The 246,548-nt window shown below is 37.6% G+C and overlaps 2 protein-coding genes, 1 long non-coding RNA gene and 1 pseudogene across 10 annotated transcripts; 2 read left to right on the top strand and 2 right to left on the bottom strand.

Annotated features, from left to right (window-relative positions):
* Window positions 1-606: 606 nt before the first annotated feature.
* LOC140623639 (small ribosomal subunit protein eS4, X isoform-like) lies at window positions 607-1,472 on the bottom strand (annotated as a pseudogene).
* A 60,271-nt stretch (window positions 1,473-61,743) lies between these two features.
* EIF4E (eukaryotic translation initiation factor 4E) lies at window positions 61,744-170,812 on the bottom strand. Of its 7 annotated transcripts, none has more exons than XM_072810758.1 (8): window positions 170,675-170,812; window positions 104,632-104,678; window positions 79,619-79,725; window positions 70,323-70,418; window positions 67,613-67,676; window positions 66,804-66,917; window positions 65,382-65,521; window positions 61,744-62,837 (listed from the first exon to the last, which is right to left on the bottom strand). In XM_072810758.1, the coding sequence occupies exons 2-8, from the start codon at window positions 104,647-104,649 to the stop codon at window positions 62,723-62,725; spliced, it is 654 nt and encodes a 217-aa protein (XP_072666859.1). In that variant the 5' UTR covers window positions 104,650-104,678; window positions 170,675-170,812; the 3' UTR covers window positions 61,744-62,722. The 7 variants fall into 7 exon arrangements, with proteins under 7 accessions (XP_072666859.1, XP_072666855.1, XP_072666856.1 ...); XM_072810754.1 differs by lacking the exon at window positions 170,675-170,812 and adding an exon at window positions 105,657-105,802; XM_072810755.1 differs by lacking the exon at window positions 170,675-170,812 and adding an exon at window positions 105,531-105,627.
* On the top strand, window positions 70,053-114,902 carry LOC140623970 (uncharacterized). Its single transcript, XR_012023536.1, has 5 exons — window positions 70,053-70,208; window positions 92,615-92,793; window positions 100,523-100,688; window positions 104,876-104,984; window positions 105,590-114,902. It is a non-coding gene; the product is annotated as an uncharacterized lncRNA (long non-coding RNA).
* On the top strand, window positions 170,482-238,414 carry METAP1 (methionyl aminopeptidase 1). Of its 2 annotated transcripts, none has more exons than XM_072810746.1 (11): window positions 170,482-170,717; window positions 206,351-206,402; window positions 213,177-213,289; window positions 214,402-214,462; window positions 219,206-219,297; window positions 220,503-220,586; window positions 223,044-223,182; window positions 224,762-224,893; window positions 228,071-228,214; window positions 232,328-232,393; window positions 236,752-238,414. In XM_072810746.1, the coding sequence occupies exons 1-11, from the start codon at window positions 170,604-170,606 to the stop codon at window positions 236,913-236,915; spliced, it is 1,161 nt and encodes a 386-aa protein (XP_072666847.1). In that variant the 5' UTR covers window positions 170,482-170,603; the 3' UTR covers window positions 236,916-238,414. The 2 variants fall into 2 exon arrangements, with proteins under 2 accessions (XP_072666847.1, XP_072666848.1); XM_072810747.1 differs by lacking the exon at window positions 170,482-170,717 and adding an exon at window positions 198,341-198,361.
* The last annotated feature ends 8,134 nt before the right edge of the window (window positions 238,415-246,548 follow it).

The following is a 246,548-nucleotide window of genomic DNA, read 5'->3' on the forward strand; positions in this document are numbered from 1 at the left end:
CTTGGCAAGTCCAAAATCTGCAGGGTAAGCCAGCAGTCTGGAGACTCTGGAATCCAAAAGCAGGAGCTGGAAGAATTCTTTCTTCCTTGGGGAAGTGAGCCTTTTTTTCTATTAAGACCTAAGCTCTCCTGATTTAAATGTTATTCTCACTAAAAGATACCTTCACAGAAACATCCAGAAAAATATTTAACCAAATATCTGAGTCCCGGGCAGCCTGGGTGGCTCGGCGGTTTAGCGCCGACTTCAGCCCAGGGCATGATCCTGGAGTTCTGGGATAGTGTCCCGCTTCGGGCTCCCTGCATGGAGCCTGCTTCTCCCTCTGCCTGTGTCTCTGCCTCTCTCTGTCTCTGTGTCTCTTATGAATAAATAAATCTTTTTAAAAAAATTTGAGTCCCATGATCTAGCCAAGGTGACACATTAACTCTCACAGAGGGAAAAAAGAACCTCTATCATTGTTCTGGAATCATGTGTAGAATAAGAGCTCATCTCTTTGGATTTAAGATCATTCACTTTGGTCTCATGTCATTCAGTGATGCATATACTTTTTTTTCATGCTATATTATCTTTCAGTATAAAGACTTCCAAACACATCACATAGAGACCATCTTACCCACTGTTCTGTTTGGCCACTAGTCTCTTGTCTCTTTCTTCAGTGATGGTGAAATGGATACCCTTTCCACGGGGAAGAGTAATCCATGGTTTGTTGCCTTTGCCAATAACAAAAATGTTGGAGAGCCAGGTGGCAAAGCTGTTGCCATTGGCATCTTTCACGTGAACTACATCAAAAGAACCAGGATGTCTCTCTCTGTTGGTGATCACACCAATTTTTCCCAGGTTAGCATCCCCAGTTGTCATACACAGATTACTAGTGTCAAACTTGATGAAATTAGGAATCTTTCCAGAGTCCAAATCAATCTGAATGGTGTCATTCACCTTGATAAGGGAATCAAGATAGCAGATGGTGAAAGCATCATGGGTCACCAGATGAGGGATTTCTTTTGTCCCCACAAAAAACTTTCTCACTTTGCACAACTTATACTTGGTGTCCTCAGGTATAACCCAATGAACAGCAAAGTGACCCTTGGTGTCATAGATCAAATGGAAATTCTTCCCAGTCTTGTCAAAGCTGGTGACATCCATAAAACCAGCAGAGTAGGTTATATCAGTTTGGACCTTGCCATCAATCTTAATAAAACCCTGCATACAGATCTTCTTTATTTATCTCCTATTAGGGCATACTTAAGTCCGTTCCTTAGGAAAATGATGAGAAGGAGATATTCTCTCTACTTACGGGGACCAATGGATGGACAAGGGGCAAACACATCAGTCAGTTTATCCAGCATCCAATGCTTTGGAGCTTCCACATGCTTCAGATGCTTCTTAGGACCATGAGTCATGGCTGTGCTAGTCATGAAGAGCCAGCGATGCATATACTTTCATCTCATGGCTGTTTTGTTGTTGTTGTTGTTTTTAGACCTGGTTTTCATTTTTAGGAAGAGAAGCAACAGCATCAAAATTTAGGCTCTTTTTGCCATAGTGACTAATGCATTTTGTAACTACCTCATTTGTATAAAGGTATGTGGGAAAGCTTCTTCCTAGGCATTCATGAAGGAAGAAATTTTAGACTCATCTGCTCATATAGACCTGAATCAAGAAAGGCTACTCTCAGGGGACGCCTGGGTGGCTCAGCGGTTGCACACCTGTCTTCGGCTCAGGTCGTGATCCTGGGATCCAGGGTCGAGTCGCACATTGGGCCCGCTTCTGTGAGGGGCTTACTTCTCCCTCTGCCTATGTCTCTGCCTCTCTCTCTCTCTCTCTCTCTCTCTGTCTGTGTGTGTGTGTGTGTCTGTTTCTCATGAATAGTAAATAAATCTTAAAAAATAAAAAAATAAAAAAAAAAAAAAAAGCTACTCTCAGGACCAGATCTTAAGGGAACTATAAAGAAACCTAAGATGTGAAGATGTTTTCACCTACAAGTTTTCAACTGATTTTACTTGGGACAGTCTAATCCATTCACTATAGAAAAGAAAGATCAGAGTTCAGCTGTGGCAGAAATAACCACAAGCTACTCATTCTGTTTCAGAACATGATGCTGTTTCTCCTGCCAGGGACAGAAATGACACTCATATCTTGGATCCCACTTCTAATCATGTGGGCATGGGCAGGAAAACGAAAGTCGGTCCTTGATAGGGCTGAGAAATGTCTTTGCCCTCATGGTTTCCTATTTCTCTGGTTTCTCAGAAGTATCAGCTGGGCAAGGATATGAATCTTCAGCAAGAGAATCAGGGGAATAGTGAATTGAGCCGGCCAATAATCATAATAATGATTAATTAAATATCTATTTTGTACCAGATGCTGTTCTGGGTACCAGGGAGATAAGAGGCAAGACATGGCTCCTACTCCTCAGTCTAGTGGGAGCAACAGGTGAGAGCTACATGGAAAGAGTTGACAAACACAAAGGAGTGCATGACTGTCTGAGGGTCAAGAGGGGTTTCGTAGAAAGGGTGAACTTTGGCCTTCACCTTGGAAGATACTTTAGGACCTAGTAGGAGGAGTAACAGAAAACAGAGGATTTCAGAAACTTGGAGTGAGTTTATTTATTTATTTATTTATTTATTTATTTATTTATTTATTTTTAAGATTTTATTTATTTATTCATGAAAGACAGAGAGAGAGAGAGAGAGAGAGAGGCAGAGACACAGGCAGAAGGAGAAGCAGGCTCCATGCAGGGAGCCTGACATGGGACTCGATCCCTGGTCTCCAGGATCACACCCCGGGCCAGAGGCAGCACTAAACTGCTGAGCCACCCCGGCTGCCCGGAGTTTATTTTTATTTACTCTTTTTAGTATTGAAGTACTGAATGTTCACTTAGAAAATATGCACTGTGCCAAAAAATTATAGAGAAGTAAAAAAAACAATGACTCCAAAAAATGACCCATAACTCTGATAGCTAGAGGCAATACAATACCACTAATTATTTTGTCTTAATTCCTTATTTTCTTTTTCTTGGTATTTCAATATAAAATTGTGTTTATACTATATTTATAATTTTGTATATTGTTCATTCCCAAAACAGTCTATCACTAAAAAACTTGTTAAATTAGTATTTGATAGCTTCTTAAAATCCTACTAGATTTACCTTAATATATGTAAGCATTAATCTGTTGTGGATTTTTTGCTCCTAATTTTCATTCATTTAAAGGATGTCTTTATGTATAAATTGTGTCATATTTTAGAAGTGGAAATCCTGGATTAAAGTATATGAACATTATTAATGCTCTTGATAACTGGTTATATTGTTTTCTAGAAAGGTTGCTGTAATTTAAATTATTATGAGCAAAATATAAAAATGACTTTCTTACTAAATTCCTGTCAATATTGCATAGAATTTTTAAAATGGATTTCAGCATACATTCAGTAAACTGCACTAATTTCAAATGTATAGCTCAATAGAATAGTATCATTTTTCAATATTTGATAATTTAATAGGAAAAATATATTTCTTTTAATTCTAGCAAATTGTTTTATTATGCTTATTAGACTCTTGAATTTGCTCTTTTGTGACTGATGGTTCATGTTATTTATCTGTTGAGGTCTGAGTGACTTTTAAAAATCTGGATTTTCAAAATAAATAAATAAATAAATAAATAAATAAATAAATAAATAAATAAATATCTGGATTTTCTATTTATATTTGCTGTAGATATTTTTCTCTGCTGTTTTTTTCCATTTTCTCTGTGAGGTTTTTTGACAAAGCTTTTATTGTTTCTATTGTTTGTCTGGCCAACTTTTTCAATCTTTTCCTTTGTAGTTTCTTTCAAAGAGAATTAAAAATATTTTTAGATTTCTTTGAGGCTTCTTTGACTCATGGGTTATTTAGAACTGTGTTGTTTAAAATTCAAATATTTGGGGGATTATCCAGCTATCCTTACATTACTTATTTCTAGTTTATTTTCATTGTTATCAGGGAATATTATTTGTAAGATTTTTGTACTTCTAAATTTATTAAAGTGTGTCTTATGATTGGGATCCCTGGGTGGCGCAGCGGTTTGGCACCTGCCTTTGGCCCAGGGCGCGATCCTCGAGACCCGGGATCAAATCCCACATCGGGCTCCTGGTGCATGGAGCCTGCTTCTCCCTCTGCCTATGTCTCTGCCTCTCTCTCTCTGCATGACTATCATAAGTAAAAAAAAAAAAAAAAAAAAAAAAAAAAAAAAAAAAAATGTGTCTTATGATCGAGAACATGGTCTATCTTGGCGAATAATCCCTGTAAGATTGAAAAGAATATGCATTCTGCTGATATTGGATGAAGTATTCTATTTGTCCATTAAATCTAGTTGATTGATAGCTCTGCTTAGGTTATCTATATCCTTAATGATTTACTGCTTTCTTGATATATCAGTTACTAATGAAGGGGCGATGAAGTCTTCAACTGTAATAGTGGATTTGTCTATTGCTCTTTTTATTCTATCAGTTTTTACTCCTGTGTTTTAATGCTCATTGTTAGGTGCATATATGTGTAGGGTTGTTATGTCCTCTTGAAACCGTTTATCATGTATATAATGCCCCATTTTATTTCTGATAACCTTTCTTGCTCAAAAGTTGGCTTTGCCTGAAATGAATGTAGATATGCTCCAGCTTTCTTTGATTAATGTTAGCATGGTGTATCTTTCTCCATCCTTTACTTATAATATGTCTGAGTATTTACATGTAAAATAGGTTTCTTATACTTAGATCTTATTTTTTTAATCCACACTGACCATTTCTGTCTTTAAATGGTATATATAGACCATTTGCATTCAGACTTTCAAAGTAATAACCCAGTAGGGTTCCTGAAGATAAAGACCACCAGAATATGGGGACTTCCCCCAGACTGTGGTGCCCAGGATTTTCCCTACTCATATTAGCCCACAACTCAGGCTCTGGAAATTCATTCAAAATTACCATTTAAATCTTTGAATGCCTGGATGGCTCGGTCAGTTAAGTGCCTGACTTTGGCTCAGGTCATGATCCCAGGGTCCTGGGCTCGAGCCCCACATCATCCATGCTTAGTGGGAAATCTGTTTCTCCTTCCTCTGCCCCTCCTCCACCCCTGTGCATGCTCACACGCTCTCTCTCTCTTTCTCTCAGATAAATAAATAAAATCTTTAAAAAAATAAATGTACAATTATCTGTTGTTAAAAAAATAAAATGGAATAAAATAAATGTACAATTCTTAATTGACCAATGTCAATGGAAATTTGGGCAAGGAGGTTGTGACCTCACACATCTAAAAGACCATTTGTTTTCAAATAAACAAACATGGCATAAGCATTCTGTCTAAAAAGTGTCCCTTTAAAATGGATTTGTTTCTATGGACACTAGGAGCATGGCTCCACTTTACACCTATGGGAGATCTCACAGAGCCAAGTTCTGGGAGCAGAGAGCCAAGAAGTGACTTGAAAGGCAGAGTGGCTAAAGAAAGAGTAGCATTTCCTTTAGCCTCTACGGTATGCATCTGGGGAAAGCAGCTAGTAGCTCTAAGACCTTCTCAGAAAACAGCAAACTAAGCATAAATTTTATATCTTACACCCAAAGCACTCTCCCTTTATCCTGCTTGTGGCTTTGTCTGTATCTATTTCAAGCTACTCAGTTTACGAATCTGGCCAATGACACCATGTCATTATGCCATAAAAGAATTTCACAGTTCCTGTGTATACCTCCTACCCTCTGACTGTGGCAAGTGAATAAAGTTTCCAGTCCAGTTTAAAGCACAGTAAAAATCTGGGCAGCTCTGAGAGGTCACTGAACAACCTTTCACAGCTCACCAATAGCACTACTAAATGCATTGCTAATTCTATTCCACAAAATTCAAGCTACCACAAAACAATAGTAAAAACAAAATAAAACAAAAAACAAACCAATAGTAAAAACCAAAATATAAAATAAATATCCATGAGTCTATACAAATATAGATAGATGGATGAGAGGTAGATAGATGAGAGAGAGAGAGAGAGAGAGAGAAGAAGAGACAAATCTTATGCACAGAGGAATTCCAAATAATTTATGTAGATATTCTGCTCTCAAGAGGTGGCCATAACTCCTTACTCCTTAGATGTGGGCTATGCCTAGTGACTCCATTGCAAAGACTATAGTATGGAAAAGGGAGAGGAAAGAAACTGTACAAACACCGACTCAGCCAGGTGACCAAAGTTAATTAATATTAACAATGATAAGTCATGTCATAGTATATGATGAAAATGGCACCTCTGTGGCCTTACTTCTTAAGACAGATTACCCCAATCTAATCATGAGAAAAACATCAGAAAATCCCAATAGAACATTCTCTGAAACACTTGACCAGTGTTTCTCAAAACTGTGGAGGTCACCAAAAACAAGAAACATCTGAGAAACTGCCACAGACAAGAGAACCATGAGACATGACAACTAAATGCAATGTGGTATCCTGGATGGGATCCCAGAATAGAAAAAGGACATTAGATAAAAACTAAGGAAATCTGAATAAAATATAAATTTTAGTCAACAATAATGCATCAATATTGGTTCACTGATTGTAACAAATGTATCATCCTAATGTAAGATGTTAATAAGGAAAACTAGGTACAGATTATATGTGAATTCTCTGTACTTCATAATTTTTCTGTAAATCTAAAATTGTCCTTAAAAATTTTATTTTAAAAAGACACAATATATAAAGTTAAAAAAAAAACAGTTTAAAAATGGGCTAAGATCTGAAAGACATTTAGCCAAAAGAAATCTCCAAATGACCGATAAGTACATGAAAATATGTTCAACACCATTTGTCTATAGGGAAGTGCAAATTTAAACCCCCCACCAGGATGACTGTATAATCAAAAAAGATAGACAATAACGAGTGTTGAAAAGGATGCAAAGGAAATGAAACCCTCATATATTGCTGGTAAAATTAAAACCCCTCTGCATTTTCAGAAAACAGTTTGGCAGCTCCTCAAAAAGGTAAACATAGAGCTACCATATGAACCAGTAATTCCATTCCTGGTTTTATATAGCCAAGAGAATTTAAACCGTATGTTCATATAAAAACTAGTATGTGAACGTTCATAGCAATATTACTCATAGTAGCTGAAAAGTGGAAAAACCCAAATATCCACCAGTTGATGAATGGGTAAACAAAATGTTGTATATCAATGTAGTGGAATATTAGCTATAAAAAGGAATGAAATTTTTTTTTGTAAATTCCAGGGTGGTTAACATGCAGTATTCTATTGGTTTAAGGTATACAGTATAGTGATTCAACAGTTCCATATATTGCTAGTGCTTATCATGATATGTACACTCTTAATCCCGATCCCCTATTTCACCCATCCTCTCCAGCCACCTCCCCCTCTGGTAACCATCTGTTTATTCTCAGGTTTGAGTTTGAGTTTATTTTTTGGCTTGCCTCTTTTTTTCTTCTTTTTTCTTAAATTTCACATATGAGTGAAATCATGTGCTATTTGTCTTTATCTGACTTATTTCACTTAGCATTATACCTTTTAGGTCCATCCATGTTGTTGCAAATGACAAAATTTCATTCTTTTTTATGGCTGAATAATATTCAATTTTATACATATACCACTTTTTCTTTATTTATCTAAGGATGGACATGTGGGCTGCCTCTATAATTTAGCTATTGTAAATAATGCTGCTATAAATATAGAACTACATACATCATTTTGAATTAGTGCTTTGTGTTCTTTGGGTGAACAGTGGAATTACTGGATTATATGGTAATTCTATTTTTAATTTTTTTAGGAACTTCCATACTGTTTTCCACTGTAGTTGCACCAGTTTGCATTCCCACCGACAGTGCACAAGGGTTCCTTTTTCTCTCCATCCTCACCAACACTTGTTTCTTATGGTTTTGGTTATAGCTATTCTAATAGGTGTGAGGTGGAATCTCATTGTGGTTTTGATTTGCATTTAAAAGAATGAAATATTAATATATGCTAATATATGAGTGAATCTTGAAAACATTATGCTAAGTGAAAGAATCCAGACAGAAAAGACTATATACTGCATGATTCCATTTCTATGAAATGTCCAGAACAGACAAATCCATAGAGACAGAAAACAGATTAGTGGTTTCCAGAGGTTGGGGGAGTGGGATATGGGGAATGGCTACTGGTGGAGACAGAGCTTTTTTGGAGGGTGATGAAATTTTTCTGAATTAAATAGTGGCAAAATTTTGTGAATATAAGAAAATATACTAAAATTTAAAGAGTTATACATTTAAAAATCACTAAACTAAGAAAGATAAGATTCAAGCTGTACTACCAACTTTCCTCACCATTTTCCTCCAAAGAAAGGAGAAGGAAACATGACACATATGCTATTTATAAAGAAACTAAGGCACCAAGTGGACAACCAAGCTGCTATCATCTTGATCAGAAATTATTGGGCACCTACTTTAGGTAGGACATGTATGAACCATGTCCTTACAGAAGGTAATGCAGGAAAAAGAACATTCTCTCCTTTCATCGAGTGGTGGTTCCAGGATTAACACAGAGGTCATTTCTATTAAAATAAACAACTAATGGAAGCTCAGTTGACTTTGGCCACTTATTTAGAAAGCTGCAGGCTTATTACGATTTCTTGTATCAGAATTAGCTGTTAATGCAGCTGAAAACATTAGGTCTACTCTGTGCTTACCATGTGAATAGCTACATAGCATAGCCTACACTTCCATGGTCAAATAGAATAAAATTCCAGAAGTCAGACTTGAGCAAAAACACTTATTAGTGATGATTTTTTTGTTTGTCCAGGTCAAACAACCAATGCTTCAGCATGTTTTGTTTTTTTTTAAAACTAGGGAAAGAAGAGAAGCTACCTCCTTTCCCACTCCTGAGGAAAACAATATTAGAAAAGAAGAACATAAGTATGGTTTGAATCTTACTTTTCTTATTTTATTGATTTTTAAGTATACGACTTAGTAGATGTTATATATTCACAAAGTTGTACCCCTAGTTCCAGAAAATTTCATTACCCCAAAAAGAAACCCTATAGCAGTCATTAAAACAATGAAGAAAATACACATGGCATCAGCATGAAGAGTCCCTCACAGCACAGTGAGAGACTAATGTGTTGGACCTGCATTCATAGGTGCTGGTGGGGAGAGAGCCCCACCTGAGGCACCCATGTTCTTGAGGAGAAGGCAACAGCCATGTGTAAGTTGTATCAATGACTCAATCAAATCAAGTGCTTGCCTAATTTGCTTTCCCTGTATTTATTTTTTTTCTTCTCTCCTGCTCTCTTCCCATCTCTGCAATTTCTCCTCCTTCGCCATGACCATCTCTCCCACCATAACCTCTTTCCTTTCCTCTCTTTTTCATGCTCTGAAATACTGAGACCTCACTGACTCTCCTCCTCCCCATTTCCATCCCCTTCCCTGGGCCCTTTGTCCTCTGTTCTTCTCTCAAAATGTCAATGTTTTATGTACATGCGCTCGTGTGTGTGTGTGTGTGTGTGTGTGTGTGTGTGTGTGTGTGTAAAAAGAAAGGCAGAAGTAATTGTTAGTCTGTATGACTCTCTGGTTGACCAAGAACAACAGAAGCTACAAATTTCTTTTAAATATTAGTCCCCTCCTCTCCTTAAAAAAAAAAAAAAAAAAAAAAAAAGCAGAGGTGCTTCGAGTGAATGAGGAAAGACATGTAAGGAGTTACTGAAGTATTCAGTACCAGAAAAGGAAAATCTCCTTTATCTATATTATGGTTCAAAGCAGAGTTATTCCCTGTGACTGAAGATCAGTTATTCTGTATTTCCCATAGCTAAGCTGATTTTTAAGAGGATGATTTTTTTTTTTTTTTAAGATTCATAGATTGAATCTCTGATTAAGCCCAGGGACACCTCAATCAGTTGAACATCTGCCTTCGGCTCAGGTCATGATCCCGGGGTCCTGGGATTGAGTCCCATATCAGGGTCCTGCTCAGTGGGGAGCCTGCTTCTCCCTCTGCTTCTGTGGCTCCCTCTGCTTGTGCACTTGCACGTGCTCTCTTTATATACCAAATAAATAAATAAAATCTAAAAAAATTTAAAAAAATAAAACATAATCTCTGATGAAACATTTAAAAACACAAAGAAAAACCACAAATGAATATACTATATATGCTGACTTTCAAAAAGAAAAGTCATCTATGCTTTTCAAAAGGTGACAACCTGCACTTGGGCGCACAACACTGCACTTAACTGGGAAACTCTCCTGCTCCACGTCCTCTCCATGCCTCCAATGAGCCAAAGCCCTCAAAGGTGTGAGTGCGTGGACTGCTGAGGACACCCTAACACTCCTGCCCTTCCAAATGTGGTCAGCAACACAAGCTAAGTTCTTGTGTTTTCTTAACTCAAAAGTATACTGTTGAGCAAAAAAGAGATTAGATTCAGAAGGAAAATTAGAAATGACCAACGCTGCAAAAGCAAGACAGGAGTGCTTTGAGATCCGCAGAAAGGTGGACCAGTAGCCCTCTGTGAGCTCTCTGTGAGGGAAGGGCTCAGCTTCTAAAACAATGTAACTAACTGTTCAGCTTTAAAATGCTACAAAAATTTTAAACACCCTGTATCTCCAAGCACATTCATGTATCTTGTAAGGTGAACAACAGCAATAATAATAATAATAATAATAATAATAATAATAATAATAATAGAAGAAGAAAGAAAGAAAGAGAGAGAGAGAGAAAGAAAGAAAAAGAAAGAAAGAAAGAAAGAAAGAAAGAAAGAAAGAAAGAAAGAAAGAAAGAAAGAAAGAAAAGAAAGCTGAACATAGCTGGAAAGAAATTACCCAACGTGATGAGGGGCATTGCTTTAAATTGATGATCACAAAACTCAGGAAGGCCCCCAGCATGCACAGGAAATCCTGTTTCACTCTTCCTGTTTATTTGGTCTCCCAGTTTCCTCTACAGCTGCTCCACACTTTCTCCTCTCTTCTTAAATTTCCAGCTCCTTGACCTTTCTCACTTTCACTGATAAACTTGCTTATTATTTCACTGAGAAAACAGCTGCAATCAAAAATAACTTTCTCAACAACTCTCAAAAAAACCCACCAACGTACCTTCCCCTAGATGCATGCATTCTGCCTTCCTTCTAATTTCAGTGGAGGAACCAATTCTTAGTGCAAGTGACAGGATATATAACACTTATGAAGGTTCTGAAAAAAAGATTTAGACAGTGGGGGAGGGTTTAGAGTCAAATTAGTGGAACACATATTAGAAAACTAATTCCAGGGCCAAATTCTCCACTTGTAGATTGGATCCCAACTCCTGCATTCTGCAAGAACTTGCACAGCAAAAGAAAAGTAACCACGGTTTACTGCCTGGCTCATCTATGAGTAGGGTTTACATAGTCATAATAAAGTAAACCCTGAATATTGATCTAACCAAAATTTTAAAATTATGTATCATTTAATAACTTCCCACCATGGAAGATGGAAATTTAGCTTCCATTTCTCTCCCACATCCTCTCTGATAAAAATAAGCTTTAAAAAAAGCAATCATCTCTATTTTGTCATTTCTTTCTCACTGCCATGTCTCTATCACTGAAACTGCAAAGACAAGATGACCAATGACTTCTTTGTCACCATGTCAATGACCAATTCTAAGTCCTCATCTGATTCATATAGGCGGCAACACCTGCACAGTTGATCCTTTCCATACTTCCTGAAACACTTTCACTTGACTTTTACTTTCTTTCTTTAAAAAAATATTTTATTTATTTATTTGAAAGAGAGCACAAGTGCAGGGAGGGCTAGATGGAGAGAGACAAGCAGACTCCCCATTGAGCAGGGAACCCAACTCTGGGTTCAGTCCCAGGACCCTAAGACCATGAGCTGAGCCAAAGGCAGATGCTTCACCAACTGAGCCAGCCAGGTGCCCCATCACTTGACTTTTACTTTTGACTTTGACTTTTAGGATGTCACATTCCCCTGGCTTCCCTCATACCTGGTGGGGGATGGCAGATCCAGCAGTCAGTTAAATTCAAGGCACTGTAACAATTTAGAAGAGCCACATCAGAGCATTTTTTGATCACTTTCTTTCATGAAGAAGGCTCCAGGAGTGATTAGGGGACTGTGGAGATCATTAATGCCTTTCCCTCCTCTATATCACTAGGATCTAGAATGTTTCCTCCCCAGATTCTGGAATTGTTGCTCTCTCTCTCTCTATTGCTACTAAATCTGTGTCTCAATCCAGGAGCTATTACTTCATCTTTTTTCCAAAATGGCCTACTTGCACAGACATTTTGTCTGGGAAGGTCAGAGGCAAGATGGACAGGGGCATTTCAAAATAAAATTTACAGAGACCTATTATGTCCTCTACTCTGGCCCACATAGAGACCCAGTGAACTGTGTGCTCAACTAAGTGGTCATTATCTTATAATCTAAGACTTTGTCAACTCAAAGTGCCTGATTTAGAATTAAATTTATATCCTTTATGCCTCGTTTTGGCTGGACAGCTACTTAGAGAGTATACAACCGGACTGGTTCAGTGTTGCTGTTAGGGGAAATAAAGGTGCATCATGCCTAGACACAATCAAGATAAAATCCCAATAAATCTACACAACCTATCCCCCCTGCTCTCCACCCAGGAAGACGTTAAGAGGACGTGGTTCCTTTCTGGATATAGCTGAATTTAGTGACCAAACTGTCTTGATAATGTGTGCAGATCAGAAAGAGGTAAGATCAGAAATATTTTTGCGGTACCTAGGTGGTTCACTAGGTTAAGTGTACAACTCAATTTCAGCTCGAGTTGTGATCTCACCGTTGTAAGATCAAGCTCCCCCCGAGTCAGGCTACTCATGGAGCCTGTTTAAGATTCTCTCTGCGGGGAGGCCGGGTGGCTCAGCGGTGGAGCGCCTGCCTTGGGCCCAGGGCGTGATCCTGGAGACCCGGGATTGAGTCCTGCATCGAGTCCTGCGTTGGGCTCCCTGCAGGGAGCTTGCTTCTCCCTCTGCCTGTGTCTCTGCCTCTCTCTGTGTCTCTCATGGATAAATAAAAAATAAAATAAAATCTTTAAGAAAAAAAAAAAAAAAGATTCTCTCTGCCCCTCCCCAACCCTCTCCCTCTCTTAAAAAAAAAGAAATGTTTTTGAGTAGACGTTTTTTCAGAAGGGCATTACAATACTTACCAATAGTAGATGCCTGTGGGCAGTAGACAACAGGAAAGATCCATTGTTAAATGGCTTTTGTGATAAAAGGTGCAGTATTATCAGACTGCAAATGATCCAGGAGACTAAATACATAATACAGGTTAATTTCCAGGGCCACAAGACTGGACAGTAAATGAACTTTTCTCCAGAGAAAGACACCATCTCTATCTTCCAAGGCTATTCACTACAACAACTTGAAAAGAGTATCTGGACAGAGGTTGACAGTGCCTCTGCTTGCAAGATGGGCAGAAATTTGAGATACCCATCTCTCCCAATAGGTAGTTAAGTAAAAAGTTAACACCAGAAGCAATAACAATTATACACACACACATACACACATACATACATACACATATACATATATATTAACTAACTAGAAGATATAATTGAAGAAATTAATGGATTAATGATTTAAATTATATCACCAGAAAATGAAATAAATTAATATTAATGAGCCTGTGAATAAGACACACCAAGAACAAAATAGCATTTATATTGTTTTCCAGCCAAGGTTCACAACCTGAATCTAACCATGAGAAAACATCAGACAAAACTAAACCATAAAACAACTGACCTGTACTCTTTCAAAAATGTCATGTTTCTCATGAAAGACAAAGACTGAGGAACTGTTCATTAAAGGAGAGTGAAGAGTCATGATAGCCAAAGCAATATATGATTGCAGATTGGATTCTGTCCCAGGAGAAAAAATTTCTACAAAGGATGTTATTGGGACACTTGACAGTTAGAGTATGGACTGCAGATTAGATAATAGTTTTATATCAATGCTAAATTTCTTGAGTTTGATCACTATATTGTTTTTATATAATAGAACATCTTTGTAGGAAATACATGCTGAAGCGTATAATAAATGCAATGTTCTCCCAAATGGTTCAGAAAAAAATATATATCTATAGTGAGAGAGAATGATAAAGTAAATGTGGCAAAATGTTAAAAATTAGTGAATCTGGGTAAAGGTAATATGGAAACTCTTTGTTGTTTTTTGCAACTTTTCTATGACTGAATTTTTTCTGAATAAAAACAAACACAAATTTTAAAAATTTAAAATAAATATTTGGGAATTAACATTAGAAAAATATTCATAATCTCTGTAAATAAACTTTAAAACTCCACAAAAGGAGTCTTCTTTTTTTTTTCAAGATTTATTTGATTATTCATGAGAGACAGAGAGAGAGACAGAGACATACGCAGAGGGAAAAGTAGGATTCCCGCAGGGAGCCTGATGCAGAACTCAATCCCGAATCCCAGGATCATGCCCTGAGCCAAAGTCAGATGCTAAACTGATGAGCCACCAGGTGTCCCTACAAAAGGAGTCTTGAATAACTGAAAAAACATATAATAGAAAGAAATACTTTCATTAAGATGTCAGTTCTCCTTAAATAAGTGTAAAAACTTAATGTGCTCTCAAGACAGAAACAGCGGAAATAGTCAAAAATCATTTTGTAAATACCATATTGTATATTAAAGTGTATTATAAAGGCACAGTTGAGTACTGTATGTGGCCAGGAAGACCACTCAGTGGACTAGTTACAAAGACCAGAAATGCATCCAAATATACATGCAAATTTCTGACCCAGCAATTCTAATTGTCGGATTTTGTCAACTAAGTAATATTTGCATATATGCAAAATAACATGTACAAAGTCATTCATTATAGCATACTAGTAATAGCAAAAGATTAGAAATAGCCTCAATGTCCACTAATAAGGGTCTGATTAAATAAATCATGATCCTTCTACGCAGTGGAATTCTATGCATCCATTAAGAAAAATGAGGATCTTCTCTGTGTAACAAATAACTTCCTAGACACAAAGCAGTATCTATTTAACATACTACTACTAGTTTTTTTTGTTGTTTTTTTGTTTTTTTTTTTAAAGAAGAGGAGGAGAGAATTTCCATGTGTCTATATCTCTGGAAGAGTATATTGTGGCTGATGGGAAACAAAGAATGCCAACTGGAATTCAAAATATTATCTTTGTTATTGATAAAGCTCATATCAAGAACACAAAAGCAGTTTGCCCATTTGAACTGGGCCTCTGCAAGCCTCCCCCTGTGCATTTTCCAAGACAGAGTTGTAGAGTAAAAGGTCTGTTGCTGAAGTCATCTTGGCTCCCAAAATGAAAGAGGAGAAGGAAAGGACTGAGCTCCACACACCATTTTTTCTCCCAAACTCATGTAACTCACTCCATACTGAGGGAAGAAGAAAGGGATAGGGCCAAGGCCTAGCAAGTTAGGGGAAAAAACTCTTTGTGTAAACCTTGTGGGTGAGCAAGAAGTGTTCCTTCCATCTGGGCCTGAACAAAGAAGATAAGAAATGGATAATTGCTGGCATCTAGAAACAGGTGCTAGATGATGGAGGGACATGAATTGAAGGAGACATACACTGGGTTCCCTACTGTATTTTAACATTTTAAACTATGGTATTATATTCCTCAGGGGGGAGGCTGGGTGGCTCAGCAGTTGAGCATCTGCCTTCAGCTCAGGGCATGATCCCAGAATCCAGATTGAGTCCCACATCTGGTTCCCTGCGGGAAGCCTGCTTCTCCCTCTGCCTATGTCTCTGCCTCTGTGTGTGTGTGTGTGTGTGTGTGTGTGTGCGTCTCATGAATAAATAAATAAATCTTTCTTAAAAAAAAAAAAAAAAGAAAGGAAAAATATCTCCGTGTGATTCTGTGCAGGTAATTGAGAGCTGCAAAGAAGGGATAGAAGAAACAAGTCCAAAATTCTGCATCGTGTGCTTCACAACTGGTGAAGGGAATGGAATTTTACCTAATTAGATGTAGTTAGAAAATTTTTCCCCGTAGCAGTTAGACTACACAGAAAGGATGACTTCTCCAACCATCTTTCTGGACATTGTCCTTGAAATGAATTGTTTGCCCAGCAAGGATCCACATACAGGGTTCAAGAGGGCAGTTGTAGACTTGATGTGTGAGGAATCATGGGTCTAGAGGAATTATGCAATATGACCCAGAAACCGCTTCCCAGCACCTGAGGCTCACAGAGAGTGAACAAATAACCTTGTGGATTCTCTGGGTGAAGAGCTCATGTTGATTAATATCATAATGTTAAAGACTGCCTTTTCCCTGCTTCGAGGGACACCTCCTCACTTTGCAGGCTGGGTTGGGTCCCATGCAGCCATGTGAGCCCAGGCAAACACAAATGGACCTGTACTGGTCCCCAGTGTGTGCCCCTTCAGAGGGACCTCTTCTTGGCTTCTTGGTCACTGACCATATGGTGAAATGAAGATATGGTTTAGTAGCTCTCATTTTGACTCTGCTATTTGGGACCAGAGAGGTCTAGATTCTAAGACTAGTTCCATATACTAAAAAAATAATAATAAAATAAAATAAAAATACATAGAGCTTGTTTACTTTCTGTTAGTTTTCATACCCTTTTAAACTTCTGTTCCCACATTTCTGATAGACTCCGAAGTGTCAAACCAGGCATATTTTTAAAACAGTTACCATAAATAGGTCATGAGAGGCACCCAAGGAAAATGTCACCAACTCTCAGTGGCACTGTAAGTAATGTTTCAAAGAATAATTGACCCAAAATGCTTCGTTGCTGGGCAGGCAAAGATTGAGGCAACAGTGAAAGAAGCTTAACGTTCCAAATCACAAATGGGCATTTAGGACAACCATGGAACCCTGCCTTCCCTCCCATCCTCCTACTTCTCCCATGTAGAAATCAGGCATCTGAATTGCTTTGTTGTATTCGAAGGAGTGTCATGTAATTTCGATTCTGTGTTATCCAGTTACGATCAAGGAGGCAGGGGAATAAACTGTGTGTCATTAAGGAGAAAGGGAGAAAGAAAGCACCAGTAAGAGAAAGTATAAAAGAAATAAAGAGAGATGTTAAAACAAACACACAAACCCACCTCCTCTTTCAAACACTGCAGGATGGAAGTGGTGACAGTAAAGCACTGACGTGGGCGAGTCGCATATGGACCAGGACCTCAGCCTCTCCAGCAAGGAAGCTCCTCAGGCTCCACTGGAAACAGTAGCTGTTCCGTGGGCCAAAGGAAATTTTTAGTAAGGTTTTCCCTTCTCCATGTAAAACTGAGAAAAAGGGGAGCAGCACAGATAAATTTTTAGGAAACTAAAATTGAAATAACCCTTTTATTCTGATATTACATCCTTTCTAAATTTCTGGTGTTGAAATTTATTTATTTATTTATTTATTTATTTATTTATTTATTTACTTACTTTTGGGAGATAGTAGATGCTGGTGGCTTTTCTTATTTGTCTTTTGAGGGTTTTTTGCTAGTTCCTTTTAAATTTCCAATTTTGAAGTACATTGTTCAGGGTTTTATAAACTTGCCTGACTATACAATTTTTTTATTGAAAAGCACTTAACAAAAACTTTTTTCTATTAATTATTTTTTCTATTTTTCTATTAACAATATTTGCTAGTTGCTTTTATTTTGTCCCACTTGGCAAGACAAAAAAGGAAACTCCCCTGGCCAATTTTAGAAATATATATCTTACCAACCTATGAAATCCAATTAACATGGGGAACATTTGTCTAAATATCCCTGCCAAAGGGGTAACACAGGAAGTCAAATACAACGTCAGTAAAATGTGTTCAAAACAGGCATCATGGGACGCCTGGGTGGCTCAGAGGTTGAGCATCTGCCTTTGGCCCAGGGCATAATCCTGGAGTCCCTGGATCGAGTCCCACATCGGGCTCCCTGCATGGATCCTGCTTCTCTCTCTGCCTATGTCTTTGCCTCTGTCTCTCTGTGTGTTTCATGAATAAATAAATAAAACCTTAAAAAAAAACAGGTGTCACTATCAATTGTACTACAATAATTTAAAAAAAATTTTAGGAGTGCCTGGTGGCTCAGTCAGTTAAATGTCTGCCTTCAGCTCATGTCATGATCCCAAAGTCTGAGATTGAGGCCCTTGTCAGGCTACCTGCTCAGTGGGGGCCTATTTCTCCCTCTTCTCCCCACTTGTGCCCTCTACTGCTATCTCTGTCTCTCCCCCCCCATCTCTCTCTCTCAAGTAAATAAATAAAATCTTTTTAAAAATTTAAAGTTTCCATGATACAAAAAGAAAAAAACCCAGATATCTCAAAAATAACAGCAGGTTAGCAGATATAAAAATAATCCTTTCAAATTGCAAATAATGTGCAAACATGTCACTCCTCAAAAAATTAGACAAGAATAGTTAATGAAAAGTCTATTTGAGGGGCACCTGGGTGGCTCATTTGGTTAAGCATATGACTCTTGATTCTGGCTCAGGTTATGATTTCAGGGTCATGAGGCCGAGCTCTGCATGGGGCTCCATGCAGCACATGGAGCCTGCTTAAGATTCTCTCTTTCTCTTTCAAAAAAAAAAAAGAAAAAAGAAGAAAGAAAGAAAAGTCTATTTGTTACTTAAAAGTCTATTTGCTATTTTTTTATGCTGAAAATTTATTTTTTTTTCAAGTTTTTATTTAAACTCCAGTTAGTGGGGAGCACCTGAGCAGCTGAGTTGGTTGAGTGTCCAATTCTTGATTTTGGCTCAGGTCGTGATCTCAGGGTTGTAAGCTGGAGCCCCACTCAGGCTCCTCACTAGGTGTGGAGCCTGCTTAAGATTCTTTCTCTCCTTCTTCCTTTGCCCCTCCCCTCTCCAATTGTTCTTTCTCTCTCTCAAGATAATAATAACAAATAAGTAAATAAATTCCAGCTAGTTAACATACAGTGTAATATTAGTTTCAAGTGTAGAATTTAGTGATTCATCACTTACATGCAAACCCAATGCTCATCACAAGTGCCCTCCTTAATACCCATCACCCGTTGTACCCATCCCTCCTGCCCACCCCCCCTCCAGTAACCCTCCATTTGTTCTCTATACTTAAAAGTCTGTTTTCTGGTTTGCCTCTTTTCTTCCCCCATGTTCATCTATTTTGTTTCTTTTTTTTTTTTAAGATTTTATTTATTTATTCATGAGAATACACAGAGAGGAGAGAAAAGCAGAGACCCAGGCAGAGGGAGAAGCAGGCTCCATGCAGGGAGCCCAATGTGGGACTCGATCCCCAGTCTCCAGGATCAGGCCCTGGGTTGAAGGCGGCGCTAAACTGCTGAGCCACCGGGGCTGCCCTATTTTGTTTCTTGAATTCGACATATGAGTGAAATCATATGGTATTCATCTTTCTCTGACTTATTTGCTTTGCATAATACTATCTGGCTTCATCCGCATCATTGCAAATAGCAAGATTTCATTCTTTTTTTATGGCTGAGAAAAGTCTATTTGTTATTAAAGACTGCTGGCTTCCTAAATCTTTTTCTTGCTTTAATAGTTGGAATAATCACCTATTAAAAGGCAAAAATAGCAATTTTTCTTTTATTTAAACAATTTCAGTAAATAGAGCAAAATATTAATGCAGTTTAAAACTTTTCCTTCAAGGGGGGCAAGATGACAGAGAAGTAGTAGTTCTCAACTCACCTGGCCCCATAAAATTACCTAGATGATTTTCAAAACATCCTGAACACCTACAAATTCGACCTGAGATTTAAAGAGAGAACAATTGGAATGCTACAGAGAGAAAAGTTTTCGCTTCTAACAAGGTATGAAGACAAAAAAATAAATAAAAAAGAATACAGTGGGGGAAGGGAATCATGACTAGCAGGGCTAAAGCAGAGAGCAAGAGCCTCCACGGCAGGAAAGCCGAGCTCTGGAGAAGCAGGAACTTTATAGTTTACCCTGATGGAAAAGTGCTTAGCAGGGAAATCGGGCAGAATCACGGGAGGGGCAGGGAAGCCTCAAGATCCCTAGAGTCACTATAAGAGGAGGCTGTGCAGATCAGTGCACCCACACCTGCCCCCAGGAGCATCTAGGCCGGTGTGGATTGGGAGACTGCAGTTAGTTACTTGTGGGGAGTTGACTCCAGAACTAGAAATCTGGCTGCCACCATTTTTTTTCCTCTTTGTTTCACCTTGTGCCTGGGAGAGGCAGAGCCACTAGAGAACAAAGGCCTTGCAGGATAAACAGCTCATACTGAGCCCAGCACCTGGCATGGGGCAGGGCATCTCCACCCAGGCACAGATACCTGAGAATCAGCACAGCAGACCCTCCCCCAGAAGAACTGCTGGAAGTACAAGAGAAAAAAAGCAAGTTTACTGAACAAGGAACACTGAAAGCTCCAGGACTGAGGGAAAATAGTATATAGAACTAGAGGATCCTTTTTTTCTTTTTCCATTATGACTTTTTATATCAGACTAAAAATTTCCAATATTTTTTCTCTTTTCCAACCTTAAGTACAATATTTTACCAGCTCTTCATTCTTAAGTTTTTTCCTTTTATTTTCATATTTCTACATTACATGTCTTAGATATATTTTTCATTTCTGGATTCCCTTCAATGTATTCAAATTAATTTGGGGAGATATAAAAGATATCAGTATTTGGTTTTTTTCTGTTGTTTTTTCTGCCTCGTTTTGTTTTACAATGGTGGAAATTAGTATCTTCTAAAACATGACCAACGTACACACAGTAACAATGGAATACCATATTGGTTCATTCTGTGAGATTATATTCTCTCTTCCATCCCATTCTGTCTCCCTCTTTTATCTTGTTTATGGTTTGGTGGTCAATGTTGGGGCTTTATATAACTATTGCTGGTTTATATAAATTTGGGATTGATCATCTTCTAAAATACAGAACAAAATACACTCAGAACCAAGAGGATCACACTCTAGACCCCATCAGGTAGACTACATTCTCTCTCTACTACCACTTCCTCATCCCCACCATCCTCCCCACCCACCCACCCCTTTTTTTTTTTGCTTTTTCCTATTTTCTTTGCTGTTTTTTTGTTTCTTTTTTCTTCTTCTTTGTTTTTGGCTTCTAGCTTTTTATTTTTATTACTTTGTTTTAATATCTGTTTTTCACTTTAGTCTCCTTTTGTTTTATTATGTTCTGTTCTTTTTCTTTTATTTTCTGGTCTCTAAACTCTTCGGAATCATCTAGGGTGTATTTTACTTGGGTCATGGTTGATATTTTTGACTCAGCCCGCTCATACAGCCACTCTGCACTGGACAAAATGACTAGAAGGAAGAATTCACCACAAAAGAAAGAACCAGAAACAATACTCTCTGCCACAGAGTTATGGAATTTGGATTAAAATATGATATCAGAAATTCAATTCAGAAGTACAATTATAAACCTACTTGTGGTCTGGAAAAAAGCATAAAGGACTCTAGAGACTTTGTTCCTGCATAATTGAGACCTAATCAGGCCAAAATTAAAAATAGATTAAATGAGATGCAATCCAAACTGGGTGCTCTAACTGCTAGGGTTAATGAGGTGGAAGAGAGAGTGAGTGACATAAGACAAGTTGATGGTAAGGAAGGAAGCTGAGGAAAAAAGAGAAAAACAATTAAGAGCCCACAAGGAAAGGCTTAGAGAAATAAATGCTAGCTTGAGAAGGAAGAATATATGTCTAATTGGGATTCCAGAAGAGGTTGAGAGAGAGAGAGAGAGAGAGAACCACAAAGTATATTTGAACAAATTAAAGCTGAGAACTTCCCAAATCTGGAGAAGGAAATGGGCATTCAGATCCAAGATATAGAGAGGTTCCCCACCAAAAATCAATAAAAAACACTCAACACTTCGACATTTAATAGTGAAACTTGCAAATTTCAAAGATAAAGAGAAAATACTTATGGCAGTGAGAGACAAGAGATTCTTAACTCATATGGGGAAAAATATCAGATTAACAGCAGATCTCTCTACAGAGGCCTGGCAGGCCAGAAAAGGCTGGCAGGATATATTCAGGGTACTAAATGAGAAGAACATGCAGCCAAGAATACTTTATCCAGCAAGGCTCTCATTCAGAATAGAATGAGAGATAAAGAGATTCCAGGATAGGCAGAAACTGAAAGAATATCTGACCACTGAATCGGCTCTGCAAGAAATATTAAGGGGGACCCTGTAAAAGAAAAAGGAAGCCCAAAGAAACAATCCACAAAAACAGGCACTGAATAGGTAATACAATGACACTAAATTCATCTTTCACTAGTTACTCTGAATGTGAGTGGGCTAAATGATCCCATCAAAAGACACAGAGTATCAGACTGGATAAAAAAGCAAGACCCATCTCTTTGCTATCTACAAGAGACTTCTTTTAAACCTAAGGATACCTTCAGCCTGAAAATGAAGGGGTGGAGAACCATTTATCATTCAAATGGTCCACAAAAGAAAGCTGAGGTAGCAATCCTCATATCAGATCAATTAAAGTTTATACTGAAGACTGTAATAAGAGATGAAGAGGGACATTATATCATATTTAAAGGGTCTACCCAACAAGAAGACCTAACAATCATGAATATTTATTTTGATGGGGTCTTGTCGGTTTTGGAATCAAGGTAATGCTGGCCTCATAAAATGAGTTTGGAAGTATTTCCTCCCTTTCTATCCTGTGGAACAGCTTTAGTAGAATGGGTATTATTTCTTCTTTAAACTTTTGATAGAATTCCCCTGGAAAGCCATCTGGGTCTGGACTTTTGTGTCTTGGGAGGTTTTTGAAGACTGCTTCAATTTCCTCTCTGGTTACTGGCCTGTTGAGGTTTTCTATTTCTTCCTGTTCCAGTTTTGGTAATTTGGGAACTGCCAAGTATATCAATCAATTAATTACCAAAACAAAGAGATACTTAGATAATAATACACTAATAGTAGGAGACTTTATTCAACATGGCACATTCAGCAAATGACACATCTTCTAAACAGAACATCACCCCAGAAACAAGGGCCTTAAATAATACACTGGACCAAATAGATTTTACAGATACATAGAGAGCTTTCCATCTGAATGCAACTGAATACACATTCTTCCCAAGTGCATATGGAACTTTCTCCAGAATATACCACATATTGGGTCATATCAGGTCTCAACTGATACCAAAAGATTGGGACTGTCCCCTGCATATTTTCAGACCACAATGCTTTGAAACTAAAACTCAATCACAAGAAGAAATTTGGAAGAAACTCAAACACATGAAGGTTAAAGAGCATTCTACTAAAAGATGAATGGGTCAACCAGGAAATTAGAGAAGAATTAGAAAGATTCACAGAAACTAATGAAAGTGAAGATACAACCATTCAAAATCTTTGGGATACAGAAAAAGCAGTCCTAATGGAAATACATCACAATACAAGCCTCCCTCAAAAATTGGGAAAAAATCAAATACACAAGCTAACCTCTCACCTAAAGGAATTGGAGAAAGAACAGCAAGTAAAGCTAACACCAAGCAGAAGAAGAGAGATAATGAAATAGAGAACTCAATGAAATAGAGACCAGAAGAACTGTAGAACAGATCTACAAAACCAGGAGTTGGTTCTTTGAAAGAATAAATAAGATAGATAAACCATTATCCATCCTTATTAATAAAAAAAGAGAAAAGACTCAAATTAATAAAATCATGAATGAAAGAGGAGAGATCACAACCAATACCAAGGAAATACAAACGATTTTAAAAACGTATTATGAGCAACTATATGTCAACAAATTAGGCAATCTAGAAGAATTGGACGCATTTCTGGAAAACCACAAATTACCAAAACTGGAACAGGAAGAAATATAAAACCTGAACAGGACAATAACCAGGGAGGAAATTGAAGCAGTCTTGAAAAACCTCCCAAGACACAAAAGTCCAGGCCCAGATGGCTTTCCAGGGAAATTCTATCAAACATTTAAAGAAGAAATAATAATACCCATTCTACTAAAGCTGTTCCGCAGGATAGAAAGGGAGGAAATACTTCCAAACTCATTTTATGAGGCCAGCATTAACTTGATTCCAAAACCAGACGACCCCACCAAAAAGGACAATTATAGACCAATATCCCTGATGAACATGGATGCAAAAATTCTCATCAAGATACTAGCCAATAGGATCCAACAGGACATTAAGAGGATTATTCACCATGACCAAGTGGGATTTATCCCCGGAATGCAAGGGTGGTTAAACACTCGTAAAACAATCAACAAGATAGATCACATCAACAAGAGGAAAAACAAGAACTATGTAATCTTTTCAATAGACACAGAGAAAGCATTTGACAAAATACCACATCCATTCCTGATTAAAACTCTTCAAAGTGTAGGGATAGAGGGAACATTCTCAGTATCTTAAAAGCCATTTATGAAAATACCACAGTGAATATCATTCTCAATGGGGAAAAACTGAGAGCCTTTCCCCTAAGATCAGGAACATGACAGGGATGTCCACTCTCACCACTGTTACTCAACACAGTGCTAGAAGTCCTAGCCTCAGCAATCAGACAACAAAAAGGATTAATAGGCATTCAAATTGGCAGAGAGGTCAAACTCTCCCTCTTTGCATATGACATTATACTGTATGTAGAAAACCCAAAAGACTCCACCCCAAAATTGCCAGCAATTCAGCATTGTGATAGGATACAAAATCAATGCACAGAAATCAGTGTCATTTCTATACCATAACAATTAGACTGAAGAAAGAGAGATTAAGGAATCAATCCCATTTACAATTGCACCCAAAAGCATAAGATACCTAGGAATAAACCTAACCAAAGAGGCAAAGGATCTATACCCTAAAATCTACAGAACACTTCTGAAAGAAATTGAGGAAGACACAAGGAGATGGAAAAACATTCCATGCTCATGGATTGGAAGAATAAACATTGTGAAAATGTCTATGCTACCCAGGGCAATTTACACGTTCAATACAATCCCATTCAAAATACCATGGACTTTCTTCACAGAGTTGGAACAAATCATCTTAAGATTGTGTGGAACCAGAAAAGACTCCAAGTAGCCAGAAGAAGGAAGGCTTGTAATTGATTGATGGCATGGGGAAGTTGCCTTTTCCTCAGGCTACTGCTATTCAGATTATGCTTATTTACATAAAAAAAAATTGAAACAAAGATGTTAGTTTCTAAGGGACAAACTGACGCACTCTGTATCTAAGGATCAAATTAGAATGGATTGGACTACTGTGAACTGGATAATATGTGTCAGAGATTATTTTGGGCATGTATCCGACAACTGATCCTTAAAATGCAAAATAATACACTATACAATGTAAACTCTCCACAAAACATGTTCATGCTTACTTAGTAAACTCTGATACCACGAAATGGAATTTTATCATTTAGAAACTTCTAAGCCTTAATTTATTAAACCTTAATTTAAAAAAATACTTCCTAAAATTTTTTAAAAGTAATTGTCAGGGCACCTGTGTGGCTCAGTTGGTTAAGCATCTACCTTCAGCTCAGATCATGATCCCAAAGTCCTGGGATCAAGCCCTGCATCCGGCTCCTGGCTGAGCCAGGAGCCTACTTCTCCCTCTCCTTCTGCCTCCTGCTCTCCCTGCTTGTGTTCTCTGTCAAATAAATAAATAAAATCTTTTTAAAAAATAAAAATAATTTTCATATAGCATTAGTGTCCCATATCAGAATAGAATTAATCACACACTTACTATTAGTTTGGAATATTGTGAAAGGGTTAATAATAATAGAGTCATAATAATAATAATAATAATAGAGTAGCCAAACTACTTCCATTGAATCTTGAAAAAGGCTTTAGTGACTCATTTTGTACCAATGGGTTAAGAAAAAGAAAAACAACATACTTCCAATTTGATGGTTATTTTTATTGTGTAGAAATAACTTTTGAGAGATACTTAAGAAAGCTTTATAAAAGTTTTTAAGATATACCTCTCCAAATTATCCCACATAAAAATCTTGTGATGTTGAGAGACCAGAATTTCAGAATAGTTTTCATATAATTCAAATAGTTATTGATAGAGGTAATTAGTGACACTTTATTCCAAAAATGTGCAATTTAGAATTTGTAATTTATAGCCCTCCCCCCCTTCCATCTTATGCTTTTGGGTGCAATTGTAAATGGGATTGATTCCTTAATTTCTCTTTCTTCAGTCTAATTGTTAGGGTATAGAAACGACACTGATTTCTGTGCATTGATTTTGTATCCTTTTTTTTGCTTTTTTTTAAAATTTTTACTTATTTATGATAGTCACACAGAGAAAGAGAGAGAGGCAGAGACATAGGCAGAGGGAGAAGCAGGCTCCATGCTCCGGGAGCCCGACGTGGGATTCGATCCCGGGTCTCCAGGATCGCGCCCTGGGCCAAAGGCAGGCGCCAAACCGCTGCGCCACCCAGGGATCCCTGATTTTGTATCCTATCACAATGCTGAATTGCTGTATGAATTCTAGCAATTTTGGGGTGGAGTCTTTTGGGTTTCCATCCAGCCCACGTATGCTTATTGTTTGTATGGTATATCTCCTTTTGGCCATTTGTTTTCAACCTATCTGTGTCTTTATATTTAAAGTTCATCTCCTGTACGTGGTATATAATTGAGTAAATCTTGCTTTTTAAATCCAGTCTGATAATCTCTATCATTTAATTGGAATGTTTAGCTCATTAGTATTTAATATAATTATTAATATGTAGGATTTAGATTTACCAACATATTGGTTTTTTGTTTCACTCCTGCATTTTTTGTTGAACTTTAATTTTTCAGGACTCTCTTTGTCAATATGGTGAGTGTATGATGCTATCTCATTGTTTTTACTCAGCATTTCGCTAATTATTAATGAGATTCTCTACTTTTTTATAGGTTTGTTAACTATGCAGATATCCTTCCTCTCTGTGGAGTTGACCAGGTCTTTTACCCATTTTCCTATTGAGTTATCTTTCCTTTTCTTTATTGATTTTGTAGGGTTCGTTACATATTCTAGTTACAAGTCATAGGTTATTATGTGTTGCTGCTTTCTTCTACTCTATACTGGCCTTTTAACTATCATACTGGTCTTTTTTTTTTTTTATAAACACAAACTCTTAATTTTATTGTGGTCAAATTAATCCTTTTCTTAACCTCACTGCTTTTGTGTCTTTTTTTTTTTTTTAAGATTTTTATTTATTTATTCATGAGACACACAGAGAGAGAGGCAGAGACACAGGCAGAAGGAGAAGCTGGCTCCCTGTAGGGACCCAGGATCCCAGGACCCCAGGATCACGACCTGAGCCAAAGGCAGAGATGCTCAACCACTGAGCCACTCAGGTGCCCCTGCTTTTGTGTCTTATTTAAGAAATCCTTCCCCATTTTGTCAGAGGCCATGAAGATATTGTCTTCTAAAAGCTTCATTGTTTGCCCTTTCATTTAGGTCTTTAACCCATCTGGAGTTATTTTTGTGTGTGCATATTAGTATGATCCTAAATTTCTTTTCTTCCACAGCAATATCCAATTTTTTCCTGCACATTTGAAAGACCGTCTTTTCCCACTGATATGCAGTATCACCTTTGTTGTGAATAAAATGTTCATATATGTATGAGCCTATTCTGGGTTTTCTATTCTATTCCACTGCTTTATTTTCTGATCCTTGCGCCAGAGTACCATGTTTTTTAAATTCCTAATATTTAAAAATGTCTTGATACGTGGTAGAATAAGTTCTCTCAACAAATTATTCTTTATGAGTGTCTCATCTATTCTTAGCCTTTTATTTTCATACCAATTTAAATCACTTGGTCAACTTACACATACAATTTCTGTTACCATTTTGACTAAGATTTCATTGAATATATAGATCCATAAGCCAATTTGGGTAAATTAACAGTTTTAAGGTATTGGACCTTCTATTTCATGAATATAATTCTTCATTTATTTGGGTCTGTTAAAATTTCTCTGAGTAGTGTTTTTAGGTTTCTGCATTAAGGTCTTCCAGATTTTTTTCATAAGATCTGTTTTATTAGATATTTTCAATGCTAATTAAATTTCATTTTCTAACTGCTTGTTAATGATATATGAAAATATAATATGACCTTTATAATATAAACTGCTTATGAACCCAGAAACTTTGCCAAACTCTAAGTTCATAATATAATATCTGTGAATAATTACTTTTTTTTCCCTACTCCTATACATTTCTACTTCTAGATTTACTGCTCTTTCTAAGACCTCCAATACAATGTTGACTAGAAGTGGACACCTTTTTCTTGCTCCCATTTGCAAAATGAAAAATCTTTTCACTTTTTCCAATTAAACATAAAACCTGTTGTAAATTTTGATAGATTAAGGCAACTCCCTGCTATTCCTAATTAACTAACAGTACTTTTTAAATCATGGATATTGAATTTAATCAAATTCTTTTTCTGCATCTTTTGTGACAATCTTATGATTTTTCTCCTTCAATCTACTAATTGGTGAGCTATGTTGATAAGTTTTTTTCTTTAAAAAATTTATTTTTTTTTTCATGAGAGACACACGGAGAGAGGCAGACACAGGCAGAGGAAGAAGGAGCCTCCATGCAGGGAGCTCAATGTGGGACTCAATCCAGAACTGCACTATCACACCCTGAACCAAAGGCAGAGCCACTGAGTCACTCAGACATCCCTGTTGATAAATTTTCTGATATTAAACCAACCTTGAAATCCTCACTTAAATCCAATTTGATGAAGATATATTATCTTATTCACATTTTGTTGAATTTGTTTTGAAATAATTTTTAAGGATACTTACATTCTTATAGTATATGTTGTTTTTTTGCGGATTATTGTTGTTGTTGTTGTTGTTGTTTAGAGAGTGGGGGCAGGGATGGGCAGAGGGAGAGAGAGAAAATCTCAAGAAATCCCCACACCCAGTGCAGAGCCTGATACAGGGTTCAATCTCACAACTCTGAGATCATGACCTGAGCCAAAAGAGTCAGACACTTAACCAACTGAGCCACCCACCCTTACATTATATGTTATGCTAGCAATCCCTTACACTATATGTTAACTAACTGGAATTTAAATAAAAACTTAAAAAAGAAGGGGGGAAAGAGATATTTGCATCCATGTACATAATTGAAACTGACCTTAATTTTCTTTTCTCATCCTGTCCTTGTTGGGTTTTTCTAAATTTTGAATTTTTTCAAGATTTTGCTAGCATTAAAAATAAGTGGGACAGTTTTCCCTCATTTTCTATTTTCCAGAAGAGTTTACAATATCTAGATTGTCTCTGGGGCACCTGGGTAATTCAGTCAGGTAAGCATCTGCCTTCAGCTCAGGTCATGATTTTGGGGTCCTGGGATCAAGCCCCATGTTGTGCTTCTGCTCAGCAGGGAACCTTCTTCTCCCTCTACCTCTGCTCCTTCCCACTGCTTGTGTTCTCTGTCTCTCTCTCAAATAAATAAATAAATTCTTCAAAAAAATGATTTGGATTGTTTCTACCTAAGTGTTTAGCAAAATTCATGTTTTGTGACATCTAGGCCTGGATATTTTGTGTTTGTGATAAGTTTTTAATGATGAATTCAGTCCTTTAAAAGTAATATGACTCTTTAGGTTTCCTTTTCCTTCCATAAGTTTATGAAGTAGCATTTTTATTGGAATTTGTCTATGACAATCAAATTATCAATTTTACTGGTATAAAGTTGTCAAAAATATTCACTTTTTTTAGTGTTTATAAGATCTAAAATGATATCCTCCTTTAAATTCCTAGTCTTGATTATTTGTGCTTTCTTTTTCAATCAGACTGAGCAGATTAATCAGTTTTACTAATCTTTATAAAGAACCAACTTTTAGCTTTGTCAATTTTATCTTTTGTATGTTTGTTTTGTTTCGTTAATTTCTGCTGTTGTATATAGCACTTCTTTCTACTTCTTTTCTAACTTCTTAAGATAGGTACTTAGCTTATTAATTTTCAGTCTTTTTCTTTTCTATTATAGAGTTCCCTCTAAGTAGTGTGTTAGCTACATCCCACAAGTTTAAAAATATAGTATTTGGGGGCAGCCCGGGTGGTTCAGTGGTTTAGCTTTGCCTTCAGCCCAGGGCATGACCTGGAGACCTGGCATCGAGTCCCATGTCAGGTTCCCTGCATGGAGTGGCTTTTCCCTCTACCTGTGTCTCTGCTTCTCTCTCTCTCTCTCTCTCTCTCTCTCTCTGACTCTCATGAATAAATAAATAAAATCTTTTTTAAAAAATAAAAATATATTATTTCCACAATCAATTTTAAGTAGGTTCCTACTTACATTGTGATTTCTTCTTTAGCCCAAGGATTTTTTGAAAATATGTATCTTGGGGGGATCCCTGGGTGGCGCAGCGGTTTGGCGCCTGCCTTTGGCCCAGGGCGCGATCCTGGAGACCCGGGATCGAATCCCACGTCGGGCTCCCGGTGCATGGAGCCTGCTTCTCCCTCTGCCTGTGTCTCTGCCTCTCTCTCTCTCTCTCTGTAGCTATCATAAGTAAATAAAAATTAAAAAAAAAAAAAAAAAAAAAAAAAAAAAAAAAAAAAGAAAATATGTATCTTGGACCAAAGCTGGGAAGATAGAGGAGCAAGAGGATCCTAAACTTACCTATCCCATGGACACACCTAGATAACAGCCACATTAGTGCAGCCAACCCAGAAAACAACCCAGGGAATAGCAGAACAGACTTTCCACTTTCCCTTTTGAAAGGGTGGGAGGATGAAGATGCAGTCAAAAACTAGATTAACCACAAACAGGAGGGACACTACAAGCATGGAAGAGAGGAGTAGACCCCACACCAGGCGTACCAGATACAGAAGACCTGCCTCAGAAGATGAATCTTCATAACATTTGGCTTTGAAAAACAGTAGGATTTAATTTTGTATTTATAGTCAGCAAGGCTTAACTCCAGGTATTTTGAAAGTTAGCAGGCTTAGCTCTAGGAGAGCTAGAGGGAAATTGAGTTCCAGTCCTTGCAGAGCCAGCATAGTAAATAACCCACTGAGATACAGTATAGAAGCCATAATGGAAAGCCACCAATTTGAACAGCTGAAAAAAATAAATAAAAATAAAAAAGAAGAAGAATAAAAAACAAGAATAGGTTAAGGAAACTCAGCAACATCAGCAAGCATAATAACATTCACATTGTAGAGATCCCAAAAGGAGAAGAGAGAAAAAAGAGGGTAGAAAATTTATTTGAAGAAAAAATAAGTTACATACAAGGAAAATCCCATAAGGATATTAGCCGATTTTTCAGCAAAAGGCCAGAAGGGAGTGGCATGATATATTCAGAGTGCTTAAATGAAAAAACCTGCAACAAAGAATACTCTACTTTGTTGAGGCAAGGTAATCATTCCAAATAGACGGAAAGATAGTTTCCCAAACAAAAGGTAAAGGAGTTCATCACCAGTAAACCAGCCTTACCAGAAATGTTAAAGGGAATTCTTTGAATGGAAAGAAAAGGCCGTAGTTAGGAGTAAGAAAATTATGGGAGAAAAAAATGTCACAAGTAAATGCAAGCATAATAAAAGCAGTAGATTATTCACTTATAAAATCAGTATGGAGGTTAAAGCAACAAAGGCAGTAAAATCAATTATATTTCTAAAAATCAGTAAAGAGGGGAGGGGTGCCTGTGTGGTTCCACCAGTTAAGTGATGGATTCTTCATTTAGACTCAGGTCATGATCTCAGGGTTGTGAGATTGATCCCCAAATTGGGCTTCACAATCAGTAGGGAGTCTGCTTGAGATTCTCTCTTTCTCTTTCTCTCTCTCTGCCCCTCCTCCTGCTCACACACTCTCTCTATATAAAATATATAAATAAATCTATAAAAGGATATAAAGCATGACATCATATACATAAAACATAGGGGTAAAAATTTAGTGCTTTTAGAATGGGTTCAAATTCGAATGACCATCAATTTAATATAGGCTGCTATATGTATGTTATATGTGAACCTAATAGTAATCACAAATCAAAAACCTGTGATAGATATGCAAAAACTAAAGAGAAAGGAAGCCAAGCATATTGCTGAAGAAAACCATCAAGCCACAAGGGAAGAGCACAAGAGAAGAAAGAAACAGAGAAGAATTTTTAAAAATAACTGTAAAACAAGTTACAAATTGGTAATAAGTACATACCTATCAATAATACTTTGAATGTAAATGGACTAAATGATCATACAGGGAACAAATTGGTGGTTGCCAGAGGGAAATGGTTGGGGGGAAGGGTGAAGTTCATGAAGAGTACACTTATTGTGATGAGCACTGGGAAATGTATAGAATTGTTGAATCACTCTATTGTACACCTAAAACCAATATAAAACTGTGTGCTAATTATACTTGAATTGAAAATAAATAAGCAAATAAATGAGTATGTATGTGAATTTGAAATATATGGAAATATTTTCAGCATTTTTGTTACTTATTTCTAGCATATTTATAATTAATATATTCTGTAGGATTTCAATTCTTCAAAATTTCGTTGATGCTTTTTTATGTTTCATTTAGAATTCCTTCAGTGCAGGTCTACTAATCATGAATTTTCTTAATTATTGCCTACAAATGTCTTTTCATACTTGGAGTGAGCAGCCAGACTTGTTTCTCCTACCTTTTTGCTCTGTATGTTTAGTATGTTGCTTCTAATCTCACAATCACTTGTCCTAGAAGACTGCTGGGAGTTCCAGCCATCCTGCCTGCATTCTAAGAAGCAGAAAGAGTGAAAAAGTAGAAGAGCACAACCAAGTTGTCTGTCCCTCTTATTAAAAAATTATTTTGAAAGTTTCTACCTAACACCTTTTACTTATACTTTACAAGCTGGAACTCAGTTACATAGCCACACTGATGAAGGTGAGATACAAATTATAGACTTTAAACTCGACATTTACTGTTTGGAATGAACTTGAAGTTTTGTTATTAAATGAGAAGGAAAGAATGATCTTGAATAGGCAGAGAGAACAACAGTATTTGAAAAATGAACAGTTTTGGCTTCATGTAGCAACAGAGCTACAGGTTGTACATGTACGATGTCATACATTGGGGACACTGCCAAGGAGGAGTCACAGTAGGGAAGTTTCTTTCTACACTCTGCCATAATGAGCAAGAAGGGAGGGATACTCAGGAGGAAACACAGCAGATAGCTCGTGGCCTGATTTTTGGAGCTACTTACGCAAAAACCCACCTATTTCCAGTTTATAGACTTCCTTTCTTGGAAAGGTCATAGTAGAACACTCTCGGTGTATAGTTCACTCTCTTTTAGTTTCAAACATCAAGAAAACAGTAGCCAGAATATAAGTTCTACTTAGTTTTAAAGAATTGGTTATGCTCCTACTTGAACAATCTCTTAGTTTTTCTAGATCCCATACAGAACAACTTGGATGAAACCTATGGCAAAGAGAAGGTTAATTTCACTTCAGTCTCCTGTAAGAAAGCTCTTATGGCACAGGCAGGTTGCTAAACATCCTTTGGTGTTTTTCTACTGCAGAATAAGTTATAATACTGACCTGATTACAGACATGGAAGAGCAACCTATTCAACTAGCATGGAAGAAACCATAATGACAATATCCGTCCTGGCAGTGCATCCTCCAATTCCAGTGAAATTTTCAGATGATTAAGGCCCCAGTCAATATTTTGCCTATAGCTTCATGAGACATCCCAAGCTAAGCCATCCAGCTAAGCTACTCCTTTATTCCGCAGAATACTTATATCCACAGATCTACTTTAATCCACAGACACTATACAATGTAGGTTTTTTTCAAGATTTTATTTATTTATTTGACAGAGAGAGAGTGAGAGCACAGGCAGGGGGAGCGGCAGGCAGAGGGAGAAAAAAGTTCCCAGCTGAGCAGGGAGCCTGACACGGGACTCTATCCTAGACTGTGGGATCATGACCCAAGCAGAAAGCAGACACCTAACTTACTGAGCCACCCAAGCACCCCTACAATTTTTGTTTTTTAAGTCACTAAGTTTGGGGTTCGTTTTTAACTCAGCAGATAACTAATACACCAAGTTTCAGATACTTTTCTTCCAATAGAATTGCTGAGAGATACCTCTCCAAAACCTCTCTCCATAATGGATCTTTTCTCATTATTTTAACCGTAACATTGTTGACTCTCACCCAGACTCTGAAAGAGTCTGAAAGAGGGTCTGCCCTATTTGCCTTGATGACTACTTTCCCAAATGATGCCTACACAGTAGGAAAAGCCTGACCCAGAAAAAAAAATCATCCAGAAATCTAAATCTTAGAATACTTAATACCCTACTAGCATTAACATCAAAAATATCTAATAAAATAGATCTAGTGGCGCCTGGGTGTCTCAGTCGGTTGAGCGACCAACTCTTGATTTCAGCTCAGGTCATGATGTTGGGATCTTAGAATCAAGTCCCCCATTGGCTCCCTGGCTGTGGAGTCTGCTTCTCTCCCTCTTCCTCTGCCCCTCTGTCAACTCATGCACGAATGCTATCTCTCTTTCAAATGAATAAATAAATATTTTTTAAAAATAGATCTAATTTTCAAAATGTGAAAGATTTTTGAGAGATAGAATGTGCTGGGGGTGAAGGAAGGACAGAAGGAGAGGGAAAGAAAGAATTTAAACAGCCTCCATGTTCAGCATGGGGCCAGTGCAGGGTTCAGTCTCATAATCCTGAGATCATGACCCAAGGTGAAATCAAGAGTTGGACACTTAACTGACTGAGCCACCTAGGTGCCCCAAAATGTGAAAGATTTTATGCAGAAACCTAAAACACTACTGAGAGGAATTTTAACAGATATAAATAAGTGGGGAAATATATATTATATTCTTGGAATGGAAGATCCAATACTGTAAACAGCTGTCAATTCACTCAAATTGGTCCACAGACCTATATATTTTATATGACCATAATCAAGATGGCAACAGAAATTGAGTGTGTGAACTGACAACCTGATTTAAATTGATAAGGATATAAAAGGCTAAGAAGAGATTAGACACTTATAAAGAATATCCCAAGTATGATATCATGCCCCCAAAATGGGCCCAATGATCCCTGCCTCCTTGTCTTCATGACCTTGGGTAGCCCCCTCCCATACTGAATAGCCATGGGATATTGTAAATATATTAGAGTGTGATTTCTGAGCCTAATTCATAAAAGACGTTGCAACTTCTACCGTGTTCTCTCGTGGACCATTTGTTCTGGGGGAAGCCAGCTGCCATGTTGTAAGGTCATGCAAGCAGCCCTAAATAAAGGCTTACACAGTGAGGAACTAACGCCTCCTGCGAAGAGCAGAGGGTGTGAAAGAGCCTGAATGAGGAGGTTCCACCTTCACAAAGAAATGAGGAGGCACTGCAGTGTTTTGAATGGAGGCATTGCATTTTTAAAGGATCTTTCTGGCTATTTGTGGAGCAAGGATGGAAGTAGGGAAACGAGTAGGTAGGCTAAGGCTTACTAACTTTAAGCAAAAATTGAAATAAAGAAATTGGATATAATGAGTAAACAAGTTTTTTGAGCTTTCCTGGAAAGAGAAACAGAAATTATTCAAGCAAAGGTTTTATATTTTTAAGATGGTAGATATAAATAGTATATCTGTAGGCTAAAAAAAAATGACCCAGTAGAGAAAAAACTTGGAACTGGGAATCTAAACTCAAGACAAGAAACCAGTGAAAGAGGGAGGGAAAGACCAGAAAAGATATAAGGAGCTATTGAAGAACAAGTTACTGAGAAGACTTTCATGTAGATACTAACATCATATTGTAGCCACCAAAAAACCATTTCCCTGTGGAAAGTTTGAGAGTAGGGTGGCATATCTCCATCTTCTTCCACATAGTAAATGCTACAATTATGTGTCAGGAGAGAATGGTTTCCCACAGAAGAGAGAGATAGTTTGTCAGCCTTTTCTCTAATCTCCACGGGGGAGGTGCTCTTGACCCCCTAATTCACATTACCACCACTTCTTCCTTTAGTTCCTGATTTTATTTTCTGGTAAACTGGATGCGGTTTATCGAACATTTAAATCCTATCTCTCCACTCCCCGTACCATATTCACTCAGCAAGGCACATGCTGGCTGTTCTCTTTATTTTGTAAGTATGATAGCAGAATTAAATGGGTGGGTTATTTGCCTGATTATCTAATCTTTCAATGAGAGAAAAATGTAATCATCTAGATCAGGATTTCTTAACCTCTGCAGTATGACGTTTGGGCTGGATAATTCTTTGTTGTGGTTGGGTGTTATCTAGTGCATCATAGGGTGTTGAGCAACATTCTTGGCCTTTACTCACTAGAAGTCAGTAGCACCTTCTTCCTACTGCCTCCTGCCCCAGTTGTGACCACTCCCCAAAAAGTCTCTGTCAAATAAATAAATAAAATAGCCCCCAGTTGTGAACTACTGGTGAAAATGTAAAATTCCTCAATACATTATTAATAGATCCTGGTAGTGTCAGTGATAATACAGAGAATAAAGCTGAGGATTTATTACTCATATATCTTTATTCTGTGCTTAACAGATATCATTATGAACATTATGGGTCTAGTATAATGCAGTAACTTCACACGTTTTAAAAACTGGTACCTTTCTGTACATGATTGGACTGAGGAGAATGAAGGAATGAGAATAGGTGGACTATAGAAATTTAAAATACTGTTGGTTGAGATTTTGCCACCTGAGACGTTTCAAAATATTTACCTAACGTATCATATATTTTTTTCTATCAACTGATTGCTGATAACCTAAAATATGTCTTATTGGCATTGGGTCCATAAATATATATTACTTTGGTTTTGAGGCATGAAGAAATAAGACCAGAAGAATCCAATCAAGCTTGAAAAAGAACATATTTGAATTTAAGATTTAATGCAAAGTTATAGTAACAACAGGGTGGGATTGGCACAAAGATATACATACAAATAGACCAGTGGAACAGAATAGTCAGAAATTCTAAGACCCAGTTTATGACAGATTATCAATGCAAGTCTGTAAGGGAATGAATAGTTTTTCAATAATTGGTATTGGAACATTTGGATATTTTATGGAACAAAATAAAACTGACTCCTATCATAGTATACAAAATTTAACGTGAGATAGACCATAGTTCTAAATGTGTAAAACAATACAACTTTCGAAACAGAAAAATTTCTTCAAGACAGTTTCAAACAGAACAAAAAAGACACTAATCATAAAAGACTGACTTCATTAAAATTAAGAACTATACTCATCAAAAACAAACAAGTAAAAAGGCAAATCACAAAGAGATTTTCATGATATACATATCATGACAAAGGACCCATATCTAAATCTGTAAGAAAATGACATATAACTCAATTTTTTTTAATGGGCATAAAACCTGAACAGGTCTGTCATAAAAGAGGCTATTCAAATGACCAACAAGCATATGAAAAGGAAGTCTTTGTCACACAAATAATAAAATATAATGAGAGAACATACCTACCAGAATGGCTAAAATTAAAGATCATCAATATCAAATATTACTGGGGATCTGAAGCAACAGCTGGAACTCTCATATATTACTTATGGAAGGTAAATTACTTCAGTCACTTTGGAAAACTGTTTGGCAATAGGAAAACTGATGGCACTATGTACAAAATGACATGCACCTACCCTGTGATCCAGGAATTCACCTAGGTACATACCCAGGAGAAATATATGCACAGGTATTCCTAAATGTTTTTAAAATGGTCACAGCAGCATTATCCATAAGTCAAAAACTAGGAGCCACCCAAATGTTCAATATATGAATCAATTATGGTATAGTCTCACAATTGAATACAATAATTTTTAAAACTATTGATAATTGCAACAAAATAGATGCATATTACAGACATAATAAGTGGTCACAACGGTACATATATGATGATGCATTTATATGAAATTTAAGATCAGACAAAACTAGTGAATAGTAATAAAAGTCAGAATAGTGATTACCTTTCAAGGGGCATGAGGGTTGGGAGAAGTTTCCTAGAGAATAGATAACATATTTATACACTGATAGGAATAATTTAGTGAGACAACTGATGATAACAGAGACAGTGAATGATGATGTCATGTCCCTGAGAGCAGGATGGGAGGGCATGAAATGTTCTGCCTTATGTGAGGAGAGGGAGGTTCTATAGTAGCAGATGAGCCAAAACAGATGTAATTGTATAGGTGGGTAGATACAGTGATAGGAGCCTAACAAGTTCTCTTCTGACTGTTTCCATTTTCTCAGGGATTAGGAAGCAAAAACCATCACAGGGTAGAGGAAGTGACTTGGAAGTGTGAAATAATCAAGAGAGTAGTATAGTGAATGGACCAGATTGCTATACCACAAACATGAGGCAGCATTGAGACCCACTTAAGGTTAGGGTGATGACTTAAGTTAGACCAGTTGTATTTTTCTCTGGTTACCTGAAAGGTGGAGGGTTGGATTTACCTGGCTTTGCAGGTTGTGTTAGTGCAAATTTTGCGAGAGAGATCATGTATACCTGGGAATCTTCCTTTTTCCCAGTTGGGGCATCATTAGCTCTAGGCTCTCTCCTTGGACAAATATAGGAAATATTCTTAAATATTTTTAAATGACTTCATGTTAATATTTCTAATTCATATTTACTATTATAAAGGTATTTCTGAACTTCTGGTTTTATGTTTATATCTTTTTCTCTGGCAGTGAAAATCTTGGGGCCTGATAATTCTAACATGAATATTACTATTAGCAATAAAATTATCTAGTTTAGTTTCAAGATTTTACAGTTCTTGGGGCATCTGGGTAGCTCAGTCAGTTAAGCCTCTGACTCTTGATTTTGGCTCATGTCATGATCCCATTGTGAGATTGAGCCCCATGTTTGGCTCCATGCTGAGCATGAAGCCTGTTTAAGATTCTCCCACTCCTCCCTCTGTCCCTCCCTACCCAAAAAGATTTCTTTGCGTTCTTTTCATTCTTAGAATATATCCCATTAAGGATGTACAGGTGGAGTATTATATTCAACATTCACTTGGAATATTATTTTCTCTGTATGGTTCCTACCAATGTAAAATGAAAATAGACTTTTTCATTATTGGGAGTTAAATTTGATGATTTATTTATTTGAGAGAGAGAATATACATTTGCATGAGTGCAGAGAGGGGCAGAAGGGGAGGGAGAGGAGAGAGAGAGAATTTCAGGAAGACTCCTTGCTGAGCACAGAACCCAACTCTAGGCTGAATCTCCCAACCCTGAGATCAGGACCCTGAGCCAAAATCAAGAGTTAGATGCTCAACCGACTGAGCTACCCAGGAACTCCTTACTGGAGTTGAATCTGGATGTTTACATTTTACACTCCATCTAATATTTTTTCAAGTTTATAAAGCACATTTGTAAAAGAAAATCAAAGTCATATAAAGGTCATGCTTCCATCCTTCTCTCCCCAAGCCTTCATCATCCCTTATGGGTAATCATTTCTTTATTCTGCAAAGAACAAAACTTTTATCCTGCCTTTGGGGAAGAACTAGAATTTATCTCCTGTTGATGAGGGAGACTTCTTCTTTATAGAAAAATGTCAGCTAATAAACATAGAAGGAATTATTTAATTAGAAAACTTTTCTGTAAATCTTAATGAAATAATTCAGACAAGAATGTTAATTTAAAACCATTGGGTAAAAGGTTGCTGAAGATGATATTGGAACAGAACCAAAGTATCACCCCACAGATAACCTTTTTACTGCAAAGGAGAAACATACCTTACAACTGACACCTCTGGTGTTATCATCTTAGCCAAGTGACCAAACCTGGCATTATGTGCTCACTGATGGAATGCAATATGAAATACACAGCATTAGCCATGAAACACTCTTGCCAAAAAAGTTCAACATTATTCTAGCCAAACCTTTGGTCTAGTTAATGGGAATATCAAAGATAAAGGAACAAGTTAAGCAATCAGACAAATCCAGACTGTGGGCCATCCTACAAGATCTGATTTCTTCTAATAGGCAAAAAACCTCAAGGGAGAAAAGTGACAGAGACTTGATTAGGTTAAAAGAGACTAAATGAAACAACTTTAAAAAAACAAAATGACACAAATAGCCAAGTATTCACATCAGGTGCACAAAGTACACTTCATGATATTCAACAATTCATTATTACTCTGACATTTGTATATAAGATGTAACATGTGTGAAATGTATTACTAACACTCTACATTGGCAACAAGATGGATATTGAACATTAGAATTGCAAAGACTTTTATTTATATAAACCACTTAATATTTCATTAAATTTGTAAAAGTTAAGTTTTTTTATTTAAAAGTGAAACATTTATTTGTATTTTGCCTTTTAGTTTTAATAAATAATTCTAAATATTTTAAGACTTTTTGAAAAAAATAATTTTTAGTATTCATTTAAATTTTCATTTTTGATGAAATATATTTGAATATTATACACTTGGAATATTTTTTATACTTTACATACTGCTATCAGAAATCATAAGAAAATTCTTTTTATAAGAATGTAATTAATGATTTTGCTAGAACAAAGGCAAGGCAAATGAAAAAGCTCTTCAGAATAAAGATTTGAAAAAGATAAGACTAAAACAATGGAAGAATAGCCAAATATATAGAGAATAGGATCAAAATAAAAAGTGTTCCTGAAGGAGACTGAAAAAAGAAACAGAAGCATTAATCAAAGACATAGGTCTTTTTTTTTTAAGATTTTATTATTTTTTAATTTATTCATGATAGACACAGAGAGAGAGAAGCAGAGACAGAAGCAGGCTCCATGCAGGGAGCCGGATGTGGGACTCGATCCCAGGACTCCAGGATTGTGCCCTGGGCCAAACACAGGCGCTAAACCGATGCGCCACCCAGGGATCCCCAAAGACATAGGTCTTTATCACTGATGCAAACATTGCTGTTGAAAACCCAGACCTGTGCAATAATTAAATTCAGTCATCTTTGATATTTTGTTTTTCTCTTATAAAAACCATAAAGCTACACATCTTTTTCAATTTTATGGTAATGAAAATTTATTTGCCAAGGTAAGAGAACAGAATATATTTAAGTTTGTTAGCTTGATTCAAACATTTTAAATATTTAGATATATTGTATGTGGATCTCCATTTGAACTCTTACCTTGGATCTGGTGAACATTAGGGATGGATCTGACTGCAATTTTAAATGCCAAGAATAATTAAGCAACATCTATAAAGTTTTCAAAAAGAAAACCCTGCAACCCTAAAATGTTAAACCATTTATACCCCTTCAAGCTTTCTTTAAATGCAAGAGGAAACAAAAAGATCATTTCAGATAGACAAAGTCTGAGAAAACACATTATCCACAAATCCTTCTTGCACAAGTTACACAAAAATGTCTATCAAATGACTCAACATTATAGGCTCAACACTAGAAGATTTCTGGGAAGATAGCAGTGTGAATGCATTCCTATTGCTCAGCTTTCTCAACTCCAGCCCAAATACCAACAACTTCCCTTAAGTAGGCCAACACATGTACAACCTAAACTTCAAGTGGGCTGAGATCTCTTCCAAGAGAGTGAACTCAGGTCTTTCCCTTCCAGGTCAGATGAAACAAGGGATCCTGTAGAAAGAGCAGGTGTTCTGGGATGAGGGTTGAAAATCAATGATACGTGATCATACTCGATCTCATGACTTACTCCTTTTCACATTGCTGGCCCTTGAAGTGGGGAGAACTGATAAATTCACTAAATCCTTCCTGCCTCCAAATCTGAGGAATCAAGGGGGTAGACCATTCTCAGTAGGGGATAAACAACCTCTGGCTGGAGTACCAGCTTGAGTACCTGCTGGAATACAAGTAGTCTGAAGACAGAAAATGCCAGTGCCCCTTGGAACTAGAGGAGTTACACAGAGGTATACCATTAGCAGGACTTAAGCCCTGAGCAAGGGTGGAGCCCTATGGAGGCAAAGGCAAATAGCACAGCCCCTAGCCTAGCAGCCAGAGTGAGAAAGAGCACACAAAACATCCAGAACTGAGATTATCTCCTGAAACAGAGCTCCTGAAAGGCAAAGCCACCTACGATATACAAAATCAACATGCTTAAGGAAATCTGATTACAAATCACAAACCATGGATTAAAAAATTTTAAATTCAGTCGATAAATCAAAACAGGAAGTGTACTATTTAGACCTTTGACTAATTAAAGGTCAAGTAAGGAGGCCGACCTCAAAAACAGTCAGCAGGTATACAAAAGAACGTGACTTGAGAGAAAAGATGAGAAACTGACTTGGACGGATCCGAAGGCATCTCTCATAAAAAAAATCACAGAGGTGCCAGAAGTTAACAAAATATGGAGGAAACATAATCAAACAAATAAAAGAAAACTTAAGTCTGCAGATTGAAGAGGTTAGAAGCCCCGTGGGATTGTTTGAAAAATATACACACCTGATTCGCTTTATTAAACTATTTCAAAGATAAAATCATACAGTCTTCTAGACAGAAAAAAAGAGAAAAATAATCATTCCCCTCAACACACTCCTCTCAAAAAAGATCAGTACTGGATTTTTAATTTTTATCTCTAACAGTACAAGATAAAATCAGTTAGCGTCTTTATAAATCAAGTTTGAATTCTTCCTTGAATATTTTGGTGTGGATGGCTGGTATAGTCTCTGAATATTTCTTATCTGGGAATATTGTCTTCACTCAGCCAGTGAAGGATATCGTGGCTAGGTAACAGAGACTTATATAATACGTAGTATGCCAGGCACTGTTCTAAGATCTTTAGAAATCTTAGCTCCTGGGTACCTGAGTGGCTCAGTCAGTTGAACAGTTGAGTGTTTGTCTTGGGCTCAGGTCATGAACCCAGGGTCCTGGGATTGAGTCTTGAGTCGGGCTCTCTGCCCTACAAAGAGTCTGCTTCCTCTTCTGCATTACTCACCCCCACTTGTTCTCATTCTCTCTCTCAAATGAATATTTTTAAAAAGAAAATAAATATTAACTCCTTTAATCCTCAACCCTATGAGTTAGATGCTTTTATAATCCCTAGTTTACAGATGAGGAATAGGAGTACAGATTTAAAAACTTGCCCAAAGCCACAAGCTGGTAAGTGGCAAAATCTTTTCTCCCTGCTAATATCAGTCAGTGCTCAATATAATATTAAAAGCTATAGCAGAATAAAGAGGCATTATATAGAAGTAGCAATTCATGCAGAATACAATGGTCATAAATCTGTAAGTGGTAACAGTTTAGACAGCTTTGACTTAAAAAAAACTTAATTTGTGGATGAGAAAACATATCAAAACTCAAGTCATTAAATGATATAATTGAAGTATTTATAATGTGAAACAACTCTTAGGAAACAACTATAAAGAGCAACTTGACAGAAACATGGACAAACGATATAAATAGGCAGAAGAGTAAATAGTAAGAGGCAGGAGAGTAAATCTAAATACACATATGAAAATATTTTCAAAACATTACTATAGAGAAAAATGAAGTACCAATGACATTACTTTACATCCATCAGATTATCAAGAATTAAGAGCTTCAGCGCCTTACCAAATTTCTTACGATGGCTGACAAGGCCTTTTGAATCTAACCCTAGACCACCCTTTCTGACTTCATTTTTCTTTTCTTCCCCTATCACTCCACCCCTGCTAATGTTGTCCAGCTACTGATCTTCAAATAAGAAACACTGCCCTTTCTGCCTGAAATAGTCCCTCCTTAGATATTACCATGGCTTGCTCCTTCACTTAATCAAGTCTTAGCCCAAAAACTAACTGCTCAGAAATTTGCCCTGATCTCCCTAATAGGGAATCCTCTTCCCATAATGCTCCACCTGCTTATCCTACTGTTTCCCTTTATAGCACTTATCTGTTACCCAGTGTAACTCTTCTATTGTATGTGTACAATATTTATTAGGTTGCATTCATTACTTGTTTATTGTCTATCTTCCTCAATAGACTTCCTCTTGTCCATAAAGGCAAGAACTTTTTCACTCTAGTACCTGGAATAGTGCCAGACACATGACTGAAATGATAAGTATTTGTTGACTGAATGAACAAACATACAGTGAGGAAACACCTACCATTAGTAAAAGTACTAATATATTGAAACTCGTCTATACTTGTGGAGGATATGTGAATTTATGATAGCATTTTGGAATTTGTGTAAACTTATGCCTGTGTATGACAACATTCTCTTTAACCCAGCAATGGGTCACCATCTTCATAATCTAAATAAAACTCCAAAATATAAGGACACATGCATAGGAAAGATGTCTATAATGGCAATACTTGTAGAGGAAAATACTAGCAAAATGAATGAATGTTCACCACTGATGATATGGTTGAATAAAATGTAGTAGGCATACAGTATAGGTTTTCCAGACTTTAAAATAATTGAAATTAGGGGTGCCTGTGTGGCTCTGTCCATTACGCATCCAACTCTTGATTTCAGCTCTGGTCACGATCTCAGAGTCGTGAGATCAAGCCCTGCATGGAGCCCCACATGTCACTCCATGCTAGGAGTGGAACCTGTTTAGGACTCATCTCTCTGTCCCTCCTCCTGCTGGCTTTCTCTGTCTCTATCTTAAAAAAAAAAAAAAATTAACTGAAATTAGATCTATGCCTATTGATTAGGAGTAGTTCTACAATATAATGAGCAAGAAAAGGAAGATTCAGATAAATATACAGAACGTGAGCCATTTTATAATACAATGACTAGACCTTCACTCTAGACCTTTATGCATAGATAAGCACAGTGAAATGTGAGCTAATGGATTTGTAGTAATGGTTATATGGCGTTTGGGTATGGTAAGAAAAAAACCTTTCTTTTTGAAAAATGTGCATATCAAAATAAACACAATATACAGCACCATTGTGTACAATCACACATGCAACAAACACTGTATGTTGTCTAACAGTCTTTCTCTACCATTCTTTCTTGCTAAAGTCTACCTGTCGATATAGAAGCAGAAAATGCCAGAAGCACTCTTTCCCAGCCTCCCTTGCAGCTGAAGCATAACCATGTAACCTGACCAATGGAAAGTAAATATTTGCTACAATCTCCTAGGAAAGATTTTTTTTTTCCTTAAAAAGAGAGACACAAGGAGAAGTAGCTTATTTCCTTGCTTCATGCTTTTGAACATAGTTATCTGAGTAAGCTATGGCTGGAACTATGAGAGCCATCTTGTGACTAAGAGAGGAAAGTCAAGAAAATCAAGAAAAGTCAATCCAAAGCCTTAACTTTGCTAAGCTGCTGTAAACCCTAGAATTGTCAACTGGTAGCCTTATTATATGTTAGATATTTAATTAACAAACCTCTATTGTTGATATTGCCTTTCGTCAATTATAGCTTAACATCTAAACTAGCCCTGGGTTTATCTGGATATTATGAATGCATGAAAATTTGACCACCAAAATGTTAACACTAGTCCTAAAACTTTTTATAAATTATTTCAATTTTTGATGAGCAAATATCATTTATATAGTCAGACCAAAATAATAAAACTGATTTCATTATTTCAAAAAATGATGACTTCAGGGTCAGGTAATAAATAAAAAATAGAGACAACTCTTAATGCTGTAAATGTGTTCATAAAACAGTACAAAAAAACAGAATTGTAAAACTTAAAGTATTTTCTTAAAAAGGGGCTAAAAATATTACCTGTCATGGAATAGTTAATACTAACAAAGAACATAAGTTAAAGAATGCTTTGAAAACTTAAGAATCAAAAAGAAAACACATTTTAGGAAGACAGAAGCAAAGAAAATAGTTTAAACCAAAACACTACAGAAAGGAGTAGCAATCATGCATTTAAGAAAAACTAAGAAGATGACTATCATCAAACACATTAATTATAAGAATAAATTAGTCTTCTGCATTCAAGACAAATGAGGGGTACCTGGCTGGCTCAGTCAGTAGAGGATGCATTGGGGTTATAAGTTCGAGCCCCACGTTGGGTGTAGAGATTACTTTTAAAAAAATAAAAATGAAAAAAGACAGATGGATCTCAGAAAGGATTAAAAATGACCAAAATCTGGTTTTGCAATTGAAAATAATGGACTGAGGATAAAATTACCTCCCTTCCTTCCCATGATCATAAAACAACAATGAAGAAGGACTTCTGATGCATAATAGCTAGAAATCAGCATCTTTCCCTTTCTCTTCTTGGAAATTGTTCAAAAACAAAAATATAGAGGGAAACCTTGTGACCTTTCCCAATGCAATGAAGCACAGGAAAAGTATAATCCACAGACACCAAAACAGAGATAAGTACTGCCCAAAAGCACCTCACACTGCACAGATGTGAACAGAACTCAGTGGTGGCAGATCTCAGAGAGCACCAGAAAAAATACACTTGCACCCTAAAATGCATAGCCTTCTTTATAACAACCAACACAAGACTAGTGTGAGGGCTGTACAAACAAAGGGGAGTGGAAAGCTTAGACAGTACAAAAAGGCCCAGCAACTGAAAATGTGAGAAATACCGGTAAAGTACAGTTACATTTCACAATTCACTAAATAACTTTTTTAAATGCGCACATCAAAGATACTATCAGAAATAAAACAGTGGTGCCTGGGTGGCTTAGTTGGTTAAGCATCTGCCTTCAGCTCAATCCCAGAGTCCACATCAAGCCCCTCATGGGGCTCCACACTCAGTGGGGAATCTGCTTCTCCCTCTCCCTCTGCCCCCTCAATGCTAACAAATAATAAAAATCTTTTTTAAAAAAATAAAAAAACAACAAAACTGACAGATGAAAGAATACTCCTTCAAAGAATATGAAAATTTATTGTAAAAAAAAAAAAAGAACAAAATGGTTTTCAAGGCTATTTTGGTAGCAACTGAAATCTAATGAATGTAAGTAAAAGGCAAAGGGATTTATTTGCCAAGTGATGCAGAAATTAGTGAACAAAAACCAGAAAGAGTAGGGAAATATATGGGCTTCAGGAACAACTGGAACCAGGAACCCAAAACCACCAATTCTCACACTATCCTTACTGATTCTAGGGGATGCATGCATGTGCGTGCACACACACACATCTTGGGAAAGGCATATAAATGTGGCCAAAGATGTTTTTTAAGAACAGAGCAAGAATTTCCAGTCCTGCACGATTGATTACCTGGTAACTACCTGAGGGTCCGTTAAAAATACCAGAATAATTATAAATAAGTAAAAGACAAGAACAATTTTTAAACATACACAAACTCAGCCCTTAAAATATATTCAACACCACTCAAGGTAAGAGAACACTAAAAGTATACCAAAATACCATTTCTTCATTTTCCACTGGCAAATATTCAAATATTAACAACATATTCTGTTGGTGAAGTCATTGGAAAACAGGCACTCTCAAATACTGCAGGTGGCAATGTACATTGAAGTAAACTTTAAGGGATCAACAAAAACTACATACACTTATCTTTTAATCAAAGAATCCTGTTTCTAGGAGTTTAACCTGAAGATATGTGAAAATTTAATTGCAAACAAATATTCATTGCAGCATTGTTTGAAATTGTAAATATCGGAACACAAGGGAGAGTGGTTGAATAAACTATGGGACTCTGTAGCTATAAATAAAAATAAGATCTTTATGAATTGATGTGAAAAAATTTACAGGACACTCTCAGGCAAAATAAGCAAAATACAAAAGATATCTGTAGTACATTACCCTTTGTTTAAGAAATAAAAGGAAGCAAAAATATATATGTATCTATTCCTTTGTACAAAAATAAATAAATATAACCTGGGTACTCATGAATTTAGTTACCCACAGGAGGTGGGCTGGAATGGGGTAGAAAGGACAAAAGGAATTAGAGGGAACATGTTATTTTTCTGAATATAGCTTCATAAACCATTCTGTCTTTTGGAATGTTAATGTTTTACACATTCAAGGAAGATGAAAGGAGAGAAAGGGGAAAGGGGAGGAAGAAAAAAAAGGAGGGAACAGAATAAGAAAAATATTTGAACTAAATGCCCTACATCTAAAGATTAAATGAACTCTGAACATATTTTGAATTCTTAGATTTCCTTTTTTCTTTTGGTAAAGACAAAGGCTAGCAATTATTAACCTATTTTCTGTTTCAGGACTGAACAAATAGGTAAATATATTAGGGATGACGTTCTATTTTCTCACTGCACTCAGAAAAGAATTACACATATGAAAAGAGGGAATACAAAGACCCCTGTGGATGTTGTATTGGAATTAGAGATAGTTGAAACTCATGGATTAAGATATATATACATATATAAAATTATAAAAAGGTATGTGTGTAAATACACACATACTTCTATTTCCTAGTTCTGTCTATTGTGAGAACTTTTAAGCAGACACTTTGGTAGCAATGAGCGTACCATACCAACTGTCCAGATCTTGGATAAATTCCATTCTCCATTAAAGGAAATCAGGCTCCATGGAGAGATCAACAATTTCAGAGCTGAAGTAGAGAAAGTGCAAGAGGAGTCAAGAAAAGTCTGGAATATTCTTTTGTACTCAAAAGTAAATTCCACTCAAACAATGTCAAAAAGACAAGGAGCCAGGTTGAAAGAGTTCCCACTGGCCAAATCTGGGACAGTACAAACATCAAAATAATGATGGTAAAGGATTACTATCAATCAAATAGAAATCCTGAGCCTGCACTTAAAGAGAAAGCTCTAACAATATGAAACCAACGAACAAATACAGAAAGGTGATAAAGTAGAAAAATCACCATTTGTCAGTCATCATAACTGAAGACAATACCATCATTTGGCACTAAAACTTTGTGCATAAAATGTGTGGAGAAACAGGAAGTTCCACTACAAGATACTTATAAACTACAAACGGAAAATTAGTAAGTTTACAATGGAGAAACTCAGAAATTATCTAACTCAAGTGATAAAAATTAACATCACCAGTAATGGAACAAATTGGCATCATGAGTTCCTGGTAGGATGTCTTGAGAAAAATACATAACTTCTGTTGTATACTTGCCAAAATTCATAACCTCATTCTAATCATGAGGAAACATTATTCAAACCCAAACTGAGAAATATACTACAAAATAGCTGGCATGTTCTCTTCAAAAATGTTAATGCTATTATTAAACGAAAAGGAGAGCTAAGAACCTGTTCTAGATTAGAGACTGAAGAGATATGCCACCCAAATGCAACATATAAACATCAACTGCTATCAAGGAAATTACTGGGACAGATGATAATACCAGAGTAAAATCTATAGATTTATACTATTGTATTCTATAGATTTATATTATTGTATCAATACTAATTTCCTGATTTAAATCACTGTATTATGCTTATGTAAGAGAATGCCTTGGCTTTTAGGAAACATGCAGTAAATATGCTAAGAAACTTACTGAAGTATTTAGGGCAAAGGAGGGTATCAGCTATTCTTAAGAGGCTTGGGGAAAAGTTTTAAAGTATAAAAAAAAATTTTTTTTTTAGATTTTATTTATTTATTCATGAGAGATAGAGAGGCAGACAGACACAGGCAGAGGGAGAAGCAGGCTCCATGTAGGAAGCCTGATGTGGAACTCGATCCCAGAACTTCAGGATCAACGCCCTGAGCCAAAGGCAGATGCTCAACCACTGAGTCACCCAGGCATCCCTAAAGTTTAAAAAATTTAAAGCATTTAAAGATAAATGCTAACATGGATGAATCTGGGTGAAGATATATAGAAATTCTTTGTATTGTTACAATTTTTCTGTACTTTGAAATAGGTCAAAATTAGAAATTAAAAAAATATTTTCTGGAGTTCACACATAGATAAATAATTATTGCTCTGGAATAAACCATTTAAGATTCTAATCTACACTAAAGCCATAGGGATGACTTCAGAAGTAGGGAGTAGAGGAGGGGGGTTCAAGGTAAGTCACATCAATGATTATCTACTGCAATGGAGAAACATGAACCACTTCTCTGATGATGAAACATACAATTAACAATGAAATGTCATCTGCTAGCATCAAGTAACTGCATTGAATTGTATAGGCATAAACTTTCACAAATACAAAGGGAAAATGAACATACTTACAAATCTATTAGAACAAGATTAGGTAAAATATTTTTGTTCTGCTTTGTTAGTATAAACTACCCTGGCATATAGTAACCATTTAATACATGTTTTCATTTATGTTATGTTATATAAACCTACAGATCATAATCATCATGGTGGAGGGGGAAGCATGTCCTCTTTTGTTTATCATTGTCTATTCAAGACTTAGCAATGCTTAGCATATAATAGGTCCTCAATATTTGTTGAATGGCTAAATACTAAGCCTGCTTATTAATACTTGTGGGAGACTGAGTACTAAGAAACAACTTTAATAGATAAGAATTCCAGTGGGATAAGGTTAATGTGCATATTCCCTGCACCTTCTTTTTTTTTTTTAAATTTTTTTTTTTATTTTTTTTATTTATGATAGTCACACAGAGAGAGAGAGAGAGAGAGGCAGAGACACAGGCAGAGAGAGAAGCAGGCTCCATGCACCGGGAGCCCGACGTGGGATTCGATCCCGGGTCTCCAGGATCATGCCCTGGGCCAAAGGCAGGCGCCAAACCGCTGCGCCACCCAGGGATCCCTCCCTGCACCTTCTTTTTAATTTTTAACTTAGTAAGTTAATACCACACTTGGATAAGATGAATATAGGCTCCTTTGTTATACAAAGGTAAGTTTTCAGGTTATTGCAGAGGATCCAGGTTTACTGTCATGAACTGTCACCTTCAATAGGCAAGTAGTTTGCAATATATTATTGCTCCCCCCCAAAAATAATTCTATAGAGTACCTACCTAAAACCAGCATTACTGGGGCACCTGAGTGGCTCAGTTGGTTAAGCATCTGACTCTTGATTTCAGCTCAGGTCATGATCTCATTCATGCTCCATGCTGCAGGTGGAGCCTGCTTGCGATTCTCCCTCTTTCTCTCCTTCTGCCCCTGCCCCCTCCACCCACTTGTGCTCTCTCAAAAAAATAAAATAATAAAACCAATATTATCACTTCTTACAATGTTTTAACTATTTTAAATGATAAGACTTAACACTGCCTACTGATTTGCCTAGGAATATATTTTGTATTTGTTTGAGTCTAGTTAAAATCTAAAAGAACTCAAATAGCTCAATAGCAAAACAAAAGAAAACCGCAAAAACCCAACACCCAAACAATCCTATTAAAAAATGGGCAGATGGGGGATCCCTGGGTGGCTCAGCGGTTTGGCGCCTGCCTTCAGCCCAGGGTGTGATCCTGGAGTCCCAGGATCAAGTCCCAGGATCAAGTCCCACATCAGGTTCCCTGCACGGAGCCTGCTTCTCCCTCTACCTGTGTCTCTGCCTCTTTCTCTCTCTGTGTCTCTCATGAATAAATAAATAAAATCTTTAAAATAAATAAATAAAGAAATAATAAAAAATGGGCAGAGAATCTAAATACATATTTTCCCAAAGAAGATGTAGAGACAGCCAACAGGCACATGAAAGATGTCCAACATCATTATTAGGGAAACTGCAAATCAAAATCACAATGAGATACCACCTCACATCAGTCAGAATAGCTACTGTCAAAAAGACAAGAAATAACAAGTGTTGGTGAGGATGTAGAGAAAAGGAGTCCCTTGTACACTGTTGGTGGGAATAGAAGTTGGTACCACCACTATGGAAAACAGTATGGAGGTTCCTCAATAAATTAAAAATAGAACTACCAGATGATCCAGCTATTCTACTTTGGATATTTATCCAAAGAAAACAAAAACACTAATTCAAACAGATATAGGAGCCCCATTATGTTCATTGCAATATCTAAATAGCCAAGACATGAAAACAACCTAAGTGTCCATCAATGGATGGGTGAATCAAAGTGTGGTTTACACACACAATGGACTACTACTGAGGCATTAAAAAAAAAAAAAAAAAAGACATTTTGTCACTTGAGACATGGATGGACCCTAAATTATGCTAAATGAAAGAAGCTAGAGAAAGACAAATAACATATTTCACTTATATATGGAATCTAAAATACAAACTTACAAACAACTCATAGATACAGAGAAGAGATTGATATTTATCAGAAAGGAAGAGGATTGGAGGGTGAGCAAAATGAGTGAAGGAAGTCAATTGTATGGTGACAGATGGTAACTAGACTTACCTGGTGATCACCTTGAAGTGTATACAAGTATCAAATTATGTCATACACTTCAAACTAATATATACTAATTTTACTTCAATTTTTAAAAAGTTAAACTAGGGTGCCTAGCTGGCTCAGTCAGAAGAGCATGCAAATCTTGACCTCAGAGTTGCTGAGTTCCAGCTCCAAGTTAGGTGTCGATATTATTTAAATAAATATAAAACTTTAAGAAGTAAAAAACTTAAACTAACCAAAGATAAACAAACAATGAAGGCTTTATAAATACTTTTCCATGGCTAATGTGGCCAAATGGTATAAAATGCTTTATAATTTTACCTGGCACAGTCAGGTAAGCACTGGATTCTTGATTTGGACTCATCATGATTTCACGGCCATGAGATTGAGCACCAGGTAGGGCTCCGTGCTCAGCAGTCTACCTGAGGCTCTCCCTTCTCAGATAAGTAAATCTCAACAAAACAACAACCCTGCTTTATAATTTGAATAGGCTCCTATTACCTGGTATATTTCCTATGGTGTATTTTCAAACTGCAGATTGTGACTAAATGAAGATCAAGACCAGCATTAAAAAAAAAGGGGGGGGGGCATTCCCGGTGGCGCAGCTGTTTAGTGCTGCCTGCAGCCCGGGGTGTGATCCTGGAGACCCGGGATCGAGTCCCACATCAGGCTCCCTGCATGGTGCCTGCTTCTCCCTCTGCCTGTGTCTCTGCCTCTCTCTCTCTAGCTGTGTCTCTATGAATAAATAAAATCTTTAAAAACAGAACAAAACAAAAAAACAAAACAGACTAGCATAGAAAAATCTCAGAATGGGTCCCTTATGGTAAAGTTGAGTACAGCTTAGTGATTCTCTTGTTTTGGGATATACATATACAGATAAACTGAGCCACAGTACAAAATGTATTTCTTATTGTAGGTTGTAGTAAGAGAGATTTTTGAAAAATGCCGTTTTATGCCTTAGAACTCCTTCAGTATGATCTAGATCTGTCTGTGCATATTTGGTGACATTCCATTCAAGTATGTGTCTTTATCAACTTTAACAAAGAGAACAGCAGTCTTATTCCAAACGCTGCTCCTAAGGCATATGATCACAAACATAGCTAGTTTTTCAGATAAATGTCCAAAAGTAAAACTCATTGGCATTTGAGACCTATTAAAAGATCACTTGAGACACAGTATTCACTGCAGTTCCCTAATAGAACTTTCCACAATAATAGAAAAATGTTCAGTATCTGAGCTACCCTTTTGGACAGTGCAGACTCAGAATTGGGCCTGAAAAGTGTGGTCCATGGATTACGATAATCATCTGAATCACTCAGAAACTTCTTAGAAATGCAGAATTATAGGTCTGATACAGGTATAATGAACAGAATGGCCAGCTGACTCATGTGCAGAATGAAAACAATCTAAAGGACTGGCTGTCAATGGGCACAGTACCACTGAGCACTACCATATCAGTGGAAATTCACAAGATACTTTGGTTGTAGCAATTATAGGTAGAGTAATGCTGGCATTACAGATAAGCATACACAAAACAGATCTACACACCTAAGGACTAGTATCTCAAACAACATTCAAATATCCTGCCAGACATTCACATAAACTTTAAAAAAAATCTGTTTGTATTAGACTTTAGATTGAAAATTTGAATCTAACTGTATATATAATCTAACCAATTTTTGCACAACCTTAACATACTCTGAATTTTCTAGAAATACCATATGTATATTGAAGATAGTTTTAGTCCAGAACTTTACTAATAAGTATCATTCACCATTTCAGTGTAACTTAGTACCTTACATTTTAGAATTGCCACATTCCTACTGATAATAGGTAGAAGTTCAATTATCAGACTTCATAATATAGTTATACTTGAGATAAAGTAATTTTCCTAAAAAACTACTTCCCTCTAACTTTCCTTCTCTTGTTACTCTATTATTATCGCTATTGTTTTCTAGTTAGGTTATTTGTTAATTTTTTTTTTTTTTTAAATTTATGATAGTCACAGAGAGAGAGAGGCAGAGACACAGGCAGAGGGAGAAGCAGGCTCCATGCACCGGGAGCCCGATGTGGGATTCGATCCCGGGTCTTCGCGCCCTGGGCCAAAGGCAGGCGCCAAACCGCTGCGCCACCCAGGGATCCCTAATTTTTCTTTAAAATGTGAGTAAGAGGGCAGTCCCGGTGGCCCAGTGGTTTAGCGCCACCTTTGGCCCGGGGTGTGATCCTGGGGACCCGGGATGAAGTCCCATGTTGGGCTCCCTGCATGGAGCCTGTTTCTCCCTCTGCCTGTGTCTCTGCCTCTCTCTCTCTCTCTGAGTCTGTCATGAATAAAAATAAAATGTGGGCAAGCAAGTTGTTGTATTACCTATGAATTTCACACTTCAAGATAAGAATGTGCAATAATACATTTCCTTTAACATATGTGGTACTATGCCTAACAGATTTAAGAACTACTGATTTAAAGATTTATGCACATTACCATCACCCTAGATCGGGAGTCCTTAATTTGGGGATACAACGACATTCAGGCTAATAATCCATGGCATGGCTTCAGGAAGTCAACAAAACTCCCCAATACTACATACAATTCAATATATGCATAGCTACCCTGGGGGGGTTAACGCAGAACTTTGTTCCATCAAAAACTATTATATTAAGAACTATTACATTACACCCTGAGACTCTATGTACTGGGTGGGATTATAAACTTGGATCTCAAAAGGTAGTTGAGCCTCCTACCCAATTACATTTACAGAACTACAATTTGCATCACTTCACCAGCTTACATTGACAAACGTTTTTAAAAACCCCATAAAAGAATTACTATACAATGTCAGTCACTGCATTATGTACACTACAGGTGTTCTAGCACACTAGTTTTTTATGAAGACCCATAGAAGATGACTAATATTCAATTCACATTCATAACATACCAGGAACTGCACTATATTTTGTACATGTCACCTCAAATAAGTCAACTGCCCTCTGATGTTAGTATCACTCATATCACAGACGAGAAAATTGACTTAGAGAGCTCAATGAATTTGACTAAACTTATATACTTAATAGATGGCAGAACTGGACTCTGAGCGCAAGCTGTTAGACTCGAAAGCATGTGTGGTTTACTGGAGCAGGTAGCTGTTTTTTCCTTTAATCTTTCTATGGAATGCCTACTGGATCCTGTCTTCCTTTGGCATAGCCTGTTAGATTACTTACAGCAGAAACTGTGGCCACAAATGGCAGTTGCCCAAGCATGTTATTAGCATCTGTGAATTATCTGCTTCACCCTTTTATTTGGTCACTAGATTGACTTCATGGAATGAATGCATTTTGCATGCTAATCTTATTTCTGGCTTAATCTTTTCTCAAATTCCCCCCCCCCTTTCATTCTTCTACTTCCTGTAATAAAACAAGGAATAAATGCATACCATAAGCTGCTTTAGATAATATAGTAAATATATTAGAGTCCTACAGAGTGAGTACAAGCTTTCTTGGATAATTCAAAAACCACTTTGCAATCATTTTTTTTTTATAATTAAAAACACCAGCTATCACTCTGATAACAAATACATAGCTCCAATATTTTCCAGTTGGCAAAAACTCTGGTTACTTTGTTTTCAAAAGAGCAATAAAGGAGTTCTTAACCTGTAGATAAAATAAGCATCCAAGGACATGGGCAAAAAGGAGGGAGTTCAGTTGGGATGTCTTTTAGCGTAAAAACCCACACACTAAAAAAGGGACCATTAGGAGAAACTGCAATGGATTCAGAGATATTATAAGTGGAAGATGAAAGGAAATAAATGTCAATGCACATCATACTTACTTGACTGTATTAATAAAGCCATCGGGTGGGAATGGGGTTAGGGATTTACCTAAGTGAAAAGGGGAAGAGGATAAGATACTTGGCTTTTGACAGTAACATCACTGCTACAAAACATTTAGAGTAAGGATCAGACTTAAAAAAAGAAATGAAAAAAGGATCAGCCTTTTTTCTGTTAAGGGTCAGGTAATAAGTATCTTAAGCTTTGCAGGCCACAGTCTCTGTCATAACTAGCCAACTCTGCCACTGTAGCACAAAACAGCCACAGATACGTAAACAAATGGATGAGGCTGTTTTAATAAAATTTCATTTACAAAATGGAATGCAGATGAAATATAGCCTATGAGTTGGTATTTTGCTAACCCTTGACATAAGTCCAGTAAGTAGGGAGACACAGATCTGAAGCCCAAGAGGTAGGTGATGGATAAGGACAAATATTTGGAAGTCACTGTCACAAATAAAGTGATAGAATAGATAACCAAAGAATAATAGAAATGGAAAACATGAATACTTAAATACAGAAACTTTATGAAGAACAACACTTTAGGGGAGCCTGGGTGGCTCAGCGGTTTAGTGCCACCTTCAGCTCAGGGTGTGATCCTGGAGACCCAGGATCGAGTCCCACATCAGGCTCCTTGCGTGGAGCCTGCTTCTCCTTCTGCCTGTGTCTCTGCCTCTCTCTGTGTCTCTCATGAATAAATAAATTAAAAAAAAAAAAAAAAAAGAACACCACTTTATAAAAAGCATGAAGAGGAGGTAAATTATTAGTAGTTTTCCCAAAGTAGAGAAAAAAGATGTGAAATAAAATTCATGATTCCCGTAAATGTCATTCTGGCTCAATTACAAATCCCTTATGCCTGAAGAAGTGCAGAACACTGCAGTATTTATTTAACCATGGTCATTACCTGGAAGGCAGAGCCAGAACACAGAAAAGGCCCCAAATGTGTATATAATACATGCAGGGCCTCAACATGAGACAACACAAAATAGGGTCAATTTGGAACAAAATCTTGTGCCTCACATATTTCATAGAGTGTCCTATACCAAAACAAAATCCATACATACGCATTTCACAGAAACTATTTACACAAAATTGAGTCAAGTGGTTGAAAATAAAGAAAAAAAATACCCTTAAAAACAAAACCAAATGTCAAGGGAAACGGGTTACAATACATAAATGTATTTGGGAAATGCTCATTTCAAAAATTACGAAGTTAAATTCATTACACCGCTTAAAAATAAAACAGGGTCCAATATCAATGTATTTGATTAGAGCTTTTTCAATGTTTACAGGTGTAAAATAGAACAGGTCTTATTGCTTGTCTTTGGGAAAAAAATACAATCCAGCAAATAAACTATAACTTGTATTTATAACAATGCTGGCTCATTAGAAGATAGTAAAGCAATTAAAAACCACTAAAAAAAATATCACAAGGGACCCAAAATTGCAAAACTTGCAAAGAAGCACTGCAGGACAGTTACAAAACTGATGATTTATGTATGTGGATTAGAACAGTCTGGATGGGGAAGGGTAGAGAATGAGTCCCACTTAGTACTGCTAAAGAACAGAAAACTATTTCCTTTACACATACCAAAAAACTACAGTATAAAAAGATAAGACTATAATTTACACTGGGGACCATAAAAGGCAAAAATGACAGGGAAAACAGGCAGGCAGTCTTCGTCCTCCAATAAGGCATACATTCATACAATGGATCACTAGACAATGAACAAAAATAATGTTCTGTGTGTTCAATGACAGGTAAAAATGTCTAAATGAGAAAACACCAGAAAATGATTTGTGTTCAAAGAAAAGTTACAGACACATATATCTGGTGTGTGCACAGAAAATTTAGACATTTACAAGAGATGGGAGTGGTCCCCTGAAAAAGAAGAGTAGGATTAAACAAGACAGGAAATTTTCACCTTCTACCTTTCTGTAGTAAAAATAAACATACAGTATGTTTGCTCCAACATTAAAAGAAAAAACACTATCATTATTTTGGGAAAGTGGCTAGAGGACTGCTACCTATATAAACCACACCAATGTAGACATGATCACATCTAAAATGCTTCACCATACTCAGTACGTTAAATGATAAAGTTGTACCTTTTTAAGAGTACAATCACATAACCAAAAAAGAACCACCAAATTTCTTGTGGACACTACTGAAGTCATAATTCACTAACAAAAAGTAAAAATTAAGCCTTGCAAAAACTATATATTTGCATGTGAGGGTCTAATCCAATCATTATATAGTGTGATCTGTTCAATGTTAAACAACCTCATTTTATATGTACCTCTAGACTACTAACTCCTAGTAAGAGAGACCCAGGGAGTTCTATTTCAATAACAAACTATTTGTAGGAACACCTGGGTGGCTCAGAGGTTGAGCCTCTGCCTTGGGCTCAGGGCATGATCCCAGGTTTGGGAATGAGTCCTGCATTGGGCTCCTGCAGGGAGCCAGCTTCCCCGTCTGCCTGTGTCTCTGCCTCTCTCTCTCATGAATAAAATCTTTTAAAAAATAATAAAAATTTAAAAAATTAAAAATCGTTTGTAGAATCTTATGGAGAGATTTATTTTTAAGACATGTCTGCTGTTAAAAGTTTACAACACGAGGGCAAGCCCTGGTGGCTCAGTGGTTTAGCACCACTTTCGGTCCGGGGCCTGATCCTAGAAACCCAGGATCGAGTCTCATGTCGGGTTCCCTGTGTGGAGCCCGCTTCTCCCTCTGTGTGTCTCTCATGAATAAATAAATAAAATCTTAAAAGTTTACAACATGAGCCAGGTCATTCCATTTTCTGCTGTATGCCCATCACCTAGAATATAATAAATATAAGTACTCAATACATATTTTGGGGGGGGTAGGAAAAGGAGGAACAGAACCTGTGTAAAACTATGAGGCATTATAAATTATGAATTCAAGGAAAAAGCGACAAGATTAAAACGTGAAAATAGGTTCCTCTGAATTAAAAAAAAAAACAACAACACAGTACTACATGTGACACATGCCTGCAATTTCATTTCTTGCTTCTAACAATGGAATAGTGACAGCAATATTAAAATCTAAACTATTCAAAGTATTAGGAAAACTGCCTAATGTCTACTTTAGAATTCATAGTAAGCAGGATACCACACAGTATTTAAAGATGCTACAAATTAGGACCGAAATTTTGACACAAATCCAAAAGGTGTGAGGAAATGAGGCATAGAGCAGTAACAAACCTAGCTGTTTCAGGGAAGGATGGGCAAATGAGCTGGCTTTGGCTCCTGAGGAAAACCACCTAGGAGTAGTGCTTCTCAAATTATATGTGAGGGACCTAACCCCTATATTGTACTCTGTCAAAAACACACTTCTATAAAATGTATTTTCCAAAATTACCAGAAAAATGATATGTTTTAATGTGATAGCAACATCAAACTGCTATAGAATATAACTATTCTCAATTTCTACACTGGTCCATAGAGAGACACTGTATAACAATGCCTTAGCATTTTGTTTAGTGTCAGTCTCACCTAAAATCTTGCATTTGTCTAAAGAGTCTGACTCTGAGTGAGAAAATTCAGTTGTTTTTTTTTCCCCCTACTAAAAAATGAAGACAATCCACAACAATGAAAAAGTAGCACAGAGGGACACCTGAGTGGCTCAGTCGGTTGAGCGTATCTACCTTCAGCTCAGGTCATGATCCCAGGGTCAAGGGATCCAGCTCACATCGCATCATCACATCATCCAACTCCCTGCTCAGTGAGGAGCCTACTTCTCCCTCTCCCTTTCCCTCTCTTTGCTGCTCCCCCTGGTTGTGCTCTCTCCCTGTCAAATACATAAAATCTTAAAAAAACAAAAGTAGCACAGAGACTTGTCATTAACTTGTTTTAATTTTAAAATGTAAAACATTGCATTATCATACTACCTTAGAAAATTAAAATCCTTTTAAATGCAAGCTACAGCATTTAAGAATGTTGACTCCTATCAACTTGAAAATTTTGCTTTATTTTAGAAGACAAGATAGACACATAAAAGTTGTGTATGAAAATATTCACTTAATTTTTGTAACTCCTTTATCTGTAAACTCCTGTTATCTTTGTCTCCATGTTCTCAAAACTCCCCCAAATGATTTAGTTGATTGCTAAAAGAGTGAGCTAGAGGGGCTATTTTAAGTTCCATTACCAGAGGAAGCAAACTGTCTGGCTTATAAAATGACTACAATCTGATGTAATTTACTATATAGCCTGTAAGATAGGCTCTACACTATTTAGAGTCTAATGTGATTAACAGGGTCTCTGGAACCAAACCCATTTTGCACCTTTCAAGCTGTAAAGTGACTTACATCCTCATTGCTTCTGTTTTATCTATTAAATGGGGGATAAAAGCACCTACATCAAAGGATACTTGTGCAGGTTAAAGTGCATGTAAAGTGCTTGGAACACTCCTTGGCACATAATAAGTAATATATAAGTATTGTAATTATTTAATTCTTACATAGTATATCTCAAATCCTTCTGTAGAACTGGGTTAACAATTAAATTGGTTAAATATGTCGCATCCCTATAATTAATTACAATTCTTCTGTTAAAAGACTTTAATTCTCTATTATGAAAATATATTTATTTATAATCGCCTATTGGACAGGGAGAAAAAAGTTAGAAAATCATATACAGTCTAATCATATTTAGAAAAGAGGCTAATGAAGTTAAGAAAAGTTGCAAATCATTGTAATACTTATGTGGCATCTGCCAAAAGTGACTCAGTAATTTATCATCTTCCCCACCCACTGGGAAAAGACTTAAAATAAAACTGATTATGATTCTGAAATGGTAATAATAAGGATAATCAAATGCATATAAACCAGGTTTTTAAAAAATTTAGAATAATGTGTACATTTAATTCATTATTCCTCCTCCACTCCTGAAAGCTGATGCTTCTTAAAATGGACTGCATCTTAGAATTAGGAAAGAGCATTAATTTCTAATAGATATACTACTCCAATCCCACCCATTGCCAACACACCACAACCACCATCACTTATAAGCAGGCTCCTGAAGTGCTCACAAGTACACATATCAACACAGACAATAAATAACCTTAACCAATCACTCAAGCTTAAGCAGCAGATATTAGATATATTCTATTGAGATTATAAACACAAACAATTCAGTATTTTTAGAATACTGAACAAGAGGTGTTTGTGGTATTGAGAATACTTAGATGGTAGCCTATGGTACCCTTTAAACTGTTTTAAAGTTCTTCAATGAAATCAATACTATTAATTTCATATTTACTTATATAAGATTTTTGTCAAACAACAGTTTTTAAGTTAATTCATAATCATCATTTAAAGACAAATTTTCCTCTTATCTAAATTGATTTTCATTCTCTAAGTTGAGCTTACCCTTTTGTCTATAATAGCCATATTTCATTTTACTGCATCTGAAATACACAATTATCTATTATATACAAAGTTTTTCACATGTGCTTTCAAATGCCTAAAAAGAGATCAAGTTTTAAAATTTACATAAAACCATACTACACCAATTTACCAATATAAATATGTCTTCATACCTATTTATTCCATTCTATTTAGACAGCAATACTAACAAAATGTATAAGCTCCAACCACCTGTTCTCTTTCCCTATGCTATCATTGACACTTAGAAAACAACATCCAGTTAAGCAACCAAATTTTATAACTACCATTCCTACCAATCAAATGGTAATGCACCAAGATAACAATTCTCTTGAATTTTAACACATTAAGAGTACATTATTTACCTAAGACTGAAGGACTATGCCTTCTTGTATAAATAACAAAGATAGCCAAATCAATTTAATTCCATATATATGATGCTACCTATTCAATTTATTAAAAATTGTAATAAACATAATAATCAAACTAGTGCTCCAAACTTATGCTGTTCAGGTGAAGACACTACAAGAAGACACAATAGAGACTGCCTGGCAATAAGAAGTACAAATTCCTTCTATAGAGATGGAGAAATAAAAGGACAAATCTAGTTGTCTAAAAGACAATTCACTGTACACATTTTATTTACAGTTTTGTACACTGTCTTAATATGAATGGGACCGCTTTTCTACTTGAGCCATTTTTTTTAACCAAAGCAAAATAACCTAAGTAATACAAAGTGTTAAAATACAGCATAAAGATACAAAAACAGACATACTAATTCTAATTAGGAATGTAATTATGATGTTACATTTTTTTTTATAATCCACAATTATGTTTAGGAAATCACACAAACATAGATCACTGATTTGAATGAAATGCATAAATTTGTACCAAAGCTTTGCAGTTACAAAAAAACAAAAAAAATTACCAAAGAATGCACAAAATTAATGTTTATTCCACCTTTGTGTCATATTCCTGGATCCTTCACCAATGTTACATGAGGAAAAAAACAAAAGCAAAACAAATGAAAAACTGAAATCAGAATCACTAATGTTATCAAGTAGGGAAACAAATAAATTAAAATCTAGCAGCCATCAGCAAGAGTACAGCAAAGACAATGCTGTAAAAAGAAACAAAGAAAATTGCTAGAAAACTGTATGCATCATACTCTTTCAAACCAGCAAAATATGCTCCTGCATACAATGGAACATAAACAGAATTTTTTTCCTGTAAGGTATAGAAATGGAAGTTCTTTTTTGAATATTGTGGATGGGCAAAATGTGTTTATATGGTAATTCTACTAAGCTATTACAGAGTGGGCCAGGAACACATTTATGGATTCTGGGGATGATGTGTACTGTTAATTCTTTGATTGGGATAGTGGACACTCTAGCCAAAAAAAAAAAAAAAATATGAACACAGAAGTACAAGACAAAGGTGAATGAGACTTCTCTTATATCTTAGCAACATTTAGATGGAAATCAAATTTAAATGCAGTCCACTCTGCTTTTGAAGAGGCTTTGGTTCAGCTCCCAAATCTCGATTGCTTGACGCAGTCTCCTATGAGAATACTCAGAAGGTGTCTTCTTAAACAACAAACCTATTTTTAGTAGTGGAGCCGCTCTTTGTAGCTGTGTCTGCATGGGACTGATAACCAATCACTATCTTTGGAGGAAGTCCTAACCTTTCCTTGTATACCCTCCTAGAAGAAGAAAAAGAAAAAAGGTAGTCATTAATTTTTATTCATATACACCAAATTTGGTATTCTTGTTCTTTACATAAAAAAAAAAAACAGAGTGTGAAATAGGAAATTGCACACCTTTTTCCTTTTAGCAAATCTGACTCATTTTCACAATCTTGGTTAAACACTTAACCAATATTTGAGACTCCACTATGTTATCAGGTACTACGTAATTACTAATAAATCAATAAGCAAAGCATGGACAGTCCCTGGGTATTTATAGTATTTGATTATTCACAAACAAATAATAAATACAGTGGAGCTGCATCACATGCATAACTCATTTATACAAAATTTATTGCCTATATAGGTCTACTTTAATTCTTTCATCTAAAATGCTACAATTAGGGCAGCCCAGGTGGCTCAGCGGTTTAGCACGGCCTTCAATCCAGGGCGTGATCCTGGAGACCTGGGATCGAGTCCCACGTTGGGCTCCCTGAATGGAGCCTGTTTCTCCCTCTGCTTGTGTCCCTGCCTCTCTGTGTCTCTCATGAGTAAATAAATAAAATCTTTTTTAAAAAATAAAATGAAATAAAATGCTACAATTATATTTTATATATAAACCATAATAAATATATTACTGCAAATCACATTTACCACACTTATTACTTTATGATATTTCCAGAGTAATTTAAAACATACATCATTTCTGCCTTCTATACTAACTCTGCAACCTAATTTTCAAATAACATGTGACTATTTTAAGAACAAACTATGACGAGTGCCAACGTGGGTAAGTACAGGGGCTGTGATATTGTATAACAAGGATGATCTAATCTTGTCTGTGAAATTAGAGAAATCTCCCCTTTAAAAGTCATGAGGTTAAAAGTAAAATGCTGAGAGAATGAAGCACATCTGAAGGCTGGGGAACTAAATAAGGCTGTGTGGCTACAGCTCATAAAGAAAGGGACTATGAGTTAAAAAGGTTAAATAAAACTGAGGCTAGATCACAGAGAGCATCACAGGTAAAGTTAGGGATTTGGACACTTATTCTAAAGAAAAGACAGCAAACCTTCAAAAATAAGCACCCAAATAAAATAAAAGACATACATTTATACATATTGGAGCTAAATTCTCCAATATGATACTAGGATAGTTTTATTCATACTCATACCTTCCAGAAGATTCTACTACCTTCCTACAAATAAAGTTTCTAAAAATAACTTTCTAACTAAAATAACCATTATCAGATTTATATGAGGATACAAAGTATTCCCTTCCATTACACTTAATCATAAAAATGCCAGAAAGCCAGAGCACTCAGCCATGTAACTTGGGTCAAAAAAAAAACAAAAACAAAACAAAACAAAAACAAAACAAAACAAAATAACCTCCATTAAAAAACTGAAGTCAAATATTTCACAAAGATTTCAATAATTTTAAATACTGACACAAATACTATATTTTCAGAGGAAAGAACTTCATACTTATTTTTTAAATTGTTTTTTTAATAATCAAAACTATTAAGTTTTGATGCTGAAAGGTTAAGAATATGATGACAAATCAACTTTTTTTTTTTTTTTTTAGATTTTATTTATTTATTCATGAAAGAGAGAGAGAGAGAGAGAGAGAGGCAGAGACACAGGCAGAGGGAGAAGCAGGCTCCATGCAGGGAGCCTGATGTGGGACTTAATCCCGGGTCTCCAGGATCAGGCCCTGGGCTGAAGGCAGCACTAAACTGCTGAGCCATCCAGGCTGCCCTCAACTTCTCTTTTAGAAAAAACCTGGAAAATCTCCATTATCTTTTAATCTAGAAAGGAATTATGTTCATAGGAGAATTCATATTGTTTGAAAACAATCACGAAGGGCAAACCAAATATTTTGTGACCTATGACCAATACTTAATTTTAACACAAAATTAAAAGTCAAATATTACTAATTTAAAAGTAATAAAAAGAGGATCCCAGTTAATACTGATCAATGCTTGGGGGATAGGGAAATTCCAGGCAATTATTCACCATGCCCCAAATTTAAAAACTTACACATGTAGGTTTTTAAAATATGGACACAACTAAAATACTATCACTTAAATGTCCCTGAAAATTTTACACACATGTGCACAGAACAGACATTTAAAATATGGACAGAACTAAAATACTATCATTTAAATGTCAGTCACTGAAATTTTTACACACACGTATACAGAATATATACTATTTGCCAATACTCCCTGAATTACTATTCCTATGAGTATTGTAATACTAATGTTACGATTTTAAAGTAGAAAAAAGACTTAATATTCTCATAGGATAAATAAAATGCTACATGCCAATATAGAATACTTTGGTCATTGATTACATACTCCATTGCGAGGAAAATGAAATTAAAAAAAAATATGGACAAGACAATGAAAACCAATAGAGCAGGTTCAAGATTATAAGTTTTCATGAAAACAATACAAGGAAAATAATGATCTACAAATCCAAGTGTTTTTAAAGTTGTAACAGTACTTTGCTTTTAGTTATCTTAATATTTTAAAGGAAGTATAAAAATAGCAAAACTTACCCTATATGTGTAACAGCCTCTCTGTTTTCACATTCAGTAGTCCATATTGCTATCTTATCACCTTTAGCTCTAACATTAACAACAGCTCCACATACATCATCACTGTAGTCATCAAAAGATTCTCCAATAAGGCACAGCAGCTTTAAAAAAATTCAATCCCAAATTACATGAAACAAATTATTCACTGCTTATTAAACTACAAATGTTTCTTATATTTGTATATATACAAAACTGAAAACAGTTTTTAAACCAAAAGTTGACTTTTTCAATGTCTAAATTATATTTATGTATATTGTTCTTTGTCCTGACTTTTTAAAGATTCATTTCTTTGTTTAATATCAAAAACATTAACAGATGATTTTAACTTTTTTTAGCAAATGGGGCAATTGATGTGAGGGCACATATGAAAGGTAAATTATGTTAATATTCAATTGCTCTTCTGCTTCTACTTGCCAGCAAACAAATAATGGAAGGACTGAATAGTTGTGCAAGGTTAAATTAACTGCCTCATGATCTTGCCGTTTTTCATGAACACAGGTTTTTTTTTTTATTGTGGCAAATATATATAAAATTTACCATTTTAATCGTTTAAATAACGTTTTTTATTTGAGGATAGACAAAATATGACATTAAATCACTTAACCATTTTTAAGGGTATGGTTCAATGGCATTAAGTATACTGACAACATTGTATAGCTATAACAATCATCCATCTCCTGAACTTTTGTCATCTTACAAAACTGAAATGACTAATTTTTAAAGTGGAATTCTAAATGGTATTTATTTACTGATAATCTCCAAAAGCAAAATTAAGTTTCTTCATTCAAAAAAGAAATTCATGCAAATATTCAGTAACTGCTTAACTCATTAAGTGCTAACTATAAATGAGACACTGTGATGAGTGCTACGAATCCAAGAGACTATTATTCCTACTCCTAATAGCTTAGAGCTTTTAACTTCTCACTATAGAAAATGCCAATTATCTCATATTTAATATATGTCTTAAAAAGCTGGAAGTTTTAGATTATAGTACAATACATAAGGTAAATAATATCAAGCTATGCTTTCATTGTTTGCTTCACTGACCTAAAAAATTTATACACAGTAATACTCTGAAGAAGGTTGTAAAAACTTACAAATGTGAAGTTCTGCAATTTTGAAGTTAATGAAATGACCAGGAGAAACTTACTGTGGAAGGTGAGAATCAACTACCAATCACTTTATATCTGATATGTAATACGGTATGGGTTTCACTGGACTAGTATGTAAAATATACAATGTTCACATGATAGAACAAAATTAATTGCTGGCTTAGATTTTATAGGGTGGGTATCCTCATCTCTTCAGAAGTAACCGATGTAAAATGTAATCCAAATTAAGTTTTTAGTATTCCAAAACTATTTTATAATTTTAAAAGCTTACTGTCTCTAGCCAAAAGCGATCCAGGTCACTACGTCTCTGCTGCTTGTTCAATGTAATTAGCCATCGTCCTCCTCGTTTGTTTTTCTCATCTTCCCACATAGGCTCAATACCATCCTACAAGGTTAGTAAGTAACAATATTAGACAAAATTGTTATTTTAATTGAAGAGATCACTAGAAAGAGCAAGCAACAACTCTGTCAACTTCTTGTTTTTTTCTCTTCATAAAACTGCTATTGATGTAGTGGGGGAAAAAAAGCAGGCAGGCCTTAAATCCAGAGGCATGGGACTACAGAATTAAGAGTCTTGATATAGACACTTACTAGCTATCAAACCTTGAGTTTCTTTTGAGGTTTTTAAACACTGAGTAGCAGATACCCTTGAGAAGCTACATACATGTCTATGATCTAGAAAAATACATGCAAAAATTATGCAATTTCAGGGTTACTGAATGCCCCACCTCCTACCACTTGACAAAACTGATTTATAAATACCCCAAAGACCAATACATCCCAGGTTAAAAATTCTGACAAACTCCAGCCTACTCAAATATATAAAAGATACTGGACTGGATGAACAAAGCTCTCTTCAAAAATCAATCACACTGTGTGCCCATAAAGTAAGACTCTCAATTTCAATTATTTATAGCAATAGGGCAAAATTTGTTTATGTGAAAGCCCAGTAAAACTAATTTAATTATTCTCCAAACCTCAGAGCATTAACTATTCCTAAGTTTCTGACAAGATTTCTTAATGAGTAAATGAACAGTCCAGTCTTGTAATAAATATATGAAACTGCCAGTAAAAGCATACCTTAAAAAGTGAGTAGTCACAGCCAGGCATTAAATTACTAGACAACTGGATGTGGTTGTACAGACTAGGTAAAAGAAAAGGACAATTATAAACATAGAATATGTAATGCAGTTTAGGTACCTACATATACATTTAGAAAATATGATAAGATAAAAGTTCATGTTTACTTGTTCTTCTACTGAGTCAATTTCTTTAATGCATCAAACAGGTATCCTAACGGTCAGTTCAAGAATCAGCATTTGATGATTTTCAGGAAAATATGTTTAATAATTTTATTCTGATAAAAATATATTTTGATATATTTCTTAACTCAATGCATACATATGTATATATAAGAAACTGGGAATAGGAAGCCTGAGGTGGCTTTAAGTACATGAAAGAATTCATGAGGCTAATGAGCAGTTTTAAAGACACACACACAAAAAAAATCCAGAGAAAGTAAGACAAACTTCCTATCAAGGTTACATGATTGAAAGAAGACAACACTATTATCCTTGAAGGTATCCTAAACAGACCAATGGGTCTCAAATACTGCAGTCACTACTAGTCAGTCAGCATAGCAATCATTTGGGAAGCTTTGGAAAAAAACAAACAAGCAGCAAACAAACAAAAAACCACACCAGGCCCTACTCCTTGTGATTTTAATCCCTTAAATATGGGCTAGAACCCTGGAATCTGTATTTCTAAACTTTCCCCCAAATATCAATGTAACTTGGATATTCACTAGCCTGAAAGTAAATATTAAATGCAGAAACATGATCTTTACTACATCTGCAGACCATGGACAATGCTACTATTATCCTTAGTTAGATTCTCTTGATGTTATTTTAACCCAATCTAGAAATATCTCAAGTAGAGTTTTAAGAAAGATTCTGGCATCCTTTGGATCACATCCCACAGGATAACATATAAATCCAGTTTGGGGAAGGTAGAGGAGGACTGAGACCTGTTTAATTACTCAATGGTCACTCTTCCCAAACTACATTACCACTGGCAACTACCACTAGGCAACAAATGAGGCCTGGGTTAGTAACCATAGAATAAGCACAACTTTATGAAATTAATGGACTGTCTTCAATGGCATCCAAGGTAGAAATGACCAATGTTTATGTTGTCTCTTTTCTCCGTTGTGATGCTCTAAGGTCTCTTAGTTAAGTTTATAGTAATGAGAATCTGTAATGACATATTTAAATAGAATCAGAAAACTACAGACAAGACTAGATAAATCCCAAAGGGCTCAACAGCTGTTCACCACAAAATCTGCCAGGAAAAAAGTGAGAAATGAGTAAGTGCTTAGGTATATACAGAAACCTAAACAATTCCTTCATATGTCTAAGTCCACTATGCAGTAACATTGCTTGTACATAACTAAAGTGTGGGGCCATGTTCTAATTAGAGGTCCACTTAGAAACTCAATTACGAAAATTGGTGAAAAGCCAAACAAACTAGATAAACATAGACCTGATTCAGTGGGGAAATGGTTCAAGACTCTTGCTCTTCCTCCTCTATTAGGAGACTGGAGACTTTTTGGTTTAGAAGATTCAAGTAAATACAATTAAAGAAGAAAATCACTTAATGTTTGATGAAGGGCAAAAACCCTCTTTAGACAATTAAATCTGTGAATTACTGGTGATTTAAATATAGTTTCATTACTTAAAAAAAAAAAAGCCAATGATTTCAATATAAAGTGACTGCTCTTAAAGCGTATAGCTCACAATTTAAGAGTTTTCTCTAATTAGTCTATACTCCCCACCCCCCACCCCTGCCCGGGGATTTAAATGCATACTAAATGCCTATTATATGGGCAAATCACTGGAAAGATACAAAAGAATATTGTCTCTACCCTGGAAGAAGTATAGATATATGAATCTTCTGACAATCTGTTCTTTTGTGTGGGCAAAATACATTCAGTGGATTAATATATAAGAAATGCATCACTGATTTAACATATATAGGATCCAAAAATATACTAGATGTACAAACTAGAATTTTTAGATAACTGCTAATTACTTAAACCTCTTAAAAAGGTTTTAACAAGTTTTATCTTTGAAATAAAAATTATTTTTCAAATAAATTAAATATTAAGTTAATTGTTTTTGGAGAATACTACAAAACTTCTTGAAGAGACTTTATAATTTTATGTCAAAGTCAAGCAAAGTTTTGACCCCCAAATCTTAATGTTTTGTTAAATCAGAAAAGAAATCTCAAAGATATTACAACTATTCTTCTTGAAATTGATTAATTACCATCACAGATACTTGGACAAACCTGAATTTTGAGCACTTCAGCCTTTAAAAAAAATCGCAGAATCTCTACCATAGGAAATCCCGTGTTTCACTAAAAAGAATCTGCACAAATGGGAACCTAACAAAGCTCTGGAGTATGGGGCAAAGGTATCTGGGCAATCAAGAAAGGGAACAGGTTCTAAAAAATTGTCAAAAGTTCTAGAAGCAACAAAGGGCTCTTAGGAGAAGGATCTCTTAGGACAAGGAATACAGAATATACACAGGGCTAAAGGATGACAAGACTAAAGCTTTCTAAATGATGAGATATAATCACCAATTCAAACAGTTGTAAGGAGATGGACAAACAAAAGGTAGGTCTATAGATGAATATTTATTAATTGTTTACCTTAGCCTTCATTTTGTGAATGTGACTCAATGAAAAATTACACAATTAATTAAACAAACATCCTAAATAGGTTACTTACGCCCAAAAGTCTTCAACAGTATCAAACTTAGAGATCAGCCGAAGGTTTGCTTGCCAAGTTTTGCTTTTATCATTTTTAAAAAACCAGAGTGCCCATCTAAAAGTAAAAAGTCAGTGTCAAACATGGTAGTTTCCATATTCACATTTGTAGCAGCATTCTTCGTAACAGCCAAAGGGAGGACACAGCTCAAGTGTCCATTGACAGATAACTAGATAAACAAAATGTGGGTTAAACATACAGTGGGATATGTATCAAGACTTAAAAGGCAAATTCTGAAGATGAACCTTAGGGACATTATGTTAAATAAGCCAATCAAAAAAAAAAGACAAACAGTATGATTCTACTTGTATGAGGTACCTAAAGTAATCAAATTCATAAAGTAAAATGGCAGGGGCTAGAAGGAAAAGAAATGAACAACTGCTTAATGAGTATAGAGTTTTAGTTTTGTAAGATGAAAAGAATTCTGAACACTGGTTGCACAATAGTACTGACGTACTTAACACTACTGAACCAACCATACACTTAAAAAACAGCTAACATGATAAATTTTATGTTATGGAGTATTTTATTTACCACAATTAAAAATTTACTTTAAAAATAATTTTAAATGGTAGATATTAATACAGTGGCAAGTAATGATTAGTTTTCTCTTTCATTTAGAAGTATGTATTTTGTACCTATTGCCCAACCTACTTCGCAGAATCTCTACCATGCTATACTTCAGAGACCCACTGAGGTTCATGCTTCAGAGTAATTCACAGAAATGTAGTAGAGAGACAACAGTGTGCTAAGTGCTATGATAGAAATAACCAAACACTTAAATGAGAAAAATGGAAGCATTTAACCAGAAATGAAAGCGGAGAGCAAGAAAGTTGAATTCTCATAGAAATGAAAAAGTATTAGCCAAGAGTGGAAAATGAGACTCCTAAAAATATGGGGGGGGGGGGGGCAGTATTAAATGCAATTCTCTGTTTACTCAAACACACAAATGGGAAAATAACAAAATAAAGGGATACATTGAGGAATGCTATCACAGACATGTTCTGAAACAACGTATACTAGTTTCTACATATCTGTATATACCTGTTAAAATGTTTTATTCTAATATCTGGAAGATAAACTCATGTCACATCAAAGTTATACTTAAATATCCCTAGATAATATCTTCAGTACAGTTATATTTGTCTGAATTACTATACCAAAGGTAACTCAAAAGGGAAATTTCACTTTCTCATTGAGAATAAGGTTGTCTGAAGACAGGTTTCAAACAACTCCCTGATTAATGCCTGGATAATCTGACAAAAAAATGAGATACATTTCAACATCCACTTGATAATGTGAATTTGCCAAGCCGCTACCAAGGACAAAAAAGAAAAAAGCAAAGGTGTAAAAAATTATTAAACATACATGGAATAAGGTCAAATACCATACTCTGGTTTTCCAAAATTAATTAAATCTTTCCTCAAAAAAATAAAACTACCATATCGTCCAGCAATTCCATTTCTGGGTATTTATCCGAAGAAAATGAAAACAAGAACTCAAAAAGATATATGCACCACCCTCATGTTCATGCAGCATTATAATAGCCAAGATATAGAAACAACCTCAGTGTCCATAAATGAATGAATAAATGGATAAAGAGAACGTTGTATGTACATAATGGGGTATTATTCACCTATACAAAAAAAAGAAAAAAAAAGAAGGAAGAAATCTGTCATTTGTGACACTGGATGGACTTTGAGGGCATATGCTAACTGAAATAAGTCAGAAAAAGAAAGACAAATACCACATGATTTTATTAATATGGGGAATCTTAAAACAGAATACAAACAAAAAATCCAAGGTCATAAATACAGAAAACATATTGTTGGTTGGCAGAGGTAGGGGTTGGGTGAAAACGGGTAAAGAGGGCCAAAAGGTACAAACTTCCAGTTATAAAATAAAAGTCATGAAGGATATACAATATGGTGACTACAGTTAATGACAATGTATTACGTATATACATTAAGTTGCTAAGAGTAAATCTTTTTTTTTTTGCTAAGAGTAAATCTTAAAGAAGTTCTCATCACAAGGAAAAAAACCTTGGTTATACATGGTGACAGATATTATAAATACACTTACTGCAGTGATCATTTCACAATATACACAGGTGTCATGCTGTACACCTGAAACTGTTGTATGTCAATTAGAACTCAATTAAAAATAAATCTTTTTATTTTTTACTGCATCTAGCCATTGAACATATAAAAATTTACCCTAAGAACATAATTAGTTGATTAGGCAAAAACGTTTGTATAAAAATGTTCTTAATGTTGGAAAATGTGGAAACATATTATGTGCTTTCAACAAGGGATCATTTAAATTCAAGTTATCAAAACGTGGTTTGCAGACCCTTTAAGCTCTGATAAGAACAAAATAGTTCTAAGACATTATTTTATTTTTCACTGTGTTGACATTGCAATGGTAGGGTAAATCTGCTAGTGTCTTCTTAGCAAGTTCCATACAATGGCACCAAATTGTATTAGCAGTCACTGTACCCCTTTGTCTTCACCACCTCTCACAGTAACAAAGTCAGTGGCAGGGCAGCTCCAGTGGCGCAGCAGTTTAGCGCCGCCTGCAGCCCAGGGCGTGATTCTGGAGACCCAGGATTGGGTCCCGCATCGGGCTCCCTGCATGGGGCCTGCTTTCTCCCTCTGCCTGTGTCTCTGCCTGCCTCTCTCTCTTTGAATGAATAAATAAATAAATCTTATAAAAAAATAAATAAAAAAACCAAAGTCAGTGGCAGTTAAGAATGCCACTGATGAAGCAATAATTAATAGTTTCATTAAATTCTAATCTATGTACACCTTTTTCATATTCTGCAAAAATTCAAAAACAACAACAAAAACACTTCTGCATTCCAAAGTACAATCAGTGCTTAAGGAATTGAATTGTGAAGTGAACTAGCCACTTTTTAACCATGACTGATAGATAAACCATGGTGATTTCTTAAAAATCAAGAAAGTAAAGACTGATGCTTACAATGTGAGCTTTCAGGAGAAAAATTTTGGGAAGCCTCTATTTGCCACTGCGACAAACTTACTAAAATTTAAGTACACTTGTGAGGAGTTTAATAGTGGTATTAATGAATGTTACTGTTTTCATACTGTATAATGAAAAGTACCAATATCCAGAAGATCTGCATAATTCACTGAACCAAAGATCTGCATAATTCACTGAACCAATGTTTTCCAGATGAACCCTGGTGTTGCAAAATCATGCATGGATAAAAAAAGACCCATTCCAAATGCAAGACAGGCCAGTAGATTTTAATGTAACATAGAAGGAAAGGTTCTTGGATATGGTTTCAGATTCTCCACTGCAATTGACCTACAAAAAACCTATTATCAAAGGAGAATACCTATAATATCTTAAAAGGCTATTAAAAAATCTTCCTTTTCCAACTATGTACTTGTATGAGGTCCTATATTCTTATACTCTATGAAACAACTTATCTCCTTCACAGACTGAATGTAGAAGCAGCTATGAAAATACATACCACTAATTTCTATTGCCAGGCACCTGAGATTTATAAAAATGCAAAAATGTCTTTCTTCCCACCATATTTTTAAACATTTTTTCATAAAACTATTTGTTAACATGCAATGGATTTTCTAAATGAATATATAATTTTACATTTTCTCAGGTTACTTTCTAACATACTAAATGGAAATAGATAAAAATCTATATAACCAAAGCTCTGTGGAGTCCTCAGTAACTTTAAGATTTTATTTACTCATGAGAGACACAGAGAAAGAGAGACAGACAGAGACAGAGACATAGGCAGAGGAAGAAGCAGGCTTCATGTAGGAAGCCTGATGTGGGACTTGATCCCGGGAAGCCAGGATCACCACCCTGGGCCAAAGGTCAACTGCTGAGCCACCCAGGGGTCCTGTCCTCAGTAACTTAAGAGTATAAAAAGGTCATGAAACCAAAAATTTGAGAACTGCTGACTTAAATAAAATACACCCATAAAAGAGACTGCTGTGCAACTACTGAAAAGAATAATTATGTGGGTAAAGTTATTCTTAAGATGGGCATGAAACCCAGAAGCCATGGAGGAAAGGTGATACTACGCTACATAAAAATCTAAAACATGTAACAAACATATAATTGCACAATGTTAAAAGACAAATGATTTGGGGTTTTTTTGTTTTTTAAAGATTTTTATTTATTAATTCATGAGAGACACAGAGGCAGAGACACAAGCAGAGGGAGAAGCAGGCTTCATGCAGGGAGCCCGATGTGGGATTCAATCCCGGGACTCCAGGATCATGCCCTGGGCCAAAGACAGGAACTAAACTGCTGAGCCACCCAAGGCTCCCCAAGACCAATGATTTTGGATAATGCATTTTCAACCTAATGCCTTACATGGCTAAGTTAGCATCCCTAATTAGAATGCTTGGAAATAAACTTTATTTTCTCTTTAATAAAGACTTCTTTAGAGGGATAGAAAGTTGGGGGGTGGGGAGTAGGGCAGAGGGAGATGGGGATAATCTCAAACTGAGCAAGAAGCCCAATCTAGGGCTTGATCTCACAACTCTGAGATCACGACCTGAGCCGAAATCAGAAGAGGGACACTTAACCGACTGAGCCACCCAAGCACTCTGGAAATAAACTTTAAAGAATACCCGCCCCCTACTCCTAGACAAAAGAACTGAGCTGACTGTCCAGAGATAAAAAACAAAAATGATCAATATATATGAAACGGCTTATCAATGTCAATAAAAGAAAATTTAAAATAAGACACTGTCCACATATAAAAACAAAAATGACTGATACATGAAACAGTTTTGCAATGTCAATAAAAGAAATGCAAATGTAAAATGATAAGACATTGTTTTTATAAATCAGACTAGGACCAACCAACTGGCAAAGATGCAGAAACCAGGAACTCTCAAACTGCTAACAGCCTAAGCTGATAAAAAAAAGGAGGATAATTTGGCAATTATCTACTAAGGTTATTAGAGCATAGTCTTTAACCTAAGAAATCTGAAATTTTATCTTATATTCACACAAGTGTACAAAAAACATAAATATGCATAAATTACAACACTGTAAATAGGAAACAAAAGTCTATATACCCACTAAGATAAGGGTCTTGGGATCAAGTCCCACATCAGGCTCCTTGCATGGAGCCTGTTGCTCTCCGCTCTGCCTGTGTCTCTGTGCCTCTCTCTCTCTCTCTTTCTGTGTTTCTCATGAATAAATAAGTAAAATCTTTAAAAAAAGAAGAAAAGAAAAAAACTACATAAAACATGTTTGGACTTTTATTTTGATAAATCTACCATGATAATGAAGAAATGATAAAAAAATATTCAGGCCATAAAGTGAAATGTATTTTTTAGATATTTATAGTTTCACTATAGGTATACATCAGAGATACTGTAGATGCAAATGCAAATCACCATAATAAAGCAAGTTATCACAATAATGTAAGTCAGACTATTGAAGTTTTTCGTTTCCCACTGCACGGAGAAGTTATGTTTACACTATATTTGTCTAGTAAGAGTAACATTATTGTTATTATTATGATGATGATGATGATGTCTAAAAAACTACTATAACCTTAATTTAAATATACTTTATTACTAAAAACCATCATCTGAGCTTTTAGTGGGTCATAATCTTTTTGCTGGTGGAACGTCCTGCTTTGATTATGCTGGCTGCTGGCTGATCAGGGGTTGGTTACTGAAGCATGGGGTGGCTGTGGTTAAGAACTGTGGTTAAACAATGAAGTTTGCTCTATTAACCGACTTTTCCTTTCACAAAGGATTTCTCTGTAGCACACAATGCTGCTTGGATATTTTATCCACAAAATTTCTCTCAAATTCTCTCAAACTGCTGCTGCTTTATCAACTAAGTTTGTGTAATGTTCTAAATCCTTTGTTGTCATTTCAACAATCTTCACAGCATCTTCATAAGGAGTAGGTTCCATCTCAAGAAACCATTTTCTTTGCTCATCCATAACAAGCAACTCCTCACCCATTCAAGTTTTATGAGTTGCAGCAATTCAGTCATGTCTTCAGGCTCCACTTCTAGTTCTATTCTTTGCTATTTTTACCACATCTGCAGTTACTTCTTCCACCAAAGTCTTGAAGCCCTCAAAATTCATCCAGAAGAGCTGGAATCTTCCAAACACCTGTTTCATGTCAGTATTCTGACCTCTACCCATGAATCACAAATGTTCGTAAAGGCATCTTAGAATGGTGAATCCTTTCCAGGTTTTTTATTTTATTTTTTTATTTTTAGATTTTATTTATTTATTCATGGGAGACACACAGAGAGAGAGAGAGAGGCAGAGACACAGGCAGAGGGAGAAGCAGGCTCCACGCAGGGAGTCTGACGAGGGTCTTGATCCCAGGTCTCCAGGATCATGCCCCAGGTCGAAGGCGGCACTAAACTGCTGAGCCACCGGGGCTGCCCCTCCAGAAGGTTTTCAATGTACTTTGGCCAGATCAATCAGAATAATCTCTATCTATGGCAGCTAGAGTCCTACAAAACGTATTCCTTAAATAGTAAGACTTCAAAGTCAAAATTACTCCTTTTCCAAATGTTGTATATAAACTGCAAAAACAGATGTTGTATTAGCAGGCATGAAAACAACATGCATTTGGTACATCAGAACTCTTGGGTGACCGAGTATATTGTCAATGAGCAGTGTATTTTGAAAGGCATCCTTTTGTTCTGAGCAGGTTTTAACAGTGGGATTAATATTCAGGAAACCATTTTGTAAACCAAAGTTCTGTCATCCAGACTTTACTGTTCCATTTATAAAGCATAGGAGAGCAGATGAGCATAATTCCTTAGGACTCTAGGATTTTCAGTATGGTAAATAAACACTGGCTTCAACCTAAAGTCACCAGCTATTATATTAGACCCTAACATAAAAGTCAGCCTGTCCTCTAAACACTTAGGCACTGACTCCTCTCTCACTATGAAAGTCCACCCAAATGGGCATCTTCCTTCACTAGAAGGCTGTTTCATCTACATTGAAAACCTGTTGTTTAGTGTAGCCATCTTCATAATGAACTTATTAGCAAAATCTTCAGGGTAACTTGCTGTAACCACTTCTTGCTTCACCTTGCACTTTTATGTTACAGAGACCATTTCTTTCCTTAAACCTCATGAGCCAAACCTATGTTAACTTTAAACTTTTCTTTGGCAGCTTCCTCACCTCTCTTAGCCTTCAGAGAATTGAGGAGAATTAATTAAGTCCTTCTTCTGGTTTAGGTTTTGGCTTAAGGGAATGTTGTGGTTGGTTTGATCTTCTATCCAGACAACTCAAACTTTCTCCATATCAGCATAAGGCTGTTTCACTTTCTTATTATTCATGTGCTCACTGGAGTAGTACTTTTAATTTCCTTCAGGAACTTTTGGCTGTTTAGTACAAGAGGCTTAGTTTTTGCCCCATCTCGGCTTTTAACATGCCTTCCTCACTAAGCTTAATCATTTCTAGTTTTTTTATTTAAAGTGAGACATGTAGGACTCCTCCTTTCACTTGAATATTTAGAAGCCACTGTAGGGTTATTAATTGGCCTAATTTCAGTATTGTTGTGTCTCAGGAACAGGGAGACCCAAGGTGAGGGAGAGAGACGGGGAACAACTAGTGAGAGTAAGGCAATTAGAACACACAATATTTATTAAGTTTGTAACTTTATATGAGCACAGTTCATAGTGCCCCAAAACAAATATAACAGTTACATCAAAGATCACTGATTACAGATCACTCTAACAAACATGATGAAAAAGTTTGAGATTTTGCCAAGAATTGCCAAAATGTGACACAGAGACACAAAACAGCAAATGTTGGAAAAATGGCACCAATACTTTTGCTCAATGAAGGTTGCCACAAACCTTCAATTTGTAAAAAATGCAGTATCTGCAAAATGCAATAAAATAAGGGATGTCTGTGAAACATACACAGGCCTATGGGATCTGTAAAGTAGATAGGGTAAAAAAAAGTCTTGGGGTAGGGAAATGAAAGGAACTGAATTACTTAAATATCCTCAAATTCATTCTAATTTACTTTCTTCCAGATTCTTACAATATTTCTGCATTGCATTTTTCTTCCCCCACAATCAGCTCTCAGTGCATTTATATTAATTTTCATCATATAAACCATAAAAACACAAACACTGGGAAGGTGTGAGGTAGAGTTGAGAAAACTATATGAGCTACTACTATTCAACTACTGTAACTATGAAGTTTAATTCATCTTTTTTTTTTAAAGTAGGCGCTACATACAGCATGGAGCTTGAATTTACATTATAACCCCTGAGATCAAGAGTCGCATGCTCTTACCAATTGAACCAGCTATGTACCCCGAAGCTTAACTCACCTTAATCTCTCTTTTCCTCGCCTAACTTGTCTTAAATAAAAACCAACTAACCTGCAGATGCCACATCCCCTAGCTTTTTCTCCTTTACAGCCCAACTTCAAGTTGTTTATTCTTGCTCTATATAATACATTTATATTCACTCTCTACAAGCTATTCCAATCTTTTTCCATCATCTACATTCTACTAAACTTTCCCCTACATTAGCTAGGACTTTATCATTCAATCCAATGGCAATTTTGAGCCTTTTTAAATTGTTTAATCCAATGAATATCTGATCTTTTTATGGAACATATGCTATTAATCACCTGTCCTTAAAACAAACCATTTTCAGGATGCCTGGGTGGCTCAATGGTTGAGTGTCTGTCTTCAGCTTAGGTCGTGATCCCGGGATCCCGGGGTTGAGTCCCACATCAGGCTCCCCACAGGAAGCCTGCTTCTCCCTCTGCCTATGTCTCTGCCTCTCTCTCTCTCTCTCAAGAATAAATAAAACCTTTAGAAAACAAAAACAAAAAACCCCCACATTTTCTTTGTTTCCCTGACCACGACTCTGTCCCAACTTATAGTTTATGTGTCTAAACCCTTCGTAGGCATTATCCCTCCAAAAAAATCCCTTATAAGTTGGTATTCCAAGCCTCTGTCTTGAGTCAAGTTCACTTTAAAGACGATTCATTTACTACTATAATTTCACTTACTACCAATTACTGACGAATTTCAAACCCAATGTCTCAACCAGTGCTCTTTTCTGAGCTCGACTCACACATAAAACTGCCTGCTATAAACAGGTTATCCAAGTGAAAATGGAATCCTCAACCCAATATATCTAAAACTAGTCTCACCCTGTTTCCTCCAAACCTGTCCTATTTCACCATTTACTTCATTGTCTAAGTCAGAAGAACATATGTGTCAGAAGGCTTACCTGTTCTGTAAAGGATGTTTAATATAGTGTTCTGGGTTAGCAACCTCCTGATTAGATTCTGTTTTCTCTTCTTCTGTAGGCGGGGGATTAGGAGTAGGGGTGGTTTCCTAATGGAAAATAATAAAAATTATTTTAAAATTTTTAACATAACTATGATAACAATACTTTAAAGCAATTCGAACCAATACTGCCAATATTCTTCTTTTAAGGAGAATTATAAAAGCATTTCATAAAATAGACCACAGACCAACCGCTAGAACTAAGAAAAGCACCAGACTCTCCATTCTAGCATTTCTTCACTAGGAACAGAAGATTTCTCAATAAAAATATAATAACAATATTATATGCAGTTTCTGTCACTTACACATTTTGGTATCAGAAAGATTGTTAGACACCATGCAACAAAGTTAAGATAACCAGCAGTCTTCCCAGTCTTCCCTAACATACTATTAACGTACTATGCATGGTTTGGAGATTGGGGAAGTATAGCTTAAATTTGGTGAGTTTAAGAACTATATTACAATGGCAAAAGAAAACTTTATAAATTGATCAAACCAATATTACACAGGTCCTTCCTTCATGTTATACTATTGTAACATCTGGTTAACTTAAAAGTTCTGTTATTTTCAATTGGCCCGAGGCAAAAAAAGCTCAATGTTGGCTTGAACCTAAATCTTTTTCTAGATTAGACCTAATTAATATAGTCATCTAAAAAATCAGGGAAACGGATGCCAGGGTGGCTCAGCGGTTGAGTGCCTGCCTTCAGCCCAGGGCATGATCCTGGAGACCTGGGATCGAGTCCCATGTCAGGCTCCCTGCATGGAGCCTGCTTCTCCCTCTGCCTGGGTCTCTGCCTCTCTCTCTCTCTCTCTCTGTCTCTCATGATTAAATCAATAAAAATCTTTAAAAAATAAAAACAATAATAAAAAATCAGGGAAAAAAGGAGCTTGGGGATAATCTGTGTTCTCCACATTGCTCCATGTAGCTCTTCACTCAATTATAAATTACTGTCAACAAAACCGAACGCCAAAGAAAGGCACCAGAAGCTAAAACAAAAGCTGATTTTTTTCAAAAAAAGGCACTGCAACAAGAGTCTGGGGACTGAATTTAAATTGAACCAGCAAAACAATATATGCTCACATTAACAAGATTATGTAAATCAGAGATGAAGGATCTAAAAGATCTCTTAGTGGATAGTTGGTAAATATTCATTTTACAAAATAGATTTTTCTTAACAACATGACATATGTAGGAACTAATATCTACTAGCCAATGAATAGTCACTCACAGCAGAGGCTATGTCTTGATTTTGCTCACAACTATAATGCCAATGAGCAAAGTGCTATACTCCATAGGAACTTATTGTCTTGATTTCTTAAGTAGTAAATTTAAATGTTTACAAAGCAATTAAGACCCTAAAATTTACAGAGTAGTCAAGGTCTTAAAATCACCAAACATTTTTTACCAGCATATTTCCATCAGAGTCAATTTACAACTTCATAGAATTACCAAATGCCATTCCTTACCCCACCAGCTTAAAATTAATGACAGTTTCCAGAGGCAGTCTCAAAGGATCAAGAAAATAGGGAAGTTAGGGACTAAGTGGGCCTAGGGCGACAGGGTACTACCAGAGGTGTGAACCTCAAAACTCTATATAAAAATCCCTCAGAGGTCCTTGGCTAGGCTAGTTCCTAAGCTGCGATGTTCAGAGTTCAACTCTGGATAGTCTAGAAGAGAACAGCTGAGCCAAGACTTCAGAGGCTGAATACCACAGGGAAAATGGTTCAGATCCAGACACAGTAGGTGAGTGAAAATCCTCAGCTTTCAGATGAAATCCTAGAAAGGCCATGCCCTAGGTATCAGGGGAAATATATCTGCCTAACAAATCCTAAAGCCAATCATTGACAGGATCAAGGTAATCTACCTATAAATTAAGTGCCTCCAAGAACCAAACTCTACATTCTTCAGAAGAGAACATAATCGGGATCCCTGGCTGGCGCAGCGGTTTGGCGCCTGCCTTTGGCCCGGGGCGCGATCCTGGAGACCCGGGATCGCATCCCACGTCGGGCTCCCGGTGCATGGAGCCTGCTTCTCCCTCTGCCTGTGTCTCTGCCTCTCTCTCTCTGTGACTATCATAAATTTAAAAAAAAAAAAAAAAAAAAAAAAAGAAGAAGAGAACATAATCCTCTGTCTCTATGAATGTTATTTACCTACCAAACAAACATTACTAGACATACAAAGAATTTTAAGTCACTAATGATCAAGAAATTAACCTATTCACAGAAAAACATCCAGACACGACCAAAGTAATGGGAGTTTATAATTATGATTACTATGGTAAAACAGCAAAGACAAAATAACCAAGATTACTATAGTAAAATGAAGACAGAAAAAAGGATTAAAAAAAATGGGGAGTATTTGAAAAGAAAACAAATCTTAAAAAAAAAAAAAGACATTATGGAACTGCCAAGTATAATGCCTGAAATTAAGAGTTCACTGAATGAGGCACCTGGGTGGCACAGTTGGTTAAACCATCTGACACTCAGTTTCAGCTCAGGTTGCGATCTCCTGTCATGAGATTGAGGCCCACGTGAGGCTTCATGTTCAGCACAGAGTCTGCTAGAGATTCTCTCGCCCCCTGGTCCCTTCTGTTCATGCTCTCCCTCTCTCAAATAAATTAATTTTTTTTTTTTTTTTAGAGAATTCGCTGAATGGGGCAGCCCAGGTGGCTCAGCGGTTTAGTGCCACCTTCAGCCCAGGGCCCAATCCTGGAGACCCAGGATCGAGTCCCACGTCGGGTTCCCTGCATGGAGCCTGCTACTCCCTCTGCTTGTGTCTCTGCCTCTCTCCTCTCTCTCTCTCTCTCTCTCTCTGTGTTTCTCATGAATAAATAAAATCTTAAAAAAAAAAAAAAAGAATTCACTGAATGATTAACAACAAATTCAAAGACAGGTGAACTCAAAGACAGTCAACAGAAAATATTCAAATAAATACAGAGAAAAAAATAGATGGTAAGAAACACTGTGGAAGATGGTTATAAAAGTCTAAGGACAAGAAGAGAGAATGGTACAGAAGCAATATACAAATAACGACTAAAATTTATCAAATCTCATCGGAAACTCAAAGTCATAAATTCAAAAAGCTGAAGGAACTCCAAGCAGTAAAATACAAACAAAACAAAACAAACAAAACAATACAAACAAACTATATCTGGGCACATCAGATTCAAACTATTGAAAATTCACAAAAGTCACATCAAAAGCAGTTAGGAAAGGGACAGGAACACAGACACACACACTATGGAAGCCATTAAGACAACAGAATGACATCTCCATTCTGAAAGAAAAACTGTCAGCCTAAAATTCAGTGCCTAAAAAAATAAAAATAAAAATAAAATAAAAAAATAAAATTCAGTGCCTAGGAAAAATATCCTTCATAAATGGAGAAATATGCAGATGCACATAGGCAGACACAACCTCTCCTCCATCAACACATACACATAAGTTGAATATAAGAGGAACACCAAAGGAAAAGTCTTCAGGCTAAAGGGGAAAAAATGAAGCCCACATTATATGAAAATGCAAAAAAGAACAAAAAGCACTAGAAAAGTTAAACAGGTAGACCAGTATGTAAAAGACTATGAACAGTTTATTTTTTTAAAGGTTTCATCTATTTATTCATGAGAGAGACAGAGACACAGACAGAGGGAGAAGCAGGCTCCATGCAGGGAGCCCGATGTGGGACTCGATCCCTGGACTCCAGGATCAGGTCCCAGGATGAAGGCGGCGCTAAACGGCTGAGCCACCCGGGCTGCCCTATGAACAGTTTACAAAGGAACAATGAATGATGATGTCTTATGGATTTGTAAGGTGGAGTGTACAGCATATTCTTCCTCCAAAGGTTAAGTACTACAAATTCTCTTATTTATCTAAATTAAAAGACAAGTAATATTTACTCATAAGTTCCAAATCCTCAGTACAAACCACACTTTCACAACATTTATTTAAATAGTTTATGTCAGCAGCACATAAAAACAATGGATTAATTACAGTATGAATAATTATAAGTTTCACGAGGTCAAAAACGTCACCTGCCAACTCAGTATTTTCCCTTTCTTTTGTATTACTCCACTCTTTTCACAATGAGGAGAATGATGAAAAACTTAGATGATATCAAAGATCTCTGGACACATAGGAACTAAAAGCAGATAGTAACTCAGGAAAAAGTATACTCAGTTCCTAAAATTTAAAAGCTTCTTTTGAATTAAAAGTCCTACCTTAATGTTTTAGTCTTAACATTGAGAATCTATATTTTCTATTTTTCTTATAACTAAAATAAAAATAACTATTCAACTTTAAAGTTGCAAAATTTTTCAGTGTTCACTTTTAATATTATACAAATATGCTAGATGTTAAGATTAATACTCTAAAAACACTCTAAAAATATTTATTTTAAGAGATTATCATCTTTTCAGTATTTAAACCTTTCTTTTAATGTAAGCAGTGGACATTTATTTTAGCCTTTTAAGTTGCCATCTGCAATTTTAATAGTCTCCTGTTCAAATTTTTAAAGATTTTTTTTTAATTTTTAAAGATTTTATTTTTATTTTATTTTTTATTTTTTAAATATTTTATTTATTTATGACAGATACAGAGAGAGAGAGAGAGGCAGAGACACAGGCAGAGGGAGAAGCAGGCTCCATGCACCGGGAGCCCGATGTGGGATTCGATCCCGGGTCTCCAGGATCATGCCCTGGGCCAAAGGCAGGCACCAAACCGCTGCGCCACCCAGGGATCCCTAATTTTTAAAGATTTTAAAAGAGAGTTTTGAAAGAGGAAGAACACACCTGCATGGAGGGGAGGGGCAAAAGGAGAGGGAGAGTGAGTCTTATGTGGGGCTCGATCTCACAATCCTAAGATCATGACCCGAGCCAAACCAAGAGTCAGATATTCAACCGACTGCATCACCTAGGCGCCCATCATGTTCAAATTTTAACTTATGAATTTCTTAAACTCTGTTAATAAACCAACAGTAGTTTTAATAGCCAATTATTTCCAAGATAGAATACTCTAATACTCAAATACTCTATAAAAATACTCATTCACACAGCACAAACCAAATCTAATAAAATTTTTAGAAATCACTTCATGATGGCATTTACTTATGAAAACATTAATATTAAAAACCACATATAAAAGAGCACATTAAAAAAAATCATATTGGGATGCCTGGGTGGCTCAGTGGTTGGTTGAGGGTCTGCCTTTGGTTCGGGGCATGATTGTCTCTGCCTCTCTCTCTCTCTCTCTCTCTCTCTCTCAGTCTCTCATTAATAAATAAAATATTTTTTAAAAAGTCCTATTTTCTTGGCATACATTTCTTCTTTAGGCCATATTTTGTTATGACCATCTACTTGTCTAATTCATTTTTTTAAAGATTTTATTTATTGATTTGGCACAGAGAGCGAGCCCAAAAGCAGGGAGAGCAGCAGAGGGAAAGGAAGAAGCAGACTCCCCACTGAGCAGGAAGCCCAATGTGGGGCAATGTGGGGCTCAATCCTGGAACCCTGGGATCATGATCTGAGCTAAAGGCAGATGCTTAACCAACTGAGCCACCCAGGTGCCCCTCACCATTCATTCATTTTTTAAGTTTATTTGAGAGAGTTAAGAGAGAGCACAGGTGTGCATGGGCAGAGAGCAAAAGAGAAGCAGACATCTCCCTGAGCAGGGAGCCCCTGTAGGGCTTGATCCCAGAACCCTGGGATCATGACCCAAGCCAAAGGCAGGCAGACTCAAACAATTGAGCCACTCAGGCACCCTCAACCAATCCATTCTGAATCAGCAGAAATTTAAACCAAAATCTAAACCAAAGGGCAGCCCAGGTGGCTCAGCGGTTTAGTGCCGCCTTCAGTCCAGGGCATGATCCTGGAGACCCAGGATCGGGTCCCATGTCAGGCTCCCTGCATGGAGCCTGCTTCTTTCTCCCTCTGCCTTTCTCTCTCTGTGTATCTCTATGAATGAATAAATAAAATCTTAAAAAAAAAAAAACTAAACCAAAAATTTATCATTCATCTTTAGTTTCTTGCAACCAGGTTGTAAATTATTGCAAAGAAAAAAAACCTTGAGACTCTTGAGGCATCACTGCTAGGAAGAGGGCCTGCTGCCATCCTCTCTGTCAATTTCCTTCAACTTACTATTTTGTTATATTTTCGTTCTTTTTGATGGCTAAGTAATATTCCATTGTATATGTATTTATAAATGTCTTCTTTATCCATTCATCATTGTACATGTATTTATAAACGTCTTCTTTATCCATTCATCAGTCAATGGACATTTGGGCTCTTTCCATAATTTGGCTATCGCTGATAATGCTGCCCAAAACATCGGCTGCATGCATTCCTTTGAATCAGTATTTTTTTTTTTATCCTTTGGGTCAATACCCAATAGTGTAATTGCTGGATAATACCATAATTCTATTTTTAAATATGGAACCTCCATACTGTTCTTCAGAGTGGCTGCACCAGTATGCATTCCCACCAACAGTGCAAGAGGGTTCCCCTTTCTCCACATCCTCTCCAACATCTCGTTTCCTGTGTTGTTAATTTCATTTTTTAACCTAAAAAACAAACTATAGTTGTATAACATATTTCAGGTGGGCAGAATGGAGAGCACAAAGCCATGAGATGCTGCAATGTTTAATTAGAAGATGGTAAGGAACCAATGAGGCTGAAAGAGAGGGCTCATGAAACCAAAGGTAGACTAAAATAGTAGGCTGAAGGAAAACTGTGAAAGGCCTCAAAGATCCAGCCAAAAGCATACTTTTCATCTTGTGAATAAAGGAAATCATTCATTAATAAATGAAAGTGATTAAAGACTGATGACAAGTAAGGGAATAGAAAAGACAACCATTTTAAGTGCAAAATATTAAACCTGGTTTTGGATTTGCTGAGTTTATGAGGTTCAAATAAAAATGTAGTCCTATAATCAATTTAGTGATTCCAGAGCTCAGTAACTGTCACAGCAAAAGAAGAAAGCTGAAAAAAAAAAGTAGAGCAAGGGTGGGGTAAGTCTAACAATTAGCTGCAAAGAATCTCAGGCAGTTTTTGAATATTGCTACATCTCAGAATGCAGTAACATTCTGCAAAAGCCAACACATGTATCAAACACAATACTAAATTTGTTGGACAATCCTAGTATTATAAAGCTAAATACTTCCAAGATATAGTATCATTTCTTTAATCTGACCAAAGTTTAGATTCTTCCTTCTAGCCACATTCAAATCTACAATGGTCAAATTCCAAAGCCATGGTGTGCTTTTCCATAGTTGTGGACACTCAAGATTTTTCATAAACTCTCAACCTAAACACACTTACACACTATCTCTTCTAGAAATAACAATGAGCCTTCCCCTCAGGACACCCAATTAGTATGTTTCCTTACTTCACTGAACAAATATTACTACTAAGAACTTCAGCACCCTGCCCCCCTCTACCCCTCACAGCTTTGGGACGTCACCTAAACCTTAATTTGAAGTAAGCAAAAATCAATAGTTCCCCTGGCACTAATAAGGGTTAATTTTTTAAAGGATTATATTTATTCATGAGAGACACAGAGAGAGAGAGACAGAGACACAGGCAAAGGGAGAAGGAGGCTCCATGCAAGGAGCCTGATGTGGGACTCGATCCCAGGTCTCCAGGATCACGCCCTGGGCTGAAGGCAGGCGCTAAATGGCTGAGCCACCCAGGCGTCCCGAAAAAGGGTTAATTAAAGCAGTAACTCAAACCTAACTCAAACCACAGATTTCTGTTGGTTATAGTCTACAACCAGGGTAGGTATAGAATTAGAAAGTAAATACTCAGAAAACTTTATAACAATCTGAGAGTATTTTTGTACCGGTCAAAACTAATTACAGCACCTTCAGGCTCTTAGTTTTGTGATTTTTTTTTTTTATTTTTCTTTATCCTATTTCTATGATTTACAAAAACATTACATGAGGAATTGTTTAAAAACAAAGTAAAAAGAGTGCCTGGCTGACTCAGTCAGTAGAACACGTGCAACTCTTGATCCTGGGGCTATAAATTAAGAGTTCCACATTGAATGTACAGATTATTTAAAAAAATATATACAGACTTTACGGGATCCCTGGGTGGCGCCTGCCTTTGGCCCAGGGCGCGATCCTGGAGACCCGGGATCGAATCCCACGTCGGGCTCCCGGTGCATGGAGCCTGCTTCTCCCTCTGCCTAAGTCTCTGCCTCTCTCTCTCTCTCTCTCTGTGACTATTATAAATAAATAAAAATTAAAAAAAAAAGATTTAAAAAAATAAAAATATATATATAGGTTTTAAAAATAAGTAAATAAATAACTCACTCACTCACTCTCTACCAGAGTATGAGACACACTGGTTTTAGATCACATACTCTGGAGCCATGCTACCCAGGTTGGAATCCCAGCTCTGACATTCAGTTTTATAATTTCAGGTAAGTTCAGCAAAGCACCAAATAAAGGATAATACCCTATTTTCAATAACACTTCCTTACATTATTTCCTCTTTCTTGCTTCTATTTTTTTAGTTGAATTAGAAAAGATCATTTGTGGCTTTAAGAGAAATGTAAATGCTATTATAGCAAAGACAGTTGCAATTATCTGTACAAGTTACTCATCCAAGATTTCTAGAAACTGAAGGCACTACATACATTAAATAAAGATATGGAATAATGAGAAGAGTAAGCAAATAAGAACAGAAAAGAATGCTGCTTTATGACTTTTAAAGTGGTAACACCCACCCCCACACTTCATTCAAACAATGAGTTTTTACTTGATAGGTAACATTTACCAAGCAGCTACTACCAAACAGTGTGCTACGTATTTTTTTATATACGTTATTTCAATATTTATATAACTTCAACATATTCAATCTTTCAATTCTGTGAAACTACTAATGCTCCCTGCTCTTCAGATTTAAGTGCTGCAAGTTAAATGGCCTAGCTGTCTTCTACATTTGAATCCAGGACTATCAGGGTTCACAGCTAGATATACTATATGTCCTGGTTTTACCTGCTTATTGTTTCACTGTATCAGCAGAACCTTCCTTCACTCCCAGAAGTACTCAGAGGTGGATAATAAGTTTTATATGGTTATTGAGGTACTCTTTCCAGGCCGCATAACCCTACTGTATTGTACTATGTTTTGTGCCACAGCCTTAGACTCAACACCTTCACTATCTTGCAAATGCATGCCACTGCCAATAAACTAGAAAAAAGGGATGAATGGTACAGCTCACACTCCCAACACACACACACAAAATCCCACTAAGAAAAAAATCAAGTAAATGTCAATGACCAATTATAGAGTTTATATTATTATACAAAACAGCATACTAAAAGCCTATATATATATATGTATATATATAAGATCAAATATCTCAAATACTGGCAAATACTAAGATCTGTGAACAGACCTCAAGAAGCATTCTTCTTTTTGGTCTCCAAACATTCAGTTCCCAGGTCTCTTTTTAGCAAACAATGCATTTCCCCCAGCACCCACCCACATGTCAATTAGTATAATTAATTAACTAATACACAAGAACAAGTAGTCTTACCACTTGCCTTGTAAAGAATTTTTTAAAAAGGTGTAAACTTTGAAGGTTACCACAAATGATTAAATCAATAGTTTTGGTTGTTAAAGTAATACCAGCTAATCTGGCATCAGTCATCACAAAAGTGGAGGCTGGATTTTGCAGATCTTCTTCCTTATCTGTAATAAAGAATCAAAATAGTGACCTTCATGCTCTAAAAAGTTGAAGTAGAAAAAACATGCAGATTTAGCAAGATACAAACCTTTTAAGCTTAAAGCACTGGCTCTAATGGAGAAATTTTTTCCACATTAACGGACTGGGAGACCCTATATATCAATTCTGATTTAAAAGAGTACAAAAGTACTTTTCAATTGATGTAAAATGACGACAAAAAATACTGGAAGCTGAGCTATAGAGGGGAAGAGCTATGATGATTTGTACAAATTGTGTCAAAGCTATAAGTACTGCAAAATTTAATAGCTGTTCAACCTATTTAAGTAAGAATAACCTAATTACATGACTAAAATTAATGACTGGCACTAAATTTTTCAGTGAACAGAGTTGATTAAGGTTGCTCCTCTATAGCTAAAAATGGATATTTCTGGACAGACAGCAAAATATACTTAACCACATTTTACTAATATAAAAAAAAAAATCCCTACAGGCCACACTTAAATTTCTGATTTTCTAGAATACAATTCTTAAAACTTGGATGCACATATCTTTAACTCTTTACTAGAAAGACTTGTAGGCATCTTGTTTCATTTAAAATAATCTGTCAAACCTGTCAACCAGGGTGCCTGGGTGGCTCAGTTAAGCATCTGCTCAGGTCAAGATCCCAGCATCCTGCTCAGCGAGGAATATGCGACTCCCTTCCCCTGCTCTTGCTCACGCGCTCTCGCTCTTTTCTCTTTCCCCCTCCCAAATAAATAAAATCTTTTAAATAAATTAAGTAATCCATCAACCAAATTACTCTGTGTATCTTATGGAGCCTAAGAGAAGATCTCAAATTCAGAAAGTGTGATGATAGAGACATTTTTTTTTTTAAAGATTTTGTCTTTTTACTCTATGATGGTTTTTTTTTTTTTTAATTTTTATTTATTTATGATAGTCACAGAGAGAGAGAGAGAGGCGCAGAGACACAGGCAGAGGGAGAAGCAGGCTCCATGCACCGGGAGCCCGATGTGGGATTCGATCCCGGGTCTCCAGTATCGCGCCCTGGGCCAAAGGCAGGCACCAAACCGCTGCGCCATCCAGGGATCCCATGATGATAGAGACATTAAGAAATAAAAGAGAATGATAACAAGGCTAATGAGTAATTTAAATGTCAGTGTTATTTAAACCAAAGGCTACCAGAAGACTCATATTTTACAATAACTAAGGAAATTTATAGAAGTTGAACATTACACAAAATAAAAAAGTGCTTCAAATAACATTAAAATGTTAGGTAGGACAAGCATTTTCACTTCACAAAATTATACTGGTTCCAGTAGCATGGCAATTTCTATTTCAATTATTCTTTAAAGCTTTATAATTACAAAATGAAGGCAAACATTTAAAAGAACTTAACTGCTGATTCTTTTTAAGTTTATTCCTTTTAAAATTATAACTAAAATTTAATGACAATGATTAAATATTAGTTTTTAAAAAAACAATCTTTACAGTCCCAGTTAAACAAGTAAGCAGCTGCTTTCTTTTTACAGCTGAAGTTTCTAAATTCTACATGTTTTTAAAAAGTTCTATAATGTCAACTACTAAAATTGTGATATAAACTATAGTCTTGGGGGATCCCTGAGTGGCGCAACGGTTTGGCGCCTGCCTTTGGCCCAGGGCGCGATCCTGGGGACCCGGGATCGAATCCCACATCGGGCTCCCGGTGCATGGAGCCTGCTTCTCCCTCTGCCTGTGTCTCTGCCTCTCTCTCTCTCTTTCTGTGTGTGTGACTATCATAAATAAATAAAAATTAAAAAAAAATAAAATAAACTATAGTCTTGGGACACCCGGATGGCTCAGCGGTTAAGCTCTGCTTTCGGCTCAGGGAGTGATCCTGGAGTTCAGGGATCCAGTCCTGCATCAGGCTCCCTGAGGGGAGCCTGCCTTCTCCTTCTGCCTATGTCTCTGCCTGCTCTCTCTCTCTTATGAATAAATAAATAAAATATTTAATAAATAACTATAGTCTTTTTAAAAATAATCTCTACACCCAATCTCTACGCTCAAATTTATGATCTTAAGATCAAGAGTCACATGCTCTACCAACTGAGCCAGCCAGATACCCCAAAATAATAGTTTTAGTAAGAAAATTAGAATTGTCCTTTCATACTTCAAGTATTTAAATTATCTTCCAGAAGACATCAACCTTTATTTCTTTAAAAAATTAGGGAATGAGGGACAGTTTCAAATGTCCCCAGGTTTACAGAGTAGGTTATATACTTCCTCTTACTGAGCTTAAGTTAATGAACTATCAAGCTTCCAAATATAAGACCTATATTCTTTAAATCAGTAACTATACTTCTAAGATTTCTTCAAAGTATCAGGGCACTAACAATTTTGCATATTTCCTGTTAGGAAATAAAAGTAGAGTCAACATGTATCAAAAGATACAACCAACAAATAAGAGATATATTATGGTGTTCACAATTTAGACATTAAATGTGATACTTAGAAAATTATTTTAAAATGCTAATGTAAATATAGGAAAAGGTAGATTACAGAACTGTTTAAACAAGGAGCACTTTACTTTTTTGGTAGATGTACTTTTTAAGAAGTCATAAATAAACTGTGGGACATCCACACAATGCAATATTGTTCTGCACAAAAAGAAATGAGCTATCAAACCATGAAAAGACATGGAGGAACCATAAATGTATATTACCAAGTGAAAGAAGCCAATTTGAAAAGACTACATGCTGTATATGATTCCAACAATGACATTCTGGAAAAGGCAAAACTATAGAGGCAGTAAAAAAGATCAGTGGTTGCCAGGGATGAGAAGGGACAGACGAATAAGCAGAAAACAGAGGATTTTAGGCAATGAAACTACTCCCATATGATACAATGGTAAATATGTGTCATTATTTATTTGTCCAAACCCAAAGATTATATAACACCAAGAGTGAACCCTAATGTAAACTAAAGGCTTGAGACAACAATGATGTGCCAATGTAGGTTCATTCGGTGTAACAAATGTGCCACTCTGGTACGGGATGTTGTCTGGGGGCGGCGAAGGCTGTGCATATAGTAACATAAGTATACCAGAACCCTATCTTCCTCTCAATTTTGTAGTGAATCAATAAAAAAATATACAAAAAAAAATTTTTTTGTAGTGAATCTAAATCTGCCCTAAAACATACTCTTATTTAAAAGCAAAAGTGGGGCAACCTGGGTAGCACAGTCGGTTAAACCTCCAACTCTTGATTTTGTCTTAGGTCAGGATCTCAGGGTCCTGAGATGGAGCCCTGCAATGGACTCCAGGCTCAGCGTGGAGTCCGCCTGAGATTCTCTTTCCTGCCTCTGCCTCACCCCATCGCTCATGCGTGTGTGCCCGTGCATGCTCTCAAATAAATAAACCTTAAAAAAAGGAAAAGAGGTACAAAGAAGAGATAAGGTAAGAAAAAAGGGTCCACAAACATGTAAACCAAAATATTACCAAAGAAAACCTAGTTGTTGGGATTACAGATGATTCTCATTTCTTCACACGTGTCTATAGGTTCTGAATATATTACAACAAATATTATACAAAATTATAAAATATATTAAACCAAATATATACTTGAGTCTACTGGACTGCTCAGTTTGTGATCTGTCAGTCCCATTACAGCAATACATTATTTTTTATAACATTTATTTATTTATTCATGATAGACAGAGAGAGAGAGAGAGAGGGAGAGAGCAGAGACACAGGCAGAGGGAGAAGCAGGCTCCATGCCGGGAGCCCGATGTGGGACTGGATCCCAGGACTCCAGGATCGCGCCCTGGGTCAAAGGCAGGTGCTAAACCGCTGACCCACCCAGGGATCCCTGCAATACATTTTTAAAAGTTAACCTTGTTCAGTATTTTCTCATTCACATTTTCTCCTCCTCTTCAAAAATTTACTGCCAATTCTCATTTATTTACTCTTTCAAATAAACTTTACAATCATTTTACAAAGTAGGGGCTTGCAAACTTTTTCTATAAAGGGTAAGGAGAGTAAATATTTTAGGCTGGTGATCTATCACTTATTCGGTTTTGTTTTACAACTCCAAAACACATACTTAGCTAGCAGGCCACACAAGAGTAGCCTTAAGGCCAGTTGTGGACCTCAGTATATAGTTCCCCATCAAACTGCAAAGATTTTGGTATTTTGATTCAAAATATACTGAACTTAAGCACTAAATTCAAAATTAACATTTTTCCAGTATCAATCTTTTCCAAAAGCAAATGACTTTATTAAAGCCATCACATTCCTCAGTAGAATTATACAGCCTTCATTTAGGAATCCTGCAAATTACTAACTAGGCTTATAATTTCTGAACACCTGAAGGCATTGGCACTTGGGCACATGAATATGGCAAATTACTTGCTGCCACTTTTACCTAGTTTCAGAAAAAATGTAATACTGTGTTCTATAATCAGAATGCAACAATAAGTTACTTTTTAAAGGGTCCTCAAGCTAAGTGTTTTGTTTTGTTTTGTTTTTTTGCTATTCAGTAATTCAGTAACTTTAAACTCAAAGGTGAGGTAGGTTAAGCACTCCGCAGTGTCTGACATGATAGGTACTCAAATGCTTGACTAAATGAATAATCTGAATTTTATTCCCTCTCAAAATCCCACTAAAACTATAACATTTTTTTTCCAAGTCTACAACTATGGGAAGAGCAGGGGAAAAAAAAAGAGCTGGAACACAGACAAGTGGTTACTGATCGATGTACACTGCTAGATCCTAAAGTCTCACCCACCTTAAGAACTGGGGGTGAATGGGAAATAAAAAAGAACTGGAAGTGAAGGAAGGAGGTAAATTAAAGAGAACGAGGCGAAAGCTATTTGAAAAATAACTAGATCCTTCAATTCCCTCCTTCTACCTTAACAGGACTGCTCCACTGAGGTCAAAAATAGAAAATAAGCAACTTGGAGGGAACAGGCAGGGTAAAGAAAATGCCTTCAAAAATATGTACCTATATATATATATCCTCAAAAGGTTAAAAATGTTGCATCCCAGTCATAGGAAGCTATAAAATGAACATTCAGAAAAGAGAGACAGAGACAGAGAGGGAAGATATCTGGAAATTAAAATTATGACAGAGAAGACTGGAAAATAAAATTCCTCAGAAAATAAAAGATAGAAAATGTAAGCAAGAAATCAGAACTATGCTAGAAGATCCAGTATCTGAATAACTGTTTTTTTCTTTTTTAAAATTTTATTTATTTATTCATGAGAGCCAGAGAGACAGAGAGAGAAAATGTAAGCAAGAAATCAGAACTATGCTAGAAGATCCAGTATCTGAGTAACTGTTTTTTTTTTTCTTTTTTAAAATTGTATTTATTTATTCATGAGAGCCAGAGAGAGAGAGAGGCAGAGACAATCAGAGGGAGAAGCAGGCTCCATGCAGGGAGCCCAATGCAGGACTTGATCCCAGAACCCCGGGATCATGCCCTAAGCGAAAGGCAGACGCTCAACCACTGAGCCATCCAGGCATCCCTGAATAACTGTTTCAAAGAAGAAAAAAAAGGGAAGGAAAAATCACAAATTAGATAAATCTAAAGGGATGAATAGGAGTGCAATGACAAAAATGTGCAATGAGTACCTAGGCACAGTGGATGAAAACACCCATGTTAAAGCATGTCATTGTGAAATGGGAACAAGAAAAATTTCTGGGGGCAAAGTAGAACTGGACCAAAAGAAAAAGAAAAAAAGAAAAAGAAAAAGAAAAAGAAAAAAAAGAAAAAGAAGTTGCCATTAGAATAATATCTGACTTAACAGCTACAACAAAAAATGACCTTGAATAATGACTTTAAAAAATTCTGAAGAAAAGAATTCTACACCCAGCCAGATATGATATTGTTTAATAGGCAAGATCTCAAAAATATTTAAGTCTCATTTATCTTTTCTCAAAAAACTTACTGGAGATATGATCTACCAAAATGAAATAAGAAACCAAATAAGAAAATAAGGGCCACAGCAAATGGACAGGCACACCAAGGAAGTCAGATGAGAGGGAATCACGAGTATAGTCAAAGACAGGTGTGCACCAGATATAGAGAGCAACATCCAGATTGGAGCAATGTGATTCAGGCTACATTCTTCAACTGATGGCTGTAATGATCAAGATGCTTATTATTCTATCCTTAAAAAAACAAAACATTGAATCCCATGGTTTGTTTGGCCCAGACTTCTATCTATACTTAACTCAGCTTAACCTGGTGTCAACAAAGCTCCATTTCTCTCCTTTGTGCCGCCCTTCTCCCTGAAACAGCTACAAATGTCACACCAAGTGAGTTCAACTTTAACCTACTCTTAAAATACATAAAGCATCTTACTTAATTGAAGGTTCTTTGCTTGGTCAACACCAGGCAAAGAACAATTGTGGAGTCCTATGTTTCCCAGAACATGTTCATGATCTTGCCAAATGATTTCCCCAAATGGGGCTTTAGTAGAGATTCTAAGAAGCTGAGACCATCATGAAGACATGATGTCTTAGGTGATGAATACACAGGTGTTCAGTTTATTTCTCTAAAACTTATTTTTATGGTTTTTTTTTACATATAAATTATTCACAATTAGAAAAGGAGGGGTAGCTGTAAGAAAAAATTATAGCCTGATAGTCAACTATACAGTCACAGTGTTTTATCTAACCAGTAGAGTTTTTAAAATTTTCAATTTATTGCCAAAACATTTACCTTGCAGCTATACTATCTCACATATGGAATGATATAGGTGGAAGGCTACTGACCACAAATTATCAAATGGTGGGAATTAACCCAAATGTATAGAAATACATTATAGAAGTATGTTTAAGACCAAACCATGCAATACATAGCATCAGGAAAAAAAAGTGAAAGTTTTATACGCTGATATGCAATGCTCTAAAACACTATTATTGAGTGAAAAACATGACATGCCATAATAATGTATACGGCTGACTACCATTTTTTAAAAAAGAATATATATCCTTTTGTTTGTATATATACAAATATCTATGGAAAGATAGGTAGTGACAATGCAGGCTGTCACTACAGATGATCCACCCAGATGGGATCAACTTGAGAAAGACTTCGCTATATAGTCTTTTGTACAAACTCTGAATTTCAAACAACATAAAGTACTACCTACTCAAAAAAAAAAAAAAAATGTTCAACAACAACAAAAAAAAGGCCATAGGACAATTTTAATTATTGGTACAACAGCAAATAATTGCCTTTGAAAGTTTAAAATATAGACAGAAGTGGGGATCCCTGGGTGGCTCAGCAGTTTGGCGCCTGCCTTTGGCCCAGGGCCTGATCCTGGAGACCCAGGATCGAGTCCCACGTCGGGCTTCCTGCATGGAGCCTGCCCACCCCCCCCACCCCACCCCGTGTCTCTCATGAATAAATAAATAAAATCTTTAAATATATAAATATAAATATATATATATATGCAGACATTTTCACACAATGAAATTAGATATTTCTCCAAACTGGTTATATCTAACTGTACCTTACAAAGTTAAGCCAAATACAGTATGTATATGTTTGTTTACACCAGTTATGTCTAGATTCTACACCTACACTGTCCAATTTAGCAGCCACTAGCGACATACAAAATTATATTTCAAGTAATTAAAAAGGATATTTAAATTAAAGTTAAATGAAGTTTTTAAAATTCACTTCCTTGGTTGAATCAGTCACAATTCAAGTGCTCAAAAGACATATTGAGCTAGTGGCTACTGTACTGAACAGCACAAATACATAACATTTCCACCATCACAGAAAGTTCTCTTGGACAGCACTTATCCAAAAGAATCCCCAAAAAACTGGTTAACAGTGTGGATGCTTTGGAGAGGGGAACCAGGTAGAAAGGAGAAGACAGACAGGAAATAGGTTTTTCACAATAAAAAAAAACAGGACTGGGGCACCTGGGTGGCTTTCTCAGTTGAGAGTCCCAACTGTTGGTTTCAGCTCAGGTGGTTTATCTCATGGTCATGGGATAACCGGCATCAGGCTCCAAACTAAGTGGGGAGTCTGCTTGAGATTCTCTCTCCCTTTCCCTCTGCCCCTCCCACCCATGCCCTTAACAGAATAATCTTTAAAAGGACTGAGCCTGTGCAAGGCAGCATCTTTAAAGTTTCATATAAACTCAGTTAATCCTTACTGTACTTCAATATAATAAGTTTTCCTTGTAATCCTAAGTATTTTATTTAATGCATTTAAAAACATCATTCTGATAATGGGGCCACAGGCTTCATTGCTAAAGGGATCCATTTGGATTTTGGGCCATGAGCATGTGTTACTAATTCAAGAAAAAAGTTTAAAAAAAAAATAGATTTTTACAATCCTAAACATTACTAAAAAAAATAGTGTATAAGTTCAAATTAAAAAAAAAAAAAAAAAAAGGGGGATCCCTGGCTGGCGCAGCGGTTTGGTGCCTGCCTTTGGCCCAGGGCACGGTCCTGGAGACCCGGGATTGAATCCCACATCGGGCTCCCGGTGCATGGAGCATGCTTCTCCCTCTGCCTGTGTCTCTGCCTCTCTCTCACTGCCTCTCTCTCTCACCTCTCACAAAAAAAAAAAACCTTGTATTGCTCCATGTCACATACAGCTCATAAATCATCTGGTACATCTTTTCAAAGATGGGATTTTTTTTTTTTTTTTTAAAGATTTTAGAGAGAGAGCACACACACCCAAGTGGGGGAAAGGGCAGACAGAAGGAGAGGGAGATAGAGAAGCAGACCTCCCTCTGAGTACAGAGCCTGACCCTGGGCTCAATCCCTGAACCCTTGGATCATGACCTGAGCTGAAACCAAGAGTCCACCGCTTAAGCAACCGAGTCATCCAGGCACCCCTTCAAAGATAGGATTTTATATTTAATTCATTTATGCATGATGATCTATGCAGCAATTTTATGCTTAAGGAAGGAGTTTTACTGAAGATAAAGAGTTGGACTTTTTAAGTCTTGGGTGAACATTTCAATTTCTTTTTTTGAACAGAATAGTAACACAGCTTTGGGGCCAGGACCTAGGTTTGAGTTTGAAGCTCTCTCACTTAGAACCATGTGACCCTGACAAGGAAAAAAAAAATACTTAAAATATGAATTTCCCACCTATTATTTATTTCATTGAGAGAATTGGGGGGAAAACTACAAGAGAAAGATATACATTTCATCTTTCCTTAGTTAATACTTGGAAGTTACCAAACTTTGTGGCTGCAAAGGCTATTGCCCTAAGATGACCATGTAAAATCCCATAAAAATTCTTTGTAACAACACTAACATGGTACACCTGGGTGCCTCAGTCAAACATCTAACTCTTGATTTCAGCTGAGGTCACGGTCTTAGGGTTCTGAAATCAAGAACCATATCAGGCTCCATGCTCAGCGCAGTCTGTTCAAATATTCTCTCTCCCTCTTCCCCTACTGGTCCTCCCACTTGCGCTCTATCTCCCTTTAAGATAAATAAAATCTTTAAAAAAAAAAAAAAAACTATCATGAGTTCAGGTAAAGATCTTATTGACTGTTGCTATAATAAGCAGAGCACAGGAAGTTAATTTCGGTACAGCATTTTTTACAGTAAGTTTAAAACATATAGCTAAAAACGCATAAATATGTTTTAGTTCTAACAATTACTGCAGACTTGAGTTTCAAAGAAATGGTCTGACTACTACCCTCCTGGAACAATTCAGCTTTTAAGACTAGCAATATTAAGTGTACCTGAGTGCTTCAGTCAGTCGAGTGACCAACTCCTGATTTAGGCTCAAGTCATGATCTCTTGAGATCAAGTCTTTCTGGCTCTGCACTCAGCAGGGAGTCTGTCTGAGATTCTCTCTCCCTCTCTCTTCACCCCTCCCCTGCATGCTTGCTTGCATGTACACATGCTCTTTCACTAGCTCTCTAAAAAAAAATCTGTTAAAAAAAAAAAAAAAGGAAAAGGAAAAAAAAAAGACTAGCAACATTACGATGCTGAAACTTTTCAAAACAACTGCTTAACTCTTAGACCTTTCACCAAAACTACTAACAGTACAAAGGTAGTTATGAGCAAATTCCATAATCACAAATTTTAAAAAATTCACTCCATTGGTTTTAATACCAAAATATTTTCACTGGCAGATCATTTGAAGTGACAAGATTCAGAAATCAAATGAGAAGGGGGAGAAGGGAAGTGATCATTTGCTTTCTTCAGAAATCTATCCAAAATGTTCTGGACCAGCTTTTAAAATATAACCTTATGTGTAACTACTTGTTTAGTCCTTAAATTTAAACACTACAGTATTATTTTCTTACTGTACTTTGGTTATCAGTTATCAAACACTGTAGTACAGAAGAGCCTAAAATGTCCACATATTTTCTTTTAGAACTACAGCAAAATACCTAGAAAGTTTATCAAATTATTGTTCCCAAATCACATAAAAAAACATATTACATGGCTACTGGAAAGACAGGGTCATGTTAAGAACACATACTCTGGAATTTGGCTGCTTTAGTTAGAACTCCACCCCACCATTTATTAGCTGTGTGATCTTGAGCAAGTTAGTCACACACAGTTACTTAATCTCTTTGTGCCTTGGTTTTCTCATTTGACTTAAGGATAATAATGCCTAACTCATAGGGCTGCTGTGGGATTAAATGAATTCATATATGTAAAAATACTCAGTGTGGTACCTGACATTTAGAAGTGCTATAAGGTAGCTATTATAAAGAAATAAAGAGGTGCCCGGGTGGCTCAGTTGGTTAAACAACTGCCTTGGGCTCAGGTCATGGTCCCAGTCCTGGGACTGATCCCAAGTCAGCCTCCCTGCTCAGCAGGGAGCCTGCTTCTGCCTCTCCCTATCTCCTCCCTGCTCTCTCTCTCTCAAATAAATTCTTTAGAAAATACAGATCTGCCTACATTAAAAAAAAAAAAAAATCACTGTTACAAAGAGGTTGTAGTTAAAGATCATTTTTTTAAGGCAGTTGCTTAGAACTCTAAACCCATATCCCTGGAAATCCAATACTGGTTAGATTGGTTTTAAGGCCACAGAAACGTATTGAACAATGTGACTAAATTAGAGCTTCCCCTTGTTTCTATGGAATAATGTATCAAAAGTTCCAACCCAGAGGAAAAACCTTATTTTCTGACCAGGTTCTCAGGCACCTGAAAGCCAAAAGTAATCTTTTTTTTTTTTCTCCAGATATAAATAGGAACTTCTGAAGGAACACTAGTGATTTTTATGATCGGTATAGGAGTGAGAAGAGTATCTCAGGATTGCAGATCATAAGCCTTTCATTTCTTGCCAACGACCAGGGATTAACAATCAAAAAATGGCTATGTGAATTTCTTAGCAAAGAGGGGAAAAGGTGAGTATATGTATGCATAATACACCTGCATGCAACACATTCATGGACTATGAACTTGGTATACCTAGTTCTTCCTAAGTGACAAACTGTCATCTCTGAATACTGAATTGGAAAATCAAAATCACTGCAAGATATCTTATTCCCATTTTCTCAGCTAGACTTAGAAATTTAGTCAAGGTCATACATATTAAAATCAGACTATACTCCACGCTCATTTTCACCTCTCTCAAATTTCTACAACAAAGATGGAAAAACTCACAAGTACCAGAAGAGCAAGAAAATTTCCAAGGAGTAGCATAGAAAGAAAAGTAGGAATTACCATTGCTAGAATAACCATTTCCCAAGTTCCCTGTTACATCCAGGTACTCTACTACATTGTTAACCTTATATAAATTAAACAATATATTTTAAATTTTGCCTAGAATTTGCTGTCCAAATTGGACTAAGCTTACCAAATTCATTTATCACTGTATTCTCTTCAACTTCAGTGTATAAACTATGACTGCTTTCTAAACTGGAACTAAGTCAAACAATTATGCATAGTACAGTATTAACTCAAAGTGTAAAATCAAGTGAAATTTGAAAGATAAAAACCAGAATCAAATTTATTTGGTTTATGAATAAACTCTGATACATGTACTGGGTTCTTTCATTAAGGCAAAAACACATTAATTTGCAAGGTCCGCTTGTCAATCAGCAGTCTTTAATAAACCCCAAACACTGAACTATATACAATGCATTTGTCAATATTATTTTTAAGTCTTATTTACTTTTAATAAACTCTTTGCAGAACATGTTTCTAAAGAGTAAAAATGGAAGCATTTGATTAGCGGACTGTCCAAGTTGATTCCATTTAAGCAATTAATGTAGTTTTAAAATCCAAGAGATACAATGTAAAAACAAGTTAAACTATATACTTTCAGTTTAACTTAAAAAAATAAATTAAAAAACCTCTTATCTTAAAGAACTATAAGTCAGAGAACTTATAGTTCTTATTCCCCAAGAACACGGAATGAAGACAAAGCTACAAAGAAATATGAGCCACTGGAAGCAAGATGGCCTGGGAAAACTGTCTTGCCATCTTCACAATATTGTCTAATTTTGACCTAGCCACAATTCAAATGCCCAAAGAATAACAGGAAAGCACTGTTTATCTCAATGTTCAAAACTGTGTCATATTACCTATAAAAAGGTAAAATGCTTCCTTTAATTTGCCCTATCAAGCTGCTCAAAAAACTTAGAATTTGTAATCCACATCTTAAGGTAACTGACCTCTTACACACACTTGAAGAAAATCAAATAATATTGAATTGAAAAGGACTGATATTTTATGTAATTTCCATAGATAAAAATTCCCCAAATACCAATGAAAGGTGGGGCAAGGAGGAAAAGCCTATGACTCTTTTAAGTGCTTATGATTATGCTCAATATAAAAGCAGTAAGGAAACTCACAACCTAGTTGATATAGCAATGAACAAATATGAATATGGTTTTTGTAGGCTTCAGTTCTAATCAGCTGCTGTAAAAACAAAAACAAAAAACAACAACAAAAAACAAAAAAAACCCACAACTCCCGCTATTTAAAAATCAAAGAATTCTGAAAGACTAACCTGTGAAAAAGGTGCATTCGAAGTGCTAAAAATTTGCCATTCTCAGTAAGAATGAACACGTCAATGTATTTTTCATAGAAGTTCAAACTACTACAGGCCTTCTACTTTCACACACTTTGGGTTTTTAGGTTCCCTACTCCCCAAATTTAAATGCAGTACCCAAATTTCCCTGGGTCAGCACTAGAATGAATACTATTAATATATCACCCCCACACCACTGGGAATTAACCTCAGTAAGAGTCTTACACTCAACAAGGTATAGAATCACATTTTGTATAACTTTGTGTTCTAAGGAACATTTGGTATAACCTCCTAAACCTAACAGAGGCTATAAATATTTACTGACTCAAAACAGTCCTTCAATACTTTGTAGGTCTATTCTGTGCTATTTAAACAAAACTGCATAGCTCTGCAAAATCCAAAGGACCTAAATGTTACTGAAACTTCACAGAATGCGTTATTATTTCACAGTTTAGAGGTTTTAGCCTTGCCCCTATAACCAGCTGTAATGCTTTTTTTTAATGGTACTGGTACAGTGGTCAGGAGAGCAGGTCCAGTAAAAAGTGGACATGGGAAACTGTTAAAAGAGAGTATTTTCATAGTCATCCTTTACCTTTTTATTTATGTAACATTAATGTTCTAAAGTCAGTTAACTGTATCAGCAAATTAAAAGACAGTTTTGCAGAACATAAATGAGAACACGTACCAATAAAAAAAAACAAGTAACCAAGCAGAAGAGCTGCCTTAAATTCTGGCAACAAGCAAAGGATAGTTCACACCAACGTAATGAAAAATTAGTCTTTTTGTACTCTCTAAACCTTCCGCGAGGTTTATAGAATTCTTGAGCTAGCTATGAAGTCTTTAAAAAGTCACAACAAATTGGTAAAAGTCATCATCAAAATCACAAGCTATCATTAAAGATACACAAAAATATCTGGCAACCAAGGTCCAGAACTGGTTCCAGCGTGTCAAAGGTCTTCTGGTGGTTAAAATATTCCATTATGCCTCTAAAACAATTTCACTTAGATGTGACCATCCTAAAACAGCCACACAGGCCTGTAAGTTTCAGGGAGCCAGGGCTGGCAAACCCAAACTCTGACAAAGATATCCTCTCCTTTGGGCGGTAACTACCAAATTACTGTTCTGGAGTCGGCTTGCTTCAACTAAGTTTAAAATGGTGCCTAAACTGAAAGGAAAGCGTTATAACGAGTCAAAAAAAAAAAAAAAAAAAAAAAAGAAAAAAAAAAAAGAAAACTAATTTTAAAAGTTCTGTTCCTATTTCCAATAAACCGTGTCTTAGAAATCTTTCAGAAGAGAAAGGCTCGGGAGAACGGATGGATCAAGGCCCATCCGCATTCTCGGAGCCGTGCGCACTGCGCGGAAAAGGATGAATGAATGGAAGACAGGCGCGTGTGAAATGCAGCAGGTCCGGCCGGCGAGCAGACCAGCAGCAGCCGCGATCAGTAGGCCTCGCTCCTCCCCCTTCCCTCCTCCATGACAGCCCAGGATCAAGCATGGAGGGGAGAGGACAATGTGATCCCCCTTTCTCACCACCACCACCCTTCACCCTACTCCGAGAGCTCTACCGCGCAACACGAGGTCCTCCTCCCCACCCCAAACCTTTCTCGCCTCCCCTGCCGCCAACCCCGGCAACTCTCGGGCGCGCCGGAGTAACATGCGCTTGCCCCTCTCGGCTCCCCCTCGGCTCCCCCTCGGCGAGGTCGCAGCTTCTCCGCGCGTGCCGCGGCACCACTCCCGCCCGCCCGCCCGCCCAACCCACCCTCCGGCAACGCGCGCCCACCGGCTTCCCTGGCCCACCGGTCCCAAGAAGACCGGCGCGCGCCTAGCACGCGGACCCCCGGGCTGGGGCTCGGGAGCCGAGGAAGCACGGCAAGGCTGCCCCGGAGCTCCCTCCTCCATCTCCTTCCAGGCCGGCTTGCCGCCCACCCTTCCTGCGGATCCCGGCGCCCGCTCGGAGCCAGTCCTGAGCCCCTCCAACCCCAAGACACAAACCGCACACCCCTAGCCAAGGGCCCCCAGCACCCGGCACCCCAGCAGACGACCTCGCGGAGCCGCAGGAGGCTCCGTGCCGCCCCTCCCCCACCCCGCTCCCCCAGCTCTCGGGCCCCCACTGGAACGTGTGCGCTACACGCCGCCGCGGCCAGCCTCCCGGGCACTCCCGGTTGCCCGCGGAGAGGTCAGGCCCGAGAAGAGGGGGAGGGGGCAGCAAGAGGTAGCGTGCGCGCCGGGAACGCCGCCCCGCGGGGTCCCCCAGCCCGAAGGGAGACGGAGCGCGGGGACCGGTGGGGGTGGGGGCCAAAGGCAATACTCACCGGTTCCACAGTCGCCATCTTAGATCGATCTGATCGCACAACCGCTCCTGAAGGGGGGGGTGAGAGGAAAAAAATGAGATTCAAACCGGATTGGCCGGCTCCTGTCCACGTGACGGACGTGTCCGTTTGGCCCCGGCGGCGCCTGCGCGAGACTGCGGCTGCGTGGGGAACAAGAGGCTTCTGGGAAGTGGAGTCTCTCTCGCTCACTCCCCCTCTCTCTCTCTCTTTTTTTTTTTTTTTTAAGGGCGAAGAAGTTTAAAAAAAAAAGAAAAAAGAAAAGGAAGAAAAGACTGGTCACGTGGCTTGGTGGGTAGGGTGCGCGGCTCTCGGCGGCGGGCCCCGGCGTGCTGGAGGTGGGTGTGCAGTCCCGGGCTCTTCCGCCTGGAGAGCTGCTGTCGCGTTTACTGCCGGGCTTGCCGGCTGCGCCCTTTGTTGCCCCGTCCTCCCATCTTCCCCGGAAAGTTGGGCACCGCAGGCTCAGCGCGCACAGGGAGGCTTCATTTGCTTAGTGGAGGTCCCAGGACAAGCTAGCTGCCTGTTTATTTGGATCCTGTTGGACTTCCCACCATTTGCTCTGGCTTTCGGAAAGAGGCGGCGGCCGACCCTCCCCCGTCCCCCGGCTCTGCTAACGCCGGTGGTCACTCAGGGCCATCGCTGCGCAAGGGCGGGGGAGGCCGAGCCGCCCGCGGGACCCGCTTGCCACGGGCTGGGGGAGGGGGCGTGCACCCAACTCCTGAGGTTAAGCGCTCAGGGCTAAACCTTGAGGGGAAGGGAAAATTATTTGAAAGTTCTGCCCTGTCGGTTCCACTCCTCTCCCTTAACGTGAGCGGAAATAGCCCAAGTCCAGGTGCCAGCCAGGGAAGCCACTCCGGGCCCCGCTGACTAAGCCCTGGACTGACCCTCCGAGGTTAGTTAGGTCGGTCAACCGTGACTCTTGACGTTGACTCATTCTCCTCAGGCAAGTGACTGAATCATCCAGCGCCTCGGCTCTTTCATTTATGAACCACAGATGATAACACACTTACCTCACAAGGGTGTGCTGCGGTAAGGATTGTAACCTGCTTTGAAAACGCATCGGACTCGATAAGCGCTTATTAATGAGCTTATCCTCGTGCCTCCCGGAGGATAAGCTGCCTCCCCTGATGTTACCTTAGGCCGCCCGCGGTTCAAAGTTTTTCTTCTGTTTACGTTGTTACATTATTATGTACGCGAATGAAACCTTGAAGTTGCAAAGCAGCCCTTTTCTGTGTCAGGGTGGCTACTACCGTCCACAGAGGCTCTAATGTTCAGGAAAATGTTGTTGTATTCACAACAATCACAGCAATTGGAAGTGTGTCCTCACACTGGCGTCCTACATGTCCTTTTCCTCTAAGACACCGTGCTGTTGTTTCGTAAGACCGTGTTACTCTGTACAGTCTGGTTATAAACGAATGGAGATAAATCTAATAGAGCACTACTGTGAAGTTCTACTGAGGAAGACGGTGTATCATTACTATTTTCCACGCTTCTTAAGAATGTTAACGCTGGGGGGGTCCCTGGGTGGCGCAGCGGTTTGGCGCCTGCCTTTGGCCCAGGGCGCGATCCTGGAGACCCGGGATCGAATCCCACGTCGGGCTCCCGGTGCATGGAGCCTGCTTCTCCCTCTGCCTGTGTCTCTGCCTCTCTCTCTCTCTCTGTGACTATCATAAATAAATAAAATTTAAAAAAAAAAAAAAAAAAGAAAAAAGAATGTTAACGCTGGGGATCCCTGGGTGGCTCAGCGGTTTAGCGCCGCCTTCAGCCCAGGGCCTGATCCTGGAGGCCCCGGATCGAGTCCCACGTCGGGCTCCCTGCGTGGAGCCTGATCCTCCCTCTGCCTGTGTGAGTGTGTCTCATGAATAAATAAAATCTTAAAAAAAAAAAAAAAAAAAGAATGTTAACACTAGAAACATCAGTATAAGCAGGCTGCCTGTGTCTGCCTGCTTACAGTGTTGCTGATGTCCAGAGCTGTGTCATAGCTATTATTGAGTACATAATGGTTGCTTGAGTTGACTGACACATAATTGAGGCTGTATGTGCAAAACCATTGCCTTTTCATATGTGTTGGTTTCCCTGGATGTCAGAGGTGATTTTTCCAGTCAGCTTAGCTCTAGTAGTCTTAAAAGTAGGTGGAATTCTAAATAAATAAGTGAATGAATGAATTTCTACTTACAGAGACTATCTACTGGTACTTAAACTATCCAAAGTAATTACAATTGATCTCGGTGATGACCTTCTATAGTATCTGGTTATCTTCCTTTTCTTTTTTAAAGATTGATTTATTTATTCATGATAGACATCGAGAGAGAGAGAGAGGCAGAGACACAGGCAGAGGGAGAAGCAGGCTCCATGCAGGGAGCCCGACGTGGGACTCGATCCCGGATCTCCAGGTCACACCCTGGGCTGAAGGCGGCGCTAAACCGCTGAGCCACCAGGGCTGCCCCCAGTACTTCTTTAATACATGTATATGCTCCTATTCTTTGTAGCTTAGTTTATTCCTACTTTGGATACACTTTGTTGCATGTGTTTTATGGCACATTCATGTGTCTTTGCCTAATATCACCATTAGATTTACCATGTCAAATATTTAGTGATTAGATTTTTATCTATGTGTCTATGTGGTTGTATTGTTTTTGTCAATCTGAATTATGCAGAGTAGAAATGTTATACTTTATTTCCCTATTAATCTACAAAAAATTACATTTGTCGTCTTACCATCATATTCATGCTTATACTTAAGGAAAAGAAAAGGGGCAATAAAGAGATCTATGAAACAGGATATGGTATTGAAATACTAGTCTATTTCGAGTTAGTTAATACATAACTAATGGCCCAGCATAGTACCATGGTAACTGTTACTTATGAGTCTGTGATGAATGGTTATCATTTAGCATGTATAAATAGTCATGATGTTTCCTTGCATAATATATTCCTCAAGCTGGTATGTTACTAGCCTTTATAGACTTAACTCATGGTAGAAGATTTTAAATAATTTGATAGAATACATCAGTTGTTTTTATTTATTTACCTCTTTGTCACTGGAACTTTATTTAGGTTTTCTAGATAATCAGAGTCCTTGTTTTGTTGAGCATTGTTCAACTATGGTTCAAATTGATCACATCTGTTATAATCAATCCTTCAAAAATATTATTGCTGTACTTTCCGGGATTTTTTTTTTAATGCCTGGAATTTTAGACAATCTGTCCTTATTTGATGCCTTCTTTAGCCTTTCTTAGTCTCTGATCAGCATTAAGCAACCGTTTTTCTTAAAATGAGTAAATCTTCAGACAGAAGATATGAAATTGCATAATAAAGTAAAATATTACAGTAGTGGTTATTGACTTTAGATATAATCTAAAGCAACCTCTAACATTAACATTGACTTTTGGGGGTTTTGTTTTGTTATTTTAACCTTATTCACTCTCTTTTTAAACTTGCTCATACCTTAAACTCTATTTTTTTGTTACTGTCACTTTCTACAGTGATGTTCCTTTAAGAAAGACCTAAGGTGATGGCTTCGGACAGGATAAGTAATCTTTTAAATTAGAGTTGCCTAGTTTAATATTTAAGAACATGAGCTGTAATATCAAATTATCTAATTTCTAATCCAAATCCTATTACTTACTATATGACCGTATGCGGATTATTTCATCTCTTTGTGCCTCATTTTTTTGATAATTTTTTTTAAGATTTATTTATTCATGAAAGAGAGAGGCAGAGACATAGGCAGAGAGAGAAGCAGGCTCCTTGCAGGTAGTTCGATGTGGGACTTGATCCCCGGACCCGGAATCACACCCTGAGCCAAAGGCAGACGCTCAACCGCTGAGCCACCCAGGCATCCCTGTGCCTCATTTAAAAAAAAATTTTTAAGTAGTCTCCACACCCACCATGGGGCTTGATCTCCTGACCCTGAGATTAAGAGTTGCATGCTCTACTGACTGAGCCAGCCAGGAACCCCATCTTTGTGCTTCATTTTTGTCATGAGTTAGAGGGCCAGAATAATAGTACCTCTATGATTAATGTGAGAAATAAGTGAGTTAATCTATGTAACATGCTTAGAATAGTTCTTAGAACATAGTGAACCCTCAAAAAAAAAAAAAAAAACCAGTGAACACTCGATGTTAATTATAATTATCATGCTGTAACATTGTAGTAACATGAATTTCTTACTTCTACTTTTTAGTTTGGTCTAATATGCTTAAGAATTCTTTATGCAGAGATCCAACCCCAGCCCATAAGCTTTAAGGATACTTTAAGCTTTCAAAGTCAAGTAACATTTATCAATTTCCTATAACATACCAACCATTTTTCATATCAATTACTTCATTCGACTTTTACAACAATTATGTGAATTACGCATTATCATCCTCATTTTATAGATAAACAAATGCAATAAAGTTAGGGGACACACAAATCCACACAGCCGGTGGTGAGCTAGGATTCAAACCCAATTCTCTTGACTCAAGATTCTTTCCTCCATACCATAGCAGCTTTCTTTTGATAGATTCTTCCAAATGTCTCTTCCTTTTCAAAGGACTTCTAATACTGAATTCATTTACAGAACTGACAAACCAAGTACTAAGTCAGTAATGGGAAATGTGTAATCACAGGCAGATATTTAAAGCACATGGAAAGCCCAGTCACTTCCTTCCTGGACTGTAAAATCTGCTTGGCATCCTAAGTCATAGAAATATAAATAGTTCAGTACCCATATAAAGAAGTGTGACTAAGAACCAAAAGGATGCGGCTAACAAACACCATAACAAGCACTCATTCATCTAATAAATGAGACAGTAACATAGTTCCTTCCCTCTTTTCACTCAGGTCTCTGTTCTGATGCCATCTCCTAAGGGAAGTCTTCCTTGACTACCCTAAGTTAGCATGCTCATTACTCTTTATCTCCTTACTTTGCTTTATTTTTCTTTTTTTTTTTTAACTATTTATTTATTCATAGAGACACAGAGAGAGAGAGAGGCAGGGACACAGGCAGAGGGAGAAGCAGGCTCCATACAGGGAGCCGGATGCGGGACTCAATCCCAGGTCTCCGGGATCACGCGCTGGGCTGGAGGCGGCGCTAAACCTGCTGAGCCACGAGGGCTGCCCTTGCTTTATTTTTCTTCAGTCCGCTTCATTACCCTCGCTCTATACCCAAGAGTATATATATATTTTTAAATTTTATTTATTTGAGAGAGAGGGAGCATGAGCAGAGAGAGGGGCAAAGGGAGAGGGAGAATCAGACTCTTGCCTGAGCAGGGATCCCAGGACCTAGAGATCATGACCTGAGCCACGCAGGCATCTCACCCAAGAGTATATTAAACACTGTTTAATTAATTGCAGGTTGTCTCCACTATTAAAATATTAGTTTTTTTGATGATTTGTAGGTAGATAACAAATATTTGCTAACAAATATTTGGGAAAATTCAAATATAATTTTAAAAACTACATAAAATTTCTAGCCTGAAAACTAATAATGTAAGTAATAAAAAATTATTATTTGCCAAGCACCATGTTATGCAGTTTACTTGCCATGGTAATAACCTCATTTTTTAATAACCTCATTTTATCTTTAAAACATTCTGAGATAGATAAGGATACTGAGGTTAAATAACATTCCCAACAGCACAGTTTGGTCTTCAGGGCTCTTAACACTATATAATATTGACTGGATTGTGATTGGACTGTCTAGTAAGTGAGATCATTGAAATAATGAGAAAGAAATAATCTGCAAAGAGTACATGAAAAATTCATGTAAATGGTATGTTGGGCAACAATAAGGTAACTCCCAAAACGAACTTAATTTACCTTTTAAAACTGAAATTAAGAAAAAATGTAAGCATATGAGATGAATCAATAGTATTTAGAAATAGTCTACAAGATTGTAAACACCCAAAATTCAGGGAGGCATGCTACATATGTGAGTAAATGCCTGCATTAGTGGGTGATAGATGGCCTGCTTGGTATCTATAAAAAAGAAATCTAGAATGACAATATTTGACGATCTGTCTCTAGCACTGTTCGGCAGAAAAGGTGCTCTGGTACAAAAATATGGATCTCTGGTCCATTGTTCTTCATTAGACACCAACCATACAACTAATTCACAACTAATTCACCTTGCTTTGATTCCAGGTTCACAACCATATGGTAAGCTTATCTTCCCATATTGATTTATAGAAATGTAGGACTGGAAACACAAATATCCAGATCCATAATAGTTATACATATATTGCTCAGAGTCCATTAAATTTTTTTTTAATTTAGCTCTACATCCAGCCTGGGGCTTGAACTCATGACCCTGAGATCAAGAATCATATGCTTACTAATTGAGCCAGGCAGTCACCCCAGAGGCCCTTTTTTAAAAAAAAGTATTTATTTATTTATTTATTTATTTATTTATTTATTTATTTATTTATTTATTTATGAGAAAGACAGAGAGAGAAGCAGGCTCTCTGCGGGGATCCTGATGTGGAGCTCAATCCCAGGACCCCAGGATCACGCCCTGAGCCAAAGGCAGCACTCAACCACTGAGCCACCCAGGTATCCCCTGCCCGTTTTTTTTTCTTTTTTTTTTTTAATAGTACTAAGTTTTTGTTTGTTTGTTTTTTATAATCATGGTCTCTGAGCTTGGCAAATGGAAATACTCCCACAGAATGAATTTTCTCTGTGTCCTCAGATTGTTTATTTTTTTAATTTTTATTTTTTTTTCTTTTCTTTCTTTTTTTTTTTAATTTATGATAGTCACAGAGAGAGAGAGGCAGAGACATAGGCAGAGGAAGAAGCAGGCTCCATGCACCGGGAACCTGATGTGGGATTTGTTTCTTTTTTTTTTTTTTTTAATTTTTATTTATTTATGATAGTCACAGAGAGAGAGAGAGAGAGAGGCAGAGACATAGGCCGAGGGAGAAGCAGGCTCCATGCACCGGGAGCCTGATGTGGGATTCGATCCCGGGTCTCCAGGATCGCACCCTGGGGCAAAGGCAGGCGCCAAACCGCTGCGCCACCCAGGGATCCCCTATTTTTTTAATTTTTAAAAAGATTTTATTTATTTATTCATGAGAGACACAGAACGAGAGAGAGAGAGAGAGAGAAAGAGAGAGAGACAGATACAAGCAGGGGGAGAAGCAGGCTTCATGCAGGGAGTCCAGTGTGGGACTCGATCCCCGGTCTCCAGGATCACGCCCTGGGTTGAAGGCGGCGCTAAACCGCTGAGCTTCCGGGGCTGCCTTGTGTCCTTAGATTGTAATCATTCTCTGAAGAAATGTCAGTCTGTAGGAATTGTCTGGATGGCTAATCAGCCTTCGGCCTTTTTATATTCCAACTGCATCTTTAGAGATCTGTGAATTAGGAATTTTTGGCTTACCTGCCTCTAAACTCTTTAATTTTCAGAGTTTGAGAGATACCAATCCTTGTTTAGGAAGTTGCTTAAAAACATGAGATATACTAAAAATTCTGATATGACGCTATGTGTTTCAAGTAGCTAATGGAAAACCATGATTGTCTTGCTAATATGAATTATAAATTAATACTAATAATATTCAAAGAGCTATTTGTATCTTGAAAAAAAATGAGAAATCACCTGGGGAAAGCTTTTGCCAGCTCTACAGGTGCATTTATGTATTTATTATTAATTATTTTTTAATATTTTATTTATTCATGAGAGACACAGAGAGAGAGAGAGAGAGAGAGAGAGAGGCAGAGACACAGGCAGAGGGAGAAGCAGGCTCCATGCAGGGCCCTGACGTGGAACTCGATTCCGGGTCTCCAGGATCACACCTTGGGCTGAAGGCAGCGCTAAACCGCTGAGCCACCCAGACTGCCTTACAGGTGCATTTAGTACAAATTAAACAATAGCATTCAGAGTTCTCCAATGGAAAGTTAGGAAACAAGGGTCTATACTTTATCGTATCAGTACCTGAGATTATCAGGTTTTAAGAAGGGGGAAAAGGTTTGATCCAGATGTATTAACAGACTAGATATATTTAGCTTGTAAAAACTGATTTCTAGGAAATGAGAAAATACCATTTTGAGCAGAGTTCTGAAACAAACTGTTAGTTTAATTGCCAGGCAATTTATGGAAATAGCACCTTAAAAAATAATCTGACCTTTAAAAGTTCTTCCTTATATTCTTATATGCTTCCTCCCACCCACCCCTGCTAAGTTGAGAGAATTTATTCAGATGAAAGTTAAATGTGGTAACTATTCCATTTTACAATAAAGATGGCAAGGTGAATAAACACAATATTATTTTAATAGGGCTTAACTTTTACATTCTGTAAAATTTTACATAAATTTTACAATCCAAAAGAAAATTTTGGAAATATATAGGAAAATATCAGCAGCTGTTGTTAAAATTAAAAGGTCAAGGGGAAAACAGTGTTTTGTTAAATACAAAAAACTGGCTAGGAACACCTGGGTGGCTCAGTGGTTGAGCCTCTGCCTTTGGCTTGGGTCGTGATCCCAGGGTCAAGAGTCAAGAGATCAAGTTCCACATCAGGCTCCCCACAGGGGGCCTGCTTTTCCCTCTGCCTGTGTCTCTGGCTCTCTCTCTGGGTCTCTCATGAATAAATAAAACCTTAAAAAAAAACAAACCTGGCTAAATATAATACTTGAAAGGCAGAGCAATCAACAGTACTTGACTGAAAATATTTGAGTGAAAGCCTTTAAATATTTTAGCTTACTTTTTGTCTTAAAAAGCAATGTTACATTCTATGTCAACTGTACACATAAAGCTGTTTGCTTGTTTGTTTGTTCTGTAAGATGAAAAGAGAATGTTGAAGAAAATCCTGCTATTTTCTAAATCTAAAGTGCTGACAAAGAGGAGTGCCTGGGTGGCTCAGTCTGTTAAGCATCTGACTCTTAGTTCAGCTCAGGTCATGATCTCAGGGTGGGAAGATGGAGCTCCATAGACTGTGTGCTCTGTGAGAAGTCTACTTGTCCCCTTCCCTCTGCTTCTCCCCTGCTCACCTCTCCCTCGATCTCTCTCAAATAAATAGATAAGTAAAATCATTTTAGAAAAATAAAGTACTGATAAAGAAACTTGGAATTATGTTGCTGTTTTGGGAAATTAAGTCAGATATCTGATAGGAAATAACATTACTTAAGTCTGGTGCTTAGCTCATTAAAAAATCACACCCACACAAAGATCAATTTGTTTTATTATTCATTTGCTTTTTAACTTAGAGTTGGACTTTAGTAAATTTCACTTTGGGGTTGGAACAACAGACTAAATCAGTTTGCGTCTACAAACTTTTGTTTTTCAAAATGGTTTAGGAACCTGAGCAGAATTAGAACTTTACCAGAAGAGACTCTTAATCATAGGAAACAAACGAGGGTTGCTGGGGGTGGAGGAGGGGCAGGGACATGGTAACTGGGTGATGGGCATTAGAGAGGACATGTGATATAATGAGCACTGGGTATGATATAAGACTGATGAACCACTGACCTCCACCTCTGAAACCAATAATACATTATATGTTAATTAGTTGCATTTAAATCAAATTAAAAATTTTAATTAAAAATTTTTAAATAATTAAAATTGTTATTCTTGTTATTTCTTATTGTTCTTCCCCTTGGTGATTTTTATTTTTATTAATTTTTTTAAGATTTTTTTTTTCTTTATTCATGAGACACACAGAGAGAGGCCAAGATGTAGGCAGAGGGAGAAGCAGGCTCTCTGTGGGGAGCCCAATGCGGGACTCAATCCCAGGACCCCAGGATCATGACCTAAGCCGAAGGCAGACACTCAACCACTGAGGTGCCCCGGTTGGTGATTTTTAAATGCACTTAATCATATGTAATGGTTTCATTTTAAACACAATATAATAATATTAAAGAAAAAAAACTTTTTAAAGATGTATTTATTTGAGAGAGATTGCATGAGCAGGGGGAGGGGCAGAGGGAGAGAATCTCAAGCTGACTCCCCACTGAGCATGGAGCCCAAAGCAGGGCTCTACACTGGGCTTGATCTAGATCCCACAACCCTGAGATCACAACCTGAGCCAAAACCAAGAATCAGACGCTCAACTGACTGAACCACTCAGGCGCCGCAAGGAAAAATAAAATTTTAAAGGAAAATCTCTTCTACTCCTATACCCAACATGCCAACATTTGATGTTTTTACAATTGTAGGGCATATGCAATTTTGAACTCTGCATCTTTTCCCATGATTTTTTTATTGCAAATATTGCAAATTGAACATTGGTTACAGACCAGATAACATTTTTAAACATTTTATTTTGAAAAATTATGAAACCTACGGAGTCATTTTAACAGTAAATGCTCACAAATCTTTCTAAATTTGCCAATCATTAGAATGTTGCCTTGTCTCTCAATATTTCTCTTTCTCTTTTTTTTTTTTTTTTTTTAAGATTTTATTTATTCATGTGAGACACAGAGAGAGAGGCAGAGAGACACAGGCAGAGAAAGAAGCAGGCTCCTCACAGGGAGCCTGATGCGGGACTCAATCCCTGGACTGGGATCACGCCCTGAGCTGAAGTCAGACGCTCAACCACTGAGCCACCCAGACGTCCCTCCATCATCATTTCTAAGTCATTCAAGAGCAAGTTGCAGACACAATGACCTCTAAATAGCTCAGCATATTCCTCTTAAGTATAAAGACATTTTCTTACAGAGCCATATAATTAATGACATCACGAAATGTAATACTAATACTAATACTTTTATCTAAAATATATAATCAGGGGATCCCTGGGTGGCGCAGCGGTTTGGCGCCTGCCTTTGGCCCAGGGCGCGATACTGGAGACCCGGGATCGAATCCCACATCGGGCTCCCGGTGCATGGAGCCTGCTTCTCCCTCTGTCTATGTCTCTGCCTCTCTCTCTCTCTCTGTGCGTGACTATCATAAAAAAAAAAAAAAATATATATATATATATATATATATATAATCAGGGCAACCCCGGGTGGCTTAGCGGTTTAGCGCCGCCTTCAGCCTAGGGCGTCATCCTGGAGACCCGGGATGGAGTCCCACATCGGGCTCCCTGAGTGGAGCCTGCTTCTCTCTCTGCCTGTGTCTCTGCCTCTCTCTCTATGTCTCTCATGCATAAATAAATTAAAAAATTTTTAAAAAATAAAATAAAATATATAATCAATATTTGAATTTTGCCAATTGTTCCAATAATTACTTTCATAAAATTGTTTTTCTTCTAGCCCAGGACCATGCATTGCATAGGTTGTAGTGACCCTTAGGTTTTCTTTAATCTGGAATAATTTCTTAGTTTTTGTTTGTCTTTTGAGATATTGACATTCTGAGGAATAAAAGAGAGTTGTTTTGAAGACTATCACTAGGGACGCCTGGGTGGCTCAATGGCTGAGCATCTGCCTTCAGCTCAGGTCATGATGCCAGGGTCCTGGGATCAAGTCCCATATCAGGCGCCCTGCATGGAGATCTGCTTCTCTCTGCCTGTGTCTCTGCCTCTCTCTCTCTCTCTCTCTATCTCTCTCTCTGTGTGTCTCTCATGAATAAATAAAATAAAAAAAAAAAGAATGTAAGACTATCCCTTATTTTGGTTTATCTGATTATTTCCTTACCATAGTTTGACCCTCCTGATAAGATTATTGTGATCTTGTTATGTTGATACAGCATTTTTGGATTTGTGCATTTTTGATGGAAATACTATATAAGTAATATTGTGTCCTCCCTAGTGTATCACAACATTGGTAACATTAATGGCTTCAGAATATTCCACTGAGCAGGTATATTAGAATTCTTTTACCCAATTCCCCACAGTTATATATTCAGGTTATTTCCATTTTATTCTGTTATGAATAATGCTCCAATACATACATTCATGAGCAATTTTTTTTCATATTTTAGGAGATTCCTTCAGGATGAATTTTCAGCAATGAAATTAAACAGTTAATAAGCTGCAAACATATTGGAATTCACACTGCTCTCTAAAAGTGTTATATTGTCATATTAGGACACACAAACTTATCAGCATTCAGTGTTTTTTTTTTTTTTTAATTTTTATTTATGTTAGTCACACAGAGAGAGAGAGAGAGAGAGAGGCAGAGACACAGGCAGAGGGAGAAGCAGGCTCCATGCACTGGGAGCCCGACGTGGGATTCGATCCCGGGTCTCCAGGATCGCGCGCTGGGCCAAAGGCAGGCGCTAAACCGCTGCGCCACCCAGGGATCCTAGCATTCAGTGTTAAAAATAATTGAGAATATATTGTTAATAATTTTTATCAATAGTTTCTATATTTACTTATTCATAGACTTTACCTTTGTTCTACTTTTTATTTTGGAAAATTTTAAATCTATAAAATGTTGAAACACTATAATAAACACCTGTAGACTTTTCATCTAGATTCTCTGGTTGTTAATCTTTGAATCAATAAGGATAAGAATATTTGTGATAATTAAAAAATACATTGCAGCCAATGTGGCCTGTCCCTCTGAATTATGGAAATAGTAGGACATGAAGTCTTTAGGTACAAAATAGATGGGCAGCTAACAAGAACACGATTTGATTCGTACTATCAAAAAATTATGATGGATGATAAGAAGGCCAAAGGCAGTTGTATCAATAAAACATCACAATTTTTAAAATTCAGTTATGATTAACATACAGAATTCTATTAGTTTCAGGTGTACAATATAATGATTCAATAATTCTATACATTTCTCAGTATTCATCAAGATAAATGTATTCATCATAATCTTTTGCCCAATTCCTGAACCTGAGCCAGTTTTCAGACCCAAAATCCATTGACTGAAAGAGGGGAGTGCCCAAGAGAAAAGAATCATGTAACAGGGAAACAATTTTCCCAGTCCTTTCTCAAATGGGTCTATCACCATTTATTTGGGTAATTGTATACCTCAGAGAAGGGAATACCTAAATATTTGTAATACTGTTGGCCTCAACAGTAGTAGTACATTACTTTGATACCCAGAGCCCTGAAAAATCCTCCTGGCTCCCCCTCTTAGAATGAAGGCATATGGAATTCAAGTAATAAATGGAATCCCAGTTAGTGTCTAGCTTACAGTAAATCCACGGTATCAAGAGACCCACCTAATCATTATTTTACCATTCCCCAAAGATGTAACTGGAAGAGTCATACTTGATAGTTGGAACCTTGGCTCTTGGGAGAAAAGATTTTTCATAGTGGTAAAGGCCAAGTGAAAACCTCTGAAACTGCTCCTCCTCCCCCACTGACTCCAGTTAAGATAGTAAGCCAAAAGCAGTATATTTCTGGGAACAATGGTGATAAACCAGAAGACCTAAAATGATAGAGGTGTCAACGGTGGTAAAAGATACCATGTGGAATTTCTGGCAAGCTGGAATAGGATACTCCCAATGCAAGCCTCTGGGATTCCAGAGCAAGGCCACAGCATTTGCAGCAGAGAATTTTACCCCTTTTGAAAAACAAGTTCTGGCATGCTGTTAGACCCTGATAGAAGGGAAGTACTTGCCTGTGGGACTTCAAGTGACCATATGGTTGCAACTACCCATGACAAGCTCGGTTCTATCAGACCTATTCCACCAAATCACAAGGCTAGGCAGCCTAGCAATGATTCATTATGAAATAAAAGCTGAACACCTAGAATCTAGCATAAGTAGGACCAGAGGGCATGAGCAGGTTGCCTCAGCCCATCTCCTTCACCTTGCATAGTAGCTGTATGAAGAATTATTTGAGATCATCTGGTGGTGGAGGAAAGCTCATGGCTGGGTCTACTCAATAAGTGGGTGCAAGCTGAAAATAGAAGTTCACTGCAGCTTCACATGGTTGTGGCCTTAAAAAACACTGGTGAAGGCAGCTCTGGTGGCTTAGTGGTTTAACACCACCTTCAGCCTGGAGCGTGATCCTGGAGATCCAGGATTGAGTCCCAGGTCAGGCTCCCTGCTTGGAACCTGCTTCTCCCTCTACCTGTGTCTCTGCCTCTCTCTCCTGTGTCTCTCATGAATAAATAAATAAAATCTTAAAAAAAAACAAAAAAAAAAAAACACCTGTGAGTGCCCCAAACAAGAAGATACCTAGGAATAAACCTAACCAAAGAGGTGAAAAGACCTGTACTCTGAAAACTATAAAACACTGATGAAAAAAGTTGAAGATGACACAAAGAAATGTGAAGACATTCCATGCTAATGGATGGAAGAACAAATATTGTTAAAATGTCTTTCCTACCCATAGCATCCCTACACATTTAGTGCAATTCCTATCAAAATACCAATAGCAGGGCTGCCCGACTGGCTCAGTTGGAAGAGTGTGTGACTCTTGACCTCAAAGTTATGAGTTTGAGTCCCATGACGGGTGTAGAGATTACTTAAATAAATAAAAAACTTTATAAAATTATTAATACCAAAAGCATTTTTCACAGAACTAGAACAAACAGCCCTAAAATATGTATGGAACCACAAAAGACCCTGAATAGCTAAAGCAATCTTGAAAAAGATAAGCAAAGCTGGAGGTATCATAATTCCAGACTTCAAGTTATATTTCAAAGTTGTAGTAATCAAAAATAGTACGGCACTGGCACAAAAAGAAGACACATAGATGGGCAGCCCCAGTGGCCCAGCGGTTTGGCACCACCTTCAGCCTGGGGTGTGATCCTGGAGACCCAGGGTTGAGTCCCGCATCGGGCTCCCTGCATAAAGCCTGCTTCTCCCTCTGCCTGTGTCTCTGCCTCTCTCTCTCTCTCTCTCTCTCTCTCTCTGTGTCTCTCATGAATAAATAAATAAAATCTTTAAAAAAAAAAAAAAAGAAGAGGCATAGATCAATAGAACAGAATAGAAAATCCAGAAACAAACCCATAATTATATGGTCAATTAATTTTCAATAAAGCAGGGAAAAAATATCCAATGAGAAAACAGGAAAACAGGACAAAAATGTGCAAAAGAATGAAACTGGAACAAACACAAAATAAATTCAAAATGGATTAAAGATTTAAATGTGAGGCCTGAAACTATAAGAATCCTAGAAGAGAACACAGTTAATTTTTCTGACATTGGCTGTAGCAACTTTTTTCTAGATATGTCTCCTGAAGCAAGGGAAACAAAAGCAAAGATAAACTATTGGGACTAGATCCAAATAAATTTCTGCACAGTCAAGGAAACAATCAACAAAACTAAAAGGCAACCTATGGAATGGGAGAAGATATTTGCAAATGATATATCTGATAAAGGGTCAGTATCCAAAATATATAAAGAACTGATGCAGTTCAACACCCAAAAAGCAAATAATCCAATTAAATAATGGTTAGAAGATGTGAACAGACATTTCTCCAAAGAAGTTATGCAGATGGCTAAAAGACATATAAGAAGATGCTGAACATCACATCATCAGGTAAATGCCTATTAAAACTACAGTGAGATAGCACCTCACACCTGTCAAAATGGCTAAAATAAAAAACACAGGGATGCCTGGGTGGCTCAGCAGTTGAGCATCTGCCTTTGGTCAGAGCATGATCCTAGGATCCTGGATTGAGTCCCACATCGGGCTCCCTATGGGGAGCCTGCTCCTTCCTCTACCTATGTCTCTGCCTCTCTCTCTCTCTCATGAATAAATAAATAAATCTTTAAAAAAATAAAATAAAAAATACAAGAAACAACAGGTGTTGGTGAGGCTGTGGGAAAAAAAGGAAACTCTTACACTGCTAGTGGGAATGCAAACTGGTGCAGCCACTGTGGAAGATAGTAAGGAGGTTCCTCAAAAAGTTAAAAATAGAATAATCTTATGATCCAGCAATCACACTATTAGGTATTTACCCAAAGGATACAAAAACACTGGGGTGCCTAGTTGGCTCAGTTGATACAGCATGTGACTCTTGATCTCAGGGCTATAAGTTCAATCCCCATGTTGAGTGTGGAGCCTACTTAAAAAAAAGGAAAAAAAAAATACAGAAACACTAATTCAAAGGGGTACATGTACCCCCATGTTTATAGCAGCATTATTTATGATAGCCAAGATATGGAAGCAGCCCAAGTGTCTGTCGATAAATGAACGGATAAAGAAGATGTGGTGCATGTATACACACATACACACGGTATATATACCAGCATGATATATATATATATCATGGTATATCATATACATACATGTATATACACACACATATCAATCATGGAGTATTACTCAGCCATAAAAAGAATGAAATCTTGTCATTTGCAAAGATGTGGATGGAGCTAGAGAATATAATGCTAGGTGAAATAAGTCAGTCAGAGAATGACAAATACCATTTGATTTCACTCATGTGGAATTTAAGGAACAAAACAAAGGGGAAAAAGGAGTGAGAATGACAAACGGAGAAACAGACTCTTAACTACGGAGAACAAACTGATGGTTACCATAGGGAACGGGGTGGGGGAGGGGTAAATAGGTGATGCGGATTAAGGAGTGCATTTGTCATGATGAGCACTGGGTGATTAAAACAAAAACTAAAAAAAAAAAAAAAAAAAAAAAAATCACCAGTGAGCGAAATTCCTCCAAATAACTACACTGTACTGGGTCCCCCACTTTGTGTGTAAAGATAAGTGGCCTAGGGTTAGAATGTTTTAAAAACCCACGTCGGTGGTGAATGGCTCAGCCAGCCAGATAAGGGCCTGAAAGAAGAAATATTAAAAGATTAGAGCCAAGTGGATTTGGGTAGAACATGTGGATAAACATATGTGAATACAAGTATGAGGATCCTTGGGGACCTAGGTGGCTCAGTAGTTGAACATCTGCCTTTAGTTCAAGGACATGATCCTGGGGTCCTGGGATCAAGTTCTGCATCAGGCTCCCTCGAAGGGAGCCTGCTTCTCTCTCTGCCTATGTCTCTGCCTCTCTCTCTCTCTGTGTCTCTCATGAATAAACAAACAAACAAACAAAATATATATATATAAACAAGTATGAGGATCCTTGAGCCACATGTTAATGTCCACCAGAGAGCATCAACTATGGAAGAGACTCTAAACAACCAAGAAAACAAAATGTGTCCACTGGACATTAGCCATCATCTGTCATCAGCCACCTCAGTGCTTACACAATGGGTGCATGAACGAAATACCCATGGTGACAGTGAATAAAGGCCGCCCAAAGGCCCCCAAATGATGAACTCACTCACCAAGGCTGATCCAGCTACTGCCCTGGCAAGCTCCAGCTTGGCAGGCAAAAGGAATCATCCTTCAGTGAGAGGTCATTGACCCTGCTGTTCTGGAAGAGGTAGGACTGCTACTAAAGCAGTGGGGGCATAGGGGATACACTCCTTGAGATCCACCTGAGTGCCTCCTGGCACTTCCTTGCCTAATTTTAAAGGCAAATGGACAAAGTAGGGCATGGCACCCTGGGAATTAGATCCCTAGGATAAGGACCTGTGCCAAATTGTGGGACAAACTACCAAAACCAGCCAGGTGCTCTCTGAGGGTGGAGAGGACCTTGAGTAAATAGTGGAGGAGGGAGATGATGAAGCTCAGCCACAGCCTTGACATCAGATGGTGTGGTGGTATCGGTAATTCCTCCCACTCATCTACCACTTCCAAATTCCCCTTGGAAAACAGGTCCCCTGTGATGTGGGAGGAGGTGTTCCAGAATATTTGTGAAGAAGTGGATCTGTATACCTGAAACTAATGTAACATTGTGTGCCAACTATACTTCAATTAAGAAAAAAAAACTTAAAAAAAAAGGAGTGGATCTGGGCAGCACAGGGGATAAATTACTGTCAACGTAATGGTGACCCACCAAGATTTGCTTTTAATTTCTTTTTAAAGATTTTATTTATTTATTCATTCATGAGAGACTCAAGGAGAGAGAAAGAAAGAGAGAGAGAGAGAGGCAGAGACATAGGCAGAGGGAGAAGCAGGCTCTATGTAGGGAGCTCCATGTGGGACTCAATTCTCCCATTCTGGGATCACACCTGAGCTGAAGGCAGATGCTCAACTGCTGAGCCACCCAAGTGTCCCAAGATTTGCCTTTTTTTTTTTTTTTAAGATTTATATTTATTTATTCATGAGAGACACACACACAGAGAGAGAGAGAGAGAGAGAGAGAGAGAGGCAGAGACACAGGCAGAGGGAGAAGCAGGCTCCATGCAGGGAGCCCGACATGGGACTCGGTCCCGGGACTCCAGGATCATGCCCTGGGCTGAGGGTGGTGCTAAACCGCTGAGGCACCCGGGCTGCCCAAGATTTGCCTTTAATGAATGACTTGTTGCCCCAAGCTCGCATCAGAATGTACTGCTCAAAGTGTACAACCAGCAAAAATCAATATACATAATACTTTAAAATTTTGAGCAGGTGTAACTTGATATAGAGGTGTAGAAGAACACTGATATTTAGTACATTTTAAAAGAAATATTTTAAAAAATATATACCAATAATCGAATAGAACTAGAGAAGTTCATGATTGGATTGTAATTTATGAATAAATTGAAAAATATATAATGGCATAACTTGTCATAAAATTCTGAGTACATACATTAAGCTAAATATGTAAATCAGAGTGAAAAATATTAAATTGCAATGTGACACATCTGGCAACTTAAGCTGTTTCCAGATTTTTTTCTAAATTGCTATATAAAGAATTCATATGTCCTGACCCAAAGGATTATTATTGCTTTTTAGGGTAATACAGTTTGAAAATGTGGCTGAATATGATTATACTTAGATGGGAGGCTTACTCATTTCTATATTTGGAAATGCTAAAATCCTGAAATTACACTTTATGTTATTTATAATGTTCCAGCTATTTTTTTTGGATTGGGAACAGGTAAAGATTCAGCATTTAGACAAACTGACCCATAGTCTCCAATCCCCACAACTAAATTCTAGCTCAGGCTGCTAAGACAAGACATTCCCATTAAATGACCTTATGTGACTATATTAGGGTTCTCCAAAGAAACATTAAAAAAACAGAATAATATTCTACTATAGAACATATATACATATATATATACACAAAAAATATATATATCTCCTATACGCATGACTTACAGGAATTGGCTTATGTAATTATGCAATTATGGAGGCTAAGAAAACTCACAATCTGTTGTCTGCAGCCTGGAGAACCAGGAAAGCCAGTGGTATGATTCAGTCTGAGTCTGAAGGCCTGGAAACCAGGAGAACCAAGCCCTAGTGTAAGCCCTAGTGCAAGTGCAAAGGCTAGAGAACCAGGAACACTGATGTCCAAGCGCAGAAGATAGGTGTCCCAGCTCAAGTGGAGAAAAAAATTCACCCTTCCTCCACCTTTTTATTCTGGATTGGATGATGCCTACCCACACTGGTGAGGGCAATCTTAGTCTACCAGTCAAATGCTAATCTCTTCTAGAAACACCCTCACCTGAACCTCTAAAAATTCTTTTATATATTGTTGGTCATATGTAACTTATAAGGGTTAGTAATCTTTCCTGATTTAAAATGATTGCTGTTTGCCAGCCTCAAGAAAATTTTCAAGAAATTAATATTAAGGTACTTTGTCACAATCTACCAAATGAAATTCCTAGTTTGAGTACTAGTAATTAATACATCATGTAATTCATCAAGAGATGGTGAATAGAATTGATGAAAAATGTACTTTAAACCATAAAAATTATGGTTCTATAAGATAAAGGAATATGTTTGCATGGCCTCTTACATCAGCCTTGGTGATTTTTTTTAAAGATTTTATTTTTAAGCAATCTCTATACTCAACATGGGACTTGAACTCACAAGCCCAAGATCAAGAGTTACACATACTCCACTGACTGAGCCAGCCAAGCACCTCAGTTTTAGTGATTTCTAACTCAAAGAACATGATATGATCCTGACTGTATGTTTGCTAACTACATGTTTTCATCCATGCACTGGTAACTAGGGAAAAGTACTGATAGTCTGATCCGGCTTCCACACTCCAGATTCTACATGAGTGTTCCCTGAAGAAATAGCATCCTATATTTATAACTTTTGAAGATCTTATTAGTGAAAAGGAAATTCAGAACATCCTGTGTAACCTTGATGAACTATCTCAAAATGTTTTGTTGAAACAAAGTGATGTTTTAGAGATGGTAGGAACAAAATAGAAGTGTTCTTAAACTAAAGAGAATATGTTATTTGGGGACTTAGCATAAGTAAAAAGGGAAATTACTTGAGAATCTGTTATTTATTTATTTTTAAAAACTTTATTTATTCATGAGAGACACAGAGAGAGAGAGAGACAGTGACACAGGCAGAGGGAGAAGCACGTTCCCTGCAGTGGGCCCTATGTGGGACTCTGTCTCCTTGCCCCCCGACTCCAGGATCATGCCCTGAGCCCAAGGCAGACACTCAACCACTGAGCCACGGAGGCGTCCTGAGAATCTTTTAGATGAAAGAACTTAGAAAAGATAAGAATGAAGCTAAGTCTCAGGAACAGGGAATTTGAATGACTTCAAAACCTCCTCTTCCTGTTATTTGGGTTCTGTATGTCAACTTCATTCTCTCTCACTGCAAAGTGTCTCCAAATTGTAGGAAACATGGCTGCCAAAAACTCTAAACTTCACTGTCATACTATAGGCCCTGCCACCATAATGGTACTGACTCCCATGGTCCTATGCTAAATTAATCCCAGAGAAGGAAGGGTTCTAAGTCATGGGCTCACATCCAGACCACAACCAATGAAGTCTAGCAAGGGCAGCTTGTTATAATTGGCCTGACTTAGGTTATATACTCCTCTTGGACCAGTCAACTCTGCCTGGGAAAGGGATAGCATTTGTAACAATGTAGTAACTTCTATGTAAATCAGAGAGTTGGAGGAGAGGGAAGAGTAGGTTACAGAAAGGTGAACGGAGTGATGTGCTGCCAAGGAAAGAGTGTAAATTTAGTATAGAAGAAAAACCAAGACAAAAGCTTAATTAAGATCATATACAGATGAATAATTAGTCAACCAACCTAGATATTATAAGATAAATAAGCTCTAACAATAGAATAAAAACTGAGTATATTTGGAAAGAATGAGAATATGCAAATATTCAGAACAATACATATCAGTGTATTAGTAATGGTTATATCTGGGGAATTAGTTGGGGGAAGGGTCATGTGGAGACTCCCATGTTTTACATGTCTAGAATGTTTGAAATTTTTATGATTATATATACATTTGTAGTATACCAAAGCTTGTGAAGAAATAGCAAACAAAGATAGAAGACCCAAGATTCCTTAAAAGTTTTTTAAGCAACAATAATAGAGGAGTATCATATACTAGGAAACTAAAAGAGGTGTTATGTGTGATGAAAAACACACCAGAACCTATAAAATGTAATAGTCACCAATTCTGTGTATTTGAAATGAACACACAGAGAGACTAGTCCTGCTTTCTGGAAGAAGAATATCTGCAAAAGAAATAACTTTCAAGCTGATGAAATTGGTATGATGCTTTTATGAGGTCACAAAGTGCATTGAAGTCTAGATATATAAGAAAGAAAAATAAGTGATTAGACTGGAGAGCCTGGGTGGCTCAGCCTCTGCCTTCAGCTCAGGTCAGGATCCCAGGACTCTGGGATCTAGCCATGCATTGGGCTTCCTGTTCAGCAGGGAGTCTACTTCTCCCTCTGCCTCTCCCCTCCCCATGTACGCACACTCTCTCTCAAATAAATAAATAAAATATATATTTTTTTAAGTAAAAAAAATGTAATTAGATGAATCTGAGGCAAGGGAAAGTTAGTTAGGAATGGTTCAAAGATTTCTAAGGCCTTGGTTGTCCAGATAAGCCTGTAACCAATACCCCTCAAATGAGGTAGAGAGTAAATTCCATTTATTTTTTTTTATTTATTTTTTTTAAATATTTATTTATGACAGATACAGAGAGAGAGAGAGAGAGAGGCAGAGACACAGGCAGAGGGAGAAGCAGGCTCCATGCACCGGGAGCCCGATGTGGGATTCGATCCCGAGTCTCCAGGATCACGCCCTGGGGCAAAGGCAGGCGCCAAACCGCTGCGCCACCCAGGGATCCCGAGAGTAAATTCCATTTAGTTTAAGAAGCTAAAAGCACGAGATGATACAAAGTGATGAGTACACTTACCCAGTGAGAATGGAACACAGAAGTGTAATGCGTTGTCTGTTTAGGTAGAACTTGACAGTTGCTTTAACAAATTTAAAAATTGCCAGGTGCTCACTACTCTAAGCGGAGACAGAATTTCACTTTAAAGCAGATTTTTTTTGGAGTGAGGGGAGTAGAATCACCCAAGTGGCTGCTTTTAGTGATGTAAATGCAAGAACACGGGCACCCCATACCCTTTATTTTGTGGCTTGACAAAGGCTGCCCTTCTGAATGCTTCTTTTTTTTTTTTTTTTTTGAATGCTTCTTGATATGCAAATTCTCATAGAAAACAAGGAGCCTCTTGGATGGAAAGGAACTAAGACCTTGATCTCTTCTCTTCTGATATTCTGATTTATTACAATCTATTTAAGGGATTGAGATGGTCCCAAATGATGCTTTCTGGCAATAAAGGACACCAAAGTTACCCGGAATTAGCCATGAAGAAAGGGGCCATCTGGAGACAGGGACAAATCCCTATATGGCCTAGCATGTGGCTCCCAAATAAGCTTTTCTCCTTTCTCCCTCACAAATTGTTTTGGAGAGTGTGTTTTTAAATATGTTAACATGCTATCATTTTGGGGTCCCAAACCTAGAATGACCTGTGCCCCAATGGACGAGCAAGGTATCCTTGTACTAGTAGACAGAATCATAACCCCAAACTAGAGCTGTTAGCAAACTGGTATGCTTGCTTCTCCAGTTCTCCTCTGTAGCTGAGCAGTTGAGAAATTAGAACAGACCTCCTTGGACTGAGTAAGTTTCCAGGCTTTTTAATAATTCAAGGGGGTAATGCCAAAACAGAGCATACGCCTCCAATAATGAGTAGAAAATAACAAAATTCAACAAAGATGTCCCTCGGTATAAATTTAGGGAAGCACAATTGGATTGTGATTTTAACCAAGAAACTGAAACGAAGTCGTTGCAATATAGTCTCCCTGAAAAATTGTGCTTTTACAAGGGAGAGGGAGTTGGTGGTAGTGTCCCTGTCATTTTTATTTTTTAATTTTTTTTAAGATTTTATTTATTTATTCATGAGAAACAGAGAGAGAGAGAGAGAGAGGAAGAGAGAGAGACAGGCAGAGGGAGAAGCAGGCTCCATGCAGGGAGCCTGACATGGGACTCGATCCTGGGTGTCCCAGGATCACGCCCTGGGCTGAAGGCAGGGCTAAACTGCTGAGCCACCCGGGCTGCCCACTCTGTCATATTTAAAAGGAAAGTTCAGAAAAATGATTTTGGCTGTTCTGTCTGCATATTCAGGGCCTTGGAACACAAATATGGTAGCCGATCTGTGAGCCAGGAATCTCTCCCTATTCTAGACTAACGAAGTCGGAGACACTTGTTACTAAATAGGATATAAAACTTAAAGGTAGCCCTATAAAAATTATTCCTAAAAGTTGCTTCCAGGTGAATGCTAATGAAAATAAGAAAAATCCAAAACATTACTAATCTCCCTTCTACCTAACCAAACATGTTTCTTTACCTGAATTCTTTATCCTGGTTAACAATAAAAATCACCTTCTAGTCACTCTTTTGCTACAAATCTTGTCATCAGCCCTCCAGTGACTATCTCTCTCATCCTCCATACCTAGAAAATCATCAGGAATAAACAATTCTTCCAATATCCTCAAACATCCTCATCTTTTCATTCTCACTACCTTAGCATATCCAACATCTTTGTTTTACTTATTTTTTTCATTCATTCATTCATTCATTCATTCATTCATTCATTCATTTATTTAATCCGACATCTTTAGATCCATATTTCAGCTTTCTCCTTTCTCTGGTAACTGTGAATGACCTACTTCTCTCCCATTCTAACCCTGTGGTCCTGCTGGAGTCCCTAGCGGAGGTCTTACTCTAGCTACAAGTAGAGGCACAGAACCTAGGGTAGGAAATTAAAAGGGGAGGCATAACTTGAAAGGATGTGTTTCAAAAACTTAACCTTCTGCAGGTCAAGGTTATTGTAGTGGTTTTGGTTGACCAGTAGTGGTCCCTCCTCAAATGATTAACCTAAGTCAGTAAGTCCTTGTACTATTGACATTTGGGGTCAGATAATTCTTGGCTGTGGGGGGCTATTCGATGCATCGAAGGATATTTAGCAGTGATCCTGATTTCTAGCCATCAGATGCCAGTAGCACTCTTCCACGAAGTTGTGACCAAAAAACTTCCAGATATTGCCAAATGCCCCTTGGAAGGCAAAATCACCTCAGGTTGAGAACTACTGATCTAAGCTATTTATGGTAATTCTATTACTTTTTCAAGGGGTAGATTTCCCACTGGGTAGATGTCCCAAACCTGGCTAGTATGTCATTAAGGAATTGTCCACTAGAGGGCTTCTAGGAAGCTTTCCTCACTCTAGGGAAAAGTGAACCTGAGATGGCACATTCTTGCCAGAAGTTGTGCCTGCATGTAAGTACATAAACTGCTACAGCTAGCTCATAATCATAGAAGAACAAGCTCTAGGGTGAAACTGATATGGAGGGAGAAATGGAGAAAATGTAGGAATGTAGAGAAATGCAAGAAGTGAGCATCCTTAAGTACTGAGCTAATGATTTCCTTGCATGTTCCCGTATACAATCCACAATCTTATTTCTGGAATAACGTTTATTTTTGACTATACACTAATTCGCTCATTTGGTGCATATATATATATATATATACACACACACATACACACATATATATGATAAACAGCAGTGTATATAGTGTACTCCCATTTGGGTGTGTGTATATTTTTGAGTGTATACACACACTTTTTTCATATACGTATGTATAATATTTTCACATACTATATGTAGGTGATGCTTCCATATAAGTATACATAGAAATACTTCCTTCTTTTTGTTAACTGGAGATATTCCATTTTACAGATGAAGGGTGATTTATTTAGCCAATCGTGGAGGCTTTTACCTGTTTTTTTTTTTTTTTTTAAACATTTCTTTAAGGCAAAGAATGTTCTGACAAATTTCCATATACATAAATGTATGTGTATGGAATAGAATTCAAAAGAAGAATTGTTAGGTAAAAGTGTATGTGCATATATGATTCTGATAGATATTGTAAAATTTCCTGGACATAATAAAATATGTAATACTAATTAGCAACATGTGACAACATCTACTGATTCATATCCTCATGAACAAAATAAATTATCAAACTTTTTGTGCTTTGTAATTTCATGAAATATGGTATCATAATGTTGTAGTTTGTATGTCTCTTCTAATGAATGAAATTGAGTGTTTTTCCTATATTTAAAAATTATGTGTAATTTCTAGTGTTATGAAATGTCTTTTCATACCTTTGCCCATTTTTCTATTGGGTTATTAGGTCATTTTATTATTGACTTTAAGGAGCCCTTCATGTGTTAAGGAGCCCTTTATATGTTCTACTTGTGACATGAATTGCAAATATTTTTTCCCAGTTTATAGTTTGTCACTTTTCTTAATTGTTGATGAGTTTTCCTCTTTAAGAATTAAAAAAATTTAAAAAAAAATTTTTTAATTTTATATGATTAATTTCATCAGTTTTATGTTTTATGGCTACAGGCTTATTTCATATTTAGGATACTGTAACTTATTTTAAGAGTGTGGTTTTGGGTTTTTTGTTTGTTTCTTTTTTTGTTTGTTTGTTTGTTGTTTTAAGTAGGTTCTTTCTATGCCCAATGTGGGGCTCGAACTCTTGACTGAGATCAAGAGTTGAGTGCTCCACCGACTGAGCCAGGTAGGCACCTCTTTAAGAGTATGTATATTTTTAAAAACCTCTCTTGGGCAGCCCAGGTGGCTCAGCGGTTTAGCGCTGCCTTAGGCCCAGGGTGTGATCCTGGGGACCCAGAATCTAGTCCCGCGTCGGGCTCCGGGGGTGGAACCTGCTTCTCCCTCTGTCTGTGTCTCGGTCTCTCTCTCTCTGTCTCTTATGAATATATAAAATCTTTAAAAAAAAATAAAAAATAACAATCTCTTTTATGTAGTTTTATATTTTCATATCTTGAGTTTAAATCTTTGAATTTTTTTTTTTAGTGAAACGTGTTGTAAGAATCCAACTTTATTTTCCCAAACTACCATCCAGTTGTACCATATGTTCTTTTTTTTTTTTTTAAGATTTTATTTATTTATTCATGAGAGACAGACACCGAGAGAGGCAGAGACAGAGAGGGAAGCAGGCTCCTCACAGGGAGCCCGATGTGGAACTCGATCCCTGAACCCAGGATCACTCCCTGAAGGCAGACGCTCAACCGCTGAGCCACCAGGCGTCCCCATATGTTCTTTTCTTTCTTTTAGTGTGTACATCTATTTATAATTGTGGGTTTTTCTTCATAATTGCATATATGAGCAGTTCTATCTAAGTCTGTTTTTTGTCCAAAAAAATATTATTGATGGTTTTCCTTGATTGCTCACTCTCTCTTTACCTGGGAACTGTTAAACTGTCCTATAATATTAGGGATGGGTATATTCTCTTCATTATAAGACAATATCCCTTACTGTAATATGTAATATGTACAAACCCAGGTTCTAGAGCCAGAATGTTGGTCGGTGTCTGTTGTTTACTAGCCATGTGCCCTTGAGTTTCTTAATATCTCTGTGGTTCAGTCACCGTACTGTAAAGTGAGTCTATTGGATTAAGTGATTTTATGCTTGTAACACATCTAAAATGTTGCCTGATGTATGGACAAAACTCTATAAGAGTTGAGTGTTATGAATATTACCGTCCTGTGGTTTGGGAGATGGAGGAAGTGGGCTGAGGCCATCAGCACTTGAAGGCTTTGTGCGTCTAGGGCTTTTGATTTAGAAATGAACCCAGGCACTCTTGCTCAGAGATTGTGCTCTTAACCCCAAATGTTAATGTTCCCTCTTTATTTTTTTCTTCACTTTAGTCCAATGCTTTTGTATTTGGAAGATGTTTCTCAAAGTTTGGAAAAAGCACATTATTTTAATTTTTTAATATGGAAAATTCTGAACATAGACAGAAACAGTAAAAATAACAACAAACTTCATTTCAGTTTTAACTGCTACCAGCTTATGGCCTTCAAGGTTCTTGGTATGAGGTTCCCTCTGTTTCTTTCTTCTTCTTTTTTTTTTTTTTAATTTATTCATGATAGACATAGAGAGAGAGAAAGGCAGAGACACAGGCAGAAACAGGCTCCATGCCGGGAGCCCGACGCAGTACTTGATCTCGGGACTCCAGGATCGCGCCCTGGGCCAAAGGCAGGCGCTAAACCGCTGAGCCACCCAGGGATCGCCCCCTCTGTTTCATACAAATAAGGCTGTTGTCCTAGCACCTAAGACAGGGATGATCTCTGGGTTTGTAGCTATCCCTCTAGGTTTCTAGAAAGCCTCAAACCTCATAGTTGAGCTATCCTGATGAGTTGCTTTTTCTTGCAATTGTAACAGCTTCTATAGGCTGTTACATCTGTCCCACGCTGGTATTTCCACTCTAATTTTCTTATTTTGGATATTTTATTTATTTTTTTAGAGTAAGCTCTCCACCCAATGTGGGGCTCAAACTTATGACCCCATGATCAAGAGTTTCATCCTCTACCGACTGAGCCAGCCAGGTGCCCCATAATTCCCTTACTTTGGACCTTCATCACTTTGTATCTAAATCATTGCAATAGCAACCTAATTGATCTTCCTGTATTCAGACCTCTATGTCCAGCCCACCCTTCATACTGCTGAGAGATCATTCCTTTTTTTTTTTAAGATTTTATTTATTTTAGAAAGAGAGAGAGCACAAGGCAGAGAGGCAAGGAGAGGGAGAGAAGCAGGTTCCGCGCTGAGCAGAGAGCCTGATGCAGGCTGATTCTAGGACCCTGTGATCATAACATAACCCGAGCCAAAGGCAGATGCTTAACCCACTGAACCACCCAGGCGTCCAGAGAGACTATTCTTATACCTCAAGCCTAATGACAGCACTCATTATCCCAACAATTGCTCTCAGTTGCCCAGAGAATAAAATTCAAATTCTCTTTTTTCCACAAGAATCTGAGATGGGGCCTTTGTAGCCTTCCACTAGAGTAGTTTTTGCTATATACTATAGTTCTTTAGTTCTAAGGTATTGGTGATTATGACACAGGATTGTTTTAATAACAGCCTTTGGGTCAGGACACAAGGGCACAGTGGGCCCTACACATCATGGATAAGATACGTCATGATCTCACAAGATTTAAAATGTTAAGGAAAATAAAATTAAAATAAATAATAAAATAAATAAAATAAAATAAAATAAAATAAAATATAAAATAAAATAAAATAAAATATAAAATAAAATAAAAATAAAATGTAAGGACATATTTAATGATTCTTATAACTGCAGCTACAGTATTAGGGAAATAGCAAGTAATGGATGGCATACTAAACTGGGTGGTTTGAGGAGAATTCAGTAAGGGAATTACTTATAAGACATGGGCAAACTTTAGGAAGTCAACAGGACATGCTGCAGTATCCTTAAGGCTAGCTCTGGGATGGGATGGCCAGTATTACAACCTCTAAGTCTGAAGGGGCAAGTGAAAGACCATTACCCAGACCTACTGAGGGAAGTATATCGAGCCGGTCTCTAAACAAGACTAGTAGCCTCTATTAGAGGGAGCAAGCTGAGAAAACTGGGCAGGGTAGGGTAATAAATATCCCTACTTCACTCTTCCCCTACCCTCCTATCTTCATGTTAGCTGAACTCAATTGGAATCCAGAGGAAAAGCAAGTTTATGAATGCAGGTAAACTGCAGGCAGGATGAAGCAGAGTGAAACACACAGCAAAGAGGAAAACCAAACAGGCAAACGGAAGATATCTAGCACACCTTCCATCCCTTTTACTCTTCCTCTTAAATCACAGATTAAATCTCCACATGTTTGTAGATTTTGCACTTTGCATCTAGGCTTCAAGCCCAACTTAATTTCTACCTTTTCCATGAAGGCTTTCCAACTTCTTTAGTCAATTTGTCCTCCAATATGTTCCCATAATATTCCATTTAAAAGATTTAAATTTTACACGTTATAAGAGCTGTCTATATGTTTATCTTCTCAGACATAATATAAACTCTTTGATGATGAGGGACTTTTTTTTGTATATTTTTTTATTGGAGTTCAATTTGCCAACATATAGCATAACACCCAGTGCTCATCCCGTCAAGTGCCCCCCTCAGTGCCTGTCACCCAGTCACCCCATCCTCTTGCCCACCTCCCTTTCCATCACCTCTTGTTTGTTTCCCAGAGTTAGGAGTCTCTCATGTTCTGTCACCGTCACTGATATTTCCCACTCATTTTCTCTCCTTTCGATGAGGGACATTTTATAATCATTTTGCCTCCCAGTTCCCCCTGAAAACACACAACAATGTCTCTTACCCAGAATCAAATATTTCAGAGCTGGAAAAAGTCCTAGAAACATCTAGTTCAACTATCTCATTTTATAGGTGAAAAAAACTGGGTATCAAAATTGGTTAACAAGAGCCCAATAAATGCTAGCTGAAGTGAAAATGAAGATTCAGACAAATAGGTCAGTGGTGCTTTGGGGACAGTGGAGAAAAATCACTTTCTTGTAGAAAACCTATGGTGCCCTGTCTCCTATAATACAGTCTATGATTTTGGTTGTTACTCAGGCTTCAAGTCCTTCAGACCTTATAAAAAGAATGAAATAAGTTAATGCAAATGAAGTGTCTTAGCAGAGTGGTTGGCACCTGGCAAACTCAAAGTGAGTGTTGTTCCAGGAAGATTATGGTGAGATCTTTCAAGAATTCAGAAATAAGGAAATAAGATTTTCCTTAAAATTAAACACAAATAAATGATGGAAAATTCACACAATGTAATAATACATATCTATCAAAATAATAACATACATTTCTAGTTATTGACATAGAAAAATGCCTCTAGTATATTATTGAGTAAAACAGTACATTATAGGGACACCTGGGTGGCTCAGTGGTTAAGCACCTGCCTTCGGCTCAGAGCTTGATCCTGGAGTACCAGGATCGAGTCCTACATCAGGCATCCCTGCATGGAGCAGGCTTTTCCCTCTGCCTATGTCTCTGCCTCTGTGTGTGTGTCTCTCATGAATAAATAAATAAAATCTTTTTTTTTTTAAATAAATAAAATCTTAAAAAACAAAACAGTACATTATATTAAGGCATGTATAATATAATGCTTTTTTTTTTTTTTAATTGAAGATGATTAGGAAGGATGCTTACCAAAATGTTAACAGTGTTTTAACCATTGTTAGTCTCTGGTCAATTTTACATTCTTTATGCTGTTCTGGAATATTTAAATGTTTAATGACCAGCTTGTACTATTTTTAAAATCAGAAAATAAATGTTATTTTCATATCAAGAGCAAAAGCAAGTAATGGTAAAATTAGAAGCCCCCTAAACAGAATGGCTTCTAGACTAACTTGACTAGACTATAAAAGATAGAAAGCATTAACGTATCAAAAGAAAGAAAGAAAGAGTGAATGTGTCAGCCAGCAGGGACTGGTCTACCAACGCAGCCCTGAATGAGAGGAGTCTGAGAAACAAATTTAGGCAGTACCCATCCAAGTACTTTCCCAAGAAAGGGAGAATCTTGGCCAGAGGAGAGGTGTTATTGTCAAGACCATTCCTATTGTGTTGATAGGTTTCTTCAGGTACTCTCAGCCTAAAAGCTTTAAATTATAACAAAAGAGAGAGAAAAATCAAACCTATCAAGTTAGGAATGAGAGAGAGAATGAAACTGAGCTAGGGACAGATAAGGCTAGGCAGGGGAAGATAAGGGAAAGGCCCAGAGTCAGACTCCCACAAATCTCTGGGCTCCCATAAATCCCAAGGACATCAAGAAGCCAGGGTCAGGCTCCTGTAAATCCCCAGGCCTCAGGACGCTGAGATGCAACAAAAAGAAAGATAAGGCAACAAAAAAGAGATAGGGAAGTAAATCTGGCCCCCTGGTTCCAACATGGTAGGGAGTATCTTCCTTTGATAGCTATCAAGTAATCACCAAGACTCAAAACAGTCATATGTCATTCACTCATGACAGCACAAGAAATCTCAAGGCCATCAACTTGCTAATCAGGTTTTCTATAAAAGGCCAGCCAAAAAATCTTCAGTGGCAACCCAGTCAGGGACCCCTCTCACTTCTGAGAGCACTCTCTGTATTCTTGCTAATACTTCTATCTCTTTACTCACTCTCCTTTTTCTTCGACTCCGTGAGATAACAACCAAACTCTTCCACATCAAAACCAAAAATTCAGAAAAGATTTTAAAAACTTACATGAACATGTTATATACAACTTTATTGCAAAAAAAATTTTTTTTAAAGAATTTAGTAAAGGGGCACCTAGGTGGCCCAGTTGGTTAAGTGCCTGACTTGGGCTCAGGTCACATCTCAGGTCTTTGGATCAAGTCTCACAGCAGGCTCCCAGCTCAATAAGGAGTCAGCTTCTAACCACCTTCTCCCTTTGTCCCTCCTCTCCACCCCCTACCCATTTCTCATTCTCTCTCTCAAACTAATATAACATTGTATGTCGATTATACCTCAATAAAATGTTTAAAAAGAGGAAAAATAATTCCAAATAAAATATTAGACAAAAATACCCATTGTGTTTTATTTTTTCCCATTGTGTTTTAAATGAATCATAGCAAAGTGTGATTTATTTTAGCAATGCAAAATAATGCATTTATTAAAAGCCTGCTATATGTATGCATGTATTATGTATAAAATTGATGACAAGCTGTTAAAGGAAAAAGTTCACAAACTCATTGAGATAAATACTGAAATTATATTTAATAAAAATTCAGTGCCCACTTCAGATTCAAACTAGAAGTGTAATATACTTCTTTATTATCATATACTTATCTGAAACAAATAGCCAGTTAGTCATTCTTAACACTGAAATCCTATAGGCATTCATCTGAAGCCTCTCCTGGACATTTTCATTCTTTTTGAATACTTTACCAAGATAATAGTTGTTAAGGTTTTCTCTATGTATTCACTTAAGCAAAGTTTCTGAACATGGCCTAGAAATTTAAATACCTACAGGATTAGGCAGATTGCATAAATGCATGACATAACCAGGGTATAATAAAGTATTTTTTGTTGCAAAAAAGAATGCTATTTTCTTTTTTCAAGAAACGTATAACACACGGGTGTAAGAAAGGTTTCCTGTCCTCTGAACTTTACTACAAGAATACAGCAATGCAAGTATAGTGATAAATGTCAACTGACAACAGCATTAATGTGGGGAAACTCTACAGAGTGATGATAGGGGTGTGCGTGTGTGTGTGTGTGTGTGTGTGTGTGGTTGCTGGCAGACAACCAGGTGTGACACTGAATCAGAAGCAGAAACACACAATGAGAGCTTCAGGTGACACTAGTTTCCTTTTTTTTTTTTTTAATTTTTGATTTATTTATGATAGTCACACACGGAGAGAGAGAGAGAGAGAGAGGCAGAGACATAGGCAGAGGGAGAAGCAGGCTCCATGCAGGGAGCCTGACGTGGGACTCGATCCCGGGACTCCAGGATCAGCGCCCTGGGCCAAAGGCAGGCGCTAAACCGCTGAGCCACCCAGGAATCCCCAGAAATCATTTTTAAAAATTTTTATTTATGGGGCAGCCATAAATAAAAGCAGTTTAGCACCACCTTCAGCCCAAGGCCTGATCCTGGAGACCGGGGATCGAGTCCCATGTTGGGCTTCCTGCATGGAGCCTGCTTCTCTCTCTGCCTGTGTCTCTGCCTCTCTCTCTCTCTGTGTCTCTCATGAATAAATAAATAAAATCTTAAAAATTTTTTTTTATTTAAATGTAATTAATCAACATATATGTATTATTGGTTCCAGAGTGGAGGTCAGTGACTAATCCATCTTATATAATAGCCAATGCTCATTATATGCATTATATAATACCCACGTGCCCTCTTTAATGTCCATCACCCAGTTATCCCATCCTGCCATCCCCCTCCCCTCCAGCGACCTTCAGTTTGTTTCCTATGATTAAGAGTCTCATGGTTTGTCTCCCTCTCTGGTTTCCTCTCTTATTTTTTTTTTTTTAAAGATTTTATTTATTTATTCATGAGAATACACAGAGAGGAGAGAGAGAGAGAGAGGCAGAGACACAGGCAGAGGGAGAAGCAGGCTCCATGCAGGGAGCCCGACGTGGGACTCGATCCTGAGTCTCCAGGATCACACCCTGAGCTGTAGGCGGTGCTAAACCGCTGAGCTACCGGGGCTGCCCCGCCTCTCTTATTTTATTTAATTATGTATAAAATTATTTTATTGTTTCCTCTCTTCCCCTATGATCCTCTGTTTTGTTTCTTAAATTCCACATATGAGTGAGAGCATATGATAATTGTCTTTTTCTGATTCACTTATTTCACTTAGCATAATATCCTCTAATTCCATCCACGTTGTAGCAGATGGTAAGATTTCATTTTTTTGATGGCTGAGTAATATTCCATTGTGTGTGTGTGTGTGTGTGTGTATGTGTGTATATATATGTATATACCACATCTTTTTTTAAAAATTTTTTTATTTATTTATGATAGTCACAGAGAGAGAGAGAGAGAGAGAGAGAGAGAGAGAGAGAGAGAGAGGCAGAGACATAGGCAGAGGGAGAAACAGGCTCCATGCACCGGGAGCCCGACATGGGATTCGATCCCGGGTCTCCAGGATCGCGCCCTGGACCAAAGGCAGGCGCTAAACCGCTGCGCCACCCAGGGCTCCCCTATACCACATCTTCTTTATTTATTCATCTGTTGATGAACATCTGGGCCCTTTCCATAGTTTGGCTATTGTGGACATTGCTGCTATAAACATTGGGGTGCAGGTGCCCCTTTGGGTCACTACATTTGTACCTTTGGGGTAAATATCCAGTGTTGAAATCTTTTATTAAGACTAAGTTTGGGATCCCTGGGTGGCTCAGCAGTTTGGTACCTGCCTTTGGCCCAGGGCACGATCCTGGAGCCCCGGGATTGAGTCCTGCGCCAGGCTCCTGGCATGGAGCCTGCTTCTCCCTCCTCCTGTGTCTCTGCCTCTCTCTCTCTGTCTATCATAAATAAATAAATAAATCTTTTTTTTTTTTAAAGACTAAGTTCTTATGGGGACCAGACTTCTGTGTCTTCTGGTAATATTTGGCTTTTGTTTTCCTTAGTCCCTTTGTAATTTGGGATCTCTTACCTTTGCTTGTTGCTTGCCCATCAGTATTATCTCCTGCCACCAGGATTTCTCTCAAGCCTCAGAATTTTTTAATTTCTGGTCACATCTCCTGGATATTTTTTTTCTCTTCAGCACTCGTAACAGTTTCTATCCTGAAAATGTCTTAATGTTTAGTCTCCAACATATGTAAAACAAATTAGCATCAGATCATTTTGAATGTTCAAAATTTTTGACTTTTTTTTTTTACTTAAAATGAAGAGTATTCTTACATAAGTTAGAGGAATAATAGTAGAAATTACTTCTGCTTTACCATGTGTCAGGTAAAGTCCTAAGGACTTTACATGTGAAATCTCATCTAATCCTCTCCACAACCCTATGAGATAGGTGCTGTTATTATCCTCATTTTCAGGTAAAACTGAGACATGGAGATATAAAGTACACCATATTGGCTCACCCTGCTAATATGTGCAGCATCAGACTGTGAACCCACACTGTGTGGCTCTAGCATGTGGCTCTCCCCCAGCCACTTTGCCATGTTCCTGTAAGACCACAGGCCAAAATATTGAAGGGAAAATTTCCTTCTCTTACACATGCCAATTATTGATTTGCTTCTTATTTATCATACTCTTTGGAATACATACTATTACAAAAAATGCTCTTCTGTGAATGGTACAAACATTAAAAAGCAAGCAAGTAACCAGCAAGTGCTACAGAAACTGAGGAAATATGTAAAGTCAGTAGGAAATAAACAGATTAATCAATTATATTAGTGACTTCTTATAATCAGATTTGCAGTTAAGTTTATTTTATTTTATTTTTTAGAGAGAGAGAAGGGGGCAGAAGGAGAGAGAATCTTTAGCAGACTCCACACCCAGTACAGGAGTCTGACTTGGGACTCGATCTCACAACCCTGAGATCATGACCTGAACCAAAACCAAGAGCTGGGCACTTATCTGACTGAGCCACCCAAGTGCCCTGTGCAGTTAACTTTAATCCTGTTCATGACAAATTGTTCTTAAATTCCTGATAAACGCTTTTGACATGTCTCAACAAAACTAACTCAAAACTTCATTTTACTATTTAATTCTGTTTAATTTGGATAAAAATTTTGCTTTAAGCAAATCTAATTTAGTCACTCTCTGTGAGTTATGATATATTCAGTCTTTATTTGTTCTTCAGTCCTATGAATTACTGACAGCTTTCTAAATTATTCTAAGATTCTGGAATGCAATGATTTATTATTTGTGCAATAATTTCTGCAAAGCTGCTGAAACCTGGCAAGTCTATAACTAATTACATATATTAGACTAAGCATTTGGCTCTGACATGAAGTGGGTTTTGGTTTTCTTGTCTCTACAGTATTTTCTGCACTATGTTATCACTTCCCTATCTATAGGAATGCCTTGTTTCTGTTTTAGTGGTGTAAAGAGCATATGTATTTGTGCATATTACTTGAAGATCCCCTTTTAATCTGGAAGATATAACTGGGAAAGAACAATATACCAAATAGTATTGAAGTATAGTACAGAGTCCCAGTTTGGAATTAGGATAAGTTTCAGGCATGAGCAGGGATGTCTGGCAAACTGGTAGGGTGGGCTGCCCCAGGACCATTTGTATGAAAATACAGTTGTCCCTTAGGAGAAATCACCCTGAAGAAAAACCAAGTCAGAGGCAATGGGCTTGAGCCTTATTAGGAAGAGAATAGTGCTCCCTGGGCCATCTGGTAGCTATTGTTTAGATCACTCTCATTTACAAGTGGATATTTGGGATCTAGGGAGAGAAAAGGCTCTAGTAAAAATTGAAAGTGTGTTTCAGTGAAGGCCATAAAACACTGACACCATTGGTTTGGATTCCTCTTATCAAAATTGATAGGAGAGAAATATATTCCTTCAATGTTTTTGTGGTAGTGCTTGGTGACAGGTACTGGGAGGCAGAACCACGGCCAAGACCAATAAGAAGTGCCATGCCTGTTGGAGCAGAGCAGAAGCTGGGATGCCCCATGGAACAGTAGCAGTGTCTGCAGGGACCTTTATTTTTAGGATTATTTATTTATTTATTAGATAGAGAGACACGGAGACAGTGAAGGAGGTAGCAAGAGAGAGAGAGCATGCAGCAGGGAGAGAGGGAGAAGCAGGCTCCCCATTGAGCAAAGGAGCCCAATTTGGTGCTCGATCCCAAGACCCCGGGGTCATCCCAGGGCCCCGGGATCATGACCTGAGCCGAAGGCAGGCGCTTAACCGCCCAAGCTACCCAGGTGCCCCTGCAGGGAACCCAATCCCTGGAGTGCCCATCAAGTGATCTGGAGGCCTCCTCGAACATCAGTGCAACACAGCAGAAGTTGCCATGCACAGATCCTGTTAGGGAAACAATGCTGGGGGAAAAGTTCCAGGTTCCTATGAGCAAATGTGGTACCTGGTGGGTGGTTGCTGAATCAGGGTGTGTTGGTGAGCATATGTGAGACACCCACTGAAAATGTCTAAAACACCTCAAGAAAGTGAGATTTCAAAAAAGGACTGAAGTCCTGCATTATGCAGGTGATGACATAAGCCAGTGACTAATGGGCTAGTCTTCATAATATGACCTTATTAGTATCTATGAGCTAGTGGAAGCTGGACAAATGGATATATAAAATAATCTAGACATCAGAAGTCATCATCAGAACTATTGAGGATATCTGAAGGGAACTTATGTGATAAATAATTTAGAGACAAATAGAATATGTAATCTGATTTTGTAGTCACATGCTACCTTGTTCTATAAGATCTTATTTAAGACAGAATAACCCAGACTTTGGGAAATGTACCAATTTGGACTCTGGTCATTGCCTCACAGAGATCATGGAAACAAACCATGTCTGCATGGGTCAGGATGGGGTTTTATCCCCAAAGGAAAAGGATATGTTTATATTCTGGAAGCAATATTTCCTTTATTTACTCTACCTTTGATAGTAACACTGAGCAAAGTAAGCCTTAGGGTATCTGTCTGGGACACCTGGGGGCTCAGTGGTTAAGCATCTGCCTTTGGCTCAGGGCGTATTTGAGTCCCCCATCAGGCTCTCCCTGCAGGGATCCTGCTTCTCCCTCTGCCTATATCTCTGCCTCTCTGTGTCTCTCATGAATAAATAAAATCTTTAAAAAAAAAAGGATATCTGTCTGTCTACAGTCCCTTCTAAAAGGTTCTTGCCTATAATACTCTTCTAGAGTTTTACTTCTACGTAGAATTCTCTTCTTTATAAAATCACCCTGTCATCTTAGCCACTACCAATGTGAACAAAAGCAGTTATCTGATCCAAGGAAAGCCAATAACCCATTTAGTCAATCATATATGCATTGATCTTTCATAGAAACTCAGTTGGGGGATCCCTGGGTGGTGCAGCGGTTTGGCGCCTGCCTTTGGCCCAGGGCGCGATCCTGGAGACCCGGGATCGAGTCCCATATCAGGCTCCTGGTGCATGGAGCCTGCTTCTCCCTCTGCCTGTGTCTCTGCCTCTCTCTCTCTCTGTGACTATCATAAGTAAATAAATAAAAATTAAAAAAAAAAAAAAGAAACTCAGTTGGGAATAATTGTAGTTAGGCTGATGAATATCATCTTTCCTTGAGAGGTGTTCAAGTGGTAGTACAGGCAAAAACTAAAACACAAAGATTGAGAAAAGGTAATCAGTAGAGGCTATAAGCAGGAGAAGCCAAGAATGAGAAGCTGAAATAAGCAGATGCCATTATTTAGAGAGAAAGAAGATGGTCAGTTTATTGGTGGCATCTGGAGCAGGACAGTCAGACACAGAATAATTGCGTCTTTGTTATGGTCAAGCATATAACGAAGGTCCTGGACTGGAAGGTTACTGAGTCACTAGAACTGCTGAACATCATGATGGACCTTGCAGTTCCCAAGCAATGATCTGTCTCCTTGAGTCCTGGGAACTTGAGTATGTCTTCATCCCTGTAATCTACTGGACTCTAGCTATCTCCTGCACTTACTGCAATGAAATTTGTCAGTTTTTTAAAAATCTATACTGATTTGGATAGAAAAGTGTACTTGTTTACATGATATACCTCCTAAAGTTAATAATATGAAAATGATAACCTAAAAATCAGAATTTAAGAATAATAAATTAGTATATATCCTCACTCCAAGGGTCTATAATTGTTATGTCTATTGAGCATAAAATTTGAACCCAAGTTTCTAGGCATCTCAGGCAATTTTCTTTTTTAAAGAACAGAAATATATTGAAACATTTATCTTTTATCTCTTTATTTTTCCCTTTCCTTTTCTCTAAGTAGGTGGCCAGATCTGTGCTTTCTTCATCAAGAAGTATATACTACGGATGGATATTGAAGTTGCCAGGAAAACTTTCCAGATCTTATTTCAAAAGGCTAAGCTTTAGTAGAGGCGAGAAGTTGCAGGTAGAGACCAAATTGCTTGGAGAAAGCTGAAGTAAATGAACTTTCTTCACTTTAGAACAAAAAGATTCTATATACTCAATGGGGGTCAGAGGACTTGGTTTTGGATGCAGGAACCTGGATCATGCTCTCGGGTAGTATTGTTAGGGAGGGAGGAAGATGGATCTCAGAAAGGAATGGCTGCAGGTACATGAGACCTCAAGCTTGAAATTCTTGGTAAGAATATCCATGCTGCAAACCTGGTGCAGAAGCAGCTGAGAGCTGAGCTGCTGGACCTGAAGGGACAAGGCAGACAGAGCATGGTCCAGGCTATGAATAGATGGCCAACAACCAATGGCCTTTCTTCCACCTGAGTGATGCCTTGGCACTGTAGAAGACTCTAGAATGATGAACAGCCCTGGGTAGGTTGAAGTCAGCTCCAAAAATGGACAGGGTTAAATTTCCACATACCTGGTGGAATGATGGTGGTAGGTAAACATTTGTGTACCTCTATATCTGTAAACTGAGATTCACAAGGCACTATACTTGCATTTTCAGAAAAAAGTGCCAAGATCACTTCTTAGTTTTAAATTAATCATAGGGTCTATGATGACAAGCTCTTTCATATCACAAGCCAAATGACATGCTAGGGAAGCTTAAGTGATAAAACTTTGAAGTAAGGCAGACAAATAACTCTTCTGCAGTCAGGCTTCCCACAATCACTGGAACGAATCCGGAAGGTCATTTGGGATATTAGCAGCTCATGCCATTGTGTTATCATGCCGCCATGGATCCCTACTGCAGTCCTATACCATTCTGGTGACTCAGCTACTCTTTGTAGCTGCTATTCCATTCTCTCCATTGTCTTTCTTAGCTTTGCCATTCATGGTTTCTGACTACTATTGGGTTTTATTGTCTCATGGCTTCTGATTATTGCCTTTTCTCTGGGTGTTTGTTTGGTTTTGTTCTTTTCATTTTTTGAATTCTACTCCCATAATAAAGTGCTGACCTATTCTGTGTGTCATACACTCAGCTTTACAGAAAAGAATACTGGTCCATTCATTCAATTCTAGCCACCTCTGTTCAATGGAGCTCTCATACCTGTATCAACTCTGCTGCAGCTGGCGCTATGGGTTCTTGACCTTTCTGAACCTACCTCACAAGGAGTATTTTAGGGACAGACTCTGAGAAAATAGTAAAAATAATATCTAACACTTACAGAGTGCTAACTGTGGGCTAAACATTGTTCCAAGTGCTTTACAGTTGGTCTGTGCAAACCTCTGAATAAAATTCCCATTTCGCAGATAGGAAGCTAATGTGGTTAGAGGTAAGTGATATTTCCAAGGTCACACAGCCAGGAAGCAGCAGAGCAGGATTTTAACCCTGCAGTCTGGCTTTTACCCACTACATTCCCAATTTAACTGGATTTAAAGAAACCTACACTGGAGCTGTTGTGCACAACAGAGGGCCTAGCGGATTATTAATGACTCAAATTCTGTGTTTATAGTGGAGAGTTGTTAAGTGGGAAGCAGCTGCCCAGCCAAGGATTATGTTTTCTGGTCCTTTTTTTTTTTTTTTTAAATAGAAAATTAGTTTATTTATTTTAAATAGGTTCCATGCCCAACATGGAGCTTGAGCTCATGACCCTGAGATTAAGAGCCACATGCTCCACTGACTGAAACAGCCAAGCACCCCTGTTTTCTAATCCCTTTGAATCTAAGTAAGAACATATGACTGGTTCTAGCCAATGTGAATGCAAGTGATGTTCTTCACATTCAGGACAGAGAGGTTAGTATCTGGTTAGTATCTGGTTAGCCTTCTTCGTGTTCTATTCCCCCTCCGTGGAAACCTTGGAATCTACCTATTTAAGATGGTAATGCCATAAGATGGAAGGTGCCTAGTTCTCTGACTGACCACTTGGAGAAGAACTGCCTAGGAGAGCTGCCCAATCGGGAACATCTACAAGACTTTGAAAGTGGAAGAAATAAACTTCCATGGACTGAGATTTGGGGGTTGTAATGGAAGTTAGCCTATTCTGACACACATACCACATAAGCATCAATTTCTTGACAAAATTTGTAAATTTGTTGATAAGTGTGTAGTTGAGGTGTTCTAATCATATAAATGTTTTAGACATCAATGTTAAGTAACCTGAACAGTTTTAACAAAGGCTCTGGGAAGAAAATGTTAACCCTTTATTGATTTTTACTGAAGGCTAATACCTTCCAGCAGTAATTGACTCTTCTCTTCTGCATGTGTGCAAATACTACTGCAAATACTATTATATGATGGGGCATCCTTCCCTGGACTTCCTAGAATTATTATGTGCATAAGCAAGGTCATCCATTGGGAAATACTGTGAACTGCTTCCACATTTCCTGAATCTAGATTCTGATAGATCTGATCGAGATCATATTTCTCGATATTATGGGCTGAACTATTTCCCCAAAATTCATAAATTGAAGTCTTAACCTCCCAGTACCTCAGAATGTGACTATGTTTGGAGACAGAGTCTACAAAGAAGCAATTAAGGTAAAATGAGATTGTGTGGATGGGCCCTAATCGAACAAGACTGATGTCCTTATACGAGATTAGGACACAGACCTACAGACCAAGGGATGACTATGCAAGGACACAATAAGAAGGTGGCCATCTGTAAGCCAAGGAGTGTGGTCTCCGAGGAAAGCAAGTGACAATATCTTGATCTTGGACTTCTAATCTCCAGAACTGTGAGAAAATAAACTCTGTTGTTTAAGCCACCCAGTCTGTGATATTTTGTTATGTTAGTCCTAGAAAACTAATATATTCCAGAGGCCCTTGGTCCCTTGGAATTAACATTCTGCTTCTTTAAATCTCCTAAATCATCACAGGTATAATCTTGCACAGTGTGGGTAGGATTTTTATATATGAGTCTATCTCTAAATATTATGAACCCAAACTTTTTTTTTAAATTAATTCCACAGCCAAGAGCGCTTTGCTAGCATCCTATGAAATCCCTGCATGTTAGAAGTTGTTCCTTTATTTTCTGAGTTGAGATAGATAATCCAACTCTTCAATCATGTCAGGAATATCCCCACCACGCTGCTGATTGCAGTTCAATCTTTGAATATCACTAACAGAAAGATTCTTTCAATAATCTCACAAATTCAACAAGCATTGTTTTCCTAAGTGAAAAAGAAGATAGAGATCTGATGATGGTAAATATTTTTCTTCAACACTCAAAACTATGAGGAGCATAACACAGTTTTGTTGGGGACCTGTATTTTTGTTTATTTTAAGGAAGCCTTAAAAGAGTAGTTTCACTACTATCAGACTTTTTAGAGAGCTTTCTAAAAGCATTTTATGGCTGGGGCACCTGGGTGGCTCAGTCACCTAAGTGTCCAATTCTTTTTTTTTTTTTTTAATGTTATTTATTTATTTATTCATGAGAGACAGAGAGAGAGAGAGAGAGAAAGGCAGAGGGAGAAGCAGGTTCCATGCAGGGAGTCTGATGTGGGACTCGATCCCAGGTTTCCAGGATCACGTCCTGGGCTGAAGGTGGCACTAAACTGCTGAGCCACTGGGGCTGCCCAAACCTCCAATTCTTGATTTTGGCTCAGGTCATGATCTCAGGGTGTGAGACTGAGCCCTGCTTCAGGCTCTGCACTCTGTAAGGAGTCTGCTGCTTTTTCTCTCACTCTCCCCCTTCTTCCCCTGCTCATGCTCTCACATATTCTCAAACAAATAAAATCTTTAAAAAAAATTAAAGTGTTTTGTCGTTATGTCCTATTCAGTTTTTTTTTTTTAAAGATTTATTTATTTATGATAGACATAGAGAGAGAGAGGCAGAGACACAGGAGGAGGGAGAAGCAGGCTCCATGCAGGGAGCCCGACGCGGGACTCGATCCCGTGTCTCCAGGATCGCGCCCTGGGCCAAAGGCAGGAGCCAAACCACTGTGCCACCCAGGGATCCCAATATCGATGTTTTAAATATGATAAAACGACATTGGGATTTGGAAGCCTATGCTCTTTTTTTTTTTTTTTTAAGACTTTATTTATTTATTCATGAGACACAGAGAGAGGCAGAGACATAGGCAGAGGGAGAAGCAGGCTCCATGCAGGGAGCCTGATGTGGGACTCCATCCCGGGACTCCAGTATCGCACCCTGGGCTGAAGGCAGCACTAAACCGCTGAGCCACCCAGGCTGCCCAGAAGCCTATGCTCTTTATCATTGTAAAAAATACCAGAATACATGGAGAAAATAGTAGTAAATATAAAATTACTTAGGGGGACGCCTGGGTGGCTTAGAGCATCTGCTTTCAGCTCAGGGCATGATCCTAGGGTGAGGAGCCTGAAACTCTGCCTATGTCTCTGCCTCTCTCTGTGTGTCTCTCATGAATAAATAAATAAAAGTCTTTAAAAATATATAAATAAAACATCCTTTATAAAAAACAATAATAAAATAAAATTATTTAGGAATCCTTAGAGATGTATTACTAATATTCTTGTTGTAAAGACTATTATTTTTTTAAGTTTATTTCTTTTAGTAATGTCTACACCCACCATGGGGCTTGAATGCATGACCTCGAGATCAAGAGTTGCATGCTCTTCCAACTGAGCCAGCCAGGTGCCCCTGTAAAGAGTATTATTGAAAAACCTTGCCTAAATGCACCAAGTGTTTGAGAAGAAATATGGTCTAACTGTAAGACAAGGAAAGAAAACTGAATTGCATTATTTAGTTACATTATTCATTTTGATGCTGATCAGATTAGACTAAAGCAAAGTAGATAGCTTATGCAATCCCAGGTTGCACATTGACACTTTGAATTATCAAGAGACACTCGATTAAGCAGCGTCGTGCTGTCACACTGGCCATTCTCACACAGCAGCTGCTGTACTCATAGCTGGATGAGGTGGCATTCTCACAAAGGCATTCTGACCTTGGTAGCATGTGTGACCTCTCCTTTGAGCCTTCCGTGCTAGCATCTGTAAATCTCACCTCTTGCACTGCTTTTAGACATGCCTAGAATGGAGCTGAAATGGAGTCCTGACATAAATCAAGGTCCGTGAATGGATACTATAAATTTCCTGATTTATATGCTACATGGTGTGTGTTCCTTTGAGATACATAAAGCTATGCAAATAGAGTAACTGGAAAGCATGATAGAGAAGGACCATTTTGCTTCCTAAAAAAAAAGAGCAGTAAAAATCACTAAGCTTGTTTCACGTGAATGTACCACCAAGCAGTGCCAAAGGGCAGCTGTAGAGGGCCTTGGAAGAAGCTTGGCTCAGCTATCAGAAAAGAAGCTGATAAATTTATCAACCAAACAGATGCTTGTCTTTCCTTACCAAACTGGTTTGGTGTAGTGGAGTGGTCTTTCCTGCCATCTACTTGGAAGGTACAAACCATTCTGTGTAATTTGAGCCCAAAGTGAAGAATATAAAAGAATTGTACTTCCCCTTGCTTCTTTCCTGAGCCTCCCTCTTTGCTAAAATGGTTGCCATGAACATAAGTAGAGTATAAAAGGCTATTTCCTTCCATATAAATGGTTTTAGATGGATAATTAAGTCTCTGTCTTTTAGATCTTGCTAGCCTGTAGATGACATGTTACTTCCACAGTGCAAATGGAAAATAAAGTTCAGAATCTGCAATGTGACTTGGTGTTAATGTATATGTCACATATTCCACAATTTATGGATATTTGTCTATCTCTAATCACTCAAACATTTCACTTTTTAAAAATTTATCACAAGAGCTCAAGATAGAAAATGAGAGTAGTGCTGGCTTTACACTACATCTACAAATCCACTTCTTTAAAAAAAATCACTTTTAGTTCAACTTGTATGTGTAATCAATCTTAAAGCAGGCTTGTAATACATTGAAGACTATGGCAGCAGAAATAAATTCAAGCAACTTTTCAGTATCTCCTCTGCCTCAAAGGGTTAGCAGATGATGCCACTTGACATTTTAATTTGTTAAACATATTGAGGGAAACCAGAGTGTAACGTAGAACACATATTTCAAATTAAACCTTGTAGTGCTTGGTTGATATTTATCTGAGGCATTGCATTTTTGAGTTGTAGTAGCACAGAATTTGAGTCAATTAATTCTGAGGTTGACTTGTACCTGAAACATGTATTTCCTAAGAAAAGTAGTAAAGATGATCTCAGGAGTTTGCTAGGCTTTTGAGTTCAGTACTCTTTCTTAGACAAAAAATGCAGGTTGAAAAATCCCCATCTTTATAACTGAACTGAAATCCAGGACTTGTAATGAATTAAAAAGAAATCAGGAAGTTTGTACAAATAGCATGGCTCTCATATTCTTTATAAACAGCACATCGTGTAAGTTAAATAATGTTTCTTCTTTTTAAAAAAGCTTCCCCCCTTCATTTTAAGAGCATATTCACGGGCAGCCTGGGTGGCTCAGTGGTTTAGCGCCGCCTTTAGCCCAGGGCCTGATCCTGGAGACCCCGGATCAAGTCCCACGTCAGGCTCCCCACGTGGAGCCTGCTTCTCCCTCTGCCTGTGTCTCTGCCTCTCTCTCTCTCTCTATGTCCATCATAAATAAATCTTTAAAAAAATAGAAATGTATAGAGAAAAAAAATTGTCATTGTTCCATCATGCAATGATAGGTATTATGTATATTTGATAAGTTTCCTCTGTACCTTTTTATGCTTCTGTTTTGAATTTGTTTGTATACAATAATTTTTTAAAAAATATTATATTTATTTTATTTATTTATTTGACACAGAGAGAGAGAGAGAGAGAGAGAGAGAGAGAGAGCAAGCAGGGGGAGCGGTAGGCAGAGGGAGAGGGAGAAGCAGGCTCCCTGCTGACCAGAGAGGCTGACACGAGGCTTGATCCCAGGACCCCAGGATCATGACCTAAGCTGAAGGCAGACGCTTAACCAACTAAGCCACCCAGGCACCTCTACAATTATTTTTTATTCTGCTATTTTCAGTTAACAATAATAATACCATTTATCTACATTATCATCTTTAAAAACAATTTTAAAGTGTCATACAATTTTCTATTAAATGTGGGGTCTTTAAATTAATTATCTACTCCCAGATCATTAGATATTTAGGTTGATGTAAGTTTTAATTTTCATAAAATATACAACTGTGAACATCTTTCTGCATAGTACATACTCTTAATTTTGAATTTTAGATTATTTATGGAGGCTTTCTTCTCAGAAGGGATATCATATTTAAAGACCTTATTAAAAAAAAAGGACACTGCCATCAGATACCATTAGAAATTTACGAGAATGCTGTTCAATGGCATACTGGTAGCAATGAACAGTGTTGTACATAAATATGACTTCGTGTTAAATGTGGCACCATGACAATATACATTTATTTTCTACTCGAAGCTTCATTAAAGTGGCAATAAAAAAATAAAATATATATTCTAACTCAGAAGATTAAAGAAAATGGGAATGAAACTATGAAATCTGGGGGCATCTGGATGACTCAGTCGTTAGGTGTTTCACTTGATTTTGGCTCAGGTCATGATCTCAGAGTTGTGAGATGGAGCTCTGTGAGGGGCTATGTGCTCAGTGAGGAGTCTGCTTGGGATTCTCTGTGTTTTTCTCTCCTCCTTGCCTTCCTCTAAAAAAATAAAATATGGACCACAGGAAGCAGTGACTCCATGAACTGATCAGTGAAAATATGCAGACCTTGCTGGGGTTGAGGCTGTCAGTTATATACAATTTCTTGGCAGGAGATAAGAGAATTATTTTCTTGAATAACTTAAGATCAGGAGAAAAGACCACCAAATAATAACATTTTGGGCACCTAACCTAAGGGTTGGCTTGTTGTCTGACATAGACAGAAACCTGGAGAAGAGAAAGGGCAGAAAATGTAAAAAAGAACATAAGAGTCACATAAGACTTGGAAAAGAAATTGAATATATGTGTAACTGGAATTTATTTTTTTAATTTTTTTTTTACATTTGTTTTAAGTTCAATTTGCCAACATATAATACAACACACAGTGCTCATCCCATCAAGTGCCCTAACTCAGTGGCTATCACTCAGTTACCCTAACTCCCTGCCCACCTTCCCTTCTGCAACCCTTTGTTTCTCAGAGTTAGGAGACTCTCATGGTTTGTCTCCTTCTCTAGTTTTTCCCCACTCAGTTCCCTTCCTTTCCCTTATAAGCCCTTTCACTATTTTTTATATTCCACATATGAGTGAAACCATATGATGATTATCCTTCTCTGATTGACTTATTTCACTCAGCATAATACACTCCAGGTCCCTCCACATCGAAGTAAATGGTGGGTATTCGTCCTTTCTGATGGCTGAATAATATTCATATACATGTATATATATGATATATGTGATATATATACTTCTATATATATGTGATCTATGATCTATCTATCTATCTATCTATCTATCTATCTATCTATCTATCTATCTATCTATCTATCATCTATCACATCTTCTTTATCCATTTATCTGTCAAAGGATATCCTGACTCCTTCCACAGTTTGGCTATTGTGAACATTGCTACTATGAACATTAGGATGCAGGTGTCCCAGCCTTTCACTGCATCTGAATCTTTGGGGTAAATCTCCAGCAGTGCAATTGCTGGGTCGTAGGGCAGGTCTATTTTTAACTCTTTGAGGAACCTCCACACAGTTTTCCAGAGTGGCTGCACCAGTTCACATTCCCACCAACAGTGCAAGAGGGTTCCCCTTTCTCCGCATCCTCTCCAACATTTGTGGTTTCCTGCCTTGTTAATTTTCACTATTTTCACTGGTGTGAGGTGGTATCTCATTGTGGTTTTGATTAGTATTTCCCTGATGGTAGGTGATGCGGAGCATTTTCTCATGTGCTTGTTGGCCATGCATATGTCTTCTTTGCGAAATTTCTGTTCAGGCCTTCTGACCATTTCATGACTGGATTTTTTGTTTCTTGAGGGTTGAGTTTGATAAGTTCTTTATAGATCTTGGATACTAGGCATTTATCTGATCTGTCACTTACAAATATCTTCTCCCATTCTGTAGGTGGTTGTTTAGTTTTGTTGACTGTTTCTTTTGCTGTGCAGAAGCTTTTTATCCTGAGTCCCAATAGTTCATTTTTGCTTTTGTTTTCCTTGCCTTCATAGATGTATCTTGCAAGAAGTTGATGTGGCCAAGTTCAAAAACGGTGTTGCCTGTGTTCTCCTCTAGGATTTTGAGGGATTCTTGTCTTACATTTAGATCTTTCAACCATTTTGAGTTCATCTTTGTGTATGGTATAAGAGAATGGCCTAGTTTCATTCTTCTACATGTGGCTGTCTAATTTTCCCAGCACCATTTATTAAATAGACTGCCCTTTTTCCAGTGGATATTCTTTCCTGCTTTGTCAAATATTAGTTGGCCATAGAGTTGAGGGCCCATTTCTGGGTTCTCTATTCTTTTTTTTTTTTTTTTTTAAGATCTTATTTATTTATGAGAGAGAGAGAGAGAGAGAGAGAGAGAGAGGCAGAGACACAGGCAGAGGGAGAAGCAGGCTCCATGCAGGGAGCCCGATGTGGGACTTGATTCCAGATCTCCAGGATCACGCCCCGGGCTGAAGGCGGCACTTAACCACTGAGCCACCTGGGCAACCCTGGGTTCTCTATTCTGTTCCATTGATCTGTGTGTCTGTTTTTGTGCCAGTACCATAATGTCTTGATGATCATAGCTTTGTAATACAGCTTGAAATCTGGCATTGTGATTTTTTTTTTCAATATTCTCCTGGCTATTCTGGGTCTTTTCTGATTCCGCACAAATCTTAAGATGATTTGTTCCAACTCTGTGAAGAAAGTTCATGGTATTTTGATAGAGATTGCATGAACGTGTAAATTGCCCTGCGTAGCATAGACATTTTCACAATGTTTATTCTCCCAACCCATGAGCATGGGATGTTTTTCCATCTCCTTGTGTCTTCCTCAATTTCTTTCAGAAGTGTTCTGTAGATTTTAGGTTATAGATCCTTTACCTCTTTGGTTAGGTTTGTTCCTAGGTATCTTATGCTTTTGGGTGCAATTGTAAATGGGATTGATTTCTTAATTTCTCTTTCTTCAGTCTCATTGTTAGGGTATAGAAATGCCATTGATTTCTGTGCATTGATTTTGTATCCTGCCACATTGCTGAATTGCTGTATGAGTTTAGCAATCTTGGGGTGGAATCTTTTGGGTTTTCTACATACAGTATAATGTCATATGCAAAGAGGGAGAGTTTGACCTCTCTGCCAATTTGAATGCCTTTTTGTTGTCTGATTGCTGAGGCTAGGACTTCTAGCACTGTGTTGAGTAACAGTGGTGAGAGTAGACATCCCTGTCGTGTTCCTGATCTTAGCGGAAAGGCTTTCCGTTTTTCCCCATTGAGAATGATACTCACTGTGGGCCTTTTATAAGTGTCTTTTAAGATATTGAGGAATGTTTCCTCTATCCCTACACTTTGAAGAGTTTTAATCAGGAATGGATGCTGTATTTTGTCAAATGCTTTCTCTGTATCTACTGAGAGGATCATATTATTTCTGTTTTTTCTCTTGTTGATGTGATCTATCTTGTTGATTGTTTTATGAGTGTTGAAACATCCTTGCATTCCTGGCATAAATTCCACTTGGTCATGGTGAATAATCTTCTTAATGTCCTGTTGGATCCTATTGGCTAGTATCTTGGTGAGAATTTTTGCATCCATGTGTACCAGGGATACTGATCTATAAAAGTCTCCTTTTTGGTGGGGTCTTGTCTGGTTTTGGAATTGAGGTAATGCTGGCCTCGTAAAATGAGTTTGGAAGTATTCCCTCCCTTTCTATCCTGTGGAACAGCTTTAGTAGAATGGGTATTATTTCTTTTTTTAATTTTTGATAGAATTCCCCTGGGAAGCCATCTGGCCCTGGACTTCTGTGTCTTGGGAGGTTTTTGAAGACGGCTTCAATTTCCTCCCTGGTTATTGGCCTATTCAGGTTTTCTCTTTTTTCCTGTTCCAGTTTGGGTAATTTGTGGTTTTCCAAGAATGCATCCATTTCTTCTAGATTGCCTAATTTGTTGGCATATATCTGCTCATAATACTTTTTTTTTTTTTTAAGATTTTATTTATTTACTCGTGAGAGACACAGAGAGAAAGAGAGGCAGAGACACAGGCAGAGAGAGAAGCAGGCTCCATGCAGGAAGCCCGTGTCTCCAGGATCAGGCCCTGGGCTGAAGGTGGTGCTAAGCGGCTAAGCCACCGGGGCAGCCCTCATAATACGTTTTTAAAATCGTTTATATTTCCTTGGTATTGGTTGTGATCTCTCCTCTTTCATTCATGATGTTATTAATTTGAGTCTTTTTTCTTTTTAATAAGGTTTGCTAGAGGCTTTCCATCTTATTAATTCTTTCAAAGAACCAACTCCTGGTTTTGTTGATCTGTTCTACAGTTCTTCTGGTCTCTAATTCATTGTGTTCTGCTCAAATCTTTATTATCTCTCTTCTTCTGCTTGGTGCAAGCTTTACTTGCTCTTCTTTCTCCAATTCCTTTAGGTGCAAGGTTAGCTTGTGTATTTGAGTTTTTTTTCCAATTTTTTGAGGGAGGCTTGTATTGTGATGTATTTCCCTGTTAGGACTGCTTTTGCTGTATCCCAAAGATTTTGAATGGTTGTATCTTCATTTTCATTAGTTTCTGTGAATCTTTCTAATTCTTCTCTAATTTCCTAGCTGACCCATTCATCTTTTAGTAGGATGCTCTTTAACCTCCATGTGTTTGAGTTTCTTCCAAAATTCTTCTTGTGATTGAGTTTTAGTTTCAGAGCATTGTGGTCTGAAAATATGCAGGGCACAATCCCAATCTTTTGCTATCGATTGAGACCTGATTTGTAACTCAGTATGTGGTCTATTCTGGGAAAGTTCCATGTGCACTTGAGATGAATGCGTATTCAGTTGCATTTGGATGGAAAGGTCTCTATGTGTCTGTGAAATCTGTTTGGTCCAGTGTATCATTTAAGGCCCTTGTTTCTGTGGTGATGTTCTGCTTAGAATATCTGTCATTTGCTGAACGTGCTGTGTTGAAGTCTCCTACTATTAGTGTATTATCTACATATCTCTTTACTTCAGTTATTAATTTATTGATATACTTGGCAGCTCCCACATTAGAGGCATAAATATTCATGATTTTAGGTCTTCTTGTTGAATAGACCCTTTAAGTATGATATAGTGTCCCTCTTCATCTCTTATTACAGTCTTTGGTATGAACTTTATTGATCTGATATGAGGACTGCTACCCCAGCTTTCTTTTGAGGATCAATTGAATGGTAAATGTTTCTCCATCCCTTCATTTTCAGGCTGAAGGTATCCTTAGGTGTAAAATGAGTCTCTGGTAGACAGCAAATACATGGGTTGCTCTTTTTAAAAAAAAAAAAAAAAAAAAAAAAAAAGATTTTATTTATTTATTCATGAGAGACAGAGAGAGAGAGACAGAGGCAGAGACACAGGCAGAGGGAGAAGCAGGCTCCATGCAGGGAACCTGATGCGGGACTCGAACCTGGGACTCCAGGATCATGCCCTGGGCCGAAGGCAGACACTAAACCACCAAGCTACCCAGGGATGCTTGGGTCTTGCTCTTTTATCCAGTCTGATACCCTGCATCTTTTGATGGGATCATTTGGTCCACTCACGTTCAGAGTAACTACTGAAAAAAATGAATTTACTGTTATCGTATTACCTATTCAGTCCCTTGTTTTGTGATTTATTTTAAGATTATATTTATTTATTCATGAGAGACACACACACACAGAGGTAGAGACACAGGCAGAGAGAGAAGCAGGCTCCATGCAGGGAGTCCAACATGGGAATTGATCCCGGGACTCCAGGATCATGCCCTAGGCGGAAGGCAGGGGCCAAACCGTTGAGCCTTCCAGGGATCCCCTTGTGGATTGTTTCTTTGGGCTCTCTCTTTTTATTTTTTTTACAGGGGTCCCAATTATAGCTTTATAATTGTATTTCTGAATTGAATTTCTGACATCGTATTGAAATCCAAATTCTGTAACTCTGTGGCAGAGAGTATTTTTTCCTGTTCTTTATTTTGTGGTGCATTCTTCCTTCTAGTCATTTTGTCCAGTGCAGAGTGGCTGTCTGAGTGGGCTGAGTCAAAAATATCAACAATGACCCAAGTGAAATAAACCCTAAATGATTCTGAAGAGGTCAGAGACTAGAAAATAAAAGAAAAAGAAGAACAGAACAAAATTAAACAAAAGGATGACTAAAGGGAAAAGTCTATTTTAAAACAAAGTAATAAAAATAAAAAGCCAAAAACCAAATACAAAGAAGAAGAAAAAAAGTAAAGAAAAGAGAAAAAAAGGGGTGATGGTCGTGGTGAGGAAGTGGTAGTGGAGATAGAATGTAGCCTATCTGAAGGGTCCTAGAGGGTGATCCTCTTGGTTCTGAGTGTATTTTGTTCTGTATGTTAGATGATGCCCAATCCCAAATTTATATAAACCAGTAACAGTATATAAAGCCCCAACATTTCTATTTGTCCCTTTGTTGATGATGTTTGTTTGATTACTTGATTAAGGAGGCATCTGTTGAGCTTGTCAACTCTGAAGTTACTTTTCCTCCTTTGTGATTAATAAGAATTTGTGGGGAAATATTAAAATCATGTAAAAATTTTATTCTTTATCAAATGGGCAATTTATTCATTTATACTTTTATAGCAGTGAATGATTTATGAATCATTATTTCCTACTTTATTTAATGGGCTATAATCTATTACTCTTATTATTTTGGTTCTTTTTAGCAGAGACTGATTATTTATTTATTTATTTTTAAGATTTTATTTATTTATTCATGAGAGACACACACACAGAGAGAGAGAGAGAGAGAGAGAGAGAGGCAGAGACACAGGCAGAGGGAGAAGCAGGCTCCATGCAGGGAGCGTGACATGGGACTCGATCCTGGGTCTCCAGGATCAGGCCCTCGATTGGAGATGGCGCTAAACCGCTGAGCCACCCGGGCTGCCAGAGACTGATATTTAGAATCCAAAATCTGGCACTAGGTAAGATCCTTCTATTGGGATGATGCAGGTCTCAGCCTCACTCAGTGGATAGAGCTAGGGAATGTTTATATTTATAGACGCACATATACTTACAATTAAATGTATATTTATGTCTATATATTGAAAACCATAGCTCACACTGTTTTCTCCCATTTCATTCACCACCACAGGGTGTCTTTTCAGTGTTCCGCCTTTCCTTACTTGCGACTACATTTTCTGACAGAAATAAAATTGGCTTTGTTTATTCTTAACATATTTATTTGTTGGATCCAGTATACACAAAGAATCCCCATTGTTGTTCTTCCCCTCTTGTGTATGCATTTTATTCTTATCATACATGGACTCCAACACCCCATATCAGTCTTCTCCTTCACTGGTATGATTTCCTCACCCAACTCAGGCTTGGACACCCCACATCTGCCCCCTTACCCTCTGGATCTCCTTCTCATACAGATAGGCTCTGACTACCCATGTTGGCCTGCACTTCTGGAGGGATGCATACCTTACCTCCATTAGGCTCCGACTTTCCATGTTAAGCTGTCCTGCTGTGCAAGCACCCTCCTCAACATACTCAGGGGTTGACTCCCCTTGCCAGCTTGTCACTCTCTGGGCATGTCCTTCTCACTGTGCTCTGGTCATGACATCCCAGGTAGGCCCATTATTCTGCAGAGATATCATCATGCTGGGGCTCTGACATCCTACCTCGGGCATCTCCCTTGGGAGAGACATCTTTTTTACACCTACTGTCAGAGCTTGAGCAGGATGAAAAGGGAATCCCCTAAAGAAAAGGTGCCCTGTGTGGGTGGCAGCCTGAGTGGGGTGCATGCAGCATCAGGGTCTGATACTTAGCATCAAGTTGTCCCTCACATTGACTCCCTCCACACCCCATTTAGGTTTTGATGCTCTATTCTGAGCTGCACTGGCCCTCATGCCTGCACGGACTATTTCCTCACCTCTTCAAGCTTTGATGCCCTGCAGAGGTGGGTTCCCCTCACCTTCCCATGGACACTTTTCTTATACTGCCTGGTACTAACTACTGAGAATCTCTTAAAAAAAAAAAAAAAAAAAAAAACTAAGTAGGAAGACTTGCTCCTTCAGATATCAAATCTTAATACAGAGGGATCCTTGGGTGGCGCAGCGATTTGGCGCCTGCCTTTGGCCCAGGGCGTGATCCTGGAGACCCGGGATCGAATCCCACATTGGGCTCCCAGTTCATGGAGCCTGCTTCTCCCTCTGCCTATGTCTCTGCGTCTCTCTCTCTCTCTGTGTGACTATCATAAATAAATAAAAATTAAAAAAAAATCTTAATACGGAGTTATATTCAGTACGGTATAGAGGCAAGGGATAGACAAATAGACTAATATTTAATAATGTCAAGACATAAATACACTCACAGATGGATCCTTCATTTAAGATGATAGCATGCAGAGCAGAAGGAAAAGGGTGGACTTCAAAAAATGAAGCTTTTGTGTCCTGTTTAAGGAATTGTTGCCTTCTATAACGTCACAGAGATGTTTTCTGATGTTATTATCTAGAACCTGTATTGTTTTACCTTCACATTTATATGTCCAATCCCAAGAAACTGAATTTTTACGTGGCTATCCAGAAAAAAAAAAAAAAAAAAAAAAAAGAAATATGAGCCTAAAACAGAAGTCTTAAGGAAGTTAGACTTCTTGCATAGTGGTTAGGCACCAACAGGGAGTATTCCAAGAGAAGTTAAAGTTGAAGCTGCAGCTTTCTTAAGGTCTAACCTCAGAAACTTTAGCATTCACTTGATCCAACATGTTCATCTGTGAGGAAGATTGTGGTGGGGATGATGCAAATTGTGAAGTAGAGCCCTTGTTGCTTGAGAATGGAATAAAAAATAAGTAGTCTTTTGGCCAGCTGATTGAAATTATAGGCCATCCATGTGAGATTTTGAAAGCAAGAGTTGAGGAGAAGGAGCTTCTGGCTCTGTTTCCTAAGGAAAGTAGGCATGGCCATGATGTTATTAGAGGATAGGTCTAGTAATAGGGCAGCAGCAGCATTTGCTAACTAATCTCCCCAGACCCCACCTCTGAGAAGCCACTAGGTTCTCACTGGACCTTATCCACACACAGTGAAAATGCTGTAGTCATTTTAGCTAACACAAATTCAATATTAAGGTATTTAAAAAATTTTTTTTTAAAAGTGGATGTTAGGTCCATCGACACGTGCCTATTTCATTCATTTATTTATTCTACAGATAGTTATTGAATGCCATAGCAAAGACTGGCTAGATGCTGATCGAACTCATATTCTCTTGTTTCCAGTGATCACATTTTCTAGCATCACTTGGAATATGATGTGGCCAGTGATTGACTTCTGGCCAGTGTAATGGGCTAGAGTGAAGTGTATCACTCCCAGGGTTGGCCTGTTATTTCTCATGTACAAGGATGCTTATGTGTCAGCCTATCCTCAAGTGATGATCCCAAGAATCTATGAGGTGGTGGGGATAAAAGATGGATCCTGAATCTCTGATGTCTAAGAAGACAGGGCTTCCTTGGCTGACCAATAGCTGACTCTGACACAAGAGAGATAGAAACTTTTTTCTTAAGCCACTGAGTTTTGGGATTGTTATAGTAGTTAGCCATCCTTGATTAATATTAATGCAATGCCTATTCTGTACCAGCCCTCATTCTGGATACTTGGGACACAACAGCAAACAAACAAGAGACAAGCTTTCTGCTTTCACAGGACATGTTATAGAAGAGGAGGCAGACAATAAGCAGTAATCTTTTACATTCATATGGTGCTTTTTAGTTTACAAAGTATTTTCATAGGCACCAACTCATTTGATTTTCATATTTTACAGATGAAGAAACAAAGCTCAAAGATTTTCCTTATTTTGCACAAGACAAAGTTAGAAACTAGATACATGGAGCTCAGTTTTCTGACTCCCAACACATTGTTCATACCATGTTTTTTCTAATACAAGGATATGACAGGGCAAAGAAGAGTCCTTGTCAGAAAACTCCATTATTCTATTTTTTTTTTAAACAGCATATTATGTGGAAGTCTAAGAATCTTTATGGCCATACTGATTGTAAGAGCACAATGTAGAAGACAAAGTAAATGTCTATCAGCAGAAGAATGCGTATATTGTGGCATCTTCAGAGAACAGAACACTATATTATAGGAAATATAAACAACCTCAAGCAGTAAGTGTCAACAAAGATGGATGTCACAATCATAATGAAGAATGAAGGTAAGATAAGACTACAAACAATATAAAGCCACTATAAAATTTGGAGATAATCATGGGAACAATAAAACCAACTTTAGGATAATGACTCCCCTCAGGAGAGAGGGAGCTACCTGGGGAGGGATACACTGAGCACTTCAACTATATTGGCCATATTCCATTTCTGAAGATGGGTGATAGGTACAATGTTGTTCTGGATTTTCTTCCATTTGCCCCTGTGGATATGCTCCACCCTTCTCAATCCAGCCCTCTGCCCTGAGGGGATTACTCAGGGTCCACTTGTAGATCCATGGGCTTCTTATCCTATTAGCTTTTAAAGGATTGGAAGGAAGGAGGGAAGAGAATGAGGTCTTAGATTCCTGACTTTAGGGTTGCTTTGGGTTGGTTAGGTCTCTTAGGCAATGATCACAGCTCCTGTCAGAGGCCCTCTCCTCCCAGCTTACTCTAAGTTTTGGTATTTGCCTGGGCCCCTCACTCCTTCAAGCCATTTCTTTCAATGGAAATCTTCCCCATTGTTAACTGTCTATTGCAAAGTTACTGCATTTCTGTCATTTTTCTGACACTGACTTGCCTTGGTACATAGTCCCTTTATGAAATCCTTCACTCTTCCCAAATTATCCAGCTTGAGAATGTCATCTGCTTCTTCCTGGGTTCTAACTAATACACTAGGTATTCTCTCTTTCTTTCTCGAAACACACATACATGATTTTTTTTTTGTATATCTGAAATAATTCATATTTACCAAAAACTTAAGGAAAAACATTTAGTGAGCACAACATTTAGTAAGCATTGTGATTGTGGTAACGATTGGGAATAGCGAGAAAAACAAGATATAAACCTTCAGGTCACAAGAAACCTTCATGTCACAGTCTAGTAAGAAAGACAGATGAAAATTATAGGCAATGAAGTATAGTGGTTTAGAGCAAGGGATTTATAGTCAGACTTTCAGACTTTCAGACTTGAGCTCAAGTCCAGGCTAAGCCACTTACTGGGTCATTCTGAAGATTAAAAGTGACCCCATTAGCATCTATACTTACTTACTATATGCTGAGCATAAATAGATGGATGCTGTGATCTCTTCGTGCTTAGCATAAATTAAGTCTTCAATAAATACTACTTAAAATTATTGTCAATTGCAATAATAGCACTTTATGCCTGGCTTAGAGGTAGCACTGAGAAGGTACTGATTAGCTAGAACTGAAGTCACTGAAGTTTAATGGGTGAAGTGATGTCTGAGCTGGATCTTGAAGAAATAGCAACTTTACCAAGAAATTAAGTAGGGAAAGGCAAAAAAAAAAAAAAAAAAAGTAGGGAAAGGCAGTTGAGGCAGAGAGAACAGCATGTATAAGAACATGGAAGAATGAAATAGCATTGTGTGTTTAGGGAAACAAGAGTGGTTTGTTATTGCTGAAGGGTCAAGGCCATGGCATGAAAAGTAATGAGAGATGAGACCAATGAGTTAGGCAAGGGGTATACACAAAGGTTTGGGCTTGATCCTGCAGGTCATGAGCATCTAGAAAGAACTTACAAAACCTTCTTTTATACTGAAATAATTTCAAACTTAGAGAAAAGTTACAAGAATTGTAAAAAGAAGGCTGGTATACCCAGGTTCCCCAACTGCTAACATTCTACCACAAATGTCTTATTTACTTTCTCTGTCTCTCAGAATATACATATATAATTATATATTCATATATATGCTGAACCAATACTGTAACTACAATATAACTGTCAAAATCAGGAAATTCTTAAGGATACAGTACTATCTTTGTATTTCCTTTATGGCAAGACCATTTTTTTCTTTTTATCCAAAATCCAGCCCAGGTTTAGGCATTCCATTTAGTTGTCATGTCTCTTTAGTCTCTCAATCTGGGAGACTTCTTTAAATCTTCCTCTTTGGGATACTGACATTTTGAAGAGCACAGATAATTTATATTGTAGATTGTTTTCTGTTTGGGTTCGACTGATGTTTCCTAATAGAATCAATTATGCATTTCTGCCAAGAACATCACAGAAGATATATTGTGTTCTCATTGTTTCATATCAGAAGGTGCACAAAGTCAATTTGTCTTATTACTGGTGATTTTAACTTTGATAACACAGTTAAGAGAGTATCTGAAAGGTTTCTCATTGTGAAGTTCTTTTTTATTATTTTTTAAAGATTTATTTATTTTAGAGAGAGGAAGAAAGGGCATGTATGCATGCACACGTGAGTGGAGGGAGGGGCAAAGGGCAAAGGAGAGAGAGAATCTCAAGGAGACTCCCTGCTGAGCATGGAGTCTGATGCAGGGCTCCATCCCATGACCTGAGCCAAAATCAAGAGTCAGAAGCTCAACTGACTGAGCCATCCAGGCACCCCTATTTTGTCTTTTTAAGTAATAAATATTTTGTAGGGAGTTCAATTGAGATGATGGAAATATCCTGTTCCTTAAGAACCTTTCACTTAGTCAAAGTGTCCATTTATTTTAGCATCTGTTGATGATTCTGGCCAGAATAAATCACTGCTATAATGATTGCTGTATGGTGATTTTCTAGCTCTGCTATTCTTTCCATTATTTATTTTTTCTAGTTTTATTTTAATTTCTTAATTGAAGTATAGTTGACACACAATGTTACATTAGTTTCAGATGTACAACATAGTGATTTGACAACTCTATACATTATATTATGCTCATTACAAGCATAGCTACCATCTGTCACCATACAAAGCTATTTCAATACCTTTGTCTATATTCCCTATGCTGTACTTTGATCCCAATGACTTTATCCCATTGTATAACTGGAAGGCTGTACTTACCACTCCCTTTCATCCATTTTGCCCCTTCCCTCCAATATCCCCTTTGGCAACCATCAGTTTGTTCTTTCTATTCCTGCATTTTATTTTTTCATTTGTTTTGTTTTCTAGAGTACACATATAAAATGATCACACAGTATTAATCTTTCTTTGACTTATTTCACTTACCATAATATCTTATAGGTCCATCTATATTGTTACAAATGGTAAGATCTCACCCTTTTTGTGGCTAATATTCCATTGCATATACATATACCACCTCTCCTTTATCCATTCATCTATCCATGAACACTTGGATTGCTTCCATATTTTGGCTACTGTGAAGTAATGCTGCAATAAACATAGAGGTGAATATATCCTTTCAAATTAGTGTTTTTGTTTTCTTTGGATAAATACTCAGTAGTGGAATTACTGGTATGTATGGTATTTATCTTTTTAATTTTTTGAGGAACCCCCATACAGGTTTTCACCATGGCTGTATCAATTTGCATTCCCACCAACGGTGTATGAGGGCTCCTTTTACCCTGCATCTGTGCCAATACCTTTGTTTTTTTATTTTAGCCGTTCAGACAGGTGTGAGTGATATCTCATTGTGGTTTTGATTTGCATTCCCCTGATTAGTCATGTTGAGCTTCTTATGTGTCTGTTGGCCATCTGTACATCTCTTTGGAAAAATGTCTATTCAGATTCTCTGCCCATTTTTTTTTAATTTTTTTTTTTTTTTTTTTTTTTGGTGTTGAGTTGTATAAATTCTTTCTATATTTTGGGTATTAACTCCTTATCAGATGTATCACTTGCAAATATCTTCTCTTATTCAGTAAGTTGCCTTTCTATTTTGTTGATAGTTTCCTTTGGTGTGCAAAAAACGTTTTACGTAGGTTTAGTCCCAATACTTTACTTTTGTTTTTGTTTCTCTTGCCTGAGGAGATATATCCATAAATATGTTGCTACAGCTGATATCCAAGAGATTACTGCTTATATTTTCTTTTAATTTTATAGTTTCAGGACTCACGTTTTGGTCTTTAATCCATATTGTGTTTATTTTTGTGTATGGTGTAAGAAAGTGGTCCAATTTCATTCTTTTGCATGTAGCTGTCCAGTTTTCCCAACATTTATTGAAGAGACTGTTTTTTCCCCATTGTATATTCTTGCCTTTTTTGTCATAGATTAATTAACCATACAGGTATGGATTTGTTTCTAGACTTTCTATCCTGTTCCCAATGACATATGTGTCTATTTTTGTGCCAGTATTATATACCAGTTTTGATTGTTATAGCTTTGTAATGTATCTTGAAATCTGGGATTGTGGTATCTCCAGTTCTTTCTTGATTGCATTGACTCTTCAAAGTTTTTTGTGGCTGTATATAAATTTTAGGATTATTTGTTTTAATTCTGTGAACAATGCTACTGGTATTTTGATTGGTATTGCATTGAATTTATAGATTGCTTTGGGTAGTATGAACATTTTAGTGATGTTAATTCTTTCAATCCATGAGCATGGAATATCTTTCCATTTGTTTGTGTCCTCTTCAATTTCTTTCAGTCTTAAAGTTTCAGAGTATAGGTCTTTCCACCTTCTTGGTTAAGTTTACTCCTAGGTATTTTATTCTTTTTGGTGCAATTGTAAATGAGATTATTTTCTTAATTTCTCTTTCTGCTACTTTGTTATTAGTGTATAGAAGTGTACAGATTTCTGTAATTAATTTTGTAGTTTGTAATTTTACTGAATGCATTTATCAGTTCTAATAGATCGTTGGTAGTCTTTGGGATTTCCTATATATAGTATCATGTCATCTGCAAATAGTGAAAGTTTTACTTCTTCCTTTCCAATTTGGATGCTTTTTATGTCTTTTTCTTGTCTGATTGGACTTCTAGTACTATGTTGAACAAAAGTGATGATCATGGACATCCTTGTCTTGTTCCTCATCTTAGAATAAAAGCTCTCAGATTTTTTCCAATTTCTAAGTTGACAGTCTGTTGTAAAGAAGTGCTTACTTTTCCCATTCATTTGCTTGTTTATTTAATGTATTTTTATCAGTTAGGACTCATGGAATACTATTTTTTTCAGTTGGTTATCATCTCATACTATCATTATTTATTCTGGTGTTCAAATTGTATTCAGTTTGGCCAGTGGGAGATGCCTCAACTTGGCTACTGTGTCCTTCCTCTAGTCTCCATAATTTTTGTGCTCTACCTTATGTTCTGGTACAATGAGACTTTCCAGACTTGTACTTTCCCTGCTCTGCTTCTGGAATGAGCCAGCTCTCCAAGGAGATCTGATTCCTTTTAGTAGAGAATAGTATTTGGTACAGAATAGTATTTCAAGATCTGAAAATTAAGCATGCTTATTGCCTCTAAGTATCCTTAGTGGTCAGAACTTCATATACCTACATATACACATGTCCATATTATATCTATCTATTAATCAAAACCTTGAGTTCACGTCAATATTTCTTTTTCTTTGTAAAGATTTTATTTATTTATTCATAGGAGACACAGGGAGAGAGGCAGAGATACAGACAGAGGGAGAAGCAGGCTCCATGCAGGGAGCCCGATGCAGGACTCGATCCCCAGACCAGGATCACGCCCTGAGCCAAAGGCAGGCACTCAACTGCTGAGCCACCCAGGCGTCCCACACATCAATATTTCTAATTTCAATACACCACCACATGATTCACCCTAGCCTTCAACTTTTATATATATATATATATTTTTTTTTTTTAATTTTATTTATTTATTCATGAGAGACACAGGGAGGCAGAGAGAGAGGCAGAGGCAGAAGCAGGCTCTCTGAAGAGAGCCTGATTCAGGACTTTATCCCAGGACCGTGGGATCATGCCCTGAGCCAAAGGCAGAGGCTCAACCACTGAGCCATCCAGGTGCCCCTCATTTCCCTTTTATGTACCAAATCCCCTATTTCTTTGACTGTGTTCTTAGCTTTAGCCTTCGTGGTCCACAGATCTCCTTAGTCCTGACTATTTACTTGCCAGCAACTCTGCAGGCTCTGGCCAACTTTTGACCCTGGCTCCAGCTCTCCAAGCCCCATATTAGTGAAGGATTTTAAGCAGTGGAAAGCCATGATCAGATTTATCTCGGAGAACAATCAGCTTGATGGCAGGGTAGATTCAATGGATTAAAGGCAGTTAAGAAGCTACTGTAATAGTCTATGCAAAGGCTTAAAATGGCCTAAACTAAAGCTGCAGCCATAAGAATAGAGAAAACACATTAAAAAAATATTTAGAGGCTAAAATCTACAGCACAAGTGATTCATTTGATGTGGGGGGATGAGGAAGAGAAAGGGCCTAATTTTTAATTTGGGAGACAAGAGTAGATAAGGATGTCACTAAGCCAGACAAAGAATTTAGGAGAAAAAGCAGATTTAAAGGGCAAAAGTGGCTAAACAGAAGATTAATTGGTCCTTTTGGCCAAGTTGGATTTGAAATGTCCATGGACACTGGAAATATAGTAGCTAGTTGGAGAGATGGCTTTGGACTTAGACATAATCTCAAAAGTGCTTCTCTTTCTGCAGAAGTCCCAGGAAACAAGTACAAAAGGATTTTTTTTTTTCTTTACAGTTGAGTGATATTTAAAGATTATTTGAGAAAGAGAGAGAGAGAAAGAGGGAGAATGACCAGGAGGAGGGGTAGAGGGAAGCTGACTCCCCACTTAGCAGGGAGCCTGGACGTTGGGTCGTGGGATCATGACCTGAGTGGAAGGCAGATGCTTTACCAACTGAGCCACCTAGGTGCCCCAAAAAGATTCTTTATAAATGCCAAATTCTCACTGAGATTCTAAAGTCCCTTCTTCCTTCTGGAAGTGGGTTGGCTGAACTTTGCCCACAGGAATTAAAACAAGAATAAATGTCCAATGGGGACTTTGAGTTAAAATCTCAGAAGGAAGAGAAGAATAAAACAGGGACTCTGACATAATTTTGTAAAAATCTCCTATTTTGTCACTTTTTTATGGTTAAACAAAAGAGATCTGGATAATTATTTTAAGAATAGCTAGAAAGGTGGTCTTAGGGAGTTTATGTCACTCAACAGCTTGTTTTGTGGGGGGTGCGGAGGACCAAGGAAGGAGAAGCCAATGACAAGGCTAAGTATCACTTATGGGATTCCTAAGCACTTCATAAAATCTTTCCAATGTGAGCATCGCAAAACTCTATGGGTAGGTTACTCTAGCCTGCATTTTGTAGATATGGAAAGTAAGCTTAAATAAGTGGCTCATGGAGGGGCAGCCTGGGTGGCTGCGCCGCCTTCAGCCCAGGGTGTGATCCTGGAGACCCGGGATCCAGTCCCACGTCGGGCTCCCTGCTTGGAGCCTGCTTCTCCCTCTGCCTGTGTCTCTGCCTCTCTCTCTCTCTCTCTGTGTATGTGTGTGTGTCTCATGAATAAATAAAATATTAAAAAAAAATAAGTGGCTCATGGAAACATGATTAAGGAAGGAGAGTTGGAGGTAGAGGTTTCAGCCCAGGTCTGCCTATCTTAATGCAACATCAGTGCTCTTAATTGCCCCACAGCATTGCTTTTCCAAAGGTGGAAGGACAGAGCAGCTTCCAGAGCAGATAGCCAGCAAAAGCAGGAGTCTCCTGCTTTTTCAGTCTTTCCTAGCCTGAGAAGAACCCTGGGGTCTTTTCGACTAGAATTTTCAATAATTCCTGTTCCTCTATTTGTTTAGCTTAATCTGAACACAACCTATCAGGGGACAACAAACTGGAATTCCTCCAGATTGGATGGAAAAAGATTGCAAGGGAGCTAAACATACTACAAGATATAAGGGGATGCAGTTAAGACTGACAAACCATAAGACATGACAATCTCAAACAGATATAGAGCTGTCAGGTAGAAAAGGAATAGTACTTTGTGTTTTTCCTAAATCTGAGATGAATCCATGGCATAATCTTATGTGAAAATGTAGAATAAAAAGTTTTATCAATAACTGCAAATATGTGAACACTGAATATGCCTATGGATAAGGACTGATGGTAACCATGGCAAATGAAGCATTGATGTGTTTAGGTAATTGTAATGTGGTCAATTTGTCTTGATTTTTTCTTTTTTAAGTACTATTCTGAAAAAAAGAAAAATGGACAAATAATAGCAAACACATAGGGGAAAACATACAAATGTTAATAATTAGAGAAAAATGTTCAGCCTTATTATCAAAAAGATACAATTTTCCATTTATCAAAATGACAAGTATCAAAAATAGGTAATAACCAGCACTAGTAAAGTCTCAGGAAATAATATGTCAGACTAGTTCTGACCAGATTATAAATTTGTATATGCTTTTTAAAGGAAAATTTGACAAATTTTTTACTTTGATGAAGTAATTCCATTTTTAAGAATATATCTTCCGGAGACCTGGGTGGCCAATAGGTTAAGCATCTCACTCTTGGTCTCAGCTTAGGCCTTGGTCTGGGGTTGTGAGTTTGAGTTCCATGTTGGGTTCCATGTTCCATATGGAGCCTACTTTAAAAAATATATATATATTTATATATATATATATGCCAAGTAAATAAGGATGTACACAAAGTTCTAGCTAAAAGGGTATTCACTGAAGCCTTGCTTATAATATATAACAATTATAAATAACTTAAGTGTTTATTATTAGTGAACTTGGTCCAGCAAATTATCCGTACAGTAGAATATTATGCAGACATTAAAATTATGTGGTACATTTTATTATAATTAAGTCAAAATTTTAATGATTTAATAATTAAATCAATAATAAATTAAATTATACTGTATTTAATGACAGTAAAGGAAGTTCACGATGCAATAACTGAAGAAAGCATGTAAAGATTCTGCCTGGAATGGTCCAGTTTTTGTTAAAAAAATATTTTATATATACATATACACATATGTATCATATAACGCACATGCATCTATACACATATATATTTAGTAGTTGAGTTCTTCTTGCTTAGGTGTAACTTTTAAAAATGTATTTGAGGGGGCAGCCCGGGTGGCTCAGTGGTTTAGTGCCGCCTTCAGCCCAGGGCCTGATCCTGGAGACCTGGGATTGAGTCCCCCCATCAGGCTCCCTGCATGGAGCCTGCTTCTCCCTCTGCCTGTGTCTCTGCCTCTCTTTCTCTCTCTCTCTCTTTATGTCTCTCATGCATAAATAAATTCTTTACAAAAAAATGTATTTGAGGGAAAAAATGTATTTGAGGTCACCTGGGTGGCTCAGTCCATTATACAACTGCCTTCCACTCAGGTCAGGATCCCAGGGTCCTAGGATTGAGCCCTGTATCCCTGCTCCTCTCTCCCCCTCTCCCTCTGTCCCCACCCCCTCTGCTCTTTTCTTCCTTTGTCTCAAATATATAAATAAAATCTTTAAAAAAATGTATTTGATTTTATTACATTACTTATCTGTATTGCTTAGACAGCAAAACTTATTGAAAAGAGTCTTTCTCCTCTATCAAATACGTAAGATCAAAAAAAAAATTACGGATTAGATTAACACGGAGTTCACAACACTTAGCTGATGATCAGCAAGTATTGGTTCCTCTCCCTTCCCTGGTGGCAGGAGGTATTCGAGCACAAGTTAGAAAATGGCAGATCTGGGATTTAGTTGAAGAGATTTAGGCAACAAGTTGCATCAGATGACCTCTAAAGCTCCTTTCAACCCTGATGTTTCACGGTTAACAGAATTCTCCCCTATTCACCTTTCGAACAATCAGCTCGGATAATAGAGAAGATGATTGCTTTTTTTTTTTTTTTTAAATATCCAGTAGTTGTTGTGTTACTAGCATTGTACATCGTGAGTGGGGGAGGTAGTGTGAGAAAACATCAGGCACGGGGGGGGGGGGGGGGGCTGATGCAAATCTCAGCCCAGCTCCTCCTGACAGCTCTCGGGCTCCCCTTTTTGTGAATGACTGAGTGGTGGTCCTTAGGCCTCAGAGCCGACACTACCCGAGAGAAACACAACTTTGAAAAGGGAATCACTTTCCTCTTCCAAGGAGCTGCCGGGTGGACCAACGCAGAGGAGCGAGGTGTCCTTTGCAGCTGCTCGCGGGTGGGGGGACACTGAGGACCCTGCGATCCCAAGGCGCGGCCGCGCGCTGTCTAGGTACGGAGAGCGCGGGACGTGGGGGCCCCTCCCCGGGGGCCGCACCTGGCCTCGCCCTCCCGGCGCCGGGAGGTTCCGCTCGCCCGGGACGCGCGCGAGTCCGCGTGGAGCCGGTGGAGGCGCCCGCCCGGCTGCCTCTCAGCCCCCACGTGCGCGCCGCGCGCGGGGAGGCGGGGCCGCGGGCGGGGGCGGGGCGAGGGGCGGGGCGAGGGGCGGGGCGGGGCGCCAGTTGCGCGCGCGGGGCGGGGGCGGGGCGCGCAGCGTGGTCCGGGCCGGTCGGGCGCTCCTCCTGCTTCCGCGCCCAGGCCCGGCGGGCCGAGCTCCTCCCCCGCCTCGGCCTCCGTCCCCTCCTCTGCCCTCCCTCCTCCCCCTCCTCCTCTTCCTCGGTGAGGCGCTCCTCCAGCAGCCAGGCAGCATGGCGGCCGTGGAGACGCGGGTGTGCGAGACGGACGGCTGCAGCAGCGAGGCCAAGCTCCAGTGTCCTACCTGCATCAAGCTGGGCATCCAGGGCTCGTACTTCTGCTCCCAGGTAGACGCCCGCTGCTCCGCGGCGCCGCCGCCGGCGGACGTCCTCCCCTTGCCGCCTGCCCTCGCGGCCGGCCGGGGCGCGCTCCTCCTCTTCCCCCTCCCCGGCCCGCCGGCCGCGCTTCCTCCCCCCGCCCCCAGCCGCAGCGCCGCCGCCCCCTCCCGCCTGCGGCGCTCTCGGGCCCCTCGGACGCGGGCGCGGTCTGCAGCGGCCATGTGGGCGGGGGGCGGAAGCCGACGCGGCCGGGGCAGCCCCGCGCCGAGGGGCGGGCTCCCGCCGCGCATCTTCTGCCCTCGCTGCGGCCGGAAGGTGTGCGGGCTGCCCCGGACAGGTGGGGGCGCCCGGGGCGGGCGGGGGCAGCCCAGCCGTGCGGGGCGTTGCGCGGCCGGCTCGTCCCTCGGGTCCCGGCGGGAGGCGGCGTCGGAGGAGACCCCTGCCCCGGGGTCGCCGACAGGAGAGCCCACTCCCGCCCCACCTCTCCCTGTGTTTCACTACCTCTCTTTGACACTAAGCACCTTCGGGTGTGGGCATGAATGGGGGTCTGTAATCCAGTCTTTTGCGGTGGCCTCCAGAATTATTAATCTGGAAAGCCGTGAGTTAGTGCTGTGAGCCACCCTTCTCATTTACTGAATTTCCCACCGAGTGAAAAAAGTCCGTTCCATTAAGCTTTATGCTTCAAGGCCGCCGTGTATTCTAACAAGTTTTGTGCAGTGGAGCAAACCCAGCGTTGAATAGTGTCCTGACTGAGACGTGTGCTCGTGTTGATGTTTACTGAAAAGTACTGGAGTTCCGGTTGCATTTGGGCACGCAAGAGTGTTGGCAGAGCAGCAGGGGTATGACTCTCAGTTACAGTCCAGGTTTGGTGAAGAGAGACACATGAAAAGTTCAAGTATTAAATTAGTAGCATCCTGTGGGGAGAAGAGCGTGAACAAAGAGTCTGAAGGCCTGGTCAGGGCCCTGCCCTTGCCAAGTACTGTGCAGGCTTCCCTAACCTTTTCTGAGCTCCAATCCTACCACTGTGCAGAGGGGAAGATAATACTTTTACTGACATATTTCTTCACAGGTTGTTCTGGAGCTCAGATTATCCAGTGAATGTGAAATGCTGGTAAAACCTGAAGCACTTTTTTTTTTAAATTTTTATTTATTTATTTATTTTTAAAGTTTTTTTTTTTAATTTATTCATGAGAGACATAGAGAGAGAGGCAGAGACACAGGCAGAGGGAGAAGCAGGCTCCATGCACCGGGAGCCCGATGTGGGACTCCGTCCCGGGACTCCAGGATCACACCCTGGGCCAAAGGCAGGCGCCAAACCGCTGAGCCACCAGGGATTCCCCCCACTTTTTTTTTTTTTTTTAAAGGCTGTCAGTACAATGCAACACTACCATATAAAAAATATGAATGGATGGAGTGAAAACAAATACATGAGAACAATAAATACAGTAACAGGAATATTTTAAATATAAAATCTATAAACATAAAGACCTACGCAAAATACACAAATCAATCCTTCAGGTCACACCACTTGTAGTAAGCCATGATCAGAGATCCTAGCTGTGTTGTATACCTCTTGTTTTTAGATAGGGTACGATCCTTGACCTTGTTAGTATCATTTGGAAAAAGTTGCACATGAGGAGTGTTGTCTTTCTAAAAATAGGATTGGGACTACTCAGCATGTTAAACCTGGTATGAGTCTGTTTCTTTGAAATAATTTTCTAATTTGTTGAAGCCCGTGTGGGACCTGTATTTAAAACAAACCCAATAATTTGCTTTTGGAAATTGTGTATCATCTGAGTAGAATAATGTGGTTTAAGTTCAGTTTAAAATTAGGTTGCCTTTTGTAATGCTAGATGAGTTAATGTATACACACACTTGTTGAGATTTTAAAAAGGTGCTGTGAAACCACAATCATCAGGCAAAGGTGATGTCCTCTTAGGCACGGTATTATTCAGTAGAAAGAACACTGTCTCATTAGGGTTTGTGGAAAAATGCCAACACATTTGTGAAAACATGACACTAGGGCTTCTCCCTGCCACTTTTCTGATCATCTTCACTAGGAGAGGTCGGTCTTCTCTCTGCCTGCTTTTCTGGCCCCCAGCTTGGCTGTCTGGCCAGCTTGTGTGGGAACAATCTGAGAACAAAACTACAAGAGGCCATAACAGGTAAGCCTTTCCAAGTTACTTTCTCACACCACCTTCCAGATTTCCTTTAGATATATTTTTTAAAAGATTTTATTTATTTATTCATGAGAGAGAGAGAGAGAGAGAGAGGGAGGCAGAGACACAGGAGGAGGGAGAAGCAGGCTCCATGCAGGGATCCCGACGTGGGACTCGATCCCGGGACCCCGGGATCACGACCTGAGCCGAAGGTAGACACTCAACCGCTGAGCCATCCAGGCGTCCCTCCTTTAGAATATTTTATACAATCTGTAATTATCTCATTTACTTTCTTATTTATCTGTTTTTTAACCAGAAGGTAAGCTTCATGAATACCTTATCTTGTTAACTGCCCTTATTTCTCAACACAATGTTATGCATGTAGTAGGTGGACAGTAAATGTTTGAATCAGTGATAAGTGTATCACCAGGCTAAATAGACAAGTACATGCTGCATATTAATCATGACCCCTACCATTTACTAATTGTATGACTTAGGGCAAATAACTTGGATACTCTGCTTAATGTTCTATTCTTTTAAAATGGGGCCATTGGTAGTACAGGGTTTTGGTGAAGACTAAATTCTAACTGTATGTAAAATATTCTGCACATTAGTAAATTTAATCGTTAGGTTGTTTTTTTTTTTTTTTAAACATTTTTTAAAAAAGATTTGTTTAGAAAATGTATGGCTTGGGAGAGGAGTACAGAGGGAGAGGGAGAGAATCTCAAGCAGACTCCTGAGCTGGGAGCCCATCACCAGGCCCAATCTCACAACCCTGAGATCACAACCTGAGCCAAAATCAAGAGTTGGATGCCCAACCCACTGAGCCACGCTGGTGCCTCTCAATGTTAAGTCTTTTTATTGTTATACTGTGTTTTATACTTAAGGTAAAAATATTTTTTTATCTAAGATGCATAATTTATTTTCTAAGTTTTTAAGTATTCTATACCTGATTTGGGGCTCTAACTCACAACCCTGAGATCAAGAGTTGCATGCTCTTCTGACTGAGCCAGCCAGGCACCCCTGAGGTGTTTAACTTTAAGAAAAGTTTTGGTCCTTTAAATGAGTGATATCTGTTTTACTTGAAAATCGAACTTTTCTGATGTTTGATGGTATTTCCTTATAGAAGCGTCCATTCTTAATAGTAGTTTACTAAGTTGTTTTTTTTTTTTAAGAGTTTATTCATGACAGACACAGAGAGGTAGAGACATAGGCAGATGGAGAAGCAGGCTCACTGTGGGGAACCTGATGCAGGACTTGATCCCAGGACCCTGGGATCATGACTTGAGCCAAAGGCAGATGCTCAACTACTGAGCCACCCAGGCATCCCGGTAGTTTACTAATTTTAATAGTGGTGTGGTAGTTTACTCCTAGTTCCTAGGGGTCCATAAGAATATTTTGAAGATGAAGACTGTGCTTTACATATTTTGATTTTCTCTACCTTGTGCACTGTAGGCTCTTAGTTTATTAACTTAAAAGAGGTTGATGGGCCTGAGAAGGAGAGCAAAGAGCATTCAAGCATTCATCTGCTCAAGACAGATGCTATGTTACAGGATCAGCTGAGAAGGACTTGAGTGATTTGTAACCATTAAAAAGATAAAAGAACTTAGAAGAGTGGAAGTGTGAGTGGAAGGAGATTGGGTTTATAGTCTGACCTGGGGTTAAATTTTTGCTACCATGTCCTTGGCCAACTTCTCTCCTACATTTGTAGTAGAGGGCTAATGGTGTATCCTCCTCATGGAATTGAGGGGGAAGTGAAAAAGAGAGCATGCAAAGTACTTAGCACAGTGTTCAGTGAGTGGTTTTATGTTATTTATTTTAAAAGATTTTATTTATTTATTCATGAGAGACACAGGGATAGGCAGAGGGAGAAGCAGGCTCCCCACAGGGAGTCTAATGCAGAACTCGATCCCAGGATCCCAGGATCATGACCTGATATGAACACACATGTATATACACACGTATTTTGCTTCACTTGCTTTATTGTGCCTTACAGATACTGTGTTTCTTTACAAGTTGAAGGTTTGTGGCAATCCTATGTCAAGCAAGTGTCTTAGCCCCATTTTTCTAATAGCATTTGCGTTCTTTTGTCTCCATGTCACATTTTAGTAATTCTCACAGTATTTAGAACTTTTTCATCATTATTTTTTAAGTTTTTTAGACTTAGTATAGTTGACACAATGTTTCATTAGTTTCAGGTGTTTAACATAGTGATTCAGCATCTCTCTGCTTTAGGCTATGCTCACCATGAGTGTAACTACTATCTGTCACCATACAACACTATTAGAGTATCTTTGACTATTATTTCCTATATAGTACCTTTTATTCTTGTGACTTAATTATCTGTAACTGAGAGCCAATATCTCCCACTCCCCTTCACCCATTTTGCCTATCCCCCCCCATTCTTCCCATCTGTTTATGAAAATTTTGAACAAATTCTTGGAGTAGATTCTTTGAAAGAAGCAGTGGCAAGGAAAGATGATCAATTGGGTCTCAGGAAGAGAGGGAGTAGCTGGGCATCTTGTGGGTTGGAATTGGAAACCGAGGAAGGAATTGCCCTTCCAACATATAGCATCTTTGAAATGTGATCCTGCCCTCTGAAACTCTTTGTCCTTCTGTAACAAAGTTCCTGATAAGGCGGCATATTTCTGGAACTCATTTTCATCATTGATGGAGATATTACCATATTATACTTTATAGGGATTATCTTTAAATTCTTGCATTATGTCAGAGATATTGCTGTGAGTTAGGTGATTGGGTACAACTATCCTAGCTTCTTATAAAGCTCATTGATCTTATAAAGATCATTGTTGGTTTGAGGGCATTGTGGTGGTCAGCAAAGATCTCTTTTTATTGACAAGCTTATATTACAAACACTTATGTTGTAGTTTTGGCATGAGTTATACTTATATTCCAGTAGAACTTGTAAAAAGCAAGGGTCACTTGGTTGGTAGATAAGCAAAAGTTGAACAAATCTTTAACTTAGTTTAGTGTTTTTTTTGTTTTTTTTTTTTTTAAGAGATTGAAGGGCTGGTGGAAGTAGGTGTGATCTTATAGTCATACAGTTAGCATATAGAAGTTTTAATCACTTTTTTTTTCTGGCGTATCTTTTTCAGGTTTGGCATACAAAATTTTTAGTTTGGTTTTAAAAGTTTGGTAGGGAAGACGTGACAGACACATTAAGTGCATACACCCAGTTAGTAGGTATACTGTAGGCAGGCATACTCTGTAAACATTGTGAATCTCTACAGATCAAAGTTATAATGTAATGGGAGTATAAATATAATTATTACCCTTTCTGCTTGATCCTGAATGTCTCCTGACCTCACTGTTTTAACATGAAGCATTTGCTTATTCATGCTTGGGCAGGTAGTACTCCCAGCTCAACAAGTAGGTCTTTTTATTTCAGTTTCTTTGATTGGTATCAGTCTTGTGTCTGGCTTTGAATAAAGAGCAATTCAACACGTTCTGTAAGCTAGGTCTTCTTTTCTCAATGTGTTTGGCAACTATAGTTGAACCTGGTGGAGGGACCCTGTGATAATTCTCCTGAATTATACATTGCAAATAAGTTCTCTGGTAGCACAGTTCACAATAGCTAAGCTGTGGAAACAACCAAAATGTCCATGGATGGGTGAATGGATAAAGAAAATGTGGTATATACACACAGTAGAATACAATACAGCCTTAAAAAAGAAGGAAGTTCTGCATTACGCCACAACATTATGCTAACTGAATTAAACTGGTTACAGAGGTATCTAAAGGAGTTAAATTTGGGGCTCCTGGGTGGTTCAGCAGTTGAGCATCTGCCGTCGGCTCAGGGTGTGATCTGGGGGCCAGGGATCGAGTCCTGCATTAGGCTCCCTGCATGGAGCCTGCTTCTCCCTCTGCCTGTGTCTCTGCTCTCTCTGTGTTTCTCATGAATAAATAAGTAAAATCTTTAAAAAAAAAAAAATAAAGTAGTTAAATTGATAGAACCAAACAATGTAATAGTGGTTGCCAGGGACTGAGAGGAGGGAGAAATGGGGAGCTACTAATCAAGAGGCATAAAGTTTTAGTCATACAAGATAAATAGGCTCTCGACATCTGATATTCAACATTGTACCTGCAACAAGGCAAATTATATTGACACTTATATTTGTTAAGAGGGTAGATCTCATGTTAAAGTGTTTTTATATTTAAAAAAAAATTGTCGGGCAGCCCGGGTGGCTCAGCGGTTTAGCGCCGCCTTCAGCCCAGGGCCTGATCCTGGAGACCCAGGATCGAGTCCAGTGTCGGGCTCCCTGCATGGAGCCTGCTTCTCCCTCTGCCTGTGTCTCTGCCTCTCTGTGTCTCTCATGAATTAATAAATAAAATCTTTAAAAATAAATAAAAATAAAAAATAAAAAAAAATTGTCTCCTGTTTTTGTCTTCCAGCAACCTGTTTTATAGCAAGGTTCCATAGGGACTTCTTCCAGGTATATTAGAGCTGTGCCTTGTCTGTTGGAAAGCATTCCTGAAAACCCTGTCAGCTGCTAGTGTGGCATTTACTTGGGTCATTTACTAGAGGTTCAGGCCTCTCTAGCGTTTAAGGTATAAGACACAAATGAAATTGTGATGTTAGTGATTTCCTTATTATCATGAAGAGGCAATGAGACTTCTCTGTAAACCTGTATTTAGTGATTCTAACCTTGATAAAAGGTGCAAAAGGCAACCTCTTGTATCAGATTCTGAGGGTTACTTTATCTTATCATCAAGCTGAGCTTAAATCGTTCAGTAAAATAAGTAAATGTGAGTGCCATTAGATATGGCATGCCCTACCCCCCCCCATCAGGCATGGCATTTTGGGTGGGGGGATTTATTCCCGATTAATTTGCTAACTGTTACTGCTGATAGGTTTGACTATTTGAATACTCACAACTGGTTCACTACTAAACAAATGTAGAAAATATAAATGCAATTATTATGTGAATAATTTAGTAGTGTTTTTGAATTGAGGTTTCATGTACCTTAAAATCAGGATCTACATATAAGTATTCTCTTTTTTTTACTCAGTTGTTACTAGATTTTGAGTAGAATAAAAAAACGAATATTAAATCATCAACAGAATCTAAAAAAAGAAATACAGAAAATGCCTATATACTTAGTACCTAAGTTATTTTTTATTTTAAATTTTTTGGTGCAAAATGGTGGTTTTATTAAAGCACGGGGTTAGGACCCGTGGGCAGAAAGAGCTGCTGCCGGTACCTAAGTCATTAAAAAGAACATAAGTAAAACCAGAAGGCTTCAATGTGTTCTTCTCATAAGAGGTACTTCTTATCCTGAATTTTGTGTTTATCATTCGCTTGTCTATATGTTTGATTCTTTAGATAATGCATTGTTTACGTTGAATGTTTTTGAAATTTTTATAAATGAAATCATTGCTAGTATTCTTGTACAACTTGCTTTCTTTAACATTATGTTTTTGAGATTCATTGATGTGTGTAGCTCTAGTTCATTTTCATTGCTCGGTGGTATTCCAGTGAATTAATATAGTTTATTCATTTCTTTGTTAATAGAGATTTGGGTTGTTCCAGGTTTTTGCTCTTGTAGACAGTGCTACCGTAAACATTCTTATACCCACCCAGGCAAAAAAATTCTTAAGTTACGGTATATGTATGTTCAGCTTTATTTTGATGGTGCCAAACTTTTCCAGTGTGATTGTACTTATACTGTTGTCATCAAAAGCTTTATATTGTTTCAAATCCTAGCTAGGACTTGAAATTAACAGACATTTGATTTTTATCAATGTGGTCTTTTGTGTTACTTATGAGTAACAACATCTGTTGGGCTATTTGTATATTTGTAAACCTGTGTAAATTTAACTGTCCTCAAGGGACTTATGGTTACTTGCACAGACAGGAAGTACTTTTTAAAAAGTAAGTGATTGAATCAGGATGTTGTGCACCTGAAACTAATATTATATGTGACGTATGCTTTGGTTAAGAGAAAGATACATCACAGGAAGGTGCTAAGTGAAAGTTAGAGACAAGGAGTTATTTTTTTCCTTAATAATTTTACAACTTAAAAAACTTAAAAAAATAATTTTACAACTTTATTATGTTTCTCTAACTTTTGTGAAAAAATTCAAACATGTAGAAAGTTTAAAGAAGAATACTAATAATTGGGATGCCCATGTGGTTCAGCAGTTGAGTGTCTGCCTTTGGCTCAGGGTGTGATCCTGGAGTCCCAGGATCGAGTCCCACATTGGGGCTCCTTGCATGGAGCCTGCTTCTCCCTCTACCTATGTCTCTGCCTCTTTCTCTGTCTGTGTCTCTTATGAATAAATAAAGTCTTAAAAAAAAGAATATTTATAATTAATTGCAGTATACTTTAATCTAAATTAACATTTTGCCCTGTTTGCTTTATTTATGCTGGCTTGTGTGTGTATTGCATTTGTGTATGTGTTTGTTGAAACATTTGAGAGTAAGTCACAGGCAACATGACACCACACCATTAAATACTCAGTGTGCATCTTTTAATGACAGGGACATTCCTCTTTCTTAATTACAATGCCATGATTACATCTAAGAAAATTGATAAGAATTTCCTAATATCATCCAGCAGTCAGTCTTGTTCAGATATCTCAGTTATCCTCCAAGGATCTTTAATAATTGTATTTTTTTTAAGATTTTATTTATTTATTTGACAGTGAGAGAGAGCACAGCAAGGGGAGCGGCAGAGGGAGAGGGAGAAGCAGGCTTTCTGCTGAGCAGGGAGCCCAAGGCAGGGCTCGATCCCAGGATGCTGAAATCATGACCTGAGCCCAAAGCAGATGCTTAACTGACTGAGCCACTCAGGCACCCCTAAAAGTTGTATTTTTTGCTTTTTGTTATTTTTTGGAATAAAGATCTTATCAAAGCTCACATAGCATTTGGTTGTCACGTCTCTCAGTCTCTTAATTTAGAAGAATCCTCTTTTTATTTCAATAGGGGTTGCAAATAGGGATTACCATTCCAACCCCATTCTGTCATTTAATAGCTGATTTTTTTTTCCTCTGAGAACGTTCTTCCTCATCAACTGGTTAATAAACTATGTTCCACTTAAAAATGGTGATATTAAAAAGGTATGTAATGATAATATATTGGTCACTTCCAATGATCACAAATGTTAGCTGTAGTTTTCTCAATTTTTAGTTTAGGGACCTTTGGATTTTTTCCTCTTTTTTTTTCTTTTTTCTTTTTTCTCTTTTCTTTTCTTTTCTTTTTTTTTTCTTTTGAGAGAGAGTTTGGGTATGAGTGACCAGAGAGAGAGGGAAAGAGAATCCCAAGCAGGCTCCCATGCTCAGCGTGGAGCCAGAAGTGGAACTTAATCCCACGACCCTGAGCCCAAATCAAGAGTTGAGATACTTAACCAGTTGAGCCACCCAGGTGCCCCCTTCCTTCGTTAAACATTAAAATAAGTTACAATCCTTACTCTTTTTGGTCAGATTGTCTCAGTTTCCATCAGTGATACCACTTTCAAAGTGGCTTTTGTATCTTTTGGACCCTCCTGCATTAGCCTCTGCTTCCTGGCCTTCTGGCACAAGAGGAATCAGATTTACCTTGTAATTTCCCTATCCCAGATCTGGAATCAGTCCTATCTCTAAGCAGCTTTTGTTTCTGGTAGGAATGTCTTTAGAAATCTAGATGTGGGTGCTAAGTATATGTTATGCCTCCTTGCCCAGAGTATCCTTGCCTGTAGGAGAAGGAGTAGTAACAGTTTTTAAAAATTTTTATTTATTTATGATAGTCACACAGAGAGAGAGAGAGAGAGAGGCAGAGACATAGGCAGAGGGAGAAGCAGGCTCCAGGCACCGGGAGCCCGACGTGGGATTCGATCCCAGATCTCCAGGATCGTGCCCTGGGCCACCAAGGGATCCCGAGTAGTAACATCTTTAAGAGACTTTACTAATAGCTCTATGAGGGACACAAAACCTCTTTAAGTAGAAGAAAAATGGTAAAGGTTAATGACCGGTCTCGGAAGACCTCCTGAAAGAGGTGAGTTAAGAACTGGATTTTGATAATTTACAAAAGTGAGAAGGTAAATCAGAAGGTATGCATTAGAGTGTTGGAGAGGACATTCTCTCCATGGAAAGGATAGTTTACAGAAGTAGAGAAGCAAGCTGAGAAAGGGTGTTAGAGCAAATAGGATAGCTTTTCTTTAGTGAAGAGTCTTGAGTACAGAGATAAAAGTAGATAAAGTCATTGTTAGTAGGGATAGAGACCTTGCTGTTCCATTAAGTATATTTTTGAAAATGTCAGTATTTCCTTTTGCTTTTTATAAAAAACAGTACATGAGCTTTGCATAAATTTAATAGGAGCAGATATAGTGAAAACATCATAATCAGAGAGATCTAGAGAATGTTAATAGTTTGGTTTATTATCTTTCCAGACTTTTCTATATGTGCTGCATAGAGGTTAAGAGCATGGATAGGGGCAGCCCAGATGGCTCAGCAGTTTAGCAATGCCTTCGGCCCAGGGTGTGATCCTGGAGTCCCTGGATCGGGTCCCGTGTTAGGCTCCCTGCATGGAGCCTGCTTCTCCCTCTGCCTGTGTCTCTGCTCTCTCTCTCTCTGTCTCTCATGGATAAATAAATTAAAAAAAAAAAGAAAAAAAAAAACATGTATAGTGTCTCAAGAGGGCCTGCATTTAAAACCTGGCTTGTGTGTGTCGGGGGGGGGCGGGGGTGTCGGTTCCTGGGTGGCCCAGTTGGTTAAGCCTCTGAGTCTGGATTTTGGATCAGGTCATGATCCCAGGGTCCTGGAATTGAGTCCCACCTAGAGCTTCGCACTCAGTAGGCAGTCTGCTTGAGGATTCTCTCTCCCTCTTTCTCTGTGCGCACCCCTCCACCCCTGCCCCTGCATGCTCACACATATGCACGTGCTCTCTCTCTCTCACAAATCTTTTTTTTTTTTAATTTTTATTTATTTATGATAGTTACACACACAGAGAGAGAGAGAGAGGGGCAGAGACATAGGCAGAGGGAGAAGCAGGTTCCATGCACCGGGAGCCCGACGTGGGACTCAATCCTGGGTCTCCAGGATCGCGCCCTGGGCCAAAGGCAGGCGCTAAACCGCTGCGCCACCCAGGGATCCCTCTCACAAATCTTTTTAAGAAGATTTCATTTCAGATTGCTCATTCCATTCTTTTTTACAAAGGTTTTATTTGTGTGTGAGAGAGAAAACACAAGTTAGGGGAGTGGCAGAGGAAGAGGGAGAAGCAGACTCCATACTGAGCAGGGAGCCTGCCTGACTTGGGCCCTGGGATCTGACCTGAGCTGAAGGCGGTTGCATAACAGAGTGGGCTGCCCAGATGCCCTGTAAATAAATCTTTTAAGAAACTTAAAAACAAACAAACAAAAAAAAACAAACCAAAAGACCCTGGCTTTGTGTTTTTTGGACATATTAATTAACCCTTGTCTGTTTTCTCATCTATAAAATGGGACAGTCATAGCATTTATCTATCTCTTAGAGTTGTTGTATGATTAACGACATTGAAACATACTAAGTCCCTAAATCAGCGCTTGGCACCCAAATATGTTAGCTGTTTTTATTTTTTCAAAACATGGGCAGCCTAGGTGGCTCAGCAGTTTAGCACTGCCTTTAGCCCAGGGTGTGGTCCCGCATCAGGTTCCCAGCATGGAGCTTCCTCCCTCTGCCTGTGTCTCTGAATCTCTCTCTCTCTCTCTCTCTCTCTGTGTGTCTCTCATGAATAAATAAAAAAAATCTTTTTTAAAAAAAATGGAGTCATTGCTCTTATATGAAACTATACAGTTTTATAACTTTTTTTTAAGTGTCTTTTTTATTGAGGTGAAAAAACAAAAACTTTAGTATCTTAACCATTTTTAAGCATACAGTTTCATTAATGTTAAGTATATTTATATTGTTGTGGAACAGATTTCCTGAAATTTTTCTTTTCTTTTTGAACTGAAATCCATTAAACAAGAACCCTGCTTTGCTCCCTTCTCCCAACCTGATAAACACCATTCTACTTTCTATATCAATGAATTTGACTATTTTAGATACCTCATATTAGTGGAACCATACAGTATTTGTCCTTTTGTGACTGTCTTATTTCACTTAACATAATACCCTTAAAGTTTATCCATGGTGTAGCATGTGACAGGATTTCCTTCTTTTTTAAGACTGCATAGTGTTCTATTGTATGTATGTACCACATTTTGTGTATCTGCTCATCCTTTGATGGACATTTGTGTTGCTCTCACCTCTTGGCTATTGTGAACAGTTCAAATGTCTCTTTGACCCTGCTTTCAATTTGAAAAAAAATTATTTATTTATTCATGAGAGACACAGAGAGGCAGAGACATAGACAGAACAAGAAGCAGGCTTCCTGGGAGCCTGATTCAGGACTCAGTTCCAGGATGCCAGTATCACAACCTCAGCCAAAGGCAGATGCTCAACCACTGAGCCAGCCAGGTGCCCCCTGCTTTCGATTCTTTTGGCTATATATTCTAAAAATGGATTGCTGGATCAATAACTAGTTTTATTTTAATTTTTTGAGGAGCTGTCATACTGTTTTCCATAGTATCTGTATTAATTCCACTATGGTTTACATAGTAGTTTACTGCCCCATAAGGGTTCTAGCTTCTCTAAAGCCCTGCCAATACTTGTTATTTTCAGTTTTTTTTTCCCTGATACTAGCTATCCAAGTGGGTGTGAGAGATATCTTACTAAAAAATAAAAACGATTTTTTTATGTTGATTTGTATTTCTCTGAATGGCTAGTGATATTTAGCATCTTTGCAGATGCTTGTTGGCCTGTTTTTTTTTAAATCATTCTTGGAGATATGTCAATTGACATTTCTTAATCCGGTTGATTTTTTTTTTTTTTTTTTTTTTTTAGTTGGGTTGTAGGAGTCTTTGTATATTCTGGATATTAACCCCTTATCAGATTCATGATTTGCAAATCTTTTTTTTCCATTCTTTAGGTTGCCTTTTCTCTGTTGTGTGTCCTTTGATGAACAAAATCTTAATGTTTGGGGTGCCTGGGTGGCTCAGTCATTTAAGCATCTGCTTTTGGCTCAGCTCATGATCCCAGGGTCCTGTGATTGAGCCCCATGTTGGGCTTCCTACTCAGTGAAGAGTCTGCTTCTCCCTCTCCCCTTCCCTTGCTCCTGTGCTTGAGCTTTTTCTCTCTCAAATAAATGAATAAATAAAATTAAAAAAAAAAAGATCTTAGTGTTTGATGTAATTCCACTTTATTTTTGCTTTCATTACCTGTTCTTTTTGGTGTCACATCCAAGAAATCATTCTATCTAATGTCTGGAAGATTTCCCCCTATGTGTTATGATTTTGGGCCATATATTTAGGTCTTTAACCCATTTTGAATTTATTTTTTATGTGGTGTAAGATAAAGGCCTAACAACTTTAGTCTTTTGCCATGTGGATATCCAGTTTTCCTAACACCATTTATTGAAGAGATTGTTTTTTCCTTATTGAATGATCTTGGCACTCTACTAAGGTCATTTGACTATGTGAGGGTTAATGTCTAGATTCCAGTCTATTCCAGTAGTCTGTATTTTTTAATGGTAATACCATACTGTTTTGATTATTGTAGCTTTGTAGTATGTTTGAGATCAAGAAGTGTCTTCTAAGTTGTTCTTTTTAAAAATAATTATTTTGGCTGTTTAGTGATCCTTTAGATTCCATATGAATTTTAGGATGATTTTTTGAATTTCCGCAAAATAAGTCTTTGGGATTTTGATAGCAATTGTGTTGAATCTGTAGGTTGCTTTGGGTTGTACTGACATTTTAACAATATTAAGTCTTTCAATCCATAAACATGGGATTGCTTTCCATTTTTTATAAAGCTTCCATTTTTTGTTAAGTTTTGGGATAAAGTTCCTCACCTTTATTAGATATATTTCTAAGTACTCTTTTTAATGCTATTGTAAATGAAATTGTTTTCTTAATTTCCTTTTCAGATTGCTCATTGTTAGTATATAGAAACAATTGTCCAATGTTGATTTTGTATCCTTCAGCTTTACTGATTTTATTAGTCTAACAGCTTTTCACCTTAGAATCTTTAAGATTTCTACATAAAAGATCATGTCATTAAAAAAAAAATCATGTCATTTGTGAACTAACATAATTTTGCTTTTCCTTTCTAGTTGGATGCCTTTTATTTATTTATTTTTGCTAAATTGCTCCTGCTAAGAATTCCAATATTGTGTTGAATATAAGTGGTCAGAGTGGGCATCCTTGTGTTGTTTCTGGTCTTAGAGGAAAAGCTTTCACTCTTGAACCAATGACTGATGCTATTAAGCTGTCAGTTTTTATCATGTTGAGGTAGTTTTCTCTGTTCCTAACTTACATGTTTTTATCATGAAAGAGTGTTGAGTCTTGTCGAATGCTTTTCCTGCATCAGTTGAGATGACTGCGATTTTTGTCCTTCCTTTTGTTAATGTAGTATTGATTTTTAAATGCTGACCAGATGATTTTTTTTTAATGTTGAACTATCCTTGCAATCCAGGAATCCATGTCATCATGCTGTATAATTTTCTAAATGTGTAGTCGAGTTTGGCTTGCTAGTATTTTGTTGAGAATTTTTATATTAGTATTTATCAGAGATGTTGCTCTGTAGTTTTGTTGTGGTGTCTTGTGTCTGGCTTTGTTATCAGGGTAGCACTGGCTTCACAGAATGAATGCACTGGGAATTTACCCTCTTTATTGTTAACTGAGTTTTCTCCTCCTTTTTCTTAGTTAATTTAGCTAAGGGTTTTGTCAATTTTATTGACCTTTTAAAAAACTTCAACTCTTAGTTGGGTTGATCCCCCCCATTGTTTTTCTCTTTTACTAATCTGTTAAAATCTTTATCATTTCCTTTCTTTTGCTAGCTTTAGATTTAGTTTGTTCTTTTTTTAGTTTCCTGAGAGGTGGAAGGTTAGTGTTACTAATTTGAGATTTTTCTTCCTTTTTACTTTTTAAATTTATTATTCAATTTTTTTGAAAGATTTCTTTATTTATTTATGATAGACATAGAGAGAGAGAGAGAGGCAGAGACACAGGAGGAGGGAGAAGCAGGCTCCATGCAAGGAGCCCGACGTGGGACTCGATCCTGGGACTCCAGGATCGCGCCCTGGGCCAAAGGCAGGTGCTAAACCTCTGAGCCACCCAGGAATCCCCTATTATTCAATTTTTTAAAAAGATTTATCATGTTTTGGAGGGAGGGAGAGGAAGAGGGAGGAGAAAGAATCTCAAGCAGACTGCATATCTGCCCTGAGCACAGAGCCCAGCATGGGGCTCAATCTCATGACATTGAAATCATGATCCTGGCCAAAAACATGAGTTAGATGTTTAACTGAGTGAACCACCCAGGTGCCCCCTTTCTTCCTTTTTTTTTTTTAATCTTCCTTTTTAATATATAAATTTGTAGTTGTAATTTTCACTTTTTCTGGATCTCATACGTTTTTTTTTTAAGACTTTTATTTACTTGAGAGAGAGGGAGAGACAGCATGAGTGGGAGGGGCAGAGGGAGAGGGGAGAGAATCTGAAGCAGACTCCCCATTGAGCTTGGAGCTGGACAGGAGGCTCGATCTCATAACCCTGAGATTACAACCTGAGCTGATACCAAGTGTTGGATATCTAACCAACTTGAGCTACCCAGGTGCCCCTTCCATAAATTTTGATATGTTGTATTTTGTTTTCATTTGTCTCAAGCTATTTTCTAATTTTCTTTGTGTCTTTCTTTTTGACCCATTGGTTAAGAGTTCATTGTTTAATTTTCACATATTTGTGGATTTTCCAGTTTTCCTTCTGATTTTTCTTGAACACCTAAAACATTGTAGATTTTTATGTAAACTTGATTCCATTATTTTTAATGATGGTGTATAATTTATTTGCATGGTTGAATCAGGATTTAACCCATTTGATACCAATGGATATCTAAATTCACTTTAATTTTTCACAATTATAAATAATGCTGCAGTGAGCATTAAATTGCATATATGTTTACTTATTTGTCAGGTTATTTTCCTTGGTTCAGTTTTTGAGGAAGTGGATATTGTGGTAAGCACTGAGTAATATGTGAAATGTGTTGAATCAGTATGTTCACCTGAAATTATTATAAGTAAATATAAATAATTTTTTTTTTGGGGGAAATTGGCATTACTCGGTCAAAGTGTATTTTTTTCTGTTTTTTTATGTGTATGTATTTGTTTATATACATGCTATATTTGATATATGTAGCCTTCTTAGTACCAGCTGACCATTCGACACTGATATTTTATTGTCTGTCCAATTGCTCATATCCTCATCAGCATGAATTGATTTTAGTTTTGAGATAGTAGAAAAGAAAAAGAGAAATATAGATTCTAAAGGAGACAGTAGTGGGTAAGTGGTCATATTAGAAAAACCATTTAATGTTAATTCTAGCAACTACTTATAGGATGATTTGTGGTTCAGAATAGGAAAGGATTAGGGAAAGGAGACGGTCCAGGTAGGGAGACCAGTGGAAAGCTGTTTTGGTTAGTTTGACAAGTCAGTAGAGCCTAAAATAGAGTAGGAGATGTTGGGATTAACTAGATAAGAAGAATAAAATGGAAAATAACTTGTTCTAGCAGTGAAATGAAAATACAAACCCTGTTGGTACTTTTTTGCTCTCCAGTGATTCACAATCCTGGAAATAAATAAGAATCATCTACATAGCTTGTCCTCAGAGATTCTGATTAAATATGAGGTAGGAAGTAGCATGAGTTTTTTTTTTTTAAGATTTTATTTATTTATTAGAGCACACGCACAGGGAGGAGGGACAGAGGGAGAGGCAGACTCCACTGAGCAGGGAAGCCTGATGCGGGGCTCCATCCCAGGACCCTGGGATCATGTCCTGAGCTGAAGGCAGATGCTTAATTGACTGAGCCACCCAGGCACTCCCAGCATGAATATTTTTAAAGAAAAGCTTTCCAGATGATTCTGATACATAGCCGAGACTAAGAACCACACTATGTCATATCAGCTCCTGGACCTTTTTATTGGTGCTAAAAAAAAATATGTTCTCTTGGGGTGAAAACTCAAGGTTTACAACTAGTTATAATAGATAATCAACACACAGTGCTTTGGTGCTATTATATTAAATAGGTGGAATATAAAGCAATGAGACAAAGTGCACTCAGACAAGTACCAAATAAGCACATGTAACCTGTTAGGTTTGAGGGTGGGATGGGGTATAGTATGGACACTATATGGAGAAGGTAGCATTTGAAATAGACCTGAAGGGGTAGGTAATGCTTCTGAGAACTGAGATGTAAAGGGGAGCGTCAGCAGCAGATAGACCAGGTGTGGCAAGGCAAGGAAAGTGTGTTTGGGGTAGGTTTAGTCTAGTTTAGCTAGGTCATTGGTACATTTTGCAGAGATGAGAAGGGAAATTTTGCCTGGTTAAGCGATCAGAGGTTGATTCTTCAGGGAATGGGTAGTCACTTAGGATTTTGGGTGGTCCTAGTCTGGTAATGAATAGGAGAAGAAAAAGAGCGAGATTGTGGTTTAAGGAAAGAACACTGTTCAGCTGTCAAAAGTTATTAGGAGATGTGAGGATGTTCTTGACACCCTTAGTGATTTTGAGGGCTGTGACTGGGTTGCTTCATGGCTTCAGCAAGTAAGAGGAAGGTGGGTGTCCTTTTCCAGGTGAGAGGTGTTTATTATGAATATTTTAGTTCCTTCATTTACTTGAACCCTCATATATCTTGAAATACAAGCCTTTAGCTAATTAAGCTGTTCCATGAGATAGCTCCCAGTTTATTTAATGAGAATAATCCTATTAGTCCTCTTATTAAAAAGTTGGGATTTGATGTAAGTTGCATGAACCAAATAGAAAGCATTCTAAAATGGAAAGTAGGTGGCTAGTTAGATAGCTACTTTTCAATAAATGTGTGAAATTTCAAAATGTTAGTTGATGATGGCTACATTAAAAATACAGTTGGGAGAAAAAATAATGTGGGACAGAGTTGGATCCCCAGTGCATTCTTAAACTTTTTTAGAATACCAAGTAGTCTGAAATATATGTAAAAGTGTGTTGTGTTTTTCCAGGGAGTACGTTCATAATCTTGTTGAAAGTATTCTTTGCTGAAGTAGAATGAAGCATGATTTTTATATCAAGGTTTTATTTATTCATTTGAGAGAGAAAGAGAGAGAGTGAGCATGAGCAGGGGTCAGGGACAGAGGAAGAGGGAGAAGCAGACTCTCCACTGAGTAGGGAGCCTGATGCAGGGCTTGATCCCAGAATCTTGGAATCATGACCTGAGCTGAAGGCAGATGCTTACCCAACTGAGCCACCCAGGCACCTAAGGATGATTATTTTAAAATCCTAGTAATTGCTACATAGGGTATGACTTTTCAGAATACATAGGAAAACATAATTTCCTCCAAATACTTAAGAGGTATTTAAAGGTTGGTCTTTATATATTTTCTTGGGTAGTTTTACTCTGCCCATTATGAAGTGAGGATGTAGTAGAAGGGTTTTAAAATATGGTTCCTTTAAAAAATTTATGCTGCTTTTCGTTTGTCCAAAGCTTATCTGAGAATCAAATCAACAGTAGAGATCACAATGGAATAGATTATTAAGTGAATTGTAGAGGCAGTAATTGCTAAAGGGTTTAGAAGTGTCAGTTCCCACTGAGGGATAGATGGTATTTAAAATCAGTTATTATTATCTTCTGTACTCTTGAAGAAAGGTAAGGTTGAATGGAGAAGAGGAGGGCATCTGATTATTTAAGCTTAATTGCTTTGAAAGATACCTATAGAATTGGGCACAAGTGGGAATGGCACCAGCTCCCTGCTCCTGTCTCAGTCAGAGCCACTCTTTTCTGTTTTAAATACTGAACACTGCTCTAGATTTTCTTTTTAAGAAGAATTCCCTGATCAAGAGGAGTAAAAAGAAAAATGTTTAGAACTGAACTCTGCTACCCTCCAGATGGCAAACATTTGCCATTGGAATCAAGAAGTCTGTTTATTTAAAATCCAGGAAGATTTGACGATTGGGTTCTGGATGTTGTCATGTCATAAATAACATGATCTTCTGAGTATAATCTAGGAATGATGAAATAATGACGAATGTGTAGACCTACCTGCTGTAAGGGATAGGTCACTGAATGTAGTTGGTGTTAGGATGGAAGTAATATTGATGGGAAGGAAAGGAGCAGTCAGTCTGAAAGTTCTTTTTTTTTTTTTTTTAAGATTTTATTTATTCATGAGAGACACAAAGAGAGAGAGAGAGAGAGAGGCAGAGACAAAGGCAGAGAGAGAAGCAGGCTCCATGCAGAGAACCTGATGTGGGACTCTATCCTGGGACTCCAGGACCACGCCCTGGGCTGAAGGCAGACGCTCAACTGCTGAGCCATCCAGGGATCCCTGAAAGTTGTTTTTGATGCCAGTCTGTCAAACCTAGTTCGCCAGAAGGGTGATGTCCCCCAGGGAAGAGGCTGAAAAGGTGGGCTATGTGTTTTGCCACTTGGGATATTCAGTTGTGGAGTGGAGAGTAAATTGTTCAGTCACACGATTAGCAGAAAGTATACAAATGTTACATAATACATTAATTATGTATTAATTGGTGTAATGCCTTAATTCAGAATAAGAAAGCAACTTGTCTTTTAGATGGGCTCTTCATGGAACTGGAAATCGGCATTTAACATAAATTCTGACTGTAGATGAATCTTAGTATATATGCACTGGACATTATAGGGAGTATGGTTTTGATTCTTGAAAAGACATGCTTAGAATCAAATACTCTATAATCCTCATACCACATACCATGTAATTTCTTTCAAAAATTTTTTCCAGTTTTACTGAGGAGTCATTGACATTAACTGCCTAAGTTTAAGGTGTATCAAGTTAAATGATTTGATATATGTATACACTGCAATGTGATTACCAAGTAAGTTTAGCTAATATCCATGATTTTACTGGTTACAAATTTTTATTTCCTTGTGTTGAGAACTTTTAGGATTTATGCTTTTAGGAACTTTCAGATATACAATACGGTATTGTTAACTGTAGTCATCATAATGTACATTACATCCTCAGAACTTGTTTTTATTTCAACATTTTAAATAGATTATTTTGGCATTTAATTCCATATCTGTAAGTAACATGATTATATTGCTGTGTCTTGATGATTTGGTTCAGGCCTTCCTCTAGGCTTCTGGAATGCAAGAAGAGGATTTAGTGGTTTTATCCTTTACCTGCCATATATGTGTCTTCTGATTTCTGAATGGTTTTGACAGCACAGTCCTGTAGTTTGCTTGCCACTTAATAGTTGCGTGACCTTGGGCAAGTCATTTATCATCTGTGTATTTCAGTTTTCTTATCTGTAAAATGAGTATATAAATAGTACCTACCTCATTGGGTTAAGTGTTACTATCTATAAAGTAATTAGAATAATGACAAATAGTAGGCACTATAAGTTTTACCTATTATTATTATGTTGTGATTACTTTTTCTTCCCCATGCAGATCCTTTACTTGCTCTCTGTGTACTTATTTTTACTTTACCCTAACCCTTCCTTTGGGATTCTTGTACATCTCTTTTTAGTATATTTAAACATACTTGGTATTCTTTTTTTTTTTTTTTTTCATACTTGGTATTCTATCACTTGTTTCATGTTTCTGTAAGAAGTCTCTTCTAGGTCTCTGACGTTTCCAGCCGGGATTAGTAAGACTCTATCTCTACTGTATAGTTTGTTGGGGATATTTATCTCACATCATTCTGGGGTTTTCTTATACTTTGTCTTGTGTAGTATTCTCTGACTCCTACATCCTGCTCCTTCCACATATTTGTGGAAGATTTCTTTGAAGAACATTTTGAGAAAATAATTTCTTTTCTAAGGTTATAAAGCATTTGTTTCGAATTTAAAACCACATATTTTAATATGTTTTTAAATGCCCTTTAGTTAGAAGTCATTTTGATACTACTTTATAGTTATAGAAATCAATAATAGTGAAAGCTGTTGAATAGTAATTTTACATGGAATACCTTAGTTTGGACCCAGCATAGGTACTTTCAGATGCAGTAAACTGTCATTCAGGAATCCTTTTTATATGTTGAACATTCAATAGTAATTGATTAATTTTGGCAATTCTTAAACCTTCTATTTGTTGAAAGTTTCACAGTAGGAACAACCAAGTCTTATAGTTACAAAACCATAAATATGACAATATGGTTACTAGTTACAGTATTTCTGGAACTTATAAAACAGGCCTGTATCTTCTTGAAAGGACATTTTCCTGAACTTTCTAATGTTACTTTGTTCCTTCATTTTCCTTGTGCCTAGTAGGTCATCTAGGAGTAAGCAGGCAGATATTTTTTTTTTTTGTCCTCTTTATTTGAAAATGAAAAAAGCACTTGCTTATAGTATGACAGGGATTAAGAAACCATGTTATATAACATTCTGGCTATATTTGCTTATTTTTATTATTTAGAGGTAGCATTTTACCAACATGAAGGATTAATAATCTAGTGGAGTGATTTGCTTAGCATTTAATAACTTCATTAGTACAACTTAAAAGTTGAGTTCATTATGTTCGTGTAAAGTCCTTTCTGGGAGCTGCTGATGCATCAGGGTGGTTAATTTCTATTTAGTGTAGTTTTGATGCTATTTTCCTATATATGTGTTTTAATTCGATGAAAATTTTGGAAATCTGTTTTATTACAATATTCTTTTTGTTTTGTTTAAAAAAAGGTAATATGTGTTACAAGAATTTAAAGTGAGGGGTCCCTTCTCCCAAATTTATTTCTCATCCCTTAGGAATAATCACTGTTCACAGGTTTCTCTGTATCCCAAGAAGTTCTCAAAGTACATAATATATCTCTTAGGGACACCTGGGTGGCTCGGAGGTTGGGTGTCTGCCTTCAGTCCAGGGTGTGATCCTGAAGACCCGGGATCGAGTCCCGCATCAGGCTTCCTACATGGAGCCTGCTTTTCCTGCTGCCTCTGCCTATGTCTTTGCCTCTCTCTCTCTCTCTCTCTGTCTCTGTTTCTCATAAATAAATAAAATCTTAAAAAAAAAAAAGTACATCTCTTAATGGGCATCTTTATTCAACAGAATTCAATAAGAAACATTTTGTTTTCCTGTCTGTACTTGATAACATGGGTTACTATAGTTTCTAATAAAGAGATAATTGCTTTTGGTAAGAGAATTAGCATACTTATAATAATATAAGCCCCGTGGATGAAAACATTTAACATTGTAAAATGTTTTTTAAATGATAATGTGATTCTGCTGGAGACCAGTCTCGTATTTTTTCCTTTGGTTTTGTCCTTTTGCCAATTCTTAGTACCTACTTAGAAATTCTTCATATTTGTATTTTTAAATATCTTAAGCTAAAATTTTATTTAGCCTTTTCTTTGAAATTTGTCCCCCTTTACCTTGATCTCATCTCTGTCTTCCTCTCTCTCGTCTATGCTGCTAGATTGTTTTTGTTTCTTTTTACATGTACTGATTTATATACAGGATACAACTGTCCCTACAGCCAATGGAAAAGATGCAGAGGGCAAGGTATTGTGAGGAGGAGGGAGTGATGCAGACCCATTTCTTGCCCCCTTTTATCCTCGTTCTCAAGCTGTCGCTTCTTCTGAGCTCTGCCCTGTGAGCCTTGTAGCTGTATAGAAAGAGAGTGGACTTTGGAACCAGAAAGTCCTATATTTATATTCTAGCTCTGCCACTCAACAGTTGTTTGAACTGGCTCAAACTAAAGTAGGTTAAATAACCTTCTCATCTGTAAAATGGGAATATTAATATCCACTTCCTAGGATTAGTGTGACATCTGAATAATAATGCGTTTAAGGTGTCCCACACAAAAAGAGGCTCTCAACAAATGGTGGTTCCCAATAATAAATGTCGAATGGAGGCTCCACAGGCTTTTACCTATAATGGAAGATGATGTCCTGCTCATCCAGCTTGATGGTAACCTTCCTCTATAGATACTTGCCACCTGATCCTTTTTATTCATTAAGAAGATAGCAGGGCTATTTATATTTTTGAGACAGATTATCTTTTGGCCAGCAATAATAAGGGTTGGCAGTAAGAATGAGGTGGCAGATAGGAAAGGGAAGAAAGGGCAGCAAGGAAACCCTGAATTAAAATATCCAGCAATACATAGTGAGAGACCTAAAATGGCCACAACTTTGCAAAACAAATACTATCAAGTTGTATAATATAAAAAAGAATAATCCACCATAGTCAGCTAGTTTATTTCAGGGAGGTAGAAATCATGAAATAATAGGAAAAGCTATTAATACATCAAATCATTACACCAAATACAAAAATAATGCTTCTGTACATGCTTAAGATACATTTGATGAGATTCAACATTAGCCCCTAATAAATTATTTTTAGAGCAGAAATAGGAAAAATTGTTTCCTTAACATAAGAAAAAGTGTAAGATTCCTCTAATTCTTTTTTTTCAAAATTGAACAATTCTAGTTTATTTGCCTTTTAATATAAATTTTAGAACCATACTTTTTTATATCTTAAAGCAATCCCCATTGGAATTGCTTAAAACTTGTAAATGAATTTGGGGAGAATTGACATCTTTCCGATGTTTAGTTTTCCACTCCATGCACAAGATATCCATTTAGTTAGATCTTATTTGATTTATCATTGTTTCTTAGTTTCTATAAGTGTTATAGTTTTTCAGCTGCTATGCATGTTTTGTTACATTTATACTGTTTTTTCTGGGGAGGAGTGATTATAAATAGTAATGCTTTTTGTCATTTTCTAATTATATATATTGCCAGTATATAGAAATACAGCAGGTTTTTGTGTGTTGACCTTGTATTTGTGGCTCTGCTAACCTGGTATTTTAGTTCTGGGAATTTTTTCATTTGTATTTTTATACAGATACTTTGTCATCTTTGAATGGGGGCAGTTTTCTTTTTTTTTTTTCCTATCTGTATGCGTTTTATATATATTTTTCTTGCCTTCTTGAATTCTAAGACTTCCAGTGTGATGTTGAATTGGGAATGTTGAGAGTAGACATCCTTGTCTGGTTTGTTTGTTTGTTTGTTTCTTTCTTTCTTTTTTAAGATTTTATTTATTTATTCATGAGAGACATACACAGAGAGAGAGAGAGGCAGAGACACAGGCAGAGGGAGAAGCAGGCTCCATGCAGGGAGCCCGATGTGGAACTCGATCCCAGGTCTCCAGGATCAGGCCCTGGCCTGAAGGTGGTACTAAACCACCGAGCCACCCAGGCTACTGGTCTGGTTTCTGATCTTGGGGAAGAAGCATTGTGTCTTTCACAAATATGATATCCATAGACTTTGGTAGATAATCTTTATCAAGTTGAGGAAATGCTCTCCTTAGTTTACTGAGGGTTTTTATTATGAATGGATGATAATTTTGATTTCCAACTATAGTATGGATTTTTCTCTTCTTTTCACTTCTGTCACTTTTTGCTTCATGTATTTTGAAGCTCTCTTGTTAGAGATGTACAGTTTAGACTGTTATATCATCTTAGTTGACCTGTTTTTCTTTTTTTCTTTTTTATCATTATTCCATTCTCTCTTTACTCTTAATAATTCGTTATTGTCACATTGGTCCCTAGACTTTGTTCATTAAAAATAAATCTTCTCCATGTTCAAATGGAATAATTTCTTTTGATCTCTGGATCTTTTCTGTTATCTCCATTATACTGTTGGATCCACCCAGTTAGCTTTTTACTTTGGCTACTGTAGTTTTCAATTTTAAAATTTCCATGTGTATTTTCTTTATGTCTGTTTTTCTTTGCAAAGATTTTCTCTTTATCCACTGGTATTATGAATGTTGTCCGTTGGCACATTTTAATAATACCTGCTTCTGAGCCTTTGGCAGTTAATGGCAACATTCATGTCATCTTAGTATTGGTGTCTGTTGACTCATTTCTTTTTTTTTTTTTTTTTGTTGACTCATTTCACTTGTGAGTTGAAATTTTCATGGTTCTTTATATGTCAAATAATTTTAGACTGTAGACTAGGAATTTTGATATTACGAGATCTTGAGTCTTGTTTAAATCCTTTGGAGAATGTTGATATTTTTGTTTTAGCCCGCTCCTCATCTGTGTTAGATCCAGGCTTGGTCTGAGATGTGGATGATAGACTTTTCAGTTAGTTCTGTTCTCTCAAGTATTGTTAATGTCGTATTATGAACAACTTTATGGGGTCCCTTTCTGGAGCTCCTTCCTGGTACTTTCTGGTTTCTCAGAAATTCTCATCTTTGGTTTTCTGGCCAGAAAGCTGTAATTTAGTACCCAGTTTGTTGCACACTTCTTGATGCTGCCTGTGTCCAGGGGCTACATGGCAACAGGGCAGAGAGAAGAAAGTGGGGTTTGGTCCTACCCTCTCTGGACTACAGCTTCACAGATGAGAAAAGGAAAATGCCTCTTCCTCAGAATTTTGGTTCCTACAAGCTCGTGTTATAGGTGGTCACCTTGGGATCACTTGGAGTGTGGGGTGTAACAGGATAGAAGAGAGAAGAAAAGGTGGATATCTGTGCTCTTGGAGCACTGGGAATTATTCTTCCGTTCCTTGAGCCAGAATTAAAGGATTTCTCCTGGAGCACAATGTGTCTGTGCCAAGTGGTCACTTTCTGTTGCCCCTGATGATGCGTGGGGTGAGATGGTGAACTCATCACCATATCAGTGGAACTTCAAATTTTGGTCTTCCCTAATCTGCGTGCTGCGGTTTTCTTTTCAGAGCCCTCAAATAGCTGCTCCACGCATTCTGTTCAGGCCTTATAGTTGGACTAAATCTGCAAATCTGTGACTTTTGTCTCCCTTGTAATATGACTACTCGTTGTCACTGATCAATGTTTTATTTATCAATGTAAATATATATATAAAGGCCTGGCTTTCTAAGGGTTGCCTTTGTGTCTGCCAGAGATGGGTCTCTGGTTGTACTCCGATGCTGTGAGCCAGTAGGCTTTGTTCTCTCTAATGGTCTGTGTGGTGGGAGCAGGTTCGAACTTGGGGTTACATCCCTTTCCCCACTGTGCAGCCTCTGTGGGCAGTAATAATGTCAGTAAGATACAAAGCTCAGTGCAATTACTAGCTGCCTAATTGCTATCAATTTTCAGAAGCCAAGAATCTGGGCCAGGGATGACACATGTTAAAGGTAGAGATACTTAAGTGATCATTTTTTCAAGTTTAAAATTTAAATTGCCTCAAAAAATAATAAAATTGATGATAACTAGAATTGAGCACTTCTTGGCCACACATTTTACACAGTTGTTTTCCCAACATAACAGTTGAGGAAAGCAGAACTTCAGATACTAAGTATCGAAAGGCTAATAAGTGACCAAGCTAGGATACAGGTCTGTCTGACTTCAGAGTCCATGCTTTTTAGCCACTGGTCATGTTTGAAAAGGAGTGTTTTAGAGAACCTTGTGGGTTTTGAGTTGTCCCTACTTATAAACCCTTTAGGGGTTATCAATTATCCTTAGTAGTAGGTAGTGTGTTTTTTTTTTAAAAGTATTATTATTATTATTATTTTTTTTTTAGTATTACCGAATTAGGTGAATATACTAAATTCTTGGTAACATTTTAAATGCTGCTTTTACCTCTCTTCTCTGGTGTTTTTTTCTCCTTATGTTTCTTGTTTAAATTGGTATGTGCCCCCCCACCCCCCATTTAAATTGGCATGTAAATTTCTGTGTTCTCTAAATGAATCAGTTGGGATAGAGATTTTTTTTTTTAACTTAAGGAAATTTATGTCAGCTTCTGTGAGGGTAAAAAAAGATGCTGGGTGATGCAGAAGTGTTTTGTTCACATAACCTATTTAGAAAAGTTTTATAAATAGGTTGTATCAGAGTGCCAACTATATAAAGACAGATTTTAAGTAAGCTGTATACCCAACATGGGGCTGTATACCCAACATGGGGCTCAGGATCTCATGACCCTGAGATCAAGAGTTGCATGCTCTATTGACTAAGCTAGCTAGGTACTTGCTAAAGGTAGATCTTATTTTGCAGCTTTGATATGTATGAATTTATTTTTTTATTTTTTAAAGATTTTATTTATTTATTCATGAGAGAGACATACAGAGAGAGAGGCCGAGACACAGGCAGAGGGAGAAGCAGGCTCCATGCAGGGAGCCTGATGTGGGACTTGATCCCGGGTCTCCAGGATCACACCCTGGGCTGAAGGTGGCGCTAAACCACTGAGCTACCCAGGCTGCCTGATATGCATGAATTTAGTTACTGTAGTTCCATTAAGTGAAGCCAGTCTCCCAATGGCATGGAGTAATTACATAAAGTACACACTTCATGGCCAACTCTTTAGTCCTAGGATCACTGTGTAAATCACAAGTGTGCACCTTATCAGTGACCAGTCACTCCCTTCTTTGAAAACCTGTCAGTGATTGGCCACTGTGCATCTCACTCATTTCTCATCCAGACAGCAAAGTCTGTAGTTGTGTTGCTTTCTTGTTTTCCAGTGATGGCTTCTGTGATATTTTATAAGAACGGATAATCGAAAGAAGGAATTGGCCAACAAAGATGAAAGTGCAGCAAAGAAATGGTAAATGATAATGCTAGAAACACAAAATCTAAATTTAACATAAAGGGGGTTATAGAAGAAATAGCTGGCCACGGGAATATTGGCATTCCTCAGCATTCTAGACAGCTAGACATGCAGCCAGAACAGAACAACTCAATGAGGCCAACTTGTTGGCATAAATGAGGAAAATGGTTGTGATGAAAAGAATGGCTGTGTCGTGGGGGAAGCAGTACCAACAAAAGCTTTAAAGGAACTCCCAGAGGTGTTGAAAGTGCAAAGGATAAAATTTGGAAGCTGTTCTATACCTAGCAAAGAGTAGGACAGTTTGCCAAGCATAAAAGAGATGCTCACTCTGTTTCATAAGTTATACAATAGGAAGAAGGCAAACATTCAATCTGGTCTTGGTAAGTTTTTAAATAAAGAAATAAAATGCTCTGATTCTCAGAGAAGTCTGTCTATCCATCACCCCCTGCTCGCTCTCTCTTTTTCTCTCTCTTGAATAAGAACAGCTTAAAGAACAGTTCTTCAAGACCATTCTTTCGATTATTATTTAGGAAAAGGGATTTTAATTTTAGGTTTGTGGATGAAGATCAGGAATGCCATGAACTCAAGTCTTTACAGGTCGTTCCTTTGTTTAAAACTTTTTAATGGCTTTCTGTTTTTACTGGAAGAGACCAGAGTCCTTAACCTCATCCTGACCCATGCCTGTATCTTTACCTCTTGCACTTTACCTCTTTTTCTTAGCACTATATAATTTTTCTTTTTAGCCCTTATGACTTAAACTATGTGATCGTGTAATTAGCCGTGTAATATTTGTCAAGACCAGGCCTATATTGTTCACTGCTGAATGTCCAGCACCTTACAAGTGGTTTGGTCATATTGTACACTTTATATGCATGAATGACTTAGTAGCGACTAACACTGTGCACAAGTTTGTTGTGCACAGGTATGTTTTTTTTTTTCTGTGGAGGGGAATGATTGCTTTCCCCAGATTATCAAAGGATTTAGTGATCTAAAAAAAAGTTAAGTATCACATTAAAGGAATTGGATGCCCTGAAATGGATACTCAACCTAGATGGTATCATTAAATACTGAAGATGTTTACTTTTCTGTTTAAGTTTTAATTTAAATTCCATTTAGTTAACATAGTGTAGTTAACTCTTCAGTTTTAAACTATATTTGAATATCTGGACATATAAGATGTATATGATGATGGGCAAACCTTTTAAATTATTACATTACAGAACATAAAATTTATTTTAAAAAAGGTTAACTATACAATAGCAATTTAGAAATCTCATTTTTTTTTTTTAGATTTTATTTATTTATTAATGAGAGACAGAGAGACATAGACTGACGGAGAAGCAGGCTCCCTGTGGGGAGCATGATGTGGAACTCAATCCCAGGACCCCAGGATCACACCTTGAGCTGAAGGCAGATGTGCAACCACTGAGCCCCTCAGGAGTCCCTAAAAAAAATCTCATTTTTTATGTAACATATGACAGCACAGTTAAGGTGGTGTCGAGTGGGAGACTACTTCAGTTCTATGAAATTGTAAATTTCTTCTAGTTTTAAAATTTTGTTTTCATTTTTAAATTACCTATTGATTTTTTTAGATGCCAATCATTTTATTTTAACCTTGTTTAAAGGTTTTTTTAAGCAATGGAAATATATATGTTTTAAAATATTTTATTTCGAGGAGTGCCTGGGTGGCTGAATCAGTTAAGCCTCTGACTTTGGCTCAGGTTATGATCCCAGGGTCCTGGGATTGAACCCCTCATCCGGCTACCTGCTCAGCGGGGTCTGCCTCCCCCTCTCCTCCTGCTTCTTCCTCCCTGTTCCTGCTTTTTCTCTCAAATAAATAATCTTAAAAATGTTTTTTGTTTTCTTTTTAAAATTATCTATTGATTTTTTTTTAGATGTTAATTCATTCATATTTTAAACTTTAAAGCGTTTTTTAGCATTGGATACACATATATAGTGGGAAGTCTGCTTGTCCTTCTGCCCCTCCTCCCACTTACGCTGTCTCTCTTCTCTCTCTCACGTAAAATCTTTAAAAAATATATTTTATATCGAATCTTAACTCACAGTAATTTAAATGTTTCTTGATTGGCTTCATTTATTGTCTCAACCTCATGGAGGCAAAATGTCCATAATTAAAATAATTTTTTGTAACTTTTTAGTTGATTGCTCAAGTTATTTCACATACCTAGTCAAAATGTTTCTAACTTACAAAGCCCCTCACTCCTTTCCTATTTCCTTTTCTTTTCTTTTCTTTCTTTTTAAAGTAATTTCTATACCCATCATGGGGCTCAAACTCATGACCCCAAGATCAAGAATTGCATGCTCCTCCAGCTGAGTCAGCCAGATGCCCCTATTTCCCATTCATTTATTTATTTATTTTAAACATTTTATTTATTTATTCATGGGAGACGTAGAGAGAGAGGGGCAGAGACACAGGCAGAGGGAGAAGCAGGCTCCATGCAGGGAACCTGATGTGGGACTCGATCCCGGATCTTTAGGATCAGGCCCTAGGCTGAAGGCGGTGCTAAACCGCTGAGCCACCTGGGTTGCCCTTTCCCATTTATTTCACAGTTTGTTTTGCCCATGTACTTACTCATTCCCAAACTCTTCCACAATTGCATAGAATTCCTCTCAATACTTTCAAATACATTTGGCATTTTGTCATTTTTACTTGAGAACACTGACCGCCTCTAGCCACAACTTCTTGCCCTCTGGGCTTCCTTCAGGGCAGTCATCCTTACCTCCCTCCTCAAGCATTATCCTTTACTTCTCTTTTGTCTGTATCATATCTTCCTCTCTCCTGGTTAATCTCATGTTTTATGTAATATCTCCTCCAGTAGCTTCCTAAGAAAGATTGCACGGGAGGTAAACTTTTGAGATTCTGTAAATACCTTGCTGTACCCTGACACTTGAGTTTCAGTTTGGCTGAATTTGGAATTCTAGTTTAGAAATTGTTTTCTCAGAATTTTTATATTATTCCATTTTCTTTTAACTTCCACTGTTATTGAAAAGTTTGTTGCCATAGGATTCATAATCTTTTACATATTTTTGCCCTCCCCCCTTTCTCTGGAAGCTTATTAGAGCTTCTCTACCCCAGTATTAGGAAATTACATATGGTATGCTTTGGGCAAGTTAAGATTTATCCTTTGGGAGTCTTTTCAGTTTAGAAACTACTGTCTTTTAGTTACGGAAAACTTTATTTCTAAGGTCTCTCTTCTCCCTTTTTTCTCTTAAACTTTTATTATCCAGATGTTAGATTTGTTGGTTTTATTTTTTCTAAGATTTTTTTTTTTTTTTTTTAAGTTATCCCTACAACTAGTATGGGCTCAGACTTACAACCCTGAGATCAAGACTCCTATGCTCTATGGACTGAACCAGCCAGATGCTGCAGACTCCTCATTGGTTTTAAATCTTTTTTTTTAAAAAATGCCATCTCTTTATTTTCAACCTTCTGTCATTTTGCTCTACTTTGAAGGGGGGAGGAGGAGGAGGTTAACTTTGAGATCATCACAATTTTTTAAGAACTTCTTTTATATAATTACTTAAAAGATGGAATCCGAGGCTTGTGGAGCTGAAGAGTACCTAAGAGTCCTCTTTTGATAACCCTGCTCTGTCCAGAAGTTTTTTCTCTATTGTTCTTGACGTGTTTTCTTCTGATTTATATTCTAATTTTAGTGATGGCAGGAAAAAGGCTAGCCAGGTGAAGGTGCAAACTGTGCTGTGCCGGTGCTTCCATAAGAAGTGGAGTACCTTAGGATTTTGGAGAATAGGGTGTATGTGATGGAGTAAAAATCTGTCCTTAATTTTTTTCAGGGTAGACTATTTACAGCAGTGATGCAGTATTGGACATACCAGCACCTAGATAATGTGTAAGCCACTTTAGCCATACATAGGTCTTACTGGGTAGACATTCGGTTGATTTATCCTAAGCTGGCATACTGAAAATTAATTGAAAATTATACCAAGCATACTTAGTAGGGAGGCATTGGTTGGTGTCAAGGCCTTCAACTGAAGAATAGCATTGGCACATTGAGCCTGCAGCCCTGGTGGGTTTCTGCCTCTGGGCCTGGCTGACTCTTAGACTGGCATTCTAGGACCCACTCTGGCCGTTTCTCTCTACTCCCTTCTTTCTGCATCCCTGATGTTTTTCCTTGTTGAAAGCCTACTGCCGTGAGGCTGGAAGAAGGAGAAACAAGGGAAATTCCAGTCTGTCTCATCACTTTTGCGAGTCTTATCCATGATGATGAACAGTTTAGAAAGGAAAGGAAGAGATGAGATTGAAATACTGATTGAAGTTAAGCTTCTTAAAATAAGTCATGTGCTTTGGCTGATCTCATTTAAAAATTACTGTGCATAATGGGGAGTTGACCCCATGAATAAGTACAGTAAGCAGAAAAAGCTTCAAGAAGACTGTAATTAGTCCTTCACCCTCAGTGCCCTAATTGGATTCATTCTTTTGGTGTGCCCTAGTGTCTTGTTTTTTACTGTGTTAGTTTCCTGTGGCTGCTGTAACAAATTGCCACAGAGTAGCATAAAACAACAGCAGTATTCTTTCATAGTTGGGGAGGTCTAAGTCCAAATTCAGTTCCACTGAGCCTAAATCAAGGCAGTGGCAGGGCAGTCCTCCCTCCAGAGGCTCTACCACATTAATCTGTACCCTTCTGGCCACATTCCCTCCTTTTCCGTGTATGTGAGCCTCCTTCTGCCTCTCTCATAAGGGCACTCATGATGGTGGCATTTAGGGCTTACCAAGGTAATCTCCCTATCACAAGACCCTTAATTTAATCACACATACAAATACCCCTTTTCAAAATAAGGTGATATTTATAGGTTCCAGAGATTAGAACCTGGTGTCTCTGGGTGGCCATCATTCAACCTACTGTAGTTGTTATGGCCATCTTTATCCAGTGGCCCTTTCCCCTACCCCTGCCTTTTAGTCTGTTACTATACAGTGGAGTGATTGATTTGTTTTTATGCCATGGTTGTTTGAGATTTTATTTCTCATAATCCAATGCAGTTTCTTTTTTTTAAAGATTTTATTTATTTGAGTGAGAGACCACAGCAGGTAAGAGAGGCAGAAGGACAAGCCAACTCCCCACTGAGCAGGGAGCCTGACACAGGGCTCAATCCCAGGAGACCCCAGGATCATGACCTGAGCTAAAGGCAGATGCTTAACTGACTGAGCTGCCCAAGTGTCTCAATCCAATGCAATTTCTAACTAATATATCCTCCAAAACTAAAAGTGTGGAGTTTTGTTTTATATCATGTTCTTTTTTTTTTAGATTTTATTTATCTATTTGAGAGAGAGAGAGAGAGAGAGCAAGCAGGGGGGAGGGGCAGCGGGAGAGGCAGAAACAGAGTGCCTGCTGAGCAGGGTGCTTGATTCGGGGTTCCATCCTAGGACCTCAGGACAATGACCTGAGTGGAAGGCAGACACTTAATTGGCTGAGCCACCCAGGGGTCCAAGTATGGAGATTTTTAATGATGAGGAGTCTGGAGGTAGGTATTTTGAGACTGGAACAGCAGCCTCACAAAGTCCTTAGGGATCCAGGCTTCTTGGGGTGTGCTTGATGCCTTGTGGTCACAAGACTGCCACTTCGCTTCAGCCAGCGTCTCGGTTTGAAGCTGGGAAAGGGCAAAGAAGAGAAAATAGGTGCCTGTTTTCTAAGAAGCTTTCCAGAGGCCCCACCTGACAACTGGGTTGAGATTTTGGCCAGGTTAAGTCATGAGGCCATTTGTATCATCGAGGCTGGGAATGTTTTTTTGCAGGATCCATTACAACTGTGCTATAGGAGGATTCTGTTGGTGTGAGAGGGAGGGGAGAATGGCTGTGGAGTAGGCAGCTTGGTCCTGGAAGGTGATGAGAACATTTCCATCGACAACAGGAAGAAGGCTTTGTGTATATGATCACATTAATTTTTGTTCATTCTCTTATCATATACTGAGAAAACCTGTTCAATGCCAGGCATAGCCATAAGCACTGGGATGTCAGGGATTCCCATATTTTGATACTTGCTAGGTACTAGACACTTGGTTATCTACTTTCCCATATGTTATTTACATGATCTCATCTAATCTGCTATATTATCGTCACCTAGATATCTGCCCCACTTGATAGGGCAGTTGAGGACCCATGAAAATGGTTAGTAGTTATCATTGCTTCCTAGATTTAAAAATAAAATTTTATTTTATTTTTTCAGATTTGTTTATTTTGAGAGAGAGGGAGAGTGAGCAGAAGTGGGGGTAGAGGGAGAGAGAAAATATTAAGCAGGCTCCACGCCCAGTGTGGAGTCCATCTCGGGGCTCAATCCCATGACCCTGAGATCATGACCTGAGCCAAAATCAAGAGTCGGATGCTCAACTGACTGAGCCTCCTGGGACCCCTTAAAGATAAAATTTTAGACTTTGTGATGGTAGAGCTTAATTGAATACATGTTTTCTAGTTCTGAGTTTGATGCTAAATTGATGTTTTGGGAATTGAGTACAAACTCTCCACACACCCCCACACACCTACCCATCCACACACTAAAGCAGTGGGAAAGCATGACCTTTAGTCAGGTAAGCCTGAGTTTGAGTTCTTGTTCTGCCAAGTGTGATTCTGTTATGTGACAGAAAATTATTTAGCTATTTGTGCTTCAGTTTTGTCATGTGTAAAATGGGAATAATGCCATCTGTCCTGCAAGGTTTTTGTGAGGATGAAAGGAAATGTGGGCATATAGTGCACATATTCAGTAAATGATAACTTAGTTATTCATTATGGTTGTCTTCAAATTACTGTTTAACACTGATTTTACCTTTGTTTTCTTATGCTGAATAGGTGTAGGTAGTACTGAAGAAATAACATATTCCCGTTTCAGTTCTTGGGACTTTCCAATTAATCACAATACCTCTTCTGACAGAATGATAGATATTTTTTTTTTTTTAAACTGGTTTCCAAAAATAAAAAAAAATAAAAATAAAAAAAATAAACTGGTTTCCTAGAACTCCAGGGTGGCGAAGAACTGGTCTTTTTACCAACTTTGAAAAAAGTCTCAAATGTTGCAGATATCTTTTTACACATTTTTTTTTAAATTTTTATTTATTTATGATAGTCACACAGAGGGCGAGAGAGGCACAGAGACACAGGCAGAGGGAGAAGCAGGCTCCATGCACCGGGAGCCCAATGTGGGATTCGATCCCGGGTCTCCAGGATCGCACCCTGGGCCTAAGGCAGGCCCCAAACCGCTGCGCCACCCAGGGATCCCTCTTTTTACACATTTGAAGTCTGAGGCTTAACGTTGCAGTAGGAGGCAATAGGTATGACCTGCGTTTTCTTAACTTAGCAGTTGGCAGGCTTTGAAAGATATAAGGAGAGGAAAAGGGAAGTAGGAGATTCTGGCCCTGAAAGGAGAAACTAGCTCCTCAGAGCCCTTAGACAAACTGTGAGGGAGAGGAGAAGCTGTAGCATCACTCGTGTCATGTGGTTTGATCACTGCATAGTTCTAGGGGTGCTTTCAGTTATGTTTTTAGCTTTTTTTCTTATTTGTTAGTTACTCTTTTATATTTGCAAAGTCAAAACATTTGTAGGACTTTGTGAATTTTCTTAGTAGTTGTAATGATTTGTTTGAATAATTTTAAATTCTTTGACAGAAATACTATAAGAATGAAAGCATAAACAAGATCTTTGGTTGAATTCATTTTTCTGATTTATTACTTGAGTTCATTATTTGAATTCAATTTATTACTTGAGTTCATTTTCCTAATAATTTTGAAAATAATTTGGTGGCATAAAATTGAAATATAACTATGTGACTACTCTTTATAATATAGGCTAATGTTTTTTACTTGTCTGAAGTATCTCAGTTTTTAAATAGATTTCACCATTTCTTAAGCTTGCCCAAATATTGAATGCACAGAGATTCCAACATTTATTTCTTATGTCCAGTATTCCTTAAATGTCTCTGATTAAGGGAGACCTGACGCTGATTTTCTTGTTTACTCTTTTAGGAATGTTTTAAAGGAAGTTGGGCAACTCACAAGTTACTACATAAGAAAGCAAGTAAGTAAAATCACACATCTCTGTACTATTTGTCTTAGATTTGGCTTTTATGCAGAGAACTAGAAATCTTCCAGTTCTGAAAATATGTATTTGGGTTTCTGAAAGTATAATCCCAAGAGCTAGAATTAGCATGTATTTTAAAACTTTTTATTCTTTGTGGTATGTAATTGTGTAAAATGTAATTGTGTAAATAAAATGTGGCTGAGTGATCTCTTTGTTAATCTTGTATGTAATGTGAAAACATGAGATGGTTGTTAGGATAGATGAATCTTTCTTGAAAAGTACCTGAGAATGTCCTCATTTTTCGGCACTTGCTTTCCTTCGGAAAGGGTTTGTGTGTTGTAGGCAGGGGCACATGAGCTGTCTGTCTTCTAAATTTAGCCAGATTTCTTTGGTTTTGTTTACTTTTCAAAATTTTATTACTTTGTTTTTTGTTTTAATATTATTATTTGCAGCCATAGGTTCAATTTTTCTTTTTGAAGTTACTTTCTGAGACAGAAAGTAACCACAGAGTGAAACTATTAGCTACTTCTTAGCTATTGCTATCAGCCACATAGATCTATCACCAATTCACATGACCTATTCTGCTTTAGCTACTTAATCATTCTGTAAATTCATGTCATTAGTGGGCTGCCTTAAGGGCTTAAGACAAGTCCTCACAGTTACCTGAAAACTGACCATGACTTTCTAGTCTTACAACATAGCCATCCTGATGAATGAAAGCTTGGCAGGCAGCACATGGTTCTTGGTATAAAGTTTCTGTTTCAACCTACTGATCTTGGTAATTTTTTATACATCTAGTTGTGTATTTTTTAGGAATTTGCTGGTTTAATAAACATAGGTAGATTATATATATCTATCATAAAATCTCATCGAGGTCAATTTACCATTTGAAGGAAAGGGAAATGAAAGTGTAAAAAGACATTTTCTGTGGCTCTATGAGGTGAAGTGTACATTGAATGGAAATGCTAGGTTATTGTGGAAGGAAATGTGGTTAGAGATGAGGAAGGAGGATCATGAATAAATGAGAATTTAACAAAGCATAAATAGCAGGATTTGTTACTTCAGATCAAAGTGTAGAAGTTGGTTTCAATAATGCTATTTATTCCGTCACACATTAAGTCCTGCATTTCTAATGTGTTAGATATTTTTAGAGTTGTTTGAGCCAGTTATTAACATTTTATATCCAGGCTGTTAAAGCATAGGGAAGTGAAGGGTTGAGATGAAATAGTATGTTAGTAAAACAGCTTAGAATGGATATCTACCCCAAGCATTTGCTAACTTATTGAAATGTGTGTGTTTGTGTGTGTGTGTGTGTGTTTAAGATTTTATTTATTTTTGAGAGACAGAACAAGCATGAGCAGGGAGAGGGGTGGAGGGGGCAGCAGATTCCCCTACTCAGCAGGGACCCTGATTCATGGCTTAGTCCCAGGACCTCAGGATCATGACCTGAGCTGAAGGCAGATGCTTAACCAACATACATACAGTATGACCCTGAGTGTGTGTTTCTTTAATACTGGTTTCTTATGGGAAATTAAGAGCCATTATGACCTACACTCCAAGAGAATTAAACAGCTAATGCCCCCTAAGTAAAAAGAACATAATTATTACTGTCTTCAACTGAAACTTTGCATTTTACTCATTGCATTTTACTGTGGTGCCATCTTTTAGATAGTGCCCTTTTGAATCTTTGGGATGATTTTCTTAGTGAGTGAGTATTGTTCTTGATCCCTTTGGGCTGTATTGGGTAGAGACAGCCATCAGCTGGCCTGCCTCATATCTTTTACACCCTGTTAAGTAGACCCTGATTATACCATTATAGATGAGAGACTTAGAGGAGGGAATGGTGTGGAGAAGGTTGGTATCCAGGGTAAGACTAGTATCTGGAAAGGGATCAAGGGAAAAGAATGTTGGGCTGGCAAGGAACCAAGGGCATATTAGAAGATCACATCTTATTCCAAGAAACAGTAGCGAGATAACATGCAACATGAAGTTCATTTCATGAAGATGATATACCCAGTTTTTTTCTTTTCTTTCCTTTTCTTTTTTCACTGTAATGCATACTGATCTCTAATTAAGGATGCCTGATTTATATTTATATTGGTGCAGGATATTGGTCTGTCATTTGCTTTTAATATTTTTGCCTAGTTTTGGCATGAGAGTAATCCTGGACTTATAATATGGAAGATGTTTCCTCCTCTTTTCTTTTCTAGAAGAGATTGTGTACAATTGGTATTCTTTTTTCTGTAAATATTTGGTGGAATTTACTAGTGAAGCCATCTGGACCTGGAGTTGTTTTGATTGCAGAAGCTAATCAGGCCTTAGGAAAATTTCAACTGTGAGTTAAAGAAATGACTCAAGGGCAGAATTTACTTTTCCTGTATCCTGGTGAAGAAGACTGCTTAGATTGCAAAGCCTTTGCACATAGTGTTGGTACTCGCTTGATGTATACTTCCAACATGTATCTTCTGTTAGAACGCACACAGTAGCATTGGCTTTTATTTTTTTAAAGATTTATTTATTCATGAGAGACACAGAGAGAGAGGTGCAGAGACATAGGCAGAGGGAGAAGCAGGCTCCCCGGGGGGAGCCTGATGTGGGACTCGATCCCAAGACCCAGGGATCACACCCTGAGCTAAAGGCTGACGTTCAACCACTGAGCCACCCAGGTGTCCCAGTAGCATTAGCTTTTAGTCTGACCTGTGAAAGTTGTTATTAATAATATAGTATGTTTTAGATTGTCACTTTTTTTAGATTATCACTGACACATTCAGTGTGTGTCAGTAAAAGGACTTTATAAATATCTTTGAATAGCCAAAAGCATGATATGAAAACTCTATTTTTAAAAAAACCCAAAACTTTATTTATCTATTTTTTTATTTAAAGATTTATTTATTTATTCATGAGAGACACAGAATGAGAGAGAGATGCAGAGCCATAGGCAGAGGGAGAAACAGGCTCCTTGCAGGGAGCCCAAGGTGGGACTTGATCCTGGATCCCGGGATCACAACCTGAGCCAAAGGCAGGCGCCCAACTGCTGAGCCACCCAGGTGTCCCAGCCCAAAACTACATAAATTTTTTTATTCTACTTGTCTACACCTCCTCACCTAATATGCTTGGTTTTGGGATTGCAGAGAGAAGGTGTTATGTAATCATTTAGAACTGGTTCCACCAAGCTTTGTAAGCATGAATTATGTGAAGCCTTATCTCCAGAATGCTAAAATTCTAGGTTTGTTGTAAGGATTAAATAAATCAATCCACATAAAGTTCTTAGCCTATGTACGATGCCTAGTAAGTGCTCAACAATTGTTTAATAATCATCTCTGGAAGAACTGAGTCAGGGTTGTGATCAGAAAATCCTGTCCCAGACAAAGCTTAGACATGTGCAGTTCTTCTGTGTCAGCTGAGTAGGAGAAGGCACCTTCTTTGGAATAGGACTTTGTTCAAGAAGGAAGCCTGGGTGTGCTATGCCTTGGGCCACATCTTGTGTATATCCCACAGTACCCACAGTGTACCTGGCTGACCCTTTTGCATTGTAATGTTTGAAAGACAGCTACAGATGTTTATTTACACTGTTCTGTTTTGATAAAGACCAGTTGGTATGTGACTTTGTAACTGACCCCCCAGTACAGTTCATGCTTACTAAGTATCTGTTAACGGGTCTAGCATTTAGGTCTGGATCAAATTGATGCTAACATGTCAACTAACTTACTTTTAAAGTGTAAATTTCCCTAAGTAAATTATACATGGAGATTAGAAAAGAAATTGCCATAATTGAGTCTTTTTTTCTTAAGATTTTATTTAAAGATAAAATGAGAGGCACGCACAGAGAGACACTCACAGAGAGAGGCAGAGACACAGGCAAAGGGAGAAGCAGACTCTGTGCAGGGAGCCCGATGTGGGACTTGATCCTGGGACTCCAAGTTCATGCCCTGAGCCGAAGGCAGACGCTTAACCGCCTAGCAACCAGGCATCCCACCATAATTGAGTCTTAACTTGTTTAGAGATCTTTGAATTAGTTATTTGTTGGAGGTCTGCTTTTAATTCTCTTTTGAAAATAGGTAGTGGAAGGGCCCAAATGCAGATCAGCGGGAAGCTTTGAAAGATTGTACATCTTTTCTTCTCCCTCCCCAAGTCCCCAGGAGTGCATCAGACCCAGAAGCCTACATCTTGATGGCTGTTCTGTTCTATGTTTCAGATGAAAATTATTCTTGACGTTCATGTTTCACACAAAGCACTTGATACAGTGATAATTGAAGCAGGCATCAGTTGGCCTGCATTTGGAACTGTTTTCTGTAATCCTTGACCCAAGGCAAGGTGTGATGGATGGAGTTCATTTTTGTCCTGGGATGCGAGATGTTTTTCCTATTGACATTCGTGTTCATGTTGGTTTTCTTGAACTCCAGAGGGGAGGAGGATCTAAAAATCAGGAGGATGACAGAACTTTTCTTTTTATTTGCTTTTTTTTTTTTTAAGATTTTATCCATTTATTCATGAGAGACACAGAGAGCGAGAGGCAGAGACACAGGCAGAGGGAGAAGCAGGCTCCACACGGGGAGCCTGATGCAGGACTCGATCCCGGGACTCCAGGATCATGCCCTGGGCCAAAGGCAGGCACTAAACTGCTGAGCCACCCAGGCGTCCCTCCTTTGCTATTCTTACTCTTATTTTTTAGTCTTATTCTTTACTATTTCTCTACTTCATATGTAATATTATAATTGTATTCTCTTCCAAAGTAATGTGCATGGACTGGCTGTATATTTTCATTCTTGTCACTTGTACCTCAACTTCCTTTCAATCTCAGGTTGATGATGGGCTCTGCGGAGAGGATACTGGACTGGGAAACAGCATTCCTGTATATCTCTGCTCATTTGAGCCATGTTGCCTGTTTTCCTCTTCTGCAAGATGAGTCCGTTAGTGTAGATTGTCTTTTTTTGTTGTTAACTTTAGTCACCATGCGACACTTGACATCCCTAGGACTGACTTCTCTTATGACTGGGAGTTTATACCTTTGGATCTCCTTCACCCACTTCACCGATCCTCTCTATCTTAGCATTATATGAGTCTCTCTCTTCTCCCCCTTTTGTATGTTTAGGTTAGGTTGTTTAAAGGGTTTTTTTTTTTTTTTAAGATTTTATTTATTTATTCATGAGAGACACACACACACACACAGACAGAGACACAGGCAGAGGGAGAAGCAGGCTCCATGCAAGGATACTGATGTGGGACTCGATCCTGGGACTCCAGGATCACACCCTGGGCCGAAGGCAGGCGCCAAACCGCTGAGCCACCCAGGGATGCCTTAAGGGGGGGGAGTGTTAATTTTCTTATACACTTCAGAAATTATGTGAAGTCTGACTTTTAAAAGCTATGATAGCTTAACAGTAAACAGGAGATCAGTATGCATTGGGAGGTGTATAGGTTGATTTGATGTAGCAGAGATTTGATTTCCTGCTGTGTAAAAAAAGTCTTAGGTTACTTCTGTTTTACTTTGTGGATATGAGATGCAGTCAGAGTGCTGACATCAGACATCATTGAGGATGTGTTCCATGTGCAAAGAATTCTTAGTTGTATTTCTGTGAGTACAACATTATGTATTAATAACTAACCTGGTAGGAATGAGTGAGTGAGTGAGTGCGTGTGATTTTTAATTTTCTATTGAGTTTTCAGTAATTTTCTATTGATGGTTCCCTCCTCTTATCTTTGAGTTTCCTACTTTTTTATTATTCCTTTCCTGAAAAAGACATATGATAACTATAAATTTTTTTTTCTTTTTTTAAAAATATTTTACTTATTTTTTCATGAAAGATACACAACGGGGGGGTGGGGGGCAGAGACACAGGCAGAGGGAGAAGCAGGCTGCATGCCAGGAGCCTGATGTGGGACTCGATCCCGGGACTCTAGGATCATGCCCTGGGCCTAAGGCAGGCACTAAACTGCTGAGCCACCCAGGGATCCTGACTATAAAATTTTCAAAGCATTTTGAAATATTTGTCTGAAAGCTATTTGTCAGCTAAGTGGGAAATTTTGTTTTTTATTTTAAATTTGCTGTGGAATTATTTAGAATCTGTTCTTTTAGTAAGAGCACAGAATCCATTTATAACATCTGCTCTCAGTTGGGAAGTTTTGCCTAGGCTTAGATTTTATATTTCAAAAACTGGGCCTTCTATAAATTGACATTGTAGAGAGAATACATTTAGCATTTTCTTGGAAAAGGAGTTCTGTGATCTATTCCTATTCCTTCCTTCTTCTCTTCTCTTCTCTTCTCTTCTCTTCTCTTCTCTTCTCTTCTCTTCTCTTCTCTTCTCTCTCTTCTCTCTCTTCTTTTTCTTTCTTTTTTTTTTTTCCTCTTTCTCCATGAGAGAGGCAGAGACATACGGGGAGGGAGAAGCAGGCTCCCTGTGGGGAGCCTGATGTGGGACTCTATCCCAGGACCCTGGGATCACTATCTGAATCAAAGGCAGATGCTCAACCACTGAGCCACCCACACATCCCAGCTATTCTTATTTGATACTGTATAAAATCTTAGAATATGTTTAGCTCCGGCCTTTTAAAAGCTCCCAAGACACTTGGATCTTTGGGAAATCATAGGGTTGGTGAACATAGCAAGAAAGCAGCAGCTTTGGTGATTTAGGTTGGGGTGGAAGTTTGCTAGATTTTTATGCCTGGGCTCTGTGGCTTGGTTTCCAAACAGGTGATAAAGTATTCTGGTGCTCAGTAGCTTGACAATTGAAGTATTCTTTCTCTTCTTTTCTTGTCTTGTCCACCTCCCAGAAGATGAAAAGGCCAAGCGAGAAGTGTCTTCCTGGACTGTAGAAGGTGATATTAACACTGATCCATGGGCAGGCTATCGATACACTGGTAAACTCAGACCACATTATCCACTGGTGAGTAAATAAGGTAATAAAATGTTTACATTTTTTAAAAGATTTTATTTATTATTTGAGAGAGGATAAGCAGGGGAAGAGACAGAGGGAGAGGAAGAAGCAGGCTCCCCACTGAGCAGGTTGCCTAATAATGGGCTCAATCCCAGGACCCTCAGATTGTGAACTGAGCAGAAGTCAGACTTTTAACTGACTGAGCCACCCCAGGTGCCCAAAATTTTACATTCTTTTAAATCAATTTGCACAATTTCCAGTTTCCTAAAAATGATGCATGTATTTTGTATTCCAATTATAAGTTATATAATCAATATTAAATTTGCATTCTAGCTCTCTAGCTTTTATGATATATTATTTGGAAATTAGGGTAATTGACAGTCATGGGCAAAGCAGAAAAAATTTTTAGTGAAAGAATGAAAAACTCTTTAATCTTAAAAAAGAAGGAGGTAGATATTTTCTGGCCAACACAGTGATAGTGTATATCACTATTTTCCTTTTTTTTTTTTTTTTTCTTATAGCAGAATATATTTCCTTCTTAATTTAGATATGGCTTTTCTGCCACTTCCAGCCCTTCCTATGTTCTTGGTAGGTAGACTTCAAGAATAGGAATTGACTGAAGTTGAAATCTGTTTGCAATCCTTAAATATTTCAAAACTGTTTACTGATGTTTTTCTTTTTACAAAAGGAATATATATTTAATTTTTAAAATTTGGAAAAATCTAGAATACATGAGAAAGTCTCTTTAATTCTACCTCCAGAGATAATGGCCAGGTGCATATTGATGTATATTTACAAGACATTATTTTATTTTTGTTTTTGGTTTGCCGGTTTGTTTGGAGCAACATGGGCACCTTGTTTGTGTGTATCATCTTAAATCCACTCTCCTTTCTTCCTTAAATATCCTAAGGGAGTGGCATTAACCACTAGGAAAGTAAAGTTTGGTCTTCATGAAATAGATAGGATATTTAAGATGTCACTTAAATCTTGTTTTCCATTTATATGATAGGAACTTTTATGTTCAGTGTGTTTTCCCCTACTTTTTTTCTTTGTTAGTAAAAATCTTAATAATGAAAGTTACTTTCAGATTTGGTTTTAACTAACCTCTTTGATGTTTTTAGATGCCAACAAGGCCAGTGCCAAGTTATATTCAAAGACCAGATTATGCTGATCACCCTTTAGGTAAATTCTGTGCTGATTCTTCATTTTTCAGTTTGTGGGTTTGGTGACTAATGCAAAGGAAAGGAGTGCTTTTTCTGTAGAAATTTTTCAGTGCTGGATTTCCAGTAAATGTAAGCATGTTTTTCTGAGACACACTAGAACATTTGCAAGAATTAAAGATTCTTTTCTCCTTTTAGAAATCTACCCAATTCTGAAAACATTGTTTATGCAGCTGCTAAAGGCTACATTCAACATAATGTATTTTGTGTTGTTATATCAAATTCTAGATTAAAAAATTGTTTTGATTTTAACATATCCTCCTACCTTAATTATGTAGTATTTATTTAGATAAAAAACAGATTGTGGAGGCCTTGATTGAATGCCTGACTACAAAGGCTGGGCTATAGCAGTAATAGAAATAGTAGTAAGGATGATTATGATTCTGTAACTGATCCGTATTTTTTCATGACCATGTGTCAGGCACTGTGCTAGGTTTCTTACATGTGTTCCTTTCTCCATTTAATACTTTGACCACTCCTGAGTTGGGTTCCATGGTCTTTTCCATTTTATAGATGGATGGGTGTCTGAGATACCCAGAGACAGTAGGTAATTTGCAGCACAAATTAGTGGAGCAGTCTGACCTTAGGGCCTGTGTATATAGCTTAAGTTGGACTATGTGAGATGACTGATTTTACATGTCTGATATGTTGAGAATTAGCATTTTTATGTGGTTTTATATACTAAGCTATGTTTGCTTTATTCTCTAAGAAGTGGGGAGATGTATTAACTTCTTATGAATATAATTTTATTTTTTTAAAGATTTATTTATTTATTTTAGAGATAGAAAAAGAGAGGGAGTGTGCTCCACAGTGGGAGGGGAGGAGGGAGAGGAAAGAGAATCTACAAGCAGACTCCCTGGCTGAGCATGGAGCCCATCTCGGGGCTCAATCTCAAGAACCTGAGGTCATGACCTGAGCTGAAATCAAGAGTTGGCTGCTTAACTGAGCCATCCAAATGCCCCATGAACATAATTTTAAAATTGAGTTAAGCTCCCCACTTCCAGAGGAATTGAAGGACAGGACAGTCTGAATAATAGCATACTGTTAAGGATGTATATTTCATTGCTCTATACTTAATATTCTTGCATATAGTTTTAATTTGTATTTAAAAAATTCATAGATAAGGTAAATTCTATAGGATAAAATGTTATACAGTGAAAAATAAGTCCTACTCTCCAGAGGTAATGTCTCTTAACGGTTTCTTACACCACTTTCCAGAGATATTTTATGTCTGCCCACCCCCGGTTACACACTAAAGAAACACGCTATATACACCTTTTCACCTTGTTATATCCTCTTAATATTTCTTATAAACATTCTATATAAACACAAATAAATCCACTTCTTTCTTTTCAGTGACCAATGTGTATTCCATTTTGGAGATGCATCATAGTTCATCAAACCAGGCCTCTACTAATGTATGGCTAGTTTATTTCTAGGTTTTTGCTTCTCACAATTTGGCTGCAGTAACCATTACATCTTTGTGAACATGTGAGAGTATTTCTGTTGGTGAATTGCCTAATGTAAATAGGTGGATCAAAGGATGCATGCATTTTTTATTTTGAGAGAGACTACAAATTTCACCATTTTGCCATTTGTTACTCTCTTTAAAAATATATGGGGATTTCTTTTCATATATTTTCCTCAGTATAGAATATTGCCAAGTTTTATGATTTGTGGTAATTGTTATTATAATTTATATTTTTAAATTTTAAGGTTGGGCATCTTTTTATATGTTAAAAGGTCATTCGTATTTTTCTTTCTCTTGATCTGTTCATATCTTTAGCCTTTCCTCCCCCGGTTAGATTAGTAGTTTTTTCTGTACTGACTTATAAGTACTCTTTGTATATTAGGAAAAATAGTCCTTTTATGTATGAGTTATAAATGTTTTTTCCCAAAAGAACGTTTACATTTTATCTTTTGTAGCATTATATGTATGACAAACTTTCAACATTTTTCTGTAATAAAACTTAGAAGTGTTTTCTTTTAAGGGTGTCTGGCTTTATGACCTAGACAGACCTTTTTGGTTCAGAAACTGTAGAAATATTTCTCCTCTTTTCTTCCACTATTTTCATGGTTTCACTTTTTATGTATGATAAGATTTTTGATCCCTCTAACAATTACTATGAGGAGTTAAATAGGGGTGCAACTTAATTTTTCTCTCAGAAAAATAATCTAGTTATCATATGACTAACGTTTAAACATATCAGCTGTCTTTTAACTGATTTAAAATGCAATCTGTGTCTTAATAGTAAATTATCACACATCTGGGTCTGTTTTTGGTTTCTACGCTATTTCTTTTTTTTTTTTTTTTTAAAGATTTTATTTATTTATTCATGATAGTCACACAGAGAGAGAGAGAGGCAGAGACACAGGCAGAGGGAGAAGCAGGCTCCATGCACCGGGAGCCCGATGAGGGATTCGATCCCGGGTCTCCAGGATCGCGCCCTGGGCCGAAGGCAGGCGCCAAACCGCTGCGCCACCCAGGGATCCCTCTACGCTATTTCTTTAACGCATCTGTCTAATCATGTGCCATTGCCAAACTCTATTTTTTTTTTTTTTTTTTAGATTTTATTTATTTGAGAGAGATAGCAAGAGAAAGCAAAAATAAGGGTGGAGGGAGAGGGGAGAAGCACTTTCCCCACAGAGGAGGGAGCCTGATGAGGGGCTGAATCCCAGGACCCTGGGATCATGACCTGAGCTGAAGGCAGACGCTTCACCTACTGAGCCACCTGGGTGCCCCCTATTGCCAAGCTCTTAATTATTATTGCTATATAATGTTTTAATAGTTGGTAAACCTTTTTGCCTCCACCTTTTCTCTTTTTCAGAATTTTTTTGGTATTGTAGGTTTGTTTTTCCGTGTGAAATTTAATTAAATTAATTAAATTATTTTTTCCATGTGAAATTTAGAATCAGTTTGTCTGGTTCCCCAGAATATCCTGTTACCATTTTTTATTAGGATAACATTAAATTTATAGACTAATATTGGAAGAATTCACACCTTTACAATTTTGAGTATTCCTACCCAAGAATATTGTTTTTCTATTTTGTCTCCTTCTATGTCTTTTAGTGGGGTTTTCAGTTTTTCTTCATTAGGTTTTTTGTTGTTGTTGTTACATTTATTCCCGGAGACTTTTATCTCTTTTAGTTACTCTTGTGAATAGTACGTTTTGTATTTTCTAGCAATGGTTTGTAGATGAGGAAGTTAATTGACTTTGATACGTTTATCTGATATATCTGCCAGCTTGCTGCACTCGTATTTCTAGTTATTTACCAGGTATTCCCTTGTTTTAGGGACACATAATTATTTCTAAAAATGATGAAGATTTAGTTCTTTTCTTTCTAATTTTATACATCTTATTCTTTCTCTTGTTTAATGACATTTGTTAGTACTGTCAGAACATTGTTAATACTGCTAATACTAATACTGCTGACAAGTGGACATTCCATGATGATGGTTCATAACTTGAGATTTGTATTTGTCATGTTAAGGTGATAACTGGTCATGTTATCAGAATTCTCTTTCTAGATGATCATTTATTTTTCCTCTCTTAATCTGTGGCTCTGATGAATTATATGAATAGATGTGTTAATATAGAACTATCCTTGTGCTTCTAATAGGAATCTCGTTTAAGTCATGCTGTATTTTATGATTTTTGGATTCTGTTTGATAATACTTTATTTGGGTTTTTATATCATTTATAAAAAAGATTAGTTCATGGTTTGTTATATTGTTTTTGTCAATTTTGAAATTATTATACTGGCTGTAACACTTTTAAAGTGTATAAATAACTTGAATTAAGCTAATTTTATTAGTGAAGATTGGGTGGTATTTTTCAAACTTTTTTGACTGTGACCTACAATGAGAAATGCATTTTTAAAATTTTTATTTAAAAAAATTTTTTCTTTGAAGATTTTATTTATTCATTTGACAGAGGGAGAGAAAGAGAGAATCAGGGAGCATGGGTGGGGGGAACAGCAGAGGGAAAGGGAGAAGCAGGCTACCTGCTGAACAGGGAGCCTGATGCAGGGCTGGATCCCAGGACTCTGGGATCATGACCTGAGCAGAAGGCACTTAGCTGACTGAGCCACCAGGGCTCCCTGAGAAATGGATTTTATAACATGATCTGTGTGTGTATGTAAATTAACAAACATTCCACAATAGCACTCATTCCTACTCTATATGATTTAGTCTAAGATTTTCTCTTCCATTCATTTACTTAAAAAAAAAATTAGTCATGGTCCACTAATGGGTCATAGACTACAATTTGTAAAACACTGACTTAGGTTCTTGTTTAAAAAAAATCATGGAGTATAATTGATTCATCACTGGTTGGTATATAATTGCTTCATTAGCTGATGATCATGAAAGCAATTTGTAAATTGTAGGTACTTTTTAAATGTGAATCATTTATTGATCTTATCAGCATACTGCCTGTCATGTAATAAGTACTCCATATTGACTGATTTCTAATAGATTTGGGAGTTTGGCTTTAGAATTCTTTTCTTCAGTTCGTTTAGCAATTTCCTTTTCATGTTGGAAATATTTTTAAAAAGTATCTGACCTGGACTCTCCAAATGATGAGATACCATTGTGTGAAATAATAAGGCTAAACGATTATTGTGTTATCAAGAAGACAATTATGCTAATAAGTACTACATCTTTTCATTCATTTTGGCTTTTCTTACTGATTTTCTTTTTCAGGAATGTCTGAATCTGAACAGGCTCTTAAAGGTACTTCTCAAATTAAATTGCTCTCATCTGAAGATATAGAAGGGATGCGACTTGTATGTAGGGTAAGAGTTATTTTTCCACCATGGGTTTAAAACATGTTTAAGTGGACATGAAGTAATTAAACATGAAGTCAATGATTTGTTGATTTATCAAGGTAGTAAATGTTACATTGTAAGACTATGGCTAGCCATACTAACTTTTCATTAAATGATTGTTAGCATATAATTCATGCAACTTTTGTTTTCTACTTCAATAATTGAGATAGCCTCTTTGAGAAATAATATGGCAGGTAATCTTGTTTAGTGGTCAGCCAATTTTTTTTCCTGTTGTACTAATATTACTATTTTTTAAAAACCCAGGTATTCATGATATTTTGTCATTTTATTTTCACAAATCATCATAACATAGGCAAGCTTTAAGGCTGTTTATAAAGTTAAGGTAAGGCTTCTGTTGTGAAATACAGTAGCCCACCCTTGTTTGTGGTTTCACTTTCCACGGTTTTAGTTACCTGTGGTCAACCATGGTCTGGAAGCAGGTTATCCTTCTGATGTATTGTCAGAAGGTTAATAGTAGCCTTATGCTACATCACATTGCCTGTGTTCTTCACTTCACCTTATCTCATCACGGAGGCATTTTACATCTCACATCATCACCAGAAGGGTAAGTATGGTATAGTAAGACATTTTTAGAAAGAGAGATCACATTCATATAACTTTTATTAGAGTATATTGTTATAATTGTTCTGTTTTATTATTGTTGTTTGTCTCTTACTGTCCTTAAATTTATAAATTAAATTTTATCATAGATTTATATGTATAGGAAAAACATAATGTATGTTCGGTTTAGTACGGTCTGGTTTCAGGCATCCAGAGGATCTTGGAACATACCCTTGCAGATAATGGGAGACTATACCTAGGAAGTATAAAAATACTTCCTCTACCTAGGAAGTATAAAAATGTGAGAAGACTTAACTTCCATCAATTGATTATTGTTTAGGTTCTGTAGGCTATGCATTTTTGCATAGAAATCATTCATGCTTATTTATTAAGCTAGTTAGCCCAAATTTATTTATATATTTATATACACATCTGTTTATTGGTGGACATTAGAAATGCAAATGGTTTTAAAATGAAAATTTGAGATTATCATATTCATGGTGAGATTTATTTTTACAAATCTCTTACAAAATCTAAGATAGTACAAAGTGTACAGATTTCTGTTTCTATTTCATTTCTTCTTGAGTGTATTAAATATTTCTCTTTTACAGCTTGCTAGAGAAGTCTTGGACATTGCTGCTGGCATGATTAAACCTGGTGTAACTACTGAAGAAATAGATCATGCTGTACACTTAGTAAGAACTTTCCTTTTGAAAATATTTTTCACATTATTAGCTTCTAAAAATTAAGTAAGCTTAAGTTCTGAATGTCCAAAAAAATGTCCAAATTAACATAGCTAATTTGAAAGCAGATTTTTATTTTGTTAAATATAGAAAATATTCAAATCTTTATTCCCATTTTTAAGTATCTGTAATATATGGTCTGAGGTGAGCTTGAAATATCTTGTTTCTGAAACTTACATTTTATGTTTTAGTTTAGTTTTTATAAAATGATTAATTTTATAAATTTATAGTGCTTTGTTTTTTTTAATTATAGTGCTGTAAATAAATCATACCACTCCATACATTAAAAATTCTGAAATAAAAAAGAATACAACTTCTGAAACTAGATTAGTATAAAAATGTTACCTTTCGTAGCTACAGGAACAAAGAAGTAAATAGATAAATGTTTGTAGTAAATATGATATAGGGATATCTTTTTTATAAAGATTGCCTGTCCCTCATGGAGAGACCTTAGTATGTGAGTAGTAGTGAATGCACACATTATATGAGTAGATTGTTCACAAGAGAAGAGCAATAATTAGTTAATAAATCACATGGAAAACTAATTAAACCTCCTATGGTAATATAAACAAATGCAGATCATGAATACCTACTGAATTAGTGAAGTTTTTTTTTTAATATTTTATTTATTTATTCATGAGAGACACACAGAGAGGCAGAGACACAGGCAGAAGAAGGAGGCTCCATGCAGGGAGCCTGGTGTGGGACTCGATCCCTGGACTCTGGCATCACGCCCTGAGCTGAAGGCAGGCGCTCAACCGTTGAGCCAGCCAGGCATCCCGTTAGTTAAGTATTTTAAAGATGTTTATTTACACTACCTTATGGAGGAGATGAAGCTGGTACTCTTTTACATGGTGATGCTACTTTAAATTGGGACGACCTTTTTGAAAGGAAATTTGACAGTCTGTCTTGAGCTATAAAAAGGCTCATAAATTTATTTATTTATTTATTTACTTACTTACTGAGAGAGAACCCATGTGTTTGTGCGTGCATAAGTCAGGAGGGTTCAGAGGGAGAAGGAGAGAGAGAATCCCAAGTGGGCTCCATGCCCCAGTGTGCAAGCAGTGGGACTTGATCTCACATGCCTGAGATCACAATCTGAGTCAAAATCAAGAGTCAGACATTTAACCAACTGAGTCACTCAGGCACTCAACTTGTAAAATATTTTATTTAAAAAATGTATAAATTCTGATTTGGGGGAATTGTTCCATATGTTACAAAATATATAGTATGCATTAACAGCATTTTGCGTGCTTGCTATAGCCAAGATGTTCTTTTTGTTTTAAGATTTTATTTATTTATTAGAGAGCAGGAGTGGCAGGGAGGGGCAGAGGGATAGAGAGAAGCAGACTCCCCACTGACCAGGGAGCCTAATTATGGGACTCCATCCCAGGACCAAAGGCAGATGCTTAACCAACTAGGCACCCCCAGGTGCTCTTTTACCTGCTTCTTTTACCAACTCATTTAATTTCTGCAACAACTCCATGAGGTAGACACCATTGTTGCCTCCATTGTATAGGAAAGGAAACTGAGGCAGAGGTTAATTAACTTGTCTAATGTTACACAACTTGTAAGTGATGGAGTTGGCATTTTTAGTCAAGAAGGTTTGCTGTGCTCTAAACTACTATTTATACTGGCTATGGGAAGTGTAGAAGTATATTATTAAATAAGGGAAAAGTGACAGGCATGTAGTTATTGGTTGTAATTTTTTTTGTAATTGAGAAAACTTAATTTAAATTTCTAGTAATAGTGGAATTGCCAGTAAAATTATGATATATTTCATGAATCATATTATATGCAGCTGTTTAAAGATTATTAGTCTGAAGACTGTGTAGCAGTATGGAAAGAAATATCATACATGCTATGACTCACTGTATTAAAAAATCCAAGTAAAATAAGACTGATTAAGGAAAACCAGACCATTTTCTTAGAGGTACCTTTGTTGTTCTATATGAATATAATGATTAAATGTATTTGTAAGTACTTTATCATCTCTTAATTATGTTGGTATTCCTTTTTTTTGGTCATAGGGATACAGGCTTGTTATATAAAATAATTACATTAAAAGTACATGTTAATACTTTATTTTATTTTAAAGTATTTTTAACAAAAAGTAGTTAATTCTAAATTAGAATCATAATATTTGTGTATATTTATAAATATTTGTAATATGTGAATTTGCTTTTCTTTTACAATTATCAGTAAACTGGTTTGCAAACAGTCTGATGTATATTGTTTAAGATACTATTTATTACTATTTCTAAAGTATAAAATATCAAGTTCGTTAGCATAGGTACAACAAATTTTTTCACATTTTTCAAATTTTAAAATCAGGTTCGTTTGCATATGGGTTAATTTTTTTCTTTTGTACATTCTAAATTATTTTCTCTGTATTTTAATTTATTATAGGCATGTATTGCAAGAAATTGTTATCCTTCTCCCCTGAATTATTATAATTTTCCAAAGTCTTGTTGTACTTCAGTGAATGAAGTTATCTGCCATGGGATTCCAGACAGACGGCCCTTGCAAGAAGGTGATATTGTTAATGGTAAGAAATATGTAAGTGTGACTTCTGTCCCCATCAGTGAAGCAGCAACAAGGTTTTGGGAGTCTGACAATGACTAGTGTTTTGTTTACTTGCTACCTATTTTTAACTTAGTCTTTTGTGTTTAAATTTTAAAAGAAATCTTAAATCTATGGATATGGAAACTTTTTTTTTTATGATTTTAAGATAACTGCTTTTTTTTTTTTTTTTTTTTTTTTTTTTTTTTTTTTTTTTTTTTTTTAAGATAACTGCTTTTAAGATACTTTTAGTATGATAGGTTTGGTAGTACATGAGTTTCTTTAATGCCAGTTATTTTATGTGATTGTTAAAAAGGTGAAAGATGTCAGTGAAATGTGGAAGTAATGTTATTTCAAGTGAGATTTTACCCCCTCTTTTCCTTTTAGTGCACTAATGATTTTGAAGAGATCAGGGCAGACTTTTTAGAGATAAGGAGAAATTTTTAGCAATATATGAAGACCCTAAGAAGAAAGCTACATTCTATAAGAAGTGCCTTCCTTGATGTGTTAGAGGTCCTGAAAGTGGCTGTAAGGACCACTGTATTAACCTGCCTTGAGACTGCAAGTGCAGAGGAAGGAGATGCCAAGATATTTCTCTCTGTGATTAAAAGAAATATCGACAAAGAAGGTGTCCCTAGATGGTATATTTAATATTGGTTAATAACTTGGTCTCTCTAGGAATCAGATACCCCGTCAGATGGGGAAGCATGAGCCCATATGGTAAAGGCTGCAGGGAGTGCCCTGCTGTGATGCTGGCTGGGAGTGATAGTGGAGACAGCTGACACTTCTTATCCCGGTTGTTATTCTTTAGTTAGGGTATCTCTGTATGAAGTGCCATAGGTTTTGAGTGGTCTGGCCAACCCTGTTTTTTTATACAAACACTCTTATTTTGATTACATGTGTAATGCGTGAGGTTTTTCAGGAATATATGTGTCATGCTGGCAAACACACTATTGTGATACTTTAGGTTGGTTGAAAATTCATGGTTTAAAAATACTAATTTAATGTGTACATTTAGTGTTTTATAGTTATATACCAGTAGTCGTACTCTAAAATATGAGGACAGTGGGAAGGATGAATTTTCACAGTTAAGTGAAGGGCAAATGAGTCTCTGAAAAGTAAGTTTAGAATAGTGTAAGTTTTCCTATTTGCGGATTTGCTAGGAGGAAAAAAAAATCTCGTCAAAGATGGAAAGTGAAAGCAATATTTTCTGTTTAATGTCAAAATGTAGCACAGTCCTCCGTTTAATGCTATTAATTTGGCTTATTGATCTTGCATGAATGTATCCTCAATACATTTCTTCTGCCACACCCGATCTAATTACTACTATACCTAGAAAAGCCCACCTTCTAACTTGTGCTGCATGACCATGTCCCTTTTCTCCACAGTGAGTTCAGTTGCATTACAGGTGATAACTGTATATCCATTAGTGTCTAATTTAAGAATGCAGAAATTGTCTTGCTCACGAAGCTGCTTGCTGCTGTCATGTTGGAGAAGTGACTTCTATTTTGAAATAAAAACAAATGTGGTCTTTATATTTGTACTTTATATTTGTTGTTTTGCAGTGGACATCACTCTTTATCGCAATGGTTATCATGGGGACTTGAATGAGACGTTTTTTGTTGGAGATGTGGATGAGGGAGCACGGAAACTGGTGCAGACCACGTATGAGTGCCTGATGCAAGCCATCGATGCAGGTCAGCATCAGTGCTGGCACCCGCTAGAGCTGCTGTTGTTGTGATGGGCCTCAGATGGCTCTTGTTGCATTCCTTGTCCCTGCCAGTTTTGCCTCTACCCTCCCTGAGTTAGCTTCAGATTTTAGCACTAACTGATTTATGGGTGATTTGGGAATTTCATTTTCTTTGGCTGATAAATGAGGAGGAATGTATAATATTTATATGGAACATGATAAATGTATAGGAATGTATAGTTCTTGAGTGCAGTTTTTCTTCTATTTTTTAATTCTGTCATAAGTATTATGTTCTCTTTATAAAAAAAACCAAGATGCTAGATTATGAGAGAAAAATGAATGATCTTCCCGTAATACTTTCCTCTTACCTTTTTATATTTTTTTTCTACTTTTAACATTTAGGTTTTTTCTCCCTTGTGCATTAACAGACAGACACAGACACACCACATACACCTATGTGTATCTGTTTAGTTAGGTTAAATGGAGTTACAGTATTGGTAGCATTCTGTAATTTGATACTTTCTCAGTAGGATCTTTTTGTTTTGTTTTGTTTCTAAAGATTTTATTTATTCATGAGACACACAGAGAGAGGCAGAGACACAGGCAGAGGGAGAAGCAGGCTCCATGCAGGGAGCCCGACGTGGGACTTGATCCCAAGTCTCCAGGATCATGCCCTGGGCTGAAGGAGGCGCTAAACTACTGAGCCACCCAGGGATCCCTTTTCCTTTCTCAACAAGATCTTTATGATTTTTCTAAATTAGTATATGTATCTAATGCATAGATATACTCCCTTCTTTAAATGACTATCTATTATATCCAGAGTATAAAAATTTCTACAGCTATTCCTCTACTGGAAATTTGTGTTTTCTAGACGTCTTGCTACTGTGGTGAATAATAATTTTTTTTTTTTAAGTGAATAATACCTTTGAATAGAGATGTATTTCTGTAGATTTTTTCAAAGGCTGTCTTTGTCCATACAAACAGCCCATTCAGATTTGTTTGTTTATTTGTACTGGGTCTTATGAGGAGAGAGAAAGAATGGCTTAGTGGGAATACCAGCAGACTATTACTTTAAGAGGGCAGTTTGAGGGCAAACAGTTTTTTCAGTTGAAACCCACAACATTTTAGCTCTATTGTTCAGTGTATTATCTGTACCTGACGTCCCTTTCCCCACAATAAACCTGATATATCAACAAAGTATTGGATGTTGACCAGGTTCTTTGGCAAGCACATAGTTATCTCTGATGACATAGATTTGTTATTTTTATTGTTTTGAGTCTGTTTTAACATGGAAGATGTTGGGAGATGATGAAACTTTCACTAATAGAGTTGGAGGAATGAAAAGTGAGAACATGATATTTTTATCTATCAATGTGTGAGATTTCTTTTTTACTTACTCATTTTAGATTATTTAAAAACTAATATTCTTTAGTTTCTCATTTGTGGAAGTGGTAGTTTAAAATAATTTTTAGGGTTTTTGCCAGATAATGCCTTCAGTGTGTATGTCCTTTTTGCTTTTCTGTGAGCTGATTGAAATAACCAGACAGGTGATCAAATGTTGTTTTTACAAAGACACAGGAGTAAAATTTGCCAAGAAACTATCAGAAACCAGAATCTTCCTAACAGTGGCCAGGAAAGAACACAAGTTGCTTAGTCTCTGGAAAGTGCTGTTAATACCTTTGTGTGTAGCAGTCTTGCCCCTTGTATTCTACTAACTTGGCTGCTCGGGGTAGTGCAGCACAGTAGAGAGCTTGACTCTTGTTGAAATTATCCTTCTAGAATAGGGCTTCTCTGCCTATGCATTGTTGGCCTGGTGAGTCTGCTAATTCTTTGTCATAGGGCCTTCTGTGCATGGTAGTATGCTTAGACACATTCTGGTCGTTACCTGCCGGATGCCAGTTACCCTGGCACTCCTACTTGTGACAACCAGAAATGTCTCCAGATTTTAATGAAGTGCTTTCTTGGGATGAGAATTGTTTCTAGTTTGAGAATTAGGACAGAATCTCCTCTCATGCTCTCCCATTACCTTTGATTTTCTTTGTTGTATATTATGCAAAATGGGTTAAAATTTTTGCTTCCTCTCCCACTACTGGGGCTGATAGGAGGTCTTAGATTGGAATGCAAGCAGATCATTATGAAAGTCAGCATGGTTCCTTAAAATTATTAACTCCCCCTCCCCCCCAGCAAAAGTCAAGCTGGAACGTATAGTTAAAATCGAGTATATATTGATTGAAATGATTCCTGGAGCTGTTTGCCCAGAGATTTGATTGGCTGGTTGTCCAATCAACAGAGATTTGATTGTCCTGGGGTCTCAGTGCTAGGAGAGCCATAACAACGAGAACCACTCTGTTTTGGTTTGTATTGAAACAGTGGTAAAAGTCATAAAAATTAAGCAGAGGAGGAAGAATGTAGTTAAAAGTATCTTTCTATATCCTGTCCCCAGGATTGTGTTCTGAGGCAACTATGAATAACTTTAGGATCACCTTTATGGGGGTAAAGAAGCCCAGGGGAAGTAATTCTTTGAGGTTGATCAGAATGAAACTGAGGACAAGTCAAGTTACTTTCTGGACGTTCCTTTTTCTCCTGAGGCTCTGTACTCTCCTTACTACTTCTGTTCACTTTAAAAGAGGAGCACACTTGGGGAACCTGGGTGGCCCAGTTCGTTAAGTGTTCGACTCAATTTTCACTTCAGGTTATGATCTCAGGGTTGTAGGATTGAGTCCTTCGTGCATCAGGCTATGTGCTCAGCAGTGGAGGTGGAGGGGGTCTACTTGCAATTCTGTCTCTCCTCCTTCTGCCCCTCTGCCCTGCCCGACACGTGCTCTCTCTCTCTAAAAAAAGGAACACACTTGACCTTAGAGGAGAGGAAGAGATGCGTGTTTTCCATTCTTTTGTTTATTCAGAAGACAAAAGGTGTATGTCCCTAAAACCCTTAGCGTACTGCACCCATGTCCTTTTATGCACCCAAGGAGGAAGCATAGGTGCTACTGGGTTGAATCTCAACTTTGCCATTTACTGGCCATATAGCATTTCTGTCCCTTGGTTTCCTCATCTGAAAGTTTTGTATATATATGTTTCTATGTAGCATATAAAGCATTTAGAAAAGTTCCTGGCACATAGATAGTAATTACTCAGTAAATATTAGTTATTATTATTTTTTGTCATTGGTCTTCTTTCCTTTCAGTGAAACCTGGTGTTCGATACAGAGAATTGGGAAACATTATTCAGAAGCATGCCCAAGCAAATGGGTTTTCAGTTGTTCGAAGCTATTGTGGGCATGGAATCCACAAACTTTTTCATACAGCCCCCAATGTACCCCATTATGCCAGTAAGTACTATCCAAAGATTTGATCTTTGCTAAGCATTTATTCAAGAGATATTTATTCGAATATATAACAGGACCTACTATTTTGTATTTATTAATCTATAAGCTGTTATAAATGGACCCTCAAAATATATTTTTGCTCATAACACACTATATGTTCATATCTTGCTCATGTTAACAGTCCAAAAGGTGTGTTTGTTGTTGAGGATGGTGATAGGTCAGTTATTCTGTGACCCAGGTTCTGTTATCTTCAGCCTATCTTTCAAGGTCACTTTGGGTTACTCTTCTAATCTGTAGATACTGGGAAGGATGGGGAAAAGCATGAAATGGTATGTGTAGGAGGTTTTTTTTTGTTTTTTTTTTATGAGTGTAGCTAGTTTTATTTTTTTATTTTTTAAAGATTTTATTTATTTATTCATGATAGTCACAGACAGAGAGAGAGAGAGAGAGAGGCAGAGACATAGGCAGAGGGAGAAGCAGGCTCCATGCAGGGAGCCTGACGTGGGATTCGATCCCGGGTCTCCAGGATTGCGCCCTGGGCCAAAGGCAGGTCCTAAACCGCTGCGCCACCCAGGGATCCCTGTGTAGGAGGTTTTAATGCACGAGCCTGGAATTGGCATAAATCAATTATATTTACTTTTCATTGGCAGGAATTCAGTCACATGGCTATGCTAACTAAAGAAGAGGTTGGGAAATGTAATCTAGCTGTGTACTCAGAAGAAAAGTAAACTAGTTTTAGTGAATAGATCACAGCCACTGCCATGGGTCTAGCTATCAGTATTCTGACTCCTTAAATGAAATTGGTTTGGTTTGGTTTGATTTCATAGTGTATGGCAAATGCTTTACTATCTGTTGGTATAAATACAGGGGAATAGACAAAAGACCTTTCTTTAAGTTCAGTACTGTCTGATAGAATAACAAAGGAAGTGTGGACAATTAATGTCTTCCAGAAGCCTTTTTTCTTGGAGAGCTAAGACACACAGGAATAAGTCTGCTATTTAGTGCTAAAAAGGAAAGCTGTCCACAGAAACTGACCTAAGAAGGAATTTAACAAGTATGTATAAGTTATTGCAATATAGACATTTTCACATAGGTTTTTGTGAAAGCTTGTTTTCTCATCTAGAACAATAGTAGGGAATGGTACCTATCCTCGAAGTGTTACTAGGAGTGAGAGAATACATGGAAAGCACTTAATATTAACTCTTGGAATGATCATGATGATAATGATATACATTATTTCATTAGATCACCACATCTGAATAATTTCTTAGCCTTATTTATTTATTTGTTTACTTATTTATTTATGTGGTAGGCTCTATGCTCCTCGCACCTTGAACTCACGTGCTTGAACTCACAATCCTGACAACAAGACCTGAGCTGAGATCAAGAATTAGATCTTTAAGCCACCCAGGTGCCCCGTTAGCCCTGCTTTATAGAGCAGATTCTGCAAAAAGAAAGGGAAAAGGGAAGAAGGAAAAAGGAAGGCGGTCAGATTCTGTCCTTAGAGAAGTACACTGTTTACTCAGGTTCACACAGACCAGTAAGGAAATGCTAGAGGTAGGATTGGCGCCTGGCTTCTGTCTTTCTAGAGGCAGTCTTTTTCTGTACTTTGTGCTGCCTAGTGAGGACTGAAGCATTGGGCGCAGGTCCTGTGGGAGAAATACGGAATGGTTGAAATCGTGGTTTGGTGGAGAAGATGGGGAAAAATATTCCAGGTAGAGGGGAATCATGAGTAGGTGCTTCACGGTGAGACTGAACGGAGACCAGGTAAGCTTGGGCTGAGTATTTTGTGTTAAAAACTAACAGTAGGCAGTTCCTGACCAGAGACATTTGACTTCATTTGTAGGGATTTGCAGAAACATTTTTGAGAAGAATGACAAGGTGACATAAGTTCGGGAAGACAAATTTGGCAGTGGTGTCTAGGACGTATAGCGGGTGTGAGAGCAAGTCAGGCTAGATGTGCAGGCAGCCTGATCACAGCTGCTGGTGCAGGTCAGGTGTGAGCTGATAAAATCCTAGGTGTCACTAGCTGTGAAGAAAAGGGAAATGAGTGAGGAGCCTCTCAACGAAAGAAGCTGGAGAAGCAGTTTAGAGCACAGCATTTGGTACATATCAACATTTATTAGCAGACCACAAAGTTCTTGTTTAAGCTGTGAATTGTGCTTGAAATAAAAATTAGCAACAGAAAGTAAGTAACCAACTTAGTTCCTTCCTGATAGGCCCTGTAATCACTGGATATAGCCTTACATTAGCAGAATAGAAGTAGCTACTCTGATTACAGTGATACATGTGTATGTTTCTAGGTGTGTGTGTAAAAAGAGTGTGTGCAGGGAAGGGGGTGGAGAAAGTCCCTTTACTTAGGGAATTGAAAAACTCAGGTCTAGATACAGATTATATAAAGACAGACTGAAGAAAATAGAATTTGTGGGAGAAGAGGATATGGATCAGTGATAATAGTGTTTGTAAAACACATAAAACCATTTAATTAGGAATAAAAAGCAAAAAAAAAAAAAAGGAATAAAAAGCAATTCTGAAAAAAGAAGCAAAGACCAGATATATACTTGTTTTATGCATTTGATAACGTTTATGAAAAGTCTAGTGTAAATTAGGTTTATATAAATTAAAATATGTTGTGATCACTTTAGGGAGGTGTAAAAGGAAACTGCTGAGTCTTTGTACAGAGGACACTTTTGAAACGTAAATGATCCCGCCTTTGGCTTGTAACTCTGTGGTATCCCTAACAACTGAAGGTGGAACTAAGAAATTGTATAACTCCCCTACACCCTTCTGTGTAAGAGAAGTCCTTGTTAGATTAGAGTGATTACTTTAAGTCATTATGGTTGGGAAGTAATGATGATAAGACTCTACATTTAGAACGTATTTTATAATAATTCTGTGAGGTAGGTGGTAGAGCAAGTACAAATTTTTTAAAAAGTACTCAGCCTAGTATCTGCAGTAGTGTAGTCAATCAGAAAAGGTATATTTGCAGAGTGAGGTATGTTGAGAAACTGAAACTGTGAGTCAAGTTGAGTGAGAGATGTAATGTTTCTAGAATAATGAAGTCAGTGGCAAAAACAGGAGTGGAACTTAGAGTTCACTGTCCACTAGTAATATATTCTGAGGCACATTATGTAATTTAAAAATTTCCAGTGGTCATATTTAAAAAAAGTAAAAAGAAATGTTTTATTTAATGCATTGCATTCACAGTATTAACATTCCAGCATTTTGTCAATGTAAAAAGGGTTGAGATATATCACATACTTTGTCTTTGAACTTAGCTTATTTTTTTACACATATAGCCAATACCATTCTGACTAGCCTCTTTGCAGGTTGACAGTGGCTACATGCAGCTAGTGCTAATGGTAAGGGAACAGCCTAGCTCGAGATATCTTTATCCTTTTTCTTTCTAGGACACCACACTGATACTCTTGATATTAAAAAAATATATAAAATTAAAAAATATATTTTTTGTAGTAAGTTATAGATCATTGGGAGAGAAAATTCATGGGATTAGAAACAAAGTCAAAATTATTTTTTGCCTTAGATTTTATGACAATCTACAAATGCCAGATTTGGAAATCTGCAGTAAGTATTTTTTGGTACTACCTAAGATAGTAGAAAGAAGCATGATAGCTGTTCATTAGGGAAGATGTGCAGGAATGTAAACGTGTGGGTGATATCAGACCATACCTATGGAGAATGGTGTGTAGTTGATGCAGCCTCTGGACACGTGTCCTTCATTACCAGAGTCACCGTCGTGAAGACTAGCCTTACAAGAAACCCTGAAAGCCAGTGCTTTTGCCATCTGGTGGTAGGCAGAGCAAATGCAATCGTTCATTTACTGATGTTCACATCTGTTCTTTTTAATTTGAACTTTAACTGGTATCTCCACTTTTGTCTGAGATTGTCTCAAAAAGATCTGTCCCTATTTTTACCTTTTGGCCTTTTTTGGAGGAAGGCAGGTCTGGATACTTTAATTTGTAGTTGTGTTTTTCATGATGGTCCTGAAAAATCATCTCATGTTAGTGAACAACGTGTACTCTTACAGTGAGCTGTTCAACAGTACAATGTTGATTTTTTTGCTGCATGTTCAGAATTTTTTTCCTCTAATTTCAGAAAATAAAGCAGTTGGAGTGATGAAGGCGGGCCATGTATTCACAATTGAGCCAATGATTTGTGAAGGTGAGAAAAAGGGATGCTATAATGTTCTTTAATTAAATTTTTATTTACTTTTGATTACCCAGGATCAGATTAGTAGTCTGCTCTGTGTATTTTTATGTTGGTTCATTTCCACTTCCTGTCCCATCTCAAACTCGATTCAGTGTCCTGTAGAGAACTGAAAGTCATAAGGGTTGGCAAGAAAGCAGTACTTTCTGCCTGGGAATTCTCGTATCAGTAGATCCTGAAGTACTTGAATCGCAGTCCGTTTCCATAAAAGATGCTGTCAGAGGTGCATTGTAACAATCCGGAGACTGTCAACCCTGTGTAGCTCACTTGGCGGGGTGCTAGGGGGAGGAGGAAAGAAGTAGTGCTACCCACTTAGAGGCAGACACAGGTATATGCTTTAATTCTCCACAATTTATGAGGTAGGTGCTATCCTCATTATATAGAAGAGGAGACTGATCCTTGAAGAAGTTACATAACTTGTCCAAAGTCACTTAGCGAGTTATGTGACAGAGTTTGTCAGACTCTAAACTCATGAGCTGTTCTGCCTCTACAGAGTCTCTGCTCAGGTCATCAGGTGGGATCATACAACTCTCGTGAAAGCACAGCACAGACACATGTAGTGCTGGTACTTTTATGTCCTCACTGTCACTTCCCTGTGGCAGGCTTGTGGCAGTGATGAAAACCCAGTGTCATGATGAGGACTTCTCACCCAGATGGTCAGATGTTCTCTTCACCTTTTTTTTCAGCCAGTTTTCGGTTGGGATTAGAGGATACAGTGAGGCAGTGGTAGTGGGGCTGGTGTGTCCTGGGGCCTTATTAAAGGATACCTCCTTTCTGGATCCTTCTGGTCTTCTTTATGACCTGATCTTAGGAGTGGCATCCCGTTATGTCTGCCACATTGCAGTGACTTAGAAGTGAGTCACTAAATCCAGCGCACAGACTTCTTTATAACATGATCCTTTGCTCCCTTTTCTGTAAAATGGAAATGACAATCTTTAACCTGCCAATTCTCTAGGGCTGCTGTTGTAAGAATTGAGGCAATTTATAGCAGCACAAAATACCCGGTGAACTTTAAAGGGCTGTACAAAATGTAAGATATTGTTTTTGTCATCTTCATGGAATAAGAATATAAAGTTCTGATCATGTGGAACCAATTGCAAGAGCAGTAAGTATATTAGAAAGGCAAGAACCTGAGAGGAAAACATTTGGATTATATACCTATTTTCATTAACTGGCACCTGGTAGGTGAGACATAATGTGGTATTTCCAGGTATAAGCAAAGAACTTTCCAAGGAGCCTGGTCAGATAATCATCAAATTATAATGCATATATGTCAGTGTAACTCCTCTAGGTTAAATCCTACCTGTGGAGCGGGAAGTTCCAAATCCAAAGAGGAATTCGAATTTCCTCAATAATATCCAGATATATCTGATTTGAAATTAGTAAAGATCATGTTTTAAGCAGATCACAATAAAGTCAGAGAAATATTATATCTTAAATCCAGTTATAAAAGGCTTACTCATTACATCAGAAAATACCCAGTCACTCATCTTTACATGTTTGACAAAGTGTGAGTTAACATTCTTCAAGCTGACCTCATATTCTCTTTTTAGGCTGGGATTAAATATTGCAAAAAAGTAGGTTACTTTACTGTAGAGTTTATGCTCTGGGATTTTTCTGAGTCGGTGAGACCTAAGTTTGATAAAGATTACTCAGAGTGAAGAATGGATTAATTTTTTTGGAGGGGATCTAATTTGGAGACAAGAAAGTAAGTCTCTGTAAACACTTTTATAGTAGTATCCAGAATTGTAGAATTTTCTCATTTTATTTCTACCTCCCCTCCTCTACTCTCCTCTCTCTCTCCAGTGTGGTCTGTTTCAGGCTCTTTTCCCTGTGCTTTCATTTCCTAATTCTCTAGTCCCAGCCCCACCCTAACCTGTTTTGCCTGATTGTCATTTCTTACCTTCTCTCACCAACCCGTTTCTCTTAGCCCTTTCTTTTGGTTACAGGGATGTGTGATCTACAAGAATTGCACAGATTATACTCACCATCTGTGTGCCTCCCATTTAAAAATAATATCAGGAATTAAATGCTTTAATGAAAGATAAGAAGATTATTTTCTTCACAATACACATTGGCTGCAGTTTAGTCAGATACCAAAGTTATAACAGGAAAGAGCTCAATTCATTAATTCAACTTTTAACTCACACTTTTGTAAGGAATAGTATCAGTATGTTTCCTAAAATGAAACCCAGTGCCTTTATTTTGGAAATATCATCTTGATTTGATATTTGGGAAGTATAAAAAATGTGACGTTCTAACACACCCGAGGAAGTTTAAAATATTGTCATTACTTCATTGGACTAAAGACCAAAATGAAGTTGAAAAGACTAAGACAGTTGAAGTATAAATAGGAATCTTTTATTATTGTTTTTACTGAAGTACAATTGACACACAATGTCATGTTAGTCTCAGGTATCCAATAAACACACTGATTGGCCAGTACGATGACTCAGTGCTCATCAGGATAAGTATAGTCACCATCTGTCACCCAACGGCATTACAGTATTATTGACTATATTCCCATGCTATACTTTTCATCTCTGTAACTTACTTATTTTATAACGAAGTTTGTACCTCTTAATCTCCATTATCTATTTCGCACCCCTACCCCCACTCTACCACACACCTCCTCTCTGGCAACCACCAGTTTGTTCTCCGTATTTAAGAGTCTGATTGATTATTCATTTGTTTTGCTTTTTATGTTCCATGTTTAAGTGAAATCATAGGGTTTTCTTTCTTTCTCTGACTTATTTCATCTAGCATAATGTCATTTAGGTCTATCCATGTTGTAGCAAATGGCATGATCTCATCTTTTTTTCTTTATGGCCGTGTAGTATTCCATTGCATATGTATACCATACTTTCTCATCCATTCATCTATCAGTGGACGCTTGAATTGCTTTCATATCTTGGCTATTGTAAATAATGCTGCAATAAACATAGGAGTGTATATATCTTTTAGAATTAGTGGTTTTATTTCTTTGTATAAATACCAGTAGTGGAATTACTACTAAAATTAATTAATTTTTTGAGGAACCTCTGCACTGTTTTTTACAGCAATTGTACCAGTTTGCGTTCCCACCAGCAGTCCATAAGGGTTCCCTTTTCTCTATTTCCTTACCAACACATGTTATTGCCTTTTTGATCTTAGCCATTCTGACAGGTGTGAGGTGATATCTCATTGTGGTTTTGATTTGCATTTCCCTGATTATTATGATATTAGGAATCTTTTCATGTACCTGTTGACTCTTTGTGAGTCTTCTTTGGAAAAATGTTTATTCAACTCTTCTGCCCATTTTTAATTAGATTATTTGTGGGTGGTTTTTGTCTGTGTGTGTGTGGTGTTGAGGTATATAAATTCTTTATGTATTTTGTATATTAACCCCTTATTAGATATATCATTTACAAATACTTTCTCCCATTCAGTAGGTTGCTTTTCTGTTTTGTTGATGGAGTCTTTTGCTGTGCAAAAGCCTTTTATTTTAGTGTAGCTCCAATAGCTTGTGTGTGTGTATGTGTGGGTATTTACCTATTTTTTTTAAGGATTTATCGATTTATTGAGGGGGGCAGGGAGAGGGGCAGAGGGAGAGAGAGAGAGAATCTCAAGCAGCCTCTGTGCTGAACTTGGAGCCCAAGGTGGGGCTCAATCTCATGACCCTGAATCACAACCTGAGCTGAAACCAAGAGTTGGAAGCTTAACCAACCATGCCACCCAGGCACCCCCAATAGTTTATTTTTGCTTTTGTTTCCCTTGCTTGACGAGACAGATTCATAAATTTGTTGATGAAGCTGATGTCAAGAGATTATTGCTTATGTTTTCTTTTTTTTTTTTTTTGCTTATGTTTTCTTTAAGGAATTCCATGGTTTCAGGTCTTACATTCAAGTCATCAGTTCATTTTGAGTTTATTTTTGTGTATGGTGTAAGAAAGTGGTCCAGCATCATTCTTTTGCATGTAGCTGTCTACCATTTGTTTTTTTTTTGTTTTGTTTTGTTGTTTTGGTTCATTTATTTTATTTATTCGTTCATGAGAGACACACAGAGAGAGAGAGGCAGAGACACAGGCAGAGGGGGGAAGCAGGCTCCATGCAGGGAATCCGATGTGGGACTCGATCCCAGGTCTCCAGGATCACACCCCAGGCTGAAAGTGGTGCTAAACCTCTAAGCCACCGGGGCTGCCCGCTGTCTACCATTTGTAAATAGGAGTCTTAATAGGAGTCCAAGGATATAGGAGTACATGCAAATGCACTTACCTAGAGAGTTTTTTTAGAAAACTGAGTGATAGAATTAAGAAATTGTTCTTGTTGTTTAAGGTGGATGGCAGGATGAAACCTGGCCAGATGGTTGGACTGCAGTGACAAGAGATGGAAAGCGGTCTGCTCAGTTCGAGCACACCCTGCTGGTCACGGACACTGGCTGTGAAATCCTGACCCGGCGACTCGATAGCACGCGGCCTCACTTCATGTCCCAATTTTAATTTCTCCCAAGATGGCACATCTCAATAATACCTTCTGGCTGTACTATGCATTTTATTAAGAGTACAGAATGGAAGAGGAAATTTTTATTACTTGTTTTGTTTTGACTATAGATAAGGAAGGACTACAGCATTGGATGTGTGTCCTCCAGAATTTGTCTTGGGTCTGAAAAAGCTAAGAAGAAGAAAGGAAATATTCTCAACTCTTCAGTGCTCCCCTCTTCCTCCAGAAATCTCTGCACCCCTGTTTTCTCACTTGGCCTTTGAGCACTTTTTACTTAAACCTGCTTCTAGTTGCTTTTATCACTGCCACAACTGGGCCAGCAAGAGCCAGCTGCTCTCCAGGTGAATGTTGAAGAGGAGAATCCTTGAAAGATTAGCAACATATGTTGTTCCAGATTTTTTTTTATTATATATGTATACATTTTAAACTCCATGTATGTAATTACCAGACACTATATGACCTGGGCTTGTGTTGATTCTGCTCTGACAGGGTTCTATGCTGTCATAAGTCGACCCCTAGTTTGCAGTGATTTATTTCCCCATTGGGAATCGGCCTCCCTCCTTCCCCATGCTAATGATTTACCCTTGTAATTGTGTTTAAGGAAGCACTCGGTCAGTGAGACCTCCTCTCCCATGTGGACTCTGTCAGTGAATGGATGTGGCAAAATTTGCTTTGGAAAAGGATTATCAGGTTTTTAAAAATCTTGTTTGTGGTAAAAATAGCCATGCTCCAGATAGCTGGCTCTTGCAGAGCATGAGAATTTTGTAATACATTGCTATTTTAGACCTCTGTTTGGTCGAAATGGAGGGGAAAAGCTCCCTTTCTTCCCCTTTATTTTATTTCAAGGGCACACCTTGAAGACCCTCAAAGAAGGGCAAACATTGCACTGCAGAGGTTGATGGGAAGACACAGTTCTGAAATCTCTTTAGCAGTGGGCAGAGTTAAGTGGGCTGTTCATTTCTCACATTTAGTAAACCTGGTAGTGATGATAAAGGAACATTTTTCAAGACTGGACCTGTTCCCTTGCAGTAGAGATGCACCTGTCCTTGGCGTGTTGAAAACACACTTTACCTTTACATAGTTGTGAACCTCATTAGAAACAGCCTCAGCTGCCCACTGTCTGTGTTCCTTTCAATAGTTCAGTCCAAATGGGAGTGGATCCAGCGAACACATATCAGATCAAAGTTATTGTCATTGGAGTATACTTGATTGCTGGGTATCTGGTAACTTTCTTGTAAGATAATTTGATACCACTGACATGTTATATGAGAACATCTTTCCCAGAGTGCCTCAGACCTTTATTGCTTTAAGAGAATTATGATGATGTTTTCATTACTTTATTATTTTAATGATTTAGTGAAGTGACTGAATCTGGTATAGACTTTTTTGGGGTATGTGTGTGAAGTTTTTTATCAAACTGTAATATTTGTGAATGGAATGCCTTGCAATATGAATGTTAATATAATGTGTAAAGGGAGATTAAAAGTTTGAATGATTATCCCACCGTGTAGTCATTAACTTTGCTGCATTTATGGGGGATTTCAGAGGACAGTGGTGGGAATAGGGTGGCTGATTTCATAATCTGAAATAAACTCATGACCGTTTGAGTAAAAAGAGTCTGAGTTTAATGACTACACAAAAAATTCCAGTACCGTTTGGTTCAACAGAGTCTATCAGCAGCATTTGAGATGGAACCGTATTTTTGAGAGCTAATTTTAAGACAATGATGAATATTTAGGGGACCGTTTTATGTATTGATCATGGAATTAAGAGCGAGAGTTTCTTTGTCTATCATTAGAAAATAAGCTCAAGAAAGAAAAGTCTTGATGGGATAGTTTTTTTTGTTTTGTTTTTTGTTTTTGTAAAAAGGTGAACCAACACATTGGTGATGCTTTCTTCGATTTGGGAGATTTCGAAACAATATAGGCTGTAGTCTAATTGTAAATACCTAATTTCAGATGTTTATTAGATTTAGATGAAAACATCAATTGTATCAGCCAACTTTTCAAAATAAGTCAATATATTTTTATTTTTTGGTGTTAACTTTTAAAATACTACATATATTTTTTCCTGCTATTCCTCTGTCCACCTTGGACTTATAATTTAGAAGCAAGGGAATATGTTTGCCATTTATCTTCATTTTAGGTCTTATGATAAAATGGATTAAGGTACATGAGAATCCATTCATTAACACTTTTATACCACTTTCTACAAGCAAGAATTACTTTTAAAGATTTTATTTATTCATGAGAGAGAGAGGCAGAGACACAGGCAGAGGGAGAAGCAGGCTCCATGCAGGGAGCCCTATGTGGGACTCAATCTTAGGATTCTAGGATCACACCCTGAGCTGAAGGCAGATGCTTTAACCGCTGAGCCACTCACACGTCCCCACAAATCAATTAATAGGAGGAGGGTTAGGAATTTGTTTGCCATCTTAGCTTGATTCTTTTGTCTCAGAACCACTTTTTTTTTTTTTTTTTAAGATTTTATTTATTCATGAGAGACACACAGAGGCAGAGAGAGAAGCAGGCTCCACGCAGGGAGCCTGATGTGGGACTCCATCCCAGGCCTCCAGGATCACACCCTGGGCCAAAGGCAGGTGCTCAACTGCTGAGCCACCCAAGCATCCCTGTTTTTTTTTTTTTTCTGTATGGTTAGAATTGAATGCCTGGTGCTTCACTTTGCTAAGGCCCCCCTAATCATCCTCAAGGTATCTGTAAGCTGTTTCTTCTGAAAAAGATTGTTCATTTCCAACTTTTTATTTTGAAAATTTCCAATTTATAGAAAAGTTCAAAGTATACTACAAGGAAATCATCTTAAATCCTTTTCCTGTGTTCAATGTTACTTTGCCACATCTCTCTCTTTAGACACTTTCCTTTTGAAAGAAGTGGCTCCATACTTCACCCATTACTATTATAGCATGTCTCATGCAACATAAGCAATTTCTTACCTGGTCATAATACAGTTACCACACCCAAGGAATTTAACATTGATACAGAATTATCTATAGTACATAAACATGAGTCGCAGTTTTTCCCAAGTGTTCCTTAAAGCTTTTCTTCTTTCTTAAAATCCAAGATCCAAACCCATGGCATTTGGTTGTCCTGTATCTGTGACTACATGTGTCCTGTATCTTTATTCTGGAACAAGCCTACTTTCTTTTTTTGTTTACATTTATTTTTAATTTTTATTACTGATTTATTTTGAGAGAGAGTGTGTGCACATGTCCGTGTGTAAGGGGAGGGACAGAGACACTCATACAGACTCCATGCTGCTAGCAGAGTCTGATGGGGGGGGGGGGGGGCTCGATTCTAGGACTCTTTGATCATGACCTGAGCTGAAATCACAAGTCAGATGTGTAACCAGGCACCCCAAGCCTACCTTTTTATGAAATTGACACTTAAGAAAGCAAGCCAGTTAGCTTGTAGATTCTGTATTTCTTAGTTTCTCACGAGTAGGTTCAGGATAAATATTTTGGCAGAAGAGTCTATTGATGGTATGTGGTGTATCTCATTCATGATGTCACATAATATCAGGAGACACAGTGTTAATTGTCACATTGCCAATATGAGTTTGGTCACTTGCTTTGCCAGACCTTCCCATTTTAAGAGTATTTTTTTCTGGGGCTCCTGGGTAGCTTAGTTGGCCGGGTGTCCACCTTCAGTTCAGGTCATGATCCCTGTGCGCCTTGTGTTTTCTGTCAAATAACATCTTAAAAAAAAACCTCTTAAGCAAATAATCTGGGAGGAGATAATTGGAGACCATTTTGGTATCCTATTCACTCCATGGTTTTAACATTCACTGATAATCCTTGCCAGAGTCTACTGTTTTATTACATTGCTGGCTGCAAACTGAGATTTTCTAAGTCTAGCCTTCCATCTACATTTTTTAGCTGGCACTCTTACAAAGAAGCATTTTCCCCCTGTCCTATCTACTGTTTTTGAGTATCAGTGCAAGCTCATCAATTCTTAAAAACTGTATTTACTGTAATTGTTCCAAATTTGGCCAGCAGAAGCACCTTTAAGCTCATTCATGTGTCATTTTGACCTGTGCCTACCAGTCTTTGGGCACTTTCTTGCTTTTTGCCATAGCAAAGTGTAGGTTCATCATATAGCTTTCCTGTCCCACAGTGGGATAGGCTGTTTCTCCAAGGAGCTCTGGAGCTCTAGTTTTTTTTCATGAGGAATGGTATTTGGAAATCAAGATTTGGGTACTACTGTGTCATTGTTTCCAGTCATTTTCAGGGAACAGAGCCAGGAAATGCATTTTTTTTTTTTTTTAAATCATGAGTTCATTCTGATACCTTTTTTTTTTTTTTAAGATTTTATTTATTCATGATAGACACAGAGAGGGAGGCAGAGACATAGGCAGAAGGAGAAGCAGGCTCCCCATGGGGAGCCGAATGTGGGACTCAATCCCAGGACCCCAGGATCACTCCCTGAGCCGAAGCCAGATGCTCAACTGCTGAGCCACCCAGGTGTCCCCATTCTGATACTTTGAAATCTAACACTAATCTTCCTCACCTTTTCCTGCTTTGTATTTGTATTTCATAAACTGTGAACTACTTTTAAACAATGAATACAGTGAATGTTGGGGGCAAAACATACAGTAGGAGAAATGAGGATATTTTATTGGTCTGGGAGTTAGAAATTTTGGCACTGTTTGAGATCGTGTGATAAGATTGTGTCTACATTTGGTATTTGACTTCTACCAAGCTCTATGGCTACAAGAGGAGCAAATTATGCCACTTTGTAATGTGGATGTGTGGCCCATTTTCCAATAGAGAAAAACATCTGGACATTAATGCCTTGGGAGCAAATTGTTTCACAGTGTAGGCTACATTATGCTAATATCCTAAAAGTTTTCAATGTGTTTCATTTAAAAAATGAACATCTAAGGAAAGGTCAACTTTGCAACACAGTTCATGGAAATTTTCTGGCTCTCCTGAATTTGAACTCTGAGAAGAAGCAGCCTTTGGTGGCAGCCTTCCCCTTTATCTCTTCTTTTGGGTTGTAAGTATGAAAAAGAAAAACAGTGGTTTGTATGTGGTGATTTTGAGAAAAAGGAAGCGGGAATAAGGTGGCCTTGGCTACCTGTTTTTTATTTTGAGGACTCTGAGCAAAAACAGAAGTGTCCGTCTATGGCGATTCTCTGGCTGTATTAAAAAATGTGTCCACACTGGTATATCTTATTAAATGTGCCAAAAAGTAAGTGGAACACTGAAGAAGAGCTTCCTGGAAAGTTATCAGTAATATGTTTGTTAGAGCTCCAAGTATTTTAATAATTTTAAAAAATAGATGTCTCATCTTTTTACCAGTGTAAAGCTTTTAGTAGAGTAATTGCTTACATCTCCTGGTTGCTTAGCCCTTTTACTGTTACCCCAGCACCTCATCCCACTCTGAGAACAAACATGCTAACACTTTCCAAAACTTGTAGGTACATTTGTATTTTGGTGTCATGAGAAGAGCACAAGACCAACAATCAGGACTCCAGGGCTCTGATTTCTCTAGGTTTTTACTTGGTTGCTTGACTAGGACAAATCGTCATACTTCTCTGTCGAGTGATACCGTAACGTAACAACTGTTTTATTATATAGATAGTGTGACTGAAAAAAACAAATCTGCATTATTTCAGTAGTTGGCTCAGGGGTCAACAGAAAATTCAGGCTAGAATTTTTGAAACTTTATTAGTAAATCTGAGACCTGAGTGATTCTGCGGAAACAACAGTCAAGGATAAGAATTTCTAGTATGAAGTCGCTTATTAAACAGTGAATATTTTAAAGCACATTTTCACTGTTTATCTTGCTTCATATATCCTGGTTTTGGGAGTCAAGGACATTTCAGTCCATTCTAAACTGGAGGTGGTTCTGTGGTGGATTAGCACTCCTTTCTTAGAAAAGGACCATGTGCAAATTTATGTCATCCCAAGGAATTCTGGTATAATGTCCACCTGATGAAAACCAGTCTTTTTTTTTTTTTTTTAAAGATTTCATTTATTCATGAGAGATAGAGAGAGAGAGGTAGAGACACAGGCAGAGAGAGAAGCAGGCTCCTCTTAGGGAACCTGATGTGGACTTGATCCCAAGACCCCAGGATCACGCCCTGAGCCAAAGGCAGATGGCTCAACCTCTGAGCCACTCAGGCGTCACAACCAGTCTGCTTAAAAGCCATCTCACCTGCTTTGTGCCCATAAAGAAAAGTTCCACCAAAGCAATTTGTATAATGGAGGACTTTGTATGTCCCTGTTCACTTTGTAGTTGTTTCTGTAAAGACACAATTCTTTTAGTTCTATGCATTTATTATCTAAATCTCTCTTTATAATTAATAAAGTGCTTTCCAAATGTGTTTATGGTATAGTTTTTCTAAAAGGCGTTTGCTGACAAAGTATCCAATTTTGCATATTAAACAAAATTGGCTGAATCCAAAGTTGGTCTTTTTTCCTGGGTCAATGAGTGACTCTAAGCCCAAAGAACTGTCAGTTACCTTAGGACTTTGATCACCGGCCTGGCAGATTGGTAGCCAAGCAGAAAATGTTCTGAAGCCTTCTATGCATGGAAAATATGTTCCTCCTATCTCTAGATCAACTAACAAACATGTTGAGGATTACCAGCTATGTATAATTTTGCATTCAAGTGGGATAAATGGAAATAACATGGAGATTTTTTTAGAGGATTTGTTTGGTTTAAGTTGTACACACATTAACGGGTTCCCTGGACAGAGTTTTGGATATAATGCAGTTTTTTCCTGCCTCCTCCTCAAAGCTCATCATTTTATCCATTCCTACTTTATATGTTAGTTCTCTGCATACAATAGAGAACTTGTTCCAAGTCAGACATGTCTGTATATGGACTATTTTACTCCAGTGAACATCAGTAGGGTTAAGTAAAAAAAGTAGCACAAACTGAAAATGAATATGCAAGCAAGATCTGAAAAATGTTGGTTAGGTATAGGAAAATTTTTCAGTAAAAAAGTTGCTTAAAGTTATTTTTTTGACAGAGTGTGAGCGTGAGTGGGGGAAGAGGCAGAGGGGCAATCTCAAGCAGACTCCCTGCCCTGAGCACGGAGCTGGACACAGGGCCAATCCCACCACCCATAACTCGAGATCATGACCCGAGCCGAAACCAAGAGTCGGACGTTTAACTGAGCCAACCAGGTACCCCTACAGTTAGTTCTTAATACTGTAAAATTTTGGGTACTTAAAAATACATTATAGTAGCTTTCATGAAATATACAGTGGGTTAGCCATTGATATTAAAATTACATATCTGTCTGGAAGGCAATTTAAGATACTTACTTAAAATTTCCAACAATACTTCTAAAGCAGTAGACTCCTAATTTTGGACAACCAGGATAGATTTGCTGACATGCATATGCTGAATGGATTTTAGCTATTTTTATCTATACTTTCTTCCAAAACCTATTTTGTCCAGCATTATACATAATATCCTAGATGGTATCCAAAAGGATGTATTAAAAGGATCTTGAAAAGGCTTTATAGTCCCATGATCTAAGAATCTTTATAGTAAGGATCTTACAAACTCATTTCTACTAGTTCTTTGAAAAGGATCAATTGTGCTTTCAGCCAGGAAATGCTTGTACTTGTAAAACTGATTAGCTGGCTCAAGAGTATGTACTTTGACAGAAATGAAAAATAAACTCACTAATTGGTCAGCTATAAGAATTAGAGTTAATTATTTTAGTATTTTAAAATGGCGTTTTCACATTGGTGAACATAAAAATGCTTGCCATCTCATTTGCGTATATGTCAGAAGAAAAGTAACAGGGAAAAAACTTTTTAAAGAATTATTTGCTCTCCATTATTACATGTCCATTTTCTTAGTGCAATTGCTCAAGGTAATACTATCTTTTGTTTCTGGAAGCCTAGGCTAAATCGAACAAGCTTAAAAGCTTATTCTTGAACCAGCTTTAGTAGAAGCTAGTTTTGATTTCTTCTTCCAGTTTTCTCAGGGCAATAGTTTGGGGCCATTTGGGCCCCTAGTGCATCTCCAGCCCTCTAGGTTGCACTGCTTGGCCCCTACGAATGCATCAAGATCCAAAAAGGAGAGATCCTGACCATAATTCCAATTTTCTACTTTACTGTCCACTAGATGGTGCTCAGAAACACAGCCTTTTTATAAGGAGTAATTAAAGCACATCAATCAAAAGTATTAAAACAACAACAAAAGTACATGGCTTCACTCCAACCAAGAGATCTATGTGCATGGCATATCCAGTGTATCGATACAAAAACAGTCTGTAATATGCTTTGCATAATTTTAAAGGATACGTATAAATGCTATTATATGCATTCAAACTATTGGGAAGATATATAAACTTGACAGTAATCAACTTTTTGTTGTGGGACCGGAGTGTTGCTCTTCTTTCTTATATAGTTTTCTCTATTTGAATTTTCAATTCTTGGACATACATTAAAATATAAAACTGATGAATTGGCATCTATAATAACTTCTAAAAATTAATCAGAGAAGATAATCCAATGGGAAAATGAGCAAAGGATGTGAACAGATACTTCACAAAGAAGGAAATATGAATACACAGTAATAGTACTTTAGTAACTGAGGAGAATGCAAACCAAAGTAATGAAATACTATTTCACACCCATCTGATTTGCAAAAGTTTCCAACCATTTTTTGAGGAACAACCTGACAATTTCTAGTACGGTTAAGATATACTTATTCTATGATATAGAGTTGACTCTTGAACAATGCAGGGGTTAGGGTTGCTGACCCTCCACGCATTTGAAAACCCACATATTACTTCTGGCTGTTGACTGGAAGCCTTAAGATAACAGTTGATTGACATATAAAAATATGCATTATAAAGAGAATTCTTACAACAAAGTAAGCTAAAGAAAAAAATGTTAAGATACATTTACAGTACAGTACTATTAAAAAATCCATGTGTAAGTAGATCTGTGCAGGTCAAACCTATGGTGTTCATGGGTCAAGCATCTATACATCCTAAGTAACTAACACAATGATCAAGATATACAAGACTGTTTCCCCAGTGTTGTTAGCAATACAGAAACAGCTTTGGAAGCTACTTTATGCCATCATTTGGACAGCAGATAAACTGTTATCTCATATAACTAAATACTATTGCACAGTATTAAAATTAGTGAATGAGAACATCATATGGATTCAATACACAATAACATGGATTCATCAAACAATAATCAGTAAAAAATGAAAGCTGCAGAACCAGACAGTATTAGGTTTTCAATACCAAAGACTAGAAGGTTAATGGATATGTATACTAAAAGTGTAACAACATGCATGAGTAAAAAACACCAAATTCTAGGTGACAAGGAAAGATAATTCCTCTGTAGTGTGGACAGATAATTCACAAAAAAACCTCTGGAGAGGAAAGGCAGTGTGATCTAGAAGTGGTAAATGTGACGATCTGAAAAAGTACTGGGGAACTTTGAAATTTAGTATATATTTTTTAATGTTCTTTAAAGTTCATAGAGCCACTACCAACACACATACACCTACTTATGCTCAGAAGGTAGTTTTGTCAGTGAAGTTTAGTGCCCAGGGTGGGGTAGATGCCTTACCGGGAACTGGGAGAGTATGTCTGAACATACTGAGCATGGATCTATTCTCAAGAAT

The sequence above is a fragment of the Canis lupus genome, chromosome 33, assembly GCF_048164855.1.
Source record: "Canis lupus baileyi chromosome 33, mCanLup2.hap1, whole genome shotgun sequence".
NCBI classification, from domain to species: domain Eukaryota; kingdom Metazoa; phylum Chordata; class Mammalia; order Carnivora; family Canidae; genus Canis; species Canis lupus.

Bases quoted from the DNA above. Each gene is read 5' to 3' on its own strand.
- EIF4E (XM_072810752.1), bottom strand. From the start codon at position 103,975: ATGTTACTCCGGCGCGCCCGAGAGTTGCCGGGGTTGGCGGCAGGGGAG. The intron at 79,726-103,918 runs GTTTGGGGTGGG...ATTTTCCATTAG, and splicing joins CGGCAGGGGAGGCGAGAAAG to GAAACCACCCCTACTCCTAA. The intron at 62,838-65,381 runs GTAAGTTTTGCT...TTCTTCTTCTAG, and splicing joins GAGGCTGTTACACATATAGG to GAGGGTATACAAGGAAAGGT.
- METAP1 (XM_072810746.1), top strand. From the start codon at position 170,604: ATGGCGGCCGTGGAGACGCGGGTGTGCGAGACGGACGGCTGCAGCAGC. The intron at 214,463-219,205 runs GTAAATTCTGTG...TTTCTTTTTCAG, and splicing joins TTATGCTGATCACCCTTTAG to GAATGTCTGAATCTGAACAG. The intron at 228,215-232,327 runs GTAAGTACTATC...CTCTAATTTCAG, and splicing joins CAATGTACCCCATTATGCCA to AAAATAAAGCAGTTGGAGTG.